General features: G+C 37.9%; 2 protein-coding genes across 39 annotated transcripts; one reads left to right on the top strand and one right to left on the bottom strand.

Moving 5' to 3' along the window:
* Nucleotides 1-97841: 97841 nt before the first annotated feature.
* Nucleotides 97842-126110, bottom strand: LOC121312938 (programmed cell death 6-interacting protein-like). Of its 2 annotated transcripts, none has more exons than XM_041244911.1 (18): nt 125817-126110; nt 116085-116139; nt 115909-115978; nt 112179-112306; nt 111113-111266; nt 107894-107994; nt 106488-106619; nt 105454-105676; nt 103730-103853; nt 103025-103202; nt 102612-102723; nt 102108-102277; nt 101344-101592; nt 100584-100718; nt 99752-99846; nt 99270-99411; nt 98685-98872; nt 97842-98454 (listed from the first exon to the last, which is right to left on the bottom strand). In XM_041244911.1, the coding sequence occupies exons 1-18, from the start codon at nt 126020-126022 to the stop codon at nt 98295-98297; spliced, it is 2622 nt and encodes an 873-aa protein (XP_041100845.1). In that variant the 5' UTR covers nt 126023-126110; the 3' UTR covers nt 97842-98294. The 2 variants fall into 2 exon arrangements, with proteins under 2 accessions (XP_041100845.1, XP_041100846.1); XM_041244912.1 differs by having other exon boundaries at nt 106488-106604.
* Nucleotides 126111-144438: 18328 nt separating this feature from the next.
* Nucleotides 144439-280919, top strand: LOC121312935 (CLIP-associating protein 2-like). 37 transcript variants are annotated; one of them, XM_041244874.1, is made up of 43 exons: nt 144439-145253; nt 159526-159604; nt 168929-169032; nt 170048-170139; nt 170703-170778; nt 175013-175110; nt 176638-176708; nt 201787-201930; nt 204827-204903; nt 206497-206589; nt 208697-208842; nt 211537-211672; nt 212303-212373; nt 212796-212855; nt 213917-213994; nt 214676-214843; nt 216012-216064; nt 216167-216325; nt 216910-216933; nt 221033-221134; nt 223869-223895; nt 226283-226453; nt 226698-226742; nt 231632-231739; nt 238797-238859; nt 241165-241271; nt 243352-243375; nt 244160-244401; nt 245077-245140; nt 246591-246593; nt 254217-254380; nt 254858-254936; nt 257080-257223; nt 265938-266018; nt 268606-268749; nt 268839-268945; nt 269750-269906; nt 270089-270311; nt 274526-274719; nt 275463-275591; nt 276135-276341; nt 278968-279084; nt 280551-280919. In XM_041244874.1, the coding sequence occupies exons 1-43, from the start codon at nt 145050-145052 to the stop codon at nt 280635-280637; spliced, it is 4722 nt and encodes a 1573-aa protein (XP_041100808.1). In that variant the 5' UTR covers nt 144439-145049; the 3' UTR covers nt 280638-280919. The 37 variants fall into 37 exon arrangements, with proteins under 37 accessions (XP_041100808.1, XP_041100806.1, XP_041100809.1 ...); XM_041244872.1 differs by having other exon boundaries at nt 244157-244401; XM_041244875.1 differs by lacking the exon at nt 216910-216933 and having other exon boundaries at nt 244157-244401.
* Nucleotides 280920-288358: the final 7439 nt, after the last annotated feature.

Here is a 288358-nt window from a genome sequence, read left to right as displayed (position 1 = left end):
TAAAAATAAAAACAGAGTAAAATTTCAAAATGAGAAACAGAGTGAAACAGCTATTTCTGATATCGTCACCCCCAACAACACCTAAAGTAAAAGGGTTTATCTCAGTTTCTATCGTATTCCAGATGGTTAATGACCAGTTAACAAGTAACAACTTGAAAACAACCACAAAAGTGTTGATCAAGCGTTGGAATCTTTTTTTTTTAATTTATGTTATAATGTGCATGACTACACTCATTGTACCAACAATTATATGAATAACCTCTTCACCTTTTCCTCTCCTTTTCAAACATCTTGGTTCTTGAATTCATGTACAATGGATGCCCTGGTTGCAGTGCCAGTTCCAAGGTAACATTTTCTTTTCATTCTCCTATGCCTGCACTTGATTGTACTGGCAGGGAGTCAGATATCACAGAGAAACTTCTTGTTTAATCAGAATTAATATCTAGTCATAATTAGATTTGTGGCAGAAGGGAGAGCTGAATGGGGCCAGATGACAAGCACACATCACACTGGCAGACAGTCTGCAACAGTAACCCTTCCCTTGCTCCACTGCACAGACAAGTTCAATTCCAGTGTAGAGGAGATGAAGATCTTAGCTTTGAGGCACCTGTCAAGATTTGTAACTGTAACTGCAAATCTTGACTTTGAAGTCCATTTTATCTGCATTCGCTGCACGGACCCCCAGAAATTATAACTGTCAAGACCTGCTTGTTCTCTCTTGCTTTCAATGCTCTTTAAGCCTGATATATTTTATTAGCTGTTGTCTAAATTGCTATTTCCGTTTTTCACTCCATCTTATTCACATGATTCTGTATGACACATGCATCGACGTTGTTTAGAATTCACATCCTAGCCTTCTATTTTATGTATTTGCTGTTTTGTTTTTTGGATTTTTTTACTGTTTGTGTTTAATGTACTATGCCCTGTATTGTATTGTATTTTATGTATTCTGCATTGTTCATCGCTATCTTGTAAAGCGCTTTGTGATGGTGGCCCACTATGAAAGGTGTTATATAAAATAAAGATTGATTGATTGATTTATATATACAGTACAATGTGTACCAAAATATAAATATTCATTTAAAAGCAAGACTTAAAGTATTAGCTTGCATTAAGTAAGCAATATGGAGATTGTGGATACACTTCACAGTGTAGATACTTTAACTACATATAGTTACACTGTAGTTACCATTTATTAATATTTACAACATGCACTGACCACACAATTATGTAATTGTGTGTGATTGTGATCATATAATGTTATTGCACGGTGTGTGCATTTTAAAATAACCAGTTTTAAGGTTCCCAAGTGCCGTGGAGCAGCGTTTCTCCTTACTATGCTGCAGTAGACCGTAATGATCAGAGGTAAAAAAAAAAAATTAAAAAAAGAAAAGGCTATTTTCAATTGTAACAATTGTATAGAGTGGCAAGCTGCTACATAACTTTTATTGTATTTTACGAGCACGCCACCCTCAGGTTATGTAGTGGAGAGGGATCTAATGCAAGATAAATATAAATTAGGCCAAAAATTCCAATCTCCCCACCAGCAAGTCCTCTTTAAAGAAATGAAAATGAGAGAAAAAGGTGCAGTTAGAAAATTCTCACCAGCTTCTTTATTATTGATACATATAAAATAGAATAAAAGTGAAGGCAACAGCTAAGAGCTTCACTGATTTTTTTTATATGAACTTGCCTTGCCTCTCAAATATGCAAAGTACTATTAAAATTAAGTATAACAATAATTATGCATTTGAGAGAAACAAAAACATTTAACCAAGCATACCTGGCTTACCTAGCCACCAATGAGGCAAGCAGACCATATGACAGACAACACACAGCAATCTTCCAAGTCAACTTTGTAATTGCTATTGTTGGACCATGCACAGTGGTCTAAATACCCATAAATAACATTAATTAGCACCTGACAGCAGGTGATTTCTTATAATACATTACTCCCAAGGCCAAAAACAAACTATTAGGAGCACTAAAACAATTGCTGGGGCCAGACCGTAGATCATTCACAGCCCTCACACGATTCACCTGTAATGCTACTTCTGGTGGTTCTAACACTGACCTGGGCAGATGGCATCTATTGGGATGTTGTTTGGCAATACTTCTCGCTGTGTGTCTCAGCATACATTCCACAGGAAGTGGGAAAATCATCTGTTACAACCTGCTGTAAGGGGTTACCAGGTGGATCACCCACACTCCACATAAAACTAACATCTTCTAGTCCAGATATTCCAGGGGTATCTGCAATCTTTACCCTCTGCGGAGCCTGGCAAGTGGTCACTAACATTCAGTCCCCTTTCTCATGATTGGAGTCATCACCTACAGAGATCAATACTACCTCATAGTTATCTATCTCTTATGCACCTGGCTCTACATCAGTTTCCAATAAGTGTCGAGGTGCTAGGCTCATCAAAGTGTGATGGATATGCCTTACAGGGCCACCTCCCTCTACGGGGTGACTGAGTAAACTGATCCTCGGTGTTGTGGAGCCCGAACAACTCGATACAAGTCAGAACTCCAAAACTCCTGGATCTCGTTCCGTCCTCGAACACTATGATCTTGTAGATATACCAACTTTTCCTCTGACAAGGTAGAATCTGTCAACTGTTTGTTATTAGCTCTTCTATGCTGGGCTGCAGCATTCTCCAGCCATTGTACACCTGTAGTTTCTCCTGATGGTCACAAAACTATTCATCCCCCTGGCCCTCAGGCGACTCCTCTTCACCGAATCCCAACAGGGAAGCTATAGGCAGGCAAGGTTCACAAGCAAACATCAAAACATAAGGCAATCATCCAGTTGACTGATGTTCCGAGGTGTTATAAGCGAACACCACTTGTGGCCAGTGCTCAGACCAGCAATGCTTCTTCGCCGCCGGCAAAGTACGTAATAAATCGTGAAGTGTCCTAATGAAACGTTCACACTGTCCGTTGTATTGCGGATGGTAGGGGGTCGTACGGCTCTTTTGGATATGGTAAAATTGCCATAACTGCTAGATCCGGGTACTCTCAAAGTTCCAAGAACAAGAAAAACAATAACTACATACAACAACACATAACAGGTCATAGTATAAGTATAAATGTGGATTTTCAGTTTAGATTTTAAAATACTAACAGTATCACTGTCCTTTATGACCTTCAGAAGGTCATTCCACAGCTTAAGTGCTATAGAGGAAAATGCTTGGTCACCAAGAGAACACCACTTAGTTCTTGGTACTGACAGTAGGCCAGGGTCAAAAGATTGAATGATACGCATAGGAGTATATGGCGAAAGAAGGTCACAGATGTAGTTTGGTGCTAACCCATGCAGAGCCTTAAAAGCTAACAGTAGGATTTTAAATTTCACTCTGAACTCCACTGGAAGCCAATGCAAGCTAAAACTATTAAAAATGGTGTGATGTGATCAGAAGAATTTGTTTTAGTTAGAAGTTGGGGTGCCGAGTTCTGGAAATATTGAAGAACTCACCAATAGTTAAGAACGTTTTTTGAAACACAAGCGAGCAAGGCATTGCAATAGTCTATATGGGAAAAAAACAAAAGCATGTATTAACTTCTTTGCATCCTGCTCAGTAAGACAAGAGCAGGTACAAGCAATATAAGGTGCGGCAACCGTCCATCGCCCCCCCCCCCCCATTTGTAAAATGACCATGTAAAGAATAAAAGTACAGCTAACTTATTATTTTTTATTTGTATTTGAGTGCATGTTCGTGCATTTGTGTACATTTCAGTATTTAAGATATCATTAGGTTCTAACATTTATTAGCAAAATAAATAAAATAAAAGTTTTAGTAATTAAAAATAATCTAGTTAGCTGAAGTATGTGTTAATCTTAATTGTGCTGTCAGACTGCATGCAGTTGTTTGATTTTAACTCGTCATTCAAAATGGAGACAAGTTGCTATAGTATTGTGGTAACTGTATTGCCACTGACAGCAAACACTTTCTTGATTATTTTATTTTTGTATCTTTATTTGCTATACTAAATTAAAATAAATAGATAGGACAGCGAGTAAGCAGAATATTTTACATTGACAGACAACATTCGGAGGGCATGTGCACTACAAGAATGGAGACTTTCTTTCAACAAGCAGGCAAAAGGTAAAATACATGAATACTGTATTTGATTTGGTTTGTCACAGTGATTAAACCTAATTTGAAAATAACATTCAAGGTCCTTCATCAGAGATTTAAGCCCTTGTCCTGACCTGTCAAGTTAAAGAAAATATCTGATCCATTTTCCAATTTGTTATAATGTTAAGGTAGTGACTTATTTCAATCAAGGAAACAAAGCAAATACATTGTGTTAAGTCTACACAGCTGTTAACTTGTTTAAAGTTGCACATGATACACACACACACACACACACACAGCACTAGCAACAACCAGGGAAAGAAAGGACAGACATACACATGCAAATACAGAAGTGGAGCTCCTGTTATGCTGCTCTCCATATACTATATGTAAATATTTTCACTTGTAATAATTGCCATGAAAATAAATTGCTACAGTCCTCGTGAAAATAAATGTAGTACTCCACTGTATCTGCAAAATAGGATTTTTTATTAATTCATAAATTTGTTTATTATTATTCATTTATGAATAATGTTAGCTTCTTTTTGTCGTTTTTCATCTTAGGTTCTTTTTTCTTTTCTTTTACTTTTCCTTCTTTGATTTTCTCTTTTTATGTCAGTCCAAGCGCATGCAATTGCTACTTAGGACTACTTTGCTCAGTTGTCTATCTGGGGCTCCCAGAATCGCTTTTGGCAATTATGTTAATGATACCACACCCCAAAATTTATGCCGACATGTGGTGATGGAGAAGGCACTATATAACGGCGCAAGACATATCTTCAGAATACCATTTCAGCACAGTGGGGTCTTTTTATGCCAACGCTCCATTTTTGCACCACAGAATCAGGGGCAAGTGCCATTTGCACTTGTACTCTCATTTTGCTGTGATCAGAATACAGCCCCTGATGTTTTCAATTTTCTTGTTGAAGTACTCAGCCATTGTGTTACTTTCAACACTAAGTTATTTTAATTCAATAGAAAAGACACCTAGGATTACTTTTGCCATCCTCTATAAGTTTTCCAAAGAAGGAAGATCTAGCAGAGTTCAAGGCATCTTTATAATCTATCAGATGTTGTTTAAAAGCTAATAGATGCAGTCAGGCCAGTGTCTATCCATCTCTATTCCAGTTTGTGTCCTAATGATTTCATAGAACACATCTGCTTGTTGTACCATGGAGAACTGTGGGGGAAAAGTGACTATTCCTGAACTATTTAAAATGTTAGAGTGGGTTGAGTTATAAATATCAACTATAGCCTCAGGATTACATAGAACAACATTACCCAGGGGAGAAGAGAGAACAGATTGTGCAAATTTCTCAACGCTAATTGCTTTGAGATTATGGAATGTCTTAGTACGCTGATGATTTTGGATAGATAATGGCAACTCCATATCAAAAAGCACAGCCTGGTGGTCAGAAATAAAGCCCCACTCTTGAACCTGCAGGTTTTTAACTGTTAAACCGGTGGAAATAACAAGATCCAGTATATGGCCCTTATTATGTGTGAGAGCATTAACATTTTGAATAACACCAAAACAATCCAATAGGGAGAGAAATTCTACTGAGAAGGGACGGTGCTGGGAATCAACATGGATATTAAAATCACCCAAAATTTAAATCCTACTAAAATCCAAAACCAAAGAAGATAAAAGGAGGGAGAACTCATGCAAAAAGGATTTTCCCTGCTTTGGTGGGCGATAGATGAGCTCTACTGCTAATGACTGAGAAGAAAGTACCTTAAAAGCCAGGCATTCAATGACTTGAACTCAGTAACAAGGAAGGGGTTTCAGGGCAACATTGATGGGATATATAACTACCAAGCCACCACCCCGACAATGTGCATGTGACCTTTCCAGAAACCCAGACCCAGCCGGTAGTACCTGATTAAGTAGAGAAGCCCAGACCCAGCCGGTAGTACATGATTTAATACAGAAACCCAAACCCAGCTGATAGTACCTGATTTAATACAGAAACCCAGACCCAGCCATCAGTACCTAATTAAGTAGAAAAACCCAGACCCAGCCAGTAGTATCTAATTAAGTAGAGAAACCCAGACCCAGCCGGTAGTACCTGATTTAGTACAGAGTTATCATTTTGCAGGTGCCATGTTTCAGTTAAAAAGAAAAAATCAAGTGTAATGCCTCCTTGGGAGCTGAAACAGGAGAAAGTGCTTAGAATAAATGGCACGGGATCAAAATAAATAGCCTGAGAGAACTGCACCCTCGGAATTGGAGTAATTTTAATTAACCCATCCAATTCAGCTCCTTTTAATTCAAAGTTTCTCACAGGTTCGTTTTATAGGGCTGTGATACATAACTGGATGTAACCAGAGACGACAACTCACACACACGCAAGAATAAAAAGTCATACAATGTTTATTTGGGACACAGACATCAAAAGTAGGAGGGTCAATCCAAATAAGATAGCAATGTTTACATGAAATCATCGTATGGTAGGATCTGATGTAACAGTGCTTGTTGTTTGGCCAATAGCTGCCTAAATTCAGCTATTTATTTCATTTCAGAATCCCCCTCCCGACCATCTACAACGGCATTGCACACCACCACGACTTCAGCTTGCATTTCACAAAAACAAAGGTTAGACTGCCTGTGACGAAATGCGCGCCCCTGTGTGTATTTTCTGTTATATGTTGCGTGTTGTGTGTTTAATATTGGTGTATAGTCATTGGTACACGGGATATAAACAGGTCTGTGTAACACGAGTGTTTAAAATGTATATTTATATTTAGGCACGAGGATTGCACAGCACTTCACGTTCAAGTAAAATGTAATATGTGAGCATGGGGAATTGCACTTTATTAATTCACGTGCAGTTGTACCGCGACTCCAATAGAATGATTAACTAGCAGTCGAGTCTCGGTACAGCTGCATAAAAGCAACATGTTTTCACATACTCGGGGTTGTGTGTTCGGTGAGTGGAGAATGGAATTGGAGACGGAGGTAAAAAGACCTTTCACTCAGCTCCACCAAACTCCACCTCTCTTGTTGTTTTATTTCCTGGCTCTGGTCTGACGCCACCCACTCCGGCCATCTTTGTGACACTGCCCCATACCCTGAGTACCACATTCTCCCTCCTCTACCCATCTGAGTGCTTTTTTCCGCAAGCTGACAATTAAAATACATGACTCCTGATGCACCAGCTTTTTAAGTTTGTGGCACAACATATTATCTTGCATGCATTCAACAAATTAATCTACAACAGCACTGGGATGGTTGCGAGTTTTCCATGAGAGCCATAAGAGTATGAAAATACTCACTTATATTCTCTATTTCTCTGCTTACGCTCAAAAAACTGCTTTTGCAAACTCACACTGTGAGCTGCCATATATTTCTAATAATATTTTTAAAAATAGCATCTGGATGTTCTCTCTGCGCTCTTGGTCTATATCTAGGCTACTTTTCGATATTATTCGGTAAAGCTCATTAAACGTTGAATTCCCAAAAAATATGAGTTTGACTGAAATAAATTTATATAGGCTTGTGACAGGATTGCCAAAGTGAGGAGACTCAGAGACGAACAGTGCAGCAAATAAAATACTTTTAATTAAATACTGAATTACCAAACAAAAAGGCACAATGGCCAAATAAACAACACAAACAAAAAACAATTCTAAACACAAAATACACGCTCACACAGGTACTCACTCTTTTACACAAGTCTACTCACTCTTACAAACACTCAAACTACAAACTGGGCAATTCACACCTCACCAGCCGCAGCACCTTTCACACATTCCTCACACAAACTCATTCACTCAGATCCACACAGCAGACTCACATCCACTCTAAACACCACAGGCTGCACCCTGTCACAAGGTTATATTTTCATCTTCAGTCATTGTTTGAGTGCAACTATAAACACAAACACTGCATATTTAAATCCTGTGTATTTTATACATAAACACCAATATAACCACACTATATACAACATAAAACATTAATAAATACAACGATAAACGTCTATTTTTTATTTTCTTACCAAGAATAATCATTCATTATTGATAGACATGCAACTGTCAATCAAATACTGTGAACCAATGGAAGGAACGACATGGACTTGTTTACAGTAGAAGGGAACGCCTATACATCATGTTATTTAAACTCAAAACAAGGATTTCCCGTGGCTGGATTCGTGCTGGAAGGATTTGTTCTTTCTCTCTTCAATCTCATTGCTCTCAACTCATCAAACTCCAAAGTTCTTCAATGAAGACGCAATGAAGATGTAATCTTCAAAGCTGTCCCGGAGAAGATGGGCTCCCTCCGGAATGATGAAAGCTTTTGCCTACAGACTTCATGGAGATAATGCACTGCGCTGCTGCACAACTAACTTCTACAGTGAGGACGATCGTGTTAAGAAGACTTCGTTTTGAACATTGCACCAACAGAATAAGTATCAAACTTATATTGTGTGTTTACAAGTAACTGAACTGAAGCCATGATATTGATATCGTCACAATACGTAATGTGTGTCTATTCAACTAGATGCTGGAACATTGTAAATGTGTACTTAGCCACTTGGAAGCTAGCGCATGTAGATGCGTGACTGAACCAAACAATGCGTGATGAACTATTAAGACTGCTTCACTAATGCAGAACTCTATGACCAGAGAGCACATCAAGGATTCTATTATGAACATTTGGCAATGCATTACTTTTCCTTGAATGTTCTATTTTGTTTCTTCTTTATACATACGTTTTTATCTATGAAGCCGAACCTTTATTCTTCTTCTTTTGAGAATATGAATAAATGTAATAATGATCTGGATTGTTAGGTTTCTTTTTGTCTTATAACACATACACATTTATGATTGATTTGAAATACTTAAACATACATATTAATTGTTAATCTCTTTTCATTATGAATCTAGGGATAATTAAGCCAAAATCGCTAGTTCTTATATGCACATGACCCATGGGTATACTTGTTTACAAAATGGAAATTTACAATCTTTGAATTACAGTGTATAGGACTTCTACTGTAATAGAGTTTTTCAAAGGTACAGTATTAAATATTATAGTCTCTAGCTACCTGTATAAACCAGCACACTGTATTATCCGGGAACCTTTTTCACTATTGGATACTACAAATTCTGTAATACGTTTTACACACTTTCTGTTGTTTTTATTTCAAACCAACATATTTAGCTGAGATATTAATTGTTAGTGTTTGTAGATAGTTTTATTTATCTATCCTGTTTTAATATTGGAACATTCCAGCTGTATATGTAGGCTTGTGACAGGATTGCCAAAGTGAGGAGACTCAGAGACGGGAAGTGCAGCAAATAAAATACTTTTAATTAAATAATTACCAAACAAAAAGACACAATGGCCAAATAAACAGAACAAACACAAAACAATTCTAAACACAAAATACACGCTCACACAGGTACTCACTCTTTTACACAAGTCTACTCACTCTTACAAACACTCAAACTACAAACTGGGCAATTCACACCTCACCAGCTGCAGCACCTTTCACACATTCCTCACACAAACTCATTCACTCAGATCCACACAGCAGACTCACATCCACTCTAAACACCACAGGCTGCACCCTGTCACAAGGTTATATTTTCATCTTCAGTCATTGTTTGAGTGCAACTATAAACACAAACACTGCTGAAGACAATACCATTAAAAAACAAATACAATCCCTTTAAGTGTGACTGAAAAAAATAAAAAATAGGTGTTAGATAATCAAAACAGTATTTTTATTAATAAATGAATGTGAAAAAAGCAGATGGTAAAGCTACCAATATAATTGCATTTTGTATTATTTTGTTTAAGATTGGGGTTATAGGATATGTATATTTTGTTTTTAATATATTTGTTTTTAAATGGTCAGTTCTTATGAATGTAATTTTAAAAAAGTATATGTGTTTTATCCTCCTGTGCCTTAAACTATTTTCAATACAAATAAGAAAAGCCACCTGGATTTTTTTATTTTTAGAAAAAAATCCCAGAAACGCTAGCAATCAAACTGTTTGTTTAATCACATATTCAATCATTGGTTAAAGGAGTCATTGAAAAGTTAATCTGCTGACGACTGGTAGAAAGTCTGCTTAATTCAAATACAGCACAAATCCTCCTCGTGAACTGCACCTTGATATAATAATTATGATGTATTTACTATAGCATAATTCATTGTAAATCAATATTGGTTAAAAGTGCTCATTCTTGTGACACCAGCAATTGCTAAGGGTGATAATTTTGTGCATACTCAGTTGACAAATTAAGGACTTCTCTGGCACATAACTGGTACTGGTTCACTCATTGAGGGGGCAGGCTGTAGGACAAGTGTATGTAGTGAGCTGTTCCAGCACTTGCAGAACTGTAAGGGGTGTGTTGTTGTTATTATTATTATTATTATTATTATTATTATTATTATTATTATTATTATTATTATTATTATTATTATGATATTGTATGGTTATTGTTTTATTGTATTATAATGGTTTTTTTGGTTTGTATTATTTATTACTTGAGTTCACTTGATGTTTGTGGTATGAAGTTCACTGTTAAGATTTATTATTTAGTTTATTTAAATCTGCCTGCAGCTCTGTGCAGATCTTCATGGAGACTGTTCAGCTGTGTCTCCCAATTAGCACAGGTGTATAAAGGTGCCCCTTTTAATTAAATGAGAGCTACTTGTTTCTGGAATTATGAGCTAAGAGTACAGGTTTTGGGGGACTGCTGTTTTGGTAAGACAGACTTTGTTTGTTTTTCTTGGATGTACTTGCTCTGCTGGGAATTGGATGTAAGGGCTTGTTTGGAAATGTTAAGACTAGAACGACCGCATTTATAGGCATACCTAGAACAACCATGAGCGGTCGATTTGACCAGCATTTTAAAAACAACATAAATATTATAATGAAAGGACAAACAATTGAATGTACAGTATGTCGTAGTTTTATTCAGGAACGTATATAAAGCATCTACGCAACCGAAGCATTGTAAATAAACTGACATTTGAACAGAAATGTGTTTATATACAGACATATTGCATAAAGCGCCACCTCCAAAGGACGGTAAAAAAAAAATACATTAAATAAACAGACTTAAAAATAAATTTGTGTATATACAGGTATATCATGTTCATACAAAACTGAAAATTAAAATTAAACTAAATGGGTTTATATTGCCTACATAACAAAGCGCATATATGCAACCAAAACTGTGTGTTTATTTGTCACCAGGTGACAAATCACTGTTTCATTAATATTTTTTCTGCTCTCTTGTACTATCTTTTTGTTTTTCTATATCTCCACTTCATATCTTTCACAAACAGTGATTGTTTTGAATTTTATTTTTCACATGCGTTTTTTTTTTTCTTTTCTGATTTATTTGTTTTGCACTAACTGATTTTGTCATGTCCTGGCAGGAATCCCTGTGCAGAATGCTCGTTGCTGACTAGTTGTAAATTACGCACTGGCACTGAATGGATCCTGAGTATTTAAGAGGTAGCTGAAACAGAAAATAAGGGAGGAAGAGCAGGAAGAAAAAAGAAGGCAGCAGATAGCATGGAACAGGCAAAGAAACAGACAGAGAAAGATAGACCAGCAGGACACAGACAGAGAGAAAGATAGACCAGCAGGACATGGACATAGCTGGAATGCAGAGAACTCAACTGAACTAAGGCAGAACACCACTACATAACGAAAGAACAAGAGACAGAACGAAAGAGAAGAATCGGGTATGAAGAAAACAGGTAACTAGTGGGTGTGCTATTTAAATTATTGGAATGCAGACTGAACCCGATAACCTGAAAACAGCAGGAGCGCTGTTATTGGAAGACTGAATTACACAGTGTAACAGTTTTTTTCCTAAGTAAGTGTTATTTCCTAATTGCTTATGCCTCAAAAGTATAGAAAATGGCTATTATTCCCCGCATTCTTTGCTTTTGTGACCAGGACAGTGATATTTCAAAATATCACTATTTCCAATGGGAAAAAGGGCAAATGTGTGTCTTTTCGTTCACATAAAGTCAGAAAAAAAACAACATATGAATCCAAATTAACATGTATTTATACTAAAGTAATACAAAAATGACTACAAAAGATTTAGAAGTGAGTAGTTTTTCGAGTTACGATTATACTGTAAATACAGTATAAAAACTCAAACTGCGGAAGAAGCATGTCTTTCAACAGAACAATGATCCAAAGCACACTGCCAGAGCAACACTGGAGTGGCTTAAAATGAAGAAAATAGATGTCCTTGAGTGGCCCAGTCCTGACCTTAATCCCATTGAAAATATGTGGCAAGACCACAAATTTGCTGTCCATCACCGTTCCCCAACTAACTTGACACAGCTTGAGCAATGTTGCAAGGAGGAATGGGCAAATATTGCTCCATCATGGTGTGCAAAGTTAATAGAGACTTATCCGAAAAGACTACTGGCTGAAATAGCTGCCAGAGGTGGTTCAATCAAGTATTGACCCAGGGGGATGAATACTTAAAAAATATGACATTTCAGTTTTTTTTATTATTTTTTTGTTTACTATTTTCTTTCTTTTTGGGGAAGGACTCTGTGAAGAAGAATGTGTGACTCACAAATAAAAATTCCCAATATAATGCATCAAAATCCCAGGCTGTGAGACTCTTAAATGTGAAAAAATGGATGGGGGCTGAATACTTTTTCAAGGCACTGTGACTGCCGTCTTGGTGGCTGCTTGCAGCACCTTTACGAAGGCTGCTTAGGCTAACAGCAGACTTTCCTTAGTTGTTCCAACTGTGGGTTTGCCAGAAGCTATACAGTCCCTGTATACTGCTTCTTGCGGTAACTCAGGGCAAGGCTACCACACAAGTACTGTACTGACCCGGTGGAAGTCACCATATGTGTACCGTACTGAGGCCAAGGGTACTGTACCGACCCGGTGCAAGGCATCACACGTTTACAGTACTGAGGCCGCGGGTGCTGTACCAACTCAGTGCAAGTCACCGCACGTGTACCGTACTGAGGCCACAGGTACCTTACCGACTCTGTGCAAGTCATCGCACATGTACTGTCCCAAGGGCACCGTGCCAAGGACACCGTACTGACCCTTCACAAGTTACTGCACATGTACCATACCAAAGGTACTGTAGCACCGAGGCTGTTCAGTTTTCTGGGCAGTCTTCAGAACTGTATACTGCCCTGTTGCATTCTGTACAGGAGTGCTGCTACTGAACAGCCTGAGGCAGTACTATACTAGTACATTACTGTGCATTAGTGCTTGGATAGACTGAAGCAACAGGTTTTCACTGCATTGCTGTTGCATCATGCTGATTTCCTGTGACATATTGTGAGAGGGGAGGGATCTGACCGGCTGTTGGGCGCATGCGTGAGTTTGTAGAGGGATCGGACACCCCATATATTCTCACGCTGTCAGGCAATGTCTGGTTGACAGGAATCCGCTGAATTTGGCTGATTTTCAGTCATTGGCTGGGGGGTGGGACTATACGGGGTGTATGATTAAATAAAAAGGCACTGTTTTGTATCCTTTGCAGGAAGTACGGTGGAGCGTGACTTTACGGTGGAATGCTGACCCTAAAAGTGAAACTAGAAACTAGGAGCAGCGAGTCAAAGAGACAGCATGGCAGCTTCAGCGTGAGACCCACAGACCGGGGGTGCAAGCAAGCCACGCACCGGTTATTTACTTTTCCACTATCTGAGATAGTTAGCGTAGTGGGACTGAGCCGTCCCACAGTACACAAGAGAGGATTTAGAGCAGTCCCTGATTCTCAGGGCTTCCACCGCTAGAGGGAGCAACGAGCCACGGTTAAAAAACCTACACCCTTTATTTTGTAGTTTTTCCTTTTAGTATTTTGTTTTCCTTTCGCCTTCTCCATATTCATTTTGGCAGTCACACCCACACGCACAATACTATTGCTGGTAGAGTGCCCTGAACTATTAAAGAAACACCTGCCAACCGAGGTCAGGCTAGTAAATCTGGACGCCTGTGCCAGCGTTTCATCATTGAACTTTGTGTCTGCCTTGTGTTTTCGGCCACCTCTGAAGGATATTGTTCCTCGCTGGAGGCTTAACATAGCGCTTGAGGCACTCATGAAGCCTCCATTTGAGCCCTTATATTCAGCTGAGCTGAAATTTTTGTCTCTTAAAGCAGCTTTCTTGCTTGCAAACATCAGGTTACGCTTTGTACCAATCCTGCTTTTTTGCCTAAAACGGCATTCCACATCAACCAGTTTGTGGAACTGGAGGCTTTCCATCCACCGCCTTTCCAGTCGTGTAATGTAATACAATACGTCGGTGTATGCAAAACCTGATATACAATCGACAAGCACTTTGGAATTAATATTGCAAAACACTTAATTTTCTGCTTCGTGGCTACGAGCGGGGGTTCTGGATTAGTAAGATTATTTTCACCCCACTCAAGATCACGTGGATAACCTCTCTGATGTCATTATGGGGTGGTGTCACAAAGACGGCCGGAGTGGGTGGCGTCAGACCAGGCCAGGAAATAAATAAACAAAAAGAGAGGTGGAGTTTGGTGGAACTGAGCGAATGGTCTCGCTCAGCATTTAATAAATAAACAGAACAGCAAAATAAAAAGGTTGTAACATACAAAAACACAGGGCACAGCACCGGTAGCCAAAATAAACAGACAAACAAAACGGACTATACAGACAAAACACGGTGAGCTTCTTTTTAACAATTATTGTTATTCTTATGATTATTTTTACCTCCGTCTCCACTCACCTAACACACATCCCCGAGTGGGTGAAAACATGTTGCTTTTATGCAGCTGTACTGAGACTTGACTGCTAATCAATCATTCAATTGGAGTCGCGGTACAACTGCACGTGAATTAATAAAGTGCAATTCCCCATGCTCACATATTACTTTTTACTTGCACGTGAAGTTCTGTGCAATCCTCATGCCTAAATACAAATATACATTTTAAACACTTGTGTTACACAGACTCGTTTATGTCCTGTGTACCAATGACTATACACCAACATTTAGCACACCACACGCAATATACAGAAAATACACACAGGGGCGGGCACTTTGTCACAGGTGGACATCAGCTTGGTTCATTACACCTTATACTGCACAGTACACTATATATAACTGTGACGGAAAGATGAGTTCTGGTGATGAATCTTCCTCCCAACCTGTGAGGGCGCTAAAGAACGGGAGGAGAAGCATCTGGAAGGGCTGGCCTGACAGTTCGTTTCCGGGTCAGGGAAGTGGGTCAGCCTGGAGGGAAGCGCGACTCTGTTGTAAGACCGTATTGATTTGAGAGATAAACGAGAGGCAGCTGCAAGTAATAAGGCAGCTGCAACCGTTTATCTCGATATCATGCGGGATTACATATAGGGGCCAGGGTAACGCTGGTCTTTTCCTTCGTTTGGGTTAAACGCTTGGAGAGAGAAGGATCGAGAGAAGAGCTCTCGTTGTAAAGAGGAATTACGTGTTGTGTTTGTTTATAATTGTCTGCGTTTTTCACCACCAGACAGTTAACTCACCTATCCGGAGCTGTCGACCAGGGTCAGCACAATCCGGATCACCACTGCACGGAACCGTCACGAAATACAGTGTCTTCACCCACCACAAGCACGTCTGCACTCACCCAGGACTGGTGACCGTGTGTTCGTTTTGTTCGGGACTGTGCTCTGTGTTATTGCTATCCCCGTGCTTTACACATTGTTGTGTATAGCCGGGGATTTATTATTTAACGGTCACCAGACCTGGATTATAAATAAAAGCACCTTTTCACTGGAAACTGTTGTCTGCCTGTCACTCCTGCATCGCATCACCGTTATACCTGTTCCCCTCCACTAGCCACTTTGCCACCCGTGGTGTCAGAACACGGGACTATGGACCGCAACGCGCTGGCGGAGTTGCTGCAGGCACTGGAGACCAGACGGGATGCAGAGGAGAGACGGAGGGAGGAGCGCTATACGGCGCTCATTGAACGGGTAGGGCTGATCGTTGCTGCAGGAGCGACCCCTACCGGAACATCATTGATGTCGGCCCCGAAGGCACGGGCCATGAAAATGACGGCGGAGGATGATCTGGAGGCATTTTTGGTGGCGTTCGAGCGGCTGGCAACCGCGGCGGGATGGCCTCGGGAGTTCTGGGCAAGCCAGCTAGGACCTTGCCTGATCGGGGAAGCGCAGGCAGCTTACCAAGCCCTGAGCGACCAGTACGCCACTGACTATGACCTAGTCAAGCAGGCTATCCTCCGTCGTCTCAACATCACCGCGGAGACCCACCGGACGCGGTTCCGCGAGTACCGGAGAGCCCCGGAGACACGCCCCAGGGTGGTGGCACAGCGGTTGTGCGACCACATGGTCCATTGGCTGACCCCAGAGAAGAAGACCGCTCAACAAATGGGGGAAGCCATTGTGGTGGAACAATTCTGCCATGTGGTCGGCGCCGAAACTCAGGCGTGGGTACGGCGCCACAACCCTGACACCCTGGAGGAGGCGGTCAAATTGGCCGAAGATTTTGAGGACTCTTTGACGTCAGCCCGGGTCGGGATCCTGTCAGCCCCTGCCCTGCTCAGGAACCAACCTCTCCCTCCCTCTCCTCCAACACCACCACCATCACCCTCGGTCCCGGCACCCAGACCTCCCAGACCGCCGACCCCGTTGGGCCCCCTTGCCTCCCCCCCATGGAGACCGAGGATGGCCCCCAGCTGGGGTAGAGGTGTTGCCCCTGCCCCGTTGCCCTACCAGCAGCGGGACAGATATTTAACCTATGCCCCCTCTGTCCCTCCACTCTGTTTTAGGTGTAACCAGCCAGGACATAGGGCCAGGTCATGCCCCGCTGCTATGGAGTGTGACGTGGCTGCATGCAACTGGACACCTGGAACGGGTAAGCAGGGGGAAAACGGTTGGGAGGGGCCCTGTCTGATTGACGTGGTTTTAGGGAATGTGAAAACCCACGCGTTAGTGGACACAGGGTGTGAGCAAACCTTGATCAGGACAGCTCTCTTGGGCGGTATGTCGTGGCGGCCACAAGGTCAGGTGGCCATCTCCTGTATCCATGGAGACACGGCGGCATACCCCACCCTAAAAGTATATTTATCGGTAGGACCGATAAAACGTCACCTTGTAGTCGGGGTGGCGGAAAGGTTGCCGCACCCAGTTATTCTGGGCCGAGACTGGCCAAAATTCAAAGAATTGGTGCAAATAATGGCAGTCTCAGCCACACACGTAAACGTGGCAGAAAAAGGGAAAAAGGAACGGATTGGTGATGTGTTTCCTTTTCATCCTGAAATGTTTTCCCCTCTGTTCCGTCCTAGAAAAACAAATAAGGAGAGACGGACCGCGAAATGGGAGGGAGCGTCTTTGAGACAAGGCTGGGGTCTGGTGGGAGAGTGCTGTAATGGTAACAAACGCCAGTCGAAGGGAGTGGGAACGCAGTGCGACCGAGAGAGCGAGGTTACTGGGCCGACTAGGGCAGAGGTTATTCCAGCCCCTCTCAATATACCGGACCCGTGGTACTCAAGCGCGGACCTAGTGTGGGGCCAAAAGAACGACCCGTCACTGGTGCACGCTTGGGGGCAGGTCCGGTCCATTGAAGGTAAGGATGTTGATGGCGCTGGGCCGCTAGTATATCCACATTTCAGTATAAAGGGGCAATTACTATATAGGGTAAACCTAGCCGCGGGCACAGGACAGCCTGTAACACAATTATTGGTTCCCCCGTCTTGTCGGACCGAGGTCATGAGGCTGGCGCATGATATCCCTTTTGCGGGGCACCTCGGAGCCGAGAAGACGAGGGAGCGAATATTGGCTCGATTCTATTGGCTCGGTCTTCATACTGATGTGTCGAAATATGTAGCCACATGCCCAGACTGCCAGCGAGTAGCGCCAGGTCGAGTGCGCCCCGCTCCTTTGGTCCCACTGCCGATTATTTCCACTCCTTTCGAGCGCATTGCAATGGACATAATGGGCCCGTTGCTACCTTCTGACTCTGGGTATACGCATATATTAGTAGTGGTGGATTATGCAACGCGATACCCAGAGGCAGTTCCATTGAGGTCCACTAGTGCAGCTGCAATAGCCACCGAGTTAGCGCAGATTATGGCTAGAGTAGGGATCCCCAAGGAGATTTTGACGGATCACGGAACCAATTTTTTGTCCAATACGTTACAGCAGGTGTACAAAATATTAAAAATACGTCCCATCAGGACGTCCGTTTATCATCCACAATCGGACGGTTTGGTTGAACGTTTTAATCAGACCTTAAAGTCGATGCTGAGGCGATTTGTAACACAGGAGCAGAAACATTGGGCATCGCTTCTTCCCTACCTCCTTTTTGCGGTGAGAGAAGTGCCGCAGAGTTCAACGGGGTTCTCCCCCTTTGAGCTCCTGTACGGCCGGCAGCCTCGCGGCATTCTCGACCTGCTGAGGGAGGGGTGGGAGGAGCACAAAGGCTCGTCTAAAAATGTAGTGAAGTATGTGCTCCTACTACGAGATCGGCTGGATTTGGTCGGTCGTTTGGCCCAAGACAACCTCAGATCGGCTCAGCACCGACAACAGCAGCATTACAACAAAAATGCACGGATTCGAACCTTTCGACCAGGGGACAAGGTAATGCTGCTACTTCCCTCATCTGAATCGAAACTGTGTGCTAAATGGCAGGGGCCGTATGAGGTGATTCGGGCTATAGGGAAAGTAAATTATGAAATTAGACAGCCCGATCGCCGAAATGAACGTGAAATTTATCATGTCAATTTATTAAAGCCCTGGCAGGCAAGGGAGGTCTTATTTATAGCCCCAGGCAATATGGAGGATGATTTAGGTCCCTGTTCAGAGACCCCGAGCACAAGAGCGATTTCTATGGGGGAACAATTGGTTCCGGATCAGCAAAGAGAGCTGCGTAAGCTTATTGAGGAGTTCAGCGATGTTTTTTCTGACGTGCCCGGCAGGACAAACTTAGTTGAATATGACATTATCTCTCCACCAGGTGTCACAGTGCGAGAGAGACCGTACCGGATCCCGGAAAGTCGACGAAGTGGCGTTCGCAAAGAGGTATGGGATATGCTCGAGCTTGGGGTGATTGAGCCTTCCAGGAGCGAGTGGTGCAGTCCGATCGTCATAGTGGCTAAGAAAGACGGCACCAACCGCTTCTGTGTGGATTTCAGAAAGGTGAACGCTATTGCTAAGTTCGATGCATATCCCATGCCTCGGGTCGACGAACTTTTAGACAGACTGGGAAAAGCGAGGTTTATTTCCACTCTGGACCTGACGAAGGGATACTGGCAAATCCCTTTAACCCGCAGCTCCAGAGAGAAAACCGCATTTTCAACACCAGAAGGGCTGTTCCACTTTAAAACCATGCCGTTTGGGCTACATGGTGCGCCCGCTGCCTTTCAGAGACTGATGGACCAGGTTTTACGCCCACATCATGAATATGCAGCAGCGTATATTGATGACGTGGTGATATACAGCTCCACCTGGCGAGAGCATTTGGCTAGGGTTGCAGCCGTTCTTCAGTCTCTAAGGGCAGCCCGGCTGACAGCTAACTTGAGGAAATGTGCGTTTGCCAAAACAGAGACTCAATATTTGGGATTTTTAATGGGGAATGGAAGGGTGAGACCTGTAGTCACCAAAATCCAGGCTTTGGTTGATGCAGCGATCCCCAAAACCAAGACTCAGGTGAGGTCACTACTGGGCTTAGCCGGTTATTACCGCCGCTTCATCCCCGAGTACGCCACAGTGGTTAACCCGTTAGTCGACCTCACCAAAAAGAGTGCTCCAAATTTAATTAAATGGTCAGCTGAGTGTCAGGGAGCGTTTGATACTATTAAGCGTACACTTTGCCAGGCCCCCACTCTTATTACTCCAGATTTCACCAAGAGATTCATCCTCCACACCGACGCATCGGATGTAGGTTTGGGTGCAGTCTTGTCCCAAAAAGTAGCTGGAGTAGAGCACCCGATATTATACCTCAGTAAAAAAATGTTACCTCGGGAACGCAACTACTCCGTAGTCGAAAAAGAGTGTTTGGCCATTAAATGGGCTACTCACTCTTTACGATACTACCTGCTGGGACACTCATTCGATCTGGTCACAGACCACGCCCCACTCAAGTGGTTAAGCACAATGAAGGACAGCAATGCCCGGATAACTCGGTGGTATCTGGCATTGCAGCCCTTCATGTACCACATGGTACACCGTGCGGGGAAAGACCACCAAAATGCGGATTATTTTTCCCGGGAGGGGGGAGTAATGGGGAAGGTAGATTTAGCCGAGTGTTCCTTCGGCTCCACTCTGAGCGGTGGGATATGTGACGGAAAGATGAGTTCTGGTGATGAATCTTCCTCCCAACCTGTGAGGGCGCTAAAGAACGGGAGGAGAAGCATCTGGAAGGGCTGGCCTGACAGTTCGTTTCCGGGTCAGGGAAGTGGGTCAGCCTGGAGGGAAGCGCGACTCTGTTGTAAGACCGTATTGATTTGAAAGGTAAACGAGAGGCAGCTGCAAGTAATAAGGCAGCTGCAACCGTTTACCTAGATATCATGCGGGATTACATATAGGGGCCAGGGTAACGCTGGTCTTTTCCTTCGTTTGGGTTAAACGCTTGGAGAGAGAAGGATCGAGAGAAGAGCTCTCGTTGTAAAGAGGAATTACGTGTTGTGTTTGTTTATAATTGTCTGCGTTTTTCACCACCAGACAGTTAACTCACCTATCCGGAGCTGTCGACCAGGGTCAGCACAATCCGGATCACCACTGCACGGAACCGTCACAAAATACAGTGTCTTCACCCACCACAAGCACGTCTGCACTCACCCAGGACTGGTGACCGTGTGTTCGTTTTGTTCGGGACTGTGTCTGTGTTATTGCTATCCCCGTGCTTTACACATTGTTGTGTATAGCCGGGGATTTATTATTTAACGGTCACCAGACCTGGATTATAAATAAAAGCACCTTTTCACTGGAAACTGTTGTCTGCCTGTCACTCCTGCATCGCATCACCGTTATACCTGTTCCCCTCCACTAGCCACTTTGCCACAATAACACATATATAAAAAATGTAAACAATGGAAAATTTCAATGGGAATGTATTTATTTCCAGGTTGAGATGATTGTAATACTCTGATATACTGTAATTGTAAATTTTCTCTTTAAGCTAGTGATTTATAAAAAAAAAAATTCCATTACAATTAACAAGTGCTAACCGAGGATGAACTTTAGCACAACAGCTTTCATCCAATTCTAATACAGAAACTATATGCTGCCCCACAGCTCTGCTTGCTCTGTAGGCTTCCCGGATCCTGACAATAATGAGCTTGACTGATCATCAGAGAAACCAGGAGCTCATTAACCTCTTCACAATGTTACTTTTAAACTCTTTTTTTTTTTTTCTTTTTTTTGATCAAGCAAAGATGCACAACTTCCAGTTTCCAATGCACCCTATGACCCGAAAGTCTATTAGCATTCAGCTGCAACACACTGGTATGCTACTGACCCGGCCTTCAGTATGCCATGCTGTGACCATCAAGCATTGTTTGGTTCCTGCAGCCCTACCTGTCAAACCATGCTGGAGCACTTAATAATCTTGTAGAGAGGTGTGTATTATAATGCACTCTATGGAGACACATGAATAGTAAGGTTAAAAACATTATATGGGCAGATTTCTAAAAGCTTGTTCTCCAAAAAGTGTAAATGACTGTCTAAAAAACATTTTACATGTTCAAAAAGGGACAAGTTAGGGACAATAAAGGGATCAGCCATATAAAGACATGGGGGCCAAGTTTGCCCCAATTTATTTTTGTCTATACTTTTTCATTGCATCTTGACAGAGCTGACCCCTTTTGCAGATATCACATCACAATTTGTAGTCTGTGATTTTAGAGTGTTTAGAGCTGTCAAGAAAAAAAAAATTGAATTGTCTTGAAAAAATACCCTGGATTTCCCATTCGGTTTGGTACAATCATTCCATCCTTTATTCTAACTTATTTGGAGTATCTACCGTAACTCCCAGTTCACATTAAAATTAAGAGCTACACAACACATGTATCACATAACTTCAATAAATGCAAAATGACAGTGCTTTCAGATATAAACAAGGATTAATGGCCGCCCACCACACAACCACATACAGGTTCTCTGTTCTGATTGATATCTGTGATCTATTCACAGCATATTGTTTTTTAACCTGATCACCTTAGTATTGACATATTAAAGTAAATATTGATAGGTATGAAAGTTTACTTTTGATGTGTTTTTCTTTGTTTTCACCTTTTCTTGGATATAATGCTTAGTCTCTTACTTGCCGTTATGAACATTAAAATCATTATATATTATATACCTCCCTTGCATCCAAGCACCCCAGTGTCTTTACTATGCATAACAAACTTTGCAGTAAACTGCAGGTTTTTTCCTCTGATGTAATTTCTTAGTTCACCTAACCATTCCCCTGAAGAAACTGTTTTTCTCAGAGCAGAGAGCGTTCAATCCAGCCCAGAGTGACATACTGTACACAGCTCTGCAAGAACGTATCCAGTTTGACAAAAAACAAAAACACGAATATATCACTATTGTCAAATCACTTGTTTCAAATTTGATTTTAAATAGCACTTTGAGGTAGTTATTTTTTCCCACACACACACACACACACACACACATATATATATATATATATATATATATATATATATATATATATATATATATATATATATATATATATATATGTGTGTGTGTGTGTGTGTGTGTGTGTGTAATTTTAAAATAATTATTATACATTATTAACAAGATTTGCAAGTACATTGGCAGCCAGACAGCTAAAGTGAAATATGGGGTGGTAATGAGGTCAATGCAATATGCAGTTTAGTTAACCTATTTGTCTTCTGCAAAGTAGAGGGCATTATCTAACTAGAAACGGATTTCTCATAGATTATTACTGAAAATACAGTGTTTCACCAGCAGGTGTCACACGCTGAAGCTCGTGAATACAAAAAGTGCAAAGCTTACCAGTAAATTAAGTTAGTCATTTTGTACAGTGCTGTACGACTGCGGTAACAGCTCGAATATACCAAACCTACAGCATATCAAGAAGTTATAAAAAGGAATCAAAATCCTTTGTTTTTAGAGGAGTTTGTGGTGTTTGTGCTGTGATTTTTGTATTGTATTGTATTGCTTTTGTTAATAAATGTACGCTATCCTGTCACGGTGCCTCTTTGGACAGTTTTATCTTGGTCCGGCTTTCACCCACTCCCTTTCATCTGTCTGCTTCATATAAAGCCTGACTTCGATTTGAATGTTTTTTCTCTAGTTACCTGGGATTTTAAATATAATTTTGTTTAACTCAAAGGCAATGGATGCTAATGCAACTAGAGACAAATAATTAAGCTGCCTTTGTTTGGTAACCTTGATGATAATTGTAGACATTGCATTAAGGAGGGTAGCAAGTAATAATAAATCTGAAAACTTGTTCTTTAATATAAATAATAATAATATTTATTTTTATATAGCACCTTTCATATTGGACCACCATCACAAAGTACTTTACAAGATACAAGACTAGGATGTTTGAACTATGCATCAGTTGCAGAGCCACTTACAACAACGTCTCACCCAAAAGATGGAGTACAAGGAGGTTAAGTGACTTGCTCAGGGTCATACAATGAGTCAGTGGCTGAGCTGGGATTTGAACCAGGGACCTCCTGGTTAGAGGGCCATTTCTTCAACCACTGGACCAATCTTTATCATGTACCCATAGGAACACATGGTACACCTTTTCCTCTCTGCTGTTATGATAAGAAATTACTTATTTAGACTACATGCTTTCAAACAGGGCTTTTTAAAGGGGCATTAACAATCGGCCACATCCAATCAGAAAAAAGGGAAGTCAGCAGACCTAAAAACAAACATAAATAAGTTTAAGTGGGCAAACAATTATTTGTTATAGAGCTCTTATACAGCTTGACATGTTAACTTATTCTACATTTGTTCCATCTTTGTAAATAAAAACACAACTAAAAGTACAATCCTCAGTTGATAAACAGAACAGAACAGGTACCAAACTGGCACTATAGCGAGGATGTCAATATAACAAGGTTCCCAAATCAAATGAAGTACGACATCTGTACATGTGAGCAATCAAAATGTTTTATTTCATAACTGGCTTGGACAACATAGAACGTAACATGCCAAAGAGGTTTTCAATGATACAATTGTTTATGTGGTGGCAGAATGAAGGAGACTGCAATGTCATTTTTGGGATTTGATTGGTTAGGTGAATTAACAAGGGTGGCAGTATAGAAAGTGAAAATGGCATGGGATATTTAGAAGGAAAGGTTGAGAGAAACATAGGAGACATAAGACAATTCCTGAAACTTCAAAGCATGCTAGTTCATACTCCATGGGGCACCTTTTTAGAAATCTAAAAAAACAGGTAGCCACAGATGTTCTGGCATGTAAAGGATTAAATTAAAGCCAATACGTTTTCTGTCAAGCAGACACTACTCTTTCGGGTCTATGAGCAAAATCTCAAGAAGGTGAAGCTGCATTAGAATGTGTGAAACTGATTCACAGTACAAAATAACACAGCAAACCTATTAGGCAGTGTAGAAAAAGCCATAGTAACAAGAGCAAGAAGTGGGAGCAATGATACAGTAATCCTCTAAGTGAACAGTACAGGTACGTGAGAGCAATGTGGGTGTAAGAGCACATCCCTACAGCTTTGGCAGAGGACCTGGTTTTGTGAGCAAATCTATTGCTTGAAGCCTCTGCAACAGACATTTTCTCCACTCTTCTAAGAAAGTGTTTCTATGTCTTCTTCCTGTGTGTCCTCAGATCCACATCTCTGCATGTTCTCCTGTATTTCACCACACCACCTCTCCCATGATTTATTCATCTGTTTCGTTTCCTCAGTTCAACTTGACCAGTGACCTTCAGGCATCTGGGAGATGTATCCCACGCAGGGCCAGTCATCTGGGCTCCACCTGCTCCCGATTGATGTCAGAGCATGTCTATGTCTGTGATAAAACAAACAGCTGTGTGGTTTTAATTTGGCCTTTTATCATTTATAATGTCTCTGCATTAGTTGTTTTTCTTCTAGAAAACTCTCAACACCTTCAGAAAATGTGCCTATACTTGGACAGCTATCGTGGTAACACGTAAATGTACATTCTATTTGTAGAAGATTTATGTACACCACAGATCACTGCATATTAAGCATGTTTTATAAAAGGTACGTTTTAACGTCATTTTATGTTTTTGTTAGGGAAGATTTTGGTGATTATCAGACCCATGAAATGTGTGTTTATCTGTCAGCGTCTGATGGATGTTTCAGGGTTCTATCCACTTTTGGATGTCTTTCAAAATGTGGATCAAGCAATACTGTGATGTATTGTCTTGTATTTAAATATTCAATGTATCCAACAATCGTTGGATGTCTTTGTAAAATGACGCAAAACTGCTATTGTATGCAGTCACTGGATAAATAAGGGACAGCTTAATTTACTTGAATGTCTAAATTGGATGCATTTGCACAAATTATGAACAAAACTGAAAACCTCAATCAACACAAATAATCTATAATGAATACATAAAGGATACTCCATGAAACTTCCATGGAGTATGATGGTGTGATAAAGAGAGAAAGAATCCATGTTGTAAATTTCCCTCCCAACCAGAAAGGGTGCTGTGTAAGGTTGGTAGTACGCTTGCCCATAGACAGGTCAACTCGACAGTGGGTGGAAACAGGAAGTTGGCCATCTTCGTGGAGGCACGTAGCTGTCAGCACACGAAACGACTCACATGCGATCAGCTGCGGGCCAAGCAGCGATTGGTTACATCGGGGCGCTGAGAAGATTGCAGGGAGCAGTTGGGTAGTACAAAGGAGACACAGCTACACAAGTGTGTTTCCTTACGCAGAGTGTTCAACACTAAGCAGCTGGAACATGCGTTTTGTTGTTGTTTGTGTTTACAGTTGCAGAGGATCACGGAGACTGGAGCTGAAGCCACTGAGCCAGTTATCACTCGAGTTGCTGTTTCACTGCACAGCACAGCAAAGAGAATCACCAGACACTCAGAGCCACTTGCACCACCAGCACAGTTTTGTGCATGGAGGAAGGGCCACCAGGGGGTCTTGTTTTTCATTTGTTTATTTGTTTGTTTGGGACTGAAACTTACCGTGCTTAACTTTCCCTATACCATTGCTTTATTTTTTTAACCATTTTTACTTTTTTTGTAACCAACCATTTTTACTTTTTTTTATAATCACTGTTTTGTGAGGGAAACCTTGTCTGGAACTTGTATTGTTACACTCCTCTGCACATCATTTCACATATGGTTATTCCAAGTGGGGGTTTTTACTGCCATGAACAAAATAAACACAACACCACTATTCCTTTTTATATAACAGTTTAAATATAGGTGAAAATGTTTGTTTAGCCCTAATTCACAGCTATGTATCTAATTTAGCAATGTAGTGTCATTTGTAACCAAGCATTTCACTTGGTCATTCTGTCATTGGATTTTAACGAATACATGATATACTAGATAATAAAAATTCCAAATTCTTCCAAAATGTATCTCTGTATCTTGGAAAAAGGTATTCAATGCTGGAACTCTCAACCCTTGTTGTATAACATAGTATACCTTTACATAACGACAGCCTTGTTTCCCAGAGGTTTCCTCCTTGGGAGAGAAGGGGTTCTTTTCCTCTGTTTTGCAAAGGGAAGAAGTCAGTCGTGCCCCCTCCCTCCTGCTGGCATTTATGTATTACATTATCCAACTAGAAATAGCAGCATCTAATAAGCAGAACAAAATTAATCATTCTTTGTTCATTAAATCACTTATGGGTGTCAACTAAGGTTGTTCTTCTAAAGAAAAAATACACTTCCAGCAACTAGATTTTTCTCTAATCTTATTACAACTTATAATTGCCATTCATAATGCATATAATGAGTTTGAAATGTGAACTTGTTCTTACACCCCCCACAGTGCAGTTAATTTAAGTTAGCTGTGCTTACACACAGACATGTAGGGCTATTTATTTTAAAGAACCTTATGCAGTTTAGCACCTTATCCTTAAGAAGCCTCATCCTTAAGAGGCTATCACATTGCATTGAATATTAAAGTTTCCTAAAAGAGATGTCTTTGTGTATATAACCAGAAGTTTGAAAGTGTTGTTCTTGATCATTTCAGCAAATCCACATATAGGTTTCACAGGTCAGTTTAATATAGTTGGCTCTAGCTTTGGTGTTCAGTATGATAGATAGTCCCTGATGATGTATCATGATGGTGTTCATTTTTTTTTGTTCTTGTTTTTAAAATACAGTAATATCAAAACATATTCTAACACTATCTGAATAATGTAATTAGGGCTGACAAGTGATTAAAAAAATTAATTGCGATTAATCTTGCGATTACATTTTTATTTTGTTTTAGTTAATCTTGGTTTTAATCGCATGTTTAAAATTTGTTTGAACTCTGTCAAAACAAGGGCATTTAGTTATAATGCCCCTCGTCTTAAGGTATGACTTGACTTTGACTCCCTTCACCCTGCAGCACAGAGAACAACCTCCTCTCTCCGAAGAAAAGAGGAAGCCTCTGGGGATCCACTGCTGAGTTATTTAACCCTTTAAGGACCAGAATTGTGTTAACATGATCACACTGAATTAGGCTTCTAGGACCACGATTGTGTAAACATGATAAAAAAGCACTTATTTTTGGTGACTTACAGGGCCACCGTACTTTGCAGTATAGGCTTGAAACACATATTAATGGATAGGGGAGGGACAGACGTTCATTTCCTGATATTTTTTGTGTGACGTCACTGAGAGGGACATTTAGAGTCTAAAGGACAGTTTACAGCAGCACGGCAGGGACAAAAGCAGGAGCAAAACATCACAGGAACTTCTTTAGAGCTAATAAAGGAGGAAACTGTAAATCTGATGTATTTGTTTTATAATTACATTACAACATTTATTCTGTCTCATGTGTTTTAATATATATGTTTTTACAATGTTTATAAATATCAAGAAATGAGTGGATATAAGCTATGCTATTTCATGATCTAAATGTATCAGTTATGTTTTTTTTCCTTATTACTGATTATAATGGAACGAATAACTATTATTTTATTTATAAATATGTATTATTACATATGATATTTATTTTGAGAAAATAAATCGAGAGTAGTGTCCATTATTGCTTATAAAGACTCTGAGAATAAACATGTATTATGTCATTGCAATCACTTGGGTGAAACAATGTCTTGTAATTTGCCCAAACATCAATATTTTTCAACAAAACTTTCAGGAAGTATTATAAGATCCCTCGGGTCATAGAATAACACATTTTTATACAAGTATCTCTCAGCATAATACATAATAAAAAATACTTAAAAAAAAATATTGTGTTGAAAAAAAAACAGCGAAAACTTTGTATAGTTTCTGAAGTACTTTATAATGTTCCCCAGAGTGTCCTGAAAAAAAGGACACAATTTCCAAGATGCTACTGTAAAAAATAGATTTTTAGTGATTTTTTATAGGAAGAGAGTCAACTACAGCCAGAAAGCACCTGGTCCTGGGGGAACATCCCACTGACAAATTGTGGCAAAGTGGCTAGTTGAGGGGAACAGGTATAGCGGTGATGCGATGCAGGAGTGACAGGCAGACAACAGTTTCCAGTGAAAAGGTGCTTTTATTTATAATCCAGGTCTGGTGACTGTAAAATAATAAATCCCCGGCGATACACAACCATGTGTAAAGTGCGGAGATAATAAAAACAGGGCACAGTCCAGAACAAAAATGAACCCACGGTCACCAGTCCTGGGTGAATGCAGACGTGAGGGTGCGTGGTGAATACACAGATACGGTGGTGTGCAGGGGTGCTCCGGACAGTGCTGACCCTTTGCAACAACTCCGAAGTAGTGCTCTAACTGCGTACAGTGAAACAAACACATACAGTTAATAAACAAACACAACACGTGATCACAAAAACACTGCGAGTTCCACGCTTGCTCCTTCTTCCTCCAAACGTTCTACCCAAACGAAGGAAAAGATCAGCGTTACCCTGGCCCCTATATGTAATCCTGCATGATATCTAGGTAAACGGTTGCAGCTGCCTTATTACTTGCAGCTGCCTCTCGTTTACCTTTCAGATCAATACGGTCTTACAACAGAGTCGCGCTTCTTTCCAGGCTGACCTACTTCCCTGACCCGGAAACGAACTGTCAGGCCAGCCCTTCCAGATACTTCTCCTCTCGTTCTTTAGCGCCCTCACAGGTCGGGAGGAAGATTCATCACCAGAACTCATGTTTCCGTTTTTTATCCCTGCGAATTGTTAAATAATATTTCCAGATTTGTTTCCGTTTCACAAACGAACAGGTCAATTTCGTCTTTTCCTTTTCTTTGCCATAATTGCATCAATGTCAGAGTCTGCAGAAGCCATAGTTAGATCCTATTATATTTGCCTACTACTTATTTCTGTTCACTATACCACTCATTTATCTTTGCCAGAAGGAAGTTGTAAATCTTGACTTTCGGCGTTGCGAATCTATTTATACCAAGATGCAAATTCCTAGTGCTGTTGGTAAATTTGCGGTGATATTACGCTAGTTGTTCACGAAAAAGAGCTGTTTAGTACATTGCATGCAAAAATTCTATGAAGGACGGAGGCTACAAATTTGCAGTATTTACGAACACCTAAGCAATATTAGTACATAGAGCCCTATTTCTGTATATAAACCCATTTATTGTCAACTTTGTATTTATTTTGTACCCTTTTTAGCAGTTGTGTGTGTACAGTGTGTCTGTAAATAGACCCATTTCTGTTCAAATGTTCATTTATTTACAATGTTTGGGTTTCAGATGTTTTGTATGACGAATCTGAATAGCTGATTGTTTGTCCTTTCATTGTATTACTGTGGTGGTTCTAGTGTTAATGGTGTGAGAGTAGAAGTCCAATCAGTTACAGATTATCAAATATCAGACAGGCAATAATCATCAATAACTGATGCATTGTGAACACTATTTAAAAGCAATAGATTCTAAATGTATTATCACGAAACAACTTCAAATAAAAGCGCTTTAGTTTTGCAATGTGCAAGGAGAGAAACAAAAATCTACTGTATGTATTGTTGTAGCTATATGTGCTAGTAAGGGTCTGAAAGTCTAGTCCCTGACATTTGTTATGATCTAATAAGGGAAAAGGATGTTTTTTTATGGATTTTAGTCTAATATTCTCATTATTTCTCCACAGAACAGGGAAAGCTCCAGCTGTGGCAATGTGAGTTACAATACCCTACATGCTCAGAAATCAGTTCAGTGCCCACATGTTTTTAAGATCTAGCATACAGGACCTTATTCATAAAACCATAAGGACCATTTTAAGAAATGTTTTGTTAAGGAGCAGGTTTGTTTAAAGCTTGTTTTGATTCATTAAATCAAGCTTGAAGTTCAGAAAACCTTTTTCAACTGTTTTAGTTCGAAGGTTAGAAATGTATTTTCCATTTCAAAGCATTGTTTAACCTAAGATGACCTATCATTCAAAAAAAAAAATCTCTTAAATAGTGTTCCTTAACCCTTTGAGTAGTGAGTTCTAAAATGCACTGCAAGTCCTATAACTCAAACTTATATAGGTATATATATACGTTCTATATCAATGGATTATATATTATATATATAGACGTCATATATATGAATATATATATATACTGCATGATTATTACGAGTAAAGCGTAGAAACCAGCTGAAAGCAATTTGTCTGTAATAATACTGCATGTCTGTAATGAACACTGGTGAAACACAGACAAATCATTTTTACTGTAAATAAATAAAACTAATACATATATTTTTTATTTAGTTATAAGGAAAGGTTTTGACTAAAAAATAACACGTAAGCAATAAACAATAAACAACGGGGTGGAACAACAACAACAACACGTCCTAACAAAAAAAAAGGCTGAAGCGACCAGAGAGCAGCAAACGTAGCAGTACGTTTGTACTATTCAAAAGGTTAAAATAGTTTTGTAAATAGCACCCATAGTCCTCTAAGTTGAGGCCACCATTTCACTTGATATAAATCAAACCCAGGCCGCCAGTGGAAGTAGGCTAATTCAATATGCTACTACAACCTCTTATGCTTTCTAGGTGTGCCACAAGTGATCTATTATGAATTATTGATCGCCATTGCTTTTATTTTGCAAGCCTCAATTAATTATTCATTGGCTGATTAATCTCCCTAGCGCCCTGCAAACTCAAATCTCATGTAGCTTGCTATCCAGTAACACTTGCTTTCCATGCTCATTGCTAGACTAAAGCTCTTCCTTTTGTATTTTCTTTTTATGATGAAAAACGGCATAATCAAATGAAAAATTCTGATATGTTCTTGTTTTCCAAAAGCTTATTTAGTAATACTGCATGTTTTCAGTTATATTTTAATGCGTTTGTGAAGAGTCTACAATTTTCGTTGTTTCTTGCTTTTCATTAAAAAAAAGTCCTATCAATACATTGATTATTGTCGATTATTACTTATCCGATAATTGATTTGGAAATTGGTTAACTGCATGCAAAACTACTTGATATTAACAATCGGGAAATGCACATTTAAAATAAGGTTCAAGGCCAAGAGCAGGGTGCTTGGAATCATTAAATCACAGATAAACTATTAAAACATTTATCATCCAAGACAACAAAACATACCAGCAATCCGGTCTCCAGCAGCTCATTGACCAGATAAACGGTCTTTGCCACTATGGCTGAGTATCTGTCATGCCACCCAGATGGTAGAAGGATGCTCCTGGTTGACACAATGTGTCACAGAATGGTTCAGTAAACATAAGGCGGACAAGCAACAGCAGATGGTATATAACTATCAAAAAATGGAAAACCTATTTATTTCAGAAATGTAAGTTGAATACAATCCTGCACAGTCGTGGTGAGATTTCAAAAGGTCACATCTTAAAATGATTATTCATGTCGACTGTCTTTTCGTACACTGTCACCTCACTCATACATGATGTATTTTCCCCTAGTGCTGTACAGAAGACCTGTCATTCAAAGTCAGCTGCGCCAGAGGCTACATGCTGTTTCTCCAGAGCAGACTGGCAACTCGGCTGCTGAATCTCACAACGCCAGTTCTCAGTCTGGCGCATCAAGTACATAATACCTGACACTGTCAGCATATGCTTTTTATACAGTTAATAATTTACTGAGAAACACTATGAAAAAGAAAAACCAGCAAGTTTGTGAATGCCACTGGTTTCTCACAGCTCTGCTTTTCATTCTTGGTTCTCTCTAAAGCATAGACTCCCAATCAAGCCAAAGGATGGGTGGAAAATAGACAGCCTGAAATACTTAAACATACCTTTAATGGACACAAATTTATAAAAATTGATAGACAAACCTAATTAGCAATCTTTTGTTTTATCAGCTGGGTGTTTAGGTGCCAGGGCCAGGAATAAGCTACAGCTGGATTTAATTGTAGTATTTTACAGCACTGGAGAATCACCCTGGATCACATCAACCACCTACCAGTGGCTGGCCTTGCAAAAATGGGTGATTTGTTTTCACTGGATAAATTTAGGTAAACCATGCATACTAATGTACTGTAAATTTTCTGACTTTCAATAATTTTGCAGTATGAAGAGAAAATCATGCAAATGTAAAAATTCAATAAAACCATGAATAGCAAATCAACAATAGCAAACACAAACTGTGTGGTGATAAAGCAGTAAACAAAAATAATGGGATGATGAATAAATGTGGCCACAACTGTAAGCAAGCAAACAAACAAACAAATAAATAAATAAATAAATAAATAAATAAATAAAAGTGGTATGTACAGTCAAGTACAAGACTCCTTTCAATCTTGTCCAGTTAAACTTCAGAATATGCGGTGGTAGATGTGTTTCCTATATCACTTTTCTGACACAGACATTAGAATGTTAGACATTAGAAGCCACATTGGGGTTAAGAAAAAAGATGGCACTAATGTAAGCATATGACAATAACTGTAACATTATTACTCCCATTAAAAATCTGACTCGTTATATTACTTCATTATTGACAAAAGTAATATAATTACAGTAAGGCATTATTTAAGTAGCGAGTTACTCCAACTCTGTTAATTACAAAGGAGGCAAACTATATATATATATACTATTATTCAATGTTTTGTTTTGAATTTGTGTTTAAATTACATTTGATAGAAAAACCACAATAAAAAGGCTCCATTAATGAACACTGATTTAACTCATGGTGCACACTGTATTACAATAGTATTACTGTATTACAGTAGCCAACACAGCAGCTTAGAAAGGAGCCACTGAAAGAAATCGGCGGGCTGTTAAAGGACACTTCAGAAATGATAAATAATTAAATATAATTTGGTTTGTTTTTATTCTCTATTAATTAAATTATATTAATTGAAAAAAGGCAAGTTAGCAGGTTAATGTTCCTGTGGGTCCATGAACAGGTTTAAGTTCAACAATAATACCATCCATACATATATTGTTATTAAGAACTAGTAATAATCTATTTCAAAATAACAAATATTTTTCATCAAAAACGTGTCATTGTTCTTTATTAAAATTAAGAAAAATTAGCAACTGCATTTAAAAAAAAGTTAAAATAAACAAAAAAAAACTTTATATAAAAATTCTGAGTAAATCACAATAACCTGCTACAGTGTGCATTTTAAACAAGGGACTGCATGTCAGATTCTGATTTTAATTGTGTTATTGGTTGAGAAGAATGTTTATTGAACTATTACAGAAGCGAAACACAGATCTTTCACAAAACAAATGCAAAAACAAAACAATGTTGTTGAGCTGACCTAAAAGCTGCATTGTGCTGTCAGGGACTGAGAGTTGCCTCTTCATTAGCTCTTAATGCTTGTACTCCTGAATCAATCAGGATAGCTAAGTGCCTCTTTACCTTCTTTACAGTAAGAGTTGGCTTAAACTGGAACAAGTTCATTCACGTTTTACTTCCCTCAGTAAACAACCATGTAATGGGAATATTAGTGCTCATCAGTGATCATCATCAATTAGTATTCATCAGGTAATAAATGCTCAGGGTAGATCCACACTTTGAATAACATCTGTTGTATAGAAAATAATATATCAGTCAACCCACTGGGGGGAGACAATTTAACGACTATAAAGTTTGAATTAAGTTCAAGGTTTTGGGTAAAATTGTTTAATATAGATAAGATTAGGTTTATGTATACATTCTACTGGAAGCTTGAGCATTTCACTCCAGATGATTCTACAACAGCAGGATTCGTGGCCAATGATCCCAACAATTGAATTCAGTTACTTACAGACTTTTAAAGAGTTTTTAAAGGGGAGCTGGTGGAGTTCAAAGAGAGTGACTGATGAGGTTTGATTGGTTCATCTATCTGCCATGTTTGCAGAGAAAACAGTGACACATGTTTGACTAAAACTCTTTTATTCTAAAGCTCTTTAAAAAAAATTATTACATGAACTAGAATTTAAACAATCAAACAGGGAACTTTACAAGCAGTGGGAAGGGTCAAACATATCCTGGTACAAACACAGAACTTCAAGAGTATGTGCAGCTGAATGTTTATGACATACTGAAACTTCAATTTCTTACGTTAGGGGAAATAAAGGGTTTAAGAATATGAAATTAATAGGAACATTATTTTAGTTTCTTGAAAGTGGCCTTAGGTTGGAGCACTGCTCTCCAAGTTCCATTTATTAATCTACCAAAATCTACTGCCAACATGACACTTGTAACAAATCTACTGCTTCCAAATGAAAAGCACGGGAGGAGGCACTGTGTTAATCTAAACTTGACAATTGTTGGAAGACATCTATGAGCACTTTAGCTTAAGCTTCTTGGTCGCTAATCCATTTTATATCAGCAGACTGTACCCGCTCCCAGCATCTGTAGTCAATATTTAACATTTTGTAAGATGAAAAAAGTATAAAAATGTATTATTTAAAGTAAAATAGATCTGTATTTGGTCTACCTTGTATCAAACAATAAAACATCTTTCAAAAGAAATTATTCAAATGCTCTTGAATGTACTTGAAAGACTGCTGTGATTTTGAAAGATATGGATACCGCTTGTGGTTAATTCATTTGGGGTGGTGTTCTCTCTACCTCTTTTCTTTGGTTTCAGTCCAATTTATTTTTCAATTACTAATTTAATCAAGATGAAACTCAGGGGGTATTTGGCAAGTGGTAGCTCACATCAGTACAATCATCAATTCAATCAGTTCCAAAATCGTACTGTGGTCCCCAAAATCATACTGACGGCTCCCAGCAGGTATTCAAACATGAGCTGAGAGGAATCCTGGGACGAGCTGCCCTCCCGTGAAAAATAACTTAAAGCTGCAGTGTTTTTAATATATCCTAATAGAAAACCTGTTTACATTCCTCAAACATACTGGTCACTTCCCTTTTTGTCACTCTAGGTGGGGTAGTTTAACTTTAACTATAATAAATAACTTCTATTGTAGATGTATCATGTTAACTTTCTGTGCAGTCCTATCAGAAAATGATGATGTCAAGTGTGTGGTTAAGCCAAAGCTTAGTACTTTAATTGGGTATTTTTTTTGTGTGTGTTTGTTTTTTACTAAAAGTTAAAGTTTTCTAATGTTACAGCGCTTCAGTTAACTAAACTACAGTGTCATCAGATTAAAAAAAAATGTTTGGAAAGCAGAAGGTTTTAATTTTCACTTCATTTAGCGGAGATGTAATCAGAAGTTGTTAAAATGTATTTTTTCCATCTGGGTGATCTTTTTTCTTATCATTAATCTGATGTCCCTGTGGCTTGTTCATAGGTTTCTCTCCCAGAGGCAGGGTGTCTTCAGCTGGGTTCAGTGCATTTTAATCTTTGCCATCACACGTTTATAACCTACTGCAGGAACCAAAATGTGAAGAGAGTTACAGATCCTGGATTGAAACCATTCAAGGCACCTCCATCTTGTTACCTATAGCTATGACATTGGTAGAATAGTGGGGTACCAGAAATCCAACAAAACCCTAAAACCCCTGTGAACCCCACCAAACAAATTGTAATAATTTGATAGGTGCGAGGCGGGGGTGCAGTCAGTGGTTGATTTGGTGGGAAGGTATGTTACTATGTTACAAAAATTATGTATGCAAGGAGTCAAACTCTTCTTTCAGCTCCCAATATGAGATGTTGAAGACTTTTCAAGTTCTTCTAACCAATCATCATTCTGACCTTTATTACATATCCTGATCTACATATCCTGCATAAAACACATATGTGTAAAACAGTATGTATTTTCTTCATTGTTCAGAAAATGTATTTATTCAACAGTATGAAATCTAAATGGCCAGGAATCAGCACTGTATTACAGCCCGAAAATATTGTTTTTATTTTACAAGGTAGGCATGACTTGTGACAGATAATGAGTAAAGAAATTCAATATTTTCAATTGGGCTTGTAAGATAAATACAAATGCTTAATGACGTGAGAGACAGGCGAAGCAGTTTAGAGAAAATGTAGTTTTAAAGGCCCAAGAGCATTTGTGTCTGTGTGTGTGTGTTTTCGGTTACAATTATATTGAGAGACCATGACACTGTGTTAGCTTTAAGAATTGTGACCCTTCTGTGTAAAACACAGATATGGAGACATAAGGGCCACTTTGTAATTATGTAAAATTACTTAGAAAATAAAACTTGTCTGATTAATGTTTCTCCATTCTACCATTTTCTTCGAATTTAAAATGCTTTCAAATTTAAGACTAAAATTTACCACCCTTAATTTGAGGAAAAAATAAAACATCACATAAATATGCATTTACAAAGACACAACCTCAATTACACTGTTATATCATACAAAACGGACACGAAACAGTGTTGATGTAGATTAACTACTACACTGAGCTTGTTTATTGTGCTGCGCACTCTATAATATTTAAGATGGCATCTCTGTCATACACATACCACCACTCACTTACGGCATCACACATTCTGGCAACAGCAAGCATGACACAGCACTCCACGGCATCAGACAACATGTGACCCAGCAACCACAACAGCACTGAACTGTGGTATTGCTTTGCATGTTGAAAAATACGGGCGTCTGACCATCGTTTCCGAAATCTCCAAGCTGTTTCTGTTTGTTAGAAATGCTGAAATTGTAAACGTTTCTCTTGGAATTCCTCAGGAAGCTTGGTTGGAAGGAAAGACTGGCCACAAACTGACAGCAAAAGCTAAGTATTCATTTGATTAAAAGAAGATTATTAATATTATTATGTCGAGGACCGTATGGCGTTTGACAAATGATTCAGAAGTAAAGACACTTGGTAGAAAGATTTATATTTACTGATATTAATTGTGGTTTATGACAAGGTGTTGTACTGCTTCCCTTCAAGGCACCCACCTCCATGACTGACCCCCGGAGAAGTGAACAGGCACCAATCAAGGGACGGACTGCCTGCTCCCTGCACACACCAGAGACACAAGGTCCTACCCTACTTAAGCTAAGTACCAGTGGCCGAGTCAGAAGACCAAGTCAGAGTAGGAAGGGTTGAGATCGGGATGTATGTAGTGAATGACCAGGGACACAGAAGTAGTGTGGAGATTATGCTGTTCATTCTTCTGTTGCAGGATTCTGTGTCGTGGTGCTAGAGAAAAGCGGGCCGAGCCTGAAGGGAGCCAAATACAAGCCTTACACCGGGACAAACAAATGGATCAGGAACTTCTTGGGATGGTCACCTTCAACTAATACTCTCCTTTATTGGCGTTTCTACCTGGACAGTGTTTTGGCAGCTTGGATGGAACACAGGACTACTAACTGAGATTTCTAGGCCTTTCTTAGGCCCAGATGAATATATTGGAAATATCTTTTCACCAAATTGCTGCTTTTATTGTTATGTAGTGATGGCTTTCTGCATGTTGTATTAATTATGTTATTAATTATAAGTTTTACATTATGAGTATGTGTGTCTTTTATAGTTAAGTTGTTTTTAATCATTATGTTTAAATTGTGTGTGGATGTGTTTTTACAGTCGTTTTAATGTGCTTATTAATTCAGTTGCTTTAATATGCTTTTATATTAAGGTTCTATACAGTATTGTGGAAGTTTCGAGTTCTTTCATTTCCCATTGGCAAAACCAGCTTCGTGCAGTTTTGCATAGCCTAACACGACTCTGTCACAGATAGTTGTCTGAGCTAAACGCCAAAAGGCAGGAGATTAACAAAGATGGGGGAGGGGAACTTAAACAAGATGGATGCACCCTGCTAGGTAAAATGTGGTATGCAACCCACCCCCACCCCCTTTTTCCCCACAGAAGGAATGTGCAATGATAAAGTGGAAACCCCTGTGATTGGACAGAAGTAAGACAAATGGGAGTGGAGTCAACAATTGTTTACAAAGGTATAAATATCCAACATTGTAAAGTTTTGTCAGTCTTTTTGTCTCTTTCATATTGACTCCATGGATATCCATGCTTTCTAATACAAACATATGCACTGAGCTGTACTGAGGCCTTGTCCGAAGCCAGTTTAAATCTCGTACTTATATGGTTGTGTTTTTGAATCAAAAACCATTACATTTTTCAGCTTAATTTTTTCACTACAGTTATACGTGTTATATATGTTCATGTGGTTTCTGTTCACTCATTGGGAAGGTCTGAGTGCTCAGTTCAAAATCCAAAAATCCTGTGGAGAAAGGGTTAGAAGGATAATTATAAAATCTATCCTTACCTGGAATTAACAATATTAGACCCTGACAGTTACTTAGTAAAGTCATTTCTCAAAGAACTAGTGGTGCATGGCGAGTGGATTTTGAAAAATTGTGATAACAAACAGGGTATGATATTAAGCGAGGTGATATAAAATGGGTTCATCTGTAATATATTTCTGACGTGAGTGAGTTGTTTTTGACTATCCTCATGAGTGAAATAAACACTCTATGTATGTTCATTTAGAATTTCTAAAACTAAAAAAAGTAAAGTATGTGGAAAAGTAAACTAAACCTAAATTAAACAGTTGAATCCTGGAAATGACTTACTTTATAGATCATGCTCTGAATCTACTTAGCCACCAGCACCAGCATTTTGTTTTCATTCGTATAGATTGTTGTCACCTTTCAAATAAAGGCACAGTAATTGCTGACTGCTCCTTGCTTGCCCTGCATCTTGTCAACAAAGCTTGGTTGATTTTTCAGCTTCCTTAAAGGTTACCTCTACCTCTAGACCAGTGGTCCTCAAAGTAATCTGGGCACGGGCATAAATTGATCTCACTTGGCTGTTTGTGGGCACGCTGAGTATTGCATAGGTTCTTATCTTAAACATTACCTTCCGCGACATATACCGTGTGTGTGTGTGCGTGTGTGTGTGCGTGTGTGTGTGTGTGTGTGTGTGTGTGTATATATATATATATATATATATATATATATATATATATATATATATATATATATAAATAATATAAAAATTCAAATCACAGAGAGTATAATGTTTTAGAGAGAGAGAGAGAGAGAGTTTTAGCGGGAGTTATTCTTGGCTCACTCTGATAAAGCCACGTCTCAGGCAGTAATTGTGCGTGCTGTGCTTATTTTTTTAAATAATTTATATAAAATACTCATTGCAAATATTTTTAAACAGCATGTTTACACAGATAACTATGAATAAACTAAAATAAACAAGGATAAATAGCGTCTCGTTTTGTTTCAATTTGTCAAATTTGTGAACACTAGTCTGTTTTAAAGATCTAAAGTACAGTTATCTACAGTACAGTTATTCAGAGAAAGTGGATTAAATCTATTAAATCTAAATCTAGATAACATAATCTACTGTGGTGTTTCCCCTTGTCTGCTCAAATTAAAAAAATATAGAGAGAGAAAATTTAATTCTCAATACTGAAATGTATTTTTCTTAATAACAGTCTGTGAAATTCAGTGCTTACCCAGCATATTAACACCCCGCCTCTGTTCACAAATGATTGAACAGCTATCAGATATTTCACTTTCCCATTGGCTACTCAATCGCCTTCAATATTCATGCAGAATACTGTGAACGACCTTTGCTTGCTTTTGATTGGACAGCTGCATAAAACTTGGCAGATATTTGACTCTCCTATTGGTTAAACTTACTGTCAGTACCTGCAACTGAAACAGACACAGTTTATGTCCCACCCAGCTAACTTATAATTGGGCTACCGCAGAGAAAATGCCGATATTCAATTGTTTTATCGTATCGCAGAGGCCCTTCAGAAAAAAAAAAAAAAACATGTCAAGTAAGTACAAGCACAGCATAAGCAAGCAGCACTGTCAACAGACTGCTGTGATGCTTTTTTTGGAAAACATGTTTAAAGCTTTATTTATTTTCCCTCGCTACGACCCACCAGAAATGTGTTCACGACCCATAATTTAAGAGCAGCTGGACCGGGCACAATGGCCTGGCGGCGGGCACCACTTTGAGTACCACTGCTCTAGACCATTAAAACTGTCATGAGCTGATTTGTCGTCTCTGAGTTCACACTCTCTTGGTTGTTTTATTTCTTCATCTTGATTGGGGTTTATCATATTCCAATTTCTGAAATACATTAAATGTATGCTCCTATTCTTAAATACGTTCCTTGGCTTAAAAGAGGCGTTTAAGTTTGGGTTGTCAATTCATCCAGTGAGAAATGTTCCAGAAATATCCACAGTTCTAAGGCATATTAAATTCTACTGTGAATGAAGTAATACTAATAGAAATGTATTAAACTCTATGAACATTCTAGTTTCTTGTAGCACCTGTAGTACTACCTGTGGTATCTGTAGTACTAACACATACCACTGTAAACTGCTTTATAGTTATGGATACTTCCACAGTGTCTAGGTTTGGAATTATATATATATTTTATATAATTTGCTTTTTAAATCCTTAGAGCAAAAAAGAGTTTAAGATTATGTTTTCGGTAGTTTTGATAAGGCTTTACATATTAACATTAGGACTGAACAAATAGAAATGTTTATTTTTTATTGGCTATGTGTGTAGAGAATAGGAAAGGGGTAGTTTACATTAACAATTCAGATTGGGTAAGGAAAGATTTAAGTGGAAGAGATATTATTAGAGTGATGTACACATTTGAGTAAACTATACTGGTTTCAAGGGAAGATGTTCCATGAGCATCCCAAGAAAAGAGTTGTTGTATTGGAGCTGACATGACATGACATGATCAATTTATATGTAGAAGTACTGTAGAAACTCATTGAATTATTTTGTTAGCTATCACCACTTTAAAATTGCAGTAAAATATTGCTTTAAGGTCATCTTGGTAATAAGGACTATCCACAATTAAATCCAATGTATAAAAAGTGACCTTCAATGTTAAGACCACATATTAAGGCCTCCGCTGGCATCCCCAAACTTCCTCTGTCCAAGGCACTAGTAATCCACATACACTACAAGATACCCAACAAACTAAGATGGGGCAGTTAGGGTTACTAAGTTACCAGGTTCAGGTTCCATGAATAAATTGCAACCAATAAAGCAACTAACATTCAACACCAAAATAAGACTTTCATTCCCAGATGCATTGGATTTATCTGGTTGCAGATTACTGTAAAGGTCATACTTTAGAGATTCGATTATAACCTTATTAAATTTGAGATCTGGCACAGGTGCCAAGAGACACCAGTTAATAAGGGGAAGGCTAAATTGTCTCTGAGTCAGAGCAAAGGCAGGATTCAGTGCTTAGCTTTGAGAGTATGTGTTGTGATTTTTAATTCTCTGCAGTATTCTATTATTTCATTCAAATAGTGTGGTGTTAAAGATGGGGTAGGTGGTGTTGTTATAGTAACGCTAAGCTTCTCTGTTTCTCCTTGCAAATCAACAATATTTCAATTTATGGTCTTGTCTATAGAACAGTGTTTGTACTGGATGAACTTAAAAACACAGTTATATAACTTAGTTCTAAATTTAAAGAAATCCACTTCACTGTGCATTATTAGTCACTGTATTCAGTCAATTGCCTAAACTACTCAACATAATGCATTTAATCAACCCTTATCTAAATGCAAAATAAAAGCTGTTTTTACAGAGGATTATCAAACATAAATGTATGTCATTCATTGACATGAAAAAGGTTACACAGAATATGATTTAAAATGCAAAACATGCGCCCTGCAAATATTCAGAGAATGCAGCTGCCCTTTACAGAAAAGTTTGAAAATAAAATGAAAAATACCATTGGTAACCATTATAATCCCAGTTTAGAGAAGCATTAGCAGATCACTAGCATTACCAGTAATGGTGACAGAATCGATTTGGAACCATTATTGCTCTATGGTCCTGATACAGCACTGTAACTTACTAGTACTTAGACAGTATCTTGGAATTGCAATGGATTACTGTTGTACAATTGGTTACTTACTAAAGGATTGCTTCCTAGGAAATGATTTTACATTCCCGGTCCCTTTTTATAATGTTTTTTTTTTCCATTGTTTTCTAGTAACCAGCAAGATTATTTTTTTCAAAATAAATACATCAATAGAAATAAGCAAGTTAATTCCTATCTATGTATATGTACAGTGGTTTTTAGAGGGGGTACTGTTTTTGATGGCTATGTAACAGGGGGACCTGTTATGTGTGTGGGTCATCACTGATTACGCATTGGGTGTTGACATGCCGACAGGCTCACAGATTTCTGGTTTCAAAATTTTAATTATTGTGCTGCTATCCTTATAAAAAAAAAAAAGTACTTATAAAATAACTTTGTTCATATTCAATGCTGTGCTGTCTTTTATCTTTTTTCTGGTTCTCGTTTTGGAATCGATCTTGCATTCATTCAAATTCAATGACAAAATTATGCTCAGCGGATGCTGTGTGTAATTTTATAATACTAACACACGAGTTTTCTTTATCAGAGTTGTTGTTTGCTTCTTTCTTTTAAGTCTTTTCTGCCAGATCCACATGCCTATCCATATACATTATAAGCCACCACACCTACAGAGATTACAGAGGGTTTCAAAAGGATTTTGTAAAACAGCTGGTGAAAATTATTGTTTTCCTCAGGGTCAAGCTACAGCACCCATGTGAGGCAAAACAGAACTAATTTTAAGAGGAATGGTTTTAAGATGTAATTGCTCTTTCAGAAACTACACTGCCCAGTGAATGTCACTCACCGTGTTTTTATGATACAAGATGATTTCTGAATGCCAGGGGTTGCTGACACCTCCGGTTTTAGCGCATTATTACACCATACACTAGGAAGAAAGCCCTGGACATCCAAAATTCGAATTAATATTTAAATCATTTTAATAGAGACTTGACTAAGGACAGAGTATGATACTGTAGGAATGACCGATGTGATAAAAACCATGAGAAACCTTTTGTCATGGGTGAAAATAAATACATGGGTGGACCACAGATGAAACTGGCATGGTGCCATGGGTCAGCTGAGGTAAAGTTCATTCTTTCTCACCTCTTCTCCCCATCGTTTCATACCATGCCGTATAGCACCACCACCAGTTATGAATGTATCTAATCATAATAGAGGGGTCCTAATTCCCACAAGCAACTGCCACATTTTTTTTTTTTTAATGTTTAAAAATGCCTGTGAGGCGAGAGTGTATTAAATGGAATGTCCAGACAGTAATTTATGTGTACAGAAATAAAATAATTTATTTTTATTTTCTATACACAACAAAAGGATTAAATAACAAACGAAAAACAAAATGGTGTGAGGGAAGGAGTGCAGGGGTGGAATCCAAAACAAACTGTGATGACTCGTCTTTAATTTGTCTTCGTGGTGACCATACATAAACAAAAAAAAGACAAAAGAAATGTTAGTGTTTCAAAAATCCCGCTGCACAAAACCAGACTCTCCCTCCACCCGTTACTCCTCCTACTTTACTTTCGGACCAACCCCGAACACAGTAGTACGTTCCCTTTAGTATGTAATGTCCCGCCTCTGTAGTCAGTGGAACACCAATCCCCAACCGACAAGTGTCCTTCTCCTTCACTTGACTCCAGTGGCTGGAAGTTACATACTCGTACTTCCGCCCCTCACCAAGGTGCCGCCCCTCAAAAGATGACTTTTGCCATGGTCACGAGATCTTGGTAAGGGAAGTCCCGAGTTGGTTTGATGCCATCTACTGTCGGGAGGCTGAATCACAGACCGAAAACCCCTTTGACTCATCACATATCCCACCCCTCAGAGTGGAGCCGAAGGAACACTCGGAAACCTCTAACCCTTCCCTTTTACCTCCCTCCCGGGAAAAAAAATCAGCATTTTGATGTAACTTACCCGCACGATACCTTATTTGAAAGGCGAAGGGTTGGAGCGCCAGGTACCACCGCGTAATCCTAGCGTTTGAATCCTTCATCGTGTCTAACCACTTTAAAGAAGCGTGATCTGTGATGAGTACAAAGGGTCGTCCCAGAAGATAGTATTTTAAAGATTCCACTGCCCATTTCACTGCCAGGCATTCTTTCTCCACTACCGAATACCTCTGTTCTCTGGGCAGTAACTTCCGACTGATGTATAGTATCGGGTGTTCTATACCATCTCTCTCCTGGGACAGAACCGCCCCCAGACCAGTCTGCGATGCATCTGTCTGCAGGACGAACTCTCGGCTGAAATCCGGGCTTATTAATGCTGGGGCCTGACTCAAATTAGTTTTAATAGATTCAAAGGCTGTCTGACACTCTGCACTCCACTTAATTTTATTTGGAGCGTTCTTTTTAGTGAGATCAGTGAGAGGGGCGGCTATAGTGGAAAAGTGTGGAATAAAGCGGCGGTAATAACCAGCCAACCCTAACAGTGATCTCACCTGGGTTTTCGTGGTAGGTACCGGTGAATCCAACAAAGCCTGGACTTTTGAAACCAACGGTTTCACTCTACCCTTACCCATTATGAAACCTAAATATTTAGTTTCTTCTTTTCCAATAGCGCACTTTGCCATGTTCGCTGTGAGCCCCGCCCTCCTCAGAGACTGTAAGACGGCTTCTAATCTAGTCAAATGTTCTCTCCAGGAAGAACTATAAATGACTACATCATCGATATACGCAGCTGCATACTCTCGATGAGGTTGTAAAACCCTGTCCATTAGTCTCTGAAAAGTAGCAGGCGCTCCATGAAGTCCGAACGGCATAGTACAAAATTGAAAAAGACCCTCTGGGGTTGAAAATGCCGTTTTCTCACGAGAGGCTTTCGTTAATGGAATTTGCCAATATCCTTTCGTCAGATCCAGAGTTGAAATAAACCGAGCTTGCCCCAGTTTGTCTAAGAGTTCATCTACTCGAGGCATGGGATATGCATCAAACTTGGAGATAGCATTCACCCTCCTAAAATCGATACATAATCGTAGTGACCCATCTGGCTTGTCTATTGGTACTATTGGGCTACACCACTCACTTCGGGAAGGTTCAATTACCCCAAGTTTCAACATACACTCCACCTCCCTTCGAACAGAATCTCTCCGACTCTCTGGAATGCGATACGGTCTCTGTCTAACTCTTAGACCTGGCGGAGTGATAATAGCATGTTCGATCAAATGCGTTCTTCCAGGCACGTTAGAAAACACATCACTGAACATTTTAATTAGATTGCTTACCTCTTCACGCTGATCAGGAGTTAATTGTTCCCCCATCGGGACCTCAATTGCTGACTCTGACTCAATTGAGGGTCCAAAATCCTCTCCCTCCTGTACAGGAGATATAAAATGGACTTCCCGTTCTTTCCACGGTTTCAGGAGATTAACATGATAAATTTGACTTTCTTTCCGACGCCCAGGCTGTCGGATCTCATAATTGACTTTACCAATTGCTCGAATAACCTGAAAGGGACCCTGCCATTTAGCAAACAACTTAGATTCCGATGAGGGCAACAATAACAACACTTTATCTCCAGGTCGAAAGTTCCGAATTCTTGCATTTTTATTGTAGCTTTGTTGCTGCTTCTGCTGTGCCGCTTTGAGATTGTCATGTGCCAATCGACCGACTAATTCTAAGCGATCGCGTAACTGCAACACGTATTTTACTACATTTTTAGACTCCTTTGACTGTTCTTCCCAGCCTTCTCTTATGAGATCCAAGATACCCCGCGGCTGCCGACCGTACAAGAGCTCAAACGGGGAAAACCCCGTTGAGGATTGTGGTACCTCGCGAACTGCAAAGAGCAAGTAGGGAAGCAGTTTAGCCCAATTGCGTTTTTCTTGATCTACAAAGCGGCGCAACATATTTTTCAAAGTCTGATTAAATCGTTCAACAAGCCCATCCGTTTGTGGATGAAAAACTGAGGTTCTAATTGAACGAATTTTCAATAATTTATATAGTTGCTGAATACAGTCTGACATAAAATTAGTGCCCTGATCAGTGAGAATTTCTTTCGGGATTCCCACCCTAGAGAATATTTTTACCAATTCATTCGCTACAGCTATTGCATTCATAGAGCGTAAGGGAACAGCTTCTGGATATCTCGTTGCGTAGTCCACTACTACTAAAATATACCGATATCCTGACTCTGTTCCCTCCAGAGGGCCTACTAAATCTACACCAATCCTTTCAAACGGTACCCCAATAATTGGAAGTGGAACCAGAGGTGCGGGGCGAACTGACTTAGGGGCAGCTAATTGACATTCAGGACACTCCGATACATACTTCCGCACCAGACCATAAACCCCAGGCCAAAAAAACCGGGCCAGAATTCGTTCCTGAGTCTTTTCAGTTCCCAAATGACCTGAAAATGGAATGTCATGCGCCAATCTCATGATTTCTGACTGAAAAGGCCTAGGAACCAATAACTGTTTTACGAGCTGTCCCGTCCCGGGAGCCCGGGTTATTCTATATAATAAGTGCCCAGATACAGAAAAATGCGGAAATACCACCGGTTGTCCTTCCTGCATATCCTTCCCCTCGATATATCTAACCCGTTTCCAAGCATACTGTAACGTGGGATCATTTTGTTGTTCATATCCCAAGTCAATATCTCGGTCCCAATGGTTAGGTACACAGAGAGGAGTGTCTTTTATTACATGACCTTCCACCTCAGTAACCTCGCAGCCCCGGTTACACTGAATACCTACTCCCTTTCCTTGCCGTTTCAGCGATTGGTTTACTTTTGTGTCAGACCCCTCCCCTTGTCGTCTCAGAGTTCCCTCATATTTTTCCACCCGACGCTCTCTTTTTGTTTTTCTTGGGCGGATTTTAGGGTTAAACAGGTCGGATTGCAACGGAAAAATCTCGCCAATTGTTTTCTCCTGTTGCTTTAATTGTCCCCTGGTAGAAACTAAGACCATTTCCCGACCTAAAATACGATCAAAAAACGGCCAGTCTCTTCCCAGGAGAACAGGGTATGGTAAACATTGCGCTACAGCCACTTTAACGCAAGCTGAATAATCACCTACAATAAGTCTAACTTTAGTGGTGGGATAAACCCGAGTTTCTCCATGAATACAGGAGATAGCCACTTTACCCTGTGGCTCCCAGGCTACCCCATCCAAGAGAGCTTGCCGAATCAATGTTTGTGCACACCCAGAGTCCGCAAATGCGTAAGTACTCTTTCCCCCGACCTGTACTCTTAACTGATAAGGGCCCTCCCGACATTCCCCAGTGTTCCTACCTGTTACTGCTGACCAGGATCTTGTCGCCAGGTCCACCTTTATTACTGGACAATTCCTGGCAATGTGTCCAGGCTCATTACATTGGTAGCACACTTGGTTAGGAGGCATCAACGGAGTTAATCTGTCCTGCGAGTCCGCGACCGGCAGGTTAGGGGGATTCTCTCTCGCCCAGGATGGGGCTAACCTCGACCTCCATGGTCTGAAGGTCCGGTTACCCCCTCTGGGCTTCATTGGTTGGTTGGTCCGAGTTAGTTTAGGGGCAGGAGTGGGGTCTGACCCGGCACCTTCGTTTGCGTCTTCGTAGGCCTCCGCCAGGAGGAGGGCATCCTCGAGAGTGGTAGGTCTATTCCTCTTAATCCACTCTCGATTCCCTGGCGGTAGTATAGACGCAAACTGTTCTATAACTATTTTCTGCACCAGTTCTTGGGGTGTATGTTCTTCTGGCCGCAGCCACCGGGTGCACTGATCTAAAAGATATTGTCCCGCAACCCGGGGCCGCATCCCCTTGGACAGCTGGTATTCCCGAAAACGGCGCCGGTATGTTTCCTCCGTGATCCCGAGGCGTGAGAGAATGGCTTCTTTAACTTTAACATAGTCCCCTGCATTCGTGGCCGTCAGGGCTCGATATGCTGCCTGAGCTTCCCCTGTCAGGCAGGGTGCCAATTTCATGGCCCAGTGTTCCCTAGGCCACTCTGCAGCCTCTGCCACTCTCTCAAACGTAATCAAGAAAGCCTCGGGATCATCTTCCGAGGTCATCTTCTGAAGATTAGGCTGAGCTGCAAACATCCGGGCAACCGCTCTCTCTGATGTTGATATTGATAGTTTTTCTACCAGCTGTCCCAAGAACTGGGCGAGCTGTTCCAGGTGCCGTGTCTCTCTCTCCTCTCGCTTCTCCTCCTGCTCCCTAAACATTGTCAAAACTGTAGCTGGATCCATTTTCACTTCTGACACCATGTGTGAGGCGAGAGTGTATTAAATGGAATGTCCAGACAGTAATTTATGTGTACAGAAATAAAATAATTTATTTTTATTTTCTATACACAACAAAAGGATTAAATAACAAACGTAAAACAAAATGGTGTGAGGGAAGGAGTGCAGGGGTGGAATCCAAAACAAACTGTGATGACTCGTCTTTAATTTGTCTTCGTGGTGACCATACATAAACAAAAAAAAGACAAAAGAAATGTTAGTGTTTCAAAAATCCCGCTGCACAAAACCAGACTCTCCCTCCACCCGTTACTCCTCCTACTTTACTTTCGGACCAACCCCGAACACAGTAGTACGTTCCCTTTAGTATGTAATGTCCCGCCTCTGTAGTCAGTGGAACACCAATCCCCAACCGACACGTGTCCTTCTCCTTCACTTGACTCCAGTGGCTGGAAGTTACATACTCGTACTTCCGCCCCTCACCAAGGTGCCGCCCCTCAAAAGATGACTTTTGCCATGGTCACGAGATCTTGGTAAGGGAAGTCCCGAGTTGGTTTGATGCCATCTACTGTCGGGAGGCTGAATCACAGACCGAAAACCCCTTTGACTCATCACAATGCCACTAAATGAACTCATAACACTGATAAAGACATTACCCAAAACATGTATGTACTGTGTGCTGGACACTGGTGAAGTCATATTGACTATTTTTTATAAGAAACTGATCATAGATTATGGAGGTACCTACCAATTGAATGGTTGTTTTTATAGGGAGTCAATCAATAGTTGGTGTTGTCATTCTCGATTGTAGATTTCACTGCATTATTGTTATTCTACATACTGTATATAGTAAATAACAACAAAAGCAACTGCAAAGGTGGCTGTAACAAACATTATCTAAAGTGATTGTAACCAGGTGAATAGTAAACCCATACTCTTCCAAAACCCAATGGTTCACAACCAACAATGTTTATGATTGACTAAAAAAGAATATGAATTTCTGCACATATGGTGTGATGAACATTGGAAAGGGCTTGTCAAAACGTATATCAACTGGATCAAGATGTTTCTTTAGTTTTACTCAGATGACTCAATAATGGATGATAGATTAATGATATACTAACATACTGGAGATATTTACCTATGCAAGGCAAAAAACAGTAGAAACTGAACATCCAGTTAATCATCATTGCTGGACATCTTTCACTGTTCTATGCCATTTCCATTGTGAAATGCATGATCTCTTCATGTCTCAATGCTGTCATATGCCATAATTTACAACACAGCATTCATCCAAAAATAATGAGCAATGCTATACAGCTATAACAAGTGCATCTCCTGAATCTAAAAAAAGCTTGCTGCTGACTCAAACATTCCAGGAAAGTTCCAACACTAGAACTATCAGATTATTTTTATGTAATAGAATGTATGTAGTACTTTTATGTATGGTTGGAATAGCATCATATTATAATTAGGTATACCATTTCATTATTCTTATTCAACTCTATATATATTAGAAAACATGGTTTAGGGTGCCGATTTTCACCCACTCAAGGTCAGAGTGGCCAGAAAGCCTATTTGTGGCAGTCTTGTGAAGTAGATATCAGCTTGTATCAGCTCCCTATACAATTATATCGCATATATCCCATATAATATATCTATATATAATATAATATATATATAGATATATTATATATATATAATTACTGCAAACTGATACTGCAAGGTCACATGATTCATATTTAGTCATTTAGTGTAAAATTTTAAAGTCAATGATTCTTGTCTGTACATCTGAAACATCTGAATCTAAACCCCAGCTTTGCAAATGTAAGAACAAAAACGTCGAAACACTTGTCCAAACGTAATGTAAAACTTTAGACTTCTCAGATGAAATAGTATTGGCTGTGGCCACGTGCAAGCAATTAGGATTTCTTTTATCCTTTTATTTATTTTTTTTGTTCAAGCAGCACTTAGTTGCTATTTTTCCCTACCTGCTAATTGCGCGGCACTAGGTTGTAGGTGGTTTCAGACACATATCACTTCCCACACAAACTGTCATCTTGTCTCAGATTTCTTCATTAACAAGCTGTCAATACAACAGCAGCACACTCCATTTGGTTTGTTGAATTGGGAGAGCGTGGTGTGCTGGCTCTATGCTTTAAAAAAAAGGGAGGTGGGACAAGGCAGATGGCTGCCAGTCTGTTCAAACTGTTTGCTTTACAAACAGCAGGTTTCAAAGCCCACTGTAGGCGCAGTGAGGAAACGCCTGAGAGCAGTTAAATGATTCTGAAATGATGGCTGCAGGGCCTGTTTGTTTTTAAATATTTTAATTCTGTATTTATAAATTGCACATCTTAATTTTTAATTACAAAAAATATAAAAGATGATGTTATTTTAAAATCATCTTCTCTCTCTTCTTTTGAATGCCTTACCAAACATTATTTAGGATGTTTAGCCTGTCAGCTATATAACAAATAATAGAAATACCTACCCTATGCTTGTTACAGCCTGTTGATTTCTTTTGTTTTTAGAATAGGGGACTAAATCAGTTTCAGTAGTCAAAACTGACTGGGACTGCCCCACAATAATTCCAAACAAACTTGACATTTAGCAACCAGGTGTATGCATGCAAAGTCACTGGTTACACAGTCAGCTGCAACCAGGTAACTGCAATGATAACACTATGTAACACAATTTTTGTTCCTGGGTAGTAAGTGTTATTTCCTAATTGCTTATGCCTCAAAAGTATAGAAAATGGCTATTATTCCCCACAAACTTTGCTTTTGTGACCAGGACAGTGATATTTCAAAATATCACTATTTCCAATGGGAAAATGGACAAATGTGTGTCTTTTCGTTCACATAAAGTCAGGAAAAAACAACATATGAATCCAAATTAACATGTATTTATACTAAAGTAAATACAGTCTAATTGTAAATCTCGAAAAACTACTCACTTCTAAATCTTTTGTAGTCATCTTTGTATTACTTTAGTATAAATACATGTTAATTTGGATTCATATGTTGTTTTTTCCTGACTTTATGTGAACGAAAAGACACACATTTGTCCATTTTCCCATTGGAAATAGTGATATTTTGAAATATCACTGTCCTGGTCACAAAAGCAAAGTTTGTGGGGAATAATAGCCATTTTCTATTTTTTTGAGGCATAAGCAATTAGGAAATAACACTTACTACCCAGGAACAAAAATTATTATTTTTTTTGTTACACAGTGTAGTAGCTCAGATTTGGAGCAACAGAAACTAGAATCACTCCAACCGATTGCAAATACCACTGAACTAAAAAGCTTCTAAAATTATATTTGAAGCTATTTACTTGCTTAACATCAAAATACATACATAAGAAAGCTGTTCACCTTCTATCAAACCTCAAGGCTTCAGACATGTTGCCACCTGCTTCTTAAATGACCATATCCTGTTGATGGTCTCCTGTTTAAAATAGTGCAGGCTTTTGCTTCAATTGCTACAGCAATTACTACTTTGTGGGAAAAGGGTGTAGAAAAATATCACTCTTCATCAAATGTACGTATTGCCACCTACTCATTTCCATTCTTAGCATTTGAAATAATCATAAAGCTGATGAAAATACAGACATGCACCCACATTATTAGTGTCATTCTATCTGCTAATGAGTACATTTGTACTTCATCAACAACTACTATATAACCTGTTAACATTGCGTGAAATTGTAAAGTGGGAGATGTGTACATACAGCACCAGAAATATAGGTGTAAATTAATAACCAGGCTGGTGTAACAAAGGTAAAATGTTCATATTTAGAATGTTGTACACCCACCCCTCGTTATATCGCTATACTGCGGATTCAGATATATTGCGGTTACTTAACTAGAACCTTAATTTAACTAATAATTTGCTTAATTAGGCCTTTTTAATTGTTCTCAGCAATTAAAAAGAATTCAAGTTACTTATAAAATGTTATAGCTAAATTGAAATCTGCAACTGTTTAAGAGCTGAAAACAAGGTAAAAGGCCTAATTAAACAAATTATTAGTTCAATTAAAGGTTTAGGAGCTATCTTTCATTTTCTCATTCTGCTCATTCTGTCTGCTTTCACCCATGTGTCTACCTCAAAGCTTGTTCCCAGCCACGTGATTTCGACTCCTAGGAGATGGCTCTCTTCCTCTCTCCCAGCGTTCCAGTCTCCCTGCAAGGGAAGTGAAGCTCACTACTTAGCCTTGGAAGTCCGGCCACGTTGACCTCCCTCAACATGGGCAACCTTTGTATGCTGGGAATATGTCTCTCATCTTTCTGATTCGTCCTCTATTCTACTTTCCATTTCACCTTGGGGGAAGTAACGCTTGTTTCCCAGGCTTGGAGGCAGAGCGATTCAGTCTCACCTTTGCGAGGGCCAGTGGAGGCAGAAGCCTTTTATGATGTGGCAAGATCTTTAAAAAATGCAGCTCAATTGTGACCCAAGCAATAATTATGAAGCTAATTAAAAAAGCTATAGAAACTGCATTTCATTCTCTTATTTCATAAAAATACCAATCTGAAATGGCAGCAACTTGAAATAATTATCATTCTTTTTTAGTGGAAATTTTAGATACATGTTTAAGTACAGTGTTTTATAGTAAATCGCTTACAAAAAATGAAGTCCAGCAAACTGACCAGTTCATTTATAGTATTTCACAGTAAATAAAGTGGGAACACAAAAGTGATCCCAGACATACCTGTATATTTACAGGTTACAGGCATTACATTTTAAACAGTCTATGTATAACACTGTCAAACACACTTTTTTTTTTTTTCTTTTTAACTGCTGCAGACTTTATTTTTGCTTAAATTCATGCTTTACTGTCTACAGGTGAACACTTGTGATCAAGTGAGCATTCCCTAGGTCTTTACTGGAAAACTGTTTAGGTATATGCTACATAAAAGAGAACTTGGTTTGTGAGCTGTTTGTTTTTAAAACATAAAAGGCAATGCCATTTAGAAAAACCAAAAGATTTAGCAATTTAGCAAAACCAAAAGATTAAAAAAAAAACAACACAGTTTCCAGAATTACAACAGTATCCCAAGTCAGTACTCGAGTAGTAGTCGAGTTGTGCTCGATAAGGCCCTAATGTCACAGTTCACTTGCAAATAAAAATGCACAAAAGCAACAAAAAAGCATCACAGTATTTAAAACTGTTTAATGATTAACTGGTACATTACCCTAGCTTGTCTCTTCGCTTTGTTTTGGCTGCATTTTCATCAGGTGAAACTGGAGGAAGCGCTGTGTAAGTGTACAATATAAGACAGAGTGATTTAGCATTAGAGAGATTATTTTTTTTTTTTTTTTTTAAACGCAGGCTGTGACCAATACTCAGATCAATTGTAACGCTGAAGAGATGGGCTGTGTATCAGAAAACTGGTGACGGAGTCGGAAATCGTCTGTGACGGATAAGAGCATTAGTTTGTTACATATACAGTATATATAATGGGGATTGATTTTATTCTTAATACAAGGATGGTAAAACACAACTGACGTGTATCTGGGTAACAGATATCCAAGCGCTGACTGTACTGACCCGTAGTTTTAGAATCGTCTTGATTCTATTTTGTTAAGGCTTGTCATAATGAAAAAGAAGGAATGGAGACACTTTCAAAAAGGTTTCCTCAATTAGATGTGTCTCCTATGGTTTTGTATAAACACACGATTATTGGTGTTATAACCTTAAACACTCTATGCATCACTGTAAATACAATTCTCAATTGACAAACCACTTGAGTAAAGTAAATCTTTGAAGGAAAGTGTATTTCTCAATCTCTTTCATTCTTGGTTGAGATTCTGGTGATTTCTGATACACAGAGGGGATATTTTTCAGTATAAAGAAGATTTATTTTCAAGAAAAAGTTTGAACTTTCTAGATGATTTTCCTGAACTCTACAATCTGTATCAATTGCGTGAAATATTAATGATTGAATGGATTAACACCCCTCACGGTATCTTCCAGTACCATGTGGAGTCTACAACATGTTGAGTCACAGCGGCCTTAGGTCCTAATATAGTGCCAGGCAGCGTATATTTGTAACAACACTACTGTAGCTTTTAAAAGCACATAGTTTTTTAACATCCAGTGTCAACTGGAATTATCAAATATCATTCCTGGATTTTTTTTTTGTCTGCAGTTTGCTGTATCAGATGCGGATCAATGGCTTTTTTCAGTTTTAGTTAGGCTAAACTTTGTTCCAAGCTTTCCAGCCTCACACCATCAACAGATCTCGTAATCATAGCCGCACTGCTTAATGATTTAATCCATCCACTTCTTGTCTCTCAAGTGCCTGGGCTGATTTAATGAGGCAGTTTCCTTATTGCCTATGTTAACATTTAAATTGAAACTAATGACAATACAAAAAAAGCAAAGAATGACTGACATACTAGAGTAGCCTTGAGTAAAACATTGTACACTGATTGGATTCAACAGGGTTCGAGTGAGAATGAATTTCACAATAGATACTTCTAAAGGATTGCTTCCAAGAAAATAATTTAACATTTCCTGAACTTTAAGTGCTGTATAATGCACTCCAGCAGTAATTTTACTCCATGATTTTCTAGTAATGCGCAAAAATGAGGGTTGACCTGTTGTCAAAGGCAAAAGCATTTCGTATTCAACTCTGTAACTTTACAAAAGTTTAACCATATTGGTTTATCAGTGATCTGTTATTGTAAGAATATATAAGATTGTACTAGTAAAAATCTACAGTTTAAAGAACTCTTTGGCCTCAAAGGGGCTCTCAGATATATCTTCTCTTTAGTTCCCATGTTACACCAGAGTGTAACCTTTGCTCATTTCCTAAATGGTATTTTAATCATAAAACAGTCTTCTACTGGTAATTTAGGCACCACTCAAAATGTACCAACTCCCTTCTCCAGGCAAAACATAAATAAATACATAAATAAAAATAAAATCTCCAGTAGGAATAACAATCCTATTAGAATTAGATATTGTGCTGCAGTGTGAACTGGATACTGTACTGTATCTCTGTAGTTGATGTTATATAATTCTGATGCTAGTAGAATTATTATATCTACCATTGACTATACTGGGTATATTTCTGTACTACCCTTCGAACAGCAAAAAAAGGTTTGCCTCAGGTCTTACTCTGATGTGTTCAGATTTAAATCTAATGAATACAAACATGTAGAAATAAATAAATGATACAAGAAAAGCTTCATCAGACTTTGTGGAGCCCTGAGCCTAATTCTTTAAGACCATGCATCACCATTCATATTCCCTGTAAGATTCCTAATAAAGGAAACAAATACTTGTAAGGTGGTGTTTTGTGTGTTTCTTTTCCAATTCTCTTGGGGGGGGGGGGGGGGGGGCAGTTATATCTGCTATTGTAGTTTAAGAGCAGTTATGGCTTTAGAAAGCCCATGATCTCCACTGCAAGATCCTGTTTGTGCTGATACTGCAAGACAACAATGAATCTGAAGACTTCTATCTGACCCTGGAGATGGGGGGCTGGTAGGCAAGTAATTATTTTCTTATTATCAATGGTTAGTGTGTTATATGCACTGTTAAAATGTGTAGTGCAGGATCTATATTGATGTCCAGAATTGGTTTGCTGCCCAGTTAATGAATCTCAGATATCAAAGTTGAATTAGTTAAACCTGTGTAGCCAATGCCTTTCAGATACTGCCTTCATCAGCGCACAGAGAGAACTGAGAAATGTAATGCTGGAAACACAGACCCTCCAAGCACTGAATGTGCAAATTAACTGACTATGAACCTATTTGAGGTTGAGTAATGTTAGCCAATAGCAATATTGCTAAACTTGATATAGTTTTTGTGCCATCAGCACATTTTTGTGGCATGTTTATACTTACAACTCGAACCTGAACTGGTTTAGGTTCTTATCATTTGAGCCACCCGTTTACACTTTGTACAGACCTAAGCCGGCTTTGGCCTATAAACTCCAACAACCAGTATCGCCTGCAATGTAGTGTGCCAACTAAATAACTTAGTGATTAAACAGGTTACTAGGAACCCTAACCCAATATCAATTTGAGCCAGCAGAATACTGAATGCTAGACATACAATCCTTCTTATAACTTTGAACTGAGGTTCGAAATTTGTACCTAAGTTTGGAACAGCTGTGGACTGTGATCTCTGTGGACTTCACAAACTGCAGAATATTACAGGATACTTACGCAATTACCTTGTAATGTTTATTTTAAAAACAAGCAGCATCACTTGAACCCAAATGAGCTTCCTGCAAAAATGCAATATCAATCTTTTTTCTTAAAAGATAATCTAAGCACTGTGCTCGCTTTACCGGGTGATTGGCCCTCGCAAATTTCAGGAATTAATAACAACACCACCACCCTTGGTCAAAAATAGAAATAGAGATCAGGGAGAATGAGCAAGTAAAAAACGTAGCGCTCACAGAGAGCAAGAAAATATGACATGGAAAAGATCCCTGACTAGGCACTCATCATATAGCAGTATCCCATAGGACAGCAGCATATTAATGACAAAAATGCAGCAAAATAAGCTGAGATGGGAGCATAGTTACAAGAATTTAAGGTGATAAAGAAGAGAGAGACAGAGGGAGCACACTGCATATCAGAAATCTCAGACTACAGTTAACATATGTACTCCCTCTCACTCGCTGGATCGGCTCCCTATCTATCTATATAGCCCCCGTCGTATCCTGAAAACATTCGGCAAAGAAAAATTTACCTCTTGAGGAGTAGTGAAAGACAAAAGCTCCTCTTTATGATTAATCTTCAAAACAGCTGGAAACACCAAGAAATTGTCCACTGCCTGGGAGCGAAGTTTCGATCTCACTTTACCAAAGGCCCTCCTCTTTGCTGCGGTGATAGCAGAGTAATCCACATAAAGAGAGCTTTTGCCCCTGTATGATGACCGGAGTGGATTTTCAAGCAGCCAGGAGGAGTAATTGTCGATCAGTACAACAATATCATAGGCCATCTGCCTATGTGATGCGCTCTATTTAATTGTAGGAAAGAGTGGCCATCAGAGGGTTTCAGGGTCGGATACCATGGCAGAATTTTCTGCTGAAGAAAGTTTCAATTATAAATGAAATACTGAAGTGGCGACAGGAGCTATATCAGCAAGCAGCCATCCCAGCCATCACATCCTGGGTTTGCACTTTGAATCAGGTTTCCTTTTGTTTTGCTGGCAAGAAGAGTAGATAAAAAAAAATGCTAAGAATGGTTCCATATATTATTCATGCTCCACCTGGTTGCACTGGTTTAAATACTTCTATAGATTCACATTGCACCTGATCACACATTGAAAATAAATCAGTAAAATATATAAAAGGGTTCCTGATTGGCTGCTTATATATTCAATCCCATATGATATAAAAAATACAACCAACTGGTTCAGCTCTCATTAAGTTTCTATCAGTTTCTAAATAATAATAAGCCATTGTGTAAGGTCACACATCTGAAGGCACCAGTGGTGCTGATACAACCCACTTCTCAGGTGGTTGCTTAAATAAACAAACAGTAAAATCATAAAAGGGATAATAAAAAACAGTCTTTATTTTGTCTTCCACTGCCTGCAATATGACCCCCTGTTAATTAAATGTAGAAGAGAATGGGTACACCCATGCACAAGCAGACAGTTGTCAGCATGTCATTATTGTTGTTTTTGCAGCACTCTGTCAATCAGATGCATCATGTGCACCCACTAACTTGCACCTTTTGCCCTGACTATATTTCGTTTGACCTTTAAGGACTGAATCAACTTGCACACTTGATTCATTTCATTATCTTTTTCTGTGGAAGTGCTGTGTTTGAACTCTGAGTAATTAGCTGCCTCCTTCCTGTTTTTTTTTTTATAGCCCATTTATAATGAGTTACATAATGCTTCATTAAAGCATTTGTGACAACATTTGTTCCCATACACTGACAGGATTCTGTTTCCTCACCATGTCCCCTGGTGTGCTTTTTTTTTTTTTTTTAAACTGCTATATACTGTCAAAAAAAGTCATACTGCATGCTGTGTCCGTGCTACACAAATCCATTATCTCTGAGAAGCCAGGTCATGGAGTGTGCAACAAATCCCAGACAACCCACTCGTACCGGATAAACCCAGACTCCAGCCCATGCTGTTCTACCTCAGCGGCTAACTCAACATGCCAGAGTTTCTACCTCTTCTATACCTCATCCACAGAATCTGCCCATAGCACTGTTAGCTCTACCAGGAGAACAAGGTGTGCTGAGACTGACCAGAGGAAAATGTCAAGTCCAAGTCTTATCTCTGACTTTGACATTGATGATGGAGATGCTTCTTGACTTGGCGGGCTTGAACTCCATACATGCCCATCTGATGTTGTCTGCTTTGCCAAGTAACCGATTATAATACAGGGCACCATTGTAGTCACAGTTCTCATGTCGTCCACTATATTGCATTGGGACCTAACAAGCTCACCGGATGCTTATAGCATGTCTAAAGTTATGATTCCACAGCATGTAGATGTGCAGGATAATGCACGGACGAGGTATTTTTTACAGGGGTTTAGACCTACAGGAAGGAAATATGTAGATGCTTTTGCCATGGTTCTTATGGTGTTAACTAATTGGGCTCAGTTTGCACAAATTGCTTTAACGGGGCTTACTAAAAAAAGGATTAATTTCTACAAAAGCATATAATTAACAGGAACAACTGTTCTGAGAGATTAAATGGAACAACCGCTTTTAAATTCAAAACTCTTTTGAAGTACCATACAGTACATCTATTTTTAGATATATAATTCCTGTACTAAAGAATATAATCATCTTGCAATAAGGGTAATTATAACAAAAGCAACAATAATAACTAGTAGTTACAACAGTTGGCAGAGAAATTATGCATACATTCAAAGATGGTGGTGGCAAATTAGACAAATGACCTATGGGGCCATGTTCATTTAGCATGAGTGATCCAGTAAGAACATTGCAATCCAAAGCAGTCAAGCAGTAACTAAAATAACTTCACTGAACCCCTTTGTTAATACCAATTTCAGCTTTTCCATACTAATTAATAAGACATTTTCTTACAGGAATACTTTATAACATCTATATTTTCCTATTGTTTATTTTTTCACATGTTTAATATCCTATCGTGTGTGCATTGTACGATTACCTATTGTTGTTTTTGCTTAGACCATTGCTTGACATGCTTATTAAATATTCCACAGCAAACAATTGCACCTGAAAAGACTCCTCTGGAACCACGGCTGGGACGTGAGGTGAAGAGGTGTATTAGTGAGGTTTCAAGTTATATTTCATAATATGTCTTTGTGCTAGGGTTGTTTCTTTGAAGTTAAGAACGACTATGCAAATTTTAATGTAGAGCCACTGTTGGAAATAGCTTCTTAGGGGAAGTGGCTGGATCAGCCAATTGGAAAATATTGGGAAGGTAAAGTGTTTACTCCAGTCATTAGCACACATATTCCAAAATGAGCGGACAAGAGGATGTATTCCGGAACATTTTAGTAGTGTAAACACTATCCTCTCAAAAGTTTAGTTTGTATTCCGGACTGAGAAGACAAGAGGACAGATTCCAGTATACTTTGCGAGTGTAAACATGTCAAGGAATTATTCTGGCAAGATTGGAGAAAATACACAACAAGCACTGCACGCCAACCAGCAACGTCATCACAGTGCTGCCTTCCCATAATTCATAAACACAAACAAGAAGATATTTTCAACTTCCAAGTCGTACCGTCTAAATAAAGTGCAACTTATTTCTATACTATTTTATAACAGTTAGTGATATGATTGGTGTATCTGGTTTTATTTTTTAACATTTGTTTTCACACTTTCGATGTGTAGACTGGGGGGTCTGTGTAACGCTTATCAGTTCAATTTCTATAACTTTCTGAAATTAAAAAAATTCAGATATGGTCTCATTTTGCCATTTTTTTTTTGTTTTGTTTTGGTGTAACTTAAAACATACTTGCTATTTGTGTAATGAAAGGGTCAGAATCAGCCTGTACCATAACAGTGGGGGTGAACACTGCCAATCGAATTTGATTTATATAGCGCTTTTCACAGAGACCTGCAGTAAACAAAAAATTATTAAACTAAATGTACAAAAAGTTTTATTTATCTGTTATTTATTGTTGTTGTTGTTGTTATAACACTTGCTCGACTGATGAGAGCTATCAATTAGACGACACTTGTTTATTTGTGTGCATTTGTATATGGCTATATTAAAAGAAGGAAAATTTGGTGGCGTTGGTGTTTTGTAACTGAATTGTATCCCATTTAAACCACCCACACAGCGTTTGAAAAGGCTGCACAAAATGTCAGTTTATCAGCCGAGGTGATTATTGGTTGTAAGTTGTGTTGGAAATTAATTATATCCTGTGATTACGTAGTAAAGCACGACCACGCATGATGAGTGGTTTTTTAAAAATCGTGGGTATGATATTAAGCGAGGCGACATTTCAAATGATGGTTCTCGATATTGTCATTACAGCATAGCGTCAGCACATCTTTAGATTACAAAGTACGCATGCTCAGACTCTTGTCCTGAGAGAAGCACCCTCTGCTGTTTCATACAGGTGTAAACGCACAGTTCTGGAACCCTATCGGAAGGATTCCGGAAAGCAAGTGTAAACGCATCTTTTAATTAATTATATATTTTTTTAAAACAGAATAATACCTATCCATTTTATAAAATGAAAAAAAAAACACAAATCAAGGTCTTTATAAGTTCAAGCATCCTCCAGTTGTTTGTCTCATTTTTTTCTCCATTCAAAGAATGTGATCAGATGCAGAATCTCTTTTATACTTTTTTGCAGTTGCCATTCACTGAACCACTACTTTAGTAGGTTTACTTTCACTACAGGGAACATCTTGTGGCACAACTGACAAAATGTAACCATATGTAATAATAATAATAATAATAATAATAATAATAATAATAATAATAATAATAATAATAATAATAATCATAATAATGAAGGTTTTATAGTTCTAAACAATACAATTAGAAAATACATTACTTTATAACAGTATGTTTTTTAAACTTTGTGAAATATGAAGAATTTTAGTATTAAACACACACTGGCATATTTCCCAATTGGTAATAATATTTTGAATAGATAGGAGGGTGTAAGTGGTTTGGGGCAAGCTGTACATTGTCTGTATTTTTTACAGCAAGGTCAAGGCGAATGCAAATAAATGTATACTTAAAGTATTGTCAGTGGATGCATTTGTAGGTTACATAATATGCTAATCTGGCTGGTGAATTTAATATTATATGGAGGGAACAGCTCCAATCACTTGTGAAATAACAACTGCACGTTAATTGCAGTTTTAATATAAAGGTAAATTACTGTTACAGTGTAGTTGTACAGTAATTTTAAAGAAACTCCAGCTGTAAACTACAGTTTTTAACATCAGCACATTTGTTCCGGAACTGCATAATGCCACAGTAGTTATAGAGGTTATAAGGAAGTCTAGCAGTACAATTCATTTTTAAACACTATCTAATTGCTGTTGTTAAAATGTTTGTTCACCAGGGATTACATCCACATCTTGTTTGCATCATTAAAACTCCCATCTCAAATGCAGTTTAAACACTGCCTGATAATTAATTGGGCTGTCGTCTTTCTTATTCTCTCAATGAAGTGAGTTCCGGACAGGATGCATACAGAGCAGCAAATGAGGGAATTGGGCCCCTTGTTGCAAACTATTTTTGGAATGTTTTCCTCCAGTGACATATTAACCCTATTATCACAGGAAACCTTTTTGTAAGGCAATAGAAAACACTATAAATGGAGACAATTTTTTGAAACAGAACAACATCTTGTATTTTTTATGAACTTGTTCGTTACTCTTACTTAATTGTGCACTCTGTTTTGTCTTTCGTTAAAATGTATAATTATCTGTAGCAATAGCCAGAACATTTTTGTTCCGAATTTCTATATTTCTGGTACAAGTAGAGCTTATATTATTGCCATAAAATATGCTCTGTTTCTTCAACATGTTTATGTAATGGAAACACATTTCAATTTATTTTCAAAATGCATACAGATTTCTACATCACTGGAATCCTAATGTGGATGTCCTCACTTCAGCACAGTATATGTATTAGTGAAATGTACATTCAATGTATTATAAAAACTGAAAATTAATGCGTTTTAGTGGTGTTTATTTTTAATAACCAAAAATAACCGACTTTGCCGAATACCAGTAACGGGTGAAGGGGGCTGACTTAGAGAAGTGGACTGCGGCCCGGACTTCTGAACAGACTGCGGTGTGGATAGAAAAGAGATCCCCCAGCAGAGATACGTCCTCTGTGGAGGAGAGGGCTTGGTCTTGAAGGCTGTTGCCCCGGGGATCTGAAAAACTGATGTAGCAGAGTCGCTTCGCGGGGCAAGAATAGGTTTTGCTAAGACCTGAAAGGAAGTAATAGTATGGGGTTCCCTGACCGATGTGGTGCTGGCCTCAAATGAGGTGAGACTGCGGTCTCCGAAGCCGGGAGCAGAGGGGCGTCCTGCAGGGAACCTGTTAGTTGGGTTAGTTGGGATTTGAGCACTGAGAGATTAAAGTGGGCCACGTCCCAAAATGTTAAATATAGGATAGAGCCTCACTGTGTATAAGCACATGACCTGTGAAAGGATAATGTGGCCGGTGGTCCTTTCTGACTCACGTGGTGAGAACTTCCCTTTTTATAAGGCTGAAGAAGCGTAGCTTGATGTAAGGTCAGGGAAATGAGGCTCACTTACCCCCCAAAGAATGGACCCCCGGCTCCCCACAGAACCTCACCATGACAGACAACAGAGCATGCATGACATGCAAAACATAGATTCAATTATGAAATTACATACAAGACTAACAGAGATGGGTTAGAAGGATTAATGTGTAATGATTTATGTGTTTACCTGCTGCTCAGTGGAGAGGAAAACAACCCCTTTTAAATAAGGGAAAGGGGTAGGGGTATACTGGGGAATTGATTTTGGATAGTTGAATGACTGTGATGTAATTGGTCGGTTTTGGAGGAGCGGAGACAGACATGGAAGTGAGAGTTCAGGAACAGAGATAGGTCATGGGAGCTGGGGAGGGTGGAAGCTGATGGGACAGTAAACTTGGAGCATCTGAGGGATCCAAAAAAAACAGTTAGACACAATACTTCCATGGTCATGTTATCGAATAGACAGAAGCAGCCTTTCCTGAGGGTAGAGAGTGAAGGATATCTATTGATATAGAAAGCTGTGAGGGAGCAGCAATGGAGGAGAGTTGATGTGGTAGAAATACTGAATTCCAGAGATGTAGGCTCTAATGGTAGTGGGGGCTAAATGAAAAGAATCCCATGGGTGATGATGGCTAGAATCCATTGCTCATTAAACGGGATGGGATGTATTTGGTTTTGAGTGCAGAAAGTTGTAAATGGTTTCCATCCAGTAGTATACAATGATTTGGTTGCTGGGTCTAAGACTGTAACCATGTAGTGACAAGCTGATTGCAGAAGGTTGGAGAGTATTGTAATTAGCTGAACAGCAGATGTCGGTGTTATGGAGAGGGGATGGGGATTAAACTGGGACACCTATAGACAAGAAGAGCATCAGCAGTGTTATTGTGTGTACCGGGAAGGTGACAAGCTTGTATTATAAAATTGTGAGAGACTGAGATCCAGATAAGACGTCCTAGAATTTGTATGATGAGAGAGGAGGACAAGTGTCCTTTATTGATAATGTGGACTGTTATTTTATTGTCACTGTAAAAAAGAATGGATTTTTATGACCATTGATGACCCCATAGGTGTGCTGCTGCGATGATGGGGTACAGTTCCAGGAGAGCTGTATCCTTCTGCTGAGGGGGTAGGTTTTGAATTTCTGGGGGTCATTTGCTGCAGAACCATTGTGATCTGAGAAAGCCGCCGAATCCTATGCTTGAAGTATCTGTGAGTAGGGAGAGATCGTGGGAAGTGGAGATGAGACCTTCATAAAAGAGAGACCGTTCCACTGTGTGATTAGTGTAGCCCACATTTCTTTTTGGCTTTGGATGATATATTGGTGAATGAGTTTACATTTTTTGCTGTTGTAGATTGCCAGAAGGTGATGATTGTTCTGCCCTGTGGAATGATGCATAATGCAAAGTTGACAGAGAAAAGATCCAGTAAATCCAGTTTTTTTAATGGATGAAGTGATTTGGAAGCTATTGATGAGGCAGCAAATGCATTCCAGTTTAGCTGGAGGAAGTCAGGCTTCAAAGTTTTCGGTATCGAGAGTAATTCCTAGGAATTGTAGAAACTTGACTGAGCAGATGGTTTTGTTTTTGGGAAGGGGACACCGACAGCGGAAAAGAGGTTTTTTAAGTTGGTGATTGCTTGCACTGGAGGGTCTGATGGAGGGGATATGAGAAGGAAGTTGTCCATTAAGTGGAGGAGAAACGGGATATGGTATGAGTTGAGAAGTATCCAGCAAAGTGCTTCTGAGAGCCTGTCGAATATTTTTGGTATGCTGCAGCAGCCGAATGTAAGCTGTGTAGCGAAGTAGTATTCGTCTTCCCAGCGGATGCCGAATGAGTGGCAAAGGGAGGGATGGATGGGCATAACTTTGAATGCGTCTGCAATGTCAGCTTTAGCCAGTCAGGAGCTGTACCCTGCTATTTTAATTAATTAAATTAATCTGATATCTTGACATAATGTATGCAGAATTGATCATGTGGAATAAGAGATTTTATACTGCTTGTGCTGATTCCTCGAGGAGCTAATAGGTCAATGGTGAGGCGTTTCTTTCCTGAGTACTTACAAGTTGCGATGTCTAGAGGGTTAATGCAATAGGTAGGGAAAGGGGAGACTATGAATAGACCAAACATGAAACTCTTTTTGATTTCAGCTTGAATGAGAGAGTTGACGTGTTTTGGCTTGATTATGGCAGATTGCAGATTTTTGCATACATAGGATGATGATGGGATATCGGAAAGTCCAGTGGAGAATCTGTTTGACGAGCTGGTGATGAGGTAAGCAGTAAAGATCTTGTCTTGATGGTGCTGTAGTGCTCTGTCTAGTGCCGGGATATTAATCGATGTGGAGACCATTAATACATTTGGTTGTCATTTAGGGGCGGAAGGACAGATCGATTTTGAGTGAGCGTCCCCGCAGAAGCTGCAGATGTGAAGGAATTTTCAGGTTTTGATGGAAGTGGGATGTGCAATGGCAGTGCAGTCATTGGCTTGGAGCCCGCTGAATAAGCGATTGAAGAGATCTAAGTCTGGGAAAGACTAGTCAATTATGTGATTGTCTGAACTTAAAATAGAGGCAGGCAAAAATGGTTCCCCCATATCCTATGGAGAGTTTTATGATATAGAACAGATAGTGATCTAGCTCATTGCGCCGGTGTGGGTAGACTGAGCAAAGGATGTCACTTTAGATGGAAAAGGAAATGACGAATTCCCCCAGTGTCAGATTATTCAGCAGGCGTAGGTCACAGGATTTGAGGGTAACTGAGAGATCGCCGCAGTCAATTACGCGGTGGTCCAGGAACTCGGAAGTCTCTTCCTGAGGTTGGCTGAAAGAAAATGGCACTTGATGCTAGCTGCTGAGTGTGAACTGGAGGCCATTAATGATGCCAGGTTGTACTCCGGAATGTCGATTGCTGGGACCAAGGATTAGGAGCCGAATATGGAGGCTACAGCAGGATTTGAAGATGGAGGAAAGTGGTGTGCATCGGTTTTCTAGGTTGTCAAGCCGCTCGTTGACGGTTGCTTTGAAGTTTGCTATGGGCTGTATGAGGTATTTTAAATCATTGAAGATGCTATAATTGTTTTGACAGAGAGGGTCTCCGGATGGAACGGGAATTTAAGAAGGCTCAGAGAAGTCATTGGTGATAGGCGAAGTGGGTAAGTGTAACAAAGTGCCCACCCCTGTGTATATTATCTGTTATGTGTTGTGTGTGGTGTGTTTAAATGTTGGTGTATAGACATTGGTACACGGGATATAAACGGGTCTGTGTAACACGAGTGTTTAAAAATGTATATATGTATTTAGGCACGAGGATTGCACAGCACTTCACGTGCAAGTAAAATGTAGTAATATGTGAGCACGGGGAATTGCACTTTATTAATTCACGTGCTGGGATTCAAGTGAATAATTAATTGGTAATTGAATCCCAGCACAATAGTATATATAGATGCACGTTGGCACATACTGGGGTTGGGTGTTCGGTGAGCGGAGAACGGGATTGGAGACGGAGGAAATAAGTAAAGTAGTAATAATAACAACAAAGTATCTGCTCACCGTGTTTGTCAGTGTCTGTCCGTGCACCGTTTTGTTAAGTTTAGTCTGTTTTCGTTTGTCTATTTATTTTGGCGTAGAGTGCCGTGTCCTGTGTTTTTCGTGTTTGTGTAAACCTTTTATTTTGTATTAAACCGGCGCCAACAGGCGTCTTCATCACTTCATTTCATCCGTCCTGTGTTTTGTGTATTGCCTTACCTTTCCTGGTTCTGACGCCGCCCACTTCGGCCGTCTCTGTGACAGTAAGGTACAACCGCTTAATGATGCTTGCAAACGGGGAGGAAAGACTAGCTCTGTGGATATAGCTTTACAGTTAGAGTTGAAAAGGGACAGGCTATCGCTGCTGGCAGGAATACTGATGCCTTCATCAAAGATAGTTTTTTGGAGTTTGGAGATGGGCCAGCCTTTGTAGTGCAGTTGCAATGAGGATTGAGTATGTGACTGGTGTTTTGAACTGCGTGGTGTTGTTGCTGGGTTCACTAGTGCTGGTGTTGCTGAAGCCCACAGAAAGGAGACTGATGGGCGAGCACTGTCTTTGCCACAGGAATGATCAAAAATGTGTTGTTTGAAATCCTCCAAATCGGACAAGGAAGCGAGGTGACGATGTTTTGACATTGCTGGAGCAGATTCAATAAGTTGCTATTCAGATTAAATAGTTGTGCTAATGTGATTTCTGAAATTATGCTGATTTATGAAATAATGTTATTATATTAACAAGCAGTGCTTCTTGCAACTATTTCTTTTGTGTGTGTGTGTGGGAATTTAAAAGGAAATCCGTGTTAATTGTTATAATTTATCAGGAGTTAATTTGCATTTGGAAAAGAACGGTTTTAATTAATGGAAAAGTATATAATTCACCTTTTATTATTATTATTATTATTAGTAGTAGTAGTAGTATTTATTTATTTATTTGTTTATTTGTTTATTTATTTATTAGCACACGCCTTTATCCAGGGCAGCTTACAGCTGTTAAAAAATATCACAGTACAAAGTATTGCATTATAAAATATCACATTACAGAATATCATAATACAGATAAGAGCAGCTATGAAAGTACAATAAGTACAAAATAAAGAATACAGTAAATTGTAAGAGTGAGTTTGAGAAAGAGATGTTAAAACTTATCCAGAAAGTCCAGTAAGAACACATAGTAAATGGATGAGAATGATTTCAAATAAGAGCAACTACAGAAAAACGTGAGTACGGTTATCTATAAGAGCAAAAACAAATACAAGATGCAATAAGTAGTTATAGTTAGGAGCAGTACTTGAATGCAGCAAGGTATGTAAACAGTATTTAAGTTATTTGGTGTTTAAAAAACAGAATAAACAAACTATAGCATGGCTTTGCTGGGAGTGGCAGCGATAGCTGCAGCAGTAGCAGCAAATGTAATTTTAGAGCTTGAGTGCGAGCCTGAGATTGACAGACTCCGGCTGCGATGCCGACGATACAGAGAGGATGTGCAGGACCAGGGTTCATTTCTTAGATTCACCAGATGACGGTATAAAAACTGAATTGCGTCTGGATAGGGCAGCTATTGTCGACCTCGGTCAGACTGCGGGAGGATTTTGAATTGCCTATGAGAAGGGGCCGTGCCGTACCCCCGCATATGAAGGTGTCGACAGCATTGCCCTTCAATATCCCTGGGTCATTTCAAAGGGTCACGGGTGACTTGATAAAGAGGGTTAACGATTATATCAGTATCCCACTTAATCAGGAGCAGCTACAAAATATTAGAAGGGTTTTTATGACATTGCTGGAATTCCCTTTGCAAGGGGAGCCATTGAATGAACACTTTGCACTCAAATCATCACAGCACCATGCATATACATTTGTGAACAGGAAAGGTTTCCATTCACTAAAGGTGCATGTTATTTGTGATGCAGCCTATAACATTTGGAACTTTCCCTGATCCTGTCATGACTTACATTTTGACACAATGCTGTATTTAATCATTTCAGAGACCCAGCACACCAGATGGCATATTAGTAGGTCAGTATTGTAAGACTACCTAGATAAATCAATATTTGTAGTTATGAACATATTTTAGCCTTTTCTATACTTGTAGTAATGAATGAGATTTATTCATTTGTTTTAAACATCTGTAACCTTACGGAACATTTGTTGTATTGCTAAATTATATGTCGTTATTTGTACCCAGTGCAATGTTACTACAAAGAAATTATATGCAGCTGTAGTTATCTGAACTCTGGATACATGCATTATATGTCAATTAAACTCTACTGTAGAGTTTATTTGAATTATACAAATAAAAACCTAAGTGGTTCAAGATATTCCACCTGGAGAAGCTGCCAGAGCCAGTTCTGTCAGGCAACAGATTATTGATGTGGATTTTGCCTAAATGTATTTGTAAGTATACATGTTGTCAGACCACACCAACACTTTCTGTATAGGCAATTTACACTTCCATCTTCATACCTTTGCATGCATATACATTTTTCTTATAATGCTGCAAATGTTCGGTGGCAACTTCTAATCGTTTAATTAAGTTTAATTATCGTGGAGGCAAGCAAAGAGTACCAGAGAAAATGCATTCAACATGATTAGAGGAATTCACGGAAGAACTATAAACAAATTGTGTATTGGCTTTGGGAGTTCTATCATGATTTTTAAAGCTTAATAAATATATAATGAAGTGTTACATAAATGGTATACATGTATAATAACTAATAACTACAAACTCAAATGACACTTGAAACATATGTATTTATAGTATAAAACCCTACATACTAAAATGCAGACAAAGGCAGATGTCAACATAAGAAAATAAATTACAACCAAGCCTACATAGATGGCTTACCCCCCCCCCCCCCCCCCCCCAGCCCAAAAAAAAATAAATAAATAAATAAATAAATTCTGATTAAAAATACAATTTTTTTTTTTTCCTGCTTTACCTGCATGTCAGCCAGTGCAACCTGGGAACGGAAGGTGTCTGTTGTCCCTGTACACTTCCAGCAGGTGATAGCAGCATTTTTTTTTTTCTTGATCTCATTAGCATGTATTTTGATTAACGAGACCCCCTTATGTAGTTGTTGAGAAAAGACGTGATGGACGTGACCTGCGACAATTAAGCTTTTTCCTGAGAAATGCATACACTACCGACCTCATCAAGCCAACTTCAAAGCATTATTGGATTGATTTTATTAACAAATTCCATTTGAAAATCACTTGCTGCTTAAAGCTGTCGTTGCTATACCACGAGTTTGATACAATAACACTGATGTTTGAAAATCCCCCTGTGACAGAAATATAATGAGTTCTGGTTGTAAATCTCCCGCCCTGTGAGGGCGCTAAGTAGCGAAAGGGGAAGTCTGGCCTGACAGTTAATTTCCATGGTCAGCCTGGAAGAAGGCGAGACTCCGTTGCAGGAACGTATTGACCCGGAAAGTAAACAATGTAGCAGCTGCAGGCAATAGAGACAGCTGCAGGCAATAGAGACAGCTGCAATCATTTGCCAAGGGGTTATCTGTGATAGCATAAAGGGGACGGAGAATTGTAAATCTTTTCCTTCGCTTGGTTCGTGTTGAGAAACTGGAAGGACGGTGAGAGATGCAGAGAAAGCGTTATAAAAGTATTTGTGAGTGTTTTGTTTGTTTGTTTGTGTTTGTCTAGTAACTGTCTGTGTTTGTGTATCACTAGATGGCTAAATACATATCCAGAGCTGTCATCTTGGGCCAGTAGTAAAACCTGGATCAACACTGCGCTACAGTCACTGAAAATAACCTGTAATCACACGCTACAGCATGCACTCAGATTTGGTGACCGTGTTTGTATATTGTGGATGTGCTAACTGTGTTTATTATTTGGGACTGCAACCTGTTATCATTAACTGTTGTGTATTACCTGGGATTATTGTTTAAAGTCATCAGACCTGGATTATAAATAAAGCACCCCTTTTCTAAACTGGATTACCACTGTCTGCCTGCGATTATTCCTACACTGCTTCACCTCTGCACCTGTTCACTCTCAGCAGCCACTTTGACACACACACACACACACACACACACACACACACACACACACACACACACACACACACACACACACACACACACACACCACAATGGCTTACTCTCACACCACATAAAGATGTAAGAAGAGAATAAATTTACAAAGACAAAGGGGCTCCCGAGTGGCACATCCAGTAAAAGCACTCTGAGTGAGTGCAGGATGCGCCCTATAGCCTGAATGTTGCCGGTTCGAGTCTGGGCTATTCCACAGCCAACCGTGGATGGGAGCTCTCAGGAGGCGGCACTCAATTGGCTGAGCTTCGCCAGGCACCTGCGGGCTTGCCTGTTAGCTGCCCAGGAGCTGTGTTGTCCATACTGTAGCTCCTGGGTGGCTGCATCGTGAATCCACAGTGTGTAAAGAAGCAGTCAGCTGACAGCACACACCTCCAAGGACAGCGTGTGTTCGTCTTCACTGCTCCTAAGTCAGCGCAGGGGTGGTAGCAGTGAGCTGAGCCTAAATAACAATTGGCCATTTCAAATTGGGAGAAAATAAAAATAAATAAATTTAAATAAATAAATTACAAAGACAATCAAACATTCAGTGCTTGCTTTGTTACTAATGGTTGGTTAATCTTAAAGCCCCCCGGGTGATTCATTCCATACCCTCATCACTCTCTGTTTAAGAAGTGTCTCCTACCCACTTTTCAGTCTGTCTCCACCTAATTTACAAAGGAGGTCTCTGGCCCTGGTATTTGTGCTGCACTTGAAGCATTGGCTAGGATTAATAACAAAGGCTACATTTAACGAACAAGAAAGTCACAGAGATAACCAAAACTGATCCACAGATAGGCTGGTACTTTTACTTGCCTCAATAACTTTCAAAATGCTACAGCTTTATGCAGTAAATTATCCTATATAAGCATTTTTAAACTCATTTTTGCTATTTTGCCAGCACAGCAGTAACTTCAGGCTGGTTGCAGCCATATGTTTTGCATTTTTAAATTTTCACCACTCTTCAGAGGTGCAATTTTTAGTTGCAGGATCTGTTAATTTCACAGGTTCCTTAAATAATGAATGCGGACATTGTCAGTCTCAGTTTTCAATCCCCTTGTTAAAAAAAAAAAAACAGCATTTTTTAACTTCTTACTTATTTTTAGATCTGTTGAGCATGATCCCAGAATTCGAAAGAAAGTGTTATTGAACGCTGCCTCTCTCTCATTCCACCTATTTGTATACCTGATTATTGCATATGTCTTATGAAAAATTGACCAATCTGTTCCTAATAATTGCATATTTTGGGTGATAGCATTTTTTGTAGTGTTGCTGAATGCTCTTAAAAAAAGTAACCACTGCTGCACAGTCACTCATGAGCGTAGTTTAACTAGGTCAGCATTTACAGTACTGAGAATGTTTTAAAAAACAGTATTTAACCTTTGCTAACATGAAAATAATTATAGGTTTCGTAAAGTCGTTTAGAAATTTAGTATTTGTGGCCATAGCTCTCCATTATAGGCTACATGCTGGTTGCTTGTGAGGTTGTGTTTTTTTCACAATGTTTCTTTGAATAATGTTAGCATGCTCAGCTGCAAATTAAGTTGAAACACACACTATGGGGAAATACAATAAAAACATAGTAAAATTATTAAAATAGATTTAACAACAAGTGTCCAGTTGGTTTATCACTTCAGCTGCATACTGTATATCCTTCCTCAAAATTGTTGTGTTCAATTAATTTGGTTTTGGCAACCTGTCTACAACTTTCACCTACAAATATTGCTGAATACTTTTAATGTCCAGTTTTACTTTGTGGTTTTGTTATCTTTGTTTTATTGGCCTAAAGGGCACATAAGGACCTTTTATTGTATCACATGATCCCATTTGTTGTTACAACTGTTTACGTAAGGTGTGTGTATTGTTTAATTTTTTATTTATTTATTTATTTATTTACATTTTGACCACTTTTTCAAACTTTCAAATTGCATTCCCTGCCAGCATGTCCCATATACCAGCATGGAACTCTCAGAACTACATTTCCCATCATCCTCCTGCTCATGGGTAAATCCATCTCAGTTACATATGTGAGCAAGGAGAATGATGCGACATGTAGTTCAGAGCTTAACCAAGGGTTGGAGAAAGTGAGATCACTAAACCTCCAAAAGATGGACCGCTAGCTCCTGACGAAAGACTCCTATGTGTGCAGACAGACAAAAGAAACTGCCAATGCATATACAAAAAAACATTTAACACAACAAGAAAGTTAGTAACTGGCTCCCCACTAACTATGTGAAGAACCTCCACTCAGTAGAAAAAAAAAAAAAGCCTTTCTTTTTAGGGGGAAACCTTTGGTGGTCCCAGTGGAAGGGTCATCCCCACTCTGGACATACTAGCAATAGACTATTGTGAAGAAGATATCTCAGATGGGTACAGAACATATGTATGATTCAGCTGTTGATGAGGTCCAGCACCCCATATTTTTAATTACATGCAGGTTAATCTTTTCTCTTTGAGTCTTTTGTGTGCACTATAAAAGCCATAATCCAGTTGTGGTTGAATGGGGTTGGATTAATCCTGCTTTGGGAACAGAGTCAAATAGGTGGTCTAGCTGGTGGAGTAAGAGGATCTGGTGGAAGGAGTAAGTGCTGCAGCCATGTACTCTTGTACTGAATTGAGAAATCCGCTGATGGTTTGGTTCAGTTGAAAATTGGTTGATTGAACACTGGGGGGGGGGGGGGGGGGGGGGGGGGGGTCACTGTATAAGCATCAGCTACATTATTATAAATGGCCGGTAGATGGAGCGTGCTTAGAAAATTATTTGACACTGAAATTAAATCATCATAGAACATAGAGAGACCGTTCCAATGCTGTATGAGAGCAGACCACATTTTAATGTCTTTCATAGCTTCTGATGAAATATTGATGCAGGAGTCCAAGTTTTTTTGCTGTTGATGAAAGAGCAAATAACCGTGATATAAATGTTCAACCCTGAGGGATAATACGAATTGCAAAGTTGAAATGACCCAGTATGGTAAAGTGCTTTGTAGTGCACAGGTGTAGTGGTGATGCAGTGATTAGAAACAAGCTAACAGAAAACATAGCTTTATCAATTGCTTTTAAATTTTAAATAATAATACTGATATTACACAACTATGTATAGTGGGTAAAAACACAGGGTTCAGTCCTGAAATAATAATAACAATAAAGACACGCACTTTTAAACACACACACGATCACAAGTTCAATAGTGAGTGCAAGTGATGTTTGCTAACCAGGAGACGCGACCTGCCAATTTAATTGAATGAATTGCGTCTGAGATAGTAATGTACTGTGAGAAAACTGATGGTGAGGAATGAGCGAATTGATGCTACTGGTGTTTGAAACCTATGGTGCTGACTGGTCAATGATAAGATGCTTCTTTACTGACATTTTTCGAATATCGATGCCAAAGGGGTTAATTGTGAAGATTGGAAACAGGGGAGCTGCAAACAAGCCTATATTAGTGGTGGTAGATTATGCAACACGATACCTGGAAGTTGTTCCATTAAGGTCTACAAGTGCATCTGCGATAGTCAAAGAACTAGTGCAGATTATAGCCAGAGTAAGGATCCCCAAAGAGATGCTGACTGATCATGGAACAAACTAAACTGGGCAAAAATACTGGGCAATGCTTCATCCTTGATCTGGTGAGAGAGGGGTGGGAAGAGCACAAAGGCTTATCCAAAAAATGTAGTGAAGCATGTGCTCCTACTCAGAGATCGCTTGGATTTGGTAAGTCAATTGGCCCAGGACAATCTAAAATTGGGTTAGCATTGGCAAGAGCAACAGTACAATAAAAATGCATGTATTCTAACCTTTCAGCCTCACGCACATCGGAATCAAAACTGTGTGCTAAATGGCATGGTCTATATGAGGTGATTCGTGCTATAAAAGTAAATTATGAAATTAAACAGCCCGATCACTGAAATGAGTGTGGAATTTATCATGTAAATTTGTTGAAGCCCAAAAGGGGCTCCCGAGTGGTGCATCCGGTAAAGGCACTCCACGTGGTGTGCAGGATGCGTCCTATAGCCTGGACATCAGTGGTTCGAGTCCAGGCTATTCCATTGTCGACTGTGGATTGGCACTCCTTGGGGGAGGCGCACAACTGGGGGGGAGGGCTTAGGTCGGCCAGGTGTTCTCAGCTCACCACGCACCAGCAACCCCTGTAGTCTGGCCAGGCACCTGCGGGCTTGCCTGTAAGTTGCCCAGAGCTGAGTTGTTCTCCGACACTGTAGCTCTGAGGTGGCTGCATGGTGAGCTTGCAGTGTAAAGAAGGTTGCGGCTGACAGAACATGCTTTAGAGGACAGCATGTGACCGAGTCAGTGCATGGGTGGTAGCGGTGAGCTGAGCCTAAAAATAATTGGACATTCTCAATTGGGAGAAAATAATAAAAATAATTGGTAAGTACTACATTATAATAATAATGATAATAAAATAAAATTTGTTGAAGCCCTAGCAGGCAAGGGAGGCCTTATTCAATACTGTCTGTAACTAGCACCAGAGACATTCCAATGGGGAAACATTTATTTCTAGATCAGCAAAGAGAGTTCCATAAGTTAATTGAGGAGTTCAATGATGGATCCCAGAAAGTTGACAAGGTGGCATTAGCAAACAGGTACGGGCGATGCTCGAACTTGGGGTGATTGAATCTTCCAGTCCGATTATGATAGTCGCCAAAAAGGATAGCACCAACCACATTTGCGTTGATTTCCATATGGTAAAAGCTATTGCCAAGTTCGATGCCTACACCATGCCTTGGGCCGACGAGCTTCTTGACAGACTGAGAACAGCCAGGTTCATCTCGACTATGGACCTGACGAAGGGATACTGGCAGATGCCATTAACCTGTAGCTCTAGAGAGAAAACTGCATTTTCTACTGCTGATGGTCTGTTCCATTTTATAACCATGCCGTTAGGGCTACATGGTGTGCCCGCTGCCTTTCAGAAACTGATGGACCAGGTCTTACCTCCACATTTTCAGTATACAGCAGCGTATATGGACGATCTACAGTTCCACTTGGCAAGATCATCTGACTAGGATCACTGCCATCCTTCAGTCTCTAAGGGTAGCCTGGCTGACAGCCAACTTGAGAAAATGTGCATTTACCAAATTAGAAATTCAATATGTGGGTTTTATTATAGGAAATGGGCAGGTAAAACCTGTTATCACCAAAGTCCAGTCTTTGATGAACACGGCAATCCCCAAAAATGTCCTAGGTGAGGTCTCTATTGGGTTGGCCGGTTATTACCGAAGATTCATCCCCAAGTATGCCACAGTGGACAATCTCTTAGTAAACCTCGCTAGAAAGTGCACACCAAATTTGATTAAATGGTCAGGAGAATGTCAGGGGGCATTTGATACTATCAAGCAGAGACTTTGCCAGGCCCTCACCCTAATCACACCAGATTTTAACAAAAGATTCATCCTCCACACCAACCCAAAAGGTAGACGGAGTATAACACCCCATCATGCACCTCAGTAAAAAGATGATCCCCCGGGAGCGCAACTACTCCATGGTCGAAAAGGAGTGTTTGGCCATTAAATGGGTTACTCACTCTTTACAATGTTACCTGCTGGGACATTCATTAGATCTCATCACAGACCACGTACCACTCAAGTGGTTAAGCACAATGAAGGACACCAATGCTCGGATAACTTGGTGGTATCTGGCATTGCAGCCCTTCATGTATCATATGATTCACCGTATAGGGAAAGACCGCCAAAATGCAGATAATTTTTTCTGGGAATGAATCTTGATTATAAATCTCCCTCCAGACCTGTGAGGATGCTTTGTAAAGGGAAGTGTGCCCCGGACTAGATGGTCTGAAAATTAATTCTAGGGAAAGTTGGAACTCAGCCATCTAGAAAGGGGGCGAAGCCACAGTACACCAAGTCATCACCCCAGAAGGGAAGCGATGTGGCAACAGCGGATTGGAGGAGAAACGGTTGCACTCGCTAATCAAGGGGGTGGGACTGACAGTACAAAAGGGGACATGGCTAAGCGATCTGCTCCTTTGTTATGGTTGAGAGAGAACCGCTGAAGGAAAATAAAAAGTAACCGTGAGTGTTTAGTGTTTGTTTGTTTTGTCATTTCTAATTGTACTCGTTTGTTCTTATTAGACGGCTAACATGTACCGGGTGCTGTCGCTTAAGTCCAGCACCAACTCGGACAACACTTCACCACTGTGCACTAATAAATATTATTTCACTACTTGCACGTTGCACTTTGTTTATTATTTTGGGATTGTAACCCGTGGTTTAAAACTGTGCAATATACATTGCTGTGCATAATGAAAGACAGTGTTAAGATTTTACATTTTTCTCATATATTCCTCACTTAAAAGCATTTGTGTTTAATGCTGTAGTTTCAAATTAAGCGCTCAATATTAATACTCTCTTTCTGAGAGGGCATCAACCACCTGTTGGTACACATGCTTGTTACGCTGTTTCGGGCAATCGAGCTGGCTCAACACATCCAAGTCAACAACTGTACTTATTAATGCCTGGGTTTCTTTTTGAGTGGAAGGCGGACACGCATTGTCTTTGGACATAGCTGGGATCAAAAGCAAGGGAATTCAGTTACAGACATTTAGCAAGCAGCTCACTTGCTCTTCGTGTTTAACTTTAGCGTAGTTTTTACAGCAAGGGTATTCACAAACAGCTGCTTTAATACTATAACAAGCGCATAACACAGTTCATGGTAAGTGGTTTTATACAGAACACAAGAGGTATACAACATGACAGAGCACACACAGCAAAACACAATAATAAAAAAGCCGCCCGCATTATCATGAAGGTGAACCACACCACTGCTAACCGTAAAAGCTCTCATCAGCCACTTACTTTCTGCCACCTTGGAATCCACAGTAACAACTGACCTGCTCCCTTGCATTTTGTTTTGCTTTGAGCTACAAACCTGATTTACACAAGCAATTCTCCCTAACGTGCACGTGCATCATCATTTCACGTGAAAACTGCCCCGTATGGACACCCCATGATTGTCACATGATTTGAATGTAATGAGGTCGGTGCCAGGCAATTTGAATTTTCCAGACAACATCTAAGCAGCTCAAAGCCAGGCAAGCTATATTTAGAGATACATGACAATAAGAGAAACATAACCCCAAATAGTAAGAAAAATGTACAAATTAATTTAAAATGACATTTGAAGTTGCAAGTACAGTATACTCTTCAAACTAAATCTGAAATACATTACATTAAATGCCACATCTCAACGAATAAATAGCAGCTGAGTTGAAACGGAAATTTAATTACAGTACTTGTGCAAATAACCACCACCTTTCTGAGGTCCAGGACAGTCAATAGAAAAAAAAGAAACTCAAACAACCTTTTATTTTCAGAGAGCCACAAATGATGTTACTTTTCTTTTGTTAAATCTGAGTTACTTTATATTTGACAGCTAACAAGCTTGTATGATCAGTACTTTGAGACATTTACATTTTAAATTAGTATCTTAGCAACAGTCCTACATAATGCTTTCATATTTCTGTTACCTTGTTGTTTAACCCTCATTTGCCCTCAATCTCCTTCCTTCCCTCATCAAATTAGAAATCTTCTACAAACAGTTTGATTTGCTAGCAGCCTTCTTTTAATCACTGCATTTTCAATACCAATAAATACAAAGACAGTATCCCCTGCCTTGAACCTCTTCCTGACATATATACATGTACCCCATGCCCATAACTAAAGAGCAAACTGGGAACATTTTAACTGAACTGCAGATCTTAACCGCTGTTTTTTACTGACATACAGACTTACAGTGGCCCTTTTTTATTGATATCATTTAAATAAAAGAAAAAATACATTATAAAATAGGCTATTTGTATGTACTTACAAGTCTTATTTACTTACTACAGTCATACATGGACACATCTGCATACTAGATTGTTTGCTTCGTTGGTCTGAAGCTGGTGCTGTTTTTAACAGCAGTCTTGATAGTCAGAATTCCACCCAGAATGCCTGTGGCAGTTGATCTGTTTTTACAAGGTTCATTGAAGCAAAAATGTGTTCTAATTTTGCAGTACTGTGGCAAAGCCAACATATTCATGGCAAAATTGTCAAGTGTAGGAAAACGTGGCTATCCAGCATATTTCCAAGAACAATCTGTAGGAAAATCATAGCAAGGTGGACAGTGTCTCCCGAGCTCTCTGTGCTCTGGTCCTTGGTTGAAGAGCGTGTAGTAATTTTAGCACAGTATTGTTAATCGGCATTCTTCTTTTGGGACTTTTCACTGCCATCCCATAAGGTGTAGGTGTATGTCATTTGAACCGATTGAAAAAGCTGCAAAGCAATACAAATATACCATCCTTTCTTTTGATCCAAAATCACTAACATTTTTTGTTATTAACGGGTTTAAATTTATTCCAAGTGGCTCTTTAACCTTTCTTTTTGAAGCAGATGATGCTTTAATTTACAATAAAGAATTTGTACAGCCCCATCAATTAATTAATTAATTCAGTGAATTGTCATATTAACCACAATTGCCTTCTGTCAGCATGTGCTTGCTGGGTTTGTTTATAAGCATAATTCTGCTCCGAGTCTGCTAAAAACATGACAGAAAGCCATGACAAGATCTCATTACCCCATCACAAAAGTATTGTGTGTGTGTGTGTATATATATATATATATATATATATATATATATATATATATATATATATATATATATATATATATATATACTCCATACTATTGTCTTCCTTACCTCCCATTGAATACTTGAAAAGCCTGCCACTGGTGGCACAAATGCAAACGTTAAAGTCTACAATCTTTTATGATTAGGTAAATGGTAACTGTGGAGGAAAGGGCTAGAGCTGTTAACAGCTCAGGTGGTAGAAGGTGCTATTTTTGGAGTAATGTCTTCTTCAGAAATGCTTAGTGATTGATAAACTGTCCTTTAAATAGGAGAGTGCAATAGATCAAATTAAGTTTTATAGGAGCTAAAGCACTGAACAATGTAATTGAGTGCTGAGGGGGTGCTGAAAAGAGAATAACAGAGCTGGATGCTATGGAATTTGCAGTGAATGAAAAAGAGAATGGATCCGACACTGCTGTCCCCTGTATCTGTGAGACTGAGCTGCATGAGTGAAACATGCTGTATCTTTTCACAGAGCTTACCTTCGTTTTCTTTAATATTCCCATTACTTTGAATAATTTATGTAGGTTTGTATATGCATTTTTAGCATGGAAATTATTTTGAGCATCTCTCCTCAGAAATTGTTAGTAGCATATCCCCATCAAACATGGCTGTGCATGTTTCTTACTATGAGATCATTTTTTGTTGGCCCCAAGCAGAGCCACAGGGTTTACATGTAAATGTACCCATTAGTGATCAGATGGGCTTGTGCAAAACTCAGGTACCACAGGGATTACTGACAAACAGATAGGCTAAACATCCCTTTAGTCACATAGTCACTCTGCAGCGCCACTGTCTAAAATAGCCATTATTTAAATAGTAAATCAGTATATTGCTTTTGCTGTTAATTGTACTGTAATTCATATGTATTTTTTGTATACAACTATAAGGCACCCTGGGTAAGAGCATCTGCAATAAAATAAAAAAAAAAATGATATTGTAATAGGTAAAATAAAATAAAATAATAAAAAATAAATTGAAAAGATAATAAATAAATAAATAAATAAATAAATAAATAAATAAATAAATAATCTATTTTAGCTTAATTTGGATGTGCAAATAATATATTGAACTGTGGGGCCTACCAGAGCAACTGTAATAAATGTCAACATGTAGCAACTTGCCAGTGTAGTAACTATAAAACGATGTACTTTTGTACTGTACTTAGTCTCTATGTGTTAAATCGGGTATTTTTTGTTTAGTATATAGAAAAATAAGTTAATTTGCTTATACAAAAATATAGAAACTATGTCTAGTTATTTGTCTTTGCATAAGTCCACCTTAATAACAGAATGACTATGGCTGGATGACAAATTAACAGAAAAGGAAAAATCTGAATCTGAAATCATTAGTATACACATGGTTGTATACTAATGAGCCACTTCACACTATAAATCAATACACACCACATTATAAATTCGATCACAAAATTCCATGACAAATGACATTTATTAGTTATAAAACCACTGCCACAAAATGAGCGACATTCCACCCATTTTCTTCAATACATTTGGAGATAAAACTAGAGAATTGGTACAGCACCAACTTTCCAGTAAAGACAGTAGTACACCTTAAAAAAAAAGGTGCTACAGTAACTTTCAACAGTAGACATAGAAGATTTAATCAGGCACAATTAAATTAAATACAGTAGACGAAAACAAAGATGAAAAAACAATTTAAAAAATGGCAATGCCACAAACTGATACTGATCAACAACTATACTGATCAAAATGGCCAGCACTATTTATTTTATTCTCCCCCTTCCCCACAGGTTCTTTGGATTCCATGTTGCTCGCCCCAACCCCCAAGACAAACAACCAAAGACCACACACCAGGTAAGTAAAATCTCAATCCACTTTATTACAGAGTTCCCACGCATCAATGAAACAACCTTATAACAAAACTACCAAATGGACTAGAAAACATGAATCATAAATGTATATATATGTATGTGTACCTCAGCACACCACTAGGGCCCTAACTAAATGCTCAATTAACACCAATTTACAACCCCACACACCTCAGCGGCCCCTCTATTGGTATAACATAATGCTTTTAATACAGGTGATCTAATAACTGTTGGCTACAGGTTAGTAATATTACGTCCAATATACATATATCTATATAAAAACAAAATAACTCTAGCAGCAAGCTAGCAATTATGAAATCCAACCAGACAGTATCCTAGTCCCAGCCAAGCCTGCGGACCTCCATGACCGAACGACCCGTTCCTCTTTGCTTACAAAGCCCCAAAACTCACATGCACCCATTAAAACTGAGAGGCAGGCTCTCTTTCTATCCAAAGAATGTCTCAAAGTCCTTGGCAGCTATGTGTCACGTCATGTGATATGTGTAATTGCACTCCCCTCCTCAACATATGTCAGAAGTGTGAGGGCAATAGCAGCCATGGTTTTTGTTGTTTTAGTGTCTTCAAAATGAGTTACTAAAAATACAAAATCCAATATGGCTGCCAAACCATGTGATCTATTCGCTCCATTTTTTTCAGGGTCAACTAGCCATAACCATGTACCACCATACCAAACTGCAAGCAATTTCATGCAACGGTTTTCATTTTATGGGCTGTTAAAGTCCTTGGCAGATGATAAGAAATAACAACAGTGATAATCCTATCATGAGAGGTCAAAAGTCACAGACAATATCTGTTTTTGATAGAACACATATGGGTTTGTATGTTTTTCATTGTAACAGTGGCCCTACCTGCATTCTATAAGGAGTTATCGACTACTTTCACTTTTGACCTCTGATGTTATAGCCGCTATTAACAAAAACTTTTTCTTTGAATAACTTTTAAAGATTGACCATTCATAAACATGTACAGCAAGTTTCGGAGCTCTAGCATAAGCGGTTTCGGAGAAGAGTTTTGAAAATGACCCAAATTTTGCACAAATCCAACATAGCTGCCAAACCATGTGACCTATGTGTTCATTTTGCATCAGGGTCAACTTCCCATAGGTATCTACCAAAGTTCCAAACTGTGAGTCTCTGCGAGCAACGCTTTTTATTTTATGGGCTGTTTAAGATTTACCATTGCGGCAGAAGGATAATAATAATAATAATAATAATAATAATAATAATAATAATAATAATAATAATAATAATAATAATAATATTTTGAAGAACAATAGGATTCCAGCTGTTCTGCTTGGAAGCCTTACTAGTGTCACAAAAAAAAAACAAAAAACATTTCTTTCAAAAACTAACCTTAGTCACTTGTGACAACAACCCAGGCTGTTAATGTACTTAAAGACTGGCTAAAACAAACAAAATATGGACATTCATTTCAGTGAAATAAGTCCAGAAAACCTCAGCAAAGTCCAGAGAATTTTATGCCAGTGCAAGAAGTTTAACTGGCAATCAGTATAACTCAGTCTCCAATTTTTTAATGCTGAGAGATGGAATAAAAATATTTTTTTAACATCTCTGTTGACAAGAAGTTTCAGACCAGCAATAATGTCTTCCTGTCAGTCATGAAAAATTTCCTCAGACACCGCGGTCGGATTGGTATGCAAGGTCTGGTTTGATTTTCATCTTAACCTGGCATAATGTCTGTAAGAGGGCATCGATCCAAAAGCGTTTGCTGAGCTACTGGACTCAATTTTAGTATTTGTAATATACAACAACACTTTTAGTATTTGTAATATACTTTTAATAGACTAAATGAATTAGTGCAATACATGTAATGGTTGCTAGGAGTGGGTGAAAGTCATATGCAATAGGAGTTTTATTTCCATGCTTGTGCGTGTGTGGGCATCACAGTTTGTTTGTGTGTGTGTGTCTACCTGCCTGTGTCTCTCTTTCTCTTTCCTTCTCTCTCTTCCTCTCCCTCTCTCATCTTATCAGCTCATCTGAGTAATGAGCAACAGAGTTTGGGGGTTGGAGAATGTATCTATTTTGGGTTTCAGTGAGGTTTGTGGGTTACTGTATGTGTCTTACAATGTGAAACTCAACACAGCTGGAAAATGCAGGAGATTGGCTGACACACACAAACTGTCCGGAGGTAATAGCTAAGTATTTTACTTTATCTGTTACTCTGTATCGGGGCTAATTCATAAACTCTAGTATAGGGAATTTCTCTGTATAATTCTACAGAAAAGATTGGAGTTGGTTGTGATCGAGATGGAGGTTGGAGTTGACACTCCCCACAGGCTTGCTGGTTTTATTTACACAACAAACAGCTCAGGTGACACTACAAGCAATGGTTACGCAGGGAGGTCATACATTAAAATGTACAAAAAGCTAAATAAAACGTACAAAAAACTAGAAATAAAAGTACACGGCTAGCGCTAGTCCCCTACATGGGAGATGCCGCTCATACACCTCGCTGTTTTTTGTTGGGATGGTTAAAAGCGTTCAGTCTGTCACCTCGGGACTAATCACCTCCCAAGCAGATTTATATGTATGGTAAAAACCATGATGGGCCTTGCTGTTCCCATGACATATATACACTCCTGTTTGGTGATTAGACCCGAGGCGACAGATTGAAAGAATCGGTGTATTAAATATCTCTGAAACCTTTAAAATTATAAAAAAGTAAACTCTTTAACCTTGCATGACACTGTCACTATGATGTACTGTATTTTTCATTGATTCATGGACACCAGGTTGTGAACCAGCCACGACAAACGAGCTGGACAATCAACTTGATTTCCTTTCTTAATAAATCAATGCAGGGAAGGTTGGACTGTGGAAGAATGTACTATATCGAATCTCAGCCATCTCAATACCATTTTAGAGCACATTTGAACAAGTTAGTGGCACACTGCAGCTTTAAAAAAATACATTTTTGGTGCCGATATAACAACAGAAATGATTGACAAGCAGGCTTGCTTTCATACTCCATTGTGTCACAGGCAGTACAATTTGTATTTCAAAAAATATAAAGTGCATTAAATATACCAACTGTGTTTTTTATTCCTCTGGAGAACGCTTTCCATGTAAGACTTTATAACTAAAACAAAAGCAGATTATTTCCATATTTATGTCTCCATTAGGCAGCATACGTCCAGGGTATAATATATATATATATCTAATATTATATATATATAATATAGATATATCATGTTTAATATATAATATTATATTTAACAATTGTAATATTTTGGTAGATGTATTGTTCTAATACTAAATTGTTAACATTTAAAACCTCTTAATATCCTATGCTGCATACTTCAAAACTAAAACAGCAAACCTGATAACAATTAGTCCTATAAAGGCAATTTTATAAATAGTATTTTTAACAGAAAGAAAGATACAATAATATATACATAAAAAGTATTTAAGAACATCTTAATATCAAAACTTTACAAACTCCTATTATGTGGGCATGGTTGTCTATTGTTTTTTTTGTTTTGTTTTTTTTTTTTTTGTTTTTTACTCAGATCATTATTTAACATTATTTCTATTACAACAAAGAATTTGAGCAGGCACAGGAGATTCGTTGCCAGGCAACCGATTGAGCAGGGAGACTCGGGCTGGGGCTTGGCTGATTAAGAGTTCCTTATTGGCTAGGGGCCGTACCACGTGGAGCAGATTGTCTGTTCAAAAATAGGCCGTGTCATAGAATCTGGCTGCTGTGAGGCCATTAAACCACCAACATGCGCTACGCTGAGGCTCCCATGTTTGTTTACACCAAGGAGGAGAGCATTCGCTCCAGAGGTGCATGAAACCCTTCCACTCCCAGGCGGTGCCGTGAAGGCGCTGCCCAGTCGGGACCACCAGAAAGAGCCGGAGTCACTGGACGGATGCCAGGACTCTGGGATCACTAGAAATAGGTTAATCATTTTAATCCCACACCAGTATAGTGAGGGTTTGTGTAGTGTGGTAGGTTTTTGGAGCAGGTTTTACAGAGTTTTTGTATTTATTAAATCCCGCACTAGGGCTAACATTGTTGGTACCCTAGTTCCAGCACATGTTTGTTATTAAATCTGCGCACCAGTATAGCGTGTCAAACACCAGTGCTCTGTGTCTGACTCCTTATTATCAATGAAGACCCACGCAGGTAAAATCTCCCCCTGTTGCATTCACAGTAATTTACTACAACTAACTGTGCATTTACTGTGAAATACCACAAAAAAATCTATTTTTCTCTGGACTGCATTTTTCAAATAGGCAGTCCACAGAAAAATGTTGAACACCAAAGCAGCCTTATGGAGACCCATAAATGACTAACTGACCTATCCCTGTAAATTAGAAAATAAACTTTCAAAAAGGGGGCGGAGGGTTCAGGTTATAAATCACTCAAATGAAGCTTGGTCCTAATTAACAGTTTCGAGTCTTGCATATGTGCTTTTTCTTCCTCCTCTGCTGTAGCCCAGCATGAGTGCTCAGCAAACATACACCTGCAGGTGCTAATGGTATGCAGCTCCAAACGAGCTGAGAAGATGAAAATTTCGTCCGAAGAGAAGGAGCGATGTCTGACATCCCCCTGTTGTTCCCACATGGAGGCATGAGGCTGTGATCTAATTACTGCCAAGAAGGAGCTGACAGATGGTAAACACTACAACACCTTGATTCAGCCAGCAGGATCCTGCAGAAATGCTTCCTTTCGGTATTTCAGGAAAAGGGGTTCTCTTTTTTTAAACTTCTTTAAAAAAAAAAAAATTAAAAAAACACAATCAGTAAAGCAATGAAAATTCTGCCTGTACTCTTTACCATGAAGCCGTGAAGCAAACTTTTTAAAGCTTGCTAGAGAAAACATCCATTCAAAGAACACATCATGGTCTTGCTAAATGACTGACTGACCTTGAGAGTGGCATCAGTGGCCAGACTTCTTGTGATTTCTACATTCAAACATTTTTTTCCAGGGTCAGAGCTATTCAGACACACCTGAAGGGATTATCTCAGATGGCCCAATTATTGAGCATGGGATAAAATACAGGTTATTAAGAATGAGAAAGTAGCTTCAAATATCATTTAAACGTATTGATTATATTTCTTATTACGTTTTTATGATGAACGCAAACATTATATTGCAAAACCCAGAAAGATAGAAATGGAAATGTAATTAATAAATTAAAATGACATTTGGAGCCACTGTACTTCTCTTTAACTTCACATCCTGTTCACCACTAAGACGAGTTAAACTCTTTCTCCCTTTAATCTATGATGGCCAGGCCATTTTGAAGAATCACATTCCTGCGATGGAGGAATGGGGCTTTAATATCAGACAGAAGTGACCAAAAGGGAACAGCTTGGATTTGGTGCCTTCAACAACGGGCGGTGTTGGTTGCAGTCGTTGTTACATTGTTGTTCGGGGGCAAACACATAGAAAATAGTCATTCACAGGCTGTGTATACTTTACATATAAACGGTTTTTATGTTTAAGGCCCAAAATTGTTTCTCAGTCTTCATTAAGTAGATTTCAAAATGGCAGTTTAGTAGTTTTAGCAATTTAGGCATGGGCTTCTCCTTATAATTGGTATGTGTGTTATATATAATTGATGCAAAACCGTGAACTGAAATTACTGATTACGATTGCTACAGTTTTTGTCCAATTTTTTTATATCTATTTCTGTATCTCTGGGGCAGTTAGGTTTTTAATTTTATTTATTTTTTTATTTTATTTTTTTTTACTGGCATTTACTGGCATTTACTGGCATTTGAGTCTGTTGCTGCCAGTAGCTGCATAAAACACATTTTTAACATAACCACCTATTCTCACAAAAAAACTTAATTTGTACTGATATTTAGAAACCCCAAAACTGTTTTGCCCGTTTTTTTATCCCCCCTGGCTGTAGTCATTTCATTGGATAAAAGGGGTTCTCCTGCGTACCAAGCAAGCATATAATGTAAGTGTTTAGCGTTTTTATAGTCCTTGTTTTATTGAAAATAAAAAGGATAGTTCATTGAGAAATGTGACCGGAATACCGATACCTGTATTATTCCTTTTTTCTGAAAACAAAGCACAAACTGACAACTGTGTCAGCTCAGATAAAGAAATAAAACAATATGTATTACTTTCCTAGTTTTTATGTTAATATGCTCTTGGTTTGGCTTCCTTTGTGTACTGAATATGTAATCACTGTGTGTGCTTTATTATGCTATTCACTTTTCATGCTTATTTAGTGTGTATTTTTATTACTCCTATTAGCTTCTCAAACTAGACACCTGGTATCACTTAGACTGATAAGCCTGTTAATTGTCTATTTTTTTTATATAAATCGCCATATCAAATGATTTAATTAACAGTAAAAAACACATTGTTTCTTCTGCTTCCCAATTAAAACTTAATTAATTTAGAACTTGTCATGTTTTCAAAAAAAAAACAGAAGCAGTCTGTGAAGATTTTTTTCGGTCACGTGTTTTCTTTGTATGTGAAGATACTGGTTTCTATTGAATTTATGTGTATTAATACTTCTTAATTCGCACAAACTAGCTAATCAAATTTCCCAAATACTATACTCTATAGTATTTTTGAGCTACATTTACTCTAATGAAGCTTGTTTCCATTGGGCTAATCACACATTACACGTTAAACTTTTCCTTTTAGCGAATTAACAGCTCCAATGGAAACATAGCCATTGAGACGCCGGAAACCAGTGAAGTACAAGAACCTTGATAACATGTAAATGCAAGCTGTGCAGCAAAATTGCAATGCATATTCTAAAACTGCTAAGCGTATTCTTTACGCTTTGTTTTTAAATATACGTAATTCATACTTTTTCAATGCGTAAAACACCCAGTATGCAGCTTATCTGGAGCACTGCTTATAGTAATAGGAAAGATTTTATAATTGAGTGTTTGCAGTTATGGATGAATTTTCTTTAAATTCTTCAAGCTATCTTTTATGCTTAAAGACTAGTATGTCATGTATTATTCTGTTTTAAATTAAATTACGTATGCAACTGCACCAAAATTATTTAAATCCTTTACCCTTTGGGTATATTTGCATTTCTATTCCCTCAAAAATGACTGGAGTACTAAAAGAAAGAAAATACATTTGTGTCTGCAATGTTCTCCCATTGTGCTGAACAGGTTGTAAAACAGTGATTTTCTGTTTTTGTATATAAATCTCATAGACTTTTCTTCAAGTTCCACAGAAGATTAGCCTGTTCCTAAGCAACTGTCAGAGACAAAATCTAGTGCTAACAGGCTATAATTTTAAACTGCTCCCTTAATTACAAGCATATGGTTTTATTAGTAAAGCAAATGTGTGTTTGAATGGAAATAATAGGATACTAAAATTTTTGTTGTGCTGTGCCTCCTATCTTAGACATTATTGCTTTTTTACACTTCACATGTTCACAGAAGCAAATGATGGTGCATGAAAGCACATATACCCAGGCAGGTAGTGGTGATATAATAAGTGTGCCTTTTAACATGTTGGATTGAATGTAATTGGTATGCACCTGTAATTAGTTTGTTTGTTTTCACAGTTTTATTTATTTTGTTCACTATGATTATTTTTATAATTTACTTTGCTTTTCACTGAATTGATTGTATGTTGCCTATATTTCAGTCTGTATATTTTCTAGTTTTGATTCTGGGAAACAGGAACAGTGAACTACAGGCAGCACAAGTGAAGCTTGGACCTGGTTTAGAGAGAAGGTGGAAGTGTGAGTTGTTTTGCGTATTGAATTATGTATGATATTTAAATTTAATGCGTAAAGAATATGCATTGCAATTTTGCTGCATAGCTTTTCACTTGTTATCAAGCTTGTTGTACTTCGTTGGTTTCTGGCGTCTCAATGGTCAATTGTTAATATACTGCATGCGGTAGCTAGAGAATGGGTCATATAGCCAATTGTAGCCTGCCTAGGAATTGTCTGAATCATGTGACCAGTAAGTCTGGGTTTTCAATAAAATAAATAAATAAATGCCATGTAGAGGTTAATCCATTTAGTTGCAATGTATGTTTGTGATTGATGAACAATATTTGTTTAGTTAGTTTGTTTTAATTATGATTTATTTAAATTATTAGTTTCATTTTAGTTATCACAGTCTACTAAATAATTTTAGTTATTAGTTACCAGAGTGGTGATGACCTTGAAATCTGTTGAGGTAAAAATAACTATGCCAGGCTCAACACCTCTTCACAGTACACTCCTTAGGATAGCCAACCACAAACATGTATTGATCAGAGATTAGCATTTACTAGCCAAATTTGCAGGTACAGCCCTCTGCACACTTAATACTAGTCAAATAGATTGTGTGCTGAAAACAAATAGTAAAAAGCAGGCGGTTTATTTCAGCTTGATTTTTACTTAACAATTTACAAAAGCTATATTTAGTTTTCTACATTAAACTAACTTGAGGAAAAATAATGCAACTATTTAATTTGCAGTTGGAAATGTTTAAGTAGAACCTCAATGCCTGATGAAAGCAAGGCATATAGAAGGGTTAAATATATAAACAACTTACCTGATTAAGTTCAGTGGATGAACTGAAAAAGAAAAAAAAACAGTGAATAAAAAATATGTTGCCTTTTTCTGTACAATACAAAATGTTCCTGTCTCGCAGGCTTTCCAAGAAATCTGGAGAAAACATACTGTAGGGCCATATTTATAAACCACTGACCTTTTTTCCTTATTGGAAAACAACACAAAAGTAATAGTGTCAGATAAATCTTTCATGTGCTAATTTAACAGTACCTATAGGCAATTCAAATGCTTATTTTTGATTTTGGATGAAAATGCTTTATGAATATGGACCATATTGAAACAAAAATTCATAGGCTTACATTACTGTTCCATATTCAGATAACAGCTTTGTCTCAAGATACATTTTCATTCCATACATGTAATATACCACTCGTTCTGTTTGATTTACTTCGATTAAAGAATTTGCTGGTATTTTCAATCTTTTTTTCCATTCAAGCAGAGAATGGGTGAAATCGACCTTTATGCTTTAAAAAAAAGACCCCTTATGCCATTGAGAAACGTCTCATTTAGCGAAATCCCTTTATCATATTCAACATGCAACAAAACTATGGTTACCAATATTCTAATTTAAAAAACTTTTTGGTCACAGCGGAGCTTTACGTATAGATAAAGATCCTACGCACATTTAGAAATATTCAAAATAAACCACAGCATATAAGTGTATTACACAGACTTTCACAGCATACATTTACAGGTAAAAATAATATTTTGTCACAAAGATGGCTGTAGTGGGTGACGTCAGACCAGGAACCAACACAAAATAAACAGAGATGGAGTTTTGGTGAACAGACAAAAAATAAAAGGTAAGACAAATAAAACACAGGACACGCACTTTAGCCAAAACAGACTACACAGAAAAACACGGTGAGCTGAAATTATGATTTACTTTACGTTATTACTTTCTCCTCTCCACACCCGTTCTCCATTCACTGAACACACAATCCCGAGTATTGAGACTCGATTGCTAATCAATCATTCAGTTGGAGTCTCGGTACATCTGCACGTGTATTAATAAAGTGCAATTCCCTGTGCTTGCGTATTATTACATTTTACCTGCACGTGAAATGCTGTGCAATCCTTGTGCCTAAATACAAATATACATTTTAAACCACTTGTGTTACACAGACCCATTTAAATCTAGTGTACCAATGACTATACACCAACATTAACACACTACACGTAACATACAACACAAATAAATAGCCCAGGGGCGGGGCACTTTGCCACATATGCACAGACCAGTTAGTTGAACAGAACTAACTTGCATTTATTATTCTGAGTCTGAGGTCCGCCCCGCTCCAGCTTCAACATAGCTGGACTCGGAGTCACTGGAAGACAAGGCAGATGGGCTCGCTTCGTCCTGCTGCTGAGACTTCAGTGGTCAGTCAGGGTATTGTGCACAGTATTCATTCAGCAGGGGCGTAGCTAGGAATAGATTTTTACTGAGGCAAAAATCTAATTTTTGTCTACCCCCTCCCCCCTTGGCACATTGTGTAGTGGCCTCCCCCACCCTGGTGCTGGCAAGTATCACATAGTCCGTGATACTTAGGTATCTCGGTGCACAGGTGCACAGGTGCTCAGTGCATATGGCACACAGTGCCCAGCATCTTAGCAGTAGTGCGCAATCAGCGCAGCACGGTACACATAGTGCTCTGAGTATTCGGTGCACGCGGTGCAAATATAGTACGGTTCTCTGTGCACATGGCGCTCGGGACGCATATTGCACGCAGTGCACACAGTACTTGGCCACTGCCTCAGACCTAACGCAACAGCTAACAGTGCCACACCATACTCGGTGCGCAGTGTCAAGGTATTCGGTGCACACGGGGCTCAGCATGCACGGTGCACGGTACCTGGTGGGCACAGTGGTGCCCACTGCTACAAAGCTAGTGCAAGAGCGCACAGTGCTGCACAGTACATGGTGCACGTAGTGCTTATGGTACTCTGTGCGGACAGTGCTCGGTAGGCAGGTGTCTAATACATCAGTGCGCATAGTGCCCTCGGGTGCTGGGTGCATGAAGTACCTCGTTGCCCTCTGCCTGTAGGTGCTCCACTAGCTGGCCTGGTTATGTGACTGCACGTAATCCAGGCTGGACACCCCCGTCCAGTTATTGCGCTGTATTTACTCTTTCTGTGTAGCAGCCTACATCGCTTGGTGATTTGCAGTCTGCTTAAAACCTTACAGAGCTCGCTGTTTTGTGTTTTCCTCTGCTATTGCAGTTTAAAAAGACGCGTTATCCTCGACCGGACCCCAGCTCTGCCGTGCCCTGCTGTGGAGTCGTCTCTGCTGGACTGCCTCAGCCCGCCCTCTCAGTGCGCTTAAAAATTTCAGTTCACCCGTGTTGCCATGGTGTCCGTTTTATTTCACTGCCTTGCAGTTTAGAAATAAAAAATAATACAAGCGCGATTCTTCCACTGGGATCCAGCTTTGCTGTGCCCCGCTGTTGAGTGGCTTCCGTCGGCTTCTTTCAGCCCGCCTACTCGGCACGCTGTTTTAAAAAAAAAAAAAATGTCACACACACTGCAGTGGTGACTGCTATTATACCCTCACAACCTTGTGGTGTGTGTTTGTGTGTGTGTGTTGGGGGTAGGGTTCTTTACTGCCTTGCAGTTTAAAAACGAAAAAGTAGTATGATATCCACCGGGACCCAGCTCTACTGTAACTAACTTAAGCCCTTGAATAAGTCACTAAGCCCTCGGGAATAAGTAACTAAGTTCATCCCGGTCCTTCTCTGAGCCAGAGCTCATCCGAGTGTCAGTTTTGGGTTCCAACTAAAGTTAGCTGTGATTGGCTGAACGTGTCGGCAGACAGCAAGAACAAGCCCCAATTTCCTCGATGGACGTGGGCATGGCTGAGAGGAATGATTGACACTTTGTGCTTGCACAGTTCAAATACAACGTATTTAAATAAACTGGAGCAAAAGTACACAGCTCAAACAAAGATCTTGTGCAACCTAGCATGAACTGAATTTCAATTTAAGGGAAGCTGGGGTTTTTTGTAAACAGCTCAAATAAAGAATTTCCTCACCTAGAGTAAATTGAATTTCAAATTAAGGTATGCTGTTTTGTAGTTGATAGATGAGTTTTCATTATATTAAATTTTTGGTACTTTCACCTCTCATAGAGCAGGGGGTGATGCACTTGTTAGAGAATTTACTTAAGATAATAATAACAATTGGCAATCTACATTATTGGGAGTTTCTTGAGTCTCATCGGGAGACAGGAGAATTAATCTCTCTCTCTCTCGAGTCTCCTGCTAAAATCGGGAGACTTGGCAGTTATGGTATCAACAATGTCTGACGACAAAATGTGAAAAACATTCTCTAGCATCCAACACTACATTCTAGACCAAGCCGAGCAAGGCATATTTTAACTGTTTACATACATACATACCGGTATATCTATCAATAAACAAGCCACATTATAACATTGTTTACATGCTATTGTTTGTTTAGCACTTCCCTTTAATAAGCTGCATGTTGGAATTATAGGTGCTGCACAGCATTGTGCAGATATACCACTCGAAGTATTTAGCTCAGTTAGTACAGAAACACCTGCCTGGTTTTGTGGGTTTACTTTTACAAAAACAGTAACAGTAACTAAAAGATTAGCAAAACAAATGTTTGCCTCACTTCGCTCTGCAGTTCTTCTTTACCTTTGCTATGTATAGCTCGCTGCAATTCTACCCAGTGAAGATGTAAACGTAAGATTTATTTAAGATGCATTCTAGATGCAGTGATTTCAATTACAACATTTACCATTTTGGCTTATTTTTAATATCATACATACACACATATACATGTTGTACAGTATGTACATCTTGGTAAATAGAAAGATCTGGATTTAGTTTTCATAATTTAAGTTTACCAGAAAACCATGGAAACAGTCATGGTAAAGATTGCAATTGTTTTAGATGTGCGTCATTTACATAACTGTCACTACTCCTAACCATCTGCTGCCAGTTATTGGGCTCCGTTCAGTATTATGTTTTACTCTGTCAAGTCAAACTAGCATAGCTAGTGCGTTACATTTGCTCCTTTGCAGTTGTGCCAGGCTGCTTTCTAATGCTTGCCTTGCCCCTCTATATTCTGGGATGGCCTCCAATCCCCAGACATACAGTAATACTTGACTTGAAGTGTTAACTATTCTATATAGAGATCCCTTGGCTTTTTCCAATCTGGTTCCGAAATACTGTAGATGAATCTCAATGTGTTTTCAGATCCCTGTCCAAGTAACTGAGTTGGGAATTAAATTCTGCAAATGAATGCACTGAATAATCAATGAGACTGAGCTATATAAGCTTCTGTTCTACTTTGCATATAGAGGTTCACAAGAAAGGATATAGGGAACTACCCAACCAGCAGGTACTGGGGCAGATAGAAGGTGGCCACGGTAAAGTATACAAGGATGTATTACTAGAAACAAGATTTTAAAAAACAGGAATAATAAACTATTGTTGGTAATAGAGGGAGACCTTCGTTATTCACATTCCTGCTCCCATACCATAAATAAACACAATATAATCTATTCAAAACAATCTATAAATGTATATGAAATGTGAAAGAATAAAAAAGAACAATGTAATTAAATGCAAACATAGAATAAACTACCAAAACACACCAATTCCATTTTATAACTCAAACCTTGGCTGTAATGCAACACACTTAGCACGGTCAGCTACCAGACACATGTGCCCTCAATCAGGGTTCTATTGCTTAAAGAAACATTCATTAACAGCATTAAACACAAGTCAATGTACAAACTGTTGAAGTGACAACTTAAACCTGATCTTATCAAGCAATTTACACGGTACAAATTGTTTCGAAGGTGTTGCTTGAATTCTTTAGATGAGGAATATTTGCAGACGAGTTGCTCCATGTTTCATAGACTTACTGTAGAGTAAATGTGCTGTGGTGTATTTGGTCGGCGGGGAAAGGACTATATTATTTGCTTTTTTTTATTGTTTGGGGGGGGGGGGGTCTGTGAGAATAGTTTACATGTTTTTTTTGTAAATCCATTATTAAAAATGTAGTGGAAAAAGAATATACCAGTTTATTGTTCAGCCCCATGATATTCAGGTTCATTCATCCATTATTTTCATTTTTGAAGATTTTTCATCTTAAACTCTTCAAAACACCTAATCCTTAACATGCAGTGGTAAGTATTACAAGAACATAACTGAAATGGTTTAGATGACACATTCACAATGGAGGACACATCTGTATACAAACAGGTTATTTGCAGCTAGTTAATTTGGTTTATAACCTCTTTGTTTTTACAATACATACAGCATGGCTTGTGAATTACAAGGACAGAATAAGTTGCTTAACATTCATTTGCTGTCCAGGGACAGGTTTTTTCTGATTCACTGATCTACTTATTGCTTGTGAAACTTTGCTTGTGACAAGCCTGCCCTCTGCTGTTGGCACGAGAAACTAAATAGACAAGTACAGCAGCCAAAATGTTTGTCTTTTTGACTTAGTTTCTTATAGTTTTACCTTTTATTGTTTACAGTTTTAAAAAAAGTCTCCCTCCCTTTCTGGTATTTGTGGACATTCACTAACAGGCACTAAACACAAGTCAGTCTGCAAACTGTTGAGGTGTACTAGTATTATTACTGCTAATTCATCAAATTATATTGAAATATGCACTTTGGAGAAATGGAAAGGGCCACACAACATACCAGAAATTTTCAGTTTCACGTAAGAATTCCCTTCTCCAGAACCCTACACAGTCTGACTGTTTGTAGACTTAGTGCTTCCTTTTTCTAAACAAATTAGAATTCATATTCAAAAAGCTTATCTCCGACATGGCACATTACTTTTAGCATTCCAATGTGCAGTGTGTCAGTAAGGTTCCATTTATTATATTTTCAAAACAAAATATTTGTGTTGTATATTAATTTGACCAAATATACAGAACATTTACCATATTAAATAGCTGTTTATCTGTTATTTTAGTCGAGTCCCTATTTTCAGTTCTAGTTTTATATAAATAAAACAAGGTTGGTCTGCGCCCTTTGAAATATTAGACCCAGGCACATAAATAATAAAAAATAAACTGCAGAAACTAAAATTGGTTGCCTAAATTAAGATGGGGTTTTTTTGCAGACATTTTAAATTATCATGTCATTTAAAGCTGGAAAACATTTGCTGCTTCAGTATGGGCTATGAACAAATACATACGGACTTTAAGAAACGTACTACTTTATCCCTAACTAGACAAATGGATGCATGCAGACTGACTACAGATTATTTTTCTGTTTTCTAAAACCACGTGCAGGAATGAAGGTCAATGTTTGCACATGTGCAGCGTGCTATCGGAATAGGTTTTCCAAAGTGTGTTTACATGATATACATTTTTTTAGTTTTTGGAATTTAATCGGATATTTCTACGTGTTTTCCAAAAACCAACTTTGGGAATATTCCGATACATTTTCTGAAAACTGTTTACATGACTTTTGATATTGGAATTAGTTTTCCAAAAAATATCATAATTCTTTTGCTCATGTAAGCGCTCTGAATGATGATCATGGAATCAGTTATCAAACATACACCTTATTCAGAGATTTATTTTTTATCAACTCTATCAATAGAGAACGACCTATTAGTACATTATATATATATATATATATATATATATATATATATATATATATATATATATATATATATATATATATATAATTTTTTTTTTTTAGATAATTGTACAACATTGGGGAATTAATCTGATTTACATCAACCACATACTTTTGGTTATTCTGGAATTGTCTCTAAATAGAAGTGGTCGATGCAATCTAGCGGGACTCCATAAGGCTGTAAAGTGCTTTTTAAAAAAAATCCAGCTGTGGCTTAACCCCAGCAGGGTAAAGGTCGATCAACCCTGAAGTACAAAACCCCTTAGTGCTCAATAAATACTGTTGGCATTTCTTTTGTGGCAGTTGCTGTATATGCGTTGATTTGAAAACACTTATTGGAGTACAGTGATGGTTTGTTTTGGTATGCAAATGACCCTGTTTAATGTTCTATACAGGGCCTGTTTTTAGATCCATTATTTTTAATATCCTATTGCTTTTCTGGCACATACAACATTTGCTATCTGCCCAATGGAGCTTTTCCCACCAAAAACCAAGCTTAAGAATGTTAGCAAAAAACTTCTGGTGACAGGACACTGATAGCAGTGTCCTGACATTTGTGATTTTAACCTGGACAAAACAATTTGACCTTTCTGTTGACCTGGAATTACATTTTCAACCAAACACCTTAATGACAACATGACATGGTTATATAATTTTTATATATATATATATATATATATATATATATATATATATATATATATATATATATATATATATATATATATATATTATAAAGCTGTCTTCTTCGATGTGTCCTTATTCTCGAGAGCAATAACAGGAATAAGAGGTCTGCGTTATTGTCCGCGAACGAAGCTTTTACAACGGTTCGATTTAGTAGATGAAATCAATGAGATTTCTACAGTGACATTTTGTAGTGTTCACGACTGTGTGACTACGACTGACAGTATGAGTCGTAAACTCTTCAGCATTTGAGATCAGTTTTGAATCATAGTATTATATAAATTGATATATAATAGACCGCCCTATATATATATATTATATATATATATATATATATTATATATATATATATAATTTATATTATAAATAAATAATAATAATAATTATCAAGCAAAGTTCATTTTTTAAAAAAACGTGTGTAACAATTTAGTTATGTAGTCAGAACGCCTGCGGAAATTTCGTAGCTTTGGCCTTGAACAGTAGCTTGTAAACAGATGAATAAGTCCAAAGTTATTCAATATAGATATATATATATATATATATATATATATATATATATATATATATATATATATATATATATATATATATATATATATCTATGACTATATATATTGTAATATATATATTCTTATATAAATATTATTTAGAAGTCATTGATAGTAAGAGAATAGCAGGTAAACCCCCAAACAAAAAGAAAAATAATCAGTAGTTGTACAGTAGTATGTATTGCAGTTTTTTATGTTTTAAATCCCATCACCAAAATAATTCTTAGAAAATGTCTACATAGAACAAAAAAAAATAGTTTAGCATTTTATTGCAATAGATATATCCATTTTAAAACCAATTATATGGATGTCTTGCATGAAACATTATCGGGTTACACTATCTAGGTCTTTGCACAAGTAGCTGGACCCTTTTGAGAGATTCTGTCTCAGACTCTCCTACAATGGATTTTAAAATGGAAAGCCTCTTATCAACCATGTCACCAAACTTTATTCCATATTAGTGTTTATATGCCAGTGAAACAGTAGTGCCATCAGCAGAACAGGAGTAAAAACTTAAGCATTTTACTGCAGAGCGAAATTATACATTTGCATTATCGGAAGGAGCCAATATAATAGTAATAGACGAATTCCCTAAACCTAACCAGCAGCCACTGATATTAGGAACAGTCTACTGCTGGGGATAATAAGGCTGCTGTGGGTATGGGTATCCGGGTTGCTGGGGCTGCTGGACATTGGGATAAGGTGCTTGTCCTGGAGCCTGGTACAGATATGGCATGTTGTAGTGGCCATAAGCATATGGGTTGTAGGCCACAGGCATTTGATAACACCTAAAAAAAGAACATAAAAAATGCAAATGTTTATTTAAAATGATCAAACATAAATAAACAAACAAACAAATGAATGATGGATGCAACAAAATGCACCTTATGTAGGTCACAGATGTTTGATGTTCTGTTGATTAATGTTTGTTAGCAATTAACCTGTGAAATGAAATTCTGCATCTAAAATTGCAAACTTGAGCCTTCATTTATATTTCTAAAAGGTGGCAGGGGCTTACCCAGGGTATCCTTGGTATGTTGGGTAGGGAGGCCCCTGTGCGGGGGGTTGAGTTGCTCCAGGAGTCGACACTGGCTCTGTAGCAGGGGGAATAGGACCTGCCCCACCAGCTGGGGGAGTGCTGGTGTTGGCTGCTTGGGCTTGAATTGCAGGGGGAGGCGGGCGTGCTGGTGGCTGGGGTTTGCTTTGCTGCAAAGACAAAAAAAAATACAAGATTTATTTATTTTCTTTTTTAAAAACTGTGGAAACATATTTTTGTTTAAACAAAAAACAGAATACTAAAACTCAAATCAAATTTGTCCTCTGGAAGACAAGTTTGCTACAGAAAAGTGTTTAGAATAACTGGAGACTGAAATAGAGCAAACAGTTGTAAAAATACTGTATCCTTGTGTCATGTTTGTACCACGCTGCCAATTTCTGATGTTAGGTGCTTTGTAAATGTACATTAAAATGTACATTAAAATAATTAAACTTTACTTTTATAACAGACAAGGAATGAGGTACCAAAAAGTAAAGCGATACCCAACTAAAGCTTCTCCTGTGTGGCCTGTGTTGATTATGTAAAGGGTTACCACAATGTACTTACAAACACAGTCCTTGGTGCAGGTGTGGGAACACTCGAAGTAGCAGTGGCTGGTGTTGCAGTACTGCTGGGGGTGGACTGGTACGCAGGCACTGCAGGAAACGAGGGAGCACTGGGCTGTTGAGCAATGCTCTGCTGTAAATCCCTGACAACACAAAAGGGTCAGAACATGCATTAAGCATATCATTTAAGACAACATGCCTACTTATCTGTTGTTTTTGTGTATGCCAAAAGCACAGTTTTACTGGGGAGAGATATTAAGATGTCTAACCAAACCTGTACCCATCAACTGAAAAAAATCAGTACATATGACAAGCAAGCTTTTTACCATACATCATTTATGCCACAAAAGTTGGCAACCTGTTTTCTGTATTGTTTAAACATATAGCTTTATATATTACATTATGTATAACAGGCCAGTTTTACCCATGTGTATATATTTTAAATAAATAAGCCATTTCAGCAATATTCAGGAATTGACTCACTTGAGAAGTTCATCCCGTTCCGTTTTGCGTGCAAACACAATGTCGCTGCACTTATTTTGGAATTTCAGAAGGATTTCAGTCAGCTCATTGTAGAACTGGAACAGAAAATCGGCAGAAGGGGAGTTCGCGAATTAGAACTAAAATGTCTGTGATTCATCATTACTTATAAATGCTGGTGCAACACTAATCAAAGTTTAAGAATATTGTATAGGGAAATCAATACATCCCTTTATTAAATTAAACTGTGTGACAGACCTGGTGGACCACACGAACTGGTTAGAAAACAATACTCTGAAGTTGTCAAACACGAAAAAATGAATGGACCTCTATATTAAAACCAAGAAATTCGAACTACTGTACCACTAGACATCATCTTCTGCTATTGTCCAAGTAGATTAACCTCAAATGTTTTAAAATAACTTAAAAAGCTGGATCACTAAACTAAATGCTAAGGGTACATAATTATTTACAACCCCATTAAACATGAACACAAATGATACGAGAACAAGAACACTTTGCAGGTCATTATTCAGGTAACAACACTAAACGTGAATATATAGAACATAAGCATATCATTATTTTTAAAAAGCCAACTAAACCAACAATGCAGACGGAAGTGCTACTTGTCATCTGGAGAGCTGTAATTTAGTTAGATCTGAATAAACTTAGATGATGGCATAGAAAAATAAAACAAACATCCACCTCTATACTTGTTTCAGTTACCTATGTGATTTATACTTGAATATTTAAAAGGTTACAATGTTATGTGGGTGATGCTTTTGTGTATATGAATCAACCTGGTATAAAAACTTCAAGTTAATACTGTAGAAACCTTGGTGCCTTCTTTCAGATTGCTGGAGAGTTCCACATAGCTATCATGAGCAGCCGCAAGTTTCTTAAGCATCTCCTCTCTCTGGTTAGCATCTGCATTCGATTGTCTCATTGTAGAGAACTCCTGATGAGAGTTCTGTAAAGGAAAACACATTTGTTGTACAGTAAATTAAACCTGCTGCTGTACAGATGAGTGGAACATTACACTGATGTGTCAATCAATAGTAAGGCTGTAAGTAAAATAAAAAATACACAGTTTATTTGTTTAAAGTTTAGTTTAAAAAAAATAAAATACAATAAAACATTTATAGCCTTAGGTCACAAGCTGTCACATTAAACAAAATAGATCTAAAAAATACTAGACTGGCACTGGACCTCTATTTTTTCCAGTGCACAGATACAAGTAAAAGGAGTGGCAATGTAAGTTTATATGCAATCCAGTCTACGACCTATTTTTCAGACTGCCTGACGCAGATGGCCACTGCCAAGTTCAGATTATCAAACTCAATATATAGTGACCTCCAGAGAAGGCTAGTGCATTAACACATTGCACCACCTAGCCCCATTCAGGACTATTAATGAGGCTTTGATGGCATACAACATTGTACTGCTATAAAATAAAAATACACATTATAATGAGAATAATCTAATCGGCTGCAGGGAACAGCAAGCCTCAGCACAGTTCTCCTATAGCTAACTTTCTAGCTGATTTCCCAGTAATGGTACTGTGCAGTTTAGATATTTAAAAGAGCATCACTGACCTGGATATTTCCCAGAATCTCTTCTTGGCTTTTCAAGCTCTGCAGCACTTTCTGGGTGTACCCTCCGTAGATGTTATCAAGCTCTGTCACAGAGATTGCCTCCTCATTAATGGCGCCGTCTTGCGCCAGTGCTGTCAGGAATTTGCTGGTCATGTCAAACTGGGCTGATTTGATGTCATTCTCCAGCTTCTCTCTCTCCATCTTTACTTTGTTAATGTTGGCCAACAGTGCTCTGAGCACTGACACAACCTGAAACAAACATAGATTAATAAAACATAAAAAGGAAAAAAAATAATTGACAACTGGATGTTGTATCATTATTTTGTATGAATTTCACCCAATTCCAGAACAGAAATAATCAGCAATCATTTTCACCTACTGGGGGGGGGGGTTATAAAAATGTATTCTGGGGGAGGGGGGGCAACAATAGATGGGGAAAGTGTTGGAAACTAATTCACCAACACTATGCTCAATATTAAAGTCTTTATTTTTCAAATTTTTATGTGACACTGCCACGTTTCATTCCTGTTGTTGCTATGGCAGTGTGAAGCTGTATTGCATTACAATGTAGCCCTTTCATTAAGTGCATACAGTTATAGCTACATACTGGAATATGACTATCTCCTGAGGATCTGCTATAGGAGGCACACAGCAAGGGGCAAACTACAACTCTGCTATTGAAAGGCTTAGAGTTTAATGAACCCTATTTAGCTTTCTGCACAGTTTCTTGAACTTGTGTACAGACATTTATCGTATAATCTCACCTCACTGCCTTGCAGGGTTTTTGCAGGATTGGCTGAAGGAATCGCAGCATTGAGCTCTGCCTCAGGTTTGCAGAGCAAAGCAATCATTTCTCTGTGAGTGCCGTAGCGTTGTTTTACCACTATATCTGCCTGGACAGCTTTGTCCAAAACATTGCGGACATTTCCTCCCTCTGGAAATAAATACATAAAAGGTAAAGACTGTTATCATACCCTCATGTATAGATGTAGGTAAAACTAGTAAAAATCAAATGGTTAATTGTGTTTCTAATGTGACAACAGCCTGGTGGAAATAAAATGTAGTGCTGCACTGCAGATATTCAAGATGGTGGAAACCTACCAACTGCATACTATAAATCAGCTTTGAAGTCAATTGGCCAAGTGACTTAAAAATCAACTTCATACATCTAGCAACTGTAAAAAAAAAAAAAAAAAAAAAAAAAAAAAAAAAAAAAAAAAAAATTGTCAGGTGGGTATAAATAGCTGAATATGCTGTGAAAACAATACCTGTTCTTAAGGGCTTGTAAAGGTCGTTCGAGGCGGTTCTTTGCCAGCGTTGACCGAATTTGTTTCTGAGGTCGTTATCTGTTGCTTCTTCCTCATCCAGAATTCGCAGAGACTAAACAGAGACAATAAAAAATGACCAGAAATGTATTAAACTTTTACTTTACAAAGCCATCAGAGGTCTTTTTACAGATCCTTTGAGAACAAAGTTTGATACACCTGTGCAGCTAAAACTGACAATTCCTCTAGAGTACCAGAAATAAAGTAAAAGAGTTAAGGGCATGGAGGCATAACAAAATTGGAGAACTCCAAATAGCTTCTGCCCCCCAACCCCCGCTCAATAAAACCCCAGATTGCAGACATACTTCATATAAAATCACGTTTCTTTTATCTTGTAAAGGTAAATGCCAGCTCACCTCATCTAGGATCTCTCGGTTTCTCTGCAGAAGTTCAGGAAGGTCTTTAATCAGCTGGTCGATGCTCTGCAGGCCTCCCTGCTGGATAATGGCTCTGGACTTTTCCAAGATAGACTGGGGTATGCTGTCTCCAGAGAGATCCTCAAGAGCAGCAGGCAAGTTCAGAGAGGCTAGGACTCTGAGGAGACAAACCACAAATTACATTTTTTACAGTGCTACAACGTACTGCTTAAAGATCTAGAAAAGAGTCCCACTGAATAGCACTAGAGATGCTGCTTGTCACAATTTACATAAATAAAAAGCTAGAATGGGGTGTTTGTGTTTTATTGGACAGTAATCAAATGTGATCAAGGGAATCATAATGAAACATAAATAAAAGCTTCCCGGAGTTGCCTACACTTGCCCCAGCCTCAGTATTAACATCTTCCTAAGTTACCTTTAGAAGACTTAACATGCAAATATATATATATTTTTAAAACATGCATAAATCACATTGTAGAGTCTGAACTTTCCAATAATGTGTTGTCATATAAAGTTGGGCATGAAGTCTTCTTAAGGTTGAAAACTTATTGCAGGTCTGGCAACATTTCCGACAGTTATTATTTTGTTTTATTTTTTATTTTTTTAAATCCCTGGGAATAAGCAAAACAAAAATAAAAATGTCATTATAAAAAAGCATTCATAAATGTCAGTAAGTCTTATTACCCATTAGACAGGTTTGTTGCTTCTCTCATTTGCCCGATTAGCCTGTTTACTATTTCGGCCTTTCTTGAGTTGTAAACGGTCATGGACTGCTGCACTGCCAGAGGGACCATCTTCTCAAACAGGTCTGGAAAAACAAAGAGTACAACAGTAGTTAACTTGACATTACAGTACAAAAGCACTGATACTGTACTGTGACAATGAAAAAACACATGAATCACATTTCTGTCACAGGTCAGCTTGTATCCTGGAGCAGTCATAGTAAAATCTGTGCCAATACTGTGTTTTGCCATACCTGGGGGGGGGGGGGACCATAACACATAACACAAAACAGATCAGTCTGTAACCCAATATTTCTTGTTACATTTAAAATGTACCTCCAGGATATACACCATGGAGAGTAAACTACATTTTTCCAGATACAAAATTCCAGAAGAAAACATTTAACAAAAATGCAACCAAACATGAGAGTTCAGGGCGCTTCAGTACATAGGGTTTGGGAACATGAAAACTTAAGATATCCGTTCTTTTCCCCTGCCTTTTAAATCACTTTCACTAACCTATCAGTCAAATTCAATAAAAGGTATTATGCGAGTTGGGACGTTATCTGCTGTTTCAGCACCTAAAAGTGGTAATGCGACACCTTAAACACCTACTTTATAATTAGGGCTTCTTTTTGGGGTTTTTTTATTAATTGTATTTTGAGGCTTTTTTTTTTTTTTTTTTTTTTTTTTTTTTTAGCTATTTGAGTTTTATTAGATTTTTTTCGGGGCTTTCGTTTTTGATATACTGTATGAAATGAGTGTTTAATGTTACTTTCCAAAATGCTTGAGTTTTTTTCTATCAAAATATGTATAGTAGTAACTCACCGGTACTTGCACATGTAAGTTGTACCTTCTTTGCCGTCTTCCACAACGAAATCCCTATGGTCACAGGCACATTCTTCTGTTTTTTTTTGTGTGTAGGAATTTTTGTACATTTCGCCACAATTCTGTTTTAAATCCTCTGTATCTAAACTATAATACAGCTTTAAATCCAGCTAACAAGCCTCCATTCCTGATTGTAATCTCATTTGATATTTTGCAAGCGGAATCTCCAATAGAACGTAGGAATGTGCTGTCACTCAGTAGTTGGGGCGGGTTTAAAAGTATTCAGAACGAATCAATGAAAGATGCAAGCCAGGAATGCGGGACATTGCCCAGCAGCACTGGGAAATGTATTTATTATAATTTTTGTATTAGGTTCTATTTTTTTTAATGGGAAAAGGGTAAAGTCAATGTGAATTGATTAGCCATTTCCACAGTTTTTCCAGTGTTTATTGTCTATCCACCGAATTCTTTTTTTTTTTTTTAATTTAAATCGGGGGTGTTTTATCAGTTAAAACCGAAAATCAGAAGCCCTATTAATAATGTAGTTGTTGTAACCCTGCTGTAATGTCAGTACAATATAATGATATTGGGACAATGAACTGCAGCCCAGGAAATAAGGAATGCCAAATGACCTCTATATGGCTGGATCATATTTATTATATCATCAGAGCCTCAGAAAAGCCTTAAAATACAACTAATAACATGTATGTTTCTCATTATACACCAGACAATTAATTGATCAGTGTATGGTACGTGCAGGCTTGTAAATTGAAAGCCATGCCAATCAATAATCAATTAATTGTTGCATCTATAAATCACAGCACACTAACAGTAAGAGAGTAAATGAGTTTGTCTTACCAGTGAACTTTTGGCTAATGGGCACTTTGATTACTGTGGACTTTACCAAGGCAGCTTTGCCAATGGCCTCCAGGTCTTTGAGATCTGGAACCCGGTCATGATAGATGAAGTCATTGTCTTTCTTTGCAGCTGCTAGGGCACGAGAAATTTTATCGGAGAGATCTTTCACGTTGACATACTCATCATAGCGGGATGCCACTGTTTTGACCAGCTCTGTTGCATGCTGAAAAATAGATTTCATATTCTGAACATGTCTTTTGTAATGATATAGAGCATCTGCGCATCTACATACTGCCCCCCTTTAGCACTATTAATTATCCGGCCACCAGGCAAGGTTTATTAACCCCTTAGCTTTTGTATTTAAATACAATTTTAAAAAAAACAGCTGAAAGAGATCCCCATTTGAGCAGGACTCCTAAGTGGGACAAATTTTTTTTTTGATATTTAAAAGGTGTGTTGATGTCAGTCACTGAACTAGCTTGTCAGCTAAACATTTACAAGCTGTATTTTACTTTTGAAAAAATGTACGCTGAACAATAAAGGATGTGTTTTACAAGCATGTGTTTTGCAAAGTGTGTTTCAGTAGAACCTCTTTTTGTCTAATTCTCCAAAGCTTTCCTAGTGTTGTAAAACTCTTCATAATAATTGGACCCAGAGGGTCATAACCACATTTTGTCCCATGGCTCTCTGTTGTGTGTCGCCCTGTCGCCCACCCCAATTATCAAATTTTCTATTATAATTTGAAAATTAGAAGCTGGTAAGCTCTTAATTACTATATGCAATAAAAACAGTGCTGATGCACCATTTCACCCAGTTTGCTATTGAGGATCTAAAATAAAAAGGTAAAATAGTTAAATAGCTAGAAAAGTGTCTATATACAGAATAGAGAATATCTACTGCAAGTGCCACTCACTATATCCCACTCCTTGTCAAATGGTATCACCGGTTATATGTAACAATTATATATACCAGTAGTACCACATATTTAGTGCCTTTAACCTGCATTTAATAAGCATGACAATCAGAAAACCCACCTGTAACCTTCCAATCTCCTCCCCAAATTTCTTCTGCTGCTTGGCCAGCATGGACTGGTGGTACTCTGCATTGGCCTGCATGATGCAGTGCTTTGCAGCAAGGACAGGCAGCACTTCCTGGAAATAAAAATACTGACCAGGGGAAAGTCGAGCCACAAACAACCACACACACAACCACAACATGGGATGTAGGAAGAGGAAAAAAGGAAGGACAAAAGGAAATGAGAATTAACTGGTAATGTTTTAGAGAGGTTAATCAATAGGAGTAACAAAAATTGGCAGGCAAAACATTGGCTTGAATTTAAAAACCAACTAGTTTACAAACATTTTTGGGATCTGTTCAATTATGTTTAAGCTTCTGCATTACAGCAGTGTTAAATCGGAATTCTCTCAGTCCTCTTTCAGCTGTATTTATTTTTTTTTCAACAGTTGCTTTAGTCTGTACAAATTTTTGCTTTTAAATGGTGGTTTTGTTCATTTTTATTGATATCTTGATATGATGCATAAGTCGGCAATTTTTTAATACAGATCGCTAATGTAGTTTATATCAAAATAGAGCCTTATTAATTTGCTGTTTTTTAAAAAAATTTTAGAACAGCGTTCCTAGTTTTGTTATTCAATACCCTGTTTTTTGTCTTTACACAATCCATGTTTATTTTTATATATAGATATATAATTGAGTGGACATAACATTTAAGCCAATGTAATTTTTACCCAACAACTGTTGTTCAGATAACATAACTGTGTATGCATTAATAAGTATAGTACAAACAAAATACTACACTTAAAGAAAGTGATTAGAAGATCATTCATATATTTATTTCACTCCCATCCTCCCCTTTCACACCCACACCAGGTTGTAAACACACTGGTATTTGTACTTGTGGGTGCCAATAACTTTCTTTTTTCTAAAATACAACATTTGGCATCCACCACCAAGTGCTCAAGTGTTAGCTGTTCAAAATATTAAGATATAATGTTTAAATATATGAATGATGAAAATTCTTATCATCAGTTATAATGATTTCAGTATATGAAGGAAGAGGTAAATGTTCGTGCTGTGGTCCATGCAACACCACTGCCACCACCAAGGACACCACCAATAATCCCATGGTTAAAGTGAAAAGTCACCTCACACATCTTCTACAAAACAAGAGTGTATAATACTAGAGGGGTTAGCTTGGCCAGAAAAGAAAGGGGACAGTTAAGATTGTAAGGAGTGCTCTAAATGTATTGGTGCACATTGTTGGCATCAGTAGGTTAAGGCAGGTCTCCTGATTGTGTGGAGACAGCAGCACTTTTCAGTCAGAACGATATGGTATGTATTTATTCATTTGTTTACATTTGTAAATACAAACATAAAAAGTCTGATTTTTATACAGCATCTTTTATACATAGTCACGTACCTTTGGTAAATTCTCCTTGTACTGACACTGTTTGAAGGCATCTCCATAAAAATCTGCAGCTTGGTTAGCAAGTCTAGCTATAATAGCATCCTTCATTTTGTCTGTAATAAAGAAAAGTTTAAGAACACACAAATCTTTAAGAAAGTGCTAACGTCAGGGTTTGAGATTTGAAATGCATTGCTGCTCCTGGTGCTGTCATTATTTATTGAAACATTCTTGATGCTGTGGGGAAAAAACCTGAACTACACCCAACTTCAAATAATAAAGTAGTGAGTTAATCTAGACATCATTTCTATCTGCTATTTTTTTCCCCCAATTGGTCTCTGTAGCTGTTCTGAGGCAAAGCCAGTGAATACAAATAAGCTGATCCCTGGAGCCAGCATTACACTTCAGTCATCAACACCAGACAGAAGGATATCTACATCATCAGATGGAAAGAAACGCAAATGGCTGGAGATGCATATGGATCACATTAATTTACTGTAAAGCTACGTCTTAGTTGGTGCTTATCTTGGCAACAGCAGAGTTCAAATCAGCATGCAGTTTTAACGTGTGTTTATTAATTACAGGAGGCACGTGGAGTCTCATTATCTTGCAGGTGTCACACAGCTGTACAAAAGGCTCTAAACTCATTACTACTCATTATAATGCTGATTTTTTTTTCTATATAAGCTTGGATTTGAAAAATACCCCATCTCAGAACATTACCCATGCAGTTGTTTTGCTTCCTTATCACAACTAGTTTTAGAATTTTGATATCATATATCAAAGGATTACATGTAAAATGTGTGAGATTTGGGCATGTTTGTCTTTGTTGGTGAATGGTAACAGAAGGAAAAGTGTTTTCCTCTATAAAATTCAATTTATTTTGTTTTGGGGCCCTCTAGTGTTGTACATGCTCATAATATTGTGCAACGGCCAAAGGAGAAACTATTATTAACAACAAAAAAAAAAAAAAAAAAAAAAAAAGGTCAACAGAAATTCAGGCATGCCGTTCAACCAGAAGAAAGAGACACGCCTATTTAATGAATGCTCAAGAGTCTTCCTGACAGTGTTTTAATGACCAGGTTTGGTTCCATTTCAAATAGAAGTGAATGCTACTGACGCAAATAGCTGTTGTAAAGGATTTGTCAAGTAATAATGGTTGTTAGACATGATATTTTCTAACCATGAGCTGAGAGCCATGTAAAAGTAAAAAAAAACTGCTGCTTCTAGTATGACATAGGGCATAATCAAAGGGGAATGTCTCATCAGATCAAACATGAAAGATCTGTATATTCAGAGGTTGAAACAATGTGGCAGTGAATATCTGCTGGAGACCACCTGTAATGGAACTTCATGAGAGAACCAAAGAATACACGACACTTCAAACTGAATAACTGTCTCAATGGTTATCACAAAAAATTTGTAGTTTTGACTAGTTTTATCCTTTTAACATATGAATATTTAAAAACATGGGTAAATAACACACGCTGCCCAGATTGAGGGCTTTTATGTGACGTCACATGTTCTCCAGCCACCATATTGGCGGTCAAAAAGCGCTGCATATCAATGCATGCCAATGACGGATTATTCGTGGTATTATTGGATTATTAATAGTTTTAACACGCTTATTTGTATAGCCGATTTTTTCATTAAAAATATACACTTAAGGGGGCTCCCAAGTGGCGCATCCAGTAAAGGCGCTCTGCGTGAGTGCAGGATGCGCCCTATAGCCTGGACGTCGCTGGTTCAAGTCTGGGCTATTCCACAGCTGACCGTGGATGGGAGTTCCCAGGAGGCGGTGCTCAATTGGCGTCACTGGAGGAAGGGGGGGTGTCTAGGTCAGTCAGGGTGTCCTTGGCTCACCGCACACCAGCGACCCCTGTAATCTGGCTGGGCACTTGTGGGCTTGCCTGCCCGGGAGCTGCGTTGTCCTCCTATACTGTCCTCCTAAGCATGGTGAATCCGCAGTGTGTAAAGAAAAGGTTGGCTGACGGCACACGTTTCGGAGGACAGCGTGTGTTCGTCTTCGCCGCCCCAGAGTCAGCACAGGGGTGGTAGCGGTGAGCCAAGCATAAATAAATTGGGAGAAAATAAAAAAAAAAAATTGCCAACGACTAAATTTAAAAAAAAAAACTAATAATATATATATATATATATGTGTGTATGTGTGTAATATATATATATATATATATATATATATATATATATATATATATATATATACATATATACATATATACACACACACACACACACTTAAACGGTAAGCGGGTTGGTGATTCTCGTCCTTTAAAAAAACTCTTTCATCGTGAACAGAATCCTAAAGGCACTGCATTGTGAATGACAATTTACTAAGCGCAGTGGTACAATAACAATAGTAATAATAATAATAAAATAAAACAGACTTAATCATTTTAATTGTATTGAATGTATTGAAATGTTTCACACAGATACATTTCTACAGCAAAAAACAGCAAAAAAAGTAATGTATAATAATAATAATAATAATAAATCATAATCTGTGGATTTAAATTTGAATCAGCACAGGCATTAACTATTAGCTATACTTTTCCATATTTTTAATAGTGTAGTTTCGAATTTCGCGATTGTAATTACTAAAGACATTACTTATTTTTGCGGGGGGGGGGGGGGGGGGGGGGGGGGGGGGCTAGAATCAGTCTGTTTATCATTGTAAGTTGCTGAGTTTTTATAGCTGAATATCTGCATTGTGCAAATATTAATCTGTTTTTCAATACTGATCTGGGAAGCGATGTAGGGAGAGGGATCCTCAACTAAATATATCCAGATATCACTGAAGTCGTGGTTGGGGAGTTCATGGCTCTCCAAATGCTGTAAAAAGCACCAGCGGTGCACAATAGGGATCACAAACTCCCAGAATCTGGCACGTGTGTGTTCTGTGGCAAATACTCACTGTAGTGTTGAAGACACCATATTTGCATTAGCTGCCATCATTGTTTTGACCGCCAGTACAGCGCTGGGGTCACGTGGGTGAAAACCCTCAATTGACTAGGTTACGTTTTTTATTTTTAAATCACTTATTTTTTTAAACATAAAAAAATGCATATACACACACACCTAGATGGCAAATTAAGTAATTTTAGATGTGACCTGGCAAAGACAACTGTTCAAGACTGTAAATGCTTCAATAAAAGTGACTCGTACTCTAATCCCGCCGTTAGATCAAACCAAAACAAAATATAGTAAACAGGATACCTGATGTGGCTTTCAGATAAAACACCTCCTGTGCCTGAGCCAGCATGATCTGACTGAGGGTCCCAACTGTGTCTGGAGAGATGTCCATGGTGGGCTCTCGGTTTAAAGCAGACAACACCGTGTCTTTAATGTAGGAGAAAGCCCCGCTGGCCAGCTGTAAGAAAAACACAAAACACAACGAGAACCATTAGAAAAACACTAAGCAAGTTAGAACTTCCTGGCACCTAATAACTTCATGTGTTACAGTTCAAACTAATTCCAATGCAATCAGACCTAAAGCAAAAATTCCAGAATGCAGCAGTGCTGTAGTGAAACACAGATTAGCTGGACTTTGTTCCAAACAACCATGTGCAGAAGTATATTAAAATGTCTCTGCTGCCACCTTCTGGTCCGGCTTTGGAAATAGGGGGTGAATCTATCCAATTCAAAACAGAGCAAACTGAAACCACAAGTTAGAAATCACATCTGAATACAATTTTCATATATACCAATCAAAAGAATCAAGATTAAAACATTTTTAGACAGTACTGCAAAATAACCTAGATAGTTAAAATATACAAATACATTCTCTCTCTCTCTCTGACTCCAGGAGAATTCCACTGTATTTAATAAAGATGTTGCTAGTGAACCAAACAATATAGATGGTCAAACAAAGAAAGCTGTGAAAATCCATACTGAACATATTAAAATGATACAGATCTAATTTAACATAAACCTGATGGATATGATACTTTCAAGCATAAATCATGGGTCATAAAATCTAGAAATACATTTCTCAAAATCTGTTTTTTTTGTATAAAATTATGCTCTGTCCTACAATGGAATTTCTGTTCCCAGAAAATGCTGTTAATTTTAATCAAAGTACCTGCAGGAGGGAGTAGATATCTCAAAGTAAAGCGTTTCTCATAAATACAGTTTATTAGCACTTTAAGAGGAACACTTCAAGATACTGTTTGCTATGATACAACCTATAGATAAAATAAATAAATATATTATTTTTGGTTTAATAACAGCAAGAAGTATAGAGAGAGATAGAGTGGCAACAAGGACAATCCCATGATTTTACCTGATAGTATTTAGCAGCAGTCTTCAGTCCTTCGTCGCTATCCAGGTTTTGTTCAGAGGCGATCTGGCTGGCCAGGGCACCAATATTGAATAAGACACAACTCTTCTCATATCCCAGACTAGCCAGGGCTGCAAGGGAAACAGTCTCATTTACAAGATGGATAATATCACACACACACACACAGACACGTACGCACAGACAGACACGCACACACCAAATGACACAACCAGTACCAATGGCATCTAAGTACATGAGTAGAGCGTTATCTGAAACAATTAAGTACGCCTTGACGCCCAGTTCTGAGTCCCACACTTGTAATTAAGCATTTCATGAAGAAATTTCTTGTCGCCACCATCATGCTGAGAACAGCCATCATCATAATGATGATGACTCGCCATCTGGTATCACTTGAATCCATAGCTAACTAACTACCTATAACACAGAATGTGATAGAGTGGGTAAATGTTTTCATTCATACAACTGCACAATATCGATAACAAATGTAAACAAACATATACATTCACACTCACTCACTTTGTGGTTTTGTCATTACTAACTATGATGTATTGTGAGAGACTGCTTTGGAATAAGTGTGGCGCTCTTCAGTTCTCCAGTATGAAATCAGTTGGTTCATGGAATATAACGAAGTGTGGCTGCTGGAGCATGATTTTGAAACGGGGGTTACTTGACTCGAAAAACGTCTTAAGCATATTCCTACTTGGTTTGATTGAATGAATCGTACACAACAAGCTTCAATGTGAAACTTAATAGTGGAACTGTAATGCAAATGAATACATAATCATTTCAATAGAAAACATGTTAACTAAAGCTTTTGACGCATTTCCAGCCTCTCCTTGAGCAGTATATCATATAAAAGCCATTAAAACAAATTAACATTGAATGTATTGGAGCTCTCTTCCATCACGCTTTGTGTGACATCCTGTCGTTGACTGGCTCTATAGCCACAGTATTCTACTGAATGCATATGTCCCGTTCCTATATTATTTAGCTATTGCTTTGTTTTGGCCGACCTTTGTTGGTTTAAAGGCTTAGGCATACAAAAATACTTTGTTGCTGTTTTTCCTTTTGTTAATTTTGCACCAGAATACTTTGCATTCCGACATGGTTAACCCTGCCATCGTTCACTGGTGTGGGTGGCTGTCAACGATATGATGTAACAGCGGCGCCAGAAAGGTTCCAATATGGTGGCGGCCTGAATTTCCATTGGCCAAACACTTGATTTTTTAACAAAATTGGCGCAGCGAGACGCATTTGTTATGTATAGAGCATTTAGAGAGCCTTGTTATTTTGAGTACAGTTCCCCTTTAAGCTGTATTTCAATAAAGAACGACAAGTTTTTTAATGAAAAAAACAAACATTCTAGCCTACTTCGCTAAAGTAAAAACATGATTCTGTTATTTTGAAATACCACTGCTTCAGATTATTAGTAGTGCTTACAGTAACAACAGTTTATCTAGAGGTGGTGTTGAACTTAAACCTGCTGCAACATGAACTTCCTTATTTAAAAAAAATAACAACAACCACCGTCTGGTGCTCTGTTGCCTTTTCTTTTAGAGGATTAATTTACAGAAGAACAAACTAAAACTAAATCACCTAGCCTATATTTAATTAATCATTTCTGTAGCCTCCACAAACGGTTCAGCATTTTCTGTTGCAGTCACACCGCTGCCAAGCTGTTGTAAATAGCAGACCTGTTCCTTTGAAACCAGGTACCCAGTTCCTGTTTTGGAACCGACGAACCGAATACAAGTATCAGGGATGCTTTTCCAGCGAGTGTCGTTATGTTTTTAATAAAACTGATCATTAAAAACACACATTTACTTTGTAACTATAATTGACACGCTCACACTCAGAAGGAAAAAAAAAGGTCTGCAATATGTTTATTACAGAATTTACTTTTTTTTTTTTTTTTAAAAAGGTTTTTTTTTTTTTATTATTATTATTCTATTTATTTCCCTGGAGAATAATTCAGTCTCACTTTTGTATGAAGGGATGAAAACTCAGATGGATAATTCAAACTATTCTCACTTTGACATGAAGGGATGATTGGGTCTTCTTCAGCTAGGCTTTGGGTAATGTGAATTTTCTGCACCTTGATGGGATCATTTGCAAGACAACCCCAAACCAAACAGGACAAGATTTCAGCTATCTAAAAAAGTAATTTAATCCCAAGCCGAACATATACACTGACGTGTTTGCACATACCATGTGGTTAAAGATGTTTTTAAATTTTAAGCTTTGTGAAATTTACAATTAACAAAGTTCATATAAAAACACACAATAGCTTTCACTGTTCTAATAAAACTGTTATTGTGGAAATTGGAGATTATTGTTTATTTTGTTAACTTTAATTATACAGGGCGATGTCATAGATTGCACAATATTGTCGGAGCGTCGCAAAAGCTGCCTCGTTTATGCATCAGATCATATGTAGTCTGTCAAATATTTTGCCTTTGCATAACATATTTTATATATCCTCCAGTTTTCGCAGTCTTTATTATCCATCAGTAATATTTCTCCATTCAGACATCTGGCTCTGATAAACTATAAGAAACTTTGACAAGTAAAAAGTGATTTGTTTAATAGTTATTAGATTTTTTCCTCCAATTATGTATGTGATTCTTTATAAACAGTTCCAGGATTATTTTCCTGAATCTTTTCTCAGTTGAAGGATACCCCATGAATCATTACAAGTACCAGATAAATCTAGGCTTTAAAAGTGAAAATAATGAAAAAAATACTTTTGTAATAGTACCCTCTCGATGAAGGCTCTATCTTGTAGGAGTTGACCTTGACTTTCGTTTGTGCTCTCTCCTTAGGCACGGGACACAACTCCAGCTGCAGTCAACAACCACATGGTAGAGCACTCCTACAATTGCACACACTTATCACTGTTTTTGTTCTTTGGTACTTTCTAAAAACTGCTGCATAGAAGATATTTAATCCTAGGGTTAGTTAAAAAAAATGACCTCAGATTTCAGATTGCCAATGGTATTTGAAATCCAGAACATGTGCCATTGTGAAGCACACTGCAGATGCAGTGTAAATGTATTCAAGTTTTATGCTACCCGTGTCTCTGGCACGGAAGACAGGCTCAGCCTTATGCTTAATGCTGTGTTACTAAAGTACCATTATGCCGTTAATCTCCCCCCCCCCCCCCCCCAGGGAAGCACATTTCTCACAAATAGCGGAGGCAGTCACACAGATGATTTTTGAATATATCTAAGAGAACCGCTTGGCCATTTGTGATAAGAACTTGCTAATGACCTTCTTTAGCACACATTATTGACTGTCTCACAACCCGGAGGTAAATTGAGGCTGGCTGGCTGACCAACCACCTATCTGTATGTCATACTTGAAATGTGCAAAGAACATTCTTTAGCACAGGTTATCGATAGTAACATAATATTAGGGAAAATACAGCATGTCTGTTCACCATCTTTCTATTAAATATGGTTTTGAAGGTTACTGCTTTAACATTTGCCTCGCAATAATAATGTTTTTGATGTCTATAAAATACTTTTAAAAATTAAAAAAATCAGCCAATGGTTTTGTATCTGCCTAGCACCTAGCACAAATCTGCTTGTTCAAAGGGTGATGATGCCTTCTATGCAATGGATTTGGAAATTAAAACCCCAGAGGAGGTGAGTTACACTTAAATAATAATAATAATAATAATAATAATAATAAGTAAGAAAAATAACCTCACCAAGCTTGACTGAGCCTCCAAAAAGTGATCCTTTATCAAACGCATCCTTCCAGGTAAATGTTAAACATAACTGAAAAATAAAACACATAATTGATGTCCATTGCAATCTAATCATTCTGTCCCACATATCAAGGTCCTTTTTAATTCAATACAGAGATAACCCAAATTTGTCATACCTGATTTTCAGAGAATGGAAACTTGGGTTCAATGACACACAGCTGATCATAGTACCTGTAAAATAAATAAATAAAAAAATGACAAAAATAATAATAAATGATATGCATTTGGAAATCAACTTTTCTTTACTTCTGTATGGCATTTATAATGACAAGAAGAATCACATAGACTCCGCACAGAGTGCAGGATGCGCCCTATAGCCTGGAGGTCGCTGGTTCGGGTCCAGGCTATTCCACTGCTGACCGTGGACGGGAGCTCCCAAGGGGGCGGTGCATAACTGGCTGAGCGCCACCCTAGTGGGGAGGGTCTAGGTCGGCCAGGGTGTCCTCGGTTCACCGCATACCAGCGACCCCTGTAGATTGGCTGAGCGCCTCCGGGCCTGCCTGTAAGCTACCCAGAGCTGCATGGTCCTCCGACGCTGTAGCTCCAAGGTGGTTGCATGGCGGGCCCGCAGAGTGAAAAGAAGCGGACAGCTGATGGCACACGTTTCGGAGGATGCATGTGCCTGTCTTCGTCCCTCCCGAGTCAGCGCGGGGCTAGCTGCAGTGAGCCGGGTTGAAATAAATAATTGGACATTTCAAATTGGGTTGAAATTTCAAATTGTACCAGTTTTTACATCAGCTTGTACTTGCAATGAACTGCTCCATACCTTGCCAAATACAACTACTTCTCCCAACTATAACTGTATCTTGTATCTCATTTTACTCTTATAGGTAACAGTACACATGTTTTTTGTATTTGCTCTTATTGGGAAATCATTTTCATCCATTTATCATACTGACTACATGTTCTTACTGGACTTTACTCATATAAGCAAATATTTACTTTAAGTTATAACTGCTCTTAGTCAAACTCGCTCTTACTTATATCTTACTGATTTTTTATTTTACTCTTACTTAAATTTGATCTTATTGTACTTTCATAACAGCAGTTATCTGTATTACGATATTCTGTAATGTGACATTTTATAGTACGACACTGTGTGTGTGTGTGTGTATTTGTCCCAGCACAAAATATATATATAAAACACAAACACACAGTGCCTATAGAAAATCACACCCCCTTTCAACATTTTCACCTTTTGTTGCCCGATACCCTGGAATTAAAATGCATTAAAATAGTGTTTGCTTTTTCATTTATCTACACATCCTACCCCACAACTTCTAAAGAAAATATTCTAGAAATGTGTTGGTTGGATAAGTGTCTACCCCCCCTTGTATTAGTAATCCTAAATTAGCTCAGGTGTAACCGCTCACCTTCAAAATCACACACCAAGTTAAGTGGCCTCCACCTGTGTTAAATTGTAGTGACACACATGATTTCAGGACAAATTCAACAGTTGCTGTAGCTTCCCTCTGCTGGGTAGTGCATTTCAAAGAAACGACTCAACCATGAGCACCAAGGAGCTTTCAAAAGAACTCCGGGACAAAGTTGTTGAAAGGCACAGATCAGGGGACGGGTATAAAAAAAATATCAAAGGTCTTGAATATCCTTTGGAGCACAGTCAAGACGATTATTAAGAAATGGAAGGTGTATGGCACCACGAAGACCCTGCCTAGATCAGGCCGTCCCTCCAAACTGGATGACCGAGTACGAAGGAGACTGATCAGAGAGGCTACCAAGAGGCCATGGCAACTTTGCAAGAGCTGCAGGCTTTTATGGCCAAGGCTGGTCAAAGTGTGCATGTGACAACAATATCCCAAGCACTCCACAAATCTGGCCTGTATTTTACTCAAGAAAGCCCACCTTGAATCCCATTTGAAGTATGCAAACAAACACTCAGGAGATTCTGTAGCCATGTGGCAAAAAGTTTTGTGGTCTGACGAAACTAAAATTGAACTTTTTGGCCTAAATGCAAAGCGCTATGTTTGGCGCAAACCCAACACAGCACATCACCCAAAGAACACCATCCCTACTGTGAAGTATGGTGGTGGTAGCATCATGTTATGGAGATGTTTCTCATTGGCAAGGGCTGGGGCACTTGTCAGGATAGAAGGGAAAATGAATGGAGCAAATTACAGAGAAGTCCTTGAGGAAAACCTGCTGCCCTCTACAAGAAAGCTGACACTGGGGCGGAAGTTCACCTTTCAGCATGACAATGACCCAAAGTACACAGCCAAAGCTACACTGGAGTGGCTAAGGGACAAAAAGGTAAATGTCCTTGAGTGGCCCAGTCAGAGCCCCAACCTAAATCTAATTGAAAATTTGTGGCATGACTTGAAGATTGCTGTCAATCAATGCTCCCCAAGGAACTTGACTTTGAACAGTTTTGTAAAGAAGAATGGTCAAATATTGCCAAATCTAGGTGTGTAAATTTGGTAGAGCATATCCCAACAGACTCACAGCTGTAACTGCTGCCAAAGGTGCTTCTACCAAGTATTAACTTAGGGAGGGTGGAAACTTATCCAATTATGATTTTTCAGTTTTGTATCTTTAATATATAATCTTTTTTCTCAATAAAAATGTTTTCCCCTTAACAGTGTGGAGTATGGGGTGTAGATAAATGGAAAAAAAATCCTCATTTAAATGCATGAAACTCTGAGGAACTGACACATCAAAATGTGAAAGGTTCAAGGGGGTGTATACTTTCTATAGGCACTGTGTATATTATATAGATATATATTAGTGCTGGGAAAAATAAAAAAGAGAATGCGACATTTTTGTAAAAAAAGTGGTTTGTAGGTACATGTTAGAATGTGAATGTTACACCGTTGGTCTAAAGTGAAAATTATGTTTTGAATGGTACTGTAATCACTTTTGAAATAAGCACAGTGCATCTGTTGGGTTTCTGGTTTTCTGCATTTTCCAACGACTTTTCTCCTCTCTTTTAAAATGGGGTTTAAATTGTTTGAATGTTACTGTTTCACTTTGATTTGAAAGCAGAATGAAGAAAATTAATGCAAATGAAAGCACAACATTAACAACCGTCTTGTTCGACACAATGCAATCAATGTTAAAAACAATGTTACTTAAAAAATGTTGCAGTTGTTAAAATATCGTGCTTTTGTTTGCAGAGAAAAGTCGGTGGAAAACACTGAAAACCAGAAGCCCTATTTGTCAAGAAAGCACTCATATGCATCAAATGGTAGAAAAAAGTGTTGTATAGCACAGACCAGAAGTTTGCACTGCAGGCTACCTGTCATTAAAAACCTGTTCACATACTCACATTTTTCATTCTGTGCTGATGTTGATTATATAAATAATTGTGTGTGGAATAATCAGTTAAAAAAAATATTGTTTTATTTACATTCATTACATTTAGTTTTAAACTGATCTTAGTTTTATGGCTTCACAGAAATTCTAAATATGTCCAAGTACTTTTTGCTACTGTTTCTTGCCCTGTGGCTCTCTGACATACTATGATTTTGGTTTGTGGCTCATGAGGCTTGACCACCCCTTATATAAACCGTTCAATTAAGAAGCTTTATAAACAACATTTGTTTCCACAACAACTGTTTCCACTTTATAGTATAAAATAGCTTCTTATTTATGTTGCATACATGTGGTCAGTTTCAGAAAAGTTTAATGACTCTTACTGACATTTTTTTTGTTCACTACAGCACTGCAACCAACTAACTGATCGGAAGGACTGAAGATCAACAGACGTCCTCCGTTCTGCTGTCAAGCTAAGCACTCTCTTCATCTACCAAACTTAAGCAACGGATGTCAAACTGCTGAACCCTGGCGATAAGGGCCAAGCCTGGAAACATTCTGCCTGGACTCATAGCGTGTCGTACGGTCACTGAAAACACACTGCAACTACATTAAAAACGCCTTCTGTAATCTGCTTCCACAAACTGCAAACAGTGTAATGTTTCTAAAGACATGTCAAGTGGGTAAATGAGAACAAACTGAAAATCCCATCTTTAATGCAATTGTAACTATGACAAGGTGCCTGGTTGTCTCAGAGAATGACTCTTAAGCAACAGACCAAACAAACAGGAAGCTACAGTCTTATGACCTCAATATGACAGCCACAATTAGTCAGGTGAATTGTTGTGATCACCAACACATTTTTGCATGCAGTACTTAACCACCCTAGTCATATTTAGTCAGGACCAACAAGATACAAGTCTTTATCCTTGTGCTGTCAGCTGCTTTGTAAAATGAACTGCCCCAGAGAAGTCAAAGTTTCTTCAAACTGCACTTGCACAATCACAGAATACAGCATCTCCAAGCATAGTCTACCATCTGGAAAACAAAATGTCATATTACCATCTTAGGTCACAGGTAAAGCAGATTTTGCCCGAGTTTCCATAAAATTAAAAACAAAATTAGACTTTGACCCAATTTTCTATTTACAGCCGAGGAAAGGGCTAAATAGCACCAACGCTTGTTTCTCAACAGTGCGGTCAATCTAATTACACATTTCCACTCTCAATGCCAAAATCATTCTTTTAGAAGAAAAAAAATATTCTTATCTTGTTGACAATTATTTTCTCTTCTTTTTAAAACCAATTAGCTAGTTAATACATTACAGGTTTTATTTGCATTTAACCTTTTCCAGGGTTGGCGATTTTTTTTTTTTTTTTTTTTTTTTTAATATCTGATTTAAATAAGCTTTTTTTTTTTTTTTTATGGATTTTTTTTTTTTTTTTTATTATGGAGTTTTTTTTTTTTTTTTTTTTGTAGCACCGTAGTTGTAGATCTACTGCACCTCTAAACTGTAAATTTATGGATGTTAGAAATGGTGGTTTGTGAATAGTTACATATCAAACTAAATTACTCAATCTTAAATGAATACATAAATAAAGCAAAATATTTATCATTGCGGCACCCTCTAAATGTGAACTACAATAATTTAGTGATGGAGTACGCCAGAGAAAAATACCCCTCACTCATCTCGGTCATTTTTTTCTTTTGCTTTTCCTTCTTTGATTTCCTCTTTCTGTGTCAGTCAAAACACACACATTTGTTACTTAGGACTACTTTGCTTTTTATAGTGTGTTCAACTGTTAAAGCTCCTGATTGCACCACTAAATAAACCTGGTTTCAACAGGTCTTAACACAGTGCTCAATTGTCTATTTGGGACCCCACTGTAATGTCATCAGAATCGCTTCAGCAAATATGTTAATGATGGGGCAGACGCTGTGCAACGGGGCAAGACGTCTTCAGAATACCATTTCAGTGCTGTATTTATTTATTTATTTTAAACGTCTTCGCTCCATTTATGTGCTTACACTCGCATTTGCACTATGATCAGAATACAGCCCTAAGAGTTTTAGTTTATAGACAGTAAGAGTTTAAGATAGTTGTGTTAATAAAAGGTTTTCAAAACATACTTTCCATGTCTTTTCCATGACAAACTATATAAAATAGGTAGTAAATGAAAAAAAAAAAATATTTTAAAAAAATGAAGTAATTTAAATCAACTTGATTTAAATCAGCCAACATGGACCTTTTCTCCACAATAAACCCAAATATTTAAATTTAACATGTGTGCAAAACCAACCTGGAGCATCTTTCAGACTTAAGGGCTTGACAAGAATTTACCATGTTTTTTTAGTCTATCAAATAAAATTCAGAAAAAAAAGGTTACCGTTTTCTTTTAGTAAATTACAGCCGTGTTTAAGAAAGGCTGGGTTAACAGTGCATACAATCAATTATGGGATATAATAGCATCAGTTACAGGGCTCCAAAACATTTCCCCATTGAGGGTCTAGGACAACTACAATTGGGGGTTCTAGTGAAACTTGTTTTTTTTTCTTCATTTATTAAAGTTCAGATTTTTTTTTTAACAATACAAAACAAACACTAAAAGCCACAAGCAGAAGTTTTTTTTTTCTGTCTAAAAGAACAAAAAGGCATAGTAAAAGAATCCACATAAGCAAAATTCCATAAAGATCAAAGGACAACCAACCATTCTACTCAACCAGGCATCCCCCACTGCTCTCACTATTAAAGGAGACCAAATGCTCAGGTTTTTAAAGAAGTGCAGTCTTATTAGGCTTATAAGCCTATGGCTGGGGAAGCCTACTGTTAATGCTGTGTTTATTATTAGGCTTCCCAGCCAAAGGCTGGGAAACCTATTGTTATTGCTGTGTTTATTTTTTATTTTTTCCCGCCAAAAGCATGCCTATGTGTGGACAACCAGACTGGCGTCCCCAAGTGGAAAAAGTTGACAGTTTGGCCACTAGGCTAGAACTCGTGAAAATATTGGACAATTTTCAAAACTCTTGTCGACAAAAACGAATTAAGATGGAGATCTGACAATTTCAGCAGATAGTGCACGAACGGCCTATAAAATGTCTACGTTGAAACAAAATCAATTGGAGGGTTGGTTTGCCCGCTGCGTTGGATTTGCGCAAAATATTCAAAGACCTTCTTGTCTGAAACCGCAAAGTTGATCGGCACCAAAACTGTCACGTTTGCACGACAAGGTCCTTTCTAAGTTTTGTAAAATCCCCGCTTTTTCATTAAAAAACATGGATGCAGTGAGCAAAATAACAATTTCATGTGTGCTATATTTACATATATTAAAGTATAACTCCATACTGCAATACACTACAGACAGGAAACAGAGTATGAAGGTAGAGGGTAATGTGAAGTACTGTCGATTTCAAAATGGCGTTTTGGTCACATGGTTTGGCGGCCATATTGATAATTGAAAAATGACTTTTATGACCCATAACAAGAACAGTGTTGCACATATGATCTTCAATGTTGGCACAGTTGTGCAGCCCATAAAGTAATAACCGCTAAAATCAAAAGCAGATTGGTCACACGGTTTGGCGCCATATTGAAATTAACATATACATTTTATCTCCTAGGGCATGCCAATGGGGTCATAGTTATAATGGAACACGTATAGGAAGACATATGTGCTCTATGAAAAAATGTCATCACCCGCAACCTTTGACCTCTCCAAAACGTCAAACTAAAAAGTCTCCTTGCGCCTCAGGGATCACAGTTAGAGTCATGGTTCATATGGAACACATATAGGAAGTCATAAGTGTGCTATATAATAAAAAAATGTAATTACCTATGACCTTTGACCTCTGCTAAGGGACAAAAAAAAAAAAAAAAAAAAAAAGACCTTAAGGAGAGCAGATACAGCAATCATTTATATTGAACACATATAGGAAGTCATACGTGCGCTATAAAAAATATAAAAATCACCCATAACCTTTGACCTCTGCTAAAGTTCAAAACCCACAAACTGGCCTATAACTCCTCAGCTGTATCTAACACAGATCAGTGCACTTAAACGTCAGCGCAAGATTATGCTCTGTACACGATACAACTTAAGTAGCCCATTAACTAATTATAGAAAACGTAACAAGCTGTATCAGCAATTATTTGTGATGACTGAACCATGTTTTCTTTGGAAGACTTTATAGTTGCTAGCAACTCTAGTTTATATATAAACATTTAATCATGTTAACTTTGTAGCATAATAGATTTTCTGTTTACGCATAACCCGTTTGTATGCTTGGGGCTTTCTAATTCTTTCCATACAGGTGTGTTTCTTGGACCTTTGTTTCAGGTTCCGGTAGTAATATAGGTCATACATGTGATATTGTAATAGCCTGCAAGCCTTTACATGTTTAACTGCAGTTTTAACAGAAATCTACACAAGGATCTTGAAAAGAAATTATTCAGAATAGTTAGCATGTTGTGTTTTTGTTTTCTGTTAGGCTATTTGTCTGACAAGAGTAAGTTGATACACATTATTATTTCCTGTTTCTTTGTAGTCTTATTGTAGTATCACGGGTGTGCAATGTTTGAAAAAAACTTCTTGTTACAATGCTGGAATAATCTACTGGCCCCCCTCCCTGTTGCACAAAACACGCACAAAAAAGTAGAACACAACTTGTAGGATTTTGTTTTAATTTAACAGTGAACACAATCAATTAATTAATTAATTAGTGATCAACAGGGGAGGATCTAGCCTTGTAGCTTGACAGGTTCACTAAATTCTTCAAGACACACAAAAAGTCCATGTGACCCCACCTCATTTCAACAAATGCATAACATACTTTAAGGAAATGTTCCTTTCAGTGACGTCTGGAACACATTTGCTAGTAAACTGAAGTAACATACTAAGAGTACAGCAATAATAAGAAGTATTTGAAGTTATTCAAATATAAAAATAACTTCTGCTTTAAGCTGACTTCAACTCCTGGTGTACAGGTGTTTTAGTTAGTTGCATCACAGATACAAAATCATTGTCAACTATTACTGCTGCTTCGTGGAATTCAGATTTTTCTTGACGTTCTTTCAGTTTTGTAACTGCTGAACCCCAGACAAGTGTAACCTGTCAAGTTTCTCTGCATATTTTATTGTTATTCTACCAAAATACTTGCAATATTTACAATAGGTTCCACAAATTCTGCAGAGACAAAATGTTTTTCATTTGTTTATTTCTATTATATACTTATTTTTTTCTAAACAGTGTATAACATTTTACACCTATTTTTCCTTATTTAACATCTTGTCCCATGATGACTAACTGGAACACTGCAGCAGCAGGGTGATCCTGGTTTCATACCTTGATTACTTTTTTTCGGCACAGTAACATTACTCTCACTGAAATAAATGCATAAAACAATTACTACATAACACACTGCCATGAGATTTATCTATTTTATTTTAAAATAATAATACTCTATTGTACAGATATATAAGCATTTCACATACCATTATAAACATATTTGACAATCTTCATGTTTTAACAGTTTCACAAATCAATGGATTGTGAATGTTTAATAAATATATTTTAGCCCGACATTTATTAAAGGCTTAATTGTGTAATGAGTTAGTTGCCTAAATTACTTTTAATATGAGGTTTACTGTGTGCAATGCTTCTGCACTGCAGTTCACCTAAGTGCCAACCCACCTGTTACTGTATTGTATGTAGAAGAGAACAATACAGTATCAGTACTATTCACCTGCCCGGTTATCGTCGAATTGCACCTTGGTGTGGCCCTCATTAGATACCGTAATATGTGACGACGACACATATTACAGTATCTAATGTTGTTCCTGGTTTGTCGTCTCCATTTGGGATACATTTTTTATTATACAATGACTTCCTCTTAACAAAACAAACAAAACAACAACAAAAAAGGTTTACTGTTTTCAGTTTATAAGTAGACTTGGTGAAACCTTTCAGCAACATTAAACTGGTTTGGTTTAAAAATACACGTTTTTAAATGTCCCCTTCATCATTACGTAACATTTATGAACAAAAGAAAATACACGATGAATGTGTCAGGAACATAAACTTAGCCCCAACTGAACACCGCAACAAGCGGTAACACTACCTGCGCAAATGTCTGCGGTAACGAATTAAACCTGAAAAACTGCTAAAAACTTTGCTGTTACTTTTCATCTGAATTGGCATAAGATCATTACTTTTGATGATCGAATCATCAGCAGTGGTGGTCCTGGTGGTATCCAAAGCAATACATCAATTGCTATGATATTTTACCAGTCAACCTAGCTGTGAAGCAACTAATCAAATTTTAAAAAAAATAATAATAATAATAATAATAATAATAATAATAATAATAATAATAATAATAATAATAATAAATAATCCAGGCACTAGCCGAGAATGAGAATTTCTAGTCGTCATGTAAGTAAGACCCAACAGGTAGTAGCAGGCCCAGGAAGTTCTGCTAACAATATTCACAAACAATGTACTGCGTACCCTCTCAGAGTAACTTCTGTGTTCAGCCCTACTCCTACAGTCGCTGAGCTGAACTTTACGCAAGACAGAACTCACCTCAGGAGAATCTCCAACGAGCTTTCATGCTTGTCAAGCGGCCTCCCCACCGCACTTTTCCGCAGCTTGTTCAGTTCTTCCACGGCTCGGACATACTCCCCCTGTTCTTCCCCGGCAGAGTAGGTAGCGCAGATGAATTTAGACAGAGGTTTCACCATGTCCACCTCTGACGACTTCTTTAATGGGACTGAAATAAACGTCGCCATTCCGCCTCACTAACAAGTAGAAGATATGCTAGGCAGAGCAATCTCGCAGTGATGAACAACAAACCTCAGTACTTCCTGGGTATGGCTGAAAAAGTCAGATGACGTCTGTGCGTAACTCTGTGACTGTTCTGGCCGCGATAGCTGGGGTGGGAGTAGATCATCTACAGAGGACATGATAAGCAAAGTTTGGCACAATACCACACAATTATCACGAGAGAGACACCAACATAGATATGTTTTAAAAAATGAATAAACATAAATCTGTGAACAGTTCTGACAGTAGGAAATGGATTGTGTGCAGTTATTGCCAGATGGTCAACATCTCTGGAGTTTATTACGGTATTATAAAAATAAAAAATACCTTGCAATTTACGCTAGAAAGTCAAGGACATCCTATTTTGAAGGAATGCGACATTTTGACACGTGCATTGTTTCCATGATATGCGCATTAACAACACTTAATTGTTAATGTTTAATAGTATCCCATTGATCTAGAGCAGATGTTAAACTAGGGCCCTGCAAAATTGACAGGGGAATTAAAACAACACGACTAACTGAAACGACTAAACCTCCAAATGTCTGTGTAGCCAAATAATTAAAACATTTTTGGCGGTTTATTATCGTTTAGTTCAACGTTCTTGAATGATCAAAAAGAAAACTATTATTATTAGGGATGAGACAATCGTGTATCGATGCATCGCGATACTTTACAACATGATTAATCACGATGGTGAAGTGGGCTTCTTATTCACCAGCATCTTATTCGGTAAGTTTCTTATTGACATTCCAGGTTCTTATTCGCATCCCACAAATGTAACCCTAATTGAATCAGTAACTGGAGTATTTCAGGGGTCACATCGCTCTAGGCCACTTATTTCAAAGTTGATTCTTACAGATGAGGCCCCCTCTACGGCCCACATGTGTATGTATCCCAACCCAAAACAAATTTTCATACAAAAACAGTGGGTAAACATGGCACAGATAGCAAGTTGGCATGTTATCCAATTAATGCAAATAGGTAACTGGGGAATTTAAGGGGTTAAATCGTTTTTGGCCACTTATTTCAAAGTTGATTCTCACAGAGGGGGAACCCCTGTACATCACCCATATGCATTTATACTGGCCCAAAACAGATTTTCATTCAGAAACATACAAAAATCCAAGATATCGCAGTAACTTTGCAATAAGGAGGTGTGAACTCCAAACATATGACTATATCTATAAGGCCATATAAAAATATATGACTTAAGATCCAGAATTAGATTTAATTATAACACAGTACTCATTTACATGAACTGAGAAGACATTTGTGTTTATTATTATTATTTATTTATTAATTTAGCTGACACATTTATCCAATGTGACACAATAGAAAATACAATATTAATATGCAAACGTTATTATTATTATAATAGCTTTTCTATTATTATTAGTAGCAGTAGTAATACTGGTAGTAATGCTACTATGCCAACCATTCCGATTTTTCCGGGACAGCCCAATATTAGGTAGCATGTCCCGGCATCCCCTCAAGTTTAGACAAACCTTACTGTTGTCCCGCTTTTGGCTAGTTGTTCCATTTTTCATGAACATCTGTATATATGAATATGCAAGCAAAATACATGTTGGGTAAATATGAGTCAGGAAATAAATGTATATAAATTCAGTGAATTCTAATAGGATATTATGAAGTCATACTTAATTCTTTATCAATCAGTTGCTAAAAATACATATCCTTTAATTACAATCACGGCACAAAAGCATTAATGCACATTCATTTGTTCTTTAAGGACATTAATATTCTGCACCTCTGATTCAAGTTCATAGATCGCCTGCAATTATTCTGACCGTCTAACTAATTCACTTTCATGGAAAATTAAAACTAGCCCTTTTTTGTAAGAAAACTAAATATTACACACACTTTTTTACATGACACCATTATAAAGTTGTCTGCAAATAGACATTTATTTTATTCTCCAAGTATTGTTTCAGTAAATCTTTCTGTTTAGTTTAATTGGTAATACTTTGTTTGTTTCACAGAGTTGATGCAGTGTTGAGCATGTGTGACGTCTTGTAAAGCGCTGTCCCCTTTCAGTCTTTGTTTAACAAATATAAATTCTTCCAGTAAAATTGACCATTGCTGGTAGGTCAATTCAGTCCATTAATTGAGTCTTTAAGTCCTTAATTGTCCTCTTCTTTAATGGTGATCCCAGGTAGTGAAGTTTTCTGTATTTTAAAGTCCTGTAAACAATCTTTTGAGTTTTCCTTCAATTTTAATTGAAGGGTGTTTGCTAGATGTTATTCAGAGCTGGCACTTTAAGATGTTGCATGCTGCCTTGCACTTTCTCTTGCATCTTATTTATGTTGGTATTTGCTGGATCTTATTTGCAGCGGGCAGTTCCAGCTGTTAATTCCTGCTCTCTGTTTTCTGACAAAAATTCACTGTAGACAAAAAAAAGCTTCTGCGCTGCCCTTGAAGTTTTTTATTCAAACTTACAAGATATCTCATTACTACAATAACGATATTAAGATAGCATCTTCAGCACCTGTTAATCCTACGGTGTTGGGTCGAACCTGTGGGCCTGAATGGTATCAGTGTTGCTATGGTTACCGAGCTAGGCTCACTCCCTTCACATATTCTGGTTACAAATTTGTAGAATCGGCACAATCATAAATACGTTTAAAATACAAATAACAAAAACCTACACTCATTATCCTTATCTCTCTGGTTGTCATAGAGACTAGGACAGCTGGCCTCTAGACATATGCTGAATATATATATATATATATATATATATATATATATATATATATAGAGAGAGAGAGAGAGAGAGAGAGAGAGAGAGAGAGAGAGAGAGAGAGAGAGAGAGAGAGAGAGAGAGAGAGAGAGACAGACAGACAGACAGACAGACAACTACAACACCCTAGGTGAACTAATGTAAAATAGTCTTTACAGAGCTGGTCCACAAAGACTGTGAGAGATCTACAAATTGTTACACTTAGTTATAACTTTAAAGCCTGTTTCAAAGCATTTTTCAAAAGGTCCGCTTTAGTGCACTGATAGTGTAAGGATTATTGCCTACATTGTCAAACAGGTAACACAGCAATAACGATCCACGCTGTTGTACGGAATTGAAAAGCCAGAGCATTTGTTGGTATGTTTTTTGGGGGATTTTTTTTTTTTTTGTCGCGCTTCCTGCAGTGATTTAGAGGACAGATCTCAAACCCCAGTGCACTAGAGTGGACATTTTGAAAACAGACTTTTAAGTGTAAAAAGTTGTCAGGATGTTACCAATGAAAAGAAAAATTACAAGTGTGTTATTTAAACAGTTGTAGCAACACATGGAGACATATAATGCTGTATTTTTCTGGACCCCGCTACTTAATCTTAACAGCCCATATACATAGATTATTAAAGATATGCTTACAGAGTTCCTTGTCATATGTAAGGTTATCAATCGCAAATATTACAGTGTGTGTGTGTGTGTATATATATATATTGGCACCGCAATTGTGTCAGTACTTGCATCACTTGTATTTGCACTTAACTGCGCCACATTTTAATGTATTCTACTACTGCTCTCATACATAACTATTTTTGTATCTTATACTTGATTTAACTTTTAAAGGTAACCGTATTCACTTTTTTTGCAATTGCTCTTAATTGAAATTGTTCTTATCCATTTATTATACTTACTACTTCCTGTTAATGGAATTTACTCTTATAAGCACATATTTCGTATAAATGTAACTGCTCTTAGTCGAAATCACTCATACATAGTTATTTACTGTATTTTTCTTCTTATTTGAATTTGCTCCTATTTACAACTGACTTTATTGTATTTTATAACTGCTCTCATCATTAATGTGATATTTCATAATGTGATATTTTGTAAATATGGTATTTTGTAACACTTGTAAGTTGCCTTGGATAAGGGCGTCTGCTAAGAAATTAATAGTAAAATAAATCATTTGACAAAATATTCAATAATGGTTTCAGTTTTGCATTACCTTATTTTTCTCTATCTTCCTGTTTGCATTTTAGGAAAAATGTCTCAACATGGATGGTATGCAGAGGATTTTTCCTGTGCTGGTTTTGAAATGTGTGCTTATTATCTGTACTGTGCCACAGGAGCAGGATCTACTTGATTTGCCTAGTCAAATGATTGGGTCTTTATAAAATATTCCACTGGTCATGTAGAAGAAAGAAAAAACAGGTTAGCTCAAGAGTAAATCACTGTATGTGATTTTTCTGTTTTCACAACCCATCAGTATTCCATGCATTTTAAGTATGATATGTTAACTTAAAAAAATGTTTACCCATCCAAAGTTATGTGTATATGTAAGGCATATCACCCCCTAAAAAGCGGGATTTTGCCTGCACCTCGAAAAACGTAACTAGGTTTCAAATATGTTGGTATTGTGGTGGCTTTTCAAACAAACAAACATACAACTGACGTCACCATGGCTTGGTATCTCAAACTTTGTAAATAATGGCTTAAATGAGTGAAACCAGGCTTTAAAGCAAATGTTCTTATATTGTATTACAAACAACAGTTTCACTGGTTACCCTATCTGTTGTTTTTATTGTTGTATACTTCAGTTCAGGTTACTCAGATCATTCATATACAACACTCTGTACAATCACTTGATGTAGCAGTTTTAAAAAAACACACACCAAAAGCCTACATATTTTTCAACACAAGGGGGCCCAATGAAACAGTAAGAACATTGATTTAAAAGCAACATATGAAAACACCCTTTAAAAAATATGCTTTTAAATTTTTAACATTTGTGATCCGGTCCAAAAGCTAAAGAGATTTAAATGTATATTAAAAATGTGTTTAGAATATGATGCTCGATTAGCTGTATCATTAGAGAAAGAAACACAAGAATAATGAAATTACAACCAAGGGATAATATATGGTAATAGCCTAGATTTTCTATAAAGTTTGGTTCAGAGTATAGACAGTGTCAAGGCTGTTTTTATCTGTCGGAGTCACTCCCAATAATACACATTTTCTATTTGATTAATAAGAAAATGTAATTTAAAACTACAGTAATTGCTCTTTTAGAATTGAAAGCAATGTAAGGAAGGCGTGAACTGCACAGTGAAAACAAAAATGAAGGGGATTATCTCGAGATTGAGATTATACCATTGTTTAGGCCAAATCACTCTTTATTCAAAATACCAAATAGTGCTTTCATGTGTACCATACTGCTAGGGAATAGTTATATTTTTTGTTTTATTGTATGTGTTCGTTTTTTGTTTTTGTTTTTAATTAAGAGCTCTTTGATTCCTTTGCTTTCTAACCTCTACCTCAATGTCTCAGCTAAAGTACCCCTTCACAATTTTAGCTTTACTGAATGGTACCACAGTTGCACTATAAAGTAGAATAATCGGATTAACACTTTTTTTTTTTTTTTAAAGTCCCATTTATTTCATGTATAATTTATGTCACAATAGTTTTGGACTGACAAACTTGTGGTCTTTTGATGCACAGAACCAATAGAGCATTTGGGAATCCCTTCGGAGACACACACATTCATTTTGAACCCCTAAAGGGACACAGTGTAAATTAAAAAAGGTTAGTATCTCATGAGCACTACTTATTATGTCACGCACATGACAAAATATCTTTAAAATGACAAACAGAATTCTAAGATAACTTGATGCAGTTTCTTAAATTTGACCTTTTTTCACATAATTATTGTTTTTACTCTTGCGCTAACTTTCGTTTTTTCTTTCTTTTGCATGACCAGTGGAATAAAGACCCAATCATTTGACTAGGCAAATCAAGTAGATCCTGTTCCTGTTGCACAAAACAGACAATAAGCACACATTTCAAAGCCAGCATAGGAAAAATCCACTGCATACCATCCATGTTGAGAAATTTTTCCTAATGTGGAAACAGAAAGATAGAGAAAAGTGTTAAATCGTGCTCACGATATATACTAGCCTTCTTTTTTAATTCACACCATGTCCCTTTAGGGGTTCTGTACATTCAATTTCTATTCAGTAAAGTTATTATAAATAATCAAAAAAGTCTGCACTGTAGATGTTTATCATGTTACCATTTACTTCACGTCTCAGAATAATATGTATCCAATTGAAAATGTTTACATCATCAACAACATCAACCTCAAGATAAAACTTTAATAAGTAACAATGATAGATATTTTATTAAAGCCACCAAAAAAAAGATCCAAGCTTTGTCTCGTTGCACTTCCTGTAGACTCTTTTTAGTTGTCTTCTTTAGTTTTTCTTTTGCAGGTAAGACATGTATCAATTTTTGACTCAGGAACGATACATGGGATAATCTGGATGTGCTATATCAACCACTGAAAACTACCGCTATTGCAGAAAATAATAAGTGGAATGAAGAAATTGATCTATTTGGGGAGCCTGTGTCCTTAAAAAACCATATTGTTAGTAGGTTTTATTTGCATGTAAATAATTATATTGTGAAGATTGGGACTAAGTTTTAAGCTACCAATAATCAGTATAATAATTAGTATTAATAGTAGAACACGCTGAACTGGAAAATGCTGCCAGTCTCACTGTTGGGTAGATTTTCTATGGAAGGTTCCCAGCCAAGAATAAAGTAGATGAGACTTTCTAAACTAGGAGGGCTATCCTTGCTTGTCCATGAGAAATATTATTTGGCTGCAAGGTTCTATTCGATGCAATACTGGATATTCAAAAAATTTAATGTCGGATGTACCTGAAACCCTTTGGGGAAAAAAAACAAAAACATATATATATATATATATATATATATATATATATATATATATATATATATATATATTATATATCATATATATAATCCCAAAACATTTTATAATATCCAAAACTTTTTTTGTAACCAAATTTTTAAACATTGGTTAAAAATTTAAAATACAAAACTGTCATTTTACATACACTAAATGTCTGGTATATTTAAAAATATTTAAAAATGTTAGGATTAGGCAATTACTATTTAAAACTGGAGAACAAAGATATCCCCCCTGGAACCGAAGAAGTGCCCTATGTAGGTCCAGATGGCTGCTTGCCTGTCTCAGGTAAACCAAGCCGAGGATGCAGGGGTCTTGGACTGCAGCCACCCATACCTCATGGTGCACCGTGAGGTCTCCGAGCCATATCTTCATGAGCCCCTTCCCTTGCATGGGCGACAGGCCCCCAGTTACTGTGCAGAGATGCACAGTGGTTGGCTCCTGGTGACTTGCTGCTAGAGATCGGGCAGTATGCTTGACCAGGGGACCCCCTCTGTGCTGACCAGGACTTGACAGAAGTCTTCCACCATCATCCAGCCTACATCCACCACCGGGCTCAGTTGGCTGGCACAGGGTGTGGGTGTGCTGTCAGCTGCTTCTAGTGGGAGCTGGGCTACACTACCCCGGCTGTGTTGTTGTGCCCCTCCTGGCTGCGGCGTCTGGGTGTGGCGAAGCTCTCCCCACATAGATATGGTTTGTTTCCGGTTTGTGGCCTGGCTGTTGTCTTTTGTGGCTTTCTGCTTTACATTTTTCCACCTTAACTTGATTTGATCCATGATTGGCTTCTAGCCAGAACAAGCAGAGTTCACTCTGTTTAAAATGTCACACCAACATGCATTTTTTTGCTGTCTTGCCTGAGTTGCCCTGAGATGTGCTACCACTGAAACTACCCACAATGATGGTGTCATGTGAAAAATGTTCCCCCCAGACTCATTTTCATACATTAAAATGAAGAATATAACTTTGCAAATTTTTTTTTCGCATTTGTTTTTTCAAACTGTGTAAGCAACAACACACGAGGAATACATATGTATTTGTTTGTTTGTACAGAATAAAATAGTGCCACTCTGTGTTCAGACCGATGCAAGCTTTGATCCCCCAGCCCTTTCCGGTATTCCCGGATTTCCTGGAAGAGGTTCAATCTTGCTGGCACCGACTGGCCTCAGCGCTGTGTGTTTCCAAACACGCAGCCCTGCTGGCCTCCTTTCCGCCAGTGGAGTCTACCATAGCGGACCCCCTCCAGTAAGAGGTCTGGCTAAGGATCCTGTATGCCCTAATGGCCAATGCAGGATCACAGAGGCCCACATTAAGAAGGCTTACACAGTTGAAGCACAGGTAACGCGCTTGGCCAACACGGCAGATCTCCCAATGGCCTACCTGGATGGCATCCTGTGGTCTGTGCTCCTCCCTGAGCCAATAGCCTCAGAGCTGCGCCTAGTGTCAGGTATGCTGCTATAGATTTCAGGCTGCTAAGGCAAGTCTTAGGTAGAAGCCTAGCTGGGTTTGTAGTTGCGTGTAGACAGCTTTCGCTGTCTCAGGTCAGGGTTCTGGATGCAGATAAATTTGGGCCAGCAGTAGAGAAGATCCTGCAACGCTCCCACAGAGAGCGGAAGGTGTCACCACAGGTGGCTGCAATACTTCCTTCCCGTGGCCGGTATGGGACAGATTGAAGGGCTGGCGTCCCGCCATAACCATGGTTACCTGAACAATTCCAATCCCCACTGCTCTGCGTGGCAACCAGAGGCATCGCCTGCAGACTTCCGCAGGAGCCAATACCCATGGCCATCCGCAAGGACGGGGAAACGCCGAATGTGGGGTCCCAGCACATCAGCGATCTGGTAAGCAGTTTCCGAAGAAACACCCCAAACAGTGTCCTAGACAGGCTCTACCACAGCCTCAACAGCCCCAACAAGGCCTCTGAAGGCTTGTGGCCTCAGACCCGTTCCTTCTCCCAACATAAACTGCAATACTGGTGCAATTGCACCTCAGACTCCTGGGTGCTCACCACCGTACAAACGGTTACATGCTGCAGTTCCACACTGGCCCTCCTCCCTTTCAAGAGATCACAGTTTCATCCATGAGTGACCCTCTCCAGGTCTTGGCTCTCAGGCAAGAAGTAGATACACTACTTCGAAAACAAGTCATCAGTCTCATAGAACGCACCTCTCAGCAAGAGGGGTTCTACTGGAGATACTTTCTGGTGCCAAAGACGCACGGGGGCCCCATCCTAGACTGAGATACAAGAATGGGTTCTTGAAGGAGAGGAGGTTCCAGATGGTCCAGTCAGTCCGGCCAGGTGACTAGTTTACCACTAAGGACATAAACTTTCACATTCCTATTTGTCCAGTGCACAGGAAATACCTCCACTTTGCCTTTCAAGGAATCATTTTCAAGTTTTCCGTGCTGCCATTCAGCCTCTCCTTAGCCCTGTGCACGTTTTCAAAAGTGAGTGGATGCCATCATAGCTCCCCTGCAGCTGCAGGGGATCAGGGTGTTGAACTACCTGGATGATTGGTTGATTCGCTCCCAGTCCCAGGAGAGAGCAGTGATCCACACAGCGATCGTGACAGAGCATCTGTCGAGCCTGGGTCTCACCCTGAACGTACAAAGTACAGTTTGCTTTGGTCTCCGGCTGGATTCCCTTACAATGCAAGCCTTCCTGTCAGATGACAGAGTGGCCGCTATTCAGAACTGTCTAGCCCTGTTTCAACAGGGATCCACAGTACAGTTGTTGTTGTGTCAGAAACTGTTGGGTCTGATGGCCGCATCTTCATCAGCCATCCCACTAGAGTTACTCCACATGCGCCTGGCCCAAATATGGCTCAATGCCTTCCGGCTGCATCCCAAACGCTACAGACACCATCGGCTGATCGTGTCTCACATATGTTGGGAAGACCTGTGTTGGTGGAGGCAAGCCCCTTACCTGCAAGAAGGTGTAAGGATGGGGGTAATCCACAACCATCAGGTGGTGATGACAGGCACATCCAACTCAGATTGGGTTGCGGTCTGGGCAGGCAGAGGAGTCCATGGATCTTGGTTGGGCCGCTGGACACCCCTGCACATAAATATGCTGGAGCTGCGCTGGGATCTCCTCAGTCAGATGAGAGGCACTATCTGGCACCTAGAACCATCCAGACTCCAACTATGGGTCTGGCCCCTGAACGTGACCATCTGTCCACCTTAGGGCTCTCAGACGCCATAGTCAGTACATTATAGAATGAAGGGCATCCTCCACGAGGGCATTGTATGCCTATAAATGGAGATATCTTTATAATTGGTTTATGACCAGAGGTTATGACCCCATTTATTGCCCTATAGCAACTATCGTACAGTTTCTGCAAGATCTGTTAGAGGAGGGCAGGTCCCCCTCTACACTGAAAGTGTACCAGGCAGCTATATCTGCATGTCATGTCCCCATTGACTCAGTTTCCCCAGCCGCTCATATTCTGGCGACCTGTTTTCTAAAGTGTGCTCGGCGGCTACGTCCTCCTAGAAAGGACGCCTTCCCCAAGTGGAGTCTAGACGTGGTATTGGAGGCTGTCACTAAGGCCCCGTTTGAGCCTATACATTCCATACAGTTGAAATATCTCTCTATGAAGACAGCCTTTTTGTTACCCCCACTAAGCAGGTTAGTGAGCTACAGGCTCTGTCAGTGCACAGTGCCTGTATTCATATTTGGGACGATGGAAACAGGGTATCGTTGTGCACAAACCCCGCTTTTCTCCCTAAGGTGGTGACGGCTTTCCACTTGAACCAATCAGTGGAACTAGAGGCTTTCCATCCCCATCCTTTTGCTTCGGAGGAAGATCAGAGATTGAATTTCCTCTGCCCATTACAGGCATTGAGAAGGTATGTGAACGAGAGCGCTGTGTCAGTCTGATCAGCTCTTTGTCTGTCATGGTGAAAGATTTCGTCTGCATATACTGATGCCGGCCAACCCCCACTTGGGAGAGTGGCCGCACTTTCAACTAGAGGAGTGGCTACGACACGGGCCCTGTTTAGAGGTGCATCATTGACTGATATCTGTACTGTGGCTAGCTGGGCTACTCCACATACATTCACCAGGTTCTACTGACTCAATGTGGTAATGTGTGCAACTACGTTATAAAATTTATATCTATTTATTAATTGTTTCCAGTCTTTGCAAGAAAGGAGAGCATTATGTCAGCAGCAAGATGCTGTATATGATACCAGTCTGATAGTCGATAGGGAAAGGGTGGGTCTAAATCAGGGGTCTCCAAACCTGGTCCTGGAGAGCCCTAAATCCTCAGCTTTTATAAGTGTCTATGTTATCAATGGCTAAAGATCTGGAACACCTGTTAATCTTATCTACTTAAGCCAGTAATTGGTGCAATTAAGTAACTGAGAGCTCGGTTGAAACAAAAACCAGAAGACCCGGTAGCTCAACAGGACCAGGGTTGGAGAACCCTGGTCAGAATTGACAAAAAAAATCCAACAATATCTATAAATAACCTTTTATCCAGTTGTAATGAAATTTGGTGTGGAAATGTCTTTGTTATTTTAGATTCTACAAATCAAGGGCATGGACTAATAGTAACTTATTTATTCATGGGTTCTTTCTTGTCATCGGTTGTCATTTAAGGCAGTGTTTTCCAGTCCTGGTCCTGAGGACCCCTGTGTTTGCTGGTTTTCATTCCAGCTGAGCTCTCAGTCACTTAACTAGACCCTTAATTGAACTTATAATTTGATTAATTAGATATTTTTAATTGTTTTCAGCTTTAAACAGTTGCAGAGTTCAAGTTACTTGTAACATGCTATAGCCTACTTGAAATCTGCAACTGTTTGAGTTGAAAACAAGTAAAAAGGCCTAATTAAGCAAATGATCAGTTAAATTAAGGGTTTAATTAAATAATTGAGAACTCAGTTGGAATGAAAGCCAGTAGACACAGTGGCTCAGATTGGGAAACCATGATCGAAGGAACCATTCACTTCAGTAAAACTGTATAGACATTTGTTTCAAGATGTAGTTGAACATACTGTCCTGTAGAGGGCACAAGAAGAGATCAGTGTTCAGGGGCACTTATTTTTACAATGGGCTTATATTCTTTACAGGGGATATGTATGTGTAAATTCAGTATTGAATACATATGAATGGGAAATGGTGGTCTTTTCCCCACTAAGTAAGGTAATTGTTCACTAAATCTACTTCTAACAGGAACGGGCAAGAGAACAAAGGAGACATAGCTGAATGGGAAGCAAGAAGGTGGCAGTTACGTGTATTTTTTCTGTTTTGAAGAATGTATTATACTATTATTTTTTTTTTTTTTTATATTATATATATATATATATATTATAATTATATATATATATATATATATAAATTATATATATATATATATATTTGCTCGAATAATGCTGCAAGGATATTAATTAAATCATTCATACAAGTTCATGTATTGTAAGAAATTAGAAGAATGGAGGAGAAGAATATGCTCTATCATGGAACCTGGCAGTGGTGCCACCTACAGTTTTTGTATCCTGATGGAACTGTTAAAAGAAGGTTCACCCTATCGGAATCCATTCAGGTAATGAAATGGAAAATAAACAATGTATGCATGAAACAGGACTTCTTCTTTATCATCATTCTGGAGTAGTGCTAAATTTCAGTTTTATAATTTTGTACAGATTCTGTTTGATTTTGTGGGATGCAACAACGTGGCAAGTGAGGCGTTCTTTATTCAAAATGCCGTATCTTCAACATTGTGTGGACCAGTTGAAAGTCATGGCATTACAGGAAGATCTACTTTATGCGTTATGGCTGCCATTAGAAGAAGTGGAGGTAAGCCCATCTGAACACAATTTAACCTTTAAACTAGGGGTACCCCAAGTATATGGAGCTGGGGCCTCATAGCAATGCTGGGGCAGGAATGAGGGTCGCACAGAAGCAGAACTGCATACATTGCAAATCTGTTAATATAATTCATGTTATTATATTTCATATTGAAATAGGGGGAAAAAATAAAATACAGTTATTTATATTCAAACCAAAAATATATGAAATAGTTAATTGCATCTGCTGCAAAAAAATGCAACCTGCTGTACATCGGAGAAACAAAGATGTCTGAGTGACCAGTTTGTAAAACACTTATGAAACACTAAGATTAATTTTAATTCAGCTGGACACTCATGTGGTGCTGAATGTATCAATGCTATGGAACAAAGACCTGTTAAGCAGTTTCTAAATTATGTATTTGTTCTTTTCTATTACAGGTAATCCTGCCTAAGCAAGAGATCCAACAGGTATACAGTATGGTGTCGTGAAAATATCTGCAAGCATGTCATATATTGTGCATTTATTTACAAACCAAAGGACACAGTGGGAAATTCAATGTTCTAATGATCTTGCTAATTTAATCATCCTTATAAAATGCACTAATGGGAAAGGTGGGGGGCCAAAACAGGTTTGTAAAAATTAAATTAAATTGAAAAAAAAATACTATTGCTATAATTTCAGGGAAGTTTTCATCAGACTCCCCAAGATCTCCATCCCAGCCACCCCCAGGGTCTCCTACTCCAACTCCGCCACCCCCAGGGTCTCCTACTCCAACTCAGCCACCGCCAGGGTCTCCTACTCCAACTCAGCCACCCACAGGGTCTCCTACTCCAACTCCAACAAGTAGATCAGTGATATTCATCAAACATTTTACAAATTGATTTATCCAGATTAAAAAAGCTGAGTCTGATGGTAAGGCTGCAGACATTCTGAGCTTGTTGGGCAACCTGAGAAATATCAGAATATTTGGTGATTGTGATGCACTGGTGTAGAGTGCTACCTATATTTATATTGAGGGAAGATTGCAGGGTGCCTTAAAACAGAGAGTGTCATCCCCCCCCCCCCCCCCCCCCCCCCCCCCACACACACACACACACAGTTGCATAATTTAGGACTACTATCCGTACAAACTTACTTCACTTTTTATTTTCATAGTAACATTTCTCGGGCAAGATTTTAATTGCTGTGCGACACTGTTCAGCTTCTTTACAGCAGGCAAACAAATCACCACAGAACCTTGGAAAGTTGTACATGTAAAGGTTTTCACAACAGCTGCAGTAGTGCTTTATTCCCTCTGTCAAACACAGATGAGTCTTTCTTGTGTGTCGAAATTTTGTCACTATATTGATGGAAACTCTACCACTGTTATTGCGTCAGTAGTGATATGGTCTGTGGGACCAATTTCAGTAAAAGCAAAGTTTAGCAAGAACTCAGTTTAGGTGTCAATGTTCTTGTTCACAATGTGCAACCTGTGTGCTAATGATAACAATAACAAAGTATATCTTGAATTTTATTGTTTGTTCCAAAGTTTTGGAGACTAGTTGCATTCTCCTAATTAGTTTTTCTTGTCTGTTTCAGGTTTGTTGATGGCCTTAATACACTGGCTCTTCTAAATGTGATGAGAAAACATCCCTTCATTTTTCAAGATCTTTTCGTTAATTTAAAAAAAAAAAAAAACTTGAAGCAAAGGACCTTGTAAACCTGTTTTGAAGTGGTGTTCTCTCCTCAAAGCAGTAACAGAAGATGGAATGAAAACAGGACCATTGGCTACTGGAGAGATTGTGCCATCAAAGTTGAAGGTAAGTATTTAAAAATAAAAAAAATGGTGTATCTGAAAATCCTAACTGCTGGTGCATGATAATCCATGCTCTGGTCTACTTCTATTTCATTAAACAAATCAATCCAGAGATTTAACAAAACAACAAGATAATGATACATAAGCTTTGTATTTACAGACTGTGATCATGTTACTCTGGGGAAAGAATACGCATTTTTGCTTCTGGTGCTGCTATACTATCTCTTGGGTTTCCTCATCCCCTCATGATTGAGTTCATGCATCCGGACAGCCAGAATATTTCCGGAGGTGAATATCTGCTTAATATTGCTGAGATTGCCTGTCCTTACAAGCCATTCAAAAAGAAGACAGAATTTGGAATCTTACATGCTCCAACCTTTGGAGTCACTTAAAGCCTCCACTTATTCTTCCACCTTCCTAATATGTAGCTGGTATTAGTTCATACATTTGAAACTGATGCCACTACCTGCATGATTTGCCTTGCCTGCAATTCAGCCAATTAAACTTCTGTAAAGAGTAAATGTAACTGAACATGTTAACTACTTGCCAAACATAAAACATTACCTATGAGAGTATACCATTATACCATTTAGTTTTTTAATTGCACATGATTAAGGTAGCATGTTTTAGCAATTTACCATACAGGATATTAGCATACTTTTAAAATACACAAATTATATTTTGTCCTATTTGTATATGTGGTATTGCTGATGTTTTAAGTAATAAAGCTGAATTGAAGCCCAAACTGACTTTTGTATTATTAAACGTGGGTTCTTTATTAAGTTACTTTTGGCTTTTCTAAATAGCGATTCACACTATATTATTCCTGTTGGTAAATTTCACCCTCCAAAGTACCAGCATACTTGAGTATTAACACCACTAAGTAACTAATGCTGTTTAGATAATAAACAGACCTTCATTTATAATTAATACACAACATCATGTAGTCTCCTTTCTCTAAATAATTGAGAGCAATTAACTCACACAGGTGTGTCAGGTAAGAAGAAGCAAAATGAGTTCTTTTTTAAATTTGTTTTTAATGTTCTAGCAATGTGATGACAAATGAGAGAGAGAGAGAGAGAGAGAGAGAGAGAGAGAGAGAGAGACATAGTCTGATGAAGAAAAAAAATCTATTCTACCTTTAAAATTCAGTATACTAAATATTTAAAGAATCTAGGAAGGATATTGTCCTTTTGATAAGGTCAATTCCAAGATTATCCCTGGAATCACCTAAAGGGATGACTTCCTGTTGTAGGCACCAAATCTGCTCATCATTAATTAGAAACAATCTCAGGCCCATGTTAGAAATGTTATAATGCTAATGTATACTCCATCAGCAAGATGAGGACACTTAAACCTTGGGTTTTAGCAAGTGTTCGGACATGGTCTGGTCAAGGTTCAGTAGAGAATGACAAAGGCTACTAATGTATTCAAAGATCTAATTACACATGCACATTTTTTGTATTCTTAATTAGAGTAGAGATTATACTTGAATAATTGAAATATAGCTCCAGAAAACATGACTGTTTTTAAAAAAAAAACAGTGCCTAAAGCAGTATAAAGACACTAGCTTCTTAGTATTACACGCCATACTTACTGCAGACACTGTTTGAAGTCAAATCAGAAACAAGAATAATACTGGCCATCTGTGCAGTCGTAAATCCACAGGATACCAAAAACCTCAGTTGTTCTTGGTTAATAGCATATATTGGGGCTCTTCTACTGCCATCTCTTATCATGGGAGCTTGTTAGCTGCTCCTGCTTGTAATTACATAAGGTAAAAGATTGTTATTCATCTAGTTTTAGTTAATTTTAAAACCAGGTCAGGTTTTAACATTGTATATTGATCCTTCAAAATGTAGCAACAGATGCTACATGTTTTGCAATCTATACTTACTGCTATAGCATTAGACAGACTTAGTTAAACTGCAGAATATAAACATTAGACAAAAAAAAGTTTTCCATCTAACCTTGCTCTGTACCAAGTGTGTAAGTCTATACTCGAAGGCTCCTCTCCATGGATTCCATCCTGAAAAATGAAACAATAGACATGCGACTTCATAGCAACACCTGTAGTGGGATCGTTTTCAATGATTGTGGTTAAAGATTCAATGAAAACCTAAGCTGTCTCAAAGTGTTATAATGGGACCAGGTGGCAACCCTCATATCTTAATAGATCAGTTCATCTAAATGAATGTCATTTTTGAGTATTAATCTGATATATACTGACATCAATAGCACAAAATGTAGATTTGCTGAGTGCTGCCAACTTCTTGAGACAGACAATTGCCCAGTTCACACTAGCATTTTTATACCGGTGTTGTGTAATATTCTGTATTCTCTGATTATTGTACTATATGCAATCAAGTGGCTTTTGGTTAGTAAAAAAACATTATACCGTAATAATGCAAAAATAAACTAACCCTAACTCACCCTAACCTAACCTTAATATTAGAAAAAAGTGTGTTGACTTCGGAATTCCAACAAACCAAACCGTGGCAAAAGTGCGGAAGACGACCACACCACCTAAGTACAATAAGCAGGGTTTGTAGAATTTTATGGGATACAGAATATTACACAACACTGGGTCTATCCATCTTCCACAAGACTTTACACAACGCCAAGTCCATATACCACCACAAACTGGGTGGGAATGGCAGGTGTAAGGTGACTTTTAATTGGACTATTTATTACACATACTATTTTTTTTTAATGTATTGGTTCTCATTTCATTTTCAGCGATCTGACTGGCCAAATTAGTACGCATAGTAATTAGAATTACAACACGTACTAAAGTCAAATGAGAACGTGTACTAAATAACACGTTTTTTGACCCGGGTGACCTTCCATGCCCCGGTGCCGCTGCCCCAACGCTTGTGAATCAAAAGTATAGGGCTGGGTTCAGAGATCATTCTGCGCAGATTCTGACCAATTTAACAAATGGGTGTGTTTAAGGAGATCATTCTTAGAAGATCATTGGCTAAATTGGTCAGATTCTGCAGATTCTTCACCTTGGGCTCTATTCATTTTGTCCCATTGTGTCTGGTAGGTAGTGGCCATTACTGTGGTTGGTTGCAAAGACAACAGGGCTAGCCAGAGACTGGACAATGTTTGTTGAATTTTCTTATAGTTTCTGAGTAACTGAAAACATTGTATTCTGGGAGATGTAGTTGTTATATAGTGGAAGTTTTAGAGGAGGCAGACTAGATGTGCTGCAAAATTGCTATGCACATTACATCTGGCTTACCCCGTGACCCCTGGTTGGAAACTGCCCTACTGCATCTGTCGCCGTTCTTCTGGACATTTTCTTTTTTTTTTTTTACTACTTATTTGGACATTGGAGGTGTTTGAGGATTTTATTTTTTACAAAAAGTAGCCTTGTAAAAAAAGTTAATAATAAAAAAAAAGATGCTAGAATTATATATTCTAATTGAACATTTAAGAACCTGGGGCCATATTCCTGAAACTATCTTAAGACAAAAAATATTCTTGCGTCGAACTTTTTTATTTACTTTGGACTTAAGAAAAACTGCTATTCTTTAAAAAAAATAAATAAATAAAAACTTTTTTTATACATTATATATATTTACAAATAATATATTTTGTTGTTTTATAAATAATAAGCCACATTGATCAGTACTACACTTGACCACATTTTAAAATATTAATCTTATCAACATAACCCACACAAATTGCTGTACATGATTGAATAAGCGACTACACATCATTATACAAAGTGTCCTACATTTTTTTTTTGAATGAAAGTTACATGAACACGCGCCTTTTCTCCATTTCAAAATAAAGGTCCTTGGTTTGGTGCTGGGGGAAACTAGTGCCTGACTAGTAAAAAAATAAAACATAAAAAAATAAAAATGTACGTTGTAAAACTGATTTATTTTTCTTCCGACATTGTTAAAAATTATGAAAAGAATAGTGTCATCCTCATGGTTTGTATTATATTTTTTATATAACAATGTTTACGTTCTCGGAAGTGAGTTTAGGCAGTTCACGGGGCAACTGCACACTGTTGAAAGACCCCCCCCCCCCGCAAGGCCTAGGTAACACTGTTTTGTAGTTGGGAGAATGGAGGCTTAAGGAGATATGTTTGTTTGGTTGTTGTTCTGGGATAAAGAGTAATTGGGAACCCAAGGGGGGCAGTAAGAACCGGGTTGTGAAAGTTCCCGCTCTTTGAATCTAAAAACATTTACAACAATTAACTTTTTAAAGTTGATTTGTTAAAATGAAATGGGGGCGCCAAGCCTATGGACGGAGAAGTAACGCTATAACATTTCTACCCGATCAAGGGCTGTGACAACAGACGATTTGGGTAATAAGAGGACTGGTAGCAAGAAGCCCAGAAGATCACCAAAGAGAGGGGAGGCAACTTTAAAACATCTTGGCTTTCTGGGTTAGCAGAATACTGGCAGATTCATTTGGGTGTATGCAAATCCAAATTTGAGAAAACGAATAAAGGGAAATTGGTCACTGGTGTGAGCAAACTCCACAAGGTTTAAAACAACTTCTTAAAATTGCTAAACAGCAGTAGAACTACGGGGTAACAGGGCTACTGGAGAGTCCATGGTCTGTTCCTGTGTGAAATTAGAATACAGACAAATCACAATAAAATTTGGTGAACTCATTTAAAACTTTCCGAACAGCGGTGGATGAGTATTTCATTTTACAACAGCATGGAATACTTTTATCAACAAGTCTTACAAAAGGACGTGTCCCGGCGGCTCCAGGTTGGCCAAGAGCTAATCGACTACCTTAACGATCCGCAAAAATCTTCTGATGTGGAGCAGGACCGACAACAACTGGATGCGACCATAGATGAGTTAGCGGGCTGGGTAAACTCCAGCAATTTTAAGGTAAGGACGCTGACGGAGGTGATGGCTTTTGTTTTGTTAGGTGTTAGAACTTCTATAGCGAGTTCTGGTAGTAGGACAGGCATCGTGGTTGACTATTAATGAAGTTTATTTTCTGGAATGCTAGGGTGGTGTGGCAGTGATATTGTTGTAATATAACTTGCAGTACTACACAATGCGTTCCTCTGTGTCCGAGTTGTGCAAATCGAAACGGTACAGGATTTAATGCTAAATCAGAGGGCTTAGAGTGTCTTTACAAACTCTGGCTTGAGGGGTGTCATTCGCAATTAACTATTTTCTATACAATGAATTTGCTCTAATGTTTATAAACTTTAAATGAAAAAAAAATAAATCACAGGACTGGTGGGTGTCTCCCAAATTAACAGCTGTCCATGCAGTGTCCGCAAAGCCGTGTTTCAAACCGTGATTACCCCTTCCCCCCCATCCCCCCCCCCCCCCCCCCCCCCCCCCCCCTTCTTGATATACAGCCTAATATTAACCGTATAAAATGTGTGATGTGGGACTTAATGACAAAGTGTCTGCCAAGTGCTGTCGTTTATCAATGTGTCATTGGGACAAACCTTTACTGTACAGCTTGGTTGGTTGGTTCGTATCCAATCTGTAGAGTGTGCCAGCGTTTTGTGCTTTGTACAGTAGCTTCAACCCGATATAATAGAAATTCCAAGCACCTTGGTGATTTATTTATTTATTTTTTTTAACTTACACATTTAAGCCAAAACTGATTTTTGGAACAAATAGTCAAAGACTGCTGAAAAAAGTGGTGAAGCAGAAGCTATACAGTGAATTGCAAAATTTGACAATTCTCTGAGGAATTACAGCTTGAGTGCTTTCTGCATCAGCACCAGAGAACGCTGGCTCCTAAGTGATTCTGGAGACTGTCTATTTAAGAATATCTGTTAAAGGAACCAGAAATTTAAAGGGACACTGTTGTTCTGAAGTCTGTTGTCATGCTTCTGATGAATCATTTAATCCACACACACTGAAACTCCACTGGCCTTGAGCCCAGTCCTGGTTTACAGACCTGCTTAAAACAAGTATATTTTAGTTCTCAGGAAACTAGGAGTTTGTCCTATACATTGTTCCTCCCTCCCGAAGAAATCCTATTAAATCTGCACTCCATTAATTTTATTCATGCTTTGATTAGTGTGATAAGTTCAGAGCAGTTGTGACAGGGATCTCTGTTCTTGGCACCTGGTCTTTTTAAAAAATATATCTAAACAGGAGAATTTCTGAAAGCCATAGCTGGATGTAAAATAAATAGATCAGTAAATAAAAGCAATCCCACATTTTCTTTTTTGAGAAACTTCAGAATTAACCTTATGTCATAAACAAACAAAACACTTGCAGTCCTGTGATAATGCACCCTATTCTGATATTGGAGCAGCACTGTCAGGAAACACAAGGCCATCACAATTTCTTTACACAAAGATGCAATGGGCAAAACTGTTTTAATGTCCCACTAAAAAACAAAACAAAACCAAAATCATAGTAGTACTTGATGCAGTATGATTCAGGTTTATTTTTTATATTGTGTAACAATCATCATTGGGGGGTGGGGGGGTGGGGGGGGGGGGGGGGGGGGCAAAACCAAAAAAGGAATACTGCTTCTAAGTCCTACGCCCTCATGTGTCATTGGTAATGTAGAAGGCACATACATAGCTCCAAGAAATGCATGGATGAACAGAAGTGTCTGAATGCTGTGATTCACAGCTCCATTGTAGAATCAATTCCAAAGGGATTGGGCTATTTATTTACATATGGATAATTAGCCTACTTTTGTCATTCTTCATAATTATAAAAAAAAAAAAAAAAAAAAAAAAGTTTATTATTTACAGTGGCCACACATCATCATTAAGTCCTTTTATAAAAAAATAAATAAACAAATAAAAAAAGCTTTAACAGGGCTCTAAAATGGCCTTTAGTTTAATAAATTTGTAGAGGGCACCAAGGCCACAAAACGTAACATAAGGCCAAAGTGTAGGATGTTGTGTAATTTTGCTTAGGATTTATATATAACACTAATGATTGGCCACAGAAGAATCAACGGTTTAACTTACTAATAACTATGTATTTGTTAAGAAAATGATGTTTTTTTTTTTTTTTGTTGTTTTTGTTTTTTTTGGGCAAAAGCTGCCTCTGTACATTTTAATAGTTTGAATTGTGCGGTGTGACGCAGCTGTCATCATCGAGATTGCATAGAGCAATTCAGTGCTTGGCAGACAGAAGGTAGCCATGCACCATGAGGTGGCGAGATCCCTGACCGGGAAATTTAAACCTCCCCACTAGCAGTGTGGCCAGCCCGTCAACCAGCAACCTGGATTCAAGTCTGCGAGGATGTAGGTCTCTGCGCTGCAGGCATTGGCTTTTACCTCTACGCCATGGGACCATTTTTCTCAATTTTAATAGCATATATTTTACAAAGTTTAACATAAACCAGGGCTAGTGTTCTGCGATACCTCATTTAGGGAGCCTCGATACGATACAATGCACATTATCATGATATCTGATACTATCACAATATTTTTGATCTTATGTCCATTACATGGTAAATGGCTGCCAAATTCCTTTTTTCGCAAGTACAAAGTGCATAAGAGGCTAATGTACTTTTTTTCTGCTGAAAATAAGTTACCAACTATACAATTCAATTAAAATTGGTAAGAAAGCACAACACTTGGTGTAAAAGACACCATTTTCTTTATTTCTTACAATGTACTGTAGGTCAGTCAACATATAAAGGTGTTTTGAAAAAACAGCTTGTTGCTGACATTACAATAGCGGCATTATTACAAAGATATAACATTTTCATAAAATTACAAATTAAATAGTGTTTAGGACACTTCTCTTGCATCTGCAACAACACAGACTGGTTTATGCTGTACTTGCTGTAAAACTGCTTGCATGTGTTTCTCATATACCCTGGACACAGAGTTGCCTTAGTTAGAGCAGGGCTCTTTAACTAGTTTTTTAAATTTAAGGGCCAGACTGGGGGGAAAAAAGTTAGGAGGAGGTGGGCCAGAGTATTTTACTCTGCACATTTTTAAGCAATATAATAAATATGATATAACTTAATGTTCATATATTGAACAAGACTTACAAATTTGACCATATGAATAGTACTTTAATAATAGAACAGTGTGAGCATTTAACAGAGTATCATTACAAACATTTAAAAATGTTGCAACGTATTAATAGGATAATTTAAGCGATTAGCGCATCTACTTTTTTTTTTTTTTTTTTTATATATCTTTATATAGCGCCTTTTATAGTGGACCACCATCACAAAGAGCTTTACAAGTGTTGTGTGAAATTTAATTACTTTAAATTTAAAAGGAAGTTGATGTGGAAGTAAATCAGGCAATTACTTCACAGAGTAATTTTAAAAGGTCCTTTATTATTTCACACACACACACACACACACGCAGTTACATACACAGATGCTATACTGCGAATAACGATATCCCTAACGGGACATAACCCAACAAGGTTACATACAAAGATTATATTAATCACAGATCAATACAATCCATGAGACGCAACTGAACTAATTCTTACCCTTCCAAGCGGATCGGGAGAGCCCTTCGACCCTGGTAAGAGAAAGCAGCTGTCTCCAAGAAATTACCGAGCAGGACTGTGCGCTAATCCTCACGGCTGACTCTCATCAGAGCAGAGGAGAACCCCGTCCTTTATAACTTACCAAGTTAGGCTTTTGCATGCGAGAGAGTAATTGGCCAGATCACTCCCTCGAGGCTCGGCCCTCTGAATAAACTATTCCTTTCCCTAGAACATTCTAACCAAAACAAGTTATAGAAACGTGACAAAAACAAGTTATATAAGATATGGGGTTATTATAGGGCAAGGGCAAAGATGAACTCGAACGCATTTCTAGAACTTTCTAAAACACACTTTTTTTTATTACAACAAGATACGAGACTAGGGTGTATGAGCTATGCATCAGCTGCAAAGTCACTTACAAGAACATTTTGAGCTTCTAACTGCTCAGCCCTCTGAATACGTATTTCCAAAAGCTCCATGTTTGGTTTCAAAATGTCTTTTCACATTGTATTCCTTAACCACTAGCACACATTAATTGAGCAATAAACACAGTGGCATTGCACTTGGTACAGTTGGTAAAATTAAGTCTATTGGTCCACTCAATCACCATAACGTTTTCTGTTCTTACTAGCTAGAGTAGACGGAGCCATGTTACAGCAACACAAGTTTAAAAAAACAAATCACTGAATACATATTAGTGATAAATTAGAAATGTTATAAAACTAAAGGTTTCTCCTCAGTCACCGTGTCATTGCCTTGTGTTGAGTGGGTGAAGGGGTAACGGATTTGTGATAACTAAATAAATGAATACATAAAAGTTTTTTTTAATCAGGTTGACAATAGTTTTTTCAGGTACTTTTGACTTGTGTGTGTACATCTCCAATATTATTCCACAGAATAGAACTCTCACAAAACAGCTAGTTGCTTTTTTTTAAATAACTCAACTCAAATCACACAGGCAACGCCGCAGCAGAGACAAAATTCTGTTTAAGCATATTCAAGTCTAATATTTCCATCAAAACAATGTCCTAGTGCACCTTGATAAGAACATGACGTTACTAGAGAGAGGAGGCAATTCGGCCCTTCATACTCTTTTTGGTTGTTAAAAAATCTTGCAAAGAAAGTAAACTGGACATCAGACAACATTTCTGGCTACTAGAATAAACTGCAATTGCTTTTTATTGCTTTCATGCTGAATTGGCGGACTGCAGTGTGACTCAGAAGATTCTAAGGTCCTGTGCTTTCCTCTACAGCTGAAGCATCACGTTGATCCTAAATTGATATAGCAATGAAGTCTGTATTCATCCTGGTCTTTCCACTGCTCATGCATACAAATTACAATTCAAAACACAGGAGTTTCACAGCTATCGCATTGCATATACATAAAATACAGATTACCTCAAAATCCAAAGACTATAAAAACATTGCTAAAATTTGACATGTAGAGGTAGAGTCTTAATGACACACGTCTGAAAAGTATGCAGATTATAGCACATGCACTGTAATGACTTATAAACAAGCATCAATGAGCTCCCTTTTGATCTGCTTCTAGTGCATTCCTGTTATATTTGCTATCTTTACTGTGACTTTTTTTTATAAGTAATACACACTGGGATTCTTTTACTTAACCTAAAAACTGAAACTACATTAAAAGAAACTCCACTTTGGCAAAGAGATTGGGGTGGCAATCTGACAGATCTTTCAATTGCCATTGCTGAAATCCAAAATAGTTCCACACCAAGCATCTTTTTCCGGCATTCACCATTACCGTTGCGGCAATTTAATTTTCCCAGAACGAGCAGGGTAGTTGGTTACATCCACTAATCAGAAATGAGTAAGCGTAGTTCATTGTTTTTAACACTCACCGCCCCCCACCCCCCCCCCCCCCCCAAAAATCTATCTCTTTATTTATTTATTTATTTATTTATTTATTTTCTTTCTTAATTCATTAAAGCTTTGACACATTTTTAACAGTAAGAAACAAACGCTGAAAGCCACAAACAAAGCTGTAAAATGGATTTCAGTAAAACACACAACAGTACACAGGAGGTCACGTTGAGGGGCCGCTACTCATTACTGTATTGTGTTTGGTCTTTTAGTCCGCTCTGATCGAAGGCATACCCGGTCCACGTTTTCCAGTTCTCCACAGCGGGAACTAATGTACAGCGCAGAGATTGAGCCTGCCAACATTTTGAAGCTTGCACCTCACATAACGCAACTGTAGTATTGCCTAAATGATAAAAAATCTACAGCCCCTGTCAAATGGACATACGCGCATCCCTGAGACGCAGACAACTGCAAAGCTGAGTGTCCCAGCAAAGCATGCGTGCATAAAGGACAGACATTTGTCCCAACACTACTATTATCCGGTCAGCCCCCAGTCTGTAATGGTGCATGCAATGCTCTTAATGGAAAGTGACAAAATAATCAAATAATCATTTTATTAAATATGACTTTACAAACTCCCTCTTGTCAAAAGTAGTTTGTATTTTGTGGTCTGTAAACACAGGCTTATGACAAGGTCATTATGACATTTTATACAATAGCACAGAATGAGGATGTCTAGGGGTACTGGCTCCAAAACAGTCACCTTAAATAGTCACTTCCTTAGCAGATGGCAAGCCCTGCGGTAAAAATTGACTTCCTGTAATTTTTCCCCCGAGGCCAAGAGGCTGCTGTGTGGAAGTTCTCTTTAAAGCACAAGAGCTCTGCCCCTTTTTCTAAAATTCACATGTGCGTTTTAAAGATTGTTGTTTATACAATGTATCGATCTCTCTGAGTAGAAGCAGTTTCTAAGAACCCCCACAGCTTATGCTTTTGAGAAAAGTAGCAGTGTAGGAGCCTCCCATGAATCTGTAGAGTTGACTCATTTGTAGATTTCATGGCTATAAAAAGAGGAATGTGTAAACTGGGTCAATGCTCGGGGATGCGGGTACCTGCGTTCTTTACTCACGCATGGTTTGTCAGGACTTTCAGATTTGCAGTTGTCTGCGTCCCTGGGAAGTTAGTTTGGGGAACTCAGCTGAGTTCCAAAGTTGGGCCAAAAATGAATTCTGAATTTAATATTGTAATTTAAATAGTAACAATTCTTGTGAATGAAAGACAAAGTCCTGGTGATCAAATTTGTTTTCAAGTCTCATGTGTTTATAGCTTTCTAAAGTATGGATGCATTGGATTGGTTCAGATAAAATAAACGAGCGTTTACGTGTTATGAACATTGAGGTGTAAGTTACCTTCAGAGATTGAATTAAAACATCGGAAATGCATTCTAGTGTTCTGGCAGTGAATTAACTTTTTGGCAGTGTAGAACTTTTTAAAAACATGTGTTAATTTAAATACATACAAACTAATATCTGTAATACATATTTAAAAACCTGATGGGTTCTGGGGCATTTGGTTTCTTAATATTGAAAGCAGTGGGGGACATTTTGTTGAGTAGAATGGTTGGTTGTCCTTTTGATCTTTTATAGACTTTTGCTTGTGGATTGTATTGCTATGCTTTTTTAATATTCATTTTTTTCGACAGAAAAAACGTTGTTTGGCTTTCAGTGTTTTGTTTCTTATTGTTATTAAAAAAAAAAAAAAAGTTAATTTTTTTTTTTTGTTGTTTATTATAACTAGGGGTTCTGGTGTCATGGGAAATAAGTTAGCCGTGAAATAAGTTAGCGTTTGCCTTTTTGAGTCTTTCTGCGCACGCACAAATTTTAGAATATAAAGGCAAGGTTAAGCCGTCTCCATCTTCTGTCTATAAACTTTAATTCAGAAAATTGTTTTACTTTTAAAAATGTTGTCAGGATCTTTATTAAAGCTACATTATACGTGGTTAAAATCGAAAACACTGTTATAATATTAATAACACTTTTATTGTATCATGCTGTATTTTATTTAATAGCGGTTAACTTTAAGCTACTACAAGGACATGGTAGTGCGATGTGCGACTTATTTTTATGTGCAATTATATTTGTGTTAAATCGTTAACACTTTTTAAATAATATGACAGTATCTATTTAACATTCCCAGTTTAAACAACATCAGAGTTGTCATTTTAAGTTTGTAATCGCCGGATATTTACATTAAAGGTTTTCTTTGTAAAAATACTCCCGAAAGAGAAATAAATACGATATTCTGTATATTGGTTATGACATATCAGAAACAATTAAGCATTAAGATTAATTTTTTATGTGCAATTAAATTATTACAGCTGTCAAGTCACAAACCCCTCCCCTCTATAATGTATACTGCCGAGACCCAGTGCAAAATCTAAAACAATTTATTTTTATAAAATATACAAAAAACAAAACCAGACCGCATCACAAGCATCGATCTGTAAGTACTGCACTCTAATTTGTCATTCATAATACAGGTGTGTATATATACACGTCTGCATGCTTCTTGGTATGATCGTATGAATGTATGTATAGGAAGCCAATCGTTTTGTGCGTTTCTCAAATGATCTATCTATATATGTCTTAAAACACCATCTTTCACTAAAACCATATACATTTAAAACGGGTTTAGATATTCCAACATGTAGACTTAATTAAAACATCAAACAGTATTCTCTGTATCAAAGTGTTTGTACCCACTTCCTAACTATTTAAACGTTTATTTAAAAAAAACAAAAAACGAAACAACCGAGCATTTTACCGTGAAGATAATAACTTGGTTAAACTTGAGCCTACATAGAATAAATGCTTCTATTTGCTTAAGCCACAGTATGGTATGACACAACATTTTTGAAAGGAAATAAACATTTGGCAACTGGTGATTTTAACTCTGCATAAACATAAATTATACTGACAAAATAATGTTTTTAAAATATATATATATTTTTTTTTGTTAAAAACCACACTGCACATCCAAACACAGCGAGCGCTTTACTTTAAATAAAATATATTTATAAAAAAAGCTTTTAGACATTGATAAATCAGATATGTTACTTTTTTAAACAGAAAAATAATGTCTGCAATACCTGTTTTCGTTTGTTAAACACAAATGGCATCTGTAAAATCTTGGATAAATCTCCACAGAACCTTGCCTTTAAGTTCTAAAATTCACGTGTGCTCAAAAGGGCAAACGCTAACTTATTTCACGGCTAACTTATTTCACGGCTAACTTATTTCACGGCTAACTTATTTCATGGCTAACTTATTTCCTGTGACAGGTTTTCAGTAAAAAAAAAAAAAAAGATTTTTGCAGATTAAATACCTGACGAATTTAATGTTGAAGTTACCAGCATTTATTTCATAAAAACGGTAAAAGCAGAATCTTCACTTGCTTTTATTTTGAACTCCTTTTACCAACATCCCCTGGTGAGAGAATGCATGAAAGGCTTCCCGTGGCGGTTCGTATCTAGTTTGTTGTTGCTCACCACACTCCTTACATTTTCTGCAATGTCATGCAGCATTCTCAATGTCTGTTGCCAGCTTGGAAAAATAAGTGTACATTTACTACAATCGAAGCAGACTTTATTCCATTTCACAAAGACGGTTTTAAAATTGAGTTTTGATGTTTAAGTTCGACGTTTCTTTAAGTTGAATGTACAAAGTTAATTATAACGGAGCTGACACGCTGTTTCAGGCAAGTAAATGACTTCTATTAGTGTCACAAGCTGCAAAATATAAAGTGTTTTGTTTTATTGATAATAGTACTGTTAATATTACATAACTGTTTAAGTTGTTTATGTATACCGATTTTTACATGGGTAGGAGGGTTGTTTTAACTGATTTTGACCCGTTTCATGGTCCTGAAAACGAGTGCCGCGTTTTATTCATCTTTAGAAATGCTGGAAGCCATAATCATAACCTTAAGACTTTGTACTTTATCGGGACAACATTTTCCCTGGGATACCCAAAATTCTCTGGGACCTTCAATTTTTATAGTTGAGAGTCCTATACGCTTGTATCTGATATTTTATTTGTAAACACCACCAATTTCAAATAGTTGTAATATTTAAATATGTATGCTCGCATAAGTTTTGTTTTTAAATATTCAAATATTTGAAAATGTTTACATTTTTTGCAGAAAACAAATACTATTTGAAAATATTTAAATATATAAGTTATTTGAAAAAAAAAAAGATGGATGGATGGATATTCAGCTGTTCCCAAATAGTTAATGAATAATCAAAAACTAAAACCTAATTATTGCCCTAAATGTATAATTATGTACCAAATCTTGCAATTACCATATGAGGAATGAGGAAAATGCTAAATAGGTTCAATTTAGGAACTTCAAAACTTGCCGTTAAACCAATGATTAAAAATATTTCATTGTTTTCAAATATTCAGTTAATTGTTCAAATTAAATCTAATTGAAATAGGGCAGTTTCCAAAAGATAATTGATTGGTTAACAAGGACAAGGCTTACCCTGCTTAGAATTCAGGATAATAGGCTTCTGTATGTTAGTTACATGTTTATGAAGAGTTTAAAGTATTTCAGTGTATTTCAACTACTTTACTCATTTAAATATTTTAATTGCTTTCCACAAACCATATAAAATATTTACAATTTGTATTTAATTAGTTTCAAATAATAGTTACTTTTCACAAACCACATTTATAACTTATTTATCCCAGGTCTGGTCTCTATGCAGCAGACATTGCTTCAGTGTCACGTTGTTTCAGTCTCTGGACATCTAATTGATGCAGAACACATGTGTTTTCATCCATTTTATTTGATGCAGGAATGGAATTGAGTTAATAGAAGCTTGATTAGCAACAGTGTATAATTAACAACCTCATGTGTATCTTATTAAACTCGGTAAAACCAGGAATGGATCAAACCGCTATGCAATGGAAATCCTATTTCCATCCCTGCGATGTTTAGAAATCATTCAGCCCTTATATAATGCCCCAAGGGATCACAGCCCTCCTCATTTCTAAGATTTGAAAGTTAATCCTATATCAGATGTATTGGATTGTAAAAGCCTAATCAGAAATAACTGCTGACTCCACCTGCTCAGTTTGTCCAAAAATTTTTTCACTGTGGGGCATTTTTCACTGCTCTGCGTTTGCCAGCACACACCTACCTTTTGTCTGTCGCATATGGTTCATGTATTATTAACCACTTTTTGGGAAAACAACTCCAGGAATTATTTTTAAAATCCTGTTGGATAGAAGAATACTGTAAAGGACTTTACATGTCCACTGAAAAGTGGACATGTGGTCTGCTAGACTATGTAATTCACCCCTACCTCCAGAATATAGATTATTTTGGAAAATGTTCAAAATCTGTGTAAAATTTCACAGCAGTGGATGCATGTCTGGCATAATCTGTCTTTCGCCCGTGACCTTGGTAGTTGGTGATCAGTTGGTGTACTATATGTTGGTCCAAATATGTCAGCATTTATGGCATTCTTAGAGCTTGTATTGACAACTTTTCAGCAAACATTGACTCAATTGCATGTCCCTGCCAAGTTTCTACATCTTTTTTGGTTAGCAATTTGCTGTAAAGCACAAGAAGCTCTCTTGAGTCAGTAATTGTAAATTGCTTCTCCTCATTCTGTAGGCTCCAGTAAATCTCTGTATTGGTCTAGGAACCCTTTTTTAAAGAATGTTGTGTTATGAAGCCCAGCACATTCCTAACCTGCAGGCAGCTCTAACACTAGTGTTTATGCCCGGCAATGAGGGAGCATTAGCCTAGAATGTTTGGTATTAACTTCTTTGGTATGTTGGCCCTTAAATCTGTTGGCTTGACAGGGTGATCTGCTGTAGAAAAGTAAAAACTTTAGTTTGTTAAACCTTTCTGTACACAAGGTAGACCTTTTTCGAATGTGAAAGTATGGTGTGACAATTGGAATGATTACTGAAGTCACTTAACTAACCTGGATTGGAAGACTGTCTTTCACAGGTGATCAGCTACAATATAATACTGCATTTAACCACTGTGCCACTCCTGCAGTTTCTCCCCCAACTACTCTAGTTACTGAATTACAGTAGGCAAATATTCCATCCTGTTTCTTCGTAAGTACTTAACCAGTAATTCCTGACAAACATTGGTAATTTGCTTTCCTTTACTTGCAGAGGTAAGTGAGGTACCCTGGTTTAATGAGAATTTGTCTTTTACAATATGGGTGTGTGAACAAATGTTTACTTCATTATGTATCATTGTGTGAAGTGGCAGGAACTCTCACTTATTCATTTTCTCATTGCCTGTGCTTTTACTCTTTTAACCTACAAAACCAATGAACATTTCCAACCCAAAGTATACATTGCGTACAGAAAATACTTGGTTAAGAATATTTTTGTAATGCATTTTAAAAATGTTTAAATTAAGAACCTGAAGCAAAAAATACTAGTTAGTGATGCTGCAACCAACAATGCTGCTTTTTATGTGAACTCGCTGATAGCTGACAATGCTGTTCTTATAGAAAAAAAAGAATTGATGTTTGTCTGCTACTCCTTTTTTTTTTTTTTTTTTTTTTTGCATTCTGCTTGAAGCTTGGGATGTAAAGCAACCTGGATTTAACATGGAACTTTGAACTTTGAGATTTGAAGATGTCCTCCACATAACACAGATCTCTATGTCTGTTTAAACAGGACAACAATAGTCTGTTGTCCATGGAGGCAATCTTCAAATCTCATGATGTTTTTCCCATAAACCATTTTTAAGGACTGGTTGCCTTGCCAAGTTTCACAACAGACATCAAACAATCTTTTTTTTTTTTTACCAGGAATTACATTTTTCAAGCCAGCTGTAGGTTGGTCTATTTTTAAACATCTACAAAACTGTATTAGGACACAAATGCTTCAGGTATTTATTATTTTTTCTATTGACTGGGTTATCCATGCTTTCAGTAAGTATGTGAGGCATGGTGAGAGTGATTTGAAATTCAGACAGGGGTAGAAGGGAGATTCTGAACAGCATACTTCACATTCTAACCATTTTACCATACATGGGTCTTAGTGCATTCTACTGCAAGTGAGATGTTTAAGGGTTATTTAAAAGTCCTATGAGGTACAAGAATGGAATTCTTCTGCATGCTGATTCACTTTCAGCGCTTTTGTAATCTCTTGGAGCAAAGCCATTTCAGTGTTAGCCTGTCAGATCCCCTAATGGCAATAGGTAAGCTTTAGTTTCCATTGTGGCATACTGTAAAGCAGGGTTTTTCAACCGGGGGTATGCGTACCCCTGGGGGTACTTCTAAGGGTCATAGGGGGTATGGAGGATGACTCAAATGCACAAATAAAAGTGAAAGAAAATAATGATCTTGAATTTTTTTTAAACTATTATATATTCTCTAAACAACAATGTATACTTATTTAATTGTTAACCACTAATGAAAAAAAAACTAAACAAATCACAGAATATATCACATCCACATTTTACACCTGTACGCACGTGCGATTTCGATTGCGTGGACTTCCACTCTGATATATAGGTGAAGCAGGCGTCTGGCGATTGTGCCTAGAGAGCGGTCTGTGCTGCTCATGGTCTTTGCTGTTTTTAACTTGTCATATCAGTGAAGCACAGTGTTTCTGTGTTTTTTTTAGAAGTATAAATGCTTTGGTAAACATAAATAGTCATCACAGTACTTATACTTGGATGTTTTTCGTTTATTACCGCGGCTGCATTTTATTAACAGCAATAGCGGCTTGTTGAATATGTGTTCGGTGTTTGATACGTGTCTTATTTGTAATAGTACTTTACTTGTAAATGAAGAAAAACGCAAAAGTCAGAATGTGCAAAGCAGCAAAGTTATCCCTTTGGATAATTTTTAGTTAGTAATTACAGTTTTATCTTGAGGTTAATGTTTTTGATATTGTAAACCATTTTAAACGTCACACAGTTATACTAAGGTGGGAAATAAATAGTAACACGATAAACATTTACAGTGCATCTTATATTATTTATAATGACCTTTCCCAATAGAAAGCGAATATGAGTCTTTCCAAAGATTCCTAAATACTACCTTTTAATTCTTTGCATCCAAAGAAATATAATTAAGTTTTAAGAGTGAAGCCTACTGCTTGGTTTTCTGACTCAGCAATTTGTCAGTCCCAGACTGTTGTGTAAGTTATATATGAAATAAATGGGAGAAAAAAGAAATGTTAATCAGATTATTCTGGCTTTTATTGTAAAGGGTACTTTAGCTGAAACCTCCTGACAGAAGGGGTACAGTTTAAAAAAAAAAAAGTTTGAAAACCCCTGCTCTAAAGCATCCATTTGACATTTCCATAATGTACAAAGCAATCTGTTATACAAACTAGGGATGCATATCCTTGGCGACTTATTCCGTGGAGGTGGCCATATATAGTTTTACTTTGTGCAATTGTGATTAAAATTACTATTTTTTTTTTTTTTTATTATTATTATTATTATTATTAATTAATATTATTATTATTATTTACATGTGTATACAGTAGGCGACAACCTACTTTACCTTGTTATATACTTTTGTTTTTAACTGTGGTCTTGCATAACTTTTTATTCCTGTGTCATTTTTAAAGAGTAAAGAACAAAAAATGGTGTGCAGAGCTGGTGCAAGGTTCAATCCATGTTTTTGTTGGTGAATTTAGTTTGTTTTGAGAGAACAATTTTTTTTCTTTAAAAAAACTCAAAAGTTACATTACTTACGTTAAGTAATTTATAAGTCCATTAATCTAACAAAAAATACAGTAGTTAAGTATTTGAGTGTGTTTTATTTTTTTCAATGCTGGGTGCTGGAATTAGATTTAATAACCTTTCCATTCATTTTCAGGTGACATTACTGGGGATAGATCTTATAAGTGCATTTGTAGACCGGCTATCAGATCACTTTAAAGGCTACGTAGGAACTGGTAAGTAAATTTGTTCCTGTTCATTTTAAACATAAGTGTACCAGCTATTTGTGGCTGCATCTAAATGTGAAAACTAAATAAAATATGTTAAGGCAGTATTTTTAGTGTATTGTAAATGTTTGTTACATAGCTGTAAATAAACTATGAGTGGGTAGGAACTTCACCATGGGATACCTGCCATCCTGCAGCTGTTTATATCAAAAGGACCCTGTTGTGTGAATAGTGAGTTGTGCTGCTCCTGTGAATCTGAGCTCAACCTGATACTAATGAGTGCCAAGCAGCAGTACCACACTGCCAAGAACGGAGGAGGACAACCGAATTACACATTTCGCTAGGCCACCATCTCCTGCCCATCTCGGACACTATGAATGACCGAATTCAAAATGGATGAACTGTGTTGTGATCATCTACTTTACAGCAGTTGCAGGAGAAACACTGCAGTCTTTTAAAGACGTTGTTAAATCTGATTTGCTTTTGATTTCAATGCAAGCTTCTCTGTATTTAGACATTTTGTTTCCATAGTGGTGTGCCTGTAATCTGAAATAGGAACTTCTATGTGACTTTTCCTTTTGTGTCTGGAGAACAAAAGCTGTATGTTAAATTGCATGCTTCAGAATACCTATCTTTTGAAGGTTCACAAACTCAGAAGTGCATTGGCTTTGAATAGTGGTTCTGATCTAGTAAATCAAAATATTGTGGACGATTGGTACTAGCCTTGCTTAGTCTGATAGCGTATACTTAGGGCATATTTTATATTTTGTGTGTGTGTATATATGTGTATCTGTGTGTAGATATTATATATATATATATATAATATATATATATATATATATATATATATATATATATATATATATATATATATATATATATATATATATTTTTTTTTTTTTTTAAGGATTAGGTTAGGCTACCAGGGCTTTTAATTGGCAACAAAAAGGGCAAGGGCACCAAGGCCCTTAATTCAAGGCCAAAATGTAGGATGCTGTGTAATTTTGCTTAGGATTCATATAAAAACGAATTGTTGGCTACAGAACACAAATTTGCTTTCTGGCAACCTATATTCACAACAGAGATATGCCTGTGTTACTGCTTTTTTTCAAACAATCAGTATAGTTTCCAGCTTTGTTGCAACATACAATGATTTTCGTTTCGGAGGTGTAGTTACAAAGCTCGTATTTATTAAGACAAAAGAGTTGACTTCACTGTGGAGGTGGCATCCCATGTGTGCATATAGACCAGGATGTTGACCGTGTGTGTTTAAATTAACTTTTTAATACTTTTTTTTTTTTTTATTTTATTTGGGGCCAGGTTCGTTATAATGAAGGGCGTTATAGCGAGGGTGTACTGTGTTAATGCTGTTGCTCATTCTCGTACTCTGCAGTTAACGAGATGTGGTGCCATGGGAAACTACTTATGCTCAGAATATTAGAAGACTAAAATAAATGTAAGGATTGGTGGGTCCATGAATGTTTGTTTGTTTTTTATAGAAACTTAAAATTGAATACATGAAAAAAACACCACTTATGGCTACCTTTTCTGTATTCAAATTTACTACCAATTAATACTGCTTCTATCTTATGTCTAATTTAGAAATTGCTTCACATTTCTCTTATCTCACTTGGTATTATGGTATCTAGCCTATATAATGTGACATTGTGTGTCTTTCTTCCCCACATTTGTCTGTGTAATTATTGAAAAACAGTTTGCTTAATTTGTATTTTTTGGCCCTGAAACCTATGCTCCCCTGCCTCCTACTTAGGATTTCTAGCCTACTTTTAAATAAAAATGAAAAGCCTGCATGTGTTGAATGCCTACAGTAAGAGAATAATGCAGTTTACATATTTCTGCACAGTTCTACTGTTGCCATTTAACAAAGTAATTTAAGAATATTTTTGTGAGTTTTGTCTAGTTCAGCTTGAATTTTGGTGTCTGATCAAATTTGTCAGAGCTTCCATTTCTCCTACTGTCCAGATTTCCACAGTGAAAAACTGGGACGTTTTTTCTTAAATTCATTGACAATGTAGAAACTCTGAAGCCGTTAAGATAACAGTATATAATAACACAATAATTTAAAAAATTAAACATTGAGTGAATTTATTGCAGATCATAACTTATTTTTTTTATATTGTCATCTAGTCAACACCTGTTAAATGTACAAAAAGCCAGATATAAAGAATAGATCAGCTATTTAAGCGTGGTGTACACATAATCAGAATGATTAAATAAATAATCCATATAATTGTTTATTTTATTTTTGAATGGTGCTAACACAACCTAATACATTGATCTGCTAACATACATCACACTGATGCAATTTTGTACTTTAATGCGTTTTACTATTATTACTTTTTAAATACAATAGCAAAACTGGGACAGTTAACAAGTTTACTGTTTCTGACAGGGACAACAAAGTAAGGCTGAAACTGTGACAATCCCAGTTTTCATGGGATGTCTGGTAACCCTGATGTACATTCCTGTGAAAACTACATGTAATTCTGCAAAGTGGCTGCTGATAGTGAACAGGTATATAGCAGGTGCGGTGCTGGTGCAATAATCCAAAGAAACCAACAGACAACAAAGTACGGGTGAATTGGTTTGTTTATTAATTGTTTATAATCCAAGGGTCTGATGACCAGACAGTAAATAATAGAGCACCACCATGTGTGTTGCTCAGTATTTAAAAAGGGTTGCAGTCCCTTAAATAATACACACAGTACTTAAACACACACAATTAGACACACACCATCACCAGTCCAAAGTGAGTGCTCTCAGTGCTTGTGGTGCAGTACAATATAATACGTGCTTTATTTGTGAACTGTGTTGATCCGGTTTGTGCTGGCCCTTGGCGACAGCTCCGGATTTGTATTTAGTCGTCTAGTGCTATAATCGGAAAACAGACAGTTACTAAACAGACACAGACAAAAAAACACTCACGAATATTTCCAATATGCTTTCTCTGCATTTCTCACGGTTCTTCCAGTTTCTAACCCAAAACCAAGCAAAGGAAAGCCCCCTTTATGCTGTCACGCACGACCCCTTGTTAAACGATTGCAGCTGATTTTATTGCTTGCAGCTGCTACCTCGTTTACCTTCCAGGTCAATACATTCCTACAACGGAGTCTCGCCTTCATCCAGGCTGACAGACTTCCCGACCCTGGAAATGAACTGTCCAACTAGTACTCCATCACAATTTCCCTAAGAAATTTCCTCAGAATGTGAACTCAACTACGTGTGAAGTGTTTACTTTGAGTCAGGTTACGTTATACCTTGTGTAGTTTCTTGTGTGCAAAAGGACTGAGTCCAGCAGTTGTTCACATTGACGTTTAGCAAGCGAACCAGACTCTGTGCGTTTGCCAAACGGACTGAGGCCACCTCTTTCGGTGGACTCGGTACAGTTCCTTTCCCAAGCGGACTTTGTGGTTCACACTTCACACCAAACGTACTGAACTGTACTGAGTGCGAATCAAACCCTCTAAAACAGACCCAATGTGAACACACTCTTGGGTGAAAAGATTAAGAGGTGCGTTCTGATTTCATGGTTGTAATTGAAAAAGTTACTGTTGAGTAAACGGTAATTAATGTCTGCTGCATAGAACAGGTTAATTTGTGCCAGAGGGAGAAATGAGGTGGAGAGATGGAGGAGAGGGAGTGACTATAATTAGCATCTTTTTGTTACTTCTACACTTTTGTATCTGTCAGCTAGATTCAGCCCTGTGTCAGAGTGGGTGTATTATTAGAGGTGCACAGCGGCACCATAGTAACAAAACAAGAGAGAGAGAGAAACGGCCTCAATAAGTCATCCACTAACAAAAAACACAACCCAGCCATCTCATTCATTGGGTAATTAATCAACTAGGTCACATAGAAATGGATTTCAGCCTTGGTCTCTGGTTAGTTCACTGCTGCGAGCAAGTCACAAAAAAGTTGTAGCAGAATTAAGTTAGCAAAAACTCTGATATTACAAGCCCTAAGGGAATTTGAAGCAGCTATTCAGTCAGATGTGTGGCTCTTGCTATTAATTGGGAGTTAATTCCTCCTTAAACTTCCAACAGCTGTCAGGACTAGCAAGTTTCAAAAGGTACTAGTCCTTAGGATGTGTACCATAATTTTGTTGATATGAAATGCAGTTTTTTAAATAAATAAATAAATAAATAAATATATATATATATATATATATATATATATATATATATATATATATATATATATATATATATATATATATATATATATATATATATATATACACACACACACACACATACCGACGTCATAGCACATTCATAGATATTGACACATGCTTTTAAAAGGAGAGGCAGCATTTTTGTGTTACAAGCAGCAATGGCACCTAGCCCTTAAACTTTATTTTTTTTTAATCATATTTGCAACCATTCAGTCTGGAGCCCTGAGAACTAAAATATACTTTTGACTAGAAGTCTTTTTCAAAGTCTTATTTCCAGTTGAAACATTTGTCATTGAGTTTGTTTATTTTATTATTATTTCCTATTATTATGGGTCATATGTACTTTAAACAGAACCACGCAAGGCACCATGCTCTAAATTACAGTAAGTATGCAAGTACCAGATACCTCCAGACTAATATGCTCAGTAACTTGTGCTAAAGAAGCTCCTTACCAAGTTTCCTTACAACTGAACTGAGTAAGTGGTCTGTAGAGACATGTACAACTTGACATGAGGATTGCTGCATGTACTGCCTCTTGGGAGCTCCACCTAAGGAAGCATTTTTAAAAGCTACAGGCTAATGTAAAAGTATAATAAATATTTCCATCCAGCTGTAATTGTTGTCTGTGTCTTTCAAATCCAGCTGTGTGCAGTAGGTTAATTGTGATATTCTTCTCTGAATGGAGTTGGTTGAAAGAGCCCCATTGTGCTCATATCCTAGGAAACAGTGTGGTGTTGTAGCAACTGTTGTAGTGGAGCAGAAGCATTGTTCTGCTTTTAGCTGGTAGTGCATTCCTTGCTGAACACATCAGTGTTTCTGGAGAAGTGCTTGGGTTAAAAACATTACCACGCTCGTACATCATCAGTTTCATTACCACACTTCTGCTTTGTGATGTGTGCTCACAGGCATTCTAACTTTTATTATTTTTTGGATTGCATGTGAGCCTGTATTTTTTCAGGCCCATATGAGCTGATTGTGTGTGTCTGTTTGTCTGTCTATCACACTCTACATGGTAAACACAATACATGCATAAATTTTGCATTAATCTTTAACAAACATTTGTCTCCTAATGTGATTTTATACAATTATTTTAAGCCTTTCAGGTACTGAGCGATTATTATGTGGTTATGAAGGCCCTGAAGGTAGCTCTAGCTACAGTTTTGTTTGGAACCTAGTTATTTAAATGTGGTGAATAATGAAAACCTTGATCAGTGTGTTTTCTCTTGGCGCCTGATCATTCCGAGGTTAATTGCTTTCTTGGTCAAGGCTGAGGCTCTCCATCACAACAGTCTTTATGTTGTCTTACATGTGTCTAATGCACCGCGCCTTGTTACTGAGGTAGGATGATGGGTTTATTTTAATATTTGCAGATTGTTTTTGATCGAATTGCTCAAGGCTTCTTTTTTTATTTCATTTTTGGTGCTTATTTCTAGCTATTTGAGTTTTATGTAGATATCCTGAAAAAAAAATTGAGGCTTTCGCTTTTTATATACCGTATGAAAGTATTGTTTTCGGTTACTTTCCAAAATGGTTTTGTGTTTTTTTTGTTTTTTTCCTCCTTCCTTTTCTGTGTCCAGAAGCTGCATTTCACTAAGTTCAAGATGCTTAGTAGTAGTACTTCCTTTTTTTACCACTTGAATTGGTGTCAGTGTCCGATTCAGACTCATCCGAAATCTCATTTTAGAGTTTGATTACCCAAAAGACCAAAATTTACATAAATCTTGTCAGTCATCTTTATTGCGAATTTAAATATAGCTACCATTTTAAAATGAATTTGTTAAATTCTGTATTATATGTGGTTAGTCATGTTTATTAATATACATTTAAATATAACTTTTTTTAAAAATTCTAGTGGCATATGGTTATCTACAAGTGATTCGCCACTTTTTTCACAACCCATGGGGATATGCTGTATTATTCACACCCCCATATGACTGTTTTTGACCAATCAGGACAAAGTATTTAAGATACCCATTTTATAACATAGCTTTATCCACTCTATCTCCGTAGCACTTGCTCTTCTGTAAGATCCAAACAGGTGACCCTTTGAAATATACCAGTGGGGTATACTTTCAGCTGTGATTCCATACTTGAGGGGCAGCTACATTTATTTCTTTGACCCTCTAAAATAGCAGCAATCGGGCTCAATCAGCATTAGTACAGTGAAATAGGTTCCCACCTCCATTAGGACTCTTTGAAATAGGGGAAACCACTTTAGATGGAAAGTGCTCAATCTGACCACATCAACCCTTTTGATTTTTCCGGGGGGGGTGGTGGTGGTGTTAATTAGGTACCCACTTAATTTGCATAACATTGTTCACACCATTGGAATTAGGGTTTTACGACTGTACTTATCCTTCCTGAACTTTTAAAGTACAAAACTGTTTAAACACCACCACAGTAGCCACATAATTGTCAAGCTTTGTATTGACAGATTTCAGGGTGTTGGTGCTGATAGTGTCAAATGCTTTTACTGGATAGAGGTAAAATCGATTTGTTTTTTCTTCCATTTTTAACAGGACCATTGAAGTAGCAGTGCTGTATAGAAATGTAAATCCTCAAATACAATAAGGGCCTGTGGCAGGGCAGACGCCTGCCATGTAAATAGCATGTGTACGGTATTGTGTTTATCTAAAGATGTATTGCTTTCGATGTAGGTTTGGTGGGATGGGGTTAATTCCTTCCCTGCCAGAATCCATGTGAGGAATGTGGCCAGGGCTAGATTGATTTAACTGATGGCTACTCAAGCCCCAGTACATGGTATATAAAGGGAGCCAGACCCTTTGCTGGAAGAGTTTAGAAGAAAAAAACATTACCAACCTGTTGGTAAAGTTTTTCAGACTTTCCTGGTTTTACTTTTTTTTTTTTTTTGGAGTAACACAGAACAGCGGGGGAGGGGGGGGGGGGAAGCATACCAACGCAAAATTCAATAAAAAACAACAAGCTGTATTTATTAATGACAGACTAAAACACAATGTGCATACTGTGGAAAAAGTACAAAGTGGAGATGTTTCGGTCAAACACTGACCATCATCAGTGCTACCAGAAAAAAAACAAACACACATGTTTATAAATAGTTGTTTAGTTTAATTGATGCAATACTAATTATGTGCAAAACAGGCAATTGAAAACAATTAAACAGGTGTTCAAGCATCGACATATATACGGACCATATATACTCTGCATTATGTGCATCAACAGAAATAACACAATAGTAAGCAGTACAAGGATTAGAAAGCATGTTCACAGCTAGCAGGACAGTTAGTTAATTACATCATTACAGCGCATTATTGTCATCTTCAGTATATAATCAAATACATAGCTCATGATTAATTTAGGTCAATTACACAGTTTGGGCCATATCAAAGTTGAAAGGAAAAGAAAATAGCTTATTAGTGTCTACAGGAATTCAGACAAATAGAACAGCACAGTAGTCTATATGAAACATGATAATGCAAGTTCTTCATTCAATCTCTCCGTTGTACCCTGTGTGAATAAAAAATCAATTTTGATTCACACTGTAACAATTTATGGCCAAGATTACACCCCTATGTGCTTGGGGTAATTGTTGGTAACCACAAACGTTAAGATCTGAAACTGAATGTCTGGCATCGAAAGTGTCTCGCTATTGGTGAATGGATGTCTTTTCTCCGGGTTGAGCTCTTGTGTTCATTAATGCGTAATCTTAACTATCTGGTGGTTTTTCCAATGTACTGTAAATGGCAAGGACAGGAAATCAAATAAATGACATTAGTTGAGGCACAGGTAATAGCGTGTAAAATATTGTACTTATTCTATGGTGTTGCTTGTGAAATTTATTAATTAGTTTGAACCTTTTGTTTTGGCCTGTGTGCCTTTTTTATTTGATATTGTATTTTTGTATTTGTTAATAACTATGCGCAACCAGTGCTTTCACTGCAGCTTTTCTGACTGTGCTTAACTGTATGGGCAGATAAGATGGAGACCGATTTTTAATGTGTATAAAAGCAGAAAAGTTTCTTTCTCGCAACAAAATATCTCTGGTTACCCATTATCGGAAACAGATATTCTCTATGATCATTTAACATGTTTTGTTATACTGCTTTTTGCAGTATACAGCATGTTAAATTGAATTTTGAGACATGTGAACGAAATGGTACAATATAGCTAAGAGTTTCCATTATTAAAATTTGATTTTAAAAAATTGTTGGTAAAATTTAACTTTGTTCAGATCACAGGATTTTGAGAACACGTGGAAACTGTCTAATTGGTTTCCTGACATTTAGGTTGTTTTTATATGCAGGATCTGAATGCCCACTAGATGTCACCTTTACAGTATATCGAATGTGATTCTTTTTAGAAGTAATAAAGGAACTCTATTTATCTCTGGCTATTTGCCTTTATTATTAATTTAAATCATAGGGACAGACGGATTGGGATATAGTTGCCGATGACGAGCTACGGCTGTCTGACCTGTTTGAACTTTCAAGTTGTCAACAATTGTTGCACAAATGTTGTTGTACACACAGTATGCAATTACACAGGCTTTTGTCAGATTCTCTTGACAACATGCAAACTGTATTTTCTTCGTCTTGTGAATTAAGTGGCTACTTGCAAAAACCATTGCTAGGCTATGTTTAAAATTGTGACAAGATTGATTTTGATATCAAGCTTACTTCTGTTTGTGTACTTCCTTGTAATAAAATTCTACAGTCCCGGGATTTGTAACAGAGCACTGTAGAAGTTTATGCCTTCCTAAATATTATTTTAAGGCGGGAGAGTACGTCAGTTGCTTGACTGTATTATTTCTGTCTTTTCATAGGAACCAAAATGCATTCCTTTTTTTTTTTTTCTTTTTTTTTGTAGAAGAACCTACGTAGACACATGTTGAATACGCATTTAGACTAGGGATAGTACAGCGTAAGCTAATTTATTTCATGTTACATTTTTCTTCAGCAGTCTTTTCCATCAACAATTTTGAATTTAATCCTAAAGTTTATATGTTTTAAAAGTTTAACAGAATCTAACACCCTTTATTCACACCACCCAGCTACGCTTTGGTGCAAAATATTGTCATTAGCTTTGTTGCATTTACCTGTACAAGAAATCCAATAAAATTAACACGTTTCTCAATCCAACCTTTACTGTGTCCTTTATAGTTCTTCCAGCGCTGATTGACAGACTGGGCGATGCCAAAGACCAGGTCCGAGAGCAGTCACTAAATCTCATTCTCAAACTGATGGACCAGGCTGCTTCACCAATGGTAAGTCACAGGTATCCCTTATGAGTTTCGGCAAGCCTCAATGCTCAGCACAGCTCAGCCCCTACATGCGTTTTTAACATGCCATTATTGGCCTGAACCCTCCTATTTATTCACAGCCATACATTTGTGGACTTGGAGGTGTACACATATTGTAAGTGACTCTGGAATGCAAAATGTATACAATTATCTGTAAACATGTACCTTGTTGCTAGAATGATGTTTAAAAATGTGTAACCTACATTGGACGTTATATACATTGTTGTTTATTATTATTATTATTATTATTATTATTATTATTATTAAACAGTTATCCTTAAGCTCTGAAATTAGTTATGGAAACAACTGTCTTGTTTTAACCAGCTCACGTACGCAAGGGTCCAGTTCAAGTAATTCTTTTCAACTTTCTTCAACAAATATATTGATAGACTTTCTAAATAAGTACTGACATAATCGGTTTCTTGTTCATTAACTTGTGTAAAAAAAAAAAAAAAAAAAAAAAAAAAAAAAAAAATTAAAATTGCTGTGGGTGGGAAAATATTGAAATTTACTCTTACGAAGGAACAGAAAAAGAAATTACTGCATTTCTTAGACCAGAAATCAATCGCTTATATCCTCTTTATATGGCCAGCAGTATGCTTTAATTATTACAGGTTTTTAATAGTTTACGGGAATGTACTTGTTCATGTCCGAGTTTAGTTACGTAGTTAAGGTTATATATAAACTCACAGTAAACCTTTAAGCATAAATAGCCTTATTTCCAGGCCTGCAAAATGTGAAGTACTTACTTCATACAAAGTAAGAAACATATCTAAAGTGAATTTAATTTAAGCATAATAAAATACATTTTAAACATTTAAGTAGTGTCTCGCATATCAAGCACCTTAATGAAATAAGCCAGGGTGTTAAATCTAGTTTTCTCAAAATGGTATGTGGGGTTCTTCAGCTATTTTTTGGCATGTTACAAAATGCAACACCTAATTTTTTCTTTTTTGTACTTTTTATTTTTGGTGGACAGTATGTTTGGGATCGTTTGTGTGCTGGTTTTAAACACAAGAACTTTCGCTGTCGAGAAGGAGTGTGCCTTTGTCTCATTCAGTCCTTAGATACGTGAGTCAACACCTACTATATACAGCTTAATTAGTATTCATTTACTGCTGTAAAGAATGTTAGTTATGCTTTGAAATGCTTCATAAATGGTTACATAAAGTTGTAATGCAAGTACTGACATGCTGATAGTTTTGTTTTGGTTTTGTTGTAACATGAATAGCCAAGTGTTAAATGTTTATAGTTTTGCTTAAACTTTTAACATTGTAAAAAATGTGCATGCCAATTCATAGCGTTCACATCATAGTAAGTGTACAGTGTGGTGTATTTATTTCATATTAAATATTTCTTCACATATTCATTATTTTCAGATTCTTATGTACAAACACTCTGAATATGTTAGTTTAAACATGGAATGGAAACTAACTACCCTAATTAGTATTTTATTGTATAGCCATTAATTCAGATTTAAAAATGTATATCATTATTTTAGGTCATCCTTGTCTTGTTTTTTTACTGATACTGTAGGTGTTAGAGTGTAACTCATAGCTTGGTAAGGAACATATGTTACCCACAATCCCGCGTCTTGATTTTTATTGTGTAAAAGTGCTTTTATTTTCTTGCAGGTACGGAGCTAAACCCTTAACGTTAAACAAGCTAATGCCATTCCTGTGCACCTTGTCGGGAGATTCAAACAGTCAAGTAAGCATTACTGTATACTCTTGTCAATTATAACAAAGTTGATTCTTTTAAATATATTCAAATGTTAAATGATATAGTAATGTATGAAATTAGATTTTTTTTTTTTTTCAGTATGACAAGAAAATATGGCTCCCGAGTGGCACATCCAGTAAAGGCATTCCGTGTGGAGTGCAGGATGCGCCCTATAGCCTGGAGAGAACCATTTTTTTTTACATAAAATTGTTGCCTTAGGTAAACTAAAGGGATTATTTTTTCACAATTTAACATTAATTCTTAAACCTATTGTTATACTCAAAATAATTACATGATAAAATAGTAAACATCTAATGAAAATGTTAACAGGTTGCATAACAATGCAAACATTAATCATGAATCATTAGGATGTAGATGTAGAAAGGAATAAAATAAAATGCATGCATGCATATACAGTGCCTTGCAAAAGTATTCAGACCCTTGACCAATTCTCTCATATTACTGAATTACAAATGGTACACTGAAATTTCGTTCTGTTTGATATTTTATTTTTAAACACAAACTCAGAATCAATTATTGTAAGGTGACATTGGTTTTATGTTGGGAAATATTTATAAGAAAAATAAAAAACTGAAATATCTTGCTTGCATAAGTATTCAACCCCTGTGCTGTGGAAGCTCCCTGTTTGCACCGATGAAAGAATTTGCCCTAACGAGGACAGAATTACCTTAACATTGGCCTCCACCTATGAAACATTAAAGTTGCTGTCACATTTTCTGGATAAAAATCCCGCTGTTGAAGGATCATTGGTAAGGATGTGAATCTGAAGGAAAATGAAGACCAAAGAGCATTCTACAGAAGTTAGAGATAAAATAATACAAATGCATAGATTAGGGAAAAGGTACAAAATAATATCCAAGTGTTTGGATATCCCAGTGAGCACAGTTGGATCAATAATCAGGAAATGGAAGCTGCATCACACCACCCAGGCACTGCCAAGAAAAGGTCATCCCTCAAAACTCAATGCTCAAACAAGAAGGAGACTTGTGAGAGAAGCCACAGAGAGGCCAACAGTCACTTTGAAGGAGCTACAGAGTTCAGTGGCTGGGAGTGGAGTAATGGTGCACCAGTCAACCATATCAAGAGCTCTGCATAACACTGTCCTGTATGGGAGGGTGGCAAGAAAGAAGCCGTTACTCAAAAAGTACCATCTGAAAGAGCATCTGGAGTTTGCCAGAAAGCATGAGAGTGACCCGGCTGCGATGTGGGAAAAGGTTTTGTGGTCAGATGAGACCAAGATAGAGCTTTTTGGCCAAAACTCAAAGCGCTATGTGTGGCGCAAACCTAACACTGCCCATGCCTCAAGACACACCATCCCTACAGTGAAGTATGGTGGTGGCAGCATCATGTTGTGGGGATGCTTCTCATCAGCAGGGACTGGGCATCTTGTTACAATCGAAGGAAGAATGGATGGAGCAAAATACAGGAAAATACTGCAAGAGAATCTGCTTCAGTCCGCTAAAAAACTGAAGCTTAGGAGGAAATTCACCCTTCAGCAGGACAATGATCCCAAGCACAAGGCCAAAGCAACATTGGAGTGGCTCAAGAACAAAAAGGTGAATGTCCTACAGTGGCCCAGTCAAAGTCCTGATCTCAATCCCATTGAGAATCTGTGGCACTATTTGAAAATTGTGGTCCGCAAGCGTCGTCCAACCAACCTGAACAACCTGGAGCAAATCTGCCAAGAAGAATGGGCCAAAATCACTCCGACACTGTGTGCAAAGCTGGTACATACTTACCCCAAAAGACTTAAAGCTGTTATTGCAGCAAAAGGTGGCTCTACCAAATATTAATGTGTGGGGGTTGAATACTTATGCAAGCAAGATATTTCAGTTTTTTATTTTTCTTAAAAATATTTCCCAACATAAAACCAATGTCACCTTACAATAATTGATTTTGAGTTTAAGTGTTTTAAAATAAAATATCGACCAGAACGAAATTTCAATGTACCATTTGTAATTTGGTAATATGAGAGAATTGGTCAGGGGTCTGAATACTTTTGCAAGGCACTGTGTGTGTGTGTGTGTGTGTGTGTGTGTGTATATATATATATATATATATATATATATATATATATATATATATTATATATATATATATATATATATATATATATATATATATATATATATATATATATGTATATATATATATATATATGTATATATATATATATATATATATATATATATATATATATATATATAATATATATATATATAATGTGTGTCACAGTGGGGTTTGCTTGCCATGTTTGGGACATTTATCACCGTCTTCTAGTGTAAGAAAAGACTAGGGCGGTGCTGGTGTTTTTATTATTTTAAATAAACATAAACAAAACAAACCCTAACTTCTCTTAAGAACACTAACTAAACTTTTAAAATCAACCTCATCTATTAATCGGGCGGCTAAGCCGTTTACCGATTGAACACACGTTGTATTTACAGTACAGAAATGTACCTACAATGATTCTCACTCGCATGAATTGTCTCTCGGTCTGTGTTCTGGTCACAGCCTTAACCCAGACATAGACAACAAGGTTTCCCCTTCTTTCATCTACGGCTTATTAGCCTGAGGTGTATTCCATTGATTGCCCAATCATCCAGCATAGTTTCTGTTGGCAATGTAGTGCTGATTCCTCCCTGGTTAGGACTCTGGACTACATTTCCCCTGCCCACAGTTAAAGTGGAAAAATGCTGCGCTGAATTCCAGGGCTTATGTACTTTGCATCAATAATTCTTCCATGTGCTTTATATTATATATATGTGTGTGTGTGTGTGTATGTATATATATATATATATATATATATATATATATATATATATATATATATATATATATATATATATATATAGTAGTGTGTGTGTGTATTACATATCCCCTACTTTCTACATTTATTACGTTATGTGTCTGTCCACAAAACAGGCTTAGAAGAACAAAGATATATTAATCATTCACAGCGTCCCCTTCTATTTGTATTACATTCTATCTGTGTATGGATGTATAATGAATTTTGTCACTATTGCATTAACCTAATAGTTTAGTCTAGGAGAGCCCGTATGTGATTATTGGCACCACACATTACATCCAATATATAAACCCAATAGCAACCCATATCCAGAACAGCACTTGCAAATAGACAGGATAGACGTAGTCCTCCTCATCATCCTTTCATTTGATATGGCACAATGTGTCGAGATATCCCAAATTGTTTAACAGAGCTTTTAACAAAATAACAATGTAAAACAAAAAAGAAAATCTAATTTGTTTTAAAAAAGCTAATATGAACTCCGAAGACAGTGACAGGCCTTGTGTGCAAATAATTTGCCATTTTGTTAACACAAGAAGGCACTATTTTTTAATCTGTGCAAAATGTTATTTGCAGCCAATGTAGTGCTTTTGTTTCATTTGACATTGTAACCAAAAGACACCACTGTGATGAACTTAGGCTGTAGTGCACAACTGAGTTGCAGTCTAGCCTAGGTATAACATTTAGGAGTCATTGTGGCACCAGAGCACATCATCCAAAAGAAGCATATAGATGCTAAATAGAATTGGACTTAGAATAGACCCCTGCATTTAATGTTGCATGAACAGGCCTTAAATCTTGACAAAGCAATAGTATAGTTAATAGAATAAATGCAACATCCCGATTAAATAAAACTGGGGACGTCTTTTTGGAATCAGAGTTCATTAAGAGGCTATTCAAATTAAAACCACGGATAAGCTATACTGATGCATAGAAGTTCACTTTCATGTTTGTGAATTGTACAGTATGCCCAACTGTCTTGCAGCACTGTAGTATCATGATGGCATACCAACCAAGTACTGAGGTGTGTTCATAATTAAGTAATCTGACCCTTTGTCACGCATTTTGCTTGGAAGGCTGGCTGACCCTTATTCAGTCGCTCTAGTCTTGTGTTTTTATAAGCACCGGATCAAATGATTTGCATTCCTGGCAAGCAGTAATATCCATAAAAACCCTCAGCCCAGGAAATTTGTGATTAACCTTCATATGGGAACGTAAGACAATATGTATAGTATCTGTGTTTTATTAAGTAGTTTCAGACATCAGAGCTGTAGAAAATTCTAGGAATTTTATTTTATTTTTTATTTTTTTTAAATACAATTACCTCCCAGGGAGTTAGAGATTAGTTTCATGTGTAAAGGGGTTAAAGGTGTATTACAACTTTTTTTCCAGGTTAGAGAGACGGCAATAACGGCAGTATTGGACATTTACCGACACGTAGGGGAGAAAGTAAGAATTGACCTGAGCAAGAGGGGACTTCCAGCTGCACGGTATTTTGCTTAAAAATTTATAACTCCATTGCCTGCTTTCTGCAGTCATTGTTCTGCTTTTAAATTGATATCGGTGCTCAGGTGGCATGTGCTGGGTTAGATTAAACTAGAGTGTGACTGCTTCCTTTCGCAGTGTGCTAAATACAGTGCTGACAAATTATAAGGAGCATTAATGCACAGCGACAAAAAACAGAAAAGCCATTGTTGACAATGTGGAATTTCCCATTTGCCCTTTTGGAGCAGCATTCACTTGTTACATTGTTGCCAGTGAATGGGGCTGATTTATTCTTTGTCCTAAACTACAGTGCTATAGCTTTTGCTCAAGATTTCCACTTTCTGTTTGGAGGTATCCCAAAGCATATCTTATAATTGCTGGCATGTTTTCTTTAGCCTGCAGACAGGCAATGATAGTGGGAATATTTGTTTTTACCTAGTCCAGTGTTGCAGGCAGAAAAATGATCTTCTAATTCAGAATCTGCCCTTGCTGCTACCACAACTATAACACAAATATCCACCAAGCAGTTTTATTTTAACACTAAGTAACCTGTTTATCCAAACCATTTCTTTCCTGAACAGTGCAGTTTCAGATTCCTACCACAGGAGGACATACAAATGTACATTCTCTCTTTATGTAATGAGGCTCTATTGACTTTCCTTGCATTTTACATTATGTAACCAAATAAACAAAGCTGAGCCATGCAGCTCAGCTCAGTAATGGTAGACACAAGCTGTCACTCTTTGTGCCAGAAAACACATCATGCTAGCTGACACTTGCACTCTCCCAGCCAGAAAATGGCTGGAATTAGCTGAGTGACTGGCTCTCGGGAAGTGTTTCTAATCAATAACAACAGAGTGCTGTCATCAGAATCTGGCCATGGAGAGTCAATCCAGCCGACTTTGGAGGATAAAAGAGAGGGCAGGGCAGAGTGTGTGTTATCTTTGTCAAAATTCAGAAAAAAAACAACAATTCAGACAGACTTAAGCTTCCCTTCAATGTGAGACTTGCCATTTCCTTTGTCAGTTTTTGTAGCTTATTTGAGCAAACATCTACATCAATGCATGTATTTTTAAAAATGGCTTCACATGTTATAATCTCAGGTCAACATATTTTCCCCTTGGCTACCAGATGTTTGCATATGCTGTTATGTAATTAACAAGATGATCTCTTAATTAAGAGAACCATACCTGAAATTCAAACGCAAATTCTAATTACATTGTTAATGTTTCCACATGCAAAAATTGTTAATTCTGAAATCCTTTCCCTGAATATATTTTAAATAAGTGCCATGGGCATGTAAGATTGATTGTGATTTCTTTTGTGAATGTTTTATAGGATAAGTTGCTATTTGCTTTAATACATTTGCTTTATTTTATCCATTTGTTTAAATAGCCTATGAACATATGCTATTTAAACCAATGCATTACAATCAAATGAAGCAGATTCTTAAGTTTCCTCATTGTGTTGAAATGTGTATACCATTGTATACCTGATTATGCTGTTTTTGTATTTATTTCAATGTTTTTCAGGTTACAAGCGATATTTAATAAGTTTGATGAAGCACGCAACTCTGGGAATATGGTTTTAAGCTGTGTTTCGGGTAAGTAACTTGATCACAACTTTTATTTTTATATGCAGCAGTCTGGCAGAGACTGTTCTGTTTTAGAGTAATTGCAACCTTCAGAACACGGAAATGTTATTTTTAAACTGAATAATATCCTTCCAAACGTTTTTGCGTCAGTTTGTTGGCAAGGGACGATAAAGTATTGTCTAGTTGTGAAAAGTGAGCTTTTAGAACTCTGCTTTTAATTTTCTTGAGGCTAATCTCACCTGCAGTATAATTTGTACTGTAAATGACTTCAATAAGGAACATTTAGTACTGAAAAACAAAGCTTACATGATTTAAAAAAAAAAGCAATTTTAAACACCACTTTAAGAAGTACAGACTTGCCAAACCTTATGAAGCAAGTATAACCCTATTGTTAAGCCTCTGCTATTATTGTTGGGCTGTGTGACCTTACAAATACAGGGCAATTATGATTGAAAACAGCTAACGATACATTTATAGTCGAAATATGCATGAATATTAATTGTTCTCACTGGGGCTAGTACCAGAAATACTAAACAGTATTTTATTGCATGTTACACAGAAGGTGTTCTGTTTTCTTAGGAACTAGCATCGATTTAAGAGTTATGACAGCGTGTTATGATATGCTGGAGTATCACTGAGTAACTGTATTTATCATCGTTACTTATACGGCACTTAAACTGTTGATGCTGTTCTAAAAAAGAATGTTCAGTTGAGGGTTCTGTGTGTATGAGAGTGATATACTACATTTATTATTTTACAAATTATAATAACTGAATCCCATATGTATTTTTCATAGATTTAAATTTTACTGGACAGTACTGGATTGATTATAAAGAACAGTTGCTAAAAATGTGATAGCTGTAATGTTATTCAAAGAGGACGCTGCAGATATTTGTGTGGAGACAGCCTCTGCTTTTTTTTGCTCTGGGTTATATCTAGTGTGGGTGAAGGACCGTTTTGAACTTGGATGGTTTGTTGCCACTGCCCGTAAGGATAAGAGACCACGTGTTTCTTTCTTAATGGCTAGCTACTGATGGATATGTTACATTATGTGAGCCATTTCGGACATTATTAATGTTTTATTATTTATAATTTTATGTTTCAAGCCCACCTTTGGCGAGAGTGTGAACAGCTGCAGATCGTATTGAATGGTTTGTATAGCCGCTGCTTTGCTCAGCTTCGACATCATTGAACCAGTGTAAATTATAGCCATTTGCTGCAGTGAGCAGGTGATGTAGTGAGAGGTGCTGAGGATATGATAAGGATTTTTGTAGTGAAAGTACAGGTTAGTGTGGATTATTAAAGTCCGAGTATTACATCATTCCATGATTTCTTGCTTGTTAGTGTGGAAATTTTTTTGTTTTTGTTTTTTTTTTTTTTTGTTGAATGTTTGCATATATTTTTCCTGTTTTGTTTTTATTACAAACAGTTGTAATGGGAGGGATTGATGGATTCCCCGTTTTCTTCAATTTCCTTATATTGTTTTTGTTTGCCTCTGAGCAGATCAATATTTCATTATTATTATTTTGTGCAGCTGTGGTGATATTGTGAAATATTTCAATGGGAGCAACGTGTGATTGACCAATCAGAGAGCAGTATCTCTGCCTGCCATTTTTATAATTTAACTTTTTAAATATAATAGTGTCTTGAAACTAATAATTACCATTATAAATAATTAAACAACCATTTACACAAAATGTCTTAATCTTATTAAACTTGGGATTTACAGTTGTAATTAGCATGCTGAGGCCATGAACGGTAACTGTTCATGGCCTCAGCATCCTCTTAACTATAACTTGCCAAATGTACAATGCCATTGTCAAATTGAAAGACCCCAACCAAGTGATGAAAACCTGATACGAAATCATGATCTCAGTGTCTGATTTAGTTTTTTGCAGTGAATACATGAATGACAATGTTATAGTTTTATACTAAAGGATTATAATGCATTCATTGCATGCAGACATGTTGTGGGAATGATGTACTGTAGAATTACCTAAGGAGGTGGATGTTTTGTGTTCTTGTGAGTGCCTGATAATTGTACAGAATGGTTCTTTATAGTTAAAGATAGTCAAAGATACGGCATTCAAACTGTAAGCCTTATTTGCCCTTCCACATTCTCCAAACTTTCCCTGTGATTATAGTCTTGCAATAACTTTGCCCATCTGTGCAGCTGGCAACGTACCATTATGGAAATACATTTAATTAACATGTTTGTACCTAGTAGTCCTTGTATGTTGATAGAGATTAAGATTTAAACCGCATCATTTAGCTGTCAAGCTGCATAAATGCAATTGCTGTTTCTGTGTGTGATTTGTCATTTTTCTTTGACAGACTGAGCTGGCTTTTGTTTTTTTCTTACAGGGCCATGCTGCAGTTACTGTAACTGTTTGCATACATGTGATTTAAACTGTTGAGGACAACTTTGTTGTCAACACTGTTTATTTCTTTCTAAATAAAACCCGATTTCTACCCGAAATATTTATTTATTTGTTCTTAATTATATATATATATATATATATATATATATATATATATATATATAATCCACAAGTCAAATATAATGGTAGTAAATCAATATATAAATAAATTAGTATTAAGACGAGAGCTTTATAGAGCCAGTTTGAATGCCATAATACAACTGTCAACAAAGTACAGTTGTCTCCTCCCAGGCTCTCCCCTGGAAGGGCTGCAATAGAGCTCTAAAGGTCTTCAACAGCTCCTCCTTATAAACCCTTTTTTTTTTTTTTTTTATCTTTGAAAACTTTGGGCGAAATGTAACGGTAACCTGTGTCCTAAACTGCCATATTGTGATCATGTGGCATTTACGTTTCTGCATAATAAAGACGGAAGCTTTATATTTATTTAGTTCACAACTTATGCCACCAGCCTCTGCTTGAATTGTTTTGCATATAATAGAGGTTGCACTGTATTTGGAACTTATTGATTTATACTAATTACAGGCAGAAGCTGCATAATAATTGTATTGCATTAAAATTTCAAAAACTCATCATCAACAACCTTTTCACATGCAGTCCGGTTTCAGAAAGAACAATAGCTTTGTTAGACCTGAGGCGATCAAGTATGAGACTTGCATTCAATATTAAAAGCATTTTAAAAATGCAATGTTATAGTACTTTGTGACCTATATTTTCTAACTGGGTTAGCATAAACAAACTGATTTTCATACAGTGATTTTAAGCCAATTTCAATCTGAACAAAAGTAGCAGAACTGAGTTAAGTGAGACCCCACGGTCAAAAAAAAAAGCCCTCTATCCCTCACACACTTGCTAACAAAATGTAACTCACAAATGTCTATTTTTCGGCATAAGAATGAACCATAGTTTTTTGGGGGAATGCAAATTAAAAACTAGATAATTTTAGTAAATGTCAAATATCCCCCTATAGCAATACAAATGTAAACAATTAATTTCTAATCATGTTTGGGGATGCTGGGCAAAATATATGGCAGAAATTCATCTATTGTTCATGGCATAAACTAGAAGACTGAAGGTTAAGCTGTTTGTGTACACCAGATTCTTTATTGCCAGCACTACTGCTTTATATTTATCCATCCTATTGTTCTGACTATTGATTTTCTTGGTGATTTATTCTCCATGCCCCTAGTTTTTTGTTTGATTTTACCAAAATTGCCATTAAAGAATGCATACTTAAGTAAAATGGTACCAGTAATACCCAATTATTCCATATCACTGTTCTTCACCATACATCTGCTTATGTTTCACAGTTTTTTTTTATATTCAGGTTCCTGCAGCAATATTTACAATAAATGCTCATCTTGCAGAACCAAATTATTGTGGTGTTCTAATGTAATCCTGGGGTTCTGCATTTTGCCCCTATTCTCTCCCTAACAAAATATATTGCATTTGTTGATCATCTTATGCAGTGTCAGTACCATTTAAAGATTTAAAATTAGCTTTTCATTTCTCTCCTGATACGATAACCATGCCCTCAGCCTAGTGTAGCTGCCCTTGAAATAAAAATGATTAAGCTGCAGCTTAGCCCTGAGTTTTACTTAACCCAATGCTTAAACATTGTATTTGCGTCAGATTTGGTTCACAGCTGTATTCTAGGAGGCTGTAGGTTTGCCAGTGATCATATGTTTTGTTTGGTTTTCAGATCATGGACTTTCCAATATTGGCTTTGAATGTGATAACACTTTGGATTCTTGTGTTCATTTAGGTTATCTTGGGGGGGGGGGGGGGGGGGGGGGGGGGGGGATTCATGATAAGTTGTGTAGATATTTGTTGTTTTAAGAAGTTACTCCGGGGTCACAAAACTTAATTTCACCCTTTTTAATCAGCATATTAATAGTTTAAACGTGACATTTGAACATAAATATAATGCTTGTAGTTAAAATATGTAAATGTAATAAATATTACCACTATTTATTTTTTAAAATGTTTTTTTTTTTTTTTTTAAGCCAAGATTTTCAATCAGACTCTTAATAGTAAGTAAAGTACCTGAAGACACTTCAAACATGTCCATATTGTTTTATAAACATCACTTTATGGCATTAAAATAAACAGGAAACATTATTACAACAGTTCAGAAAACAAATGTCCAGCACTGTTGTGAGAATCATATTTACAGTCTTCCACTGACACTAGTTCAGTGCCTACAAAATTAAGGTGTAAAAGACCTGTTTTTATCTTATTGCTGGCATTACAATTATAAGTATTACACAGTAAAGTAACAGTCCAACAATGTCATGTGAGAGTAATCCTATGTACAGTACTTGACAAATTAAGTGTAGCGTTTTACTGGCTTTACAGTAACCAGGACAAAATGTTACACAAAATGTTACACAGGTTCATTGTTGTACATTACCCAATTCCAATTAATTGATGCCCCTTTTAATATAAACATGTAATTATACCTCCAGTTGTTTCTTTGCTAATTATGCCACCTTGTTATTTGCTAATTTAAGAAGAGGTGCATCTCCAGACAGAACGTCTTTAAGAAACAAGCGGTGTGTAGTGACTACATCCTTTACTTGGTAAAGCAATCAATTTCCTTTAAGGAATGTGCAGCTAGAAAAATATTATTTAAGAAATGGTCATGGTTCCATTGACATTCTGGTTTTTAAGAACAATTGCCTGTTATATTTCTACAGTTTTAAATACCAGGTGATGAGCTCTCTTGCTCCCTGCAGTGCAGAAAGTAGATTAATTATGCCACTGTGACGTTGCTTAATTTGCCTAGACTTAATTTCCCTTCTGGTCTAAGGTTGCTTTTTGGTAGGTTCTTTTGAGCCGTATTTCATTATGCTCTCAGTGCCTGGTCTTTGTCATCAGCATTGTTGTAATTGTTGTTCTTGTTGCTTCAAGTTGAAGGCTGTGTTTATGATCCCTAACAAAAGGCACTTTAGTTCCACAGCACCTGCACTGTCACCACCACAACCAGTAAAATAAATCTGCCAATTCAGAGACAGAGCAGCCATTGATATGAGCTTTGACGTGATCTGTTTACAGTAACCAAATAGGCCTTGTAGCAGTGTATGTAGAGCTGCAACCTTGAATGCCATGTAGACTGTATTTGCCTTGCAGATTCCATTTCATGTATTTCTTAAGGATGCATTGACAGTTCCTTGAAACAAGCAGTGGGCGGGGGGCTGGCGACATGCACGACTCTTTAAAACCTGTAAATTGTCCCCCTAATTTTGTCTCAAGTCCGGTGACTCATCCTTTGATTGCAGTGGGGGAGTCTGTAGGGAATACAGACACGTACTGATTATTTTACACAAGCCTCATGTTTGGATGATTGAGTTAAAAGTCTTATTGTGGGGAAGCTTATTAGGCAGTTTTCTTAAAATAGTGGGATTGGTGGAGCTAGAAAGTGAGTGTAATATAATACACACACGCTGACACAGACGCATGAGCCTACTACAGAAACAGTGATGTTCATGGTGACAGCTTGAGCCCAAGTGACTGAATTTGCCTGAGATCAGGAGAGCTGAGCAAGGGGGCTGTGTTTCTCCTGCTAACAGCATGGGTTGGGGAGGGGGGACGGGGACTCTTATTTTGATGCCATGGAGCAGCTGTTGGCTATTGCAGTAGAGAGCTGCAGATCTGAGTGGGTCACACAGAGCTTTGCCTGTCTTTGCGCAGCTCTGCTTTGAGAGTGGCGCAGGCTCCCACACGCACTCTGCTTCTCTGCCATTCCATCCAAGGGTTTATTTTGCAGGCTCTCTGTTCTCAGTACCTTTTGCCTCTCCTGCTATGGCTGTTGGAGATGATGGAGATGGTAAGTGTTTACCTTTTATGTATTCTGCTGTTGGAGGGGACTTGGATTGTAATAATGAAGAACAAGGGATATTTTTGTAATAGAATGGGTATACTGTAGTGTTTATTTTTAGGAACTAATTTAAAAGCCTGTGAGCATGTATTTTGCAGTATTAATGCACACATACAGAAGCAGTATCTCTTACTTCAGCAAGAAATACATAAGCTTCAAGACCAGGCATTCTTGAGTAAACCATAAATAAAATTAAATGTCAAATAAAAAAATAAAACAATTGAAAAGGAAAAATGTATATGATGTGAATACTGGACTGGAAATACATTCAGTATATATTAAAATTATTGTATTTAGCTTGGCGTTATATTGCTACCAGATATGAATCAAGCTGTTTACTTGAGTTTGAATTTGAAAAGTTGATTGTGATGACCTTTCTTATTTTGATGGTGACGTCACGTGTGTGTGTATTCAAGAACTTCAAAAAATAATGTTTTATATTTAAGTCTTTTATGATGAAACTATGCTTGTAAGGTCTGGCATTTGCTTGGTGATTTGACATTTCAGCTGTTCTGTTGTGATTTTTTTTTATTTTATTTTTTATTTATTTTTTGTCATAGTGGCAATGAATGTTGAAATACTTATACCAAAAAACATTTATACAATATAGTGTTATAAATGTTATAGGTAGAACTAGGGTTACGCATCACAATAGCTTTTTTTTTTTTTTTTTTTTTTCTTTTTTTAGTAGTTATTAAACTGCACATTTCTTTAAACTAGGTTCTTCTTGTTTGTCTGGCTCTGGGATATGGCTATGGCTGCCAGCATATAGAGCAAGCAAGAGAGAGAGTGAGTAGTGGTAGTACAGCGTTTTTCATTAGCACAGCAACAAGAAGACTCCTTACAATGTGGGAGGCTAAACTGAGATCTGTGTGGCAGCTTTGTCCATTTAATGCCAGAAGCAATTAACAGACATGTAGGATTTTTAATTTAGATGCTGTCCTTATTGGATGTGTGAGGCATGCTTCTGTCTTATTGTAGATGCCATTTGGCAGGACTACAGAGGTTTACATTACAGCGGTAGTTTGAAAATGATTGAAATACGGTACCTAGGAAATTACTGTTATATAATTTGATGACAAATGTGTGAATTCAACATTTTATTAATATATTAAATTTTTGTGCAGAGTTTTTTTTTAAGTGCCAAGATTGCCTAAAGTCTAATGTGTCCACTTAGGCTGTCACACGAGAAGTTACAATGAGGTGATTTTTTTTTTTTGCAATATACAGTATATGTATAAAATTAAAGCTTCTATGTGGCAACATATTGGTAAGGAAGGTGTTTGTTAACATCGTAAAAGTGCTAGGTAAGTGGAAAATATAAAACTGCGCTAGAAAGATAGACGACATGAAGATTTTAACTCCGCTGTTCAGTGCCAGTGCTCTGAAACTATGGGCTACAGGCATTAATTAGTTTTCTTATACTGTGTACTTATGTCAGTTTGTTACAGTATGTACAGTACCTTTTGACAGACTATTTGGGGAGGCTATCCTCTACAATTTGTTTGCTTGAACATTTAAAAACTACCCTTGGGGATTGTAAACTAACTGGACTGCCGACAAGTTTTGCTTCTATTCTGTGAACAGAATTATAGGACAGTGCCGCTTTACATAAGAAAGTTTTGTGTACTGTAACTTACACTACTGATTCTGTTTGCCTCTACTGTTCATTTTTTAGGCTGCTTCTGTGTTGGACTCTTTTTTTTATAGTACTCTTGCAATAGCTCATTTAATACATCAACAGTCAGTATAGGATTATAGTCTTTAGGGATACAAATGACATTATAAACATCAAGAGGAGAAGCTTGAGTGGTTTACAGAGCCCTCCAGTCCACAAGATTGAATAGATTCCCATAGTAGAACAGTCAGTTATCCTGTTATTCTCTTCTTATAATACTCTATACTTACTGTACTTGTTTCCAGGTGTACAGTAGAGGCTTTTGTATGTATGTGACACACACACATCAGCTTAAGTATGAAACATATGTTGATTCATGTACGTACTGAAAAGTAAAGGTCATTGCTTTATTTTTATACCTGTTTTAGTGTAACAAATTGAGTTTTTTTCTGCTCATAAAGCTTCTCTATCATTCCTTGTCCATGTTATTAATATTAGCATTGAGCTGCACACTTAACATCTGTGTAAGTCATTAATTTAGGAGCTACAACAATTTACTCAAAGAATGTTGAATTTTTAACAGTAGTGCCAGAAAAAATGTCAGGAACTGAAGGAATTCATTTTTGACCACTGCGTAGGCTTTAAGGCAGCCAGTGCTATGTTGCTCGGAACAGTACATGTAGACGGTCATTTTTGCAGAAAAGATTTAGACTAAGATTTGAAGAGGCTTTTGGTAATCCAAAGGGCATTGGTTTTCATTTTAACAAAGGTTAGTTAAAAATGAAAGAAGTAATTTATTCCGGTATTATTTCAAATCTCACAGCTGACTCAAGTCCCCAGGCCTCGGTTGCTTTTATTTTACAGAGCCTTTAAAAGCAGCCAGAAGTATTATTTAAGAGAACGCTGCATTAGTCATAACTTGCTGTTTAATAAAACATATTTTGTGCTCCTTTTCATGTTGCAAACTGTAGTGCAATAGAATTATTGAACACATCTCTGCCAGCAAAGAGAACCCATTTTCTTTCTTTCCCATATAACAAAATTAAAATTCCTTACAATGGTGAAAGGCCTGTTTTACTAACTCCTAGATAAAGTTAATTATAGTTTGATTATTTTAGGTAGGTTCAACCTAAAGATTTGTGCTGGGCCAGTACATTTGAACTCTAACTGTTTTTGCAGTCATGTCCGTATTGTGAAGGGGTACACCCAGTGAGCGGCAGTATTGACCCCGGCGTGTGTTGTGCCAGTTCAAGCATGCTTTGGTCTGTGACGGACTCTAGGGTTTTTAACACGGTGCTGCGCCACTACAGAGTTCATTAAATACAAACATATCTTGGTCTTACCTAACAAAACAAAACCTTTTTAAACACATTTTTTGTTAAAAAAAAAAAAAAAGTTCCAGTTTCTCCCCCCTGGATTTAAACTGAGCTGCCCTGTTCAGAAGAGGATTTCTATCATTGTCCTACTGTAAACAGATTAGGGTTATTGGTAAATATAGGAATGCTTGTTTGTTCTGTGTAGGAATTGCACTCTACATCTTTTAAATTTGTTTTTGTGGAGTGATGGTGGGGTCTTCAGTGAATTGTTTTCTATTTCAAACTGAACTGTGTATAGAAGAAATGAAACTTGTCTTGCGTCCCTGGCTCACTGCACACCAGCGACCCCTGTAGTCTGGCCAGGCGCCTGTGGGCTTGCCTGTTAGCTGCCTGGGAGCTGTGTTGTCCTCCTGCGCTGTAGCTCCTGGGCGGCTCCATGGTGAATCCGCAGTGTGTAATGAAGCGGTCGGCTGACGGCACACGTTTCGGAGGACAGCGTGTGTTCGTCTTTGCCGCTCCCAAGTCAGCACAGGGGTGGTAGCGGTGAGCCGAGCATAAATAAATAATTGGTAAAATTGGGAGAAAATAAAAAAAATAAATTGGCAACAACTAAATTAAAAAAAAAAAAAAAAAGTGTATGTATATGTATATATATATATATGTGTGTGTATATGTGTATATATATATATATATATATATATGTGTGTGTGTGTGTGTGTGTGTGTATGTATGTGTGTGTGTGTATGTATATATATATATATATATATATATATATATATATATATATATATATATATATATATATATATATATATATATATATATATATATATACATACACACACACACACACACACACACACACACACACACACACACACACACACACACACAGTGGCTTGCGAAAGTATTGACCCCCCCCCTTGGCATTTTTCCTATTTTGTTGCCTTACAACCTGGAATTAAAATGGATTTTTATTTGGATTTCATGTAATGGACATACACAAAATAGTCCAAATTGGTGAAGTGAAAAAAAAAAAAATTCTAAAAAATAAATAACGGAAAAGTGGTGCGTGCATATGTATTCACCCCCTTTGCTATTAAGCCTCTAAATAAGATCTGGTGCAACCAATTACCTTCAGAAGTCACATAATTAGTTAAATAAAGTCCACCTGTGTGCAATCTAAGTGTCACATGATCTGTCACATGATCTCAGTATATATACACCTGTTCTGAAAGGCCCCAGAGTCTGCAACACCACTAAGCAAGGGGCACCACCAAGCAAGCGGCACCATGAAGACCAAGGAGCTCTCCAAACAGGTCAGGGACAAAGTTGTGGAGAAGTACAGATCAGGGTTGGGTTATAAAAAAATATCCGAAACTTTGAACATCCCACGGAGCACCATTAAAGCCATTATTAAAAAATGGAAAGAATATGGCACCACAACAAACCTGGCAAGAGAGGGCCACCCACCAAAACTCACGGACCAGGCAAGGAGGGCATTAATCAGAGAGGCAACAAAGAGACCAAAGATAACCCTGAAGGAGCTGCAAAGCTCCACAGCGGAGATTGGAGTATCTGTCCATAGGACCACTTTAAGCTGTACACTCCACAGAGCTGGGCTTTACGGAAGAGTGGCCAGAAAAAAGCCATTGCTTAAAGAAAAAAATAAGCAAACACGTTTGGTGTTCGCCAAAAGGCATGTGGGAGACTCCCCAAACATATGGAAGAAGGTACTCTGGTCAGATGAGACTAAAATTGAGCTTTTTGGCCATCAAGGAAAACGCTATGTCTGGCGCAAACCCAACACCTCTCATCACCCCGAGAACACCATCCCCACAGTGAAGCATGGTGGTGGCAGCATCATGCTGTGGGGGTGTTTTTCATCGGCAGGGACTGGGAAACTGGTCAGAATTGAAGGAATGATGGATGGCGCTAAATACAGGGAAATTCTTGAGGGAAACCTGTTTCAGTCTTCCAGAGATTTGAGACTGGGACGGAGGTTCACCTTCCAGCAGGACAATGACCCTAAGCATACTGCTAAAGCAACACTCGAGTGGTTTAAGGGGAAACATTTAAATGTCTTGGAATGGCCTAGTCAAAGCCCAGACCTCAATCCAATTGAGAATCTGTGGTATGACTTAAAGATTGCTGTACACCAGCGGAACCCATCCAACTTGAAGGAGCTGGAGCAGTTTTGCCTTGAAGAATGGGCAAAAATCCCAGTGGCTAGATGTGCCAAGCTTATAGATACATACCCCAAGAGACTTGCAGCTGTAATTGCTGCAAAAGGTGGCTCTACAAAGTATTGACTTTGGGGGGGTGAATAGTTATGCACGCTCAAGTTTTCTGTTTTTTTGTCTTATTTCTTGTTTGTTTCACAATAAAAAATATTTTGCATCTTCAAAGTGGTAGGCATGTTGTGTAAATCAAATGATACAAACCCCCAAAAAATCTTGAACATAGTTTTACTAATTGGGTACTTTAGTAGGCAAAAATAGGTCCATACCCATTCCGTTCATTTTTTCCTTGCCCTCCACGGTTTCGCACACCACTGTGTGGTGTGTATGTATGTACATGGTTGTATGTATGTATGTATGTATATATATATATATATATATATATATATATATATATATATATATATATATATATATATATCCCTAATTTCATATTCAATTATCGTATTGGCATTTATCAAAGATAATAGGTAGATTGACGTTTTATTTTTCAAAATAATGAATAAGCTTTTTTTCGTTTTAACAGAAAACCAATAACTAAAAACACTGTTGTGCATAATAAACACAACTTGCATTCAAATTAGAATACGTATTAAAGAAATACAAAGGACTCGAGTTAACAAAAACTATAAAAGTAAACATTTTAAAAAAGTAGTGTGTACACATATGTACGTACAAAACTGTAAAAACAAATGTATTTTTTTATTTAAAAAACTGAAGTAACATATGTTTTCTCTGCATGTGTCACTATGTACCACTGAACTTCAGACTGAGCTGCAGAAGCCTGCTGCTTTTGCAGTTTTCTGAACGAAATGTTTCTGCCAAAGCACTGTTCAAGATGACATCATCTGATATTTTACCTGGTGCATTCCTTGTACAAAATGAAGGTGGCTGCCAGATCCAGTAGAGAGAACAACAGGCTTGTATATTTAAAAAACAAACAAAACAAAACATAGAATGTTATGTTCAAAATAAAAAAACAAGTATTGTAAAAGGCAGTCAAACTGACGGCTTTGGCGGTTCTAGGTAAAGGGGATTATTATAACTTTCTTTATTTTTGCGATCCTGCCTTTAGGTACAAGTATTTAGGAGAAGTCAAGAAGAGACAGAGAGATATATAAAATTTGTGATAAGTACCGGTATAACAGCTGGGGTTTAAAAAGCTTCTTTGAAGTTAAGGATGTTGTAAATAAGCATCCTATGGTAATATATCATAAATCTTTTCAGTTTTATGGAAATTCTAACAGCACCAGGAAGGCAGCCATATTGAGCTTATGTACATTTTTGCTATTGAGATACTGTCTTCATACTAGTACACAGCTGTATTCTCTCATTCTCTTGGACATGTTAAATGGTGTATGTATATTATGTAACTCCTGCACACTAAACATGCTGCTCGCCATGACAGTGACTTATGTAAATTCCTAATGTAGAGACAATACCTTTTGGTTATAGACTTTATGATTGGTACACATCTGTATTTTAAATCGAATGTGAACTGATATACAAAACGCAAACACTGAAATATGGTATGCTGTGTAGCTACATGCTGTTTTTAGCATTTACCCCATTTTATTATGTGTGATTTGAGTGGCCCTTTATCCATAATCAGTAATTATTTTCCTTGATTGGCACCTTTTAACACTGGCCTGACTACTCTTGGCTGTCATGAAACAGACTGGGCAGTGTCGTCAGGTGGGGTGGGCCAAATAGCAGTTTAAGTTAAATGTTGTTTTGTTTATTTCCGAAATAAATAGTACATAAAGTTGACCACACATTTTATGTACTTTTTATTTATTTATTTATTTTTTTCATTCCTTGCCATTGTCATTTCTTCACAGTAAATGGTGGCCATAGGCATATTTTCATGAAGTAATAACATGAGGTTTACTTGTGCCTTTTTGTAGCTGAACAAGCAAGCAAAAACAAAGCGAACAAAAAAAAAATAATTTAAACACTTCAAATGAAACAAGTGTGGAAATGGCATTGTAAAATATAGGGGAAAAAAACTGACCATTTTGGTTCTTGTTAGTATTCTTTAGCACATCTTCCTGGATATCTGCAGTACTGTAGGGACTTGTACCTCTGGCCATACATAGTTGTGACAGTGTACTTACAGTGATGTATGTGACGAAGGAGGAAAAGTTCAGTTTTTAGGATGGAAAGGGTTAAAGAATCTTTCAACATGTTGATAGAGTAGCTGGTTCTGAAAGTATATGTGAGGTAATGGGGAAGGTGCAAGGCAAAGGTGGTGAATAACACTGTTCTATGTATAGGGTAGTCCATGAAAATGTGGCTTGTTCCCTGCAGTCTGTACATTATACTTTTCCTGGAGGAAGTGAATGACATTTCACTTCAGTTGGCGCTGACAGTTTTATTTCTGCTCTCTCCTCGGAGTATCTCAATTTTTGTGTACTGCAGAGCTATTACAACATGCAAGACTATGGATCTATGCAAACACGAATTTCAGAAACGTGCTTTACTGAATTGATGACACTTGCATTGTGATTTACCGTTTGCAGGGTTAGAAACTCCCGCTTGCCCGAGTCGAATTAAGTCTGATGAGGACTAGTTGATGTCTGTGTCTCAGTAGTCCTCTGAACAATTACTTAAAACAAATGTACACACTCTCACGTTAGTCTTGTGTTAAAGAAATTCAGGGAAGTCAATTTTTTTACAGGGTGTAGCAGTGGTGAATAAGCATTCAGAAATAATGCTTAGAAAACAGTCACTCGGAACTGAAACCTCCCTTCATCTCCCTTGCAATGCCAACCCCATTTAATGGCGTTTTACGTTTGTGTTCTCCTGCGCGGGATGCAAAGTTTATAGTTTTGAATTTACTGAAACGTGTTGCATTTTTTCAAGTAAGTGTAAAGTCATTTTACAAAAATGTGGAGATTTATACCTGGTTCCAGCCTTGACTGAAGATGTCATTAGGAACAGGCCCGGTTGTACTAACGAGGTCAAATAATAGGTCACTTTTTACTAAACAAACAATTACCATAATGAACATTATCATCATATGTTGCTTAAAACATAATAACACAATATATATTCATAATAAAGTTGAGTTCATATCTATAAATAATAGCACGTTTAAAGCTTGGGATTTGCTGTCTGTAGCTCTGCATTTCCCTTGTTTTGTATTTGTAATTCTCTCATTAGTTTCTAAACCTAGTAGATTCAGCATCTGTCAGTTCTGGCAGATTTTACTGTACCTGCTGAAGCGGTGTTCTCCCACTGCTAATCAAAATATTAAAAAAATTTAAAAATAGCCACCTAGCTAACAATTTCATCCCGAGGGCTGCAGAGAAACATACTTTCTTTAAATTGGGACTTTAGTGAAGACCGCATGTGTATGTGAGTACATTAAATATTGTAGGCAAGAGCCAGCCAGCATTTTTGTAACTAGCAACACATGTAATGTACAGTAAAATAAACATTTTATTTGTGTCATCGGTGTCAGTTTCAGGCGGAGCTTCATAGTCGGCAAGGTAACACAGCTGAGGGAATTCTTTCCTCTCTCAACCCGGCTGGTGCTGTCAGTGTCAGTTTCTCAGCACACAATACAGTAGTCGCACAGTAATGAGATGCAGACAGATGATTGATTTGAGCTGTATGAGCGTTTCTGAAGGTGCTTTGTTAAAAAAATGTAAATCTATATTTATAACATAGCTTTTATTTTGCTAAAAAATAAACAAAGCCTATTTTTAGGGACCCCAACTGTTGTTGTTGATTCAAGCTTAGGCACTTCACATAAGGACTAGTAAGTTTCAAAAGGTGCTAGTCATTTATTAAATATCTCACCCATAGGATAGAGCACCAGGAGGTTAAACGACTTGCTCAGGCTCGCACAGTGAGTCAGTCAGTGGTAGAGGTGAGATTTGAACCGGTGATCTTCAGGTCACAAGCCCTGGACTCGAACCACTGGACCAGACTGCCTCCGACTGTACACTGCACCTGGCATTTTACACTGCGCCGTTGCTGCTTGAGGAGACGTGTCCAGCATGGTCTAGAATGGTGGGGGGTGGGGTGTAAGTGGGGTACAGTCTGGGTTCCAACCTGCTTCCGACAGGTGTTACATCCCCAGTCTTGTAACGAGCAGGCCTTGTTGACAGTCCAGTTGCTGTCTTTTGGAAGCGGAGGCAGCAACTGTATGTTCTTAGTACGTTGCTTGCTATTTGCATAATGCCTGGGTTTTATCCCTGCGATACTTGGAGGACATTTTCTGCGAGTTTTCTGTGCATTCTCCAAGTGTACATTGAAGAAACGTTTCTCCTGCAGCTTTACAGAACGTTCTGCGTCCCTCACCTGCACAGTGTTCTTCCTCGTCACCCTCTCTTAGAGAGGCGGCTGTGTCCTCACCCCATGGATCTGTGCCAAGAGAAGAGCCATGCACCCAGGAATAGAGAAGCTCTGCGCAACAGTTTCCCACAGGCACGTGTGCCTGATGGGGACGAAGTTTGTTCCATTCCAGCCGGTTCCAGCCTGCTACTGACCAGTGTTTACATCCCAGTCTGTTACCAAGCAGGCCTTGTTGACAGTCCTGTTACTGTCTTTAGCAGCTGAGGCAGCAACTCTACATTCTTACAGTACATTGTTTGCTATTTGTATAATGTCTGGGTTTTTATCCCTGTGCTGGCAGCCTCGGGGACCGGCACAGCCAGCTGCGCCTGCAGCCAGACCTCTGCCCGGCAAGATTCTCAGGCCAAGCCAGAAGGTGAGCAGCAGGCCTAGGAGTTTGTTGCCACAGGCCCAGGGCCCCTTCTCAGGGAGCCATCTGGAGTATTGGCGTCAGTGCATCACAGACATCTGGGTGCTTACTACTGTTCAGACCGGCTACTCCTTGCAGTTTAAGCATGGTCCCCCTCCCTTTTTTCAGGGCGTGACTGCAGCATCAGTCATAGACCCGCAGGATGCTGTTGTGATGTTTCAGGAGGTAGCAGCTCTGCTGCAAATACAGGCTATTCATATGTTACACCCCCTCCAGGTGGAGCACGGGTTCTACTCCATGCCCAAGTGGGATGGTGGCTTCAGACAAATCCTGTACCTCAGGCAGGTCAACCTGTTCTAAGCCGAAGGTTCAAAATGTTGACGATGCAGCATCTGTTGCAGTCGTTCAGGTCAGGCTATTTTCGTATCCCTATAAAAACCGTCTCACTTAAGTACCAGTCTTAAGGGTCTTACCATTTGGCCTTTCTCTAGCTCCCCATTTCTTTTCAAAGCGTAGGGAAGGTATACTGGACTCAGTGAGGTGTCACTGTGCCCAGACTCCAGCTCGCAACACTCGCATGTTACTCGTCACTGGCCACCTGCAACGGTTGTGTTACAGTGAATCATACGAAAAGCCAGCTCATAGCCTCCTATCTGGGAGTGTGCTTGGACTCTGGGTCCATGCTGTCCACTCTGTTGGATGGCATTGTGCAGATAATAGCCGCCTGTTAAGAGCTGTTCAACTCAGCAGAGCACTTATGGTAATGACCCTACATTTGGGTCTCCTGTGTATGTACCCTCTGCAAGCATGGTTCAACAGCATGGCTTTTTCAGCCCACATTGAACTGCAAACGCCTATTGACGGTATTTCATCACTGTCTGAAGGCACTCTCTTGATGCAAACAGCCTGCCCATCTCCACCTTGGCATAGCGTTGGACAGTGTCACCAAAAGGGAGGCAGTTACAACTAATGCATCCAGCCTGGCTCTCCATAATTGGAGATGGGGACCCGCTGGCGGTAGATGCCGTGGCACACCAGTGGCCAAGGCAACTCTTATGTGCCTTCCCATTGCTCGCCTTGCTCCTGCTGTAGTCCCTTATTGTCCTGTGTTTAAACTCTGGTTTAAACCCTGATGCAGTTCCTAAGTGCCGTGACCTGCTCAGTCAAGCACGGGGGACCTTATGGCATTCCGACCCATCGAGTCTGCAGCTCTGGATCTGGCCCCTGAATGGCTGCATTGAGCTGTCTGGGTCTGTCCAGTAGGGTTATTAACACCTTGCAAAATACCACAGCAGCATCCACACGTTCCCAGTACGGGTAAAAGTGGAGCATCTTACAGACATGGTGTCTGCCCCCTGGGTTTTACCACACGACTTGTCCTATGGCAGTAATACTGCAATTTTGCATTAAAGGTCTATCTGGCAGCTATTCAGCTTGCCATGTAAAACTGACTTTGTCTCCCCAGGAGCTCCGCTTCCTGGCGGGGCAAAATGTTTTGAAAGTGGTTTGGCTGCTTCGGGCGCCTATGTAGGACATTGTTCCTCGCTGGAGGTAAACATGGTGCTCAATGTACTCTTGAAGCTTCCATATGAGCCCATGTATTTAGCTGAGCTCAAATATTATTGGTCAAACGACTGTTTGCTTGCTATCTCCTTTGCAAAGCAGGCAAGTGAGATGCAGGGTTTTTCCTTAATGAGAACCTGCTTAAATTTTACAGAGGCCATGACAAGGGTTACACTCCATATCAATCCTGCCTTTTGTCGAGCACTATTTCATGTCAACCAGTTTTTTGGATTTGGCTGCTGCTTTCCACCTCCTTCCAGTCTGACGGAGAGCTGCAGCTCCATACGCTCTGCCCAGTGTAGACCCTGGCATGCTATGCTGACAGGACAAAAAGTTGGAGGCAGTCCGGATGTGTTGTCTGCTCTGGGACAAAGTCCCATGGTCAAGCCCTGTCTAGGCAAAGGCTGTCCAAATGGATAGCAGACAGGACTGCCTATGAGCTGTCCAGCTTGCACCCTCCAGAAAGCTCACTGCCCAGTCCTTCAGAGGCATGGTAACTTTGTGGGTTTTATTCCAGGGTGCATCTGTCAATGACATTTGCAATGCACCAGTGTGGGCTAGAACTCGTACCTTCGGTCGTGGATCCACAAAAGCCCTGGCCTTGAAACTTGAGTATTAAGGTCAACCCTTACAAATAGACAGAGGAGAGTTTCTTTCTCAATTGTTAGCCCTAGCTACTTGTGCTGGGGTTCTTCATTGTAACACGCAAGGTGGCCTTGACCTAGCTTTGTGGCATTACAGGTGGTCCTAGAACACTATTTAAATATGTATGAATTCACAGGTCATTCTGTTTTTTTTATTAGTATTAATAAGTCCTGCTTAAACGGAACACATTGTATTTCTCTTGCCGAACTGAGAGTGGAGCCAGTAAAATGTGTGGTTGGTCTCGGTTTTGTTCTGAAGTGTCTAAATCACAAAACCGCAGTTGGAAAGAACTGCCATTTTATGGAAGCACTCACTTCACTGCTGTCAATTCAACTGATGATTTAGGTGGCACTGAACTTAAGAACTAATAATGAAAGCTTTATTTTGGAGGGACTTTGCTTGTAGTATGAAGCTTTCACAAGATTGTGGTGAAATTACTCAATTAAAGAAAGTAGTGTGTTTACAATGACCACTTGCTTCTTGCCTTGCATTACAATCCAAATTCAATCAAAAGATTTGTTGCTGAAAGCTTTTTTCATGATCTCAGTTTTGTTACGGGCTTTTAAACATGACAGAGCACCATTGCTGTGTCGACACCTCTTGGACTGTTGTCTTCATTCTCTGTGTATGCTACCTCACTGATTCTAAAGTGCTACCTGTGTGTTATACTGTCTGTACGCCTAATGCATTTTTGACTGCAAAATAAGGTGTTGCCAGGTTAGTACTACAGTAGATTTGTTCAGAAGAGCACTTGGTTCCTACTGTAGCTGGAAAACATGTATCTTTAGAGGCTAACCAACAGAGGTACAGTATGCATGACTTGGTAAGTGTCAAATTGGATTGTGTAGAGAATTAATTGAATCTAAAATATGCAGTACATGAGCAAAACAGAATGTACAATTGCAGACAAAAGTATTGGCACCCTACACTTAATATAATTCTAGAAAACATGTTAAATACATGCATTTAGTAAACATAAGCCACTAAGTAATGAGAAAGACCAAATGCACAATTTCTGCTAATTTAACAAACAGCCTTTCTGCAAAAAACAGACGCACTTAAGTAATTTCAAATATTTATTAAAAAGTATGGGCACCTTTACAGCAAGACCTCGCTGCAAACCACTTTTAAAGAAAATTAATAAAACAGTCTAGAATTTCCCAAGAAAAAAGGGAAAGCCTTCAATGAAGAAAACCTACAGTTAAACATAGAGGTGGTTTGATCATAATATGGGGGTGTTTTAGCAGTTCAGGGAATGGTAACATTCATGTGAGACTGATTGGCAGTTTATCTTCCCTGACAACGGCCCAAAGCATACGCTTAAGTCAACTCAGGAATTCTTGAATAAAACGACCCAGATCTCAATCCAATAGAAATGCTTTGAACCGATTTGAAAAACTCTGTAGCCAAGAATTGTGTATTCAGTCTATCTGAGCAAAAGGAAATATGCCTGAAAGTCCTAATAAAATCAAAACAAGGCCCCAAAAATACTAAAGCAGGGGTGCTTTAAATAAAAGAAGTGTTTTTTGATGATTTGTTAAATTACTTAAATGTCAATTAATCTGTTACCTTGAATTATGGTATAAGCAGCATAGGACGCCAATACTTTTGTCTGCGACCTGTATTTAGAACTCTTAACTGTTTTAAAATGACATGTCATACATAGTATGAGGCGGTGTGTGTTTTTAATAAAACCAAGCTTTTGTAAGTAGGAAGCAATACATTGAAAATAGTGGGCTGATGGCAGTACTGTGCTCTAAATGCTGTAGTAGAACATTTACAGTACAGTTGTATTATAGACTAAATGTCTCTTTGTGATCAAAATACACAAACATTCTGTAAATAGTTTAAATATATCTGACTGCCTTTTTCCCCTCTAATAAATGATTTTAGGAACTGGTGCTAAGAATCCAGTTATATGCTGAAAAACACAGATGGAGAAATTATTATAATTTATTTTTAAAGAGGTTTAACTTTTTGTTTGTCAAAACCACTGTTTCTACAAACCTGCCACTATTACACGCAGCTTCTCGCAGCTAGAGTAAGGGACTTTACTCTGAATGCTAACAGCCTGTACCTGTTGTATAATTTTTTTTATTTTTTTTTTAATCAATAATTAATCTAAATATGTTGTCAAACAAAGTGCTAGTAACATTATTCCATAACGCACTGTATATACCATTAGTTTCTGACCGGTGGAATATTACTGTACATGATTATCCTGGTTTTAATATATATTTGATCTGTGTGGTGTTAAATTTAACTTGTAGCAACCTAATGAGAGGCTTGACCTTGGTGGATATTACATTTAAATCATTAGTGGTGCTTGGAGAACACCAGGCGGACATTATAAGAAATTGACGCTACCATCTGGAGCAGGACAATGCCAGTATGCCATCTGGTTGTGCTGCTGGTAAATTACTGCTTTTAAAGAGCATGAGTCTGCATTTTAAATCAGCACATGCAGGTCCCCTGTGGCATCAAACAAGTCGATTTTCATAATATTGGCATTATTATTATTTATTTCTTAGCAGGCGTCCTTTAATTGGACTTGGTGCATCTCTATGCAAAATGGAATTTGTAAAACTTGTAGAAAGACGCATCACTTATGAATTTGATAATTGAACAAAAGTGTGAAGTCCCCAGAAAGCAAAAGCATTCGGCCCTCATCTTTTTTTTTTTTTTTAATTAGTTTTTTTAAGAAGCCAAAAACATATAGAAGGTAAGTTGGTGTCCATTATGGCAGTTAAAAAGGAGGTGAGCTGTGATTCAAAATGGAAGCAAAGTAGAGTCCAAATGGACCTATGGAACCTGTGTTAACAAAATAAAAATGTACCTTCATAAATACTGACAGTGTAAAACAGTTCTTGTATATCAATATTATTTTGTGATGCAATGCAGAATACTGAGTAAGCAGACATCACTGCAGGCCTGCACCTTTACTGAAAACATCAAGAGCTGGACCAGTTCTGCAAAGTACTAACAGCCTGAAATGCAATTTTGACTTTTTATTGTGTTTATGGAAGTGACTCTTTAATGTGTGACTCGCTTGATTAGAGTTCCATCACATTGCTTTAGTGAAATGTCTCTTTGTAGCTGTCATTAACCACCTCTGCAACACAACAAGGTCCCAAAATCATATTGGCTTTGTACAATAACATGATTTCTTTACTCTAGATGCCAGCATGTTTAGTATACTGTATAGTTGCACTGTCTGCCTGGTAGATCCTCTAATAGCTCTAGACTGTCAGGATACCATTGCAGAATGATTGACCTGTATGTAAATGAAATGATGGTCTTCCAGTGGAAACTATCGGTGTCACTGCCATTGGCCACCATAAGCTGGATCTACAGTAGATTCAGTATTCAGTAGTAGTGTTGTAATACTGCAGCTGCTGCTCTGTGACCCTAAAGCCCAATGAATATATACAGTATACTGTAATATAGTACTAATATTACAATTTTAGACAGTTGGTTTCAGTGCTATAATGCAGGTGTGTGCAATTTTTTATGCTAGAAAAATCTACTTGCCCCCTCACCAGAGCTGGAAATAAGACTCCTGCTGCATAGCAGTTTCACCCATTCCAGGTTTTACTAAGAGTTTGCTTAGACACAGTGTATAGGTAACAAGCTCAGGTGTGTCATTTGAAAACCAGGACTGGCTCAAATTGCTTTGCAATGGGGGTCCTATTTTCATCCCTGCCTCTCACTGTCACACGTAAATAGAATATAACTTTTAGGATTTTGCCTTTATTAAACAATGAACACAACAAATTAGTGGTGTAATAATAATGTTTGCTTCATGAAATATTAAATAAAGAAAACATAATTCAGTCCAAACATACTTGCCAAAACTGAGCCAGTCTAATTTTAGTGAATGACACATGGCAAAATAAAAACAATATATAATAAACTAAAATGATTTAAACTACGTACTTCACACATCAGGTGAAGTAGAGATACCCTGTATTATGAGGAGCAACATTTCAGTATCGTAGGTTTCGGCTTCGATTACAGTATATACCATGCTTTTAAAATGCAGCATTACCGGAGAGCACACTAAACTGCAAGAATGCTCACTGACCTGAAATATTTTTATTTTTTTTTGTACAGAAGATGTTGATGTCTTGATAGATCTATCTGATGGTGAACTTCATGTCACGCATCGGGATGGGAATTTTAAACGTATAAAACTCCAAAGAAGTGGTTAAATGTTGAATAATATTCTAGATGTATAACACCGTGTAACACATTTTTTTTTTTTTATTTTTTATTTTTTTTTGTTCCTGGGTAGTAAGTGTTATTTCCTAATTGCTTATGCCTCAAAATTATAGAAGATGGCTATTATTCCCCACAAACTTTGCTTTTGTGACCAGGACAGTGATATTTCAAAATATCACTATTTCCAATGGGAAAACAGGCAAATGTGTGTCTTTTCGTTCACATAGTCAGAAAAAAACAACATATGAATCCAAATTAACATGTATTTATACTAAAGTAATACAAAAATGACTACAAAAGATTTAGAAGTGAGTAGTTTTTTGAGATTTACGATTATACTGTAAATACAGTATAATCGTAAATCTCGAAAATCTACTCACTTAATACAGAAATAACACTTACTACCGAGGAAGAAACATTTTCATTTGAGTGTTTACGACTTCCGCAGTTTAGAGTTTTCAAGATCTTGCATGACTCCCAGAACGTTGTGATGAAAGAAGAAAAAAGTGCTTGTCTGACGGGCAAAGTTTACGCTGAAACTTGTTCCGGCCATCTGCAGATATGAATTGCACACCCCTGTTAATGTAATGTAAACTCTATAATATAATCTCTATATAAGCAAATACAGCTTAAGCCAAGATTATATTGTATACAAAACATGTACTGTACTATTGGAAGTACAAGTTTACCACTGGGTTCTTTTTTAAAAGGCATATTTTCCAGTAATTTAAACAATCGATCAATGCTTTGTGTAGAAACACCAGACTAGAGAGGTGTGATTTAAAACAGTACAAATCACCTATTCATACTGTATGTTTGAATAATGACTTGGCTTTCTCAAGCAGGAATAGTATGTGGTAGGAAGCCCTCCCCCACTTTAATTTTTTATAACCTTTGATAAATTACATAGTCTATTTGTTGCAGTGAATTTTTACCTGAGCTATTTATTTGGAGAATTTGTGTGTGCGAGATGGGAGGCAGTAAATGTTGAATGTGTGCTGATAAGAATCCTGGCTACTGCTTCCCTGCACAGCAGAGCCTCGCCCAACTATTTAAGGATGCAAGGCCGTAGTGGGCTTTATGTAAGTGTGTGTGTACACTCACAAAAGACTAGCTTCCAGCAGGCAGTCAAGGACTCCCCCTCACACAGTTTGTTCCCCACAATCCCACGGCAGCAGACAGCAGTATCCTGTCCTTTTGGCTGCAGAGGTATAGATCAGATAAGGCAAATATTATTTGTTACATTTATTTTAATTTGAAAATCTAGCCTGACAAAGAAAAGTTTGATTTTTTTTCCTCTTTTTATGGGGATGTATCCTGGTAGTTTTTGGCTACTGAAACCTCTGGCTGATGATAAGCTGAGGTGATCAGTTAAAATAAATAAATAAATAAATAAATAAAACTGAATTGATATTCAGGAGGAATATGCACCTCATCTGGTACAGGCTGCAAAGAGATGATGTCATCTGGTAGCTGATTGGCTGCTTGGCCACCCAGGGAAGAGGGAGAGAGTGAGGGAGGGAGAGAGAGGGAGGAGGAAAAAAAAGATGCCGGCACTAGCCTTGATGGTGGATTCAGCTTGTGGAATTTTTGGATGGGGCCTCTGATTGATTTTAATATTGGGAATTGACCACACCTGGCCATGTGATCTATGGGAAGCATTGCTACTTGCTTATGAGGGGGAATTGAGGTTTTTCTTCTAGAGGGATGAGGCGACTGATTTGCAAGAAGATTTGTGACTGTAAGTTGTGGGAGACACTGCACTGGGTGGAATGAAATGGCTAAGAGAGGGCTTGCTGCTAAGGTGTGGGAGGATGTGTAGCTGGAGAAATAGTAGATTGTAGCCAGGCAGAATGCAATGGTAGGGGGTTGGGGGCGGTGGCTTGTTTGAATTTGTTCATCATTTGGAATTTCCAAATCCTGCATTTGCTGCTGTTTTTAATTTCTTAATGTATTTTTTGCATTGAATTGAGTGCATTGTTAAGCCGGTTGTCACACTGACGGAAACATGTCTGCATTCAGCAGCTTGCTTTTTTTTTATGCTCCGATTATTTTTCTGTGATGTATGAAATATCTGTATCAGTTTTCACTGCATAAAAAGCAAGTGACTAGGGAAAGGAATAAACGATACTGTGTTATAGTAGTTTTATGTAGAGGTCCCATTTCATGTCATAGGAACGGGAAGGGTGCGTTATGGTGTTTCTCGAAATGCACTATAAAACACTAAATGTTTTGTAATGGTTTTCTCTCATCGTCTGTTTAAAAAACACGTCATCTTGCATATTTATTTATTTTTGCCCTTTTAAAAGGCCCTCCACAAAATGGACTGGTAATTAGTATTGATTTCCCCTGCTCTCCTCTCCCACCCCCCTCTCTGTTATGGCTCAACTATAGAGATAGTATTTAATTTGAGACATTGTTTTAAAAATGTTTTTCCCTTTTATTTGTCTAGATAAAAGTTTTGAAGATGATGAGTCCGTGGATGGGAACAGGCCCTCGTCGGCCCAGCCTGCATTCAAGGTCCCTGCGCCCAAGAAGCCTGGCAATCCTAGCAGCAGCTCCAGGAAACCAGGCACAGCAACTGGGAAGTTAGGAGGTAATGTAACCTGGTGCTCTGTCACCTCACCATTGTTTGAAAGCCTGACTGGGTGTGAACCCAGCCTTGCGGTATGGAAGTATGAGAAACGCTCAACCCATGTTGCACATGGATCTGGTGGTATCTTAGCATGTCCTTGACACAAGGCTACAATTTCATGCCCAAGTGAAAAAAATAAAACAAACATTTACTGCAGACTCTGACTAATCTAAATCCCACTAGTGCCAACAGACTTGCAGTAGAAATGATTGTCATAATGAAATGCCTGTCAATAGCAGAGGCAGAAACCAAACAAAATCTAAAATCTGTGAGTGTGTAAAACATTTACTGCTGTCTGTTTTTATTCAGTGGTTATTCGTAAATATGGATTAAATAAATGTGAGAAGTAGCAGTGCTTTCCATCTCTTTGTTTTTGTTGTTCCAGCAGTTCTGTGTTCCTTATGATGCTTTGTCAGGGATATTTTGTTTGTGGGTGTGAAGTCTTAGTGAAGAGTTCAAGGTTGCTACCAAGTTCCATGAGGGATAGCTACATTAAGGACTGATTGTTGTCTTTGTCCACGGAAAAGAACAGTATAAATGCAAAATACACAATTCCCTCACTTATGCAAATTGTTTGGAAAATTTCACTTTAACATGAGATTCAGAGCTTTATAATTGTGACTTACTGATGGTGATTTTGTACAGTATCCTTATAACTAAGTCATTTATATATGTAGTGCCAGTGGACGTTACAAATAGTGGAAGGTTTCTGCAAAGACACGATTAGAATAATTCAACATGCTTTTCTTTTCCAATAACCAGTTACAATGTCTGTTGGGTGTATTGTGTCTCCTCCTGCTCTCGTTAGTTCTTGTTGCTGTGCGGAAGAAGGAGAAATTGACATTCGTTTTGACAGACAGCTTGGAATTAGAGAAGTGGTTTATTTTTCATAGCTTTGTGATTGGTTGACCTGCCCTGGCTGTTATTTGCATTAACTGGAAAAAAGGCCAGATTTTGTATTCTGTGAATATAAATTGGACCTACTTGAAAATGTTTACAGACAGATAAATGCCTAGAATGTAGTGTTGGATGATAATGACATATTCTGCTATCGATTAATATAGTCTTAAATTATCACAATAATCATGATTATCGGCCAAATAAATAAAATATAAAAAATACTTGTAACTTATGAAATTTATGAAAACCACCAGTCTAAGTCCCTGAGTTTAGAAGAAAAAAAAAGTGTGTGCGCCAAGTTTTTTCATTTCTGGTGGGTGCCCAGAACAAACGGGAGTAAAAAAATGCACCTATTGTTATTTGTATATTAATAAATTATGTAGTTCTCCTATAAAATAATACATATTTTTAAACACGGAACTCCTGTCCATGGATGGTAGTGGAACAGCCTGGACCCGAACCAGGCTATAGGGCGCATCCTGCACTCCACGCGGAGTGCCTTTGCTGGATGCGACACTCGGGAGTCTGAATAAAACTTTTGAGTTGTATCCGATAGTGTCTTTCATTTTAATATTGATGTTTAAAATGTAACTCATAATGACTACCGGCAGTGGTTTTAGGTATGAGTATAACCACGGTGGTTCTAGTGTTGAGAGAATCAAGCTAGGTTTTTTTTTTTTTTTTTTTTTTTTTTTGCACATTGCTGCTTGTTTGCAGAGTTTAATAAAATAAACCGCCTATCCTTCTATTAAAAGTTAACTCTCTTCTATTTATACCATTACCCTTTTTTACAATAGCATCGCCATGGGAACAGATATATACATACATACCTACGAGGGTTCTGAGCACCCGCTTATTTTTCCACTTGTGCTGCATTAGCAATAAAGTTGTTTAGGCTATTTTAAGCATTGTTTGTTTTTCTTTGTGCAATTACATTCAAGTTACGTTTAGAGTGAGCTAGAGGATTTTCTTTTAAATTTTACAACAGTATTACTTCTTATTAACAAAAACTGTTTTTATGTTAACAAAAAAAAAAAACTTTCATGCTTTGCCAGTGCACAACTTCTTATCAAAATGAAACTAATGACGTAAAGTTAAGCTTAAGCATATTGTTTAAAATCAAAACTTAACTTCACAATATACGCAGTGCTCACACAGTTCATGTTCTACTCACGCAGACAGTTCTAGCCGCTTGATTGAGTCACGGACGACAGTTATGATTATCGGTAATATTTTTTCAACATGATACAGTTATCGCTGCAAAATTGTCATGGTTTTCGATATTGTCGATTATTGCTCCAACTCTACTAGAATGCAAAACAGTATGGCTAACATTAGCCTTAACATTGGTGTAAAAAAAAAAAAAAATGGCAAGCTGTTTGGATAACCATGTAAAATCTCCTGGATAACAGGTATGCCTTGTGTGGTTTTTGTTACAGAAACCAGCTATACCTCTTGTTTTTAGTTTAACTCTACAAAGAAACTCCTGTTTGCAACCCCTTGGATACTTCCTGATCTTGCTATATTCCAAGGCTGGCTGTACTTTTTTTTTTAATATCCTCAAAACTAGTCAGGAATGCTGTGGATCAGTTAGAACAGTGGTTTTAAACTATACCCCTTCTGTTTAGAGGTTTCACCTCAAGTATCCCTTCACAATTTCCACTCTTCTGAATGGTACACCCCCTCCCCTATAACAGTTTGGGACTGCTGGTTTAAGACAGAATACCAAAAATCAATTTTTAAAATTAATTTTAAAAATTAAATAATTATTAGTCTTTGGATGCACAATCAGAAGACGCTATTTGGGAATCTCTTCGGAAATGCAAGGATTTGTTTTCTATTCGGAAAAGTTGGTTGATACCCAAGATGTATTATTAATCTTAGTAGTGTTAACAAGTCTGTCTGTATAGCACAAGCTGGAAAGCTCCCTCGTTTTAACTGTGTGTTTTTCTTGCAGGCCTGTCAAAGGAGGGAGCTGGGGTAATTGATGAAGAAGACTTTATCAAGGCCTTCACTGATGTCCCTACAGTTCAGGTGAATATTCTGAGTGAATATTCACTTTGGAAGCTAACCATTTCACATGAGCACACCTGATATAGAAAGCAGAAGTGTGGTGTAAATTCAATGAGCCCCCAAATATGAGGAAAAAAAAAAAAAATTGTGTTCAAGTAATTGTAACATTAAACTTTATTCTCAGAACAAGTAAACATGATCTCACTCCTTTAGTTATGTATAAATAATATTGACCTAGGGTGTTATCACAATACCCTTCTATCTTACCATCAAAACTACATTCATATCTAAGTGCAATCAAACATTACACTGAACATATAAATAGATATTTTACAGTATATCCAATTCTGGCTATACATATGATTGATTCATTCGGCATATGATTTCATAATTTGTCTATTCAATTTTGATTCAATCAATCAATCTTTATAGTGCCTTTTAGCGTTAAAAGCATTTCAGTTGAGAAACTTGATCTTCAGTTTGTAGTCCTCTCACAATTAAAGGATTTTGAAGAAAAAACAACTTTCTTCAAAACTCCATGTTCCACGATGCAACAAAACACGCAACAAATGGTTTCCTATTCCTGCGTGTTTCAATGCTGTTTGATCCCAGTGGTGCATCGTCAACTCTAAAAGATTTAAAAAGCACTTTGGTATTAAGTAACTTTTTATTCATTGTTTGAATTAAGGTATTTTCTTCAAGAAGCTGTTTTCCAGCAGCTGTGTTTGTTCTGTGAAGTGTAAATGTTGATTGTGTTGTCTTGGCAGCGATTTCAGTTCGACTGCGTACACATTCAGCTGTTTGTGTAGCTTTTCCAAGAGACAGCTTTAAGACATTTCCATTTTCAGAATGTCTTCCATTTCTTTGAGAGAGACAGAGTGACAGATTTTGTGTCTTGCAAGTGTTTAAATGACTATTGAATGTGGGCAGAACATGCTCAAGATTATCGAATCAAAGAAGTTCTCATTAGCATATTTCTCATTTCAGCGATTGACTGTTTTGAATGTAAAATAGGATGACATCATAACTTTACAAGATAACTTCATATTTGCAATATTGCGTAGGGCCCTATGAAATCTGCGTTGCGGAGAACACAGACGGCGTCAAGAAACAGACGTCATGGGAACGCATGAAAAAAACTATTTTTGTACCTCTCAGCCACCATACACAAACTATTTATTTATTTATTTATTTATTTATTTATTTTTTTAACTAAAAAAGCGCTGCCTCACTTGCTAGCTACCGTTATCGCTTGTGGGGGAAAATGACTACCTATAAGTTATTCTGAGCACATAGTAATGTAATGACAACTGCAGAATGTAGTGTCTAGTTGCTGCATTTATTCTGCAAAGTTCTCAAGGAAATATTAAGTGCCTTTTTATTAAATTAGAATAAATAAATATTTAGGTTTTTATTTACATTGTCATTAATTATTAATGAAAACATTAAGTCTCTTTTGAAATGTTATAGTTTGTATTGAAAAGAGAAACTACTAAAGCCTATCAAACACAAATTACATATTTTTAAAACCAAAAACTAATAAAACGGAAGTTATTGTGTTATGGTACCCTTCACTTTGACCTTTGACCTAATACAACTAAACTTTGTTTTCAGATTTATTCCACGAGAGACCTGGAGGACAATCTCAACAAAATCAGGGAAATCCTTTCAGATGACAAGCATGACTGGGATCAAAGAGCCACTGCAGTGAGTGTTTTATCTTGACAGTCATCACAGTGAAAAGCAAAGTGCAGAACTTAGAATGAGGCAGCACATGGTATAGTTTCAGGGCTCGGCACAGACAAGACACCATGGAAGTGCTTCCTTTTTTTGGGCAGGTGGGGCTGGACTGGCTTGGAGGAGACATTCCTTTGCTGTTTTCTCCTCATCCCAATTGAAGGCCTTTATGAAGGAGGGGGGAGGGGGGAGGGGACTTCATAGGGGCACATGTCCGGGAATTACCCATACTCAAGCTTTCCACTGCCATTGCTGGTCGTGCCACCTCTCCCTGTCTTCCTCCCACCCCATTTTCTTCTCTAACAAAAATGTTTCCAGCAAGTTGGCCACTATTTAAGCGCGGCATTTCAGAATTACATGCTTGCCTTTCTTCTCTCCCATGAGATTCTGACTCGCTGTAAAGCAGCACAACACTTTTTTGACTAAGATGGCCTTCCATAAAGATCACTATGCCTGTGAGCGCATAATTTGGTTTGTATACTCTTTGCTGTCTAAGACATTGAAATAGAGGCTCGAGCTGCTGTGTTGATCCTGTTTTTTTTGGGGGGAGGGGGTTTATATAGTAAAGCTCACATACTACACAGAGCTCTTTTTTCATTTGCCTGTTTTTTAAACTAGCGCAAGTTCTGGTGAGGAGGTAAATGAGTGCAAGGTATTTCTGTCATTTGTAGCGAATACGAAGATATGATTTTTGTATCCGAATACGTGTCAAAAAATATTACTTCAAATATTTGTCCCAGCACTAATTCAAACTGTTTAGTTGTATGTCTCTTACTTTCACATTCTTCCTCTCTGAACAACCAACCCTGGTGAGCAGCTGATACGCTTCTTATATATACATGACCGTCTCCAAATTGGTAATCACGTAATTCATTTGGAGATGGCCACATTATGCACGGGTTTAGCTGGATGGGGAATTTTGACCCCACCCATGCTTCAAACCAGCAATAACAAAATATCAAGTTTTTAAACAACACATAAAGCATCACATTTTAATAATAATAATAATAATAAACACAGAGGAACGGTGTACCCAGGGGTGTAGTGCTAGGGGGGTCGCGGGGGAGTGCTACCCCCCAGGGATAGCACTGCTTCTGTACTTGACGTGCAGAATATTGAACTGTTTTGCTCCTATTTAATATATGGAGATATACGTGTGTATAACCCATACAAATAAGCAAAGAATACAATAACCATAAGAAACCCTAAACTGAAAAAAGTTTGAATAACGTGCCTGGTCTGGAACAACAGGTGTGAATAATGGAGAGGTGAAGGGAACCTTTATTAACGCTGTGCTGAGGTGTCAGCGTTTTACAATAGATGTAATAATTGGAAGAGTTCTTATTTTTAGACCCATATGTAAGAAATAATGTAGATAAAATAAGCTAAACATTTATTTAAAAGATAAAACTCAATCGCAAAAAAGCAAATAGTGTACCTGTGGCCTTGCACATCCTTTTTTTGCAAATGGATGCACTTCTGTTTCAAAACCTCAGCCTCATTCGCTGTTAAGCGGCTGCAATAGAACAGTGAGACGAGTTGATTCTGGATCAAAACACTCACTATACGAGAAGGGGGAGTGGGGGAGTGTTACACATTGGATTAATAATAATAATAATAATAATAATAATAATAATAATAATATTATTATTATTATTATTATTATTATTATTATTATTATTATTATTATTATTATTATAATAATAATTATTATTATTGTTATTATGACAGAGTTTTAATCGTGTGTATTAGTGTATGAAAGTGGTTGTAAAAATATGTACAGTGTTTGGTATTTATTTAGCTGTAAGTCTAGTTGCATTACAATAATACCTCAATACCAGATTATCTGAATCTGTAATCATTTGGTACACTTGTTAGCCCTTTCAAATATTGTCACTACTAGTGATAAACTGCGGTTCTGTTGAGTGTATGGTGAAGCGGGGGCTGCAGGTGGGGGGGTGGGGGTAGATAAGTGACCCCTCACTATATAGCACTACACCACTGGGTGTACCCCCATCACATGCAGTCAGCAGTGAAAGCGCTTTAATAGATTTATTTTTTTCTTTATTTCTTATAGCTCAGAAAGTTCCGTTCGTTGTTGATTGCCGGGGCTGCAGACTATGACTGTTTTTACCAGCATCTGCGATTGTTGGATGGAGCGTTTAAACTGTCAGCTAAGGACCTGCGCTCCCAGGTGGTTAGGGAAGCCTGCATCACTGTCGCGTAAGTATTTTCCAGCTCTGCGCCTGATTCTGCTTCTCAATTAAAATTAATTTATGTTAAAATCCATGACCCTGTATATTCATTCGGTTTTAGTCGTGATGACATTTGATAAACTTTAAAGAGATTTGCCTCCGTATTCACTGGGTATGTGAGAGCTTGCTTGTTTTATCTCAGGTTTAGCAGTTTAAAAAAATATTGAATTTCTAACTTGTGTTTTCTGTCTTGCACTACCATAATTCTTGATTAAGAAACCCTCTGCTAATTTAGTAAATTGTAAGTATAAATACAAATATGTTTATGATATATTTTAAGACAACACTGCAGTTTCATTCAAATTTACATATTATTGAGTTGGAATTACATATTATTGAAGATGGGTGTGCGGAATGCATGAAGGTGCAAAACCGTGGGAGACTATGCACGAGTCGGGTGCATAGTTCTTTTGTCAAAGCACGGCTGAGATGAATGCAGGAAGAGACACCATTACAACTTTAATATTAAAATATATACAGGCTTCCTGAAAAGCGTGTGAGAGTTGCTGGTAGCGGAACACAGTATTTAATCAATCATTACGTTTACATGACAAAGCGTTTTCCGAAAAGTAATGTTTTTGGAAAACTGAATCAGAAAACTGATTTTCTTTGTCACTTTTCTGTGTTTACATGATTAACAATAGAAAATTAATTAGAATTAAACTGTATACATGGATTTAAGTTTTCGGAAAACACAGGATATTTTCACATGCAAAGTACTGTTGTAGCCTAAGTACGATTTGAACAGACCGGACATTTCTGCAACAGAACGGAGACCAATCCAAAAACTCAAGTGCTTTATCGAAGTGTCAGGTCTTAAATTCAAAGATTACTATCCTATACCTCTATTCAGATTCCCCACATTGTGCAGTCATCCTTTCCAACAGCTGTTGGTTACTGTTCTATATTACCAGTTTCTTTTGCAGACATTATTTTAAATTCTCACATCATTTTAAAACTGGAAAACATTTGCTGTTTCACTATGGGCTGTTAACAAATACAAACAGACTTTAACAAATGTATTGCTTTATCCTTGACTAGAAAAATGGATGCATGCAGACGGACCACAGATTGTTATTATTGTTAATTCTCTGTTTTCTAAAACCATGTGCAAGAGAAAAGGGTCAAAGTGTGCACATCTGCAGGATGCTGTTTCAATAAGTTTTCCAAAAAGTGTGTTTACATGATACACATTTTGTTAGTGTTTGGAATTTAATCAAATTTCTTGGTGCTGTTTTCTGAAAACTGGCTTTCAGAATATTCGATACATTTTCTGAAAACTGTGTTTACATATCAGAATTAGTTTTCCAAAAAATATTGGAATTCTTATGCTCATGTAAACACACTGAATAAGAATAATACCATATTATTTACAATTGATTTCCCGTACATCATAGTAGTAACACTTGGAAGATTTGATTTACAGTACAGGTTTATTTTACGTAAAACATGTATATTCAATTAAAATGCATCAACTCAAATATATTTCACGGTATATAATATGTATACAGTGGTAAGTTAACTTTAAATTAAATGCATAGTGTAAGAAAACAATGTAAGACTTGTATAAAATACTGTAAAATATAGTAAAATTGCAATGGTCAAAAAGTATCTAGAAAAATACTGGAAGACTAATGGCAGTTATACGCATTTTAAATGTGTTAAGTTACAACCTTGCTAGGACTTTCTCCCAGAATAATTCTCGATGTCATTTTCAATTGTGAAATTCATTGAGCTTGTGTTTTGCATTCTGCAACATATCGATGTAGTACCATAGAAATGTATTAGCCTTTCCCGTATATATTGAAGGTATTTTACAATATTTGTATTTTTCATGAAAAACAGTAGTCTCTGGCTAAGAGAACACCCCTTGGGAAGTAAGCGAAGTGTTCTTATAGACAAAGTGTTCTCTAAGACCGAGTTTGCCACCAGACATAATATAAATCAATAAATAAATACATATGTATTACTTGTCATGACACATGTGAATCAGCATATGAAATTAACTGAATAAGTTAAAGCAAAATAATAGGCAAGTGTATGTTAATAAACTATAATAATAAAGTAACAGACTAACTTTAATAAAACTAAAGCAAAACACGGTCAAAAAGCTTGATCGATATGTACTATGAAATTAGCTGGCGGATGTGTTTCGGGCTATCGCAGTGGCAGAGGAGAAAATAAGGGGAGCTACTTAGGGTTAACTTAACGTTAATAAACTAACTGTCAAATTAAATTAACACAGCACCCCTACACATGTTACAAAATGCAGCAGCAATATACGAGACATGCACATTACTTAACAGAATGGTGAAGCAACTCGTTAGAACAGGAAACGTCAAATTGCTCGGCAACCGTTTGTTTACATGACATTTTGTAGCGATGAGGGGCTCTCGTCGAAATCAAAGTACAAAACAATTCAATATGACGGCAGTTCTGGATAGATTTAATAAACCAGTCAGTGTCCATCAAGACACTCTCGCAATGACAATTCACTTTTTTTTACAAAGCAGTACTGTATCAATGTTGAATGAATTGCTATATACGAAAATTGTGGTTGTTTTCCATTTTAATAATCATCCCAATCAATCAATAAACTGTCCAAGTATGTGATTTGTCAGTTTCATTTTATTTCTCTTTCTTTTTTTTTTTAATTAAACAGATATCTTTCCTATGTGTTGGGAAACAAGTATGACCATGGGGCAGAAGCCATTGTGCCTATTTTGTTTAATCTGATTCCCAACTGTGCCAAGGTTATGGCAACGTCTGGGGTGTCAGCAATCAGATTCATCATACGGGTTAGTATGATGGACTTCAAATTCATGGACGCATTTTTATGTCTACATTGTCTGTACTAGGGTCAAATTTTAATTTATATCCATAACTTCAAAACTTTATATTAGAATTCTAACTATAAAAACCCAAGTCAACTTGACAAACTTTTCAGCTTGTGTCCTCTTCAGTTACTTGACTTAGTTTTTTATTGTTGTACCTTAATAAAGACACACTTAATTATAACAGTTCTTAAGCTAACGAAACCTGATTGCCAGAGAGATAACATATTAGCTATTTTTTTAAAATTTTTTTTGAGATTCCACAATTCAGGATTTCTTTTGAGTCCTTATTCATTGTATTTTTGGAAATATTTAATTTTGATAGCTTAAATAAATTATATGTATTATATATATCAGGAGGCTGTGTGGTCCAGTGGTTAAAGAAACAGGCTTGTAACCAGTTCAAATCCCAACTCGGCCATTGACTCATTTTGTGACCCTGAGCAAGTCACTTAACCTCCTTGTGCTGCAACTTCTGTTTTTGGTTTCACCTCCTATTGGCTACAAAAGGTTATACATGACTATAAAAGCATAAAAATGTATGACCCAGTGCCTAATTTGGTCATAATTCTCTCTCTCTCCCCTCTCTCTCAGCATACCCATGTACCAAGGTTGATTCCTCTAATAACCAGTAACTGTACATCTAAATCAGTTGCAGTGAGAAGGTGAGATGCTTTGGCCCACTTTCTTGGTTATATACAGAACTACCAGAATACAATATCTTGGTTCTCTACACAGTGGTTTTGTACCCTTTTAAATATTCATCAGCCAATCATTTTAAATTGCAGTTTTTTCAAAGTAGCCATGTTACCAAACCCTAGCTTTAACTAGATGAGTGCCAGAAAGCTATGGTCCCAGAAGGGCCCAGAAATGTTTGATTAAAAAAAAAAAAAATGTATCTACAATTTGAGATACATATGCAACATTTAAACAATGCTGTAATTTACCACAATCATATTTGTCTTGGCTGCAGTCCATCTAAATGATTTGAGTCTTTAGTTCTACATGTTCTGAGCAAAACTAATATAGTATATATAAAAAATTCATATAGAGATTTTTTTCAATTGGATTTTTTTCTTTCTTTTAGGCGAGGCTATGAGTTCCTTTATTTGTTACTACAGGAGTGGCAAACACATTCCTTAGAAAGGTAAGGAAATATATCCCATCCCAGTCCCACCCTTCACAAGCATGCATAAGGATATAAGGAAAGATGCTGTATAAAATAATTAAAGCCATTCCCAGTGCATTGAGAGTGTATATGCTATGGGCTATATAAAAAACAAAGTTCATAGCCCCCCTTTTTTGGAGAAAGGCCACATTCTCTTTACACATCTTCTACACAATGCACTGACCTTCAAATGTACATATGCATATAAGTGTGTGCCAAGTAAGAGACAGACACACTGCATTATCAGCTAATGTCTGTCTACTGCTGGATGGGTATAGTAGATCTCCACACTGCTGCTATCAGTAGAAAAGCCTTTGAACTCCAATCTGTGATTAGCCCTGTCCATCTGTTGTCCGAGCTTTGAGTAAGTTTTGGGACTTAATTTCAGTTCTACTTTTTAACTGTGGTGTAAGCTACTAGTAAGCACTTTGTATGATATTGTGTGTTATCATATGATGTTCCTAAGTAAATTTAATTTCCTTAAATTGAAAGCATACTTTAAAGAGTAAAGAGGTTAAAATGTAATTTCTTTGTTTTCATTTCCAGTACTATTTAATCATGTTTGTAATCATTCTGTTCTGGGTTCTGTTTCTCCAATATTGAGTTACTGGTGAATCTGCCGGCTTCTCAATGCAAGATCAAAGCAGGAAGTGAAAAGACTGAATGGACTTCAAGTCTTGTGACAATTATATTTAGACCCGCTGGCACTTCTGTATGAAGAGTGTAGGTGTGGCTGCCAGAGTTGAAAGATTTTCATACGGTTTGAATACAATAAGGATGACTTTTCTGTCCTGGTACTTTGGATTTTGCAGATAAACAAACTAAAAGCAGCTCAAAGACAGATGAACCTTTTAAGATTTAGATAAAAATTATAACTCAGTACTGCAACAATGATTGCCAAGACACTAAAATAGTAAGGGAAATGTATAAATCTAAATTGATATTTGAACCAAAAACAAAAGGAAACTGTAACCCCTTAGTTTGTGCTTTGTGAATTTTCCTGTGCGAGTCGTTGGTAATTTGTTCTTTCTCTGTGGCAGACATGTTGCAGTTCTGGTGGAAAGCATTAAGAAAGGGATCCGCGATGCTGATGCCGAGGCCAGAGTGGAAGCGAGAAAGTAAGCACAGTCTTCATAAAAAGAATGTATCGATCTGGGTGTTCATCGCAATTTGGCATTTACACAAACAGATTACCAGTATAAGTGTGGTCTCATTAACTGTTTTTATCTCAAACTATAATCAAAGGAATACCCTGTAGGGAACTTTCTAACAACGTGAAGAACCACTTTTATGTAAAACATAACTGGGTTATTTTTACAATATACCATAACCTGAATTAGGACAACAAGTATGTTGGACTATTCTTTATCCATAACTTCAAAACCATATAAATTTAAATAGAAGGTGAAACTTAGAACTATAAGAAATGTTGTCAAGCAGAGAAATGTTTCAGCTGATGAAGGCAATAGCCGAACCATTTGAACTATTGTTTTTATACAGGCAAGTACAAAAGGAAAAATTCCTGGTTACATATTAGCATTTCCCTCTGTTTAAAAAACAAAAAAAATCACTCCTCCCTTTGACAGGGTATCTAGTTTCCTTGCTTGTTGCATTATTAATCTTTGTTAATCAGCCTGTAGAGTAAGATATCCAAGAGTAAGAGTAAGTATTTTTTACAGCAAAGGATGCAGTTTGTGGATTCTTGACACAGCCATAGAAGTTGTAATTAGGGGTTGATCCATAGGCTGGTGAAAGTTATGGGAGTTTTATCTGAACTTCTGTCTCCCTTTCCTTGGCAGAGCTTACTGGGGTTTGAGGAATCACTTCCCAGCAGAGACGGAGGCCCTGTATAACTCACTGGAGCCGTCCTACCAGAGGACCCTGCAGTCTTGCCTGAAGAGCTCTGGCAGCGTAGCCTCGCTTCCCCAGTCTGACCGCTCCTCCTCCAGCTCGCAGGAGAGCCTCAAGTAAGAGATTTGGCTGACACTTTATATCTGATACAACCCTGGTCTTGGCTGAACCAGAGATACGACTCTGTTAGTTGTTGAAATAGCTTAATCTAGAGTCGCAATCGACGACTAGTTTCCTTATCAAATATCAGGTAATATGGTCAACATTAATGGATATATCGAGAAAGAAATGTAGATACTTTACAAATGCAATTGAAAGCACACTAGTAATATACAGTATAATGTATAGCTGAGAGTTTAGGCTCCAAAGAGGGTAGTCTTTACCAGGCAGTTTAGTGCCCACGGTTGCCAACAGTTAAGCCATCAGAAACCCAGTAACACATGATTTGAATTCCTGTAAGACAATTATGGACACTGAAATAGTCCAGACAGAATTTTGGTATGGAGGTGTTTTTAAACTGTTATTTCATTACATGTAGATGTATTATAAATGGTTATTCAGTGCAGTGTCCTAGAATAGCAATCTAGCACAAAGTGGTTTTAATCTGGAGGTTTAAGCTTCTAGTCAAGTTCACTGAGATAGTGAAAGTAGTAGTTTTACAATGGAAACATTTGCATGAATTTTTGACTTGACTGGTTTTCAAATCTGCATTGACAGCCTGCTTTAGGTTAGAACCAAGCTCATAATCTCCAAGGTTGTTAAATTTGGTTGTAATTCTTTTCCTAGTGCATTTATGAAACTAGAAATGTGATGAGTAGTAAATAAATGCTCTTTAATCAGAACTGAGGTGCGTCATTTCCTGCAACAAGATAAACTTAAAAAAATAAAAATAAATAAATAAATGGGCCTGGAGATAAAAGCATTTTTAAGTCTTCAGGTAGATTTATCCATCTTGGCCCATTTTCATGTGTAGCTGTCTGGAATTTGTACACATAGTGATTCACATCAGCAAAAGTCACATGACATGCTCTCCCCATCACTTCCATCATCACATCTGGGCTGGTACGAATTCACACAGTACATGTTCCAAACACCTAATCCCAGTTTCTAGTTCAAATCATGTTGATATCACTCTGCTTGTGTTGGAAATGAGCGGGATGCATTTTAAATCTCTCTCAACCCTGTACTAGTGGCAGATGAGAACAAAGTGCTAGTCATCATTTCAGACTTACGATTTTGTATTATATAGGTTGATAACATTAATTTATTTTTATTTTATTGTAGCCGTCCTTTTTCCAAATGGTCAGTTTCAGGAGCTTCCGTTGCACCAGGAAGAGGTATGATCATTTTTTGTGTTTGTTTGCTGCTCTTCTGGGAGTTCACTTGAATGCGTTTACCCTTAGCTTCAGCGCACTTTGTAACTTATTTTTCTTTCTTAGTACACTCAGGTATGAAGGCGGCCCCGAGTCCAGGATCCCTGCAGCGGTCAAGGAGTGACATCGATGTCAACGCGGCGGCAGGCGCCAAATCTCGACAGGCAGGTGGAGCAAGCCGCTCAGCAGCGTCGGGCCTCCCACCAGGTTCCTATGCCTCCTTAGGTAAGAAGGTGTGGGTGGTACTCTGTCTAACAGGGTTTGGTGGTACACAACTTTGCACGCTCAAGGCAGATCAAGCCATGGCTCTATGTAAAATGAATAACTTCTACATCTCTATTAAATTAATTATTGGTTTGAACCTGTTTTGAATACAGATGTTAGAGGTGTGATTTCTGTTATTTTCTGAGTACGGTAAATTTCGTATTTTAGTTTAGGACACCAGCATCAGGATTTAGAGCCCCCGATCAGCACAAAACTTTGCAAATACAGCAATATAGATTCCTAGTACTTAAATACATCCTGTATTGTAGAGGTTATGTGGTCTGAACATGGCTAGAATCCTTGGTTATCACTTCTTCAGTAGACTTTAAAGCATCTTCCAGTCAGTCAGTTTGAGCAGGTAATGTTTTGACCTGTTGTGGGACTCTTGGTAGAAATACTATATGTATAGTTTTGTTGTCTTTCTTTCTGGAATGACCTCTGCTTGTCTTTCTTTTTTGTTTGTTGTGTGGACATGATACTGTGGATCTCATGTTCTCGCTAACACACTAACTTTTCCCTGTTCTTTGCCTGCTCTGTCACCAAAGATGATGCACCTGAAAAAATAGAGGGTAAGATCCACTTCTGCCTGTTCTACTTCACCTAATACTGTCTAACATTTCTGTCTTGTGTGATGTCTTGCATGATGTCTTGCTTATGGGTGAACTAGATAAGTAGTTGTTTTGAAGAACCTGAACGGATCACAAATTAATTTTACTATAGTTTTACTGGTTATTTAACATTGCAGTAAAATGTTTTGATATTGTACATTTTCTTGTTTGGTTGTTTTGTTTGAATAAATGCTTATGAGGGTTATAACTTCTCAACGAATTCCTGGATTGATCTGGTCATTTTGTATTCAGTTTCCTAATGGTAGGGGAATGAAGCAGGTACTGCTGATTTTTTATGATGGACCATTCCCCCAAAACACCACAGGAACCCACCAACTGTCTAACATAATAGATATGTTGCAGAGCTGGGAAACAAGAATGGTTCCATTTCAAGTACGAAATGTAACCATTACCAAATGGGTGTTTACCTCCTAAAGACCCGGAAACCTGAATAAGATATATAAAAAGCTGCTCGGACGAGCTTGTGACGCAGTCGTGGCCTGCCCCCGAGGACATAAAGGGACTGCACCCATGCAGTCAGCTGAGCTGAAATATTTATCGCTCAAAGCAGCTTACCTGCTTGTGCAATCACCTCCGCAAAGCGAGTGAGTGAGATGCAGGCATTCTCAATTGCGAAAGCCTGCTTCATTTTTGCAGAAGCCAGGTCAAAGGTTTTGTTCCGTGCCAGTCCTGCTTTTCTGAAGACTATCTTGGCATTTCCTGTGAACCAGTCTGTGGAACTGGAGGCTTTCCATCCATCTTCTTTCCAGTCTGACGGAGAGCGGCAGCTCCATATGCTCTGTCCAGTGCGGGCCCTAGCATATTATGTTGACAGGACTAAAAATTGGAGGCGATTTGAACTGTTTTTTGTCTGCTATGGGGAGAAGTCCCATGGTCAAGCCCTGTGTAAACGGAGGCAGTCCAAATGGATAGCAGATAGTCAGGACTGCCTATGAGCGAGCCAACTTGTCCCCTTCAGAAAAGCTCACTGTCTATTCCACCAGAGGCATGGCAACTTCTTGGGCGCTTGTCCAGGGTGCATCTGTCAGGGAAATTTGCAATGCAGTGATGTGGGCTACTCCCCATACCTTTACTAGGTTCAACAGACTTCATGTCTTGGATCTTCAAAACCCTGATTTTGGAACTACAGTGTTAAGGGTGGCTTCCCACTCAACCCTTACAACACAGGCATAGGGATAAAACTCAATTTTTTAACCCCTAGCTTCTTGTTACTGGGGTTCTGAATGGTAATGCACAAAGCAGCCTCTCGGTTGCCCTTGCAACTGCTTTGGTACACTCACCCATACGCTAGTGGTTACGTTTTCTATTTGAAAGGGAATGTTTAGGTTATTATCATAACTCTGGTTCCCGAAATAGAAATATAACCATTAATTTTCAAGGTCACTGCGTTCACGATTGCAGCAGCTTGAAGGATAAATGAAGAGTTCTGTGCTTGCAGTCCTTTTATGTCCTCGGGGGCGGGTATGACTGCGTCACAGGCTCGTCCGTGCAGCTTTGATATATCTTATTCAGGTTTCGGGTCCTTTAAGAGGTAGGTACCCATTTGGTAATGGTTACATTTCTATTTCAGGGAATCGGGGTTCTGATAATAACCTAATGATTTTTGTTCTAGTTTTGTTGTCAGTGGTGCTTTGCAGCTGGTTCACTCACCCTTGATGTAACGTCTCCTGTGCATGTTGTGTTTAAAATTTCATTATTGACTGTAGTCTGGGGCAGAGTAATGTAACAGTTAACAGCACCCCCATCATTGCAAAGAATTAATTTCCATTTTCAGACACCCAGCTAACTTATTTTTCAAAACTAATATACAAGTATTAGTTTTGTACAAAAGTCACGTGGATTTTGTTTTTCATGTCTAGGAGCGGCATCAGAGAATGGTAAGAATTAAGACCTGGTAGATATTGTTTAGTATCGGTCTTAATGCAAATACAGCACTCATTTTTGTTTGTTTGTTTATTTGTTTTTTTTTTTTTTGTTTTTTTTTTTACAAAGTAGGTTATGTTAGTTTTAGTTGTTGTTTTCTGTGTACATGTTAATGTAACTAGTGATTTAATTAAAATGTATGTAGCTTTTCATAAGACTTACCAGTTATTTAGTCAATATTTAAAATGTGTTAAATATAAAAACCCATTCCAGTCCAGTTTTTGTTCCATATTACACCTGATCTACAGTGAACAACTATGATATACACTGAAACAGTGCAAAGTGAAACTGAATCCAGGGCTGAGTACACGCCTGAGTCAAATTAAATCTGATGAGGACTAGTTGATGTCTGTGTCTCAGTAGTCCTCTGGGCGAGTGCTTAAAACAAGTGTATACATAAACTTTCAGGTTCAGTCTTGCGTTAAAAAAATGAAGGGAAGTCAGTTTTCAAACATGGTGTAGCATTGGGAATATGCATTCACAAATAATGCTTAGAAAACAGTCACTCGGAACTGAAACCCCTTCATCTCCCCTGCAATGCCAGAAACACGTTGCATCTTTTGAAGTAAGTGTAAAGTCATTTTACAAAAATGTGGAGATTTATACTGGGTTACAACCCTGACTGAAGATGTCATTAGCAAAAGGGGACGGTTGTACTAACGGGGTCAGACAATAGGTCACGTTTTACAAAACATTTTAAAACTAATGAACAAACAATTTCCAAAATGGACATTATCGTAGTATGTTGCTTAAAGCATACCAACACAATATGTTGATAATAAAGTTGAGTTTTTATCTATAAACAGTAAAGCTTGGGGACTTGCTGTCTGTAGCTCGTTGTTTACATTATGGTCAGCATGTTTTTAAGTGATTGAAATTACTTTTTTAAAACACTTTTCTTATACCAATACAGTACTGGTGAGTGATAATCAGTTTGTTGGAAAACCAGGCTTTAATCACTGATAGGTGTGCAGGCTGTGATTCTGTGAGCGCTCCCGGGCTCAGGCACCAATGAGGGAAAATAATGTCCCGCATAGTGCAAATAAATCACCTGTTCTGTCAAAATATAGTGTGGATTTGCTTCACAAGCAGAACTGTTATTGCAGCATTTAAAAATATAAAATCTGTCTATACAAATTCTCCCAGCTTTCTTGAAAAGATTTCCAAGAAAATGTTTCCTTCGTTTTTCTTTCGTATTTGTTATGCTGTCATTCATATCTATAGTAGATTCAGAGTCCGTCAGTTCAGGCAGATTCTACTGTATTTGCTGAAGCGGTTTTCTCGCACTGCTAATAAAAAAATAAATAAATAAATAATTGGCCACCCAACAATTTCATCCCGAGGGCTACCGTGAAACCTACTGTCTATTAATTATTGTAGATAGTAATTCATAGCCAGCCAGCATTTCTGTAAACAGCAGCACATGTAATGTACAATAAAATAAACATTTTACTAATGTCATCGTGTCAGTTTGAGGCAGAGCTTCATGGTTGGCAACTCAGCACACAGTACAGTTTGTCACTTAGTAACGAGGTGCAAACAGGTCTGTGTGCGTTTTATGAAGGTGCTATTTAAAAAAAAATAAAAAAAATGTAAATCTAAATTTTATAACAGTGTTTATTTTTTTTAGCAAAATAAAATCTAAACCTATTTTTAGGGACCCCAACTGTTGTTGATTCCAACTTAGGCACTTCACATAAGGAGTACTCCTTTGGACTAGTAGCACAATATTGTTAGTTTCTAATCCTGTGAATCATTAGGGATAGGTTGGAATAAAAACAAAACCTGGAATGGAATTTTGGTGTCAGTCCTGGTTAGCAGTATGGTGATCTGGGTAAATAGTAATAAGTTCAAGTAGTAGCCGTTCTTTTCTACAGTCTTTTGCTAATTTGCCATTGTTATGTTAAAGAAAAGAAAATTCTTCATTTTAAAGACTGAATATGAAACAAGGAAGGGTTAAACCCTTGAAATAGATTTAGTGCTGCAGCTGTTATAAGATGTGTTGAATCTTGACTTCCTTTTTTTATGGGATTCTGACAATTGTTGTGTTTTGTCCTGGCAGTGCTGGCATGTGAGTCGGCAGTTAAATAATTCAAGCTGTCTGTTTTTCTTCTAGGTCGGGTTCGCTCAAAGCTGTCAGCAGCCTCTGGTGGGATTGCAGGCAGTCAGGTAGACTCCCGGGGACGCAGCCGGACAAAAGTGGTTTCTCAGTCTCAACGTAAGTCCCCATCATTCTTCTTATTTCTGACAATGTTCTTTTTTTTAATATATTATTTAGCTTGAGACATTGTGCATATGTTTAAAAGTTATTAATAAAACACTGCTGATAACACACTCAACATTTTTTGTGCCTTAGGTTCAGAATTAACAGAAAGTAACCCAGGTATTTTCTAAAAGTGTTCACATTTGGTTTTGGGACACTTGCATGCATCTCTCACTTGGAGCAGTGCTTTTGTTTTATAAGGTATAACATTGACATTAACAAAGACCTAATCTTTGAACTGATGAACTTTTAGAACTAGAGAATTAGAGTAAGTTGTAGTGCTGTGAAATCCATTAACGTACATAAGGCCCTCTGCAGACCCTTTTGAAATTACTTGGGGTAAACTTAATATGGACTCTTTCACAGACATAAGGTTGTAGCAACAGTACTGACTAATGTGGTCTGCATTAATTTGTTGAAGTTATTTCTGAACATGCAGTGTGATAAGCTGCAAACGCTTAGAAGTGAAGCTTCATGGCAGTCTTCATTATTTATAACATAAATGTTATAGAAAGAGGTTACTTGTACTGGAGGAAGGGTGCATCAACACCAAATACTAAAGCTATTTGACCCCTTAATAAATATCCACAGGGATAATTTGACAAATCATTTTGTTAAGCCGCCACCTACTGCCCGTAAAGGCCAGTGTTATTTTAGGCTGCAAAGCAACACCTGATAAAACTATTTAGTGGCTCGCACTTGCAGAGTTAGGAGTACAGAGAGCAGTAGTCGCTGTATGACGTTTGTGTAGCACGAAAATACAAAGCAAATAAAATGTCGGAGAAAGGGCAGCAAAGTCCTCTTGGCGCACGACTGAGGTCATTCAGCATGAAACAGAGTTATTTGGAAAAGCTTCAGCAAACATCAGTTTGTGTCCTTGGGAAATTATATGTATTGGCCTGCCCTTTTTAGCATGACATCCAGAAGGTGGACTGGGCTATCCCTCCAGACATTCCAACTGTGGTCTGAAAGGAACCAGAGGCTAAGTAGTGCAGAGAACACAGCACTTTCACATGTGCAGGGATAGCAGTCCCTAGATTGGCGCTGGGGTCTAGCACATCCCTCAGTTTAGCTATGAGGTCAAGGATGACCTGCGGAGTGAGGTGATAACGCTTAAGCACTGCATCCTCCGGCATCCCAAACAAAGTGACTCTGGGATTGAATATGCAGGGTCTTTTTCATCTTGCCCTTCTCCTCTGAACGTGTTCCTACCTATCCTCAACAAGGGCCCAGTCTCTTCAGGAAGTATACCAAAGCAGCCATCCTGGAGCCAATGACCGGTCTCCCCAGGTGTGTGCTTTTATAAAGCTCTTAGTTACTCTCTTCTACAATGGTTTGCACCTTGTAAGAAGATGTGTAAAGTTTTTGGACGGTCACCAGTTGTCTACATCACATTAGAATGTGTGTGCCCCCTTAGTATCCAGATCCTGCCCAATTTTATAGTCTTTTCTTCATTTGAATGCATTTCAATATAATTGTAATGGATTAATGATAGCAAAGTGAAAATTTGATAGTGGGTCCAGAATGCCAGATGAACACTATTTTTTACATAGCAGCCACTAAAATGAGACTTTACAGCAGCATTATGGGGGTTTTGCACCTACAAATCACTCTGCGCGTATCCTTACATCACCCCTTAAATGTTTAGCATTACAGGAAACTCAAATGCTACACATGTTTCTTTCTGCCACACAGTTGTAGCCTGACTCTCGCTTCTTTTCAATTTGTGGTGGTGTGCATCACACTGGCACTATCACTGTCAAAACAATTGCACAGCACCGGGGTTCCATTTGTTGTAACTCACATCCAGCCAGAAATAAATGTGTACTTTTTTATAAATACATTTACTGTGGAACACACTTTTCTGTACAGTTTCTATATCTATCTATGTCTAATATATTGTATTTCCCCCCAATGGTTTACTTTTTCTTTAGCAGAACATCCAAATCTGGGTTTAGGATGTACCTTTAGCAAAAGATATAAAGATGCCAAATCATACTTTATGCTCAAGTGTCTTCCTGTGAACACTAACCCCTGATAAACACTCATCTTGGTTATCCATTGAGGATGTCAGCTGGTTGTAAAGAATGCTTTCAGACTTCGCAAATACCTGAAGCGGAACATTGACTGGGGAAAGATGCATTTTAATCTAATCCCTAGCTGAGCCTGATGTAGTGTGCTTAACCCTGTTTTCAAAGTCTGCTAGTAAATTTATATGCTTACAGCTATAAATGCAAAGTGTTTCACATAGCTGTTAAAAGCGAGAACTAAAGTGTGTGTTTCTACCAGGCTGAGTGTGTCGTAATGTACTGTATCATTACAACAGTAGTATAGGTTTTACTTTGTGTTCTTACTGATATTTTGTTTTCCTTTCTCTCTGACCTGAGTGTGCTGTGACTTGTGTTCTAGCTTGCAACATTAAGTGCAGTATAGTTATTTTTGTTTTTCAGCTTTGCTTCATCTCTTGCACACACGCAAGCATAAAAAAGCTTTTTTTTCCCCTGTTTAAAAATAGGAGGGGTAGCAGCATTGCTTTCAGCACCTCCCTTTTGTGTTTGTTGTTTTTGTTTTTAACTGACCAATGCTCTCTAATTTCCACATGCCATTCATTTTGTTTTAAATCTGCTTTGTTCCCTCCCTGTCCATGGATTACAATCCTCCCCCTAATCCCGCCTTTCCACTTGTTCAGGATCACAGTCCGCTAACCCCATTGGTGGTAAGACTCTACAGATATTCAGTGTGTGTCATTGGTGTTTGTACACCTCAATTCCATGCACCCTCTCATCATTATTAGACAGAGCACTCTGTAGAACCACCCATTCCTCACCCTTTCTTGCTTGTGAAGTTAGCAGCCTTGGTCATCATTAAACATCTGTATTTCAAACACCGAAGCTGCCAGGATGGCCCTTGACACTGTTTTGCTCATCTTGTGCTGCTAAACCATGACTGCAGCATGCTGATGATATGAACTGTTAATTTTGTTTGCTTGATATGCTTACTTTAAAAAATAAATAAATAAATACATATTAATAAAAATAATAATTTTCAATCTCAGCATTGGGAAAAGTCAGCAGCTGAAGCATTTCTTGTTTAGGTATTTATTTGTTGTATAAATTTCAGGATTGAAGTAGGAACGGAGCTAGCAGGAGTCATAAATACAGCTATGCATGAGTTATGCAATACCTACTAGTTGTAGAAATATTAGTTATCTTCCTTTCTTAAGGGTTTTATACTTGCACGGCAAACAGTTGACTGCAATACGCTCTGTGTCCTCGAGTTGTAACTATTATTTGAAAATTTGCTGTGGACTTTATAATTTAAGCTTTAGGAATTTACACCAGTTATCTTTGACTTTGATTCAACCTTTGCAACATTTGTTGATTGAAGCTGTTCCCGTTATCCAGCGAATTTTACAGAATACCGATCTGGAATCCCAATGACATTGAATGACAGAGCTTCCACTTATGTCATTAACATTGTATACTGTACAGTATGTGCAGTGACTGAAGTTTGGTAATATGATGCTATGAACCAGCATGCTGTGGAATTACATGGCGTATACAGTATGATGTACAGGTCAAAGCTGTTATGTGGCACAGTAGCCCAATAGAACTGGGGTAGTTTCATTGTAGATTTTTATTTTACTCTTGGTAGTTTGATCTACTTGCTTAAAGGTGTTGTCTTTGTAAAAACAGAATCATTAGAAGTTAAGCAAGTACTTGATTTCCCTTTGTAATCAACTTGGTGTTTTACTTCTGCTCTGAATCTCTGAAGGTGTATTTTATATAATCCCATTAATTTCCACAGCCATAATCGATCTGACGTTCAGTAACAACTAGAGCATAATTGCTTGGGAAAACTACACCTTTTAGAATTGTTTTATTTTATTTGAAATGCGGGGGCGGGGGGGAAATGATGGAGATGTTATTAAATTATTTTTGCTGAGCCTCAGTTAATACAGTAGGTGCGCTGGTATGGAAATTAATTTTAAAGTGTGTGGCACCTTGAAGGTTGTAGGGGGCACCCATCTCGAGACGTGTAGCGCTGTGGGTGGGGAGTGCGAAAGGGGAGTTTCCCTCCTCCCAGTGGGAAGTGTATGAAAAAAGAGATTAAAATGGTTCATTCTGGTGCATTTTTGCATGGTTTAAGCATGTGCTAGACTAGTAGTGGTCTACTTGTAGTGTCTGACAAAGTACTCCATTAGTACAATGGAGCTTTATTTTTATTTATTTAATTATTTGCAAGGCAAGATCAGGGTCGGCCAGGGTGTCTTCGGCTCACCGCACATCAGCGACGCTTGTAGACTGGCCTGGTACCTGCGGGCATGCTTGTAAACTGCCCAGAGCTGCATTGTCCTCCAACGCTGTAGCTCGGGGTTGGCTGCATGGCGGGCCTGCAGTGTGAAAAGAAGTGGTCGGCTGACGGCACACATTTCTGAGGACAGCATATGTTCATCTTTGCCACTCCCGAGTCAGCGCGTGGGGTGGTAGCGGTTTGGTGAGCTGAGCCTAAATACAATTGGCCATTTCAAATTGGAATAAAAAAGAGGTAAAATCAATTGGCGATCTACTAAATTAAAAAAAAAAAAAAAAAAATGTAGTGAGTGATAATACCTGAAAAGAATCTTAATATTTTTTAATAAAAGTAGTCACCGCAATTATTATTTTATACAGTGGATTGCGCCTGTTGTAGAGTTATTTTGAAAACCCTGATTGCAGTTTTGATAATTTCCTGATCTTACTAAGTGTTTAGTAAGACACAGCCGCTTGTTACCTATACACAGGTGCTAATGCAGCACATATTAAAATCTGCTATGCAATAAGAGCCTTATTTCCATCCCTGGTGTGTATACAGCATGTCAAAGCAGTTATACTAATCTTGTTCATTTACAGTAACTTTTGTTTTGCAAGGTTTTTATGACAGAAGGACCATTTTCTTTGGAGAATTCTCTCAAAGCATATGCCAACTTTTTTCATGTGTGACATGGGGATCTCATATCTTTTTATTTCGGGCATGGGGGATCACTGCTATGTATTTTTTCTTTTTAAATGCAAAGCCTCAAACAGGTACATAACTAGTATTTGTTGTGTTTTTATCCTGCAGCTGGCAGTCGCTCTGGCTCCCCTGGCAGAGTTTTGACTAGCACTGCACTCAGTACCATGAGCAGCGGAGTCCAGAGAGTGCTGGTCAGTGCGGGCTCCGCACAGAAGCGCAGTAAGATCCCTCGCAGTCAGGGCTGCAGCAGAGACTCCAGCCCAACACGCCTGTCCGTAGGTAAGAAACTGCAGTGCAGGTGGCTCTTATTTTAGCTGTGACGCTGCCTTTATGACAAAGTCTAGGAAAACATTTTGTAATTGAAAAAGGTTAAACCTACTGTACTTTTGTTTACTTTGAAACAATATCCTTTTCCATGAAATCCATTTCTTTAGTTTTTTTTTTTTTTATGTGATCTCATGTTATGCCTTATGTGGCTTCCGAAATTGTTTAACTACCCTGTACTTTACTTTCTCAAACGTAGCACCGTCAAGTCATCAGCAAATCTTCAATGGCGGCAGTAGAGGAGGTAAGCATGGCTAATACATTACACAGATTTGTTAAAAACTGTAAAATACCATTTTGCATGCAGTTAAATTACTCCTGTTGAAATGTTGGTAGAGGTTGTCAAATAAAACAAAGTAGAACATGCAAAGGTAGACAATTTCTATTTAATTGCTTTTCATTATACTATGGATTGTTTCTTTTATTTTTTATTGTACGGATGTATGGTGTATGGTTTCCGTTGGTAGACATCTGTTAATGCAGTTGTAAACTTAAACGTACAAAATATCTGTTTTGCATTTACTGTGGTTTCCGCGATATGGACTAGAAAGCCACGCTTTCTTTCTCCTTATTGTCATCATATGATGGCATGAAGGATAACAGGACACTAGTTTTTATTTATTATTTTTCTTCTTTGCAATCAAGCTTGTAGAATACAAAAAATCTAATTATTAGAGCTTAGAAAAACGTAATATCTGTCCATGCCAAAATTTTGAATAAGATTTTGTAAACAGATATTCTTTTTAACAGTTTGATATTCAGGTGATTTGTGTTTCAGGGCTCTTACTCATCCTATTGTCGCCTAAATATCATTCAGATGTTTTAGGATGTCTTGTATAAGTTCTGCTTTGTAATTGCTTAAATAATTGGACATTTTCACACAGGAAAAGCTGATGAGAAATGCTATTTCTGTTCAAAGGCAGGACATGAACATGGCATACCTGGTGCCATGGCATTATGCTCTCTTAAAATATCAAACAGGAAAAGTCACAGATTTCCAGCATTAACCATTAGTAAGATCCAGGTCATCAAAAAGTGGCAGTCTAAGTATTACCTGGAGTGGCACTATATATATATATATATATATATATATATATATATATATATATATATATATATATATATATATATATATATATATACACACACACACGTGGTTCACATTTCTGTGGTTCGTTTTTACTGCCTAGTGTTGCCATTCTAAGGCATGTTTTTATTGTTTACCATACTGCATTGAACCTACTATTGAAAAGCTGAAAATTCTAGTCTATGTTTTATTTGAAATCTGTACCCCAATAAAGGGAAATGACATGTGTCCACTGTACTGCCAGGTATTTAAAAAATTACTACTGGAAATGTGTTTAATGTCTTCGAAATACCAAACCTAATACTTCAAGACAAAGGTTTTATATTCTATGGTCTGTTTTCTGCCATTCTCTGTAGACCATGATTTACCATGCTTACCATAAAACTATTCCAAGAAAAAGTCCCTTTAAACCACTGGGTGTGTTTCTGAAAAGACCCCTTGAACTGAATTTCTTAGTTTGCTTTAATCACCACTAGCGGTCTGATTTCTTTCTCCTTTAATTGATTTTGTGTGGAGAAGTTCCGTTTGGTGGCAGAAATTACAGTTGCACGTGGACATGTTTAAAATCACATTCATTCATTAAAATTACATTCATTGAGGCTGTGACAGTATCTGTGGTCCTACTGAAGATATGAACCACTGTCCTATGCTGTAGTGAGTTTTAAAAAGGTTTAGTCAAATACACTAATCTTGGGTTTATGAAAAAGAAACAAATATAACTTTGGCAAAGAACAGAATTGTATCACCCTTACCATTCCCTCTGTGTCATGATGTTTGCTATGCCCTATCCTGGCAGCAGGTTTAAAACCTATTGTTTAGTGAAGAGCTAGTAGGATTCCTGAAATGTACAGTTTCTCAGTTCAACAGATATTATAAAGTACTGCTTTGTAAAAAATTTATAAGCAAATGCTACAGCTATTGTTTTTCACTGAATTTACCGTAGCAACGCTCCAATATAATGACCAGTTACACTTGTTAACTCCGGTGTTATCCGGTAAATAACTCAGCGTTGAGTTATTTACGCTTATTGGAAATACCCAGGATGCAACATCGTCCACCACTGGGATACCACATTACTCGTGGAATATTGTGGAAAATGTTTATTCATTAGCAACAAAAATAGTGCCGCATGTCCTTTTTTTCAGAACACTCTGGGGAACATTATAAAGTAATTCAGAAACCATACAAACATTTTTTTTAAAAAAATAAAGTATTTATTATGTATTCTACTTAGAGCAACATGTATAAAAGCTTGTTATTCTATGACCCGAGGGACGTTACAATATTTCCTGAAAGTGTTGTTGAAAAATATTGACGTTTGGACAAATTACATGACATTGTTTCACCTTGTTTCAACATACGTGTTTATTCTCAGGGTCTTTATAAGCAATAATGGACACTACTGTCAATTTATTTTCTCAAAGTAAATATTTGTAAATAAAATAATTGTTCATTCCATTATTATCCATAATAAGGAATAAAGACATAACTGATACAGTTAGTTCATGAAATAGTATCTGCTTATATCCACTTGTTTCTTGATATTTATAAACGTTGTCAAACATATTGTACCAAGAACATGGTGCCGAGCAGGCGGGATCTTTATAACCCAAAGAAAAAGATTCAACGAGTGTCAGTCAGTTTCGCCCTATTTCCCTGTTAACTGAGGTTGTCAGCTTACCTATTGAAGAACTGCTTCATTGACACTTCAATACAGAAAGCTGGTATTCCAGGTTTACCAGGATTCTTAGAGCACATTAGTGTGGTCTGGCAACAAATCAAACAGCTAAAAAGGAGAGGAAGGAGCTCCATGTGACATTCCTGGATTTAGCTGATGCATACGGTTCAGTACCACATAAGCTGCTTTGGGCAGCATTTGATTTTATCAGTGTATCCAGGACAATAACAAACTTAGTGAAAGCCTACTTCGGAGATTTGCAATTTTGTTTTCTAACTTCAGAATTTGTCACTACATGGCAGTGTCTACAAATTGGAATAATGGCAGGATGAATCATTTCTCCACTGGCTTTTACCATGGCAATGGAAGTAATTATTAGGGTATCAAAATGGGTAGTGGGAGGAGAACGCATGGCTTCTGGAATGCGACTACCACCAATTAGAGCATACATGGATAACATGACAATCATGACTACAACAGTAGCCTGCACTAATCGGTTATTGGGCAGACTAATCAATAACATTGAATGGGCATGAATGCAATTCAAGCATACCAAGTAAAAGAGTGTCGCTATAATTAAAGGTAAAGTAGTGGATAAGAGGTTCTACATTAATGGTGAGGCAATACCAACAGTGTCTGAGAATCCTGTGAAAAGTCTTGGGAGATGGTATGATGGGGATCTAAAGGACACAGTTTGTGTGGGAGAAGTGATACAACAAGCAGTGCAAGGGTTGAAGATCATAGCAGTGCTTTATTGGGCAAACTTAAACTTTGGTGCTTTCAGTTTGGTTTACTGCCAAGACTGTGTATGGACACACACTGTGTATGAGGTTTCCAAAGAAGCTGGAAGCATTAAGCAGTTCATCCGCCACGAAATGGTTAGAAGTTCCATGCTACTTCAGCAGAGTGGACTGTATGATAATGAGAGATTGCAGCTGCCAGTCTCAGCTATAACTGAGGGGTTTAAGTGCGCCAAAGTTCAATTGGAAATAACATTTCAGGAAGCACCTGTGTTGAAAACTGGAGGAAAGTGGGTGGCAAAGAAAGCTGTGGACGATGCAAATGCTGCCCTTCGTATCAGTGATATCATGGGGCAAGTACAGCATGGTCTCAGTTCAGCTCCTCCTACATGGCACAAAGTAGCCCCAGCTCAGCGGAGGAAGCTGGTAGTCAATGAGGTGCAAAAGCAAGAGGGGAGGATGAGGTGTGTAAAGGCAGATTCCAAGGCCAAGCAGGGAGAATGGATGAGATGGGAGAGTGTGGAACGACGCAAGATCGGCTGGCGATCTATGGACAATGGAACAGAGCAGGATCAGTTTTGTCATCAGGTCAACATATGATGTTCTCCCATCACCACAGAACCTTAATCTGTGGGTAGGAGAGGATCTGTGGTGTCATTTGAGTTCATCACCAGCTACATTAAGACACATTTTGACAGAATGTAAGGTGGGTCTTAGCCAAGGACGGTTTACTTGGTGTCATAACCAGATGCTGCAATGTTTGGCCTTAGTACTGGAAGACAAGCGCAGCATGACCAACAGGTTGCCACCAATGCCAGCAATATATGACACACGAAGAACAACATTCCTCCGTCCAGGGGAGCAACCTCTAAGAAACGGTATTAAAAGCAAAACTCGTGCTCTATTTGTGTCGTTCGCTTCGCTCCCAGCGTGCATACTTTATTTTGTGAAAACCCAAGATTTAATTGCTGAACGATATCGTTTTTCAGATTTATCTGTCCGGTAAATGTTGAATCGCCAAGTTTTAAACAAAAAAAAAAAAATGTATGTATTTTTTCACAGATTTATTTGTTAGAAATGTTAGCTAAATGTTGACTTGCCAAGTGTAAACAAAATGTTTAAATTCACCGATAAAAGGTTTGCGCCTCACTGATCTTTGTTATTAAACAGCAAGTCTTGAGGTAAGCTTTTTCTTTTAAACGCATCAATCTGTAGAATGGCCATAATCATCCCACATAATTAGGGGGTGTTTTCTAATTTGTCAGAATTGAATAATTTGATTACTTAATTATTGTTTTGATCAGTTTAGCTGGAGTGGCTGCATGGACATCTGGAGGTTTAGGGCAGAATTGCAGGTTAAAGTTGTGGAAAATGCAGGGCCCTAATTATAACATGGCTTCTCGTTAAGTTAAATGCCCTTGCCTTCAGCTCAGGAAGAGGCAGGTCTTACCAGACGGTACAGGCCTCTTATGATTCTATGCTTAATTCATTTGACACAGGACTCTGTAGCATAAAGCAAAGCAATGTAACAGACAGCACTTGCAAGTGACTATTACAGTTGTTCTCTGTTTTTCTCTTTTTTTTAAAATATTTTATTGCTGCTCTCTGTCCTCCCTGATTCCTGCTAGCGCGAGGCAGCCGCATTCCTCGTCCTAGTATGAGTCAGGGCTGTAGCCGGGAGGCCAGCCGAGAAAGCAGCAGGGACACAAGCCCTGTCCGCTCTTTCCAGCCCCTTGGTAAGTACGCCAAGACCCCTGCCCCGCCCAGCCTCCTGTAGTGCATGGCATCACCTCCTTCCCTCCCTTGCTTGCCACCTTCCACCCCCCTACCTCCCCACTCCTCCATTTAAATCCCCTTGAAATAGAGGATCATCATATCCCATCGTTTCCAACATCCTTCAAGCCCTTCTGGAAAGAATACTACTTATCAACCCTTTCTCTCTTTAAACAGAATTGACTACTCGATGCTTCTGTCTTAGAAATGGCATTTTTAAAAAGCCAACACGCTGATTTAACAAAACCATTTACAAAGGATAAGTTCTGCAAATTGAGCAATACAGTACGCTGCATGAATGTGATCACCATGCACAAGCAGCAGTCACTCAATTTAACACTGGGCCGTGATTTCATAGAAATAATTTTGCCGATGCTGTGGCTCTTTGTCCTGTCCTGTCCTACATATGGCATCCCGAATAACTTGAGGGATCATATTACTTGTAATTGGCTTGTGGATGAATCACAGCTTGCTTGCAAATTGTTGCATGGGACTTCTCTTAATGTGTGGTGGCTTAACTGTTTTGGAGTCGACTAGCTGTATTCCCTTGCATACTTCAATTGCAGGTAATTTCAGAGGTTGTCAGAATCAATCATCATGGGTTGCTTCCAGTTTCCTTATGTCATTGATGAAGAGAAACTGGGTGCTTTCCATAAAAAAATCACAATGTATATTATATCCAGTTTCCAGATTGACACATTGATTCTAACACTAGGGTATAATATGCAAATGTCACGGTTTACATTGCTTCATCAGTCTCCCAGCCTTTAGCAAGTGCTATTCTATTCAGTCATTGGTTGTCTCGTCTGCATGGGCTTTGTGATATTACATTAGTAACAATAAAGGATGTCACGACATGTCATAACAGGTTTTTTTAATCTCTTTTTTTTTCTTCTAAATAGTAACAGGAACAGTTTTTCCCCAAAAAGGAAAAACTGTTTAATTCAGGTATATTGGCATACCGTGACATACCTCTTTCAAAGCAGTAGTAGAGTGATTGATAGCCAACAGGCTTCGGCTTGCTTTTGCATTGGTATTTTTTTAAATTTATATTACAGTGCCCATACAGGAAAATACAGGCCAGAGCGTATGTCTGACTTCATATATTCAATAGAAGTTTGACCTTGACTTTGCTTAGTACTACACCTTTTGAATCTCAGCCTTTTTGTTTTATTCTGCGTATACTACACATTTTGTTTAGCAGACGATTCAATCGACTGTTGTGGGGTTGTACTAAAATGGTGATGAAGTCTTTTATACAGCATGTGCAATTCAGAGATTAGCCCCTGGCTGATACGCAGTAACTATTCAGCCCTGGTGGAGTGTAGGGTGCTGCTGATGAGTGAACACTCTATGCTGTATTTTCAGATGACAAAAAGTTTCTGTGTTTATTCACACCTTGGCAATATGTAAACAAATGCTGCCAGATGGTATAAAGTGGTTCCCTTTCAAGTAGGGAATATTAACCATTCCAAAACAGATGTTTCCCTTAGATACCACAACTGAAAAACTATACCAAAGATTCCCACCAGAGTAGGGAGGTGCTGCTGACGAAATGCTACAGCAGTCGCAGCGTGCAAGGGAGTCCACCAGGGATTTGGTTCATAGTCTTCCAAAGTGCAAGCCTGCACCTACACAGTGAAACCCTAAACCACAGCTGCAGAACAGGCCAGTTCCGCAGGTTGCTGCTTCTTCAGGCGGGCCAGCCCGTTGGCAGCCTGCTTCTGATTTTTTTTAAACGCCCTATGCCTAGACAACATACACAGGCTGTGGTACAGGCAAGCAACAGCGCTGGGACATTACTGCCACAATCCCAGAGCTCTTTCTCCAGGAGCCACCATGTTGGGTTCTCAACACGGTGCAAATTGGTTGTTCTCTCTTCCAACGCGACACACCCCACCCCCCCCCCCCGCCCCACCCCCGCCCCCGCAGCTCCGGGATGTGGGCACGCAATAATAACTGTCACGGTCCCGCAAGCCACTGTTCAGGTGGCTCAGGAGGTAGCAGTTTTCAGCCATTTTGATAGTAGACTCCCCCAACAAGATCAGGGGGTTCTAATCCAGAAATTTTCTAGTGCCAAAACGGGATGGTGGCCTCAGACCTATTCTCGATCTCAGACAGGTGAACCTGTACCTGAGTTGGAGACGTTTCAAGTGCTGACTACGCAACGGCTGTTACAGTCCATCAGGCCAGACGATTGGTTCACCTTGGACCTATAGGATGCCTGTTTCCTCATTCTCATAAAACAAATGCACAGAAAATACCTGAGGTTTGTTTTTCAGGGCTTGGCGTACCAGTTCTATGTTCTCCCTTTCGGCCTTTCTCTAGGTCCACACGTGTTCACAAAGTGCATGGAAGCTATTCTGGCCCCGTTGAGGCTCAGAGGCCTCAACTATCTGTGCAGGGTCTCCAGTACAAGCGTGGGTGCACACAGAACTCGTCACCATCCACCTACATCAGTTATTCTTCAAAGTGAACGAGGCAAAGAGTCAACTAGTACCCGCCCAGGTGGTCACCTGTCTAGGGGTGCCCCTGGACTGGGAGCTCATGTTGGCCACCCTGTCAGAGGACAGTGGAGAGAGTAACTGCCTTCGTAGAGTTGTTTCAACTCAGCAGAGCACTTCCAGTAGTGGTTTTCCCAGAGACTTCTGGGTTTGAACTGAAGCCGTGGGAACTGCTGATGCGTTGCGACCTGCTCGCTCTGGATTTGGCCCCTGAACGGCTGCACTTGAGCCGTCTTGGACTATCAAACTGGGTGATAGACGTCCTGCAAAACACTTGGGCATCCTCTACTCGTTCCCAGTATGGGTACAAGTTGGCAGTATTCCAGACGTGGTGTTTGGCTCGTGGGTTCAAACTAAGGAAATGCCATATGGCAGTTATACTGCAATTTTTGCAAGACCTTTTTGACAAGGGGAAATCCGCCTCTACTTTAAAGGTATATCTGGCAGCTATTTCAGTGTGCCATGTGAAAATCGGCTCCCCAGGAGTTCACTTCCTGGCAAGGCAATTTTTGATGTAGGCCACAGGTGAAGGATTTAGTTCCTCGCTGGAGGTTAAATGTGGTGCGTAATGCACTGACAAAACCTCCATTTGAGCCCATGCATTCTGCTGAGAAATTTTTTGGCCTTCAAGACCACTTTCTTGCTTCCCATTACCTCTGCTAAGCGGGTGAGTGAAATGCAAGCATTTTCTATTTCGAAAGCTTGTCTAATTTTTTCAGAAGACAGAACGAAGGTCACTCTTCATACTAACCCAGCTTTTCTGCCCAAGACCATCTTGTCTTTCCACATTAATTAGTCGGTGAAATTGGAGGCTTTCCACCCCCCACCCTATGAAACGTCTCCTTTCCAGTCTGACAAGGAGCACCAACTCCATATGCTTTGCCCAGTGCGGGCGTTAGCATATTATGTGGAGAAGACTAAAAGCTGGAGGCGGTCGGAAAAACTGTTTGTTTGTTATGGGGGTAAGTCCCAGGGACAGGCTCTGCCTAAACCACGTCTGTTCAGATGGTTAACAGGCACGGTACCTACTCCGTATGAACTGGCCAATCAGCCCCCACCTGAGAAGCTCACCCGCCATTCCACCAGGGGTCAGGTGACTTCATGGGTGTTGTTCCACGGTGCTTCTATTCAGGACGTATGCAGTGCAGCGGTGTGGGCCTCTTCCCACACGTTTGCCAGATTCTACCAGCTGAATGTCGTGGACCCACAGAATCCTGGATTTGGCATAAGAGTACTGAGGGCAGCGTCCCAGTCTACCCTCACGATATAACATTAGAGGTGAGTCCATGTTGATGTTCTTGGAGCATTTGTTACACAAGCGGTTAGTAGCTTGCATTGGGTCATATGCCATGTCCTTGAGACAGCTTGGGTATACACACCCATTTTGTAATGGTTAATATTCCCTACTTGAAAGGGAACACTGGGTTATTATCATAACCCAGGTTCTCTGAAATAGGAATATTAACCATTAACTTCAGGGTCGTGGTTTCAATCTTGAAGAAAATGACAATGATTTTAGGGCTTGCTGCTGCTTATGGTTACGGGGCAGAGCCTCAGCAGCGCCTCCCTACTCTGGCGGGAATCTTTGGTATAGAGTTTATCAGTTCGGGTGTCTTAAAGGGAAACACCTGCTTTGTAGTGGTTAATATTCCTATTTCAGGGAATAATAATGAAATCAGATGTATTGATTATGTAATGATATGATTTACATTCAACCCTTTGTAGCACTTTTACTCCAGACTTGAGGTATCTGTGTTCAACCTTTTGATTGCTTTTTTTTAATCCACCATTCAGTACAGAAACAGTCTGTCTTCTGAATGTTGTTATGGCTAAAATCACTACCCCTTTAACTCCAAATGGGTTGTTAAGTACTGCATAGTCTAATGGCTCTGGTTGCCTAATACCGTAACATCATTTATTTGCAAAGAGAACCAATGTGTTTCTCTTAAAGATTTACAAATCAACCTCTGCTTAATGGTGTATTTAACAAGGCATATTCCAAGGTTATCACAAGGTGGAAAGTGTTGTGTTTAAGCATTACACACTGAACTTTGGTATGATCTGAAGTTGCAGTTTTGTGTTCACTTTAAAGTAGTAGAAATCATAAACCAGATTATATACCCTTTTCTTCGATTTGGTGTAAACAGTAAAAGGGTTTTAAATCTGGCATCTGTTGCATGAAAATTTAAAAAAAAAACAAAAAACAGGTGTTTAAATGTTGGTTTAAAGACTAAAAAAACATCGATTAAGGTGTGTCAGTGTAAGTTGCTTCAAATTAATGTTGTACTGAGGAAAGGCAGAGCTAAGTGTTGTCACTATCACCAATGTGTTGCATGCTTTCTGTACTTGTGCATTCTTCACTATCTTAGCCTCCTTCAGCACTCTTTATTATTTTAAGAAGAGCATCTGTTTTCAGCTCGATGCAGCACTTCTGGTTGTGTAATTCTTGAACACTACAATAAATCTGTATTACCTTGATATAATAGGGAAACAATTCCACTGGCCAATATTTCCTTATTTGGGTTTACAGGCCCTAAAAACAAAACTTCCAGTTGTAAGGTTAGGAATGTTTTGTTTTTCAATCCCATTTTGAAGTATTGGTTAACAATATCTGGTTAACAGTTCATGAAAAATGTTTTTAGATCGGGTTTATTAGATTATTCAATGTTTTTAAAGCAAGAGAAAACACTCTTCAAAAATGGTCCTTAACATTTGCATTGCTTGTTTAGCACTGCAAAAATAAATGTCAAGGGAAGTTGGCTCTTTGAGCAAAAACTATATATATATATATATATATATATATATATATATATATATATATATATATATATATATATATATATATATATATATATATACACACACACACACACACACACACATACATACATATATACACACACATGCACATACAGAGCTGTAGTCAAAAGTTTACATACCCCAATGGAAATTTTATAACTTCTACATATTTCTCGAAGAATTTTAGGAAAATTCTTTTGTAGCAAAAGTTTTGCTTTTGTGGATGAGGAAAAAGTTACAAGAAATAGATTTCAGCAATTTTTTTGCAAAACTCCAAACATGATTCAGAAGTATTCAAATCCTTTGATGCTAAGGTAGTATTGTCTACAAGGTGTTAGAAATGTTAATATGATAATGCATAACCTAATTCTAGAAAAGGCTAGAAAATGCTGGATTGTTGGTGAACATCCTTATAAAAGGGTTAGGCATAGGATGATTGTTGTCATTACTTTTCACCATGTTTGCTTATTGGTAAAGAGCTATCTGAAGACCTTGGGCAGAAAATGATTTATTGTCAAAGCTGGAGGAGGATTCAAGAAAATTTCCAAGATTACCATTTGAGTATCCCAATTTCACCTATTGCTTCTATTATCAAGAAGTACAGGACTCATTGTAATGTCACAACGTTCTCTCAGTCTGAAAGAAAGAATGTTCAAACAAGCTGGGATTGACAGCCAAAGATATTCAGAGTGAACTGGCTGCAAGTGGGTCTGGGGTTTCCATTTCAATCACAGGTAGAGTACTGCATGGTGAAGGTCTCAATGGTCACAGGCCAAGGGAAAAGCACTCTTAGGAAAACGTCACAAAGACAATGTTTGCAAAACGACATTTGAATGATTGATATGAGTTCTGATCAAACGTTTTGTGGAGTGATGAAACAAAAAAAAATTGAGCTGTTTGGTCACACTGATAGTCGTTACGTTTGGAGAAAGTCTGGTGATAATATCCTTCTATGGGGCTTTTTTTCCTCTAATGGCACAAGAAATTTAGTTCCAATACATGATAAAATGGTTTCCATAGCATACCAAAAGATATTGTCCAGTCATTTGAAACCCTCTACTACAAAACTTGGTTTAAAGCTGGACATTCCAACACGAGAGAGATCCAAAGCACACATCAAAATCTACTTCAGAATGGTTAAAGAAGAATAAAATCAAGGCTCTGGAATGGCCTAGTCAAAGTCCCGATCTAAATCCAATTGAGAATCTTTGGTATGAGTTGAAGCCGGCTGTGCACAAGAGGAGTCCTTGGAATTTGAAGGAACTGGAACAATTTTGTGTTGAAAATAGATCAGAAATCACTGAAGAATCTGCCAAAAGCTCATTGACAAATATCTTAATAATTTAAAAAGAGGTTATTATTGCTAAAGGAGCCTCAACTAGATATTAATTTAATTTTCCTTGTCAGGGTATGAATACTTTTGAATTATAACTTTTTGGAGTTTTGCAAAAAAAAAATTAAATGCTGAAATAATAAATAATTGTTGTTATCTATTTCTTGTAAGTTGTTTTCCTCATCCACAAAAGCAAAACTGTTGCTACAGAAGATTTTTCCTACAATTTGTTTGAGAAATTTCTAGAAATTATAAATTTCCATTGGGGTATGTAAACTTTTGACTACAACTGTATATATTGTTGCAGTGTGTTAACTAATGTGTTCTGCACTATACTAATTCTCACAGTAATAGACAGGGTGTGTGTGGTCCTTTTAATTCCAGTTTCCAGACACCACTCCAGGTCCACAGGTGCCCTCTACACAGCTGATGTTTTGGGGACTGCAGGTGAAGATTGAGTAACACAATGCTACCATCTGTCCACATAGCGCCATGCAAATTTTTTTTCAATTTGGGTTGTCCATTTAAAGCATGCATCCTAGCGCATCCTAGTTTTTATTTATCTATTATTATTATTATTATTATTATTATTATTATTATTATTATTATTATTATATTTAGCCTATTTTAATATAGTCCTCATGGTTGTTTTAGATTTACATTTTTTGGCAGATTGCTACAGAAAGATACAAAAATATAGATCACAGCAATGTTTCTATAATTTCTGTAAGGCTTGGGTTTTCCATTACCGGTTATGAACATCCAAATCATACACCAACAAATGTCTGTCCTAATTAAAAAATATCTAGGCTATTACTTCACACAGACCAAGCTGTTTATAAAGTTCTGTGAACTAAATAAAAAAAAAACACATTTCTTATGGCTTGCTGCTGTTTTTATATTTCAAAAAATCTATAGTTCCCTTTCAAGTACGAAATGTAACCATTACCACAAGGGTCTTTACCTCCTAAAGACCCGGAATCTGAATCTGCTTGACGAGACTAGACGCAGTCATGGCCTGCCCCAGAGGGTACAAAAACACTGCTGTCATTTTTCCTTCAAGCCTGCTGCAATCATGGACGCAGCGACCTTGAAGGTTAATGCCCAAGCACGGCGACCCATTCATCATGCACGGGGGACTTTGTGGCACCCCGACCCATCCAGCTTGCAGCTCTGGATCTGGTCCTTGAATGGCAGAATTTGAACTGTCTGGGGCTTTCTTATAGGGTCATTGACACCATGCAGAATGCCAGAGCACTGTCCATTCATTCCCAGTACGGGTACAAGTGGGGTGTTTTTCAGACGTGGTGTCTGCCTTGTGGGTTCGACCCTACGACCTGTCCCACAGCAGTTTTATACTGCATTTTTTGCAGGACCTTTTTGATGAGGGGAAATCCCCCTCTATGTTAAATGTCTATTTGGCAGCCATTTCCGCTTACCTTGTCAATTGACTGTCTCCCCAGGAGCTCACTTCCTGGCTGGGCAATTTTTGAAAGGAGCTCGACCATTGGCCACCTTTGGAGGGTAAATGTGGTGCATAATGCACACATGAAGCCTCCATTTGAGCCCATGCATTCAGCAGAGCTGAACTATTTATCACTCAAAATGGCTTTCTTGCTTGGTATCACCTCTGCAGAGATGCAAGCATTCTTCATTGCAAGGCCTGCTTAATTTTTAGAGGCCAGGACAAAGGTTACTCTCTGTACCAATCCTGCCTTTTTGCTGTAGACAATCTCAACATTCCATGTCAGTCCATCTGTAGAATTGGAGGTTTTTCTGACAGTGTTCTGTATGGTAACAAACAAGGCAGCCTCTCGGTTTAGCCTTGTAGCATTCCAGTTGTTCTGCAGTGTTGCCCTTGTGATGGCTTTTGTATGCTTACCCATTTGGTAATGGTTACATTTTGTACTTGAAAGGAAATGATGGGTTATTATCAAACCCTGGTTCCCTGAGATAGAAGTGTAATCATTAACCTTCAAGGTCTCTGCGACCATGATTGCAGCAGGCGAGGAAGGAAAAATGACAGCAGTGTTTTTGTTCCCTCTGGAGCAGGCCATGTGTCCAGTCTCATCAAGCAGCTTGGATGTATCTTATTTAGGTTTTGTGTCTTTAGGAGGAAAATACCCATGTGGTAATGGTTACCTTTGGTTTACTATTGATTTAAGCACACGTAAACCTAAGGGTGTAAAAGTCATGTGCAGTTTAATTTTGTATTCATGTATGTATTCAAAGGAGGAACTTGACAGGCTATTTAGTACTACTTTATTTGATCCTTTTTTCACGCCATATCTAAGGAAGGGAAAATACTTTATAGCATTCTTTCTGCTAAGTGAGTGCTGTTTTTATGTGTCATTCGTAACTTTCTGCAACATACTGCTTCATCTCTGTTTGAAAAAGTGCACTTGGTATACTGGCATGTTCATGATTTTATTGATTGATTTTGTGTGTTTTGTTTTAATTTTATTAAATAGCATTCATCCTCAACCTGTCTTGTCACCTTTTTTCTAACTTTCTGTGTGTTGATCATTCTTTTAGTCTATCGTGGTTTTAAAGGTGCTTTATCCTTATCTCAGGCTACATTCAGACACATTTTGCTAAGGGGAATTGTCAAAAACTGAAGATGGATTGTAATGTATGTCCTGATACTGTATAAATACTTGTTGCAAACACTACCCGAGATAAATATACAGCATCTTTTAACATGCTGTGTTTCTCTTTGTAATTCGTTAACAGTCCGGCTTGTGTTTTGTAGGTTCTGGGTATGGAATCAGTCAGTCAAGCAGACTGTCCTCCTCTGTGAGCGCTATGAGGGTTCTCAACACAGGCTCTGATGTGGAGGAGGCGCTAGCAGATGCATTGGTATGTCCTTTTCCCAAATAGCCCCTTAATACATACTTAACCATAAATGGTCTGCTCCTAATTGTATACGAAAGATGTTGAAGTCCTAGTTTTGTTTTTGTTTGTTCTTTAGTGGGTTGATAAATTTAAACTGTCAGCAATTGTTTAAATAGGAGTCAAAAAAAGTGATGGAAAAAAATGAATGTGTTTTGGTTTAAAGGACAAGAAATGTTGTAGTGCCTTTAGGTAAGAATGGATGACTCAGTCACTATCTTGAACAGTTTGTGTTTGTTGTAAAGTTGTTTCATGCTGCAGTTTTTGATAACTGCCCTGTGCGATATAGTGGTGGGGACTGGTGTTGGTTTAAAATGGGTCAGTGGAAATTGAATGATCAATTTGGTTTATTTGCTGAAATCTATTATATACCATACACTAAACCTGAAAATATTTATCACCAATTTTTGGACCATAATTTCAGTCATTCTTATGCAAATTAAGTATGACATTGTAGCTGTATTTATAGAAATACATATTTCCTGCAGTCTACAACATAGATTTACACTTCTGGTTCCTATACATGTGCTGTGGGGGTCAATCTTTTTAGTGAAATACCGTTCCATTAATAAAGCATCACAGTTTCATTTTTATACACATGACATATGACGCTAGCATGTAACTGACCATATCTCCTCCTTGATATACAAAACAAATGTTGGTTTCTAATCATACGTTTTGACATTCATCTTTCTAGTGAAATACTATTTCCAGTAATAAAACAACACAATCTTGCTCACTGTCAAGAAACCAGTGCATTTCTTTCACAGAAGAGCTTGCCGTGCCAGGCACATAGGGTTGACATGTGTAACCCTCAGTCGCACTGACATCATCTTCCTGCAGGTGTGGTGCTCTCCCAAGGTTGCCAAATGCCTGTAGAATGTGAACATCTGTTTTCTCCAGTGCATTCCAGCAGGATGTTTTGGATTTCCCACAGTGTGTGCCAATTTGATCACAACCACTGAAGGCATGGAATCCAGACTAGCCTACCTCCGAGAGCTTCATATATTGGGCCCAATCTGGTGGTTCTCTGCGCACATCCCATTCAAATAAGTAATGATGTGGCAGGGGAGAAATCCTGGAATCCCCAGTAAAAAGCACTAGCACATTCGTGTTGGGACACGATACAGATTGATGTGGCACCCCTCTGCATAGCATCAAGAGTATAAGAGTAGATTTTGGGTATTTGTCACCTCCTGTGTACTGTCAAGGTGATCTACAGAGAGCCTGTTTGTCTTTCATTACTGGTTCATTGTTGTTACTTATGTTTTTTTTTAGATTCCTCGTGACACTTGAGAGACAATTTTTGCTTACTGGCTTGGCTGCATAAAAGTTGTTTTAGTGTAACTTTTTCAATGGCAGGATCAGAGATATGGTATGCAATGCTCCTGTGATCTCCTTGTCGCAACTGGTGTGTTCTCCTTTAACAAATTTGGAATCTTGCACCTGTCAAATGACATGAACTTTATCAAAGTCTTTGTATTTGCTGTCAACAATCTCCAAGAAGTGGTTGGCAAGATCACAGCTGGTTCCCCATTGATTGAAAATTCTTTGCAACAGTTGCATTTCAATGCATAATATGCACACGTAGTCCATAGGTACATTGAGATGGTGAATGAAGTCTAGTATTGACAAGCTCTGCTTTTACTGGTGAAGGTACCAGTTCCAACTTGTAGTGGGTGCTCTTGGTATGCCCATGCCCATGGCTGCATTGGGCTGCAACAGATCGGATTACTTAATTTCTTGTATTCTTGCTCATTATCCAGGAGTTCAATGAAAGAAACCACAGCACATATTTGGAAACCAGAATTTTTATTCTGTCAAATATGGTAGGAGATACGATCAGTTACGCATTTCCACATATATCGCTAAGACGTCATGTTGCTTTTGAATAAAAAATGTCTTTTATTGTTGAAATAAATATTTAACTAAAATGGCCCCTCACATAGTTTTTTTTTTTTTTTTTTTTTTTTTTTTTACTAACCTCACTTTTGCTAACAAAACTTTGATTGTGCTAACCTCTTATTTGATTTGTTTGTGCTATCAGCTGTTAGGAGACATAAGGAGCAAGGTAGAGCTTTAAAACTCTTTCCAACTCTTGTTTTAAAATACATTGCATGTACTACTGTAGTTCTCAAATCCATTTGCAAGATAAACTGAACCTTCATATTTAAGCTTTTGTAGAGTTCAGATTTTCAAATTCGCAAAGCATACACACATTTTTTTAAATCTCAAGTTACAAAAGTGAATCACCTTAGACATCTCCTCCTAGATCCTTGGAACATGTTTTGAAGTTAACTGCCCATAGAACAGTGCAGATTTAGTTTTGTTTATACCAGTAAAATTGTAAGTCTAGAACAGTGGTTCTCAGGCAACCTAACCTAAGGTTCTTAGGTACCTAAGCAGAGCAACAAAATTTAACTTCGTTTTATACATTGCTAAACTAACTTAGTTATGTGTGTGTTATAACTGTAGTCCCTGCAGAAGCTGAAATCTGAAAACTTGTAAAGGGGACCTCCTCTTATCAAAGTTTGCAAAGTTAGATTATAATGCTGAAGCACTAAAGGTATATAAGTGTGTTGAAGCTGGCTCGGTCATGGCTTGGGAAGATGTCCATTGAACCTTCAGTTCTTCTAAGCTGTGTGGGGAATGGCTGCGGTGAGGGGAAAAATGATTGGATGTTAAATTGGGGAGAAAACTGGGGGTTAAATAATTGGGCACAATAAAATGAACGCATAATAAATAAATGAACTGTTGCAGGGTCAACCAAGAAAGCTTCAACCACCCCATAACAAAAATGAAACCTTGCAGCACTCAGTAAACTGTAACCCTTTGTGTTCGCCCTGCCGCAGAAGAAGTCTGCGAGGAGGAGATATGAAACTTATGGAATGTACTCTGATGACGATGCCAACAGTGACGCGTCCAGTGCCTGTTCAGAGCGTTCCTATAGCTCTCGCAATGGTAGTATCCCCACCTACATGCGGCAGACTGAAGATGTGGCAGAGGTCCTGAACCGCTGTGCCAGTTCCAACTGGTCTGAGAGGAAGGAGGGACTGCTGGGACTGCAGAATCTGCTTAAGAACCAGAGAACGCTGAGGTGAGGCTGAAACAGGGAAAGGTTGGCTGTTCAGCACCTTGCACAGGGTTTCTGTGACAGCAGATGGCAATCTGCAAGGCTGATGTATAGTAGAAGAGCCATTTCAATGTCTACTGCTCTGTGTGGTCTTAATCTCCTTTTGTGCTGTACGATAAATCTACATTAATGTAATTTCAATGTACATTTTGAAATAACTACTGTATTTAAATCTCAACCTTATGAATAAAACACAAATGTGCCCACAGCCAGCAAACTTTGAGGATCGCTGAACTAGACAACGGTTTAGACCAGGGGTGCCCAATTGTAGTCCTGGAGGACAATTCCACTCCAGATTTAAAAGTAAAAATTTAATAATGAACTACCCTAGGCTGTGGACGGAGGTGTGATTTTGAATTAAATAATTTAGAAAAGGGTTGGAACAGAGTTCATGACTTGGAGGGACAACTTTGGCCACCCTTAGTTTAGCCTTATGCCTTTATCAGAGTTAATACATGTGGACAAATCACTCTTCTGTAACATATTGATCACAGTATTTGATTTAAACTAAAGTGGGAACATCATCTCGTGCAAAAGAGCTGAACCCCGTTATCTGTGCGGTGTATAAAATGTTGGATTTGTATCTGCAATGGTCTTGCTGAATTAACCAGTATCACTTTTGTTTGCTCCCCCCTACAGCCGTGTTGAATTGAAAAGGCTGTGTGAAATCTTCACTAGAATGTTTGCAGACCCGCACAGCAAGGTATGTGCCAGTGTTTAAAACATGGACGTTATTCCGTGATCAATAGGCTAAATCATTGCATTTTTATAAGATAGAATGTATGGTCTGCAGTTTGTCTTTCGTATTGCTCATATCACCAGATTTCACAGCATAGTGTACATTTAATTTATTATTATTATTATTATTATTATTATTATTATTACTATTTTGTATTTTTTAACCCAGTAACTGTTGGGTTAAACAGTTTAATGGCTTCTGTAGTGTATACCAGGAAGTGAGGTTGAAACACATGCCAGTTTGTTTTTCATAAAACTTTTTTTTAACAATTCATGCAACTGGGATTTAGTAGACAAACTAATAAACAAAGTTTCATTTACTACTTCAGTGTATTGAGGCACTGGCAAAAACTCGCTGTCTGCTGACTCAGATTCTTAATAGTGAAATGTTAAGTTGTGGATGAGTAATATATTAAACTAATTATTAGGTATTTTCTAAAAGGACTTGCTTGGTAAACTAGCATTTTTAGGCTCAGCAATGGTTGTCTCTACTTTTTGTATTTTTAAAATGCCCACTGCTGAAATGTGTTTGAGAAAGATTGCAGCTCCCTCTAGTGGGTGACCAGGGATGGTAACCTTGAATCAGTCTATATAGAATCTCATTAAGCAGCTTCTTGAAGTGTGTCTGCTTCAACAACATTACTGGGGAGTTGGGGCCAGAGTCCCACAGTTCTCTGTGTAAAAAAAGTGCCTCCTATTTTCTGTTCTGAATGTCCCTTTATCTAATCTCCATTTGTGATCTCTGGCACTAGTTTCTTTTTTCAGGTCGGAAAAGTCCCTTGGGTCGACATTGTCAATATCTTATAGAATTTTGAGTGCTTGAATTGGATCCAGGGGCGTGTACAAGGGGGGCGGGGGGGGTGCAAGCAGGGGCACTGGCTTCTCCAATAATCATCCCCAAAATATTGATTTCTGCTTATCAATGTACTGTGGTTGCAATTTCTGCAAACTGAACGTGTTTCCTCAAAACATGCAGTTATGGACACGCTCCCCAATAACGTTCAGTTAGGATGCGCAGGTATTTGTGATCACGTAACGTTAGAGTCCAACTGCAGGAGTTCAATCGGAGGAAAAACAGCACAGCTTTAAGATGATGCTATTTTATGCTAGCATTTTTTTTTCAGAGGGAGCAGAACCAGGCTCTCCCCGGTGAGGGAGCTGAGGGGGTCTAGGCAAAATTTTAAGGGTGCTTCTCTGCACGTTGTGTGGGCATGTATAATATTTTCGATATACCTTGGAAAACTTCATCATTATGGTGGAATATAATGCTGATTTAAGTTCCTGTTCATAATAATAATTAATAAATAGACGCCTCTATCCAACATAATGTACAAGTGTTACAGTGCAGTGTGAAGTAAGTGCCTTTGTAACAGAGCCGAGGGTGGGTGCGAACCGGTGACCCCACGCACCTCAAGAGAGTATCTGGGGGGGGGCTAAAGATAAACTTTGGTGTGGCTTCAGCATTCTAGATAAGGTCTTACTAATGCATTGTAAATTTTTAACATTACTTCCCTTGATTTAAATTCAACACCTTTCACAACATATCCGAGCATCTTGTTGGCCTTTTTTAAAGCTCCCCCACATTGTCTAGATGAAGACATTTCTGAGTCAGCATAAACTCCTAGATCTTTTTCATAGGCTCCTTCTTCAATTTCAGTATCTCCCATGTGGAATTTATAATGGACATTTTTATTGCTTGCGTGCAGCAGTACCTTACACTTTTCTATATTAAATGTCATATGTCTGCCCAGTTCTGAGTGCTGTCTAGATCATTTTAAATGACCTTTGCTGCTGCAGTGGTGTTTGCCACGCCTCCAATTTTTGTGTTGTCTGCAAATTTAACAAGTTTGCTTACTATACCAGAATCTAAGTGATTAGTGTAGATTAGGAAGAGCAGAGGACCTAGTATTGATCACTGTGGTACTCCACTGGTTACCACGCTCCGTTTTGAGGTTTCTGCTCTAATCAGTACTTTCTGTTTTCTACATGTTAACCACTCCCTAATCCATGTGCATGCATTTCCTTGAGTCTCTACTGTGTTCAGTTAGAGAATTTATCTTTTATTCAGGACTTTGTCAAAAGCTTTCTGGAAATCTAAATAAGCAAAGTCATATGCTTTGCAATTATCCATTGTCGATGTTGCATCCTCAAAAAAATCAAGCAGGTTAGTTAGACATGATCTCCCTTTCCTAAAACCATGCTGACTGTGTCCCAGGACACTGTTACCATAAAGGTCATTTTCCATTTTGTATCTTACTATAGTTTACATATAATAGAAGTCAGGCTTATTGGTCTGTAGTTACCTGGTTTGGTTTTGTCTCCCTTTTTGTGGATCGGTAAGACATTTGCAATACTTCAGTCCGTTGGTACAATTCCTGTCTCGAGACAGTTGCATGTTCTTAGTTAGTGGTTTGTAAATAACTTCTTTCATTTCTTTGAGTACTATTGGGAGGATCTCATCCAGCCGAGGGTATATCATTATTTCAAGAGTTGCTTTAACACTTCTGCCTGTGTTATGGCTTGAAGGCCATATTAATTTATTATTTATTATTATTATTATTATTATTATTATTATTATTATTATTATTATTATTATTATTATTATTTTTTGTAAGTTTAAGCTTAGTTTCTGCAGCTGTCAACCTGCTTTCAAACTGCTTCTAAACTGCTAGTTAACATCCTTATAAGATGTCCATTCACCACTACCATACCAGCATGCCTTAGTTACTCATAGTAAATGCACAGCCTGTGATGTTAAATCTTAAAAAAATACAAAGACATAACAAAAAAAAATAAAAATTAGTGTTGGCCATGCTCTGGCTCCTTTGTGTTGTAATTGATTTACAAGAGTAGTCAGGCCTTTCTTCTGGGTTTTTTTTTTTTTTTTTTTTTTAAACTTTAATAGTGTTACATATTTTGTTTGGTAATTTTTTGCAAATATTCAAATGTATGTCTGAATCCTGAACAAATATCTGAACATGAAAATACCATGTTTGTTCCAGCAGTATAATGTTAGATGAATAGAATCGGTGTACTATGAAGTACAGTATCTAGTATGTCTTATGATACACTATCATCTGTCCTCTTATCTGTTATACACTACATTGTGAACATCGTAACTGCCTTGATTTACTCCACCAAGGTAAAAATTCACTAGTCAATCCTAGCCTTCTGTGTATGTTTCGGATTGCATTTGCCTACAATCTTTCCCTCACTGTCCTCTTTCTACGAAATTGAGGACTATATGCCTGCACTGGTTTTCATAAAAGGTAGTGGCTGCAGGTACCGGAATACATAATTCTAGTTGGATCATTTTGGATGACTCCTCATATCAATAGAAAAATTATATACATATTAAGTACTTCTGTATTTACATTTAGTTTTTTTTCTATACTTATTTGTATTGTTCCTTCAAATGTTTGAACTGAATGATTCAAGAAGGATTTTTTAAAATGTGAAAGGCAGGAAATAGTGGTGCTGCTCTGGAACCTCAGCTTCAGCTCCATGCTCTGGAGTGCTCTAGTGACCCAGCTCCAGCTCTGCTCTGCTCCGGAGCTCAGCTCACAAAACTGGCAAGCTCTGCTCCGGCTCCTGCCCCCAGAGCTGGCTCCAGGGCTCCGGAGCCAGAGCATGGTCAACCCTACTTCAAGTCTTTAGACAACCTGCTTCCCAGTGAAACTGTCCTGTTTACCTTTCTTGTTGACCATGTTAGTATATTGCTTTAGTCATTAAATCAACTATGTTTTCGCTGCATTTTCCTTTTGTTTTCATGAAATGGGCAAAATTATCTTGTTTGATCAAATTGCAGCTGCAGCGTTGCTTATATTGTCTCTTTTTTTCCCCATTTCATGAAAATGCTGTTTTAAAAAGTAAGTATCTTCAGGTGTCTAATTCAAATAGATTTTTTTACGTATTCCCTTTTTATGATGTTTCTGGCTTTTTGTTCTGATAAGTTACTGCCAGCATGGCACAGACTTCCTCAATCCATTCAAATTCAATGGGAACTTTTAAAACTCTTGCAAAAAAAACTTGTCACTTCATTTATGAAAAAAAAAAAAGTTTCTTGGTGAAGTATGACCTGTAAAATGTGTTTTTGTATTCTGATGTATGAAGATCAGTAGTGCGCTGCAGGAGTGATGGAAGTTTTGCCTCATGTTAACCCTTTCATGAACCTATAGTAATTACACATGTATTTGCAGAATCTTAAATTGATTTTGTTTTAGGTTTTATAGCTGCAAACTAATTGGTGTATTTATCTCTTTTTTTTGCATGCCCTCCTCTGTGTTGGAACTCTCTGTAGAGAGTAAGTTTGTTCAATATTTGATGTAAATCTGTCCCTTGCATGATTGTGAAATGTAATTCTCTCTCTCTCTTTCTCTCATATATAATCATAATCTAATAGATTTATCTATATATATATTATAAAGATATATGACTATATATCAGATATAAATATATATGTGTGTTCTCATTCAGTAACAATTCTCATTAATACAATAAATATCCTGATAGGAGTTTTCTAAAGGGTCCCGGACAAATTTAGCAGTCACTTATTGTAAATTTACTAGTTGTAATATGAATTCACTTCACATGAATTTCCTGTTTTGTGAAAGAAAATTTTGAATTAAACAAATTGCACTAGTTTGAATGGCTGAGTACAAAGGATAGTGGAAAATGTATTCACTTTGATCCAGGTTAGCATCTCTGTACTTTAGTGCTGTTTTGGCACTACTGAGTCTATAATGCTTTAAGTTGCCATACACAGTTTTGTTCTTTTCCTTTACGTGGTACATTACCTATCGCTTTCAACACCTTCACTTTTGTCTGCAAGGATAGTGCAGACACCTTTGTCTGCACTATCCTTGCAGACAAAAGTGAAGGTGTTGAAAGCGATGGGTAATGTACCACGTAAAGGGAAAAGAACATTCATTGCAACTTTGTACAGTAGTACAGGCCTATGAACAGCAAACTGTGGATGTGTTATCAATGTTTCTCATTTGCTCAATACTTGATGTTAAGGATGCCTTGCTTTTGTGGTTGTTGTGGTTTAAAAATACCCAAGATCAGAATACCCAAGACATTTAGATTTCAAGTCCAGTTCATTTGCAGTGTATACTTTTTTTAAAAGTTCACTTACAACTGTATTTCAATAAAATGCACAATACTTTTCAATTTGTAATTCTTTTCATGGTACTGTATTACTGATGAGTCAAATGTTGTTGCTGGTCCCTTGAAATTTGTATTAATGAGAGTTGACTATCTATATAAATTGATTGGTTTTGTCTTTGGGGGGGACACCTGTGTGGTTCATGCAATGTTGTGTAAATAATAATAAACAGTACAGAATGCAATTTTTTTTTCACTAATACACTGACATTTCATTGTTAAAAGCCATACATCCGTACACATTGTATGATGTTTGGTGCAATTAATCTTGAGCATGTGGCAGCTACAATGTTTACAGCAAGTTATTAAGAATAACTTGCTTCACTCATGTGAAAATATGATAAAACCTATATCATTTATATTTGTGCCATGTCATTCATATATATCTGGTGATTGTAGAATCTTGTAGAGAAAGATCTGTATTCTGTATAGAGCTCAAGTCAACCCTCTGCAGATTGGTGGGTTCCCTCGAGTACTAATTTAAATACAGTGGGTGGGAGATTCTTAATTTCCTGATTCCTGTGGTATAAAGCCTTACATCTGTAAACTGCTGTAATACACATCCTAATTGACCCACATTTCAAGAGTGGCTTGGATGCTAGCTTGCACCTTCATCTAATACATGGCAGTACTGTATTATGCTTCCTACAACCAGATTGTGGACTGAGAGCTGTCAAAACAAAATAATAAGGAACGTATTTGATCCTGATGAAAAACAACTGATTGACATTTTGAGTTTTTGGATTAATTATCAGATGCATTTTCTTGAGACACATTAGGACAAAAAAGTGAAGAAAAAAAAACATTTGATTTGGTTCATGGTAAAATTATGGATTCATTTTGGCTGTTTTAGTTTTATCTAGCTTGGTTAAGGCCACCAGGAGATGGTAAATTTAAAATTTTAATCTATTGTATGTTTCCTTCTTGTAATGTAAAATATTGCTTTGTTTCAGTGTAGATTTCATATATATATATATATAGAGAGAGAGAGAGAGGAGAGAAGAGTAGAGAGAGGAGAGAGAGAGAGAGAGGAGAGAGAGAGAGAGAGAGAGAGAGAGAGAGAGAGAGAGAGGAGAGAGAGAGAGAGAGCCCTCTCTCGCTCGCTCCCTCCTCTCCTTACCTCCTCCTCTTCTCTCCTATCTCTCCTGCCCTCTCCTCCCTCTCTAACTCGCTCCCTCTCTTCTCTCCTCTCTCCCCTGCCCCTTCTCTCCTCTGCTCGCTACCTCCTTCACTGCTCCTGTCTCCGCTCCTCTTCCCCCGCCTCTCTCTTCGAACTCTCTAGCAGAGAGAGAGAGAGAGTGCAGAGAGAGGGAGAGAGAGAGGGAGACAGAGAGAAAGAGAGAGAGAGAAAGATAAGCCTGAAAAAATAGATGTAGACTGACCACTGCAAAATTATCATTTTCTCTGGTTTTACTATTTATAGGTATGTTTTTTGGGTAAAATGAACATTTTTGTTTTTTTGAAAGGAGAGAGATAAACTAGTCTTCCTACTTCCTCTACTCTAAGACTCCTGAGCGAGCGAGGAGAGAGGAGGAGGGTCTCTCTCCTCTTGGGAAACTCCCCCCCCCCTAGCCTCTGCACGCTTATACCTTCTTCTCGCTCACACTATTCTACCGGCACTCTCTAGATACTACTCTCTCCTCTACCTCTCTACGCTCTCCCTCTACCTCAATCTCTCTCTCTCTCTAAAATTCTCTTGACTCTCATTAATAGGCAAATAAAAAATGCATACTCTAGCCTCTATACAATTCATGTTAGCTCCCTTCACTCCTCTCTCCATTTCTTAAATGGTACTCTCTCCCTCCTCGAACTCCCTCGCTCTCTCTCTATTTAAGAAAAATGCCTCTCCTCTTAAGTTTCACTATCTCTCAGCACAATCTTCCACAAGTTTAATGGGCAAATCGCAATATTTGGCATAAAAATTCCAAACTATTCCTCTCTTTCTCCATAGATAGAGATATAGAGAGAGAGAGAGAGAGAGAGAGAGAGAGAGAGAGAGAGAGAGAGAGAGAGAAGAGAGAGAAGAGAGAGAGAGAGAGAGAGAGAGAGAGAGAGAGAGAGAGAGAGAGAGAGAGAGAGAGAGAGAGAGAGATACAGCTCTGGAAAAAATTAAGAGACCACTGCAAAATTATCAGTTTCTCTGGTTTTACTATTTATAGGTATGTGTTTGGGTAAAATGAACATTTTTGTTTTATTCTATAAACTACTGACAACATTTCTCCCAAATTCCAAATAAAAATATTGTCATTTAGAGCATTTATTTGCAGAAAATGACAACTGGTCAAAATAACAAAAAAGATGCAGTGTTGTCAGACCTCGAATAATGCAAAGAAAATAAGTTCAGATTCATTTTTAAACAACACAATACTAATGTTTTAACTTAAAGAGTTCAGAAATCAATATTTGGTGGAATAACCCTGATTTTCAAGCACAGCTTTCATGCGTCTTGGCATGCTCTCCACCAGTCTTTCACACTGATGTTGGGTGACTTTATGCCTCTCCTGGCGCAAAAATTCAAGCAGCTCGGCTTTGTTTGATGGCTAGTGACCATCCATCTTCCTCTGAACACATTCCAGAGGTTTTCAATGGGGTTCAGGTCTGGAGATTGGGCTGGCCATGACAGGGTCTTGATCTGGGGATCCTCCATCTACACCTTGATTGACCTGGCTGTGTGGCATGGAGCATTGTCCTGCTGGAAAAACCAATCCTCAGAGTTGGGGAACATTGTCAGAGCAGAAGGAAGCAAGTTTTCTTCCAGGACAACCTTGTACTTCCTAAGTTAAAACATTAGTATTGTGTTGTTTAAAAATGAATCTGAACTTATTTTCTTTGCATTATTCGAGGTCTGACAACACTGCATCTTTTTTGTTATTTTGACCAGTTGTCATTTTCTGCAAATAAGTGCTCTAAATGACAATATTTTTATTTGGAATTTGGGAGAAATGTTGTCAGTAGTTTATAGAATAAAACAAAAATGTTCATTTTACCCAAACACATACCTATAAATAGTAAAACCAGAGAAACTGATAATTTTGCAGTGGTCTCTTAATTTTTTCCAGAGCTGTATAATATATATATCTATATATATATATATATATATATATATATATATATATAATTATATATATATATATATATATATATATATATATATATATATATGTATATATATATACACACACACACACACACACATATATATATATATACACACACACATTGTTTTTTTTTTTTTTTTTTTTTTTTTTTTTTTTTTTTAAAAAGGCCTTTTGAATGATCTACTGGATGACCTACATGACATATTTAAAGTACATTAATTAATATTATGTAAGGTCCCGTTTATCTTTATATATATATTGGTTTTTTTTGGCGTGGGGTTACCGCACTTTGTTATCGAAACAATATACTAACCCATGTGGTCTGGCTGACCAGACCGACTTGTACGCCCTACGGACTGGACCACTTATAAATAAATAACCCTTGAAAATGTGCTTAGTATTTAACAAAATATCCAGATTATATATATATATATATATATATATAATATATATATATATATATCATATATATATATATACGAACGAATGGGTTGATCCAGATGTTTTATTTTGTTAATTTTATTTTTATTTAATGTATTTATTTCATGCATGAAAGGCACATGATTTATGAAATCTCTCCCGGATAACTAATACTGGTAATTCTGAATGGGGGCTTGGGAAACTTGGCAGTGTAAAACTTTTTTTTTTTTTAATCCAGATACTGAATCCCTGCTTGGCTGCAAAGCTCTGCATTCTCTATCAGTGTTTCTGTGTCTTTGAGATCCAGCTGTAGGGTCATCCCAGGTCAATGTCTCCTCTCATGCTTTCCCCCACCAGGTGTTCAGTATGTTCCTGGAAACACTGGTAGACTTTATTCATGTCCACAAAGAGGACCTGCAGGACTGGTTGTTCGTATTACTAACGCAGCTCCTGAAGAAAATGGGTGCAGACTTACTTGGCTCTGTGCAGGCAAAGGTCCAAAAAGCCCTTGATATTACAAGGTACAGCTAATCTACAAACTGCTTTTAAGATGATCTTTGGGAAAGTGGGAGTTTATTTTGAATGTTTATTAATACTTAGTATATGGTAGACCCTGATATTGATGTAATACAGATATCTTCATTTTTTCTGTGGGATATTTTGATGGTTTGATCAGATGACATTTCTCAGATAATGTATGCGATGGAAATTATATCAGATTAAGATTAGATGACTTTTAATTTAATGTTGATAAATATGATACCAGGTGCTACAAAAATCATGCTAATTTACACCAGATATAACAAGTGTTGGAAAATTCATTAAGGCAAATTGAATCAAGAGATATTTTAGGTTACAGTATTTGTAAGGGCCATGTAAGAGTAAGAGGCCATTGGTAAACCCAGAGTCCTTCAAGGTGGTCCAACATGACTTGCTTTCTTCTTGACTCCATTTCAGTGGAGGTGATGTGCACTGATCTCCTTCCTCTTTCTTTGCAGGGAGTCGTTTCCAAATGATCTCCAGTTTAACATTTTGATGCGATTCACAGTGGACCAGACTCAGACACCGAATTTGAAGGTCGGTACCCCTGCCAGACTGAATGTGTATTGTGTCGTATTTATATTGTTTTTATTTATTTTTTTAACTTGGTCTTCTTGCAGCGGTCTATAGTATTTTCACACTGCAGGGTTGTGCATCATCATTTCTGCTAGTTTAGATTTAAAAGTAATTACAAAAATAAATAATCACTGCGAAAAGAAATGTTCATGTTCTATTAGTTTCTTTTGTCATTTGTGGGTAGTAGATGGGGTTTGAACTGGAAGGTGAGTATTGATTTGTATGTATTAATGTAAAGACCGTGCCTATCAATGCTTCTTGGCAGCATTTTTTTTTTTTTTTTTATTGAAGCTGGTAATTTCAAGCTTACATCTGATAAGCAGCTACTCATGCATAAACCTCACTACTAAAGCACACACATAGCAATGCTGTGAAAGTATTAACTGTCTTAATAGAAAAACACTTGCTATATTGAAATGGTGTACATTTTATATGCCAAGTTATCATTTCATTATTAAAACAGTTTAGGGTACCAAATTACTGAAATCTAGAAGACATTGCTTTTTCGGCCAAACATTACTTTTTCTTAATTTCCAACTCCCAGCTGACCTTGTTTCCTCTCCATTCTATCAAAACCTCCCACTTTGCTTGGCTAACCAATGCACTGGGAATACACAATAAGCATGCTGATATCTTACAGTAACAGGACCCCTTGTCCTGTATTCCTTGAATAACCCTGCACAGCAGACCATGCAGTTAAAAGGCTGTGTTTACAACAAAGACGTTTTCTAGCTTTTCCTGCGCTCGCACGTTTTTTTTTTTTCAGATTTTAATTTTCCCGTTATTTTCTCTCTTTCCCTCTCTCTTTTGTTAAGGCTCTAAGCTCTGCCTCTAGCTGTGTTTATAATTCTTGCACTCTCCTTTCTCTCTCTAAAGCCTACCAGGAAACCTTACAGGTACGGGGCAGCTATAAAATTGCTTCCCCACTGCCACAGAAAAACAACGCGCCATACTTGCTCACTGCAGGAGCAAATCCAAGTGTGGAACCAAGCAGCACAGGTTAGTGCAGCTGTGGGGAAGCAATCTTATATCCGTACTGTAACGGAAGTATGCAGCGGGAGACAATAATTAAGCACATCAAAAGTAAGAAAACACATCATGTAATTCACAGGAAGGAATGTGATACCGTGGCTGCATTGCAGGGAATCGTTTTAATAGAAAGAGCAGGGATTTTTTTTTTTTTAATTTTTTTTTTGTTTGTTTGTTTTTTTTTTTTTTTTTTTAAAAGCCTGAGAGCTTTGGAAACCCTCAATTTATACTTCCATCAGCGCCTGTTTTGCTTCTAACTAGGCTTTTATATGAGAGCTTCATGATTCCGTACACGTTGAGGATCCACATTTAATTACAGCCACACAGATCAGTCAATTGTGTGCTCGTTTTGTGTGAATTAACTTGTGCCAATAATATTCCTACCACATCTACTTTAGTACGGTATGAGCTTACCTTGAGCCAGACTTCATCGTCGACATGAGCTACTGTGCTTTGTAGTAAGACCACTAGAGCTACTAAATTATACTAAGGTTAGTAAGCTCATACAGAAACCACCCTTACAGCTCTGCCTGTGCAAAATTACCACAAAAATGAGTTCCTCCACACTTCCTAACTACTTTTCCCTAAATTGTGATTTAGTACTGAAGAAAACATAACCTAAAAGTTTTCTACTGAATAACTGGTTTAATAATTAAAATTATGCTGGCTACAGTCAACAGTACTGATTGAGCTGTAGAAACATTCTCTTGATGTGTGGTTCATTTATTATATTTATATCTTTCCAGTAAAAGTTGCGTAGTACAGACAGCAATCATGTGCATCTGCTTAATGGCTAATGTTTTCTGACAAGTAGAACTCAATTAGCAAGAGACGCCGTCCCCTCAAGAATATTAAGCAAAGACCACCAAGTAACCACTTGAATCGAAATAAAGTGGAAATATTCTCAGTGCAGTCTTGGATTTGAGTCAAAACCTGCGAAAAAACATAAATATAATTGCCCATTTAAAGACCACGCTGTTTTTCTCCTGTGTTATGGTGTTCTGGAGGTTTTAAATAAACAGGCTTGAACGTTGTTGTGCGCTGTAGTTGAAAGTGTTGTTTGCACTCCCGGCAGGTGAAAGTTGCGATACTGAAGTACATTGAGACGCTGGCTATGCAGATGGATCCTGGGGACTTTGTTAACTCCAGTGAAACCCGGCTAGCCGTCTCGCGAATCATCACCTGGACTACTGAGCCCAAGAGTTCTGACGTCAGGAAGGTAGGGTACCCTGAACTGTCATTTTAATAAAAGCGCTTAAGCTTGGTATAGTACATAAATGCACAGGTAATGTGTATACTGGACACTTCATGAATCTTTCAAAATTGGATGCAAAAATATCAGAGGAAAATCAACCAAATACTCTGTTGGAATGTACAAAATGAATTTTAAATGTTGTTCTACCAATGATTATTTTTAATGTGCTTCTAAAAGGTGAAGGTCAAGAAGGCCCCATGGAAATCTGCAAAAATATCTGCAAAGAGATTTGTTTCCTGCAAATAATTTGTTGTATTCTTTAGCAATGATTTTTCAAAGAAAAATAGTGTCAATGAGTATTACAAGATGAGATGACACACAAGTCAGTTAGTTGAGTAGGCAGTAACCCATGACAGGGTGTGCTTTATGGCAGCGTTGTAGTTTTTTTAGCGGACGCCTTTATCCAAGGTTACTTACAGAGACTTATCTTACACACGCCTAGGTGAGTTGTGAGGCACAAGGCCACAGGGTTTTTTTTTTTTTCAAGTACGAAATGTAACCATTACCAAATGGGTATTTTACCTCCTAAACATCCGAAATGATAAAGCTGCTCAGCGATCCTTTGGCGAAATCTATGCGCCATTTTCCTTTGAAGACTGACCTGACCGGAGAGCCTTGTTCAGATAAGTACATGTTAATTCTATCTGCTGTATATTTCACATTTATTATGTTTTTACACAGATTGTGTGATATTAGTATAATAGCTGTAATAGTTTTTACTAATGACGAGTATTCTGTGCACTCCAGCCTTTTGCTTGTTACGTACCACTGCGGACTTGTGTCCTATTTGAAGCCAGCGGCTAGAGTCGCTCCTTCCCGGGGATCCAGCAACATGAGTCGGCTGCTGTCCCCCGAGGCTGCAATAGCTCTGGCTGTAGTTATTATTTCTTGTTTTGGCTAAAAATACGAGATGTTTTATATTATTTATGTAATTGTTTAAATTACTTTATTTGAGTTTTTTCTGTTGTGTGCGTTCGTTTTTAAATTTATTTTTTTTTAACAGAGACTGCGGGCAGGCCTGTCTGCAACGTGCTGCTATAGCACATGTGCAGCAGCCCTGCGCAGGAACAAGGTACTTGCTTCAGTTATGATTGCTTGCAATCTCTTCCGCAGTATATTTCTGCCATTTTGGTGACAGCTTTAGCATCACCATTATGAAGACTGTTCGTACCAGTGCCTGGGTTTTAACCCTGCGAGACATGCAAGGCCAGTCTTGCTATTGGGGAGAAGTACAGAAGACTGGTTTTCAACCTTGATGCAGCTACTGAATGGCGTAGTGTCTGCCTCATGAGTTTGACCCCACAACCCGTCCCAATTTTTGCAGGACCTATTTGACGACGGGAAATCCCCCTCTACATTATATGGTTTATATGGCAGGTATTTCAGCATACGTCAAGATTGACTCTCTCCCAGGAACTCGCTTCCTGGTGGGGCATATCTGAAAGGGGCTCGGCAGCTTTGTCCACTTATGAAGGACATTTTTCCTCACTGGAGGCTAAAAGTGATGCTTAATGCACTCATGAAGCCTCCATTTGAGCCCCTGCATTCAGCTGAGCAGACCCTGGCATACTATGTTGACAGGATGAAAAGTTAGAGGCAGTCCAAGCAATTTTTTGTCTGCTGTGGGGCTAGGTCCCATGGTCTAACCCTGTCTAAGCAGCGGTAATCGAACTGGATAGAGAAAACCTCACTGCCCATTTTACCAGGGACATGGCGGCTTTGTGGGCTTTGTTCCAGGGTGCATCTGTCAGGACAGATGCAATGCAGCGGTGTGGTCTACTCCCCTTTTACCTTTACTGAATGCCGTAGATTCTCAAAACCCTGGCTTTGGAACTAGAGTATTAAGGGCGACTTCCCAGTCGACCCTTATAACACAGGCATGGCGGTTAATTTCTCCCTCAATTTTTTCCCCCTAATAAGCGACTAACTTATTACAATCATTATATGTAACTGTACATTAATAAAGATGTCACGTCTGCTTTTTAAATTAAAAAGTACAACGATTTAAAAGCCCATTTTTAGTTTTCACAAAAAAAAAAAAAACTAAATTTAAAACAGTTTTACTCATGCTTTTCTCAGTTGTGAATGGCTTAACAGGTATCAATTGCATTTTTAAAGGAGAGTAGAAAAGCTGGGGTAAAACACTGAAAATCCTAAGCCCTAATTAAAATACACACTGATGTCTACAATTACCGGAATGTGTTTAACTTTTTATACCATATTCTTGAAAATATTAACTTTCTTTTTGGTCATACACTCTTCCTTCGTTGTTTAAGATCCAACCAACTGATCTCCACCAAAGAGATATTTTGAAATTAAGGAAAATAAATCCAAGGAAATTGATAGATCTTGGGATGGGATTTGCACCTAGCCATTCATTTGACAATTCTTACTACATGGTCATGTGATCTTGAAGAGCCAATCACAGCATTTAATTTATCCAAGCCATTTCATAATTGTACTTATTTGAGGCTGGATGGCATATATAAGAAGTTGCTTTACGCACTGAATCCTACCACACTTCTTACTGCGCTCCAGATCATGTTTTTGCGTTACTCTATTACCACCTCACAGCAGTAGTTTGTACCACAGAATGTTGAACTTCATGCTGATTTGAACTCCGCTTTCGCCAAGATAAGCACCAATTAAGACATAGCTTTCCAGTAAACTAATGTAATCTGTCTGCATCTCCATCCATTTGCGTTGTTTTCCATTTGATGATGTAGATATCCTTCTGTCTGGTATTGATTGCTGCAGTGTAATTCTGGCTCTAGGGATCAGCTCATTTTGCCTCCCCAGCCCATCAGCACACATAACAGTGATGCTGGCTCTGGGGATCAACTCAGTGCGGTCTCCCCAGCGCATCAGCATGACAACTGTCTGGATTGAGCTAAGTAGGGTACATCTCTGGGGTCTTCAAGTGGGCACCTTCCATCCTCAGTGTTTTGTTGACTAGCCCACGACAAAACTCAAGAGGGCTCAACAGTGATTCTGGCGTCCCAGCTTCACCCCCCTCCACCCCCCACTCAGCTGAGCCTAGCTTACTTACCTGTACATAAGCGTTGCTTTCTTTCTATTGTGCTTGAGATCCCCATCCAGAATCTTTCTGTCTCAACCACAGCCAGTTGCTGCTCCTTTCTGTTGCTTCAGATAAGTTCTTCGCTGTGCGACGCAACTCTTGGCCACTGAACCCAAGGTCTCTGAGAAACCGGGTTGTAGAGTGTGCCACAAATCCTCAATAACCCACCTCCACTGGGTAAACTCGGACTCTCCATCCTCGCTGTTCCACTTCAGCAGCTAGTTGGGCATACTGAAGTTTCTTCCTCTTATACGCCTCATCCACAGCATCTTCCCACGGCATTGTTAACTCTACCAAATGAACAAGACCACAAGACAATGTCTGGTCAAAGTGGTTAGTGGTGTCAATCTCAGTTGGAAAAATAAGCCATTGACCAGCAGATTCCAGTTGTCCTGGTCGAGGCTTGGTTTTAACACCTTTTCTTGGTGGTTGCTCTCCTGGACAGAGAAATATTGTCTTTTTTGTTTGTAATGCTTTGATGGAACTGGTGGCAACTTATTGATCAGGTTACGCTTGTCTTCTAATGCTAAGGCCAGACATTGCAGCAACTGGTCATGGCGCCAAGTAAACCGTCCTGCTGAGGCAGCGTGGAACTCCCAACCATTTCCTGACATATGAATTGATTAAAGCTTCCAGCTTCTCGACTGTTGTCAAGGAAACCTCGTACACAGTCAGTGGCCACAGCAGTCTTGGCAGTAGACCAAACTGAAAGCACCAGAGTTTCAGTTTGCCTTGTAAAGCGCTGATGTCTGTGCTCTTGAATCCTTCCACTGCTTGTTGTCTAACTTCTCCAACACGAACTGTGTCCTTTTAGATCCTGTTGTACCATCTCCCTAGACTTTGCGCTGGCTTCTCAGACACTGTTTGTATTGCCTCACCATTAATGTAGAACCTTTTATCTACTACTTTACCTTTTAATTATAGAGATGCTCCTTGATTTAGTGGGCTTGAATTGCATTCGTGCCCATTTAATGTTATTGGTTAATTTGCCCAATAACCGATTTTAGTGCAGGCTACTGTTGTAGTCATTGTTGTCATGTCATCTATGTATGCTCGAACTGGTGGTAGTCGAATTCCAGAAGACAAGCGCTCTCCTCCCACTACCCATTTTGATGCCCGAATAGTTACTTCTATTGCCATGGTAAAAGCCAGTGGAGAAATGGTACATCCTGCCATTATTCCAGCTTCTAGGCATTGCCATGTAGTGCTGAATTCTGAGGTTGAAAAACTAATTGGCAAATCTCCAAAGTAGGCTTTCATTAAATTTATTATTGTCATCGGTACGCTGGAAAAATCAAATGCTGCCCAAAGAAGTTCATGTGGCACTGAACCATATGCATTAGCCAAATCCAGGAATGTCACATGGAGCTCCTTCCTCTCCTTTTTTGCTGATTGAATTTGTTGCCAGATTACGCTGATGTGTTCTAAGCATCCTGGGAAACCTGGAATGCCTGCTTTTTGTACTGAAGTGTCAATGAAGCAGTTCTTTAATAGGTAGGTTGACAGTCTCTGAGCAATAATGCTGAAAAAAATCTTGCCTTCTATGTTTAATAGGGAACTAGGACGAAACTGACCGGTGCGTGTAGAATCCTTTTCTTTTAGTATAAAGACTCCACATGCTTGGCGCCATGCTCTTGGTACAGCCTGTTTTTCCCATGCCACTTGCATCAATTTCCACAGGATTCTTAGAACTCCAGAAGCAATCTTGTACACCCTCTAGGGAACTCCAGATGATGATGCCTTTGGTTTTTTCACAGCTTGCTCTACATCTTTCCACTTAGGTGCACAGTCCTCCATTTGGATTGGATTGGGTGGATTGATAGGTGGGATAGACAGTGGTTTGCGAAAGTATTGACCCCCCTTGGCATTTTTCCTATTTTGTTGCCTTACAACCTGGAATTAAAATGGATTTTTTGGGGGTTTGTATCATTTGATTTACACAACATGCCTACCACTTTGAAGATGCAAAATATTTTTTATTGTGAAACAAACAAGAAACAAGACAAAAAACAGGAAACTTGAGCGTGCATAAGTATTCACCCCCCCCCCCCCAAAGTCAATACTTTGTAGAGCCACCTTTTGCAGCAATTACAGTTGCAAGTCTCTTGGGGTATGTATTTATAAGCTTGGCACATCTAGCCACTGGGATTTTTGCCCATTCTTCAAGGCAAAACTGCTCCAGCTCCTTCAAATTGGATGGGTTCCGCTGGTGTACAGCAATCTTTAAGTCATACCACAGATTTTCAATTGGATTGAGGTCTGGGTTTTGACTAGGCCATTCCAAGACATTTAAATGTTTCCCCTTAAACCACTCAAGTGTTGCTTTAGCAGTATGCTTAGGGTCATTGTCCTGCTGGAAGGTGAACCTCCGTCCCAGTCTCAAATCTCTGGAAGACTGAAACAGGTTTCCCTCAAGAATTTCCCTGTATTTAGCTCCATCCATCATTCCTTCAATTCTGACCAGTTTCCCAGTCCCTGCCGATGAAAAACATCCCCACAGCATGATGGTGTTCTCGGGGTGATGAGAGGTGTTGGGTTTGCACCAGACATAGCGTTTTCCTTGATGGCTAAAAAGCTCAATTTTAGTCTCATCTGACCAGAGTACCTTCTTCCATATGTTTGTGAAGTCTCCCACATGCCTTTTGGTGAACACCTTTAAGCAATGGCTTTTTTCTGGCCACTCTTCCGTAAAGCCCAGCTCTGTGGAGTGTACGGCTTAAAGTGGTCCTATGGACAGATACTCCAATCTCCGCTGTGGAGCTTTGCAGCTCCTTCAGGGTTATCTTTGGTCTCTTTGTTGCCTGTCTGATTAATGTCCTCCTTGCCTGGTCCGTGAGTTTTGGTGGGCGGCCCTCTCTTGCCAGGTTTGTTGTGGTGCCATATTCTTTCCATTTTTTAATAATGGCTTTAATGGTGCTCCGTGGGATGTTCAAAGTTTCGGATATTTTTTTAGAACCCAACCCTGATCTGTACTTCTCCACAACTTTGTCCCTGACCTGTTTGGAGAGCTCCTTGGTCTTCATGGTGCCGCTTGCTTGGTGGTGCCCCTTGCTTAGTGGTGTTGCAGACTCTGAGGCCTTTCAGAACAGGTGTATATATACTGAGATCATGTGACAGATCATGTGACACTTAGATTGCACACAGGTGGACTTTATTTAACTAATTATATGACTTCTGAAGGTAATTGGTTGCACCAGATCTTATTTAGAGGCTTAATAGCAAAGGGGGTGAATACATACAGTGGCTTGCGAAAGTATTGACCCCCCTTGGCATTTTTCCTATTGTGTTGCCTTACAACCTGGAATTAAAATGGATTTTTATTTGGATTTCATGTAATGGACATACACAAAACACTTCAAATTGGTGAAGTGAAATGAAAAAAATTCTAAAAAATAAATAACGGAAAAGTGGTGCGTGCATATGTATTCACCCCCTTTGCTATTAAGCCTCTAAATATATATATATGTATATGGTTGTGTCAGCTGCAGTTTCCTTGAATTAGCTTCTACCTTAGCCAATGCTTAAATTTTGTTTCTCTTGTTAGTTGTTCAGTGCCATCTGTTCCTAGTCAGAACTGACTTTGTTTCTTTGGACAGTAGCAACAACTACACTGTAGAGAGGACCCCCTAATTGAGAGTAATTACAGCAATCGGTGAGGATGTGTTCTTTGGAACAGCGATGTCAGGGAAAATAATTAGTTTGACATTTTGTGCTCCTAGCTTTTTGAAATACTGAGTCAGAAAGAATGATTGTATTCTGTTTTTTTTTTTTTTTTAATTGGCAGAGGCTCTCATAGAACTGATTATAAGAGACTCACCTGTGCTATGATGAACATCTGAAATAATAGACATTGCAGTTAAAGATTTTTAACACAATACTGTGCTACCCTGGAAGACTGTGTCCATATCTTTAAAAATAGTAGACTTTGTTCATATCTGTTTTTCCTAAAACAAAAATTTAAATAAAATGGCATGCCTCCTGATTTTCTAATATGTTAAAATGCAGGTGATGTTGTGTGTTGTCCGTTTAATGTTTCTATTGTAAACTGAAAAGTGGTTTTGAAGTTTTGGGTTCTAACCAGAATAGTCTGGATTTGTTATGTGTACAAACAAATGTCTCTAATTTAGATAAGCTTGACCTATAAGTTCCAAACCACCAAAACAGAAAAAGGGGGGGGGGGGGGGGGGAGGGAGGAGGGGGGGGGGGGGGGGGGGGGGGGTGGAAGAAGAAATGAAAAATAAATTCATTTTGGACAGCAATGATAACCTGGACCCAGTTGGATGGCTGGTTTGATTTTGGTCATGTTCTTGCTTCACATTTATGAAAAAAAACCTGCGGTAAAATCTTTAGAGGTCTTTTCTAGACCATCAGAACCAGCCAACATAGATTCTTTAATGCATCGTACAAATCGGGTTGTACATTAATCCGTCACATCTGCCCAAACTGTCTGTCCGCCAAGATCTGTCTCTTCAGCAATGTTAGTTTATTATTGAACAGAGATTAGTTCAGAGATTGTAGATCCTACCAAAGTTTTCGTTGTGTTGAATGTGTCCTGTGCACTGCCATTGCTGGTAGTGTCACTTGAGCTGTTCAGTGTGCTGATGTGTAAATAAATCCTGTTTGCCTGCAGGGTGTATCAACTTTAACCTCTGTCTTGATCTCCTGCCTGTCACTCAGCAGCAAATGCACACATCCACATGGCAGACGGCTACCCCGTCACAAGCATTAATACGCTGTGTCTTTCTAAACAAGGGAGCTCCCTAATAAGCTGAATCTCAAAACAATTGTGTGAATATAGTAATTGTTACAGCTGTGTGTAGTGATATTTAAAACAGGATTCATTTATCTGCCTTTTTACATATTTGCCATTACCCTGGTCCCAGAGTAAGTAGGATATGTGACAAATTACTGTAGTTTAAAAAATAACTAAAATTGTCTTCCAACATGGTTATAAGTGGTGATCAGGTTGGCTGCAAAACTACTCTGATCTCTCTCGGGTCTTGATATTTGAATCATCTGTATGTCTATTAGTGTGTGTTATATTCTGTTTCATATAAAGAAAAAAAGTACCTTTCTATAGATGTAATTGTAGTTGAACCTTGGCACCCCTACACAATTGTAGTTGTAACTGCCTTATAATTGAACAAGTACAGTTCAATTACACACCTTTCCAAGCTTCATTATTCACAGTGCCATTCTCATATTTTCAATGACTTTGTGCCCCCATTTGTTTGAAAAAATACAGTACAAGTTATAGTACGTTTCTGTATTTATACCTGTGATTATCGCTTGGTTATGTAGAATAAACATGTTCATTTGTGTAGTTTATGTAACTTTAGTATAATTGTAATTACTGCAGCATAATTGTAATTGAACAAAATATCATTGTTGTAATTTCAGCCAACAGTGCTGCTGTAATTGGAATTCTAATTGATCCCAGATCTGGTTAGAATATGGTTAATAATTACCTATGTACTGTAATAGTGGTAGTATTTTCCATGTTAATATCTATGTACTGTATTGTAATTATATAATGCACGCTGCTGTTATAGGGGGCTTGTGGGAAGCAAAGTATTTTATTATAATCTTTGTAATCCAGTGTTCAGGCAGCGTTACCATGGACGTCACAGAACCCCAAAAAACAAATATTGAGGACGGCAGGGGGGCAACTGCATATAAAGTAAGCATTATTATAGGTGTAAGGATTTAGGGGTGCTTAATACATTAACCGATACCTACATTGACAAAAAAAAAACCTAGATGTCGCTGTAGCTGTACAAGCAGCTGCTGCTCAAAACTATAATTTAATTAGGTACTACAAATACTTGTGTACCTAGTGCCAGTGTAGTACCCAGAGAGATACTAGCGCTGCACAAGTTTCTATTCCAATTTGTCAGTACCAATTTTATTTATTCACTTTTATTAGCTCGATTTTCTAAATGTATAGTTTCGAACACAGCAAGGTAAAATACAGCCATCTGGGTGGGGGAGAATTGGACTAACTCGTCCTTCTGGTTAGAATTTGTGGAGAGATTCCAAGAAGAAAGTATCTCTTGTTGAGGGTGTGTGCTGTTCTCCGCACGAACACATCAATTCAGATTCTCTATTTTAGAGATTCTTCTGAAGACTAAAATAAATGGAAAACTGGCATTTTAATGGAATAATCTGAACTGTTGCAGCACTAATAGATACATTGTAGTTGCTAGCATCAGTACAGTACATAGATGAACCTAGCTAATGGTCCGTGTGTTAAGGTGCAAATATTTTCTTAATGCATTCATTGTACAATAAGGCTATTGCTCTGTAGTTTATCCTCTGTAAAACTTGGGAGCAGTTATTTCTGGATAGTGCAATAAAACTTGCTCTATAGCATTTAATTCAAATTGCTCATGATATAAGTAATAACTAGCACTGGACATGCATTCAGCAGCTAGATGAGCTTCCCTCTACTGTCCTTCAATCCTGCCCAAGTCCTGCTCCACTCCAAAGTAGAGCCTGTCTATTGTACAGGATTGTGCCTTGGAACACCATCCATTAAAGATAAGTTGAGACCACAGAACCGCTAGACCCTGAGAGGTACATATTTAATATATATATTTAATATATAAATTATATTAAAAAAAGGTTTATATACAGTGCAAATTAAAATAAAGCTCAAGAGAAGCCTGTTTTTTGTTTGTGTTTTCCTAAATGTTATCCCTCTCTCTCTTATATAAATAAGCTATTTCAGTAGGATTGTAAACACTCCCCTCAATGATGGATTAACTTTTGGACTTTGGTAATGGTCCAGTGGTAGCTGTTTAATCTTAATGCTCAGCCTTGTCCATGTTTACCTATTGGTGTAATCTGATTTCTTACAATATTTAAGACAGTCTTCATTTTCAATGAACTTAAAGTAATTTAAAGGCAATTAAGAAACGAGTACCTGGAAATCCATTCTGCCCAGAATGAAGTCCAGTATATGAATGTCATAGTTAAAGTTGTTTATCTAATGAGTGCCTGACTTTACGGTATACACAATAGCTTAGCAGCATGTGTCAGGGTGAATGAAGTTGGATAGGGAACAACAAAAGAAGAACAAGGAAGGTGTCTAGTAAAAACATAAGGATACTGTGAAATCAATTGATCAATATTGCTGATTTTAGGTGAAAGTGGAAGTTAAAACTACTTGTATCTTGGACTTTATACATGGCAGGGTTAGTGTCAGTTAACAATTATTTAACTAGGAATACATCTGTTTAGGATTATTTGTGTTACTGTGGTAAAAAGTAATTCTCCTATATTGGTTGTTTAACTGTATGTGTGTTTGCTACTAAGATTTTTTTACTTGATAGAGAAAAGTAACCCATTTAATACTTTCTTGTACCTTGTGCTTATCTGAAAAAGAGAGTAATTCCTTCTACTTAATCCCAACTGCCTAATGGTCCATTCTAATCTGGTTTGTATCACAACATCTGCTTGATCTGTCTACTCCTCACTCTTCAACCCTGAGTAATTGGGTTCATTTTGCGGCCTAGTTTTATCTTGCAATTCCGTGGCAGAATAAGTTTCTTGATGAAATAATGCTTTAAGTTCAGTTCTGAAAACTGTTTGGACTACATTCAGCTGTTGAGCAGAAATGTGAGTGCATTGCCTTGCAGCCAGACAATTTGATACTTGTTTAACAAGGGTACTATCCCTCCCCTTTTTGACTGTCATTTTTAAAAGAGCTTATTCTGACGGAACTAACTTGTTTTTATTGTTTGTTTTGAAGAACTACCTAAATTGTGGTGGTTTCAGCGACTTGTGTTTTGTTTATGTATTAAAAAAAATATGTAATAATCCTTTCTTGCTCCTCAATGCTTTATGGTGCCTTCAATAGTTGCAACACTGCTTTTTCATTTTTTTTAATCAGTTCTACTTACACTGTCTCTCTTGTTTACTTGTAAAAACTATCCAGTCCCACTTTTACAGGGTCTATTTTAATTATGTAAACTTTGGCAAATATGTGATCCTGCACCATCGCTGATCTCTTTCCATTGTAGTTATTATATTCAGTGCTGTTAATATGATGGACAGTAAATATTCCTTTGTTAAATCTGCCGCTGTTTACATTATTAAAATAGATTCTAATTGGTTTATTTAGAAATGGAGCATGCATTACTTTAGTGTGAAGAATCCTCCTCTATTACACTTTACACATAGTAAATGCTTCAGTACATGTAGGTGGATGGAACGGATCAGTGGTTCTGCTGGTTCTTAAGAGTCTGTTTTTGTGTTTGTTTCAGGCGGCACAGGTTGTGTTGATTTCTTTGTTCCAACTCAACACCCCAGAATTCACTATGCTGCTCGGAGCTTTACCAAAAACTTTCCAGGATGGCGCAACCAAACTTCTTCAGAACCATCTTCGGAACAGTGGAAACACTGCCCAGGTACTTTGCTGAATATATTCTATAACATGGGCCATGCAATACCAGTACCTTTTCTTTTGCTTTAGTTAACAATGTATTTTGTTCTCCAGGCTCCCACAGGTAGCCCGTTGACTCGACCTACACCACGCTCCCCAGCCAGCTGGTCCAGCCCCCTCACCTCTCCAACAAACATGTCTCAGAACACTTTGTCGCCAAGGTAATTTGCTGCTTTCCTCTTGGTTCGGCTCCTTTACATCAGTGGTCACATCCAGTATCAGTTATTTGTTCAAAGTACTGATCAAATTCTGTACCATACTTAAAATGCCTTGTCTAGTCTTTTTATATATTTTATAATCTCCCAATTTTATAGTTTTTCAATAATAAGTAAAACATATTTTGGAGGCCAGAATGATTGATATGTATTTAACATATTGAAATATAGTTTCTAGAGCTGTTTTTGCTGTGAATTTCATTTTGATTACGCTTTTCAGATAATAGGTCAGCTCTACCAGGGTTCAGATCAAATCTACTATAGCAGTTGTCATGAGTACTGTGCCACTACATAGGTGTAGTAAGAGTTAAACAATTCTATGGGTTTGTGAATTATGGCACTTTGACTTTTGTCAGCTGTGTCACAAGAACATAAGAAAATGTACAAACGAGAGGAGGCCCTTCAGCCCCTCTGTGCTCATCTGGTTCCAGGTAGCAGATAGATTTAAAAACATTTTTCAAGTTAGGACCCCAGTGATACATGGCTAGGTAATTCCTTTCCACACCCTTACCATTCACTGTGTAAAGAAGTGTCCCAAGTCTATTTCCCCTTAATTTCCAACTGTGTCTTCTGGTCCTCTTTATTGTGCTGCTGTTAAGTAATTATTTGGATTAATTTTGTCATCTCCGTTTTAAAGATTATTGTGCAGCTGAAGTAAAATGGAGAGCTATCTCTTATGAAAAGAGCTTGGCTTGTCTGTGTGCTGATGTAGTCCTTAATTTCAAGCACTGTCTCTTTTTGTCCCAACAGTGCATTTGACTATGATACAGAAAACATGAACTCAGAAGACATCTACAGCTCTCTCCGTGGAGTGACAGAAGCCATTCAGAACTTCAGCTTTCGCAGTCAGGAAGACATGAACGAGCCGGTCAAAAGGGACTTGAAAAAAGATGGCGACGGAGAAGCTGTAAGTGTTTAGTTCTGTTTGTGGTGGTTTGTTTTCTTTGCAGCCCTTGAGGGGGCATGGGTAATGCAGGGAAGTCTTACTGTTTAGTAGGTACTAATAGGACCACCTTTTGTTGGTCCCTTGACTGTCCCTAATAGTGAGTTTTCATTGCGTATATTTATATTTTATTGCTTGTATTTTAGGGTGGGATGGGAAGCACCCTTCCTGACCTGCGAGGTGGTGGTGACGCACCAGACACAGCCCGTACAGCCCTGGACAACAAGACTTCACTCCTCAACACCATGCCTCTAATGCACTCCAGCCCACGCTCCCGGGATTACAAACCCTTCAACTACTCGGACTCTTTCAACAAGTCTACCCTCAAGGAGGCCATGCTTGACGACGATGCAGAACAATTTCCAGAAGGTGAGTCCTCGAGAAAGATTATCATTAACAGTTTAAACTGTTTGAGAGGTATTTTAATTTTTTGTTTAGGGATAATCCAGATAGTAAGATAGTGACCCTTTTTTGGCAGCAGTGCTACAAAGCTGTCGCTGCCTCACTGTTAAATCACCATTGCTACTGTATTTGAGGTACTTATCTTCATATTTGTATGCTTTTAGAAACACTACATGCTAAGTGTGTGTGTGACTTTCACCTCACACTTACACTCTGTGGCTGACTGAGGTCCTAAGACCTTTCCTCATGATAATACACTTCAAGATATAGTCTTCCTATTTGGTGCACAGCTGTATTCTATGATTCTCTCTGACAAACAAGCTCTGTTACATAGGATGTCCAGTTTTCAGTGCCCCATAAGCTCTGTCAGTATCAGTTATACAGAATGCATATCACATTTGGTACACAGTTGTCTTCTTGGATTGCCTTGATCAAATTCAATGATGGGTACTGTCCAATTAACCCTTTTGTGACCACAATTATTTTAACCTCCTGCTGTTGTACTTGTTTACAAGCCATCACATCACGCCAATAATATATCACCAGGGATGCTTTTAATGTTCACAAAAACACCTGTGCCCAGTTTTCATAGCAGTGACCCAAATTAAGACATTGGGCTTAATATTTCATTTACGTTAAAAGTTGAGGAATTAAACAATGTTAAGTGTCCATACATAAATCAAAAAACTAAATGTTGAGAAATGTTAGTTTAAATTCACCAAAATACAAACTGAACTGTTGTACATCAGCGTTGTTTTCTGATGGATTTCTCTTGTCTGATTGATGACAAATCTTGGACCAAAAGTACAAATCTCTGTAATTTTGCTAATGACCCACAAAGCCAGCTGCTTTGTCAGAAATGTAAAAAAAAAAATAAACAAATAAAAATCTGGTTCAGACCAGCATACAAAATATTGTAAGATTAAAGGAGCATGTGTTTCCTTTCATTGTATTTCCAATACACACACGGCTGTTTACAGTAGAAACACCAGGCAAGCACAGTGTATTGACAAAACAGTGTCGTCTGTGCATAGCTAGCAGTACTGCAGTAAGTGGCTATTATGCTGTGCTGAATTTATTCAATTTTACAATTGATACGGTCTGCCTGAAATGTTAATGAGAGGATTGCAAAGTTCAGTTCCCTGATCCAGCAATGAAGACGCTCTGTTTAGTCAGCTTCATCATTCTCATATGCTAAGTCTGCTTTGCTGCCTATTCTTTGTTTTTAAACTGGACTCTGTTGGCTTGTATAACTAGACTGTTTGTTATGTTCACCATTCTTTGTGCTTTGTTTTTTGTTTTGTTTTTCTGATAACATCTTTTTTTTCTGTAACATTCAGTTTACACAAAATGTTCCTAATGCGGTACAGGGTCAGCCTGTATTAAATGCAGGTGCTCCGCTGCAGTGTTGGAATGTATAAATCTGATTTACATGTATTTGTTCTATGACTATTTAGAAAAACTAGCCATTGCATGTGAATATGTAAATTTTAGGTTTTTGTTAGTTGCAAGTTACCAAAATGGGGGAACAAACCTCCAAATGACCAGTGCAGTAGTCAGTTGGCACAATTTTTCAATTATGAGACTTCACACTTTCAGCAGACTTCACATTTTCAGTTTTATGAAAACTTTAAGATATTGGCTTCATATTCAGTACACATCTGTATACTATAATTATTAAAGGTTAAAATCAATTATTTATTTTACAATAAAAATTAACCCTTTTGTTACAAGTGATTTATACACTTGTCTGGTTTCACAGACCATCATTTAGCCCTAATCTTGAAATACCTTTAGGCAGGTGTGAAATTCAACAGAAAAGTGCAGGTGCTCATATGCACAGCCGAGTGTAAACATTTTAAAATTTGAGTACCAATGCATAAATAATTTAAAAATGTGTACATATTTGTACACGATACATTTACAATTACAAAATAAGCCTGGAAAAATAACTGATCAAATATAACCCATTCACCATAAACAAAGAAGCTGAAAATACTGAAAGCTTTGTACCCTCTGCTTATATCACTCAGTCATGTATTGTAATATAACACTTAAGTTAAACCTTAAATGACAAGCATTAAGAAATGTTACACTATGCAGTAACTGCTGTAGAGAGGGAGTTTTGTTTCAAGATAAAAGCTGCTGTGAAAAAATTATACAAAAGGTATGTCAAACTGCACAATAAATAGGTGCTAAATACCCCTCAAATTTATTATGTAAAAGTCATTACTACTACTAATGATGTACTTGGCCATTTTAACCTCCCATTGTGTTCTCCTGAAGTCATCGTCATACTTTCCAGACCCTGGGTTCTCACCTACAACAGGACCTTACCATGCTACAATAATAGCCTTGGATCAGAACATACAGTTGTAGTCAAAAGTTTACATACCCCAATGGAAATTTATAATTTCTAGAAATTTCTCAAAAGCAAATAATTTCAGGAAAAATCCTAATTCTTTTGTAGCAAAAGCTTTGCTTTTGTGGATGAGGAAAAAAGTTACAAGAAATAGATGTCGACAATTATTTACTTCATCATTTTTTTTTGTTTTGTTTTTTTGCAAAACTCCAAAAATGCTAAACTCAAAAGTATTCATACCTTAACAAGGAAAATTAAATTAATATCTAGTTGAGACAACTTTTAGCAATAATAACCTCTTTTTAAATTATTAGAATATTTGTCAATGAGCGTTTGGCATGGTTCTTAAGTGATTTTTGACCATTCTTCAGTGCAAAATTGTTCCAGTTCATTTTTTAATTCCAAGGACTTTTTGTGCACAGCCTTCTTCAACTCATGTCAAAGATTCTCAATTGGATTTAGAGCAAGACTTTGACTCGGCCATTCCAGAACCTTGTTTTTATTCTTCTTTAGCCATTCCAAAGTAGATTTTGATGTGTGCTTTGGATCGTTGTCGCGTTGGAACGTCCAGTTGCTCATTAAACAGTTTCAGATGACTGGCAAATATCTTTTGTATGCTATGGAATCCATGTATTGGACCCAACTTTCCTGTGCCATTAGAGGAAAAACAGCCCCATAGAAGGACATTACCACCTCCATGCTTAACAGTAGGTGTGGTGTTCTTTTCTTTGTACGCCTCACCAGACTTTCTCCAAAATTAATGACTACCAGCTTGACCAAATAGCTCGATTTTAGTTTAATCACTCCACAAAACCTTTGACCAGAACTCATATCCATCATTCAAATGCTGTTTTGCAAATTTAAAGCAATTGCCCTTGTGGTGTTTTCCTGGGTTTTTTTTTTTTTTTTTCCCTTGGCCTGCGACCATTGAGACCCTCACCATGTAATACTTGACCAATAATTGAAATGGAAACCGCAGTCCCACTTGTAGTCAATTCACTTTTTTTGAATGTCTGGCGGTCAATCTCGGATTGTTATTAACCTTCCTCACAATTCTTCTACTTAAAATAATCTTCTTTCTTCCAGACCAAGGGAGAGTTGTGACAGTACCATGAGTCTTGTACTGATAATAGAAATAATAGTTGAAATTGGGATACTCACATACTTGGAAATTATTCTTGTGTCCTCCAGCTTTATGACAATAAATAATGTTCTGCCTAAGGTCTTCAGATAGATCTTTAATTTTTCCCATATTGACTTATTGGTAATGGCAGCAATCATCCTATGCTTAACCCTTTTATACTCCAAGAATATTCATCTACAAGCCAGCATTTCTAGAGTTAGGTTCTGCATTATCTGAATCAAATTAATTATCGAATTGCTGAAATACATGTAGACATCTATTTTGTGTAACGTTTTTTCCTCATCCACAAAAGCGAAACTTTTGCTACAAAAGTTTTGTTCCTAAAATTATACATTATATACATTATACATTTACATTGGGGTATATAAACAGAATACAAGCAGCACAAACTGTGCTGAATGAAAGCGCATTTGGGAAATATTGTGGTAATAGACTGTGAGTGGAAGGAAGGCATCTGCGTTGGATGAAAAGCAGGTTAAATAAGTCCTTGTACCCAGTACCGGCATCAAAAAAAAGTCATAGTACAGAGTACCAGTGAGTACTGTCAGAATTTCATCCCTGCCTTTACGTAAATGTCCAAGATCAGTGCTAATTGGAGTGTGTGAACCTTTTAATAAGATGAGTTTCAGGAGCATGGATTAAAATACTCAAACTACTGCTCCCATGTATTCACAGACAGTAATCTGGACCAGTCAGAGCTGGTGGCAGAGCTGTTGAAAGAGCTGTCCAATCACAACGAACGTGTGGAGGAGCGGAAGGCAGCCCTGTGTGAACTCATGAAGCTCATCCGGGACAACCTGCTTGTGGTGTGGGACGAACACTTCAAAACCATCCTCCTGCTGCTGCTGGAGACACTCGGGGACAGAGAGGTGCTGCTCACAGGCTCCTAAGTTACTTCATAGCTATGGAGCTTCCCATGTCTGTCTGGACTATCTAATAAATGTGTTTTAAATGTATAACCTGCAGAGTACATATCTTTAGTATCAGTTGTGACTGAACTGGCTGTTTATGGCAGCTGGCTGCTTCTTCAAGGTGCCTCTATCATTTAATGAAGAGGAAAAAGGAAATGTAGATATTAGTGTCTGCATGCTCTTTTAATGTTTCCCAGAGGGTGTACTTTGTTTCTTCTGTGCGGAAACATGGATGCTTCTCTTAAACCATTGTCAAAAATTATTATTACTATTATTATTATTAGTCATTAAGCAGGTGCTTTTATCCAAAGCAACTTAGAGACTAGGGGGTGAACTGTGCATCACAACTGCTCCTACAGAGTCACTTACAATAGGACCTTGGTTTTACATCCAAAGGACGGAGCACAATAAGGTTAAGTGACTTACTCAGAGTCAGTGGCTGAGCTGGGAGTGAACAGGGAAGCTCCTGTTAACAAGCTCCTTTCTTTAACCACTGGACCACTAAGCCTTCTATTTAAGGAATTATTCTAATTATAAACAAAAAAAAAATAATGTTCTCAAAAAGATCACAAGAAATAAGTATTATTTTTGGCAGTACACTTCACGAAAACATTCCCTTCACTTAAGCTCGACACATCAACTAAGTTGTATTTGCTCGAGGTGTAACATCCAGCTAATTGATCCATACTGACTATCCACAGCACGCTATCAGAGCCTTGGCTTTGCGACTGTTGAAAGAAATCCTCAACAGACAGCCAGTAAGATTCAAGAACTATGCAGAGCTGACCATCATGAAGACTCTAGAGGCGCATAAAGATCCACAAAAGGAGGTCAGTTGCATCAGGCTTTTCAGCACCTTCTTTTTTTGCATTTGTTAAGCTTGACTGATCTTTAACGCATTATTGTAGCACTGGGGCAGGAGTTTATGGCTATCAAAAGTGTAAGAGCAGCAAATTCTTTTACATAGAGGGAACAGAACAATGATTTATACGGTATAATACACCATCACAACCCAGTCGAACAGCTGGCCATGTCACTTATTGGAATTCTGAATTTTACCTCTTTTTTTTTTTTTTTAACCTACAAAGTTATCAATTTAGATCTCCTTGTGACGCTTAAACTTCCATCACACATTATTAACCTCTGGAGTCCTTGTGTTAATTATGTTTTCATTAGAAATCAGTTTTTTTCTTTTGCTTGTGCTTCAAGTGAGAATACCAACATCCATTTAAAATACAAGCGGGGGCATTGTACGAGAGGTATACAACATTCCAAAAGCTTATGTTAAGCTGCAGAAAATACCTGAAATAAAAGGAATATAATTGTGTATTTTAAGCTGTCTGTAACCCAAAGCAACCTTTTGATGTCTATAGGTGGTACGAGCTGCTGAGGAAGCAGCTTCAATGCTGGCGACATCCATCAGTCCAGATCAGTGTGTAAAAGTGCTCTGCCCCATCATCCAGACAGCAGACTACCCCATAAACCTGGCTGCTATCAAGATGCAAACTAAAGTCATTGACAGAGTCTCGAGAGAGACCTTAAACCAGCTCCTCCCAGAGATCGTCCCAGGTTTAGTACAGGTAAACAATTCAAAGTCCAGCTTTTATATGTGACGCATACCACTAAGAGGAACGAATAGCAGAGTATTAAATCAGTATCTGTGTGTGTGTGTGTTTTTGCAGGACCGTGTAGAGATATATCAGCTATAAAGCTACATCCCACCCTGTCTGACATGTTGTTAGATTTTGTAACTTTTATAAGTTTCAGATATTATTGTGAGGTGCATTGTTTGTTTTTGAAGTATAATTCATATGTATTGTATATTTTTGCTTGGCTATGTTTAATGAGAAACAATCAATTCTCATTAAAATGAACTAGGCATGTAGTGTGCAGGGTAGGGTTGTTTTCGAAGGTTTGTTCACTAGCCAGGAATTCAAAGGTAGTTTTAAATACTATAAATCACACATTAAATGTCACTCGCATGCAAAATTCAATCTTTTGATTTGTATAATGCGTATTACGTAAACAAAAGTTGCTGTATTAATCCACTACCAAATCATTATGTGTAGCAACTCTGTATGGTGCAGCTGCCGTGTATGGAGCAGGGTATAGTATCCAAAGCACTGGGGTGGTACCTATAGCGGTTGTAGTGATTCAGTAAAATATGTACTGAATACCTAGTGTACAAGACAGTGCAAGAGAAGTGCTATGGTAGAACATGTTTGAAACATATAAAATATACACTAACACTAATAGTTTTAATTTTGAAAACTGAACATCGTCCGCCCCTCCCCCCTCCAGCTTGTGTTATCCAGAGGCAAACCTTTCATTTCTTCATTCACCGTCTCAGCAGCAAAGCGTTGTATAGGGTAAGCTGTATTAAAAGAAATGTCACGAAACCCCTCTGCTGTTTTGGGATTTTTTTGTTAAGTTGTATACAAACTGTGCAAGCGATTGTTGATGTATCATGGAGGCACAACCAACCTCCGGGGTCACTTGACAAGAGTAAGTTCATATTATTAGTAGTAGTAATTTTTTTAGTAGTAAAAGGTCACTGATAAGTAGGAACGGTGACTGGTAAATAAAGTTTTGTTTTGCCTAATTCTGCTGCAGTTGGTGCTGCTGCAATGCAAGCTTACTGTATATATTGCAAGCAGAATTAATTACGTGTAAATAAAGTTGTATTTTTAAATTGTATTTTTATTTAAGTTATAAAAACATGATTACTGTTCTTTATAACATATTTTAACTACATGTGAATTTTTTATAATTTTTTTTTCCATTTATATGGATTGCCTGTAAAAAAAAAAAAAAAAAAATAGGATTTTCAATCAAATATATACAAGTAGCTATGGTGACCCATAAATTTTCCAAATTAGTACCATAGAAAGTTCGGACCTTCCATTGGTAATGTGTTCCGAACTTTTGATGGTCAAAATGTGCCCTTCGTTGCTGCCCTAGCGCAGGGCGAGTCATACAGTGCAGGTTCACAGCTGGTCACCGCTGGGGACAAAGGGAATGTCGTTGGCTGTGTCGTTGCCATGGGTTAGGTAGGCAAAACCGTACAGGACTGTTTCTCCTCATTGCGCTACAGCAAACTCGGCTGGCCAGGAGCCTCGTGAGGCAGACAGCTGCAGGGCTGACCTTTGTCATCCAGAGGTCGGTAACTCGCAGACATCTGCTTTAGAGTTCCTATGCAAAAAAGGAAACTGGCTTTGTATTGGGATCAGAGGACGCCCACTGAACCTTAAGGTCTCCTGAGGCCATGTGGGGAGGGGAAAAACGATTGGGCATTCCAAACTGGGGGACAAATAATAACTGGACACAATTTAAAAAAAAAAATATGACTAATTTCCTGATACCATATATGTTCTACATGGTCCCGGCTAAATTTAGCAGTCGCTTATTGCAAATTACTTCTTTTCCAGTTTTGAGAATTATTTTGGGAAGAAAAAATGTAATTAAATGAATTGCTGTAGTTAGAAATGTATTAATTTGCCTGATTAGCACCTGTGTACTGTTATGAAACATTTTGAGATGCCAAAAATGTGCATTGTCTTTGGAGACAAAAGTGGAGATGTTGAAAGAAGTGGATAATGCACCATTGTACATGAAAAAATAAATATTTTGCTGCAAATTTCAATTTTCCCGGAAACCAAACCAGGGTACAATAATACAGGTCTATGAACAGCAAACTGGATGCAAATCGTCGGCATTTCCAATTTGTTCAAAACCTTGATGTTGCTATGCTTTTGTGATTTTAAAAATGCCCGTCATCAGGATGGAACATGCATATTTCAAGTGCAGTTCATTCGCCAGCTATACTTTTTTAAAAGTTAACTTACAACCATATTTTCAATAAAATGCTGCCTACTTTTAAATTTATTATTTTCATTGTACTGCAATCGAAAATTGATTTCAGCGTTATTGTAACTTCAGCATTTGGCTTAGACTCCTACTAATAAGAATTATAGATGACACATTTTTTCCTCATCCCTTGAAATATGTAGATTCGGGAGATTCATTAAAATATAAAGGTCCTCTTTCTTTGTTTCTGTTCCCCAAAAAATACCCAGTTTAACTTTTTAATGGTAACTCATTCTGTGGTTTTAAATTTCATGAGCTCATGTCATTTGATGACAGCAATGTTTTATTTTTTGTATTTTTTTTAATGTATTGACAGACTCTCCGTGTTTTGTTTCTCAGGGCTACGACAATTCAGAGAGCAGTGTTCGCAAAGCCTGTGTGTTCTGTCTGGTTGCTATCCATGCAATCATTGGTGAAGAGCTTAAACCCCATCTCGGCCAGCTCACTGGCAGCAAAGTAGGTACCATAGACATGACGTCACTAGTGCAGTACACTAGAGGTAGAATTACTAGATTTGAGTGAGGTAAAAATAATCAAATGCTGCATTCCTTCGAATTTTAAAGAATGTCTTAAATTCGAAGGAAATACGGTAGGTCGACTAGTTGCCACTTTTAAAAGACATTAAGTCATGTATTTGATAATGTCTAATGCTCTATTTGTGAAAATACTGTTTTGTAACACTTCACTATTAAGTTATTTTACAAGTGCTTAGAATTTTTCAAAATTGTTTATTAATGTTCTCTAATGTGTTATTGTTATTTTTTTGTTGATGGGTTGCAACCACAACTGCACTTCCGTTCATCTTAAACCACACTCTTCACAATTACTTCACAATCACTTGACGTGTCAATAGTCGAATACAAGTTTCTGAGGCTGATTGTCATTTTACTGTTCGGTTAGTTGACTATTTGGTGTTACCCCTACGTTAGTGCTGGCAAAGTGTTAAGAAATATTAAAAACAGTGAATTGAAGGGCCCTGATACAGTAAATGACAGTACTGCTACATGTTACTGTCAACATACTATCTGTGAATAAAGTATATTCTTGAAACTATATTCTTGAAATAACGAACACTGTACTTTCTAGTTTTGTTCCATTTATTTTTTTTTGTGTTTTACTATTGGGGGTTGTTTTTTAAAGACTGGTAAAATTACTTGATTAAATCTTGCACATATTCACAAAGAACATCACTTGGCAAAACCAAACATAAATGAAGTAGATATACACAAATAATGTATAGGTTAGAAAATTGTAAAAGGGAGTGAAATAATTAAATGCAGTTGCCATGTTTTTGAAAATAACCCCCTGGTTTCAGACAGCCACATCTTGAAAACTGTAGTGTCTTCTGAGAGATTATTAGAAACTGTTGCACCCCTGTTTTTTTATTTTTATTATTTGCCTTATTCTCCTATCAGTGAGTCGTAAATTTAATTTAAAAAAAATGGACAGACATCTCAAATTTGTTGCTATGTGACAATCGCTTGCTGCTTAAAATACTGGGTTGTAATGTATTGATGGCCATGTAGTGTTCTTGCTTCCTTCTGTCCACAAAGAACTACGTGCAAGGTCCATTGAACTTCCTTTACTCTGGGACTGAGATCCACGAAGCTATGCCTGCTGACCTAACATGCAATACAGATGTATTGTTGGTGGAACTAAAGTCATTACATTATACTACCATGTACTCTCAATCTCTGCTTCTATGTTTTAATATTTTTTTTTATTTCACATTTTGTTATAAGAAAACTTTCAAAATCTAGAAATTATCATGACCTCTACCTTTGGCCCAAAAACTTTGAGGATCACTGCTTGAGATGAGCAATGCTTACAGCGAAATCGAAGGTTGAGTTTAATGCATCCAAATGTTAGTCAGATTTTGAATGGACTGTATAGATTGACAGTATTCTTGTTTCTCTCCCCAGTTGAAATTGTTGAACCTGTACATTAAGAGAGCACAGACAGGGAGTGGTGGCAGCGACCCAACGTCTGACATCTCCAGCCAGAGCTAGTGAAGACCAGCACCGGCAACTGGATCAGCGGGGGAAAAGGAGAGACGGGCACATAACACAAAGAGAAATCATTTAAAACACATCTTTGCCCATTAGTTTTTGTTTTCAGTTACATTACTGGATGGCTTTCCCTCAAGCCTGCATGTTAACTGTTGCACTAAAAGTTATTTTGAAACGGAGGGGGATTACAGTATTAGTTTCAAATGATCAAGGTAAATGGAGATTAACAGGAAATAAAAAAAAAACAATTTTAAATCTGCTCATTAAATCATTTTCATCTTTTTTTCCTATCGGTCTTCCCTATTTACTTTTACCAGTGTTATAATTTTATAAAGGGTAATGAAAATAAAAGGAATGATTTAAGCTTAGAAAAAAGGTTAGGAAAATTGCTTTTATCCAGCTGCATTTTAAGTCTCCTATGTTTTAGTGGTTCACTTGAAAAGTAAAGAAAAAAGAAACGCTTTGATGCAAAAGTTATCATTGCCTTAGTAACTACTAGTAGACGGAGTAGAACCAGGCTTTCTGTGTGGGGTAGTCTGTGTTAATAGCACATGCTCTTTAGTAGGGAGGGAGTAGAAAATATTCATTGGTGACGTGATCAGCCAGATCACGTTTATTCCCAGAACAAGAGTGTGTTGATTCAAAAGTTTAGGGCAGATAATACAAGCTATCTGTTCAGGTAGTAGTCCATCACTGGATTAGTAGTAATCTGTTTTGGGAGTTACTGCTTTACTGAATGGATGTGAGCCATACCTGCGAGTGGTTTACCCAAGCAGGAAGCTTCGGAGTGGACTCCTTTGCACAGACACTCCCAGTATGTTCTACATGGTTTGTTAAAACTCTTCTCCTCTTAAAGGACATTATTGTCTGTGCTTTATCAGAAGGCAGCTCTTCAGGTGTTATTAAAGAGCTCTGTAACAATTAAAAATAAATAAATACATTTATGCACTTCAGCAAGAGTCAGCGCCTATTTTGGCAGAAACAGGGACACTATCATTAGTTATTTTGAATGGGTTTATTGGTATCATAGTATGGTAGTCCTTCAAATTTCACTTCATCTCACAAAGCTTCTTCAGGTTAGAGATGTGCTGAGTTGAATATTTAAATCGAGCACGAATACGATTATTGATTCCAATTAATCGAGTAATCTGTTAATTCCGATTTAGTTTCATGTATTTATTGTTTTATTTAATGCAGAAAAAAATAATAAATAAAATAAAAGGCACCCCCACTATATACTAGATGATATTCTGTAATATTATCTCTCCAGTACTGGTTTGGTTGTCTGTCTTTGTTGATGGTCTGTATCTAAATAGCAAGTGGCAACTCACTCAGTCAAAACACATGGCAGCAATTTACATTCTGAGTTATATTAATCGGAAAATGCTTTCTCACATAACTCTGGGATGGTTATCTAGTAATATGCAGAAATAACTACAATAAAATACTATTCACTTAAGGTGAAAATATGTCTTTAGGTCTATTTTTAGCATTACAAACATACTAATTTCTTAAAGGAGCCAAATAGTCATACTTTTTCTGACAACACTTGTTTCTTGAAAGAAATGTGCTCACTATTCACGGAGACAGTTTAATTGTGATATGAGCATCAAAGTTGTAACACAAATTAGTTAACAGACACATATTATGCCAGGTTACTATGTAAAAGCACCAGCATATCAACATGGTCAGGGCTAAGCCTGGCACGTTTTCTTGTCACAATAGCACCAGCTGCTGAAAAAAGCCTTTCAGATGGGGTAGAGGTAGCAGGGTTACAGAGAAACAGTTTGGCTACTTGAGGAAGGTGATGCTTATGGTTCTTCTATGACTGAAAAGTCTTTGTCACTGGCCTTCTCACTGATGTACTGTACTGCTTCTTTCCGCAAGGCTTAATCTTAATTTCCTTCATCCTGAGTCAATGAGCTTTCGGTGCAGTCCTTCCACCATAAACCTCCCGTCATGATTACCAAAAATGTCACAAGAATCTGCAGCAGCATTGCTGGAAGAATGACAAGGCTTATGTTGTTGAGGACTTGCATTCTAAGAGTGAGATGAAGAATTAACCCCTTCTAAAACATTGCTTTGAGGTCTGCCCTTGTGCTCTTCAACTTCAACAGCATCAGTTATCTACAAGGGTTTAGAACGTGTCGTTATGTAATCAAAAAGTCAACATTGCTTTGGCTTTTTACCTTTGTTATTGCCTGCAGCACCACCACTGCCACATAAAGAACAGGAAGTAGGTGACAGGCTTAAGCTGGACCCTGTAATGGTGCCTGCACACTGTGATGAATTAGTTTGCTGGTATTGCAGAAGAGTCTGCCTCACTGATGGTCGTGAACTGGATGCTGTTCCTATCAGTTGCGAGACTGAGATAGTGTTCTTGTTGTTTTGGGGAGGGGGGGACGACGACTAATTTTAAAATTTGAAATGTAATTCTGCTTTATTAGAACTTATTTTTAATTAGTGTAAATGGCTTTATATGACATTAACATATTGTATGATGATTGTGGTCCATAACTGAGTCTTAGAAAAACATTTGTAAGCTGACTTTACCAATATGTGACTGGAATGTCACTTTCTGATCAGAAAAGGAGATATGATGCTTTGTCTTTGAACTTGCTGCAGTGGCCAAACCTCATGAAATAATTTGGAATTACTAAGTAAAAGAAATGTAGTACAGCACTGGTCACATGTGATACCCCATCTCCACTGACACATCTGACCCGTGAGGGCTCGGTATGGGTACGTGTGGTTCTCCACTGGCTATTTGTTGAGCCAAGAGAGAACTAAACCGTGAAACTCCGGCATCACAAGACATTTGAATCCAGCTGTGAGCCAAACCAAGCCAGGGGCGGGGTTAAAGATTTCAGTCAGTACACTCCAGAAAGAAAAAAAACAAACATGGTGGGGCAGCGAGTGTGACGAGAGAAAAATGCAGCCTTGGGACACTTAGGAAGTGCAGACTCAAGTTTCTCTGTGGGCAGCTAGTATTCAGGAAGATCTGCAGTCGTGCTTCAGAAATGAAAGTTTATGCCTGAATTTCTGACCATTTGAAGCAAATGGACATAAACTGTGGGTACAGTACATTTAAGTCACACCACCAAATGCAAATTTCTCATCGTTCACGTTTTTTCTATTAATAGATATTTTTTAAAATGCGGAAAATAAAACAATTCTAAAATTATTTACGAAAATAATAGTAAAACAAAATACAGCTATACAATTATACACACAACTACGGCTCTCGATCTTGCGTAGCTTCTTTTTTTAAGCACCCAAACAAAAAACAACTACCATCCTAAAACAGAATATCTTTGGCAAATCAGATTTTTAAAACCTTTTTTCCCCTTCAACTGAACTACTAAGTCGATATAATCAGTAAAATGTGTGGATTATTAAATATATAGCTGTACCATTGGTCAATTCATTTTTTGTCAAGTTGAGTTCTAATAACAATAGTTAATAATAACTGCCTTTCATTGTGTGTGACATCAACAACCAACCCAGGATCTCCTTAACCGCACCATGAGGGCTCAGTACGGCCCTGGCACGGCTCCGTTCTACAGTGGGAAAGAGGCATGAAATAACAGAGAAGCCAAATCAGCTCACAGATAGCTACAGAGAATTTTATTGAACAATTACTAACGCTCAGCTGTGGAGTAACAATATGTATACAGTACCATTCAAAAGTTTGAGTACACTTTTCTCATAACTGACAATGTTTTACGTCGTATACATTTCTGTAAATACCTGAAAATGAAAACAAATGTTTCAATATACAAAATAAAACATAAGGAGTATCAAAGCAATGTTCAAGAAAATTGAAAATTGTCTCTAAATCCTGGATTCCTCAAAATAGCCACCCTTTGCCTTAATAACAGCCTCACAAACACGAGGCATTCAGTTAACAAGTTTCAGCAGGAAATCACCCGACATAGTATGCCATGCTGGTTGAGCTTGCCATGTACTTGGTAAAGATCACCAACTCTGTCACCAGCAAAGCAACCCCAGACCATGACACTGCCTCCTCTATGCTTGACAGTGGGAACCACACATGCACTCACCCTCTCTGTCTTACAAATACCTGGTGGTTGGACCCAAATATTTCAAATTTTGACTCATCGGTCCACAAGACTGACTTCCACTCCTCAAACGTCCAGTTTCTGTATTTTTTGGAAGGCAAGTCTTCTTCTTATTCTGCACTCTTAACAATGGTTTCTTTGCAGCAATTCTTCCAGTTAGGCCAGCTTCATGCAATCTCCTCTGAACAGTTGATGTTGAAACATCTGTACTTCTAGTAGCATTTAGCTGAGCTTGTATTTCAGGGGCAGTTAATCACCGGTTTCGCAGACTTGTGACTAACTTGTTCTCTGATTCTGAGGTCACCCTTGGCCTGCCTGAGAGACTTTGTTCGGTCCTCATGAGTGCCAGTTTCTTCAAATCGTTTGATGGTCTTGGCCACAGCAGTTACAGACACTTGCAAAGTTCTTGCGATTTGTCTGAAAGATTGACCTTCATTTCTTAAAGTAACTACAGTCTTTTTTTCTTTGCTTAACTGAGCGTATTTTGCCATTTTCTGCTCCCTTACATTCAGGAATGACAAACATGTGCCTATGCTACCTACATTTATAGTAATCATGGACCTTCACCTGTTAACAATAATTGGTGACAAAAGGTTAATTAGGTAACATGCTAGTTAACTCAGAGAACATCTAACAAAGACACTTTTATACTTAGGCCAGTGTTCTAACACAGTGTTACACACATTTCCGACTTTTAACTGACTTGGTCTTCAGACTGAAATCCCCTTGCTTTGGGTGACCATTTCATTGAAATTGACAAGATTTACATTTTCATTTAAAAATTAAATTTTTGAATGCAATTCACTTATGATTATCAGCTTATATAAGTACACGTATCATATAATGAAATAATGTGTTTATAGACAAGTTTATACGGTTAAAAGCATAGATAATCATGAAAAACCTGGTTTCAAGCAGGTGTACTCAAACTTTTGACTGGTACTATATACTATATATATATATATATATATATATATATATATATCTATATATATTATATATATATATATATATATATATATATATATACACACGCACACACACACAGAGTAAATAAGATGTTAATATCATTTGAAGCTATTTAATAAAAAATGGCCAATTTATTTTTCAAATTTTGACACGCAGTGCAGATATAATGCCACGTGCATCTGCCATGTTGGAATGCATGTATTCTAATGCATAGAGTACTCAAGTACCAAAAAGATCGTCGATATCTTAAAATGACCGCAAGTAACTCTGTTTATCCCAAATTATCCCAGCACTACTTCAGGTACAGACCCAACCAAAGAAATGGTGGAATTGAGAGAGGTGGACATGGGGGTCCAGTGCTGATAATGATACAAGATGTTATTACTAGTTGTTGTTTCTTTCTAATTGTGAAGTACAGTACTGTACATCAAATTTGAGTTGCCCAACCAAAGGCATACAGTAAAATTACCACCCAGGCAGTGCTTAATATAGAAGGGAAGTGAGAGGCTAGCTATAAAAAGGGCAGTCTTGTATGTCGTGCTCTACCTCTCCATGACTTGATCTTTTGGTTTAACTATTATTGTTTGAATCCTTGTGATCTATAACCTCAAACGTAAAGACTTTTACCTAACTTGCTTCTACGCTAAAAAAAAAAAAAAAAAAAAAAAAAACGTTTTCTCTTCGTTTGTTTGTTAACAGTGAGCCGAGAAGCTACTTTTGCGCTTAATGTCATTTCCGTTATAGGGGGGTGATTCTGATGGTGTATAAGCGAAGCCGGATATTGGCATTATTATTGTTATTATTCTTTTTTGTAAAAAAGTTAAAAATTAAAAATAAAATAGAAAAAGTTAGTGTGTCAAGTGAGTCCAGCTGGGAAAAGGAGCGTGTTGATATGGTTGTTTTGCTCTTGTTGCAAAAGTAGTCCTTTTTTCTTTCAAGAGAAATTTGTAGAAATGTATTTAAAGACCTGAAAAGGCATGAACTGTGTCATCATTTGCCACTCTTCTTTTTCTTAGATAGTCATCAGAACAGTTTTTTGCTTTTTGTTATTTCCAACAAATGTTGTAACATTCTAGTTCCCCACTGTTCTGTCACTTTTGTGTATTTATAGATCTGTGCTTACAGTTGTGCATATACCTGCAATAAAACTGTACATAACATTAACTGAAGAATGAAACTGTCTGTGTCCTCATACTTTCTCTTGAAGAGAGGGTGACAGGGTGGGTAAGGGGTTTTATTTTTGTATTATTTTTTTCAAATCCAAAATTAAAAAAAAAAAAAAAATGTGTTTCAGTATTGTCAAGATTTAGACTGAACAGAGACTATGGACACACAGTACTGTCTTACAATAGGTCTCTAAATTTAAGGACCTTAAAACAATTACATTCTCTTTCTTCAGCCCTAATGTTTAATCCAGAGCAGTGCTCTATCCCATATGGTTGATACAGTATTTTACATACAGCGCCACCTTCGATTCAAATTAAACTTCCTTCTTTCAAATAGGTGATGGGCTATATGTATCAAAACTCACAATTCTGCTCTTTCAGACAGATGGTCACACAGGTGGAAAATATACCACAAATTGCACAGTTCATGTGGGAATATTTAATCCCAGATGATACTTCTGTTTTGTGAAACAACACATTTAATGTACAAAAGTGGTAATTCACTATGTAGCGAGAGGTGGGCTTGTGATACTTGCACAGACCATGTAAATTTAACACTTTTACTCCATGAACAGTTTCTTGCTTTGCAATTTGCCTTTTTCTCAGTTTTCTGTTGGGGATCCCTATTTTTAAACTCTTTTAAAAAGGGGGTTCCTATTAATTTTTATAACCTCTGAACTTCAGCATGACCAACTTCTTCTAAAAGTTATATTCCTGGCTGCTATAGCCTTGTTTTTATTAAAAACAATATTTGTTGTTGTTCAAAATATCAGTCTCTCTACACTGCTTTCAGGAACTAAAGAGAGATCAATAGTGCAGTAATCGAGACAAAAAATGTTCAGTGCTACAAAGTATGGCAACACTTTCTATCCCATGTTGACGACCTCCAATTGACTTCTCTTCCATTATTTCCTTTTTGAGAACAAAACTTGACTTTCAGCATCAATCAAGACTTGAGGCATGAAAATGTACAGAAAATGTTTAGAAAATGCCTAACTACGACAAATCAATGTTTGTAATGTGAAAAGTTGAAATGTGTGGCAATATAAAACACCCATCAGAATATCAGAACTACATTTTAGCAAAATAAAAACAAAGGCAAGAATCTTGTTCTTGAAGTTTTCTTACCAGTAGCAAAGTCTGATGACACACTGATGACTCTGAAATAGTATCAAAATATTTGCAGCATACTTTTTTTTTTTCAGAAACAAGGCATGGTTTAAAAAAAATAAAACAGTATTGATGAATGTGTGGATTTACTTGCGTGCTAATTTGATTACATTATGCCTTGCTGGCCACAGCTGGATTTTATTAGAGCATTTCACAGCACTATGAACCATCAATCAATGGTTTCTCTGGCAAGTGCTGATATCAAGGCCATCCATGAAAAGTCATCCAAGATGGGAGCTCAATTCTGTTCATGTTCTCTAACACATTGTTTTTTCATGTGTTGTATAGTATATGCATTACCTTGTATATGTATCTATTCGTATGGTCAAGAGGG

The sequence above is a fragment of the Polyodon spathula genome, chromosome 3 (assembly GCF_017654505.1).
Source record: "Polyodon spathula isolate WHYD16114869_AA chromosome 3, ASM1765450v1, whole genome shotgun sequence".
Classification (NCBI taxonomy): Eukaryota; Metazoa; Chordata; class Actinopteri; order Acipenseriformes; family Polyodontidae; genus Polyodon; species Polyodon spathula.
Note: the sequence above shows the minus strand (reverse complement) of the source record. Positions and strands in the feature narration are given on the sequence as shown.

Coding starts and splice junctions, on each gene's coding strand:
- LOC121312938 (XM_041244911.1), bottom strand. CDS start 126,022: ATGGCGACGTTTATTTCAGTCCCATTAAAGAAGTCGTCAGAGGTGGAC. Junction 105,677..106,487: donor AGGAGATTGGAAGGTTACAG/GTGGGTTTTCTG, acceptor TCTATTTTTCAG/CATGCAACAGAGCTGGTCAA. Junction 103,854..105,453: donor CATTAGCCAAAAGTTCACTG/GTAAGACAAACT, acceptor TTGTTTTTCCAG/ACCTGTTTGAGAAGATGGTC.
- LOC121312935 (XM_041244872.1), top strand. CDS start 145,050: ATGAGTATTTCATTTTACAACAGCATGGAATACTTTTATCAACAAGTC. Junction 170,779..175,012: donor CGGGAGATTCAAACAGTCAA/GTAAGCATTACT, acceptor CTTTTTTTCCAG/GTTAGAGAGACGGCAATAAC. Junction 223,896..226,282: donor GTCCGCTAACCCCATTGGTG/GTAAGACTCTAC, acceptor TTTATCCTGCAG/CTGGCAGTCGCTCTGGCTCC.